This window comes from Setaria viridis, chromosome 5 (assembly GCF_005286985.2).
Source record: "Setaria viridis chromosome 5, Setaria_viridis_v4.0, whole genome shotgun sequence".
NCBI lineage: Eukaryota > Viridiplantae > Streptophyta > Magnoliopsida > Poales > Poaceae > Setaria > Setaria viridis.
Genome location: NC_048267.2, coordinates 42,937,153 through 43,193,152, shown reverse-complemented (window position 1 = coordinate 43,193,152; position 256,000 = coordinate 42,937,153). Strand labels below are relative to the sequence as shown.

Here is a 256,000-nt window from a genome sequence, read left to right as displayed (position 1 = left end):
TTGTTGAGGTGTTGAGAGGCTTCCCTGAATGCAAGCGCTATCTTCATTCAGTCCCCCTTGAACTCCATTTCTATATTGTTTAGTTGCTGAGTCAACTGCTTTGTTATTTGTCTCTTCTGCCTTCTCTTTGCCCTTGTACTGGCGGGGCGTCTGGTATGGAGCCGGTGGAATCACAGGTGGCGCCAGGATTCCTTTTGAAACTGGCTTTGTGATGGGGGTTTGCATTCCTGGTAACAGTGTGCCCATGTTGACTGTAGCTTGTTTGACAATCGGAGGCTGCTCAGCAGGAATCAACTCCGGGGCTCCTACCTGGGTTAATTCCTAATCATCATTTCTTTCGGTGAAGAACACTTCATGGAGAACCAAATCACATTCCATAATCTGATGATCCTGCACCTGGTCTTCTCCCATGTGTCCTCCAGTTTTCTATTGGCCCTTACTGGTTTTAAATTGCTGGTTCCCCTCCTTCTGCGGCTTGTCTGCACAGTCCATTAGGCCGGCGTGCTCTATGTGTCCAGCGTGCTCTGCGCGGTCTGCTTGCCCTTGCTGTGCCTGTTCTATTATCTTCACCCTATCTCCTTGTCTCTTGTACTGTTGTTTGTAATCTGACGCTGCACAGCTTTGCCCATGAGGCTGACCTCCTCTCTCATCGGATCGAAGGTGGGTCCTTGCAGCAGACTTTCACCGGATAGGAATGCAGGTTCTATGTATTGCAAAGGTTGTGTCAGAGCCTTCTTCTTTGGTTTGTATCTAACCTGCTCACTGTACATCTTGCCGGAGCCCCCTTTATGGTTACTGTTGGCCATGAGGAGAGTTTCTTCCCTAGCATGCTGGTGACAGCGACCATGAAAGCTCCTTCGCCCATCATCCTGATTGCTGCTACAACCATGGAACCCCCTTGCCTCGACCCTCCTCAAGTCGTGCCAACTTGGAGGAGGCTGCTGCATTGGCCCCCGGCTTCCAGCATCTCCTCGGTCCGACGGTGATCTGTCTCGTCGCCCACCAAGCCTCTCTTGAACTGGCACTCTACGCCTGACAACTCTATCATCTAGGACCCCATAATGCCACACAAAACGGTGTTTCACCAGCCATTCTTCATCATAGAGATCATCAGGCAAACCACTAATGCCGTTGTGGAAAATTTCATGTGAGGGACTGCTTGACAAAGGCGAAAATTCTAGAACCCTGTCCAGATGGATAATCACATTGTACTCTAGCATCTCAGCAGGACCAGATCTAGTTGTTGGCAAATCAAAATCCCCCATTTGCCAATAGTACTCCTCTGGAAAGGTTAGGGGTTCAGCAACTTGTAAGGACACTATTTTTGCTAAACCGTCAGGATTAGCCGTCCACACCTATAAACACAGACAATCTCTCTCTTGCTCAGTTTCATGTTCATTATCAATCTCCTCTATGAATGTTGGAGCATTGAAGAGCTTAGCTATGGTTTCTACCTACTGAGCATGCTCTGGTATCCCTTCTATGCAAACTATTGCGCGATACATGAGCTTGGCAGCTGAGGCACTAACCTAACGGGTCCATGGCATGAGCCGCAGAGCTGTTTGTCCAGCAGCCAAACCTCCAAGACGAAGCGTCGCGGTGCATCGCTCTAGGGTGGCGAAGTGAAGGAGGAAAGTGGAGGCCGTCAGGTGCTTGACTCCCAGCTCATGTGGCGGGATGCGAAGTTGTTGTAGAGCATCCCAGCGCACTGCTTCGCTTGAGAGCTTTGCCCGCAGATCGACCTGCACTCCGATGAGCGCAGTCAGGGAAAGCTGCCGCTCATCCTCCCTTACCGCATTGGAGTGTGGCACACAGACCGTAACATGGTCCGGTCTCCTGTGTGCTGCACCAGAGATGAGTGCCAGGTCACCCTACTCCATGGTGACCTTTGTCAAGGCACTCTTGGACACCGCTGCGGTGCTCTACCGTAGGGGAGTAGCCGCAGAAGCTCTGGGTTCTTGGGAACGAGAGCTGCTGGGGAGGGATGTGATGTAGGTTGCGGCAACTGGGATGCTCGGGAGGGATGTGATGTAGGCTGCGGCAACTAGGATGCTGGGGAGGGATGTGGTGTTGGTTGCGGCAACGGGGATGGCGGGGGAGACGAAAATGGCTTGGACGTGGTGGGGGCGGCAGTGGCGAGCTTTGTGTCCTGAGCGCAGACACAAAAGGCACCTAGGCGGGTCTTTGCATACTTCAATGCGATGATCTGGAGCTAGGCACTTGAAGCATCGTGTTCCAGCCTTCGCCCTGAGCAACTAGAGCCATTGCGCGGTGGCGTGTGGAGGAGCTTAGTGGTCATAAGTGCTTGTGGGACCAAGCCATGACCAGGCCGAGGCGACCCCCAAACTCTGCTTTCTCTTCCTCTCCTGGAGCCATACCTGCTTTCCGTGAGATGACGAGTCCTTGGAAAATCTTGGTTTGAAGGTGCGTGGTCTTAAGAGTGCATCCCTATAGGAGACGTGATGGGAGGCCGGCTTTACGATGAGCGAGGGAATCCGGCGAAGGGCAGGAGGTGCCGTATCGCGACCCTCTGCATTGTCCCTGGATTCCTGCTCACCTCTTTCCTCTGCTTGCAGCACCTTCTCTGTCTTCAATGTCACCTGCTGCGCCTTCTCCGTCCTCAGTGCCCACTCATTGAAGCGGCGAGAGCACAGGCTGTCTTCTTCAGAGTCCAAGTAGTAGAGAAGGTCTAGGGCCTCCTTCGCGGCGTGCGAAGATGCCGGCGAATGTTGGTAGATTTTGGATGGAGGATGTAGGTGGGGGTTACCGGCCAGTGGCGGAGGGAGGAGGGCCACGGGGGCTTGGCACCCCCTAACGCGCTACTAATCCTCTAGACTCTGGTATAAATATAAATATACATATACATATTAGTTGTTCAGCTCCTCACCTCCTTCCATTCATTCGAAACGTTAATTATTTTTGAGGCCCAATAAGAAGCCGCTCATTTAAGCCTATCTAGTTGCTGCTCGCCTTCTCCCTTCATTATTGTTTGGAACAAGTTATTAAGATTAGTATTAACTCTTCCAATATCAACTGCAACCACCGAAAGATGCCCTTCAACTATGAAACTTGCAAAGACACATCTTAGATGTACAATGGGAGATGGATTTCTACGAGATTGTTTGGTAATTTATATTGAGAAGGAATTGGTTGCATCAATCAATACTGATGATATTACTACAGCATACGATCTTGCTGCTAGTCGTAGAGCTAAATTTAAGTTGATAGATATGTAATTTTATTTTGGTTAAGACTTGTGAAACATGCTATTATTATATATGACTAAAACCAGCTCACATGACTATTAATTCTACTTTAATTTATCCATTGCCCCTCTTACCTCAAATTCTGACTCCGCCCGTGTTACCGGCCGTCGCCGGCGAAAGGTGGTGAATGTCGGTATGGGATGGGTGATGGTGGTTGTTTCCCGCTGGCGAGGTGCCGAGCGGCGTGCGTGGCTCACCATCCTCTTCTCTTGGTTCTTTCTTTGTCTTGAGGTGAACCACTATGGAGGGCATGTTGGTGGCAGTACTCTGTGTACCCAAGACAAGCATAACAGTGGCATGGCAAACAGTATTTTCTTGCTCGTCATGTGTGACATTATTGTGCGTAGATGATTGGCCACGAATGTCGTCGTGCGTGCATGCGCCTCTCCTCCCTACAACCAACAATGATACGTACTCAAATAACGTCATTCTAGCTGAAACGACACCCTTCCTAGCACGAGGGGGGAATACCCGAAATGCATGCCGCCTCACATTTCCGCATACGCAGTCTTATTACTAGTACTGGTAGTAGTAGTAGTAGGACTGCAGGAGACCTGCAGCTGTCCTGGGCGGCGCCCGGCCGACTGACATCGCGTGCCTGAACGACGACGGCGTGCGTGGCGTACGCGCAGCGTGCGTGCTCCTCCGAGCCTCTTGACGAGACCACGCATGCCCGCATTCTCCTGACACCTGGCCACCGTACGCCTACCCACCTCGGTACGGCCCAGCTACCAACGTGCGACTCGGCCACGGCCCACGTCGTCGTCGTCGTTGGCCTTTAATGACTTTGCCTGGCTAGCCTGTCCGCTTGGCGTGGAATTTCCATCTTCGTCGGCCGGCCGAGGAATCACATCCATCATCGGCGACAAGGCAATCAAATGTCTCGCGCTCGTCAAACCTGCACGCCGCCGGTGCGGCGCGGTGCTCGATCGACGACCCCGTCTTCCAGCCTAGCCTTTCCTCCGCTCCTTCTCCGGTCGGTGAGACCACAGCGCACACATTGCCGGATCGATCGGAAAGCCAGGTGACGATTTTCTCCTCAGGAAAAAGTGTGCGGAACCGGAATGCGCCGGCGGTGTTCGTTCGACACGGGGAGCTAACCTAACCTGTGAAGCTTCTCGGCGCCCTCCCTGCCGGTGCAGAGGTTGTAAACAACCCGGTTCGGCCTGCTGAAACGAGAGATCGAACAAAAGCGTGCGTACTTTACGTACAAAAAGTGTACACAACGAGCAGGTGTCTCACTTTGCTACGCCAGATCGATTAAAAGGGAAAGAAAAGCTGGATTTGGCACATCATGTTCTGGATCGGACTCTCTATATCAACAAGCAACCGCTAGCTAGCTGCACATTAGCAGTTCAGCACTTTGGATGATGAGCACTCGCAGAATGATGTGTCACGGTGATCGGTCGCGTCGAATATGTGTACCCACGCATGCGCATGCCTTTAGTTTGGTTTGTGCTCATCACTTCTTCATCGATATCACCGTGCCTGGACCGACCATCATCACCTTCCTCGGCGGCGGCGGCGTCACGTCCTTTGCTTGGTTCTTTCCAATCCAATCTGACGGAGATGACGCCACGCGCAACCTTTCTGCAGGATTCGAGTCAATTTTGTTTTTTGTTTTTCCAGGAGATGGATCATGGATTGAAGACGACGTCCCTGGCGCGGAAAGGGCCACGGCAGCTTCCTTCACTCGCTCGCTTTCTGGGGTAGGGCCCGGCCCGGATGCTGACACTTGCACGCAGCGCTTTAACGGTGCTCGCCGCATGGGAGATGAGGTCGTTGAGGCGCCCTGAATACTCTCCGTGCAAACCTCCTCCGTCGCATCGCATCCATGATTCCATGTCCATCCATTCATGTCGCAATGATATGGGGAGGTGGTACGGTGGCTAATCTCTGTATCCTCATCACCCTCTGGTTGTCACACACCAGCGTGTGCGATTGTTTCCTGACAGATGGAATTCAATGCAAAAACTCCCTCTCTCCGTACGGGAAATCTATAATTTTTCAAAAAAAAATCCCCCCCCCCCCCCCCCCCCCCCCCCCCCAACCCACACATTTTTTCCCTTGAAATTAACCGATATGGATTTAAAAGTGATCCTGGCAACAAGTCGATGGCAAGGAAAGTCCTGCACTTGTAACTTCCAAGTACCTTTTTTGACCGAGTTGGAGCGGTATCTTTTTGCACTTGCGAGTAAAACTCACCTTCAATCATGTAGACCTGCTTCACAAGTCATGCCTGCGGCAAGCCAGTCAAAATAAACGAATGCAAATGCTCTAGTTACACGACCTTTGGTTGGATCAGGAAGCCTGGAATTCTTTCAGACTTCGGAGCAGCACAAAGTAAAACGTAATGCCGAGGAAACTTCATCCAACAGCCGCATAGTAGCTTACTCCCTGGTGACACTTCATATTTTAATTCTGATCATAGTTTACATAGATGACCGTGCAAAGGCATCTAAGTTACAGCACTGACTGATAAAAGAACTTGATCTCAGATTTCAATTTCATGCTACTCCAATTTCATAAATAACGAAATTTCATAAATTTGATATAAGTTACAGCACTGATTGATACCGCTCCAATTTCATAAATAACAATGCCGGTTTTTGGTTCATCTCAGAGCAAAGCCTATACAATGCTGTTGTAACCAAATTTGATGCTATATATATGCTCTAACCTACTATACTGGTGGTTATAATCTACTACGCTGGCTTCATTAATAACAGAGCCAGTATCGTTGATCTCAGAGCAAACCTATCCAAGGCTGTGTACAACGATGCTGAGATCAGAGTAATCCTCATCTACTTACAGACAATAATGCACCGAAGACTGATATTGCACATAGAGCAGGTGATCCTAATTACCTAACGTATGTACAACAAAGAAGGCAAGCGCAGCTAATAGATTCATACAGCGTCCTCTGCAGCTGACGAATCATGGATGAGCTGCTCCCGTTTCTGTGCTTCTATAACCTTTTGCATCGCATACTGACACCTACAAACCATAAAGGTCATTTTCTGTTAGTACGGAAAATACAGCAGACATTCTTCACACTTTTCTGAACAGTTAATAATCAATTTCGCAAATAAGGATACATGAATCCACATCATTGCTATTCACTAGCTAAGTCATACAATTATTCTTGCCAAAGCCAAACCCTGCAATATACAATCCAAGGGGCGAATAGTGCCCGTATGCTGCTCGTCAAAATATACACAATTTCTGTTACTTAGATTGATTGAAGGGCTAACTGAAACTGGTGTAATTTCAACACTGCTAATATAGGATGGTCTGAAATTCATACTAATTTTCATATGGAATAGCACAGAAATATAACCATTACATACATAGAACTTCCATGAGAGTAGAGTTTTTGGGGATATACCTCCAAGGGAGATGATCAAGGAACATGCGAGGCGACACAACAAGGTCCATAAAGTCTTTCCGATTAGCGATAAATGCTTTGTAGCTCCTATTCTTGCGACGAGTCACAGTTGTCTTCTGCAATGGAGAAGTACTTTTCTTTACTGGAACAACATGAACAACAAGGCCTGGAAGATAAACCTCTGGTGACTGTCCTTCAGATGAGCTTATTGTACTGATGTGGTCATTTGAAGCAGATGTGAGTTCGGTACCATTATTTAAACGAGACAGTCTGTACCCCTCACCGCATTCATAAAAGTAATCTTCTTGAAACTGATCATCTCTAGATTCTCTACAGTGTGAAACATCCAAAGAACCACGGGGTGCAACAATGCATTTCCCTCCATCACTGGCAGTAGTCATTCTAGATCTGCCCAACTCATAATTAATTGCTGCTGTGGAGCTAACTCGATATTTTGGGGTATTTACCAAGCAAGATATTGCTTTGCCAAAGAGAAATAAGCCACCTCTTATTGTATGCATTGGATTCCTTCCACGCATTTTATCATTACTTAGCTTAGCCTCACTGACTATCTGCAGAGCACCAATTGGAGCACAATGCTCTATGGCATTTTTCTCATCCCTTCTGGCATTCATCATCCCACCAACTAGTTTACCCACTTTAGCAGAATTGGGCGAAGCCTTTGACAGAGCCTTGACAGCCAAACCACGCAATCTAATCACCGAGTTCATGGATAATCGTGCAGAAAATTCATCATTGTGGACTATGCTGTAAGTGATGGATGGTTTATCAGAAATCACATGTTGCTGCCAGCATCGGCAAATAAATAACTATAAAGTAAATTCCACTTGTAAAGGATTTTAAATTTCACCTGGTAACAAATTGTGAGCATGCATCTGCTATCACATAATCCACACATGGTGCGGCTCCATATGCATACACATGTAATTTCGGGAATTGTCCGTATAGCTGTATTTTTGTATACAAAGATGACTCAATTGCAAGAAAATAAACATTACAGGCACAATACAATAACTAAGCCATGCATTCTGGAAAATCTTCAGCATTTCTTGCTTCATTTATTGCCAATCACCGAGCATTTGCATATTTTTAACTCAGCATTGCTAAGTAAGGGGCTTTTCATTCTGATAAGGAAGTTTTTTTGGGGGCTAATATTATGAGCTCATCTTCCTAGATGTGATTTGATATAGCACTGTCTCAAAAACTGAGTAGACAAAAACATACAGAACCCCTCTAAAATTCTCCTGCTCTGGTGGTTCCTCATCTAGTTGCCCAACATTTCATCAACTCATTAAAGAAATTAAATCCTAATTCATCATCAACAGTAGGCTCGTCGCAGCAGCCATAGATTACCAAGATGAACTCAACAGTCAACAATTGTACGAAGACAAACAACTAAGTAATACAGAAATACTTAGTTCCCTAATGGTATCCATATTTAAGTGAAACATCATCAAGAAGACTCACTTAAGTTTATAATTAAATATGACAAGCCAATATCAAGTGACTTCAAATAAAATTCTTTGTATGTTGAAAAATAAAAAGCTTACCTTAATACCAAGAAGTGCAGCTACAGAACCTCCTAAAGAATGTCCAACAATGTCAATATTGTATCCATGGCACTCACAACCATCCCCAAGAAGAGAAGATAAGAATCCAGCTGTCACTGTGTCTGACTTATCTGCAGGCAGTTCCATGACAGCTGTTAATGCTATAGTGCTGCATTACCATTTGTCAAAGAAAAAGGAGTAAAAATGTAAAATATATACTGTTGTTCCTTTTTTTGGATAAATCAGCAGGAGCACTGCTATGTCATTTAAGAAGAGGCAGCATGCAGCCTTACATGGTTGTTCAAAAATTATTCATTGTAGCAAATTGAGGTATTCTTGTTTGGAGTTAATGCAATAAAAAATAGTACTTTTAAATTAAGAAGAAAGAAAAAAGAACCCTATAGAGATAATATAACATGCTCTGCACACAAAGAAAAAAATGCATGTTCTCTTGTTGACCTTGATGCATGGGCTGTCCCTCAAGTACTGTGTACAGCTCTCGAGCTGATTCAACAATTCCTGCATGTCCATAGTGTGGAAAAGATGAGAGAACGGTATTCTTCAGTTGAGGGGACAACTGATCAGAACTGCAATAGAAAAAAAAAATCATCTCATCAGGCAAAAGAAGAGTTGAATTAATGATTTAGTTCAGAAGGTGACCTCAAGGCCATAGTGACCTAGATCAATTTCCTAGAACATTTTGTCAGGTTCATTCAGCGAACTAGTAGGGATAATATGGTCTAAAAATCGCTAAACGATACATGTTCATAGGCTTGCTTCAGAACATAAATGTAAAGGTGGTTCTCTGATGATGTGAATGACAAATAAAGGTAATTCATTGATTCTTTTATATACATTTTTTAAAAAAAAATCTAGAGTTAACCTAAATAAGTTACAATACAACAATCAAGCCAAAGGTGCAGTGAGTTACTTGATCAACCCATCCAAGTCATCCATCGTAAGGGAACATTCCTTACACAAGCCATCAGTTATAACATCTTCTGGTGTCTCAGTTCCACGGATAGCAATGACTACTGTACTCAAATCATGTAAGACAATAACAAAATAGGCAGCCTCGCGTTTCGTCTGCAAGCAGAAAAGAAGAGAACTCATCTTTAAAAAAAAGAAAAGAACTTGATCACAACAAAACTGTAAACTATAATTTGGTAAGAGGATGAGCTGATTTACCTGGCTAACACGACCTTTCCGAAGGACTTCCGGGGCCACATTGGCATATTTTAGGAAAGCAGCTGCATGCCCTCTCCAGCAGTTATCGCCTTCAAGTATTGGTCGTCTGCAGAAGTAAAGTTCTACAAGCATGATTATGCATCATTCAACTAATGAAACATGTTTTGGAGCTCAACCTGTTGGCTTGGATGCAAATGGAAATTTTATTTCTTTCTTCCTTTTCTTTTAAAAGAATCTATTTCTTTTTTAATGCAAGAGAGAGTGGGGACAACTCCTATGTGTCATTCTATGCTTTTGCCGATCACAAGTTCACAGCACTACTCTTCAAGTCCGCATTCTTTCTCGACTCAAAAGAATGAAGAACCACCAAATTTAGAAAAGGTTATCAGGCACCAAGAAAACATCCCAATATCTGCAGTCTACACGGCATAATCTGACAGGTGGCAGCAAAGTATTTTAAGAAGGCTCACAATATTTACCTAGCACGAGTCCATGGAGTCAAAACACCTTGCCTATTGAGCCACACACAAGGAAACATAAGAGGATTCCTTCCAAAATCAAGCAGTGGACCCTGAAAGCATAACACGTTTAATGTGCCTGGCAAGAACTGAAAAAATAGACAGATCAGGGATGTGGGGAATAACTGTATAGGCAGCTTCAGCAAATGGATGAAAGAGAACAGCCTCTTGGATGAGATCTTGAGGAGCCTCCACTAATTCTTTTGAAGTAACAGTGGACAACTTAGATTTCTGCAGTAGTGAAAGACCTGAAGGAAAATCATTTGGGATACAGGTAAGTGTGGTGAACAGTAATATCATGAAACCACATCATCAGGCTTTGCTCTAAAAGAAGTTTCAATCTATTTTATTAGTCAAGGCAAATAATAAAGTTCCAATATAGTTCTCTAAAATATTTTTGACCTTTAAAAGGCTCACGATATGGCATACAGCAGCTTCTAGATAATTTTAGCTGACGACCGGTCTAATGTAGCTGCGATCTTTGTCACATTGATGCTTCTGATTTTATCCATTAGGCAAAGATAAAACATGTATATTCACCAAGAGTGAATAGAATTGAGTTTTGGATTGCAAGGTTAATAGAAAACTACCTGCGACAAGCTCAAGATGACCAGTTCCAGAAGCGCGATAAGCCATAAGATCACCCAATAACTGTGCCACGACACATATGTCATCATCTTCCAACACACTCCTAGAAAGGTTAAGAGCAAAGTTACTAAGTTTGTTCAAACACCAATGATATAAGGACATAAGAATGTGGACCAGATGGGAACGTACGAATACTTGACCCGCCCTAGACAGCACAAAACTTCACGGATTCCATGATCAAACACCTCCCGGTAGTGAGCCCTCCACGCAATATCATGTGATGCATAAAATGATCTCCACCTTAGTACATCAGAACCAGTGACACACTGAACTACAATTGCCACCCACATACTGACAAGAAAAACTATTAACAAGATGCGCTTCCACTCCTTGTTGTTCTGAATTTTTCCTGATAAATTTCAGGTAACAATAGCATGACTCAGTGATTAGCATCAAAAGCTACCAATCCTTATATCAGAATTGAAGTCTCAACAAAATTTTATCCAATCCAATCCCCAAAAATGGTTTATGAAATTGTGTGAACCTGAAAAGCACTGTTTTAAAGACCCTTCGGCTAAGACATCCTTTATGATGGCACACATCAAATAAATTGCCAATACAAATTGCAGCATTGTAATGATCATTCCAAATCGTGTCCACCAAAGCCATCTCTTGTACCGTAGCTGTCCACAAAAAGAATAAAGCTTCAGATACTACTAAGGGAATCTACTGCCATGTCAGATATGAACTCTGTTAGCGCTTAAAATGCTACAAGGTGATTAGCTTAAGAAAACAAAATGAGGACAACCTATCGCTAATCAAGCTCTCTCTTGGATTAAGTAATTGCGAATGTCCCATCCTGGTGAAGGGAAAATTACCAGAGAAAAAAGAAAGAAAGAAAGAAAATCAATAGTTCAGAACACTAAGCTTTCAAAAAAAAAAAAGGAATAATTCAGAACACCGTCTTTCATTTCTCAATGAATAATGATCTTCTCTCATGAATTATGATGGAGACAAAGATGTCAAAGATTCAGCAGTGTACAGCATGACGTAAAGGTTGAAGCTGGCAATAAGCAACCTATATCTCAGGGCAGAAGCGAAGACGGTTCGGCCGTCAGAGAACCAGAGCGGCATTGCAAGCACGCAGTGCCACCAATATCTCAGGGCAATATTGTGATTTGTGAAACCACCAAGCGCACCACATGATCACAGCCTCCGGCCAAACCCAATTTTCAAGGTCGAGCACTTTTGTACTTGGGAATAAAATGCTGCTCTTTTGAGCACGCAGCTCGCCTGCTCCTATTCGGTTTCAGAGAACAGTACTACTCCCCATGCTTTTTGAACATTAATTTCTTCGCATTTTAGTAATTACTAGTATTAACCATCAACTTACGGCGGATTAAAATAAAACACTGAGTGCATTAAGCTACGGAGGTTGGAGCTTACGCGGGAGAGTTGGCGGAGGTCGCGCTCGCTGTCGACGTGGGCCCCGATGGCACCGGCGGCGATAGCTGAGGCGGCGGCGCCCTGCGCGAACCCCGCCACCGCAGAGGCGAGGAGCCTCGAGGCCGATGCCGCGGACGCGACGGCGGCGGCCGGGCCGAGGGCGCCACCCCCGCCGCAGCGGCGGAGCGCGACGGCCGCGACGGCGGCGCCCGTGGATGCCACGGCGGCGTTGAGCAGCGCCGCGCACGCGGTGGCCCACCGGACGGTGGACAGCACGTCGGCGGCCATGCGGGTTCCGCCTCGGCGGTGGCGGGGTCGAGGCGGCGGAGGCGACGAGGTGGAGGCGCACGAGGCCAGCACTGGGGCTGGGCAGTGGGCAGTGGGCACGGGATGCCATGGGCACCACCTGGATTTCTTAAGAGGGGGAAGGGAAGAGGGCCCAGCGCCAGTGACAGTGCGGGCTGTACTGCCATTTGGTTGGCAGTTGAGCTGCTCGGTTTTGCTGCGCGCTTTCTCGAGGCCGCGTACAAAGACGAAAGCAAATTACTTCTCATACTATCACTGGTCGGTGGGTCCCGGATAGATCCACCTGTCTGTGGGCCCACTGGTCAGCTACTGACAGCAAAAGTTTCGTGGGAGCCTTGGTTTGCACTCGTCGCTGCGTCTCCTTTTCCAGGTTAGAAGAAACAGTTCGCGGTCTGGAACCCGGTGCGGCTCGTGCGGGCCCCAACGGCCTGGTTCGCGCCGGGCCCCACGCGTCATTTGGATGCCGTGCGATGGCTAGGTCTTGGTGTGGGCCAGGGTATTTAGGTTGGAAGTTAGTGGTTGGCACGTGAACGTCGCGTAGCTACTTTATTAATTTTTTGAAAAGTAGCTACTTTATTAATGACGTGGTACTATTTCTGGAACGAGGTTGTTTAATCGGGTCATCGTGGCAGGTACCGCTGGTCAACGCAAATAGTACACGCCACTTGGCGAACGCAGCTGTATGTATGTCTGCGTTTGGGCTCAAGCCAGATGGTGTTTTGAATGTGCCTCCGGCCCAAGTGAGCCTTTTTTTTTCTATTTCCGCCTTCCAATTCCCATTCCCGTTTCCGCTATATGAAAACCTTGCCGAGATCAAACGTAAAATTATAATAAGTCATATAAGTTTATTTTATTTTATTTTTTATTTTTAATTACTATTATCTTACATGCATGCATGCATTGTACAGCCGTACATGTACATACACATAATAATTTTTAGCCCAAAAAAAACGTACACACAAACAAGATGATCGAGCATGCATGAAAAACCTTGTACTGCGCACGTGCATCGGTGCATGTACTCCATGGAGAAGAACGGCCGGTACATCTGTTTGCGTGCACTAGCTCGATGTTATACCAGCAAATCATGCGATTATCATCAGTTTATGGGGTGCTTGAGCTTTTGTTCAGACAGCATCCCCTCGATGGAAGCCGTCCAGGCCTTGCACTGCGCCTGATCTTCGAACAGCAGCTGCACCGTCGCCCCTCCCGGCGTGCTCAGCGCCGGCGGGAGGAACTGCCGGTAGTGGCGAAGCTAGTAAATTGAAGGGGTGCACTTGCCTTGTGGGTGCATAGAATTTGATTATTGGAGTTGGAGGGGGGTGTACTTGCCGCCTTGTGGGTGCCGTCCTGCAGGAAGATGGCGGCCGTCCTCACCCGCACCCTTCCTGCACAACACACCAAAAACACCATTGGACATTGGTATACAACACCAGCTTGCTCGTGCTCCCCATGCAGCAATCTTATGGGAAAGTAGAGTCGTCGCTGATGTCTCACCACAAGACAGGCAGACCCTGAGGGTTGTGCCTTTCTGGATGTTAGCTCGGATGCTGACGGAGTTGCCGTCGCTGATTTCGACCCTGACGTCGGCTGCCCTGATCCTCAATGCCGCAGCACCCCTGAGAGCTGAGAGAGAAAAGGCCAAACAAGAACAGACGCGATGATCAAATAACACCGGTGGATTGGATTCTATCAAGTTGTTTTCGTTAAGTTACATGTAGCAGCAGAGGCAGTGAGTGCGAGAAGCTCGCCGAGGGAGCGGCTCTCGCGGCCGGCTCTCACGGCGGACGCGACGCGTGCCCTGTTAGCGCCGCCGAGAACCGCGCCCATCCTCCTGTCACCGGTGGCAGCGGATGTGTCGCCGCCGCCCCTCGCTGCCGGCGGCCCCCTCAGCTCGCACACGGACACCATGCCGGCGACCGCCGCGGCGAGCTGCGCGACGGACACGGCCGCGTGGGCCTGCGCCGCTCGTCCCTCCTCCTCCTACGCTAGCTGGCTCCCGGTGACCGACACGGCGCTCAGCCGGAACCCTCGCAGGATCGCCCTCACGTGCCCGGCGTTGAGCTGCTGAGTTTTTTTGTCCATCCGGATTGAAACAACAAAGAAGCGATCACTGTATCAATAGGTTACGTTACGACATGATACTCACTGTGCTAGCAGTAGCAGACCAGCCAGTGGCACTGTTGTGTTACTGCAGTTACAGATATATACAATAACGTGCTCCCTCTACTGTTTGTACGTGTCAGCTAGTACTAATGTGCCATTCTTTCACGTTCTGCTTTGTGTTTTGAAATGGAAATCTGTCCTTTGATTTGTTTCGTAGCATGTCATGATTTTTCTCTACTGTTTCTTGTCGTTATAGTGTGCGTACTGCGTACCCAGGCAGGTTGGGATAGCTTGTCCCTGCGCTGCACGTACGGTGGAGCGAGGCGTCCCACGGCCACGGGCCACGACAGCTCCGATCCATCCCATGTCTCGTCGAACAAAATTGGAGGGAAGGATCGGAGTAACTAATTATTATTATTATTCATTTTCTTTATTTCTTGTGGGTAACCTACGAGGGTGCTATCGGCCTGTATTTTTCCTCCTTCATATAATACATATGTATATCAATAGAGAAATAGACAATGTCTAGTGCCTGAATTTGTGGATATGGGTGGCTATACTCAAATACGCATGTGACATGTCTTCGTGTATTGAGGACAATATAATGTTGAATATGCGGTGAACGTGAAATTACTTCTTTACTTGCTGAAAATTAATTTCATGAATGAAGTCATAATAGGCAGTCATGATACTGAGAAATTGAGATTCTCTATACTGTCATGGTCAATTGTGCAATCGGCTCTTGGCGCATAAAGATATCTATTTCAATATCAAGTGCAAAATTGCCGCACGTTATTTTTATTTTAAGTCAAACCTATCTAACTTCAACCAAGTTTATAAAAAAATCGTATCAACTACTACTACCACTATAAATCAATTTTATTAAATGTAACATGAAATATGTATTGATAGTGTATTTATTTGGTATTGTGAAAATCAACATATTTTCCTATAAAACTGGTTAAAGTTAGATAGGTTTGATTTATAACAAAGCTAATGTGATAAATAATATGGAACGGAGGTAGTAGTATGTCTATGTACTTTCTTTCAAAAACAATCATCAATAAACTAGCTAGATAAGACGAGGAAGTGATTGTTTTGTATAATATTATGAAAGAGGAGGCTTGGGAATTCATGGGCAAAGTAAAATGAATTTGAGTTTGCTGAGTAAATGGTGGTGGAGCTTGGAGACTGGAACTGGGCTCTAGAAAGAAATTGTAAAATAAATAGCAGTACGATCGATAACTTAAGTAAGCCTACAAATTTCAATATTTGGAATGACTTGCGTAAGGCCCAAGGCGCGAGGCTTGTATCTAAGGCCTTGTTTCGTTGCTCGATTTTGGACAACCAAAATCATTGCGCCAGCACTGTAGCATACTGTAGCGTTTCGTTTGTATTTGTGAATTATTGTCCAAATATTGACTAATTAGGCTCAAAAGATTCGTCTCTCAAAGTACAACCAAATTGTGCAATTAGTTTTTGATTTCGTCTACATTCAGTACTCCATGCATGTACCGTAAGTTTGATATGATGAGAAATCTTCTTTTTGCATAGTGCCAAAGTTGGAATTTTGGGGTAACTAAACAGGGCCTAAGTGGGAGAATAATGGTGGTGAGAAATGGAAAGTAGTGCCAGCAGAGAGGGTGGTGGTGGCCGGGATGAAGTGCCTAGCTAGTGATGAATTTGTTCGTTTTGCATCTATCTATTAAAAAAACAGTAATATATAAGGAGCGTTGTTTCTATTTAGCAAGAAAGGAGGTACAAAACTGAGTGACGTGAAAGGCTTGTAATCTCATTGCGTTCTGGAGTACTAATGAATTTCGGGTTCACCCAGGCAGGAAAAAAAATGTCTAAAGCCCGTTCGTTCGGAAAAAAAAAAAGTGATGAAATTATCAGTACGTTGGAAAGCTGCGCTGCATGTGCATATAAACATACGCTGCAAGCCGGCGAGAGTATTTGGAAGAGATCCGAGGAGGAGGGGCTCCACGAACGAGAGAGGAACTCCATGGCTTGCTCAGGCATATGGCCGGCATCTCAGCCGGGTAGCAGCTGCTGGTAGAACGCCGCTGTGATTTCCCTCTGCTTATCGGCCTGATCTCTTCCTGTTTAAATATGCAATAATGGCAATCAATATGGTGACTATCAATATGGCCTCATCTCCTGCACGTGCTTCACTGAAGAGTCTGAAGTAAAAAGGGAGAAAAAAAACAGCAAAGCTAAAAGAGATGCAAAATTGTAAAAAGTGGCATGGTGCAAATAAAAAGCGATTGTGCCACATATTAAACATCGCTTAAACTTAAACTGACCCCATTACAGAGCCCTATCTGACATCGTGGGTACTTAATTTACTTGTTTATGAAGCTCTATATGATAAAGTTTGTTGAATTGAGGCAAGGGATATGATATGCGTCGTCACCGTTTGGCATGACAGAGAGTGGCGTCTCTGAAAGGAGGCCATTCCAAACTCCACTCCTCTCCTGAAATTCTCCATCAGCATGCATCAAAATTTACAAGCTGCAGCTGCCTAAAAGGGATAGATGCAACAGAGAGTGAGGTCAAATGCATATGGTGTGATGAGAAAAATTAAAGACCATCCTGGCACTGTGTATTTATAACCAGGAGTGGAGCTTCTTCTTCTTTCTTTTTTCTTTTTTCTTTTTTGAATGGGACAGCAGGTGTGAAGAGCTGTTACCGAGTTAACTATGCTTAATAGCTCAATATTCTGGACGGCCGGCTAGAAAACAAGTAGAGAATGTAGCAAGTTTGAAAGCATGGCCTAGGAGGAGAAAAAAGTTAGCGTTCACCTGTTCTCAAGTGTTCTGCTCCTGCAGATCGGCAGCCAATGGCGGCTTCCCTTAACGGCTTAACCCATCCCCCGTCAGTACGTGCACCCTGCTGATTGACTTGGTGGCCTGTAGATAGCAGCATGCATGGTTTGTGATCATGTGATGCGGTAGGCTCAAGTCGCGAGGTTATGCTGCAATTCGTTGCTGCTGATGAAACCAAAGGGACGGATCACAATTCCAATCCGGTCGGCGTGTGATTTTGGGATAATAACATTGCTACAGATTTCAATATCCTGTCGAGTGTCAAGAGACCTGCTTCCTGCACCGATGCTAACTGTTCAGCTATCATGGAGTATTGTATCGGGAACCCCGGGCTCGAGCGGCGGGCAATCTCGAAGCTAACGGGACGATGAACTGCCGAAGACGATGAAGTCTAGGGACGTAACCGGAGTGTTCCATTTAGCTCCTCCTCTTGTATCTCGCCGGTTGTCAAGTGCTGATACGTTGCTTGCCTATCTCGATCTCTGCAGGCCGCCGGCCTTTGTTTGTCGCGATGTGCGTGATTCACTGATAGAGATTTCCTCTTCATCGTTCTCCTGTGCGGCTAACTTGCCCTTGATTTCCTCGTACCCAACCAAACTGTTGACTATGATTGCCTTGCCTATGATGAACAGATGAAGAATACACAGTGAATACTTTGTCAACTGGATTTTTGCCCTTGTCTTGTGCCTCATTTTTTATATATAGTCTAGGAACAAGAGAAGCTACAAAAGTTGGCATAGTGAATTAGAAAGAAAGGATGTCGTGTTCAATGTTTGCACCAACAGAATGACAACAACAACTATAATAAATAAAGGACCAAGAAGTAAAGGGAAAAAAGGCTAGAATATTAATCAAAGAGATTATATTTTTTTAAAAAAAACTACCGATATTTTGTCAAAACTATCGTAAAACTACAAATTTAGTAGCTCTACCACGAAATTAATTTTGACAAATTATATGTATTGAAGTGAAATTTACCCAAATAAAAGATTTACTTCACAACGAAACGGGAGAACTGAAATTAATTTAACAATATTCATCCAAAAAAAGTTGTATGGAGATTTTCGAAACAAATGGATGATCCATATTTCCACACAAAAATTCGTTAGCCATCGCAAACTTTTTTGTTTTGAGACCGTTAGCCATCGCAAACTAACAGATATAGTTGCGAATTTTGCTACTAGCCCACTAAGGTTTTCTTCCGGACTTGGGCTTTAATAACTGGTTACGCGGGCTTGACAACAGGTAATGAAACCAGCGGTTGTTGGACCACTTAACAATAGTCTCCTCCGCCGCGACCTTTCTAGTGGGCCGTCATCCGAGCACGACTCCTTGGGCTGCAGCAGAATCCAGCCCACCTGGGACCACAAGGCTGCAAGGCTGCATGATGGGCAAAGAAGACGACGGTCACCTCGCATGTATATTTTTGCATGCACAAGCGAGTCACTCACGCTGGTCCTGGTAACAATAACAGTTAACAACACACAAAAGGAGTGGTAGGTTTGTAGGACCACGGGGAGGCGAATCTGAGCTTTATCCCTATCATTTGACCACGAACCACCCCATTTTGTCCTCACCGTCCGTGTTGAGCGAAGCGAGATGGAGCAAGAGGCCAAGGTCACGTGAGATCACCATCCAGAGAGGCCATGGTCAAACGGCCGGGGCGCTGCATCGATCGGCAGATACGTACAAGACCCTAAATCACTCTCTTTTAGGCAAGAAGAAGAAGAAAAAGTTGGCTAGCTCAATGGAGTACTATTCCTTACATAAAGCTAAGCATGCATCCATGCTACAGATTAACTAATTGTTTGATTCCCTGATGAGTATGCTGCTAATTAAAAAGCATGCATGGATGTGTAACACAAACATTACGAATTCAAGCTGCACATACGTTGGCAGGCAAGGCATTGTAGCGTATTTTTCGCAACTTATATCTGCCTCCTGCGAACAAAAGTGCTTGGATCTGCACACAGGACATGGCATTTCTAGAGCTCTGCATGCTGCACGCTCAGATTCCATGCCTGCACTGCATGGCGTCTGCATGCACGCACCAGAGACTGTGTCAGAAAGAAGGGAAGGAGTAGCACGCGTACGGTCATCAGGAAATGCGGCCATAGACTTGGACTGTGACAGAGCTAGCTGCGAAGCTATTCCTGATGATCTGTGCTAGCGGCTATGCATAGGCGGCTCCACGCAGTAACTGCTAGCCTGAGGTACAGTATTGTATGTGATCCAGTCGATCCATCTACAAGCGTACTAGGACTGTTTGTTTGTAGGAGTAGTCTTCAAACGGCTCGGCGGAGCCTAGCTAGCTAGTCCCAGAAAAGCTGCCCAAATCAATGCAAGTGTTTTCAGTGGGATTGCCTTGCCTCCCACAAACAGCTCTCTCTCTCTCTCTCTCTCTCTCTCTCTCTCTCTCTCTCTCTCTCTCTCTCTCTCTCTCTCTCTCTCTCTCTCTCTCTCTAAACTGCAAACTAAACTGCAAAGCAGTCAGATAGAGTAATTGTACTATATGGGTACGTAGTATTATACACACGGCCGGTTATCTTTTACAGTGTTTACGAGGAGTCGCGCGCACGGGCGGTAGCTCAGCTCCCCGTTGATTTCTCCTAGGCCAGTGCGTGCTGCTCGCTAGGGTTTGAATGGGCGACCCACGCCACGCCTTTTACCATTCTTAATTTAATCACCCCCGCCATCCATGCAGCCCGGCCGGGCCTCCGCTCGCTAGATAGCAGTAACCTTTGGTTTGCATCTCAAACTACCTAAGCCAACTTGGAGGCGTACTATTTGCATTGTTAACTCACAGTTCAATGAAATGATTTTGTTTAATTTTGTGGATGCTTAAGCACTCCAAGTAGCATGTAGTAGTAGTAGTATGCACGTAATCCCCTTGCACTTGTCCATTAGTACAGCACTACACGTACATATACAAAGCTGCCAAGCTGGAGTACCCAATTCCATGCATGCATGAATGTAGCAATACGCCATATGATCACATTCCTACCCTCAATTTTTGCATGTGATCGACTATGCTCCATCATATTTTCTACATCTAGGATTTTTTTTTAGAGCTAGCTCGCAAAAATGCAAACTCGAAACGGATATATGATCGATCTGCACACGAGCGTGAGGACTGCAGTTCATTCACGGGCCCATACTTGCACTCCACCTGAAGAAGACTCTTGTTGGATATATGGGCACAAGATCTTTTTTAAAACACTTCCCCCCTCCATTATCTGTTCACCTTTTTGTGCTGGTTTGTACGTAGTACGTGGAAGTTCATATGCCACACTAGCTAGCAGCAAGTATAGGACGTGAGAGAGATCGAACAAAGTGGTGGTGATCACGTGGGCTATGTCTCGTAAGTCATGCATGACTCGTGAATGGAGAGGCTCATGATATGATCTTCTGTTGCCGCATTGCATTGCATCCAAGGAGAGGAGCTGAGACCCACACGTGTGGCTGTCCATTGCTAGCCGCTAGCGATCGATCGACATCGACTTGAGTAGAAGCAAAGCATGCACGCACATGCCAGTGGACGCGCACATGCGCTTTATCGTTCCAAGAGAAGATTGGACAGCGACGACGGTGGACGACTGTGATCAGTGTGCGCACGTGAGAAGCCATAAAATCTCCATTTCTATTGTACCGTATCATGCGTTGTGTGTTCGGCCGGCCGGTTGGCGAAAACAGAACGACGACGCATCATATATGCACTACTGTCATCGTATTAATTTGTATACGTGTATATACGCAACGAAACTATATACAGACCTAGCTGCTTATTCACTTGTTTTGTCCGGAATATGAAACAACAAGGAGTATATATGCACCTTTCAAACAGAGAAATTTGGTAGGAGTGATTTCCACTATATGTCTCACATGCTTAATTGAAATAAACCCTATTACTAGTACTTATGGGAAAAGTTCAAAAAATATAAGTATACGGTCCTACCTAGCCTGCGACTAATTTGAAAGCTACTCCCTCCGTTTCAAATTGTAGGCCGTTTTGGCTTTTCTAAGTTCATATATATTATTATGCATCTAGACATACATTATATATAAGTCTATAGCAAAAACTAAGAATCTAAAAAAGTCAAAACAATCTACAATTTGGAACGGAGGGAGTAGCTAGGACTGCAAATTAGTCAAACATGTCATTTTTAAAGAAAACAAATTAGTCAAACTTGTCAGAAAGTTAAACTATGTAGTCAAGTTGACAATCAAGACTGCTAGCACAATGGAACAACTAACGATGGTTCCACCTCCTACAAAAAATAAGTTCCATATAACAGAATGAATGGAATTAATTCTAATTTGGACTAGCAACATATATATGTATAAGTATTCATGCAAATGATAGTAATAGAGATGTGTCTCTAAAATTTTCATATTTACATATATTATCATAGATATTTCATGATGCATGAAAGCTATTATTTGTGACTCAACAAGCAGCTTAAAACTTCTTAGTTCAAATTAAGCGAGGGCCGCCATTCGAACTGGCGTTAAGGAACCTAGTTGATATATAGACAAGCGCGTCTTTGAAGTGAACATGGTTCTTTTCTTGAAATTAGGGGGGGGGGGGGGGGGGGTTGTGGTTCGAAGCTTTTCAGAGAAGAGAAAAAAAATAAAACTTACACCTAGCTGCAAAAGCAAATAAAGTTGCGACGCACACATTCTGCAAATGGACAACCTTATTTACGACTAATTTATGATATTTTGGACTATGACACTATATTAATAACGCATATATTTTTTTTGGGGTCACTATTTTCTAAATACATTTTTATATATAATTAATTTCATGCATGTATATATATTTCAAAAGTCCTCAAGACAAATCTTTGCATGTTCAAGCTTTCAAACCAATCTAGTAGTCCCAACCTGTGAATATGGATTGGCATTCTCAAGCGAAAGATCAAGCTCAATTAACCGAGCTCCAGTTAAAAAGCCGCACGCATCATCAGCCAGTAATTAACCAGGCTTCACCGGGTAAGTATGAATAGGCCGGTAACTAAAGATACTCGTCAGTTTGAACTCGCCTCCAGCTAGAGCTGGCTAGCTTTGACGGTCAAAGTTTTAGGCGGGGGGAGGGGAGGCAACCGGTGCAATTACCAAGATAAAAACACACACGCCCTATCTTAACCTCCACTTCTCCTTCCCCCATAAAGAGAGAGAAAGCATTAGTTTTCTGTACTGGCCCGTAGAGAGAGAGAGAGAGAGAGGGAGAGAGAGAGAGAGACCTCTTGTTAACAATTCGTCCTGGAGGATCCTATGCGAGGTTTTTAGGGTGTTTTTTTGCTCACTTCTCTATGCGCGGCGTCTGGAGCTAGACGATGGACTTGCTTGGGAACGCCAAGCTTTTCTATGGCCGGAAGACAAGGGTTCGTGTCCTCTTCTAGGGTGCAGGTGGCACGCCCTCTCCGTCCACCATGCATGAACTTGCCCTTTTCTTTTCATCTTTTCTGCCTGTCCTTCATCTTTTGAAGCAATTTAAAGAGTGTTTTCTTGAAGCATGCATGGCAACAAGCAGGGATTGTCGTGCACTCCCTCTACAGTAGTGCTCTGATCAGGGCATGTTTGATTGCAGTTGATTGGTTGAATCATGCCCATCTCATTAGTACTACAATTGAGTATTGGTTCTAAATCATGATCATTACTTGTGAAATGGCTGTGTGCTAAATAATTTCTTATATATCTTAAAATTACTACTGCTCTTCTGTCTATGATCAAGGAAATATTTTGGGGCATGATTGTAGTAGTAATATTAGAATCACCACTAGTACATGTACAAGTATATGGGTGTGGGTGTGTTTTGTGGCAGAGGTGATCGAGGAAGGGCGAGCCTAGGGATTTGTAAAAAACCATGTCAGGCATTCAGCTTCTGCAGGTGAGCTGTGAGTGGCTTTAGGGTTTCAGGAGAGGCCCAGACCAGGCCAGGCCTAATTGTTCATACGCATATTTCAGAAGGCTTGAACAGTGTTTTGGCTCATAGCCACAACAACAATAATATAGTTGGGACACGCAAGCATATACATGCTTGCATATGTCAACTGGATGCATAAATGTTCAGCCACCCCTGTGTACCCGTGCGTGCATGTGCACCATCCTGTGGAGTATATACTTGAAAAGATCATGCAAGAACATCTGCTTACGAATTGAGATCCTAGACAAATAGAATGTGAAGCTTAGATCTCGCACCATTTCTTTTTTCCAAGAGGATTTCTTAATCATTCTTAACAGCAACTTTCGGTCAAATGGCCGTGACAGCGTAATACTATTATCGAGTAAAAGGTCGTCACTTTATTAGTACTGCATGTACAAGCATGCGCAGATACATCATCAGGTACTGATATAGGCACACATATAGTCTTGTTTTGAGGAAAATGAGACAAAATATAGTGGAGACTTCCCCAGAAAGCAGAAGCAAAAAGTGCTTTCTGTTCAGTTAAATCATGCCACACTGTTTTTTTTCTGTATTGGACACACAGTGTACTCCATCTTTTTTTCTTATCGAAAAGAATCTTCTCCTACATGTATATGCTTATATTATACTCCATCAACCTATATAGACTACATGCAGTAGTATAGTGTGTCTTCACATAGTGCTATTACTAATCTTATGGAGTGTACTGGTTGTATAAATATCTACCAGTACTAGTACTGTTTGCTTAATGCTCCAAAACTCTCTGCTTGACTTCCCCTTCCCTTCCCTAAGCTTTGCACTCACCAAAATGGCTTCTTGATCTCCTCCTCTACTTCCTTATCAATCTAACAAGAGCTCAAGAAGCAACCATTAGGGGCAAATTAATCGCAGCTCTATCAGTTAATCAACCATGGCTACTGTGAACAACTGGCTGGCTTTCTCCCTCTCCCCGCAGGATCTGCCGCCTTCCCAGACGGATTCCACCCTCATCTCCGCCACCGCCACCGACGAGGTCTCCGGCGACGTCTGCTTCAACATCCCCCAAGGTTACGTATCGATCGATGCAAGCATAACTTTACACATCTACAGATAGCACATGGCACGCGTATGTACTCATTATTGAAGCTTGCTGCATGAAATCTTCGTGCAGATTGGAGCATGAGGGGATCGGAACTCTCAGCGCTAGTCGCCGAGCCGAAGCTGGAGGACTTCCTCGGCGGCATCAACTTCTCGGAGCAGCACCACAAGGCCAACCTCAACGTGATCCCCAGCAGTAGTAACGCTTGCTACGCGAGCTCAGGCGCTAGCACCGGCTACCACCAGCTGTACCACCACCAAAGCTCCGCGCTCCATTTCGCTGACTCCGTCATGGTGGCCTCCTCCGCCGGCGTCCATGACGGCGGTGCCAGCATGCTCAGTGCAGCGGCCACCGTCAATGGCGGCGCTGGCGCAGCCAGTGCCAACGGCGGCAGCATCGGGCTGTCCATGATCAAGAACTGGCTGCGGAGTCAACCAGCTCCGCCGCTGCCGCAGCCGAGAGTAGTGGCGGCCGCAGAGGGCGCGCAGGCGGCGCAGGGGCTTTCTTTGTCCATGAACATGGCAGGGGCGCAAGGCGCTGGCATGCCGCTTCTCGCCGGAGAGCGAGGCCGGGCGCCCGAGAGCGTGTCCACATCAGCACAGGGTGGAGCAGTCGCCGCTCGGAAGGAGGATAGCGGTGGCAGCGGCGGTGCCGGCGCCCTAGTAGCCGTGAGCACAGACACGGGTGGCAGCGGCACGGTTGCTGAGACGGCGGCGAGGAAGACGGTAGACACGTTCGGCCAGCGCACGTCGATTTACCGCGGCGTGACCAGGTAGGCCCGGGTGCAATGAATGAATCATGGGACTTAGGAGTATTAACTAGCACAAATCAGCAATGCATCAAGTAATGATCATGAAATTAAACAACAAACTATTACTAATGGAAGATGCTATGATAGATTTGATTGCATCTAGCTAAGTTCTCGCTTGATGTCTCTTTTTTATGAAGAAAATGAGTAGGCCCGATGCTAGCAAAGTAGCATTTGATGATTTGGGTGATTAGGACTGTCATTGTGTTGGGCAGGATCGTTGTGTAGTGGGAAATTAACAAAAAGCTTCTACTTTTGATTTATTTTAGGCATAGATGGACAGGGAGGTACGAGGCTCATCTGTGGGACAACAGTTGCAGAAGGGAAGGACAAACTCGCAAGGGTCGTCAAGGTACTAATGCCAGATTGCATATTCAAATCAGCTGTTGTGCTTGATCTTTCCCCCAATGTTGTTAACTGATATTATTACTTCTCTTTGATCGTCTCTGTATTGACTATCGTGATTTGCGGGATTGAACTCAACTCTTCAATCTACAGTCTATCTAGGTACGCGATTTCACTTGATTCGGGTTGGACTACCTTTTTTTTTTTCAAAATCTAATAGAAGGAATCATATTTTTTTCTCGCTATTCTCACCTTTTTTTTCATCTTTTATCATTGATAGGTGGTTATGACAAAGAGGAGAAAGCTGCTAGGGCTTATGATTTGGCTGCTCTTAAGTATTGGGGTCCCACGACGACCACAAATTTTCCAGTATGTATATGTACAACGTAGTTTCACATTAATAGTTGCTATTTCTCAATTCTGTTAAATGGTTAGTGATCTGAAGTGAAGGTTCTGCCAGTTTTTGTTAATTATGCACATTGCTGGAGTTATACTTAAAGGCATTTGTTTTTGTATTTCTAGGTGAGTAACTACGAAAAGGAGCTGGAGGAAATGAAGCACATGACAAGGCAGGAGTTTGTAGCGTCTCTGAGAAGGTCAGTCTACGATAATCTTTTAATTTATTGAGACAAGAAATTACTCTATATTATTAGATGTTGGGCAAGATTAATAGATCAAGATCATATTTGACACAAACTACCCATATATGTGGTTGCAGGAAGAGCAGTGGCTTCTCCAGAGGTGCATCCATTTACAGAGGAGTAACTAGGTATAACTTCATATAGTGATGTCGGCAGATGCATAATATATTCAGCAATGGATAGAAAATGTGAGTGGTGTGTAACTTGAACCTCTCTGTGTTTTTAGGCATCACCAACACGGGAGATGGCAAGCACGGATTGGACGAGTTGCAGGGAACAAGGATCTCTACTTGGGCACCTTCAGTAAGTAGAGTTTTTTTTTTAATATATTAACCACAGAAGCAAACTACAGTCAACTATAACCATCTCAATGCTTGCAATTAGAAGCAATAAGCAAGTGCTTCATAGCTGATGATGGTACTCACTAAGAGACCTGCTGTACATGGATGTATATATGCTAGCTGACTATTAAAAATGTGAGCATGAAGCCATTCCAAGTTGCATTGCAGTAGTGTATGCGTTCCTATGCAAGTGGCTTTTTTTTCAAATCTGACCCCATGTCTGGTGCTATTGTTGTCTCCCATTCACCCGTGCATCAGGTCAAAGTAGCACTAAACTACCTTAATAATTAGAAACAAGCGAGCATGCATCTGCAGTAGACTAATCTCAAGTTACAGCTTAAATTAGTTAAGCTACAACATTAAAAAATTCTGATTAATAAGCTATGTCACATGCATTTTGCTCGCATATACCATGCACCGTGCAGACGAAGTGCAGCACGAGTGTGCTTGGATTGATGAGCTAAGCCGAGCGCAATTATGCGTGGGTGCAGGCACGCAGGAGGAGGCAGCAGAAGCGTACGACATCGCGGCGATCAAGTTCCGCGGGCTCAACGCCGTCACCAACTTCGACATGAGCCGCTACGACGTGAAGAGCATCCTGGACAGCAGCGCGCTCCCCATCGGCAGCGCCGCCAAGCGCCTCAAGGAGGCCGAGGCCGCCGCGTCCGCGCAGCACGCCGGCGTGGTGAGCTACGACGTAGGCCGCATCGCCTCGCACCTCGGCGACGGCGGCGCCCTGGCAGCCTACGGCACGCACTACCACGCAGCCGCAGCCGCCTGGCCGACCATCGCGTTCCAGCCGAGCGCCGCCGCCGCCGGCCTGTACCACCCGTACGCGCAGCCGATGCGTGGGTGGTGCAAGCAGGAGCAGGATCACGCGGTGATCGCCGCCGCGCACAGCCTGCACGAGCTCAACCACCTGAACCTGGGCGCCGCCGCCGGTGCGCACGACTTCTTCTCGGCGGGGCAGGCCGCGATGCACGGCCTCGGCAGCATCGACAACGCCTCACTCGAGCATAGCACCGGCTCCAACTCCGTCGTGTACAATGGGGTTGGAGACAGCAACGGTGGCGCCGTCGGCGGCGGCTACATGATGCCGATGAGCGCTGCCGCGGCGACCACGACGGCAATGGTTAGTCACGAGCAGGTGCATGCGCGGTCACATCAAGGGGAGCACGACGAAGCCACCAAGCAGGCGGCGCAGATGGGGTACGAGAGCTACCTGGTGAACGCGGAGGCGGCCTACGGTGGCGGGAGGATGCCTTCGTGGACGCCGGCCTCGGCCCCGGCAGCGGCAAGCAGCAACGACAACATGGCCGGCGTTGGCCATGGCGGCGCGCAGCTCTTCAGTGTCTGGAATGACACATAAGCTGTGTGCGCCGGCCTGGCATCGCGGTAAAACGTACGCTCACATAAGTAACACTTAGGGTTCCTGATGGAGGTGACCATTGAGTTGTTCTTTGTCATATGCTTAAGTTCTTTGTAGCTGGAAGGAAAGCTAGGGTCTCTTCTGAAGGGAGGGTGATGGTTTGTGAAGAGTGTCATAGGGCTACCTCCATGACGATACCTTCACTTGCTGACATTTTGGGGTTCAGGTTCAGAAGATGGATACCAACTAGTAGTATTAACCAAGTCATTAGATGGGTAGAAAATGGAGCTAGCAAAGCCTGCTTGTAAATTGGGCAAAATGTGGTAGCTAGGGTGGATGACCTGACATGAGGTGAAGACTAATGGCATCTAAATTGTCTAGTGTTTCCATTCAAATGATCAAACTAAGCAGGGAAATCAAGCAAGTTCTATATTATCGTTTCGCTGTGTTCTATGTCCTGTATACTCCTATTGTTTTCAACAGTACATGGGCTCAATTCACTTACCGTCGGCCCAAGTTTAAGGCACCGTGCAGATTAGGCCCAACCAGTTAGCCCAAATTGGCTGCCACCGACCAAAAGCAAATGCACACTTCCTTCTTTTCGGCACCAAAATGAGCTTCCTGCTACCTCCAAAAGCTATTTTCTCCTCCTTGTATCATTATATGTGGCAAATCAAACTGTCAAGGGGATAGGCAACAGATTTTCAAACAGCATGGGAGTGGAACAAACCAACAAATAAACAATCATTTGTTAGTTAAACCTGCTCAACTCTTGCATGGAGATGGAGCAGGAGGGATTTGTTAGCCTGAACCATCTGAGCTGAACACAGGAATGCACCTTTTTGACTTGAGATTTAGTTGGCTGCTATCCTATCAGGTCAGTGGGCTATGCCTGAGTAGTTGAAGCTACACATGCCACAGACCTTTTTGCTGGATGAAAATGAGGCCACAAGTTATCTTGATCTCTAGTATAATCACCCAGGAGAATTACCAGCTGGATTGATGAAAGGGTAGCTTCAAAGGTCCTTTGCAGATTTACGGTGACTTGGAACAATACTGGGTTTGCTCAACTCAGATTGTGTTTGTATTTTCGTATATTACCTGCACAATAGTAAATAAACATAATCACATTATGCCATTTTAAAAGAGAAAAATGAAATTTCCACTGTTTGCTATACATGACGAAAAAAATCAAGGCATTGTATGTGCTCATTTTAGAATGCAGTGGCATGAAGCAGAATAATGTTGACCCGGTTCACTCATCCCCTACCTGCTCTCTCTGTCCCTCAAACCTTGTGACCATGGCCATTATAAATAGCCATCCATATCAAAGCCAAAACCATCCACATCTTCTCCTGCTCTCACTTGACAAAGCACTATCTAGCCATGAAAATGAGCATGACAGGCCAGCCAAAGGGTCACATATGGCTGGTCTTCACCATGTTGTTTGTCACTTTTGCAATGCACGGTGAGGGAGCGAGCAGCTTTGCACCACCTTCTCTTTCCATATCACCAACATATGATCCTGTTATTAAGGTGATAGGGAAGGTGTACTGCTACAGATGCTTCAATGAGGCACACCCAGAAGAATCCCATGGGAAAAGGCACCTGGAAGGTGAAATTTTGTCATCACCCTGTTCTTATGATCATATCATGCTAATGCAGTCAGCTTGAAAATACATCATTGTTCCTTTTTGCTCATAATTATCCTCCTTAAACATCAGCTGCTGATCTTTTGCGACTTATCCCTAAATGAGTAAATGTCCTTCTGAGTTTCATACTAATTTCTTAACAATAATCTGGGTGCAGGAGCCATGGTCAAGGTCACTTGTCAGGCAAATGACCAAGCACTCGTGGCATTTGGTTACACCAGAAGCAATGGCAAATACAGTGTTATCCTTAAGGGATTGCCAATTAGCAACACCTATGGGGCCGACTCGTGTAAGGTCGAGCTCCATGGAGCACCAGGAGGATCAGACTGCAATGTGCCAATTGAGTTAAATTTGTCTGGGCTCAGTGTTTACTCCAAGTCAAGCGAGGAGGTGGTTCTCCAAGCGAACCAGATAATGGCATTTGCATCAAAGAATACCTTGGAATGTTCAAAACCTCACATGCCACCACCGGCGCATCCCTACAATTCCCCGCAACTCCCTTACCAGTATCCCTCGCCTCCGGCTAGCCATAAGTCCCAACCATTGCCTTATCAACATTCGCCACCTCCTTCTAACCTGTTTCCTCCTCCAGCTTACCAGTACCCATCACCTCCACTAAACAACTATGCTTCACCGCCACCTTACCTACAGTCCACACTTCCAAACAGCTACCAATCACCACCACCTCTACAAGGCGTCAATTCTCCAGTACCATCCCACAAGTATTTACCACCTCCATACTACTACAACTCTCCACCACCATACGTTTCAAAAAAAAACTCTCCACCACCACAATACCAGTACAACTACGTACCTCCGCCACTAGCTAACCAGTATCCCCCACCTCCATACATCCACAGTTCACCACTTCTACCATCATCAACAGGAACTACATACCAATATAACTCTCCGCCTCCGTACCAGTATGCACCACCTCCACATAGCCATCAATCTTCACCGCCACCTGCCCAGTATTCCCCACAATTACCTCCAAATGCTCCAAACAATCTGCATCCAAGTGTCCCTCATGCAAAGTCTCCACCAGTATCTTCAGCATCTCCACATCCTCTTTACCAGCACAACTCTCCACCACCTCCAATTGAAGCTCTGTCGGCACCAACACCACCTCTGCACTCCAATCAATCCCCACCACCAACAAATCAGCTATCTTAAGCATCAACATGGGGCTCTTTAAGTGTAAGTTTTCTTTAGTTGTGAAACTTTACATATTATTATATTACACACTGTATCTCCAAAAAAATATCACAGTTTTTTAAAGCTTCAACGTTCCAAGATGCTCTTATGAACCCAAAAATACAGAACTACAATTCGAAGAAAGCAATCATATTCCCAAAGTGCAGTGACATGCAATGCTAATGATATCACTCCGCTCTCATTTCAGGCCCAGGCGTGAGCAGAATAAACAAAAGACCTGAAGCCTATTTCGATTGTCGAGAGGAATCATAGCTGGAGGCTTCTGCTTCCATCTCAGTATTCTAGAGTTGTTTATTGCATTGTCTAGAGTTGTTGCAGTTTACATTCCACTGCCTATAGCTATTTCAGCAATGTAATCATAAGTTCGATGAGCTTTCTTAGTAGCTCTACCAATGAAATATATGGTGTACTCATTGCAGTTAAAAAAATTAGCCTTTTGTGTTTCTGCCCTTACATGTGAAGAAAATGGAACAAATCAGAAATCACCCTGAAAGACTTGTTCCTGAAAAACTCAAATCCATTTTTGCTCCTCGGGTTATACTGTGGCATCTAAACGACATTCAGAATCCAGAAGGGATATCTCCTCTCTACCACAAGATAAATGGAAGGGACAAAACATAGGCAACACAATTTTTACGAAAAACTTGAGCACGCTACGAGTGCATCTTTTTGCGCGGATTGTCGCGGTATTTACTCTGCATTCTTCGCCTATGAAGACGGACTAGTGACCTAGCGAGTGGCTCAGAGAACTTACCGGAGAGAGAGTGGCCGCGAGCCCGCGACGCGGCAGTCTACGCGCATGGTCGCCCCGTGGCCCCGTCGCCGGTTCCGGCATCGACGACAGCGACGCCCGGGCCGGCGCCTCTTGGTCGGTCGGATTCGGAAGCAAGCACCGCTGCGGCGGCGGATCTGTCCGGCGCAGAAGATCCGGTTAGTTTGGGTGGGCCTGGGCCATGCTCAACCGGCGTTTGTTTGGACCTACCCTTGGGCTAGGCCGTCACTGGGCCAGTAGCGTCTCAGTCTCCGCGTTTAAAGCCCGACTGAAAAAAGAAGAATAAAAAGCTCTCTCCCTCCTCCACTCTGCATCGAACTTTGACGATCACCACTCCAAAAAAAAAGAAGAAGAACTTTGACGATGAAAGCGTGCAGCACAGCGATCGACGTGGCGCCTACCTCCATGCAGCACATGGAGACACATGATCGTCCAGTTGCGCCGTTCTTCGCATGCACGATCCTGGTCGGTTCAGGTGCACCGGCACCAAAAACATGTTCTCTGAAGAAAGGAAAAAAAAAACTCTTCAAGACAACCACTTCACGTAAGAGTCGTGTCCTACCTACAAGAAAGACACGAGAGCATCGCATGGCACGGGTTCAGCTGGGAAGATTCCATGTGCATCAAAACCTCGCAACTGTAAGGTAAAAGAAGGGCTATGCAATTTGTGACGCATGATGAAATTCACAGTAGGGCAATTTTACAGAAGCCCATGTAAAACCTGTCCTGCCATCGGTGTCGTAGTCTTTCGTGAATCGTGAGCAAGAAGTAGGCGAGAGCTCGAGGCTCCGGGTGCCCATCATTTTCCAGAAAAGCGACCATAGTGTAGCGGACGAGCCAAAATGGGCGGAAACGAACAACCCGGCCTCGGGCGTCTTTTGCGAGCCGATCATGAGCCTGCGGCTGGCGTTGCAGGAGGGCCACAAGCCCTGGAACTTTGATGCCAACGGAATATGACTGACATATTCCTTCCCCTGCGCCTGCTGTTGCAGACTACGGTTGGAGAGGCTTGTTCTGAGGCTAGGATGGCACGCACATCCACGATCCTTTGATGATCCATCCAGACCAACTGCCATTCAGATAGAAGCTACCCCTATGGCCCTATCCCTTCTCTTTTGTTCTTTTCCCTCGCCCAAATGCTATCCATACACCTCAAATCCTTGATAATATTAGGCTAAACAGTTGGTTACCTGCTTATTTATTCAGACTAAACGCCCAATTAAATAGATTAAACAGGCTAAAGGGGTGATTAAACAGACACGACTAGGAGCATTTTACACGGCGTGTAAACGGGTTAAACCGCTGTGCACGTGGACACCGATCAACCGTCATCATCCAACGATATCAAATGGTACCCAAAAATGTTAACTGCTATCGTGATCACAACAACAATGGTACACTGAAATAGCAACACCAACACAATACACACTGTGAATCGACAGCTTCAAGACTGCAAACATGCTGTACGTCTACGGCCCAACACTAATCACTACTGACTACGTGGATGCCGTTCTCACATGTACTCGTACGGTGGTCGCTGCACGTGTTATTCAAAGCAGGGAGCGACCTGCCCCCATCATCATCATTGTTTCGGTTATGGGGCCAACGACTACTATTAAATGCGGAATTTACCTCGAGATCCAAGCCCCACACCAACTCCGATAACACTAGTCCATTTTCAGGAGGTGAGGGAAATTCCAAAAATACTAAACCAAAATCTGTTCGTGCTAATCACCCAATTCTTTCCACCTTCATTTTTCAATCAATTATTAAAAAACTGTCCTGCTGGGAGAGAAACTAACCCTGCGCCGTGCGGGAAAGAGCAAATTACCAAAAGGGCCCTGATGCACCCCTCCTGGCGGCTTCTCTCACGTCTCGTCAGTCCTCCCAAAGAGGAAGAGCGCAGCAGACCAGGAGGGAGCAAGGGGGAACTCGCGGTTCGCGCCGTGATCCGTCTCGCCCGCGGGTGTTTCCGCCGCGCGCCGCGGCTGCCGCGTCGGTCTCCGTTCTCGCCGCCCGCACGGCCCGCTTCTGCTTGATCCTGCGGTCCTTTTTGTTTCTCGTTTCACAGGTGGCCAGCCTTGGTATCATCGGTGAGTTCCGTTTCCGTACCGAATTCGATTGCGTTTAGCATAAGCGATGCGGTGGTTCCGGCTGGACCTATTCTTCTGGTCTCGCAAAGGTGACGCCCCGATGATGTTTCTGTGCTCGGAGAACAGGGGAGACCTTCTCCTTGATCAGTGCAGCAGCAGCGGTTTCGTGTGCGGTTGCTCACCGAATGGTTTAGTTTTGATTCTAGAGTTTGGTTGGATCGCTTTGGTGTTACTGGTTTGTTAGAAATGAGGTTTGTAATGTGTTATGTTTGTTAATTGCAGCGACTGCAGTTTGGTAAAGTGCTCTGATCCACCAGGGTTTACCGTACACATGGTGTTCAAGAATTAGGCTTGCTGGATTGAATATAACATAACTTGGGTTCGGTTGCGATGTGAATTGGTGAGCGTGAGTGGCAGTTTGCACATTCAGAAGTGTCTCTTTTCTCAGGGAATCATCCCAGTTTCTCTGAATAGAACCTCATTCATTATGTTTGACACTGTCCAGCCATCTCTTTCCCCGTTTTACCCTTATGTACAATTGCAGTTGAGACTTGAAGGAAATAGTGATACACCCAATTCTTCATCCATTTGGATGCATTTTTTTCCTCGTTATATGTTCTGATATGAGGTGAATACTGCATTGGGCTGACTGTTGGTGACTGCCTTTGCTAGAGGAATTAGTCACTTCTTCTCCTTTCAAAAAAGGCAATTGACATTTCCTTATGTGATTGGTCACTATTTGTTTGGGTACCCTCTTCTGCTCTACATTCTTTGAGACTACGCCTGAGCTTTGTTATAATCTGGTAAATAATAGTATATTTAAATTGCTTCAAGAGAAATACCATCTATGCAGAATCATCCATATTGGGTACATATTCCTCAAAAACAAGTATTTATTAAGTACATGTGCCATCAGCGTTTTATTTTTTTGGCTTAACAATTCTATTTTACTTTTGCAGAGCAGAATTAATTGTCCTCTGCTGGAGTGTAAAATGGCAGCAGGAGCCACCTTAAACTGGGTTAAAACTCCATTTGACTCCCGGAGATTTCATGATCTATCTAGTTTAAGGTCCTTCCAACCCTCATTGCAAGTAATTCCTCTGAATGGTTTCCTTGCATTTTGAAACTAACAGCTGCAACCATTTCTTGCAGTTTTCGATGCCGTAACCCTTTTGGACCAATTCAGCGCTGCTGGTTGCCAACTGATCAGGACTCATCCCTAACCAAAGTTCGCGTGGCTGCTGATTATTCAGACTCAGTGCCAGATTCAAAGTACACGAGAGATCGGGGTTATCACCCTCTTGAAGAAGTTAAAGAGCGTTCAAGGAAAAAGGACCTGCTACTGACAGATGTTGAAACAGCTAGAACAGTAGTAGAGGTAATCTGGTGCAACTAAATTATCCATTTAAGATTGCATCCCGATACCCTGATAGCAGAGTATAAAACTCCTCAAAATAATCCAAATATATTCTGTAAAATCTTACACAAATTTGTTGCTGAGCATCTAAGCCTAGTTAATGTTCCAATCTTCCATCTTGTCTAGGGCAATAGCAAGGGCTTGCTTGTATTTCCTGCAAGGGTACACAATGAACCTCATGGAAATGTTGCCTGGTCAGAGTTTCAATATGTTATTGATGACTACGGAGGTACTGCCTTAATGCATGATAAAAATGTACTATAGAGCCTTAGCAGTGTTCTTCTTGTGCAGCTAACCTGTTGGGAACTTATTTACAGACATATTCTTTGAAGTACCTGACAGCGAGAACCTCTTAGAAGATGATACTGCGAACAATCCTGTGGTAAGATGTTGTTCTGCTGTGTTGACCAGAGCAATACTAGTTAGAAACTAGATAATAATAATTGCTTTTCCTTGTTAATGGGTTTCTTTCCTTGTAGATATGTACTATACTCCATGTATTAGGGATAGCCGGACAGATTTGTGTAGTTCATATATTATTGGTCGAGTAGTCCTGAATGGACAACCTTGTATCCATTATGAATAGGGCAAAAAGTTAAACTACTCTTTTCTCTACCAAAAAGTTATAGGCATACACTCATAGCAGTCTAGAGGCTATCTGCCTGGCAACCGGCATCATCATTCTTTTGCATGGTAGTTGTTCCTTAAAGGACTAATTTTCACGAAGATGCCATTGTCTTGCTACAGAACAGTGTTAGTGCTGCAGTCAACATGCCATTGTCTTGCTACAGAACAGTGTTACTCTGATGATGAAAATCTTGTGCATCAGTGCTTTGATGGGTGATTCACTTACTTGAAATGACATCTCAATTGCAGACAGTTTTAATTGGAATGGACGGACCCATTATTGGAGAAAGTAGTGTGGCGATTAGTGATTTTAGTGATTACATGGATGGTGAAAAATTTATGGACGTTCCTGATGAGCACTACAGCAAGGTTTGCTAAAAGTTCTTTTTCCTCCTTTCAGCGGTTACTGTGGATCATTTTTCTTATTAGCAGCAAGCCCTGTCATCATTAATGTCTCTCTTGTGAAATGTCACAGATTGATACAGAAATAACTGATATTCTTATAGAATGGGGGATGCCAGCAACAATGCGTGCAATACATCCGATTTACTTTGCCAAATGTTTGACAAAGGTAAGAGATAAACCGTTATAAAAGAATGCAGACAACCCAGCAGCCCTTGAAATAGTGAAAATGGTCGACCTGGCAAAGATGCTATAAATGATTACTATAATTCAGCTAACATCCTCCACTTTAGATTGGTTAGTAATTTTGTGTTGTCATGAAGAGTTGCAAGGGAACCATCTAGTAGAGCAATGAGTAACCGTCCAGACCACTCGGTTAGGCACACATCAAGATCCAAAAAAAAAGAGAGGCAAAGATAGCAAATCAGTATGATCTTGCATTAGTTTCAGAGTATGTTCTCTCTCAACTGGGACAGAAAGTATCAGTAAAACAAAACAAAAGATCGCAACAGTTTGATGTATTGTTCTGAGTATTTTTCCCATCAATTAGTGTTGGATAAAATCTCTGCTAAAATAGAATATATTATAGAATATATATATATATATATATATATATATATATATATATATGCGAACCTGAACTTCTTTTATTTATTATGAACTCTCATGTATCAGTTTGTTGTAGAGTAAAAGCTTCAGCATTCAGCAAAGCATGTCTCGTAGCATGACCTATCAAAAGAGCACAACCCTAAATGTGACTTCAAATCACCCAAGTTGCAGAGAACTAGGCAATCACATTACCTGCTCTTTTACTATACAGGCTGTTCATGACAATCGTGGGGAGAAGATGGATAGTCCATCAAATAGTGTCTCTATTGTTGGATATCTGAGACCTGCTTTTATAGAGGAAGAATCTTACTTGAGGAGCTTGTTTCATGCCGAATCCAACAGTGATGGATATTCATCTGACTGGAAAGGTACTTCCACAACAAATTCAGATATGAAGCATCTTCTTTTCTTTTTCTCAATGCTATTCTTCAATCCAATGCCATTTCTGATGTAGTGAATGAAACAGATGGATACAACACAGAAACTCGGCCAATTTCTGGAACTAATCACCTAGTTGGTAATTTAATTGGTTAAAATCTCGCACCTCAGTTACCCACTTTCATTCAATTTTTGTTTGACTTACTCTAAGCAAATATTCAGATGATGATAAGTCAAGATTTGACTTCAATGATACCGGAACTAGCACCGGTTCGATGATCTACAAGCTGGAGATAATGACAATTGAACTGTTCTCCATGTATGGCAAGCAGGTAATGTTGCTTCGGAATATCATATAACTACTTGACCTTGATCTACAAACAGGTATTGTGGCCATTATAGTTTCTTATATTCCATGGATTTCTGCAGTTGATGATCGATCCACAAGATTTTCAAGATTCAGAACCAGATATTCTTGCAAACTCTGCTTCAGCAATTATAGAACGGATCAAAGAAAACAGTGATCAGTGTGCAGTGGCTCTCAGGTCACTCTGTCGCAGGAAAAAGAGCCTTACTGTCGAGGTACGTTTGTTGTCATTGATGCTTTATTTTCATGTTCACAATCTGAAATTACCATTCTTGTGCCTGGAATCCTCTTCTTTTAAGCATATGTCCAAATTCATTATTTCATTGTGAAAAAGAATAACAAGGCACAAGTTCTTTTTCTTGTTTAGTTGCTGTGACGGTATACTTCTGCAATGCCAGGACCTTAAATATATCTGCAATTTCATCTTTTGTTCAGAAGCATGTCATTTGCACTGTGATTATCATATTACCTGTTCATATGTTGGTTACGCATGTTGTTGTTTCTCACTATTGCATTGCCAATAGGACAAGTGTTCCTTTAGTGTAAGCTTTGTTTGCAATCTGATATCTGAAATGTTCTGCAGGAGGCAAGTTTGATTGGCGTTGACAGTCTTGGTATTGATGTAAGAGCCTTTTCTGGCTTGGAAGCTAGGACTGTTCGATTTTCGTTCAATGCGCAGGTTAGTCATTAGGCTTAGAAATTTCAAATCACCTTGGTCCTTTTAATGAACCTAGAACAATCATTTGGAGTCTCTGGTTTCAGGCGCTCTCTGAACGTTCAGCTGAAAAAAAGATCAGGCGAATGCTTTTCCCACGTTATCAGCGTAAAAGCGTGAAAACCTCCACTGAAGATGAGTCTCAACCTATCAGCTGACTTTTCTCTAGAAAGCACCTAAACGCCCGGTCCAAGTACAAGGGCGTCAAGGGAATCAACAAAAGATCTTTTATCTGATCTTATTATGCGCGTTTGCTAGGAGATAGCGCACAACCTGTCGACTCTGAGAATGACCTGAAGCATCAGGGTTCCTGATTGAGGTTTTGACTTCACTGGTGAAGGAAGGTTGGCCATGTACGGTCTCTAACATGCCTCCGAGTCCAAGGATAAAGTTTGGTTTCTGACAAATAAGAGAACAAATAAGGTGCCAGCTCTTGTAAAAGATGCACTGCAATCTGATGCTGGCGGAAATCTGCAACTGAGTAGCTGGCCAAGCTTTGTCAGCAATAAATTCCAGTAATAACGAGCCGCAAGGAGAGCGGGCAGAGTAATAAGGTCTCCTTGGCCTGAAACAGTTCTTATCCTTTCTTTTTTAAAAAGAAGAAGAAGAAGATAGTATCCTGTACTCGAATCAGTTCTTGATACCCCAACCTGTAACTAACTTCTTGTCGTCTCTTTCATGTCTGAATAAATGTAACGCAACTGTGATTATGTGTCGTTTGTTCACCAACAGAAACGAATATAGAATGATAAAGTTTCGAGAGCCTTTTCTTGGTTGAAGCCTGAAAGCGGTAGGGGCCTATTGTACTCTCTCATATACAGTATCCACGGGGAACTAAAACTAAAAGCGTCTAGTTTTTTCCCCGTGTAAATTTTCACAGCAAAGAAACTCTACACACATGTGCTGTATACATCATGGAGCCCATATGTTTTCGTTGCGAATACCTTTTTGAAAAGGCGCGGCCATTTCTTACGCTGCCGCTGCTCTGATAAGACGGCGACTGAGCTCGGGGATAATGCTTCGCACGCTGATAGTGGGCGGTCGCCGTCGGCGGTGACGCTCCAGTGAACCACACGACGCACGCACACGGCCAGCCCGCCCGTGGCCAGCCGCCACGCCAGTGCCCACTTTCTCCTCGCCGGCACCACCTCTCCGCGACTCCGCCCGCGGATTGGTCCCGTCAAAAGCTGACGCGGAGGCGCGGAGGCCTTGGGCAGATTCGCTCGCGGCCAGGAGAAACAAGTACAGCAGACGACGTGCAGGCGGCAGAGGACGTCGAAAGATCAGAGGCCCTGGAGCTCGTCGTCTCGCTGCAAGTAGCCGTACGGGCGAGAAGAGGTGACGCTTGCGTTTGGAAGAGAGTGGCCGGATTATCGCGCCGTCCAAGCGGGAGCGCGCCGTGCCGTCGCCGTCGCCGTCGCCGCCCCGCGCAAGTCTCCGGCGCGGCCTACGCCGGCCGCACACGGGGGCCCGAGTCGCCCGACCCGATCGCGTCGTTTTTGGCCGCTCTCGTAACCTGCCGCGGCGCGACGAGGAGAACGCGCTCGATCCCGCAACGAGACGTTGCTGTTGGCGAGCGTGACAGGGGGCCGGGCACGGGGTCCTGCTCTTGCTTGCAAGCGATGCTACGATCATGACGAGTCGCCGTCGAAAACTACGGCGGCAATGGATCATCAGCGTTGATCGTCGCCGGTGTCGTGGACAACGGCCGGAGCACACGGACGCGCGTTGTCTTCGGTTGGGATTGTGCTCGATTTTTTTTCGTGGTAAAAGGAGATGTGTTAGGTGCATGGGGTTCGTGCGGTGCTGGACGAGTTGTACCACGGCCTCCTTTGGACTCGTAGTGCGTTGCGCGTTAGCTGCAAATTGGATCGTCCTCCTACTAGTACTACGACTCAACGGGATCGCCCATGACTAAACTCTGAAGACGTTCCGACACACATCTTTCTGCAGGTACTGATCGATCACCTTTTTTTAAGCATTGCAGTTTGCTGGTTTTAAATTCGAGGGGGGCAAATTTCAATCTCTACGGAGAGGAAGCCGGTCCGGTTTGGAGCTTGGACCACAGTGTAGGATGCGATTTCTATTTTCTAAGGATCCGCACGAGACTAGATTCTCAGCGGGTTTTGCACGCAGGGGGGAAATATCTCGTGTCGTCTTGCATTTTCAGTGCTCGATCATATTCAGTCATTCAGATTTCACATGTGCTTATTTCGGGAAAAAAAAGATATCGCATGTGTAACGAGCAAGGAGAGCACGCGCCACTGTTATCGTTTTGTAAAACGCTTTGTATTATTTTTATCTTCTTCTTAATACAATGATATACATGACCCTGTTATCGTTTTGTAAAACGCTTTGTATTGTTTTTATTTTCTTATACGCAGTTCTCTTGCGTATTCGAGAAAAAAAAAAGCACGTGCCACTGCTCGGCGGGTCCCACGAAACCCCCACCGGCCGGGACCCGCGCGGCAGCAACCGCTCCCAGCCTCCCTGTCTGCTGTCTCCTCGTGCTCCCCTTCAAATACGAACAAGGCGGCCGCGGCGCCACCGCTCCACTTTTGCCGCACTCACTCACGCACGCACTCGGAGCATCCGATACTCGGCCAGTGCGTCATACGCGGTGTCGGCGGCGGCCATGCCGCTCTCGCTGCCGTCTTCGGCGGCCGTGGTCAAGGCGCTGCCGCGGGCGCTCTCGCTCACGGCCGCGGCCGTCGCGGCGGCCACCACGTCCCTCCTCCTCATCTCCGCCGTCGTCTCCCGCACCCACCACGTCGCCTCCTCCTCGGCGCCTCCGCTTCCCCCGTACGCCAGCGCGTCCACGACCGCCCCCCAAGCCCCGGCGCCCGCGCCCGCGCCCGCGCCCGACCCCGACCACCACCACCACCCCCCGCCTCCCCCGCCCGTTCCCCCGTGCCCGCCCAACGCCACCCACCTCGTCCCCTGCCACGAGTCCCCCTCCGGGGAGCGCCACTGCCCCACGCGCCCGCCGCCTCCTCCGCACCCGCCCAAGGACCCCCCGCCGCATCAACCGCACCCTCCACCGCCCCCGCCGCACTGCCGCGTCCCGCCGCCGCCCGGGTACCGCCCGCCCCCGCCGTGGCCTGCGCGGCGCGAGCGCGCGCGGTACGCGAACGTGGACCTCCCGCTGCGGATGTCCTCGGCCAAGCTGGCGGGCCAGGACCCCGTCCGCGGTCGCGGGGAGTGGCTGGTGTTCACCAAGGGCAAGGGGGTACGGAATTACGTCGACCAGCTGGCGCGCGTGGTGCCGCTCCGCGGCGGCGTGGTGCGCACGGCGCTCGACATCGGCTGCGGGGTGAGTACTTGCGTGAGAGCGTTTCCTATTTGCAATCGAGTACGCTGCTCGTTTGAAGAGTTGGTTGTTACTGTTTGATTACTATGCCTTCTCGATGTGATTTTGATGTTTGTCTCTGTTCATGCGAGTCACCGACAGGTTGCGAGCTTTGGGGACTACCTGCTGAACTATGGAGTACTGACCATGTCCATTGCTCGTGGAGCACAAGCGCAGCTCGCGTTGGAGCGTGGACTGCCTGCGATGATCGGAGCGCTTGTTGCTCACAGGCTGCCATATCCATCGAGGTCCTTCGATATGGTGCACTGTGCGGACTGCCTTGTTCCATGGGCTGCTCATGGTAGGACATGCAAGATATCATGCTATTGCTATTAATGACAAAGTAGACTTCCTGACGTATCGTTTATTCACCGTATCTAGTTTGTTATTGCACTTATCAGTTACTTTCTTCAAAGCTAATATCCTATTGGCGAATGTTGACGTCAGTGAACACTGAACAGAACAGCTCCTAATATGTCGATGTCAATAGTAAAGTTTTCTAGTGGAGTGCTCTTGTTCTCATTCACCTATAGCTGATTCCAGATGGGCTCTATATGCTGGAAATCGACCGGCTTCTCCAACCCGGTGGCTATTGGGTCTTCTCTAGGCCACCCGTCAGCTGGAAATCTGCATACAATATTTCGAATCAAGCGACTGAAGATGAGGACAAGCAATTAACCATGGATGATATGGCAAATAAGCTTAATTGGACGAAGCTGTCTGAGAACGGCACGATTTCTGTTTGGAGAAAGCCTACTTGTCATCTCCACTGTGACCAAGAAGCAAAATTCTTAGGATCGCCACCACTCTGTAGAGAAGACCCAGATAGTGCCTGGTAAGGTTATCATTGTCTCCTTGTCACTTTGCATTTCCAGCCAATTGCAACCAAACATAGTATTGCATATTTTAGCTTCAGCTATCCTTTGCGCTTTAAAGTTGAGGAGGGGATGAACATGCTCTGAAATTTAATTGAATGCAAAAGGATTGCAATGTTGTTGCCTTATCAACAATGGCACCACCTCACCCCTTTTTTCTTTGGCTTCATGATATCCTTGTGATACGACAATGCACATGATAGTTTGGCTGGCTGGATAAAAATTAATAAGTTGTTTTCGTTGTTTCTTCTAAAGATTGCCTTGCAGTATGAACTTATTCTAAGATCATATCATCATCTGCCTATGTTTTGTTCTGAACTTCTTGTGCAGTCGTAAAGTTTATTTAGTCAAATGTAGTTTCAGGAATATTTCAGGACAGTAACAGTAATACAATGCTACAATAAGGCACATCCAACTAAGAACACGAGTACAGTAGAGCACCAGTGTATTCCAAGGAACTTGCTGCCAAACTGGGGTAAAAACACTTTTGCCGAGCCATGAAATAATCTAACTTGTACTCTTGCATTGAAGTTTTTAGTCATTAAATTCTTCCAACATGAAAGTTTCATTAAAGATAAGTTTTGTTACATTGCAGGTATGCGAATATTTCAATGTGTATATCATGTCTTCCAAGAGCTGAACTTGTTAATGTTTGTGCTGGTGGTGTCATAGAAAAGTGGCCTAAAAGACTTGATGCAGTGCCACCGAGGATAACCAGTGGGGAAATGAAGTGGTTGTCCATTCAGACATATAAGCAGGACAGTTTGATTTGGGAGAAAAGGGTTAATTTCTATGTAACATATCTAAAATATCTATCTAATGGAACTTACAGAAATGTCATGGATATGAGTGCTGGTTTTGGTGGCTTTGCTGCTGCTATGTCCAAGTATCCTGTTTGGGTCATGAATGTCGTTCCTACTAATGTAACAGACAATACTCTTGGTGTCATCTATGAGCGTGGACTGATTGGAACATACACAGACTGGTAATGTTAATGAAAACATCTTTTTCCTTGAAATAAATCAGCACTTCCAAATTCTGCAGTACGGAGTAAGATATAGGCAATAACTAATCTTGATTTTCAATATATTTTCAGGTGCGAGGCCTTCTCTACTTATCCGCGGACATATGATCTAATACATGCTAATGGGATCTTCAGTTCACATATTCACAAGTAAGTGATCCACTGCCCCCTCATGATTTTCGATGTCCAAGCCTCTGAAAGCGAACTAGAAAGGCATAGGATGCTTTCACAAAGCACATGAACAATGCAGTTAAAGTGATTCTAGCTCAGTTCTCCCTCCTGACACCAAACTATTCTCAGATGTGCGATTATTGACATCCTGGTTGAGATGGATCGCATTCTCCGGCCAGGGGGCGCCGCTATTGTTCGGGACAGAGCTGATGTCGTTCACAAAGTCAAGAAGGATGCTGACCGCCTACGATGGCATAGCCGAATCGTTGACACTGAAAATGGGCCCCTGGATCCTGAGAAGCTTCTCATCGTGGACAATTCCCTCCCACTCCCAGGGAGCTAAAGCAAGCAGCAAAGAACCAGGGTCAGCAAGCCCTTCATGTTCATGACAACAAGTTCTACGGTCTTCTCATGTTTCAAAAAGTGGGCTGAGATCTCACTACCTGTACAGATGAAGAATATACAGACGACCAGGGTGTTATTACCTGTACAGATGAAGGGTATAACGCTATTCTACAGTCAGAGATTCAGAACTACAGAGTACAAATGAAGGGTATAACGCTATTCTACAGTCAGATTCAGAACTACAGAGTACAGATCCTCGTATGACCAGTGCAATATATTTTGAGCCACTGACTCCGCTGGATGCCATTTCTTCGTTCCAATATCCAGTATGCAGCTTGATTTCTTAAGCTCTGACGACTAGCTGTGCAGCTGGAACCCAGCAAATCTCGATTCTGTATAGCCGCACATTGACTGTACATGTGTATAGCAGCTGTACATATCTTGTGAGTGGTGATGTACATGCGAGTGGAGTTTAGACTTTCTGTTTCTGCATTTGCCTTGGTTTGGTCGCTAAGCAACCTACAGGTTGTACTGCATCGTGTAGAAAAAGGTAGGAGCTTGATTGGCAGCTGCCAGATTTCACCTGGTCCTTGTAACTTTCCGAGTTCAGACTATGGGGTACCGGACGTGCTGTTCCTGTTTCCGTTTGATTGGGGTGTTGTCCAAGCAAAGTGAAGCGCGGGGCAGGTCGAGTCTGGACATGATTTTCTCACGGCATAATCATAATGGCAGTTATTATTGCCGCGTGGAGGTCGTCTCCTCCGGCACCGAAAGTAGTGATGGGATTCGAGGAGTACAAGTTCGCTTCCTGAACCTTTAGTTCCTAAATTAGGAGCGGCGAAGTTTGCATTTTACTATAAATGCGCACCTGTAGCATTTCGTTTGTATTTGTGAATTATTATCCAAACATTGACTAATTAGGCTCAAAAGATTCGTCTCGCAAAGTACAACAAAACTGTGCAATTAGTTTTTAATTTCGTCTACATTTAGTACTCCATGCATGTACCGTAAGTTTGATGTGATGGGGAATCTTCTTTTTGTATAGTGCCAAAGTTGGGAAAAAGAGGAACTAAACAACACCCTGTTCTTCTTTCCGGGCAATGTGTGAGTAATTCGTCAGCACCGGACAATGTGTGAGTAATTCGCCATGCTGACAGTGGGATTAGTGGTTGCTTAGCTTTAGCAGTTTCCGTAGTTGCTCCAAATGCGACGCGGCTTCGCTTTCGTTCTTCCGATTGCCATTTCGGAGGTCTAGTTTTTAGCTAACGCCACAACTGGCAGAATGTGCAATCTTCACACGTAAGCTAAGAATATCTCTGTTGAACTGCATACTCTGTCACGAGGAGTGTGGTGTCTGCAGCGGTACTTCGACGGAGGGTGCCGCATGGCTGTGGCTTTATTGGTGGGGTGCAGTCTACTTCCGTCAGGTTCCCTATCGATGTAGGGCTACCCATAATTTTAGCAAGTACATGAGGGTGATTGTTGGTATAAAGACTACGGTTCTGCTACCGCGGCGAGTGGAGTGGTTACCCGTATTGACGTCCCGGGCAGCCTTTCTTTATTTTTTTTTCTGTTCTTCTCCTTCTTGTTTTTTTTTTGCCTATAGCCTCTAAGGGCCTGTTTGGTAGAGCTCCACGCAGCTTCAGATCCTCAAAAACAGCTCTGCTCTAGATTTTTTCAGCCAAACGGTTTTAGATCCAGCAACTCCACCACGGATCTGCTCCACGAAAACGGTGGATCTACCCTCAGATCCATGGATTTGGTGGAGCACCTCAGGGGGTGCTCCACGAAATCAAATTTGGTGGAGTTGGAGGAAATTACCCACCACTGCCACTCATTAGTGGAAAATGACCGGTTCATTCTATTTCTTCACAGCTTCCTCTCGTGCTGCCATGGCCGCGCCCCGCTCGCCGCAGCCCCGCCGCGCCCCGCCCGCCAGACCGCCACCCTGTACCCGCCGGAGCACCGCCCCGCCCGCCGGAGCGCCGTCTTGCTTCGCCGCCGGCCTGCGCGCCCCACCCGCTCGAGCGCCGTCCCGCCCGCCGGCGCCCCATCCCGCACCCGCCCGCCTGGCCACCGGCGGGGCCGCGCCTGCCACCACGCCGCCTGCCGGAGCGCCGTCCCGCCCGCCGGAGCCCCGCCCCACACCCGGCCGCCGGTGAGGCCGCGCCCGCCCGCCGCCCCGCTTCGCCCGTCGGAGCACCGCCCCGCACCCGGTCGCCTGGCCGCCGGCGCGGCCGCGCCCACCCGCGCGCACGAGGTCGCCTGGCCGCCGGGCGGCCAGTGCGCGCGAGGCCGCCGGCGAGGCCGTGCCCGCCAGCACCTCAACCATGCGTGCAACAGCGTCAGGAAGGAGATATTTTTTTATTCTGATGAATGGGCCCAAATTGCCAGTGAGATAAAGACAAGAATGGAGTTGTACCAAACGCTTTTTGAGATATTAGATCCACGGTGGAGCAGCTCTACGGTGGAGCTAGCTGGATCTATGGATTTGAAGCTATTTTTTCAAAGCTGGAGCTCTACCAAACATGCCCTAAGTCTGGCGATCTCTGCCGGGCCTTCAGTTAAAAAAAAACTAAGAATATGGCCCACGCGCGCGACCGTTCCACTCCGTCCGCCCGCTCCTACCAGTATCTTCGGCGCGTCCCCAAAAAACCGCGCAACAAAGTACAGCGCGATGCGCACTAGGCGAACGCGCAGAAAAATTAAGAGGACTCTTCAGAAAAAGGACAGAGGAAAAAAAAAGGAACACGCTATAAAAATGCGGCCACCGCCCTCCGCCTCGCACCTCTCTCGCGTTCGAGGCGAAGCCGACGACGAGCTCAGCAGCGCCGACGCCGCACCGCAAACGGCTCGCCCCTCCCTCGAGGTACCACCCCCAGCTCCGAACCCTTCTCCACGTCCCTCCGTCCCCCGAGCTTCTGCGGCCCTTCCGGCGGAATGTGGGCGATCGGGGGGCGGTGGAACCGCCCGATTCGGCGGTAATTGCAGTGGGGATTGCGGGCGCCGCTTCCGGGTGTGATTAGGCGAGGGTTTTTCGGGAACCGCGCTTCGGTTGGCTAGTCAGTTTACTCGTTCCGGTATCGTGACTTGGATCTCGGTGCTTCTATGCGTGCTTGGATTTTGGTTGCGGTTGAGGTGAGCGATCGTGCGGGTCGCCGGGGCTGTGTGTGATGGGGTCGTAGATGATAAGGGTCTGGTAGTGAGGTGCTGGTTGTAGAGGTTTATCTGAGATGATTTTTGGGGAATTTATCTGAAGTTATTTTGGTGGCCGGTTTTTCATATATCTAATATGGTTACGAGAATCCCCATTTGTACTGCTAAGCGTGAATTTGGAATTTTTCTTAAAGTCAAGAGAACCTGTATCGGGAAGTTGCCATGGGGGTTAACTCTGTCATGGAACAGCAGCTTTCTCTAAGTATTGCCTGTGTTAATGTGCATGATGTCAGAATGTTTGCCCTGACAGTGTGATAGTTCTCCTGATAAAAAAATATCTGTGGTCTGCAGAATAGGTGTAAACTACAGTAAAGTATAGTGATGTGGTGTCGCTGGGTTTGCTGCAATTGCCAAGTGGATGAATCCGATCAGCGTGAAAATGGGCAATTCAAGGTCACAACGAACAATGCTGACGGTACGTTTGTTTCAGTGTACTTGACTGTTCTATCTAAAATCCACTTCTCAACCGTCTACACTATGCAGAGAGTTTGATGTTATTAAGTTATCTTATCGTTTTCTTCAGGGATGACAAAGGGATTCAAAGATTCTGCTACTGGAAAAGTCGAGCCTCAGAATGCTGCTCCCCCTATCAATATTCCTGTTCTATCCTTGGATGAACTGATAGAAAAAACTGATGATTTTGGGTCAACGGCTTTGATAGGTGAAGGTTCTTACGGGAGAGTATACTATGCCGTCCTTGATAATGGAACAAAAATGGCAGTGAAGAAACTTGACTCTACTGAAAATGAACCCACCACTGAATTCTTGACCCAGGTTGGCTTTGCTTTTACTTGTTAATGATGGGGATTCTGCTTTGGTTATTTGTTTCTGCTAATGTGCTGTTGGTTACTAATTAGACAATGGCACTTACTTTCTGATGCTAGGTTTCATTGGTTTCAAGGCTGAAGCATGAAAACTTCGTAGATATGTTGGGTTACTGCACAGAGCGTAATCTTCGCATTGTAGCCTATGAATTCGCCACCATGGGTTCTCTGCATGATGTTCTACATGGTATGATTCTTCATATCCTCTATAACTTGTTCAATAACTCCTCTTATTTGAATACTGTATCCACAACAGATAATTTGCAATTTCATTTGCTGAACTAATGTCAGGAAGAAAAGGAGTTCAAGGTGCTCAACCTGGCCCAGCGCTTGATTGGATGCAGCGAGTGAAAGTTGCTGTTGATGCTGCGAAAGGACTTGAATATCTGCACGAGAAAGTTCAGCCTTCGATTGTCCACAGGGATATTAGATCTAGTAACATCCTCTTATTTGAGGACTTCAAGGCAAAGATAGCAGACTTCAATCTCTCAAATCAGGCTCCAGATATGGCTGCCCGGTTGCATTCTACTCGTGTGCTGGGAACCTTTGGATACCACGCTCCAGAGTAAAAATCCTTCGCTCAAAATAACTACTTAATTTTTGTCATGCTTTCCTGCTCTGTATTTGTACTGTTGTCTGATCAATTTTCCAATAGATAAGCAAGCTAGTTTGTTTTTATTAATCATGGACACTATGTTCTGTTGAAATAGAAGCTGTATATGAAAAAAAAACTGTGGCTTGTTATTTTTAAAGTTGAAGGTTAGTTTTGTACCTACAGATAAGCTCATTCTAGGTCATAAAGAAACATGAAAATTTTTTATCTTCTAAATATTTCAACTTCTTACTCTCTGACACATCACATTAATATTTATCCCCTTCAGCCTTAGTCCACTGGATAGAAAACCACATGCTCACCATGTTGTCAGTTTTCAACTTCTCATTTTCTTCATACTGTAGTTCTACCCTAGAAAGTTACATGAAAACTGCCTTCCTGAAGCTGATCGTGTAACTTGTCCAGTTGATCAGTTCCTCGGAAGTATGCTATAGACCTCTCACACCATGTTAGACTAGTTCATGACTGTTATTGTCAAATCAGGTGGCAGGCTGACAGCTGCTGCCCAGTTTCACATTCTTGTTCCAAGCAAACACATAAACGTTTTAAACCTCATTTGCATAGGGAGAATTGCATAGCACTCATACAAGCAGGTTAGCAAAAAAAAAAAAAATAGTCAGTCTCTGCTCAGGTAATGGGAACACATGATTATTTTTGTGCTATTTTGGCTTTTATCCTGCTACCAACCAATTACTTCCTCAACTACAAGCAACCATATAATATCCCCCACCTAGCAGTAATCAGTTTGATAATCAGTGTTGGTTTCTAGATTCTCGGTTCATGTGATGCTGCTGTCTGATCAATCTATGAATTGACTTGTTTTGCATTACATTCTTTAATGCTGTGCACATTCTAAAATTTTTGCAGGTATGCAATGACTGGTCAGCTAACCCAGAAAAGTGATGTGTATAGCTTTGGAGTGGTTCTCTTGGAGCTTTTGACAGGTAGAAAGCCTGTAGACCATACAATGCCTAGAGGGCAGCAGAGCCTGGTAACCTGGGTAATGCTCACTTGCTACCTTCTCATTTTTGATTTTGTGGTTCGATGGAATCATTTAATTAGTGGCTGCAATTGGCACCTTATTTGGTCAAATGAATTCTTGTGAAGCTGCAATAGTTTGTGGCCATGCGTATAGTAATGTGGTGTTTTTTAAAAAAAATCATTTTAGTCCAGAGGGTCCAAGCTAAACAATGTGTACAGTAATGTGGGTATTCATCAAGTAGATAATCATGTGTTCTGTCAATCCCATATCTGGAACTGTTGTCATTTTCTGGGGCAACAATAAATGGCACAATGATGAGCTTGAACTTCATGTGTCAAATATCTTAGAATTTCTCAAAACTCCCCGAAAGTATCTGCAGCACAACTGTAGTTACCCCCAAGGAGTTGATCTGCTGCATAGGGTGTGCTTCCTTGCTGTCTGAAAAAAACTACAAGGATCATCTGAGTGCACAATGATTGCCTCAAAACTTGCTAGACAATAAAATAGCACTTTGTATGATCTTATAAGTATGATCTTGATAATAACATGACACAACCCAATCCGAAATGCAAACATTATTTTTCACACCAGTTCTCTGAGAATGCCTTTCTTTGGTTCTGTAGGCTACACCGAGATTAACTGAAGACAAGGTGAAGCAGTGTGTAGATCCTCGGTTGAAGGGTGAATATCCAGCAAAAGGACTCGCTAAGGTACCCCCTTACTCTCTCTGCATGTGCTGTGCATAAGCTTGGAACAACTAATAGCCTATTCTCTTTCCGCATTTCCTCATACCACTGTTTTGTCCTAATGCAGCTCGCTGCTGTAGCAGCTTTGTGTGTGCAATACGAAGCTGAGTTCCGCCCAAATATGAGCATTGTGGTCAAGGCTTTATCTCCACTGCTCGTAAGTAAGCAGACTCAAACCCCTGCACCCCCACCTGCCGTTGACAGTTGATGCATATAATTAACCAGAGTAAGTTCTTTTCCCTTGGATATCTTATCACATATATGGGCCGGGAAGTTACATTTGATGATTTGCAGTCGTGCAGAATGCCTGTAACTTACTGATTTGGACAGTTTACTCTCTGGAATATCTGTTAGGCTGCAAATATGATAGGAACAACGGCTTGGATAATAGACAAAATGGATCGATTCACCTCTCGGATTCGGACAACTACATGGAGGACGTCTTTGGTACTGCAGTGACAACCAAGCATCTGCGGTTTTTCGGCAATGTTCATATTCATCTTTTAAGAAACATGAATTCTGAAGCAAGCCTGCACTTTTGGCTGGCTATAGGAATTGGATGCCTGTATTTGGGTCAAATATATAAACGGGAATGTGTAGATGCCTAATTTACGAGTCACTGGAATCCATTCATAATAGCTTCGGGCTGTCATTTGACGTGGTCTCGTTGACATATATATTGCTCAGTGAGCTACATGTAATGTTGACTGGAAAATTGGTGCCTTAATTGATTTCTTAAGATTCTAGCATCATTTAAGATGTTGGTGTTGCCGAAAGCATGTGGCGCCCATTTGAAAAACAATAAGTAGTGCTACTGCTAGCTATAGGCGTCAATCAACTTGTAATGAGGAAAAACCATTTCGGTTGGGATCGTGACAACCGGTATGATTTAAAGTCAAACCATATAAATAGATCTACATTTCGAAATATTAAAGTCAAACTATATACTCCCTCCGTTCCAAATTATGGCATTCCAACTTTCTTGGAGAGTCAAAGCATCTCAAGTTTGACCAAATTTATACAATAAAGTGCTAACATTCATGGTATCAAATAGGTACCATTAGTTTCTTCATTAAATATATTTTCATAGTATATCTATTCGGTACCATAAACTTTTGTAATTTTTTCTATAATTTTGGTCAAACATAAAAATGTTTGACTCTCCAAGAAAGTTGGAATGGCTTATAATTTGGAACGGAGGGAGTATATAGTAATATATACACTTTAACTAACATTCATATGCTGTCGGACAAAAGAGTCAAATACTTCTATTCTTGGTCGTGAGCAATTTGCGAGGTCGTGAGCAATTTGCGAACAGCACTACAATGACAATGGAACTTTCACACACAGTAAATGGGATCACCAGAACCGCGGCGATTGCCTTTTGCCAGTAAATCAGAATATCAGAGACGCATCCGACTATCAGAGTATCCGATAAATATCCTGTAACAGGCAAGTCGTTCCGCTGCAATTCGAAAGACATAGGCAAAGCTAGGGTGGTGTACCAAACACGCCATAACATCACCTCATGCAACTCGCACATAACAAGAAACTAACCGCTATTTACATTGGAGCCGCATAAAAAAAAATCACTCGATAGAACCACTCAACTCTCAAGAGAGGGAAAAAATGGCGAAATACGAGACTTTATTCCTCGTATAAATCTATCACATTAGTGTCACCATCACTAGGCTAAAAGTATTGCATCATCCATCCATTACTCTTTCATGAAGCTCATCATTCTGCCACGTAATATGCATGTTCTTACTCGCCCAACAACACGGCGGCAATGTGGCTTCAGAGAGGTCAAAAACCCACTAAGATACGTCAGATGCTTGATGCTCTCGTCAAGGAGACTGCCTGCTGTCAGAAATAAGGAGTTAAGAAATTTATGGAGGAAGCAAACTCGTGGGAAAGTTATAACACAACTCTATAGCAATATAAAAAAACCAGAGAAAACGAGGACAACCTCTGCTGCAAAATCATACAGGAAGAAGCGGCTGCCTCTCGTCGGATCCATGGCGGTGTTTAGCCTTCATGATGGGTAGAAAGACCATTAGCTACACGCTGAAAGAACCAGAAATTCCAGGCAGTAGATGTTTACCTCACTTGCCACTGAATCAGTCACGTTGACGTAAACGGATTCCTTTACTCTGCTGAGCATCACAAAACAAATTATACTGTTAACAAATTTGAACATCCACTAAATGACTGTGCCGAGTTTTGGACGACTACAACAGAAAACAAGAAATGTCGCCTGAATGTGGAACGGTAGATGACAGAATGGAGCTTCAAAACTGTGACAAACGGCCAACTAAGCAACTACAGTGCAATCGACAATATGATAGGACAAACCTGTGATCATGAGCTTCAGCCATTTCAATTTTGCTGCTAGGCACTTCGTCTTTAATTTGGTTAGAAAGATACTGAAATAATATTAAATAAAATGAATTTTAGTAGGAAAACTTCAACACTATTGAATCAATGCAGGGGGGAAATGAAGTTACCTGATGCATAGATATGATTACTATTGAAATTCCAAGAACAAAATTTATTGTCAGTGTGTGTCCAAATAATACAGCAGAGGCTACTCCGGTGAAGATAGTTGCAATTGTTGATGAGTACTTCTTCAAAATTGTATCTGCATTCATCATCGACTTTCTTAAACATAACTACAGTTTACTTGCAAAAAACTCGTACATAGCAGTAGCAACCAACATGCAAATACCACTGATTTAGCCTATTCATGTGCATGCACAATATTTTTATTTCCACGTGGTTTTGAATTAAGAAGAAGAATATGATCCGATTACAAACCCACACACAAGCTGAATTGCCATAACCACGTGCTCCACAAACAGGTTAATCTGACCAACCCACTAATAAACATGCAACCTTTCAACTCCTAAAATGCATGCTATATTTTATGGGTACATGCATGCATTATAACAAGTTTTCAGAGATACGTGTATGATATTTGGTACCATTTTAATAGCATATTGAACAAGAACTAAGTTTTTTCTTTGCTGGTAACATACCTGCATACTTGAAGAAAAATGATGACAGTATGCCCTGTGCAGCATTGTTGCAGATAAGAAACATTGTGGCCTTTGAATGTCCTTCCAGAATGTTAAAGCTACTGGGCCCTGAAAAATGTACACAATGTCTGATTTTCTTACAGCACCATATTGAGTTGCATGCACCAACCAGTTCAACCCAAAAGTGTAAGTATTTAATCATGCAAGAAAATACTTGGGCAACAGTTTCGACAGAATTCTGATATTGAGTCAAGGGTCACCAGTCTTCTAAAAAAACACAAGGGTTTCTGAGAAAATAAGGCCAATGGCGGTGTCCCAGAAAAATAAGGCCATGGAAGTGAAGATAAACAAAATGGGTTAAACCAGCCGAAGCTTTTAGATATCTGAGAGTTGGATATGTAACGTTCTAGACACTATATTTACTTCTAATACATCAGATCAAGCTGTAAGGATAATATATAAATAATGAACACCACAAACTTACAAGGGCAAACCAAAATAGTCTACAACATCGAAAAACTACTAGTATTCAAAGAGTTGACAGCTCTTCTCAGCACAACAGAATAGTTTAAAACCACCTTACATTACAGTATGCAAAAACATGTTGCTCTCAAGCAGACATGCATTCTCAATAATTACCTTGGATGATGGCAGTGATTACAAGCCCAAGAAAATTGAATATTGCACCATAACCATACAGAAATAAGTTCTGAAAACATGAGAAAAAAATCACAATCAAAAGGTAGCTTCACACAGATCATAAAAGCATTAGCAAGATAGCTTAGAATAGAATGTCAGAGCAAGATAACCATATAAATGGACACAAACCTGAAGGTAAATACTGGTATCAAACTGGCTTTTAAGAGCCTTTTCATTGTAAACTGAAGCCAGCGCAGGAACTGTTACCTGATTGTGAATAAAGTTAGTATGAAATGTCATATATCGCCTTTATTTCTGCTCTTTACAATTTTCAATGTCAACTAAATGAGCAAAAAGACACATATTGTTTCTATGTGAAGCATATAAACTAGCAAATTAGTCAAAGAGTGCTTAGAGGCTAGAGCCTATTGTTTCGCCCCAAAGGACTAGTTCTGAATCATTTAGTCGCACATGCTTAAGTTTTGGAGAGAAAAGAACCTCGATCATTATATGACCAAATAGACAACAAAGAGGTGGAATGGTTGCAGAATTTATTATTGCTACAGCTAATGTTCAGTGCAGATGGTTCGAGAAAAAACGTTCAGTGCAGATGCAACACTGCACTGCAGTCAACTGACTGTCAGAATACCATGCTAATGCTGTATATGCAAGAAAAGGGCTCAGCAGAGAAATCTGAGTGTATAGAAATTAAACTGGTATTCCCAACTTCATGGAAGATGAGTTTTACACTGCTTCAACATGTACATCATCCCAGCTACGAGAAAATCAGAACTTACAAAAAAGAATGTATAGAGGTAGGCTCCAGCAGCAACAGGAAGACCTAGTGCGCTAGAACCTTCAGGCAATGATTTCAGCTGATTAACAGATATTCCAATTAACAAAAGGGCAAGGGCCTCCCACTGTCAATATACAAAAGCTTGATGTCAGCTACACAGTTTCTTGAAATCACTGAAATATATTGCACTCAGAGACTAGGCTTTGGATAACCTTTTTAAGTAGTCAATAATAGACACACGAAAATAGAGAGGAAACTAGCCTGGATTGTGGAAAATCGCCTCTTCATTATTATCTTTAGAAGCACAGCGATTACCAGAACCTGCACATGTCAGTATTCCATATAGCATGAGTACATGATCAGTGCCGTGTGCGGCCAAACTTCAAACAGATGTTGAACACCAAGGAGAAGCATATATCAAGGCAGTGGCTAATAGATTTTTTAAAAAACAGACTGACCAAAGGGAGTTTGCATGCTCAAGTGTATATGTGAGCACATGCAAGCATGGGCGACTTGGACCATGCCCGAACATATGCACATATTTGCAGGCATTCAAGTGTACATATTATTACTAATAATCCTGATTTTTGAAGAAAAGGCTAACATTAACCATAGTATCATACCTTGAGATTACTCAGCATCTTGACGCTTGCAGGATTAAAATATAACTGCATAAATCATAGGACTAATAGTTAGAAAAGATGTACCAGATCCAAGTTAGGCTAATACAACTGTAGGAACTTAGAATCCACTATATTGGCTCCTACAGACAGATAAAGAAGGGGAAAACCAGAGAACACCAAGTTCTGAATCCTGGTGTGCGATGCTTTACCTGCATTATGAACTTCAAATAGTTGTTGATAGCATAGAGAAAAGCAGGAACTGCAAGAAGAACATTGTTGCGAGCAGCCTGGCCAGTGAAGAAGGATGGTTAGCGTTGCAGACAAGATCACTAACTTCGTATATAATATTCTATAGCAAATGAAGGGAGACCTATGTGCTGCAGGAAGTAGTAAAATTAATTCACAGTACAGTTTCTGTAGAAGTTTGCATGAGCTTTCTAGTAAGATGTATCAAAATGACAGCATATGGCCAGGTAGTCAGGAACAGGATCCTATTATCTTCAGAACTAGCATGCACTTCCAGTTCCAGCACGTGGGTTTACCAAGATAAAAATCAATTCTCAAAATTAAAGGCAGGGAACGAGTTGACCACAGCCAAATATAAGCATGACATAGTTTCAGACTTACAGGTCATATTACCTGCATAAACGTTGACACTGTGAGAAGTGGCTTGTCCCCCATCTTTAGACGTCGAGCCTGCAAAGGACAAAACCAACTCATTAAGGACACCAAAGTTATCAGTGAAAGTAGAAGTCTACAACACCCAGCACTGAAACGAAACGTGAGAAATTTAAACATAACGTTGATGTGCTAGTTTAGTAGCATACTCAACTGCATGAACAAAAGACATCTTACCACACAAAAAAATACCATTGTTATCACTACAGTCGCATCCAACTAAACACATGGATATGAAAATGAATCATGGAGAGCAAAGTGCTAAAATGGAATGATTGGCATACCTGGATGAATAGCATGATGATGGCAAAGATAATTTTTGTAATCTCCGTCAAGAAATTTACGCTGATTGGGCTAAATTTGAATTTCCCATCCACTTTTGACATGTACACTAGTATAGGCTACAGAAAAATGAGGTAAAACTGTGTTAAGCAACTAAAAAAATTTACAACGTAGCAAACAAACAACAAATGAAAGAACATGCTTAGTATGCGTATGCCATATGATTTTGCAACAAATAATAAGGCAGAAGTAATACATCTCAATAATCCAACATATAGCACTTGCAATTTAAGATTGGGGCTGGAATGAATTCACCATTAATGATTCATATCATGTACTGATCACGATAATTAAATGCTCTCCTACCAGTTGGCACTTGGCGAATGCTATTAAGATAGCTGCTAACAGCAGTGCGAGGGGGGGGGGGGGGGCACCTGACCTTACAAACTAAATTAAGAAAAGAAAAGGAAGAAAAAAAACAGGTCTCTAACCTCAACACCATCTGCAGCATCCAGTCTAGTACAAACGTTAGTTCCAGAACAATCATAGGTCCTGAAGCTCTAGTACAGCTAACTAAATTCACCAGGCTACAAACATTTGTGACATTATGTTTTCGCTTTGCCACTCAATTCGCCTCCTCGTACTGTAATCACACTCAGCTACAGTTCAACAATCCCTATGCAACACTTGGCGATTCGACAGACACTGAGCGCACCGACCAAATGTAGAAGGGAGGCAGCCTTCACCTGGAGGCCAGCAAGGACGCAGTCGCCGGAGACGAGGAGCACGTTGAGCGCGCGCTGCCGCGACGACACGGTGCTCCGGTGGCTGTCGTACGCCTTGGACACCGCCGGCGGCACCGGCACCTTCGCGTGGCACACGCTGCATTCCACCTCCCCGTTCATCTCCGCCACCACCACCGCCACAGGCTCGCCGAAACACTGCGGTTCCAATCAGCTGCGCCAAAACGGCAGGAAAATCAGGGAAGATCGGCAAAAAATCGCGGGAAAATCAGGAGCGAACCGGGACGAACCAGGGGAATGTTGAAACTGGGAACCCTAGCCTCTGGCGCGCGCACCCACCATGTGAGCTCGTGGGGACCGAAGCGATCGCGATTCGAAGCTCCTCGAAGGCGCGGTGGGCGAGGCCGCGACGGGGAGGAGGGCAATGCCGCAATGGGGAGCGGAGGAGGGGAGCGGAAAATGTAGAAATAATTAAATTATTCCGATGGAATATGCCACGAGAACAAAAGAGGGAAGGACTTTTATGTAAGATCCCAGTTTCCACAAAAGCCCTTAACTTTTACAAACTTTCACAGATACCATTGCATCTTGTAGCCTCAAAGTTTTAATTTTTTAGCCAAAATATGTGTTAGAAATATGGAACATCACAGGAATGAAGTAGGCACACGAGCGAACGAATAAAAGGAGGAGAGAAATGTTTTATTTTCATGGTTCAACAAAAACACCTACATTTGTGTGAACCAATTTTTCTTAAGAAAAAACACATGATTGGACAATACATTTCTAAATATGGTAGCAACTACAATTGTGTATCCATGCTACATGTTAGAATTGCCCTTGTTAGGGAAAAATTTAGGTGCTATTAATTATCAACGCTGAGTAAACCATGCAAGCATCTACTATCATGCAATTTTTTAGGATGAACTACTTGTGTAAGAAGGAAAAAAAACCAGCATATCAATTGAATTGTAGTAATTGAACTGCCCTGTGTTGATTTCTTTTTCAAGGATTTATGAATTGATTTATAGTAATTAGTAAAAAGCAGGACTCTTGTGCTCACTACATCCTCAAACAAACAGAAAAGTCAGGGACCAAACTGAAACTTACCAAGGCCGTTTCTGCTTGGGCACCGGCCACCATCGTCACCGCGGAGGAGATCGCTTACTTTGCTGAGGATTGAGACGACAAAGTGGAGACCAACCCGACAACGGCTGGAAACTCCAAAATTACCCCCGACCCTTCAGCCATATTTGCACACAACCCCTCCAGGTGTTCGAGGAGAGGAGGGGTGTTCCCGGTATTTGACATGGCACTGGTGTGAGCGTACCGAACTGGGTTAGGGGTGGAATCAGTTATAATTGCAGGTACAAGGGCTGGACGGGCGCGATGGAGTCAAGGCTCCACATGGAAGCTTCGGAATCATTGGGAGCCGTGCGCCCGGCACGTGTGCTGCGTGTGCGGACCGGCACCGACAGTTTTTTTTTATGTAATCCGTAACGCAAAAAAAAATCATGGGATAGAACAGTCGGTCTACGGCGCAATTAGAAACTGCTATGTGAATCAAATACGATTTACTTATGTTATCTGTGTGTAACCAGCACTAGATCACGTTCATTTTCAGTTTGACACCACTAAAGCCTATCCGCCATGTAGTGTCAAACTGATTGTACAGATCATCCTAGATAACATATAGTTTCAGAGAGTTTCAATCAGTTTGCAGCCAGGCTGAACATACAGATCATTTTACATGACTGAGCCTTGCAAATCAGCCAAACACTTTGCTGCACTCTTGTAAATTTTGTAGAACAGAATAATCTACATACCTGTTCATGAAGTGACCACATCCATGTAGCACAGAACAAAGCATTATTGGAACTAATCAACCCTTGGATTAGTACCCAAAAACATTATTACAGGTGAACAACAATTAGAGCACCTAGTGATCATTACACGGAAAAGGCAAAAAGAACCAGCAGGTCCTGCATTTGCAAACGCTGCATTATGCAAACCACCCTGAGGAATGATAAGCTTCTGATTCTTTCGTAGAAGCTCGGACCATGAATCGCATCGAGTCTCGTCGCTGTAATTCCAAGGTCATGATTCCTCCCCTCCAAAGTTTTTGCAGAAGCAGAGATCACTCATGCTGCTTCGATGCCACGAAGCAGAAGCAGCTCCTGAGGAGTATCATATCCCAAACCCATACAGGCAGATTCCTCAACTTCCAGCCAACCTTCAGTTCATCCTGTCATAGCATACTCTACCAGAAAACAGCTAGCCAGCCTCCATTAGCTGCAGAGCTTGACAGTGCATGCTACTGCTTGAGCCCAATACTTCAACCTCGCCTTCACTTCCTCTGGATCATCGCCTGTCAGAGCCAATACTAATCAGCAAAGAACGACAGCTCTTTCATAGAAGAAATCAGTCACAAACAGAACATAATCTCAGGACTCAAGAAGCAATATACAGGTCTCGTGAAGGACATAGGCTCACTGTTTTTTCTTGTTTTTCCTTTTAAAAAAGTGAGCCCTTTTTCGCGACTTACAAAAATGGACCTTTGGTAAAGGTAGAATAATGCTTCTTCAAATTTACGTTACTTCTTTTGAGGAGGAAACGTGTGCTGGAAAGGAGATAGCATAATTCAGTGGAGCCTAGTCTTGCTTTGCTTTGTCGTGAAGATTGTCTTGGAGAAGACAGTTAGCACTTGTAAGAAAAGTGACATCAATGACAAAAATGCATGCTCAGTCTCGTTGCTTCTGTATTGTGGTGTAACCCATAATGAAACTATCGTTTTCCTGCTCCACTATGAATGGAAATGATGAAATTTTTCTTTCCTTTCACTTGGTATCAAATTTAGATGTCACCAAAACCATGGAATGGACGACAACAAAAAAGTAGGTAGAATCTTGGAGAGTCTATCATCCCTATCCTTTTTTATGAAATGAGTAGAATAAAATGTTTTTCTTCTCCATGACAAAGCTCCTACGGAGTAAATGCTACAGTCATCAAGGCAAAATGTAAAAGAACCCATAAAAAATAAAAAAGGATAAATCAAGATCGCAGTATCCTACTAAAACCAAAAAATCGAGGCCTGACGAAGGCAGTTCTTAAAAGAGATTTTATTCCAACCTCCAACACATCTGCAGTTCTTAACTAACAAATTATTAAGAGGTATTCAGCACTCTACCTAGAATTTAAAAAATGACGCATCAATTGAACCGTGCAAATTGTTATAACAGCTAGAAGAGCATTTAATTCATTAGAAAAGATGTTGATAGACCCAGGACCATTGAAATTAGATAGCCAGCCAATTTAGCAATCGACAAGGTGCTTAATATTTGTTCCAAGAATCTGGATGATCCCTACAAAGAGAGATGCTGGACTGCTCTTCATGACTGTCAATTTTATTTTCCTGACGCCCATACTTGCACCCTGAGTTGGGGTGCATGATTTTTTGAAACAAATTACTATTAATTCAACATGAATACCTGATTTATTGACACAGTGTATTTTCATGCACAATGAAGTATGCTTTGTCAGGAGCATCTCAATTGGACCGGTCGTTTCAATTATAATATTGTCAAAATTGACCACTAATCCTCCGGGAAAAAAAATCACAAAACAACTGTTTCGTTCATTCACAACATCGCTAGAGTAATTTTTTTTTCACGAAATCAAAACCTGGGGAGAAAAAAAATGATTTACCAGGTCCAGAGATCCTCCAATTCGGGAGAGGCGTCGCCGAAGTCTCCTGCTCCTGGCCCGGCTCCCTCTGCTCGTCGAGGAACCTCCGGGTCATGGAATAGCAGAGCTCGAGCGCGGGCAGCGTCCCGCAGAGCTCGGGGATCTCGCTGTACGCGAAGCCGAATCCGAGGTCGAGGCAGCCCTTGAGCTCCTCCAGGTCGTCCTCCGTGAGGCTCCTCGTCCTGACCACCCCGTCGCCGCCGGTGCCCGAGGACGCCTCGACCGTCACGAAGCTGCTGTTCCGGCGCGGCTGCCGCGCCAGCCTGCTGGCGCTTGCGATGGGGGTCGCAGGGTCGCCGGCGGTGGAGGCCGGGAGCTGCGGCTGCGAGGAGAAGTAGGCGGTGGAGGAGACGGCTTCCATTTCTGTGCTCCGTTAGGCTCGGCTGATGGCGCCGCAGGTACTCTCCGGGCGGGTTCGGCGTCTGGCCTATTTATAAACAGGAACGAGTATTTCTTGGTTAAAAAATGTTATTTTTTTGTGGGCCATCTTTACAGTTTATTATTTTTACTATATTCATGATTGTTTTAGTTGGAGCTAATTTAGTTGTTGCGAAAAAAAATAAAACCCGTTTTAGTTGGAGCTACTGCGTGAGTTCATTTTGTTAATAATAAAAATGCTTATATATTATTTTTCGTGAATACGTAGGAGAACTACGTATCTTTCAATTACGATAAAAGTTTCGTACAACACGGGTTTCCCGGGCGCACGCAAGCCGGGGACGTTAATTTAAATCGGAGCATTTGGACGTTCCCTTTCACGACGAAACTTCATTCCTGCAGTACGATTCGACTCGGCTGCCGACCTTTTTACTTCGTCGCAGCACGTATCACTGTATCAGCGTCGGTATCGTGAATCCGTAGGCAGATGATGTTAGCTTTTGGATAAGACGATGGACCTGAAAAACCTGATTCATGCAGTAAACCGAAGATGCAGATTGACATGACCTGGACTGAATGCGGCAGCTCGCCTCCTTGTCAGCCATCACCACTCGATCCCCTGTCCGGAGCTGGAAGAAAAGCACCGTTCCTCCCCCGTGGCCTCATCAGCCACCAGTAGTAACAAACGCAGAGTTTTTGCTCTTTTTTTTTATTCGTTGATGAGCTGACCAGGGCTTTGCCACTCGATTAACAATGTTCAAGTTCAACGAGAGAATGCAATGCCTTGCAGAGAAAGGGATTTTGCTACTCCACTTGTGCGTGTGTGTGTGTGTGTGTGTGTACGTACGGTGCGTGTCGCTGTCGTGCATGAACACAGATGCGCGCGTTCGTGGAGGACACGGCGGGCACCGGCGGTGGGGGCGGGCGCCGACGTGGCCGGATAAGCGCGGCGACGGCCGACGGGGGACGCCGCGAGAGCTCGTGGCGGAGGAGCGGCGAGCGCCGCGCCGGGGGGCGGGCGCCCCCTCGCGGCGTGGCGAGGCGCGCGCGTGCGTGCATGTGGACTCGTGGTTCATGGAGCCCAGCTCGGCTGGTGCCGAGCCGCGGCAGGGAATCTGTGTGTGTTCCTGGCATGAGCACGGGCGTGTGGCCAGTGGCCGTGTGGGTTCCCAGTTCCGCTTGGCCAAGGCAGTCCCTGGCCACGATTTTGATCCCCTTTGCTGTCTCGCGGCCGGTGCATCGACCACGTAACTGTCCCCGCCAGATGGAGCTGCGCTGGGCTGCGGGTCCTCGTGTAACCTGTACCAGCGGCGCCAAATGTGCCTCGCTTCGCTTTCACCCCACGTGGCACCGTATACTGTTGATGTGTTTACAGAAAGACGATGTGTTCCTCCCCCTCAACGTGACAACTGACAAAGGTCTCCTCTCTCGCCATGGAAAAGCCAAAAGGAGATGATGAGAAACATTGCCAGAATGGTGGCAAAGTCTGAGGAGTCAACTTCCCAGGGAGAAGAGGAAAGGCTTCAATTCGCTATTTGCTCGTCACATGGCAGCTCTGGAAAGAAAGGAACGCTCGCGTCTTCCGGGGCGCGGAGCTCACACCGTCTCAGCTGCTCATGGCAATCAAGCAGGAAGGCGACAACTGGATTGCGGCTGGCGATGAGCACCTAGGTCGTTTATTTCGCGAGTAATCGTCCTTTGTATCCTCAACCCCTCCCTCTCTCGGTTGACAAGCTGTGTAATAGCACACCTAGGTCCCGCTTGCAAGCGCTATTGCCTCATGTCGTGTAACAAACTCTGTCATTTCTCTACTTAAATACAATGATGCGCAGCTCCTGCGTATTCGAGAAAAAAGTGGGGATGATCCAGAAAATCATAATAATGTTCCAACCTGTTGTAATGTGTATGCATATGGTAGTAGAAGAGACACCTGCATTATATTCATGCAGCGAAGACGTAGTTTGTGGATGGCATGCAAACTCAGGCGATCCAACCAATTGCGCCACGTGCCCACATTTTTGTGAGGTCGCAATCGATCCCGAGAATAATCTGATCTTGCAAGGCCGCGAGCTACAGTATTCGATCCACATTCCAAGTGGATGGACGAACGCATAAAACCAGCTAGTAGTAGTGTGGATTCGGCCCCACGCAAACCTTTCCGTGGCCTACCTGAAAGCTAGCTCAGCAACACGATCTCCCTTTTCTCTTAGAAAAAAAAGGAGAGAAATGGATAAACTTTTGGAGCCAAATTTGCCGGGTCATTGTCCACTTGTCCTCCTCACTGCCGAATTCAAAGATGGCGAATTCACTGGACCACCCGTTATCTGTCCGGGCGCTAAACGGCAGGATGTCACACAAATTAGGGTCGTTTTCGAACTGGGACGACAAATTTATGAGTCGCGATGTCCGTGCTTTAATTTGGAAATTCGATTTCCGCGTACTTTGTGTTCGCAACAAAGAAATAAACATCCGACGTCAGTAAAAGTTGAGCCCTGAACACGTAGATGAAAAGGAAAACCAGTGTTACCATTAAGTTCTGAGAAATGCTATTTTCACTTAAGTTTTGTTGAATAGATAACCATGGACGTCTGTTACGTTTATCCTTTTGCAAATTTCAACATATAAGTCTGGATTTCAAGTAAGAAGAGTGAAATAAAAAAAACGAGCTAAGAGAGATCAGTAACCTAACTACACCATTGGAAAGCATGAGTTCTGTCAAATGACTTGTGTACATATACATAATACCAAAATTAAAATCATCAAAGGTTGAACGAACTCCACACTATAAGAATAGAGCCACAGTAATCATGCACGAGAGCCCTTATTCTTTTTAACTAATCCAGCACCATCACCAGATCTAACGACTAATTATGACCCCCTCGATCATTGCGTTCTTCCCCGCGGCGCACAGCGCCGTTTGCTGGATGCAGGCGCACCTGATGATTGCACGACGCTCCACGCATCTGATTTCGGCGATAAACAAAGCTACCAGACCATCGCGTCGTCTTCTATCTGTTGCACCTGTTCCAACCTAGCGAGCTGTTGGCCTTGGCCCCCCCTTTCCTGGCCGATCGAAGCGGGACTCGAGGCCATCATCTGAAAAAAAATAAAACAACAACACCCTAGCCTAGTTCTCGCGCTCGTTAAAAAAGAAGAAGAAGAAGAATTCTTGCGCAGCGCTCTTTGTCAGATAAATGTGCAGGAGCGAATGCCAATGCGATAACCGTTGCATATCCAGATGGTACGACACACTCTACAGTGGGATTATTCCCAGATGTTGGTTCAGTGAGCCAATTTTACATGAATTTCACATCAAACATTTTTTTAGACCGTCATGCATTGCATCAGGACATAACAGTCTGCAGTGTTTCAGAGTTCACATCAAACAGTTCCAACTCTGGAAGGGAAAAAAAAAACTTTAACAGGTGACTAAAAGATCCCGTGGTCCAAATTTTACCGGGTTTTTGGTGCATGTATAACTAGGAACATATCCCTGCTTGACACCTTTTGCTAGGCATGTGCTTGAACTGGTGAGATTTCCCAGCTAGTTCAGAGCATCAGCAAGCTACGGCATCGCTAGAGGTAGGCAGTGCATGCTGCTAGTGCCCAATACGCGTATGCCAAGGCACTTACCTTGGTTCGAATTGAATCATGTGTCGAGCTCGAGCCAGCTGTGGTTAGGTGTAACGATTGAAAGATAGGTGATTGATGGCACACAAGATCAGCAGTAGTTGTGATGAGTCTGTGACGTGCAAGCCAAGAGGTTTCCATAACGAGCATGCAGGATTATAACGATGGGCCGGCAGAATTGTATTATTATGTAAGCAGTAAAGTACAGTGGCAGCTTGTAGTGTTCGGATAAAGGCCATGTTTAGTTCAATCCAAAATCCCAACTTTGGCACTATGCAAAAAGAAGATTCCCCGTCACATCAAACTTGCGGTACATGCATGGAGTACTGAATGTAGATGAAATCAAAAACTAATTGCACAGTTTTGTTGTACTTTGCGAGACGAATCTTTTGAGCCTAATTAGTTAATATTTGGACAATAATTCACAAATACAAACGAAACGCTACAGTGTTACTACAGGAATTTTGACACCCCAAAGTTGGGCAACTAAACAAGGCCTAAGAGTTTAGGATGTATGGTTAGGACTAGGAGTAGCACTGCATCATTGAGGACAGGGTGTTCTGAAAAGGTGTAGCTGGATGGATGTGGCTGAGAGCCAGCTGATGGATGTAGAAGCTTAGCAATGGCCAGATTGCCAGCTGAAGGAAAGCCTCCTAACTGAAAAGGAGACCCATCACCCATGGGACAATCATGTTTGACATAGTAAAAGGAAAACAATAATGCAAATATATGTTAAATGGAAAAAGTTCACATATTCACTAAAAAAATACTAATACACAACGACATAGACCCGGTGGGGAAGGAAAAAGTTTCATGAAAAAAAAAATAAGACGATGGCAAAAAAGGAACCTAATGGCCCCATCGGTATGTACTTTGATAGTTTGGGATATAGTTCAAAGCCAATAATTCGTAGCGTGTACTATGCTTTAGAAAAAGAAAAGTATCACGACCTAATATTCTAGGACAACTTCTGCCTCGATAATGATAAACAGTGTGGCGTTCCAAGACCAACTAGAGAGTTGGACTGCTGAATAATCACAAGATACTTTATTTTTCAATACGATCAAGGATCAACACATAATTTACAGCCTAGGATGCATATCCAATACCATAACATAATTCCACACTCACATTACACACAGCTAGATAGCCTGGCACGCCAAGGCATTAGACTTTGTCCGATTACAGGGCTCCAAGCAAACATACCACTTTACCATTTACACACTCAGGACATGTAATACACACAACTGCTTATAGTAACCAACACGAATTGCTAAGATGGGATGGGCATGGACCATGTGCTCTGAAGAGCTCACGTTTCATGATTTGCTCTGACCCGCATCCAGTTCTATGTTCTGAAGCCTAAGCTTCCTCTCATCAGAAAGGAGCTTCGCAAACCGTGTGAGCATATCAGCATATGTTCGAGTACGCCTATCTTTTGGCATTGGCTCGATGTAGCTGTTCTTGCAATCATCCTTGCTTAGTAGCTTGTGCAGAAGGTTTTCTCCAATCTTAATCAGCCCTTGAAGATTCTTCTCGGTTGAGAGGTCGGCTGACACAGCCGCTATTGGTATGTTGTGTTCCTGCAAAACAGTATATGAACATTGACTTTCAGCATATATTCGCAGGACAAGACTTGGGAGTATTGACATTGGCTTGTAAACACATGGGACATCTACCTGAATGCGCAAAAGTTGGTCTGAGCATCCAATTGCTTTGAAAAGGTTTGCAACATGACTATCAGTCATGTCTGAGCTAGCATGCAAGAACATGTGCAGCAAAGGCATGGTATAGTGCCAGCCAAGCCATCGAAAAATGCCCCAATTAGAAACATGCAATGCATCAAACTTGATGTCTTGCTCTGGAAGACCCGTGCCTAATGATATTACCAGATATCTATTGTAATCCAAGGGCTTGGTTTCAGGGAATTCCTTGCTCCTCATCTGGATCTGCTTTGTTATCTCACTCATTGCCACTAGAGTCTGTCAAATTAGAGGGCAAGGTGGTCAGTTAGCATTTACATTCTCTTATGTCCATTTTGGTAACCAAAGGTTGATGCATAGAGGTTATGGAAGATCATAAGGGGCTGGCGGGGGGGGGGGGGGGGGGGGGGGGGGGGGGGGGGGGGGGGGGGGGGGGGACTATACTCTGCCTACAAATTTAGTAGTGATAAAAATGTACAGTTAAATCTAGAGCACATATGAATTTGACATGAAACCCAACCACAATTGTAACATCGGTATCAACACCAAAGAATTTAACATACCGGATTGTTTGCGACAAGGCCCCCATCAATAATGTTGAAGCTCCGTGATGCACCAGTGTGATAATCCACAGTTTCAAAATAGTGTGCAGGGAGAACGGTTGGTGCTGCAGATGTGCCAATACACACATCAGCAAGACGAGCATCCATCAAGGTATTAGATCTTGCCTGCACCATAACAAAAATATTAGTTCACCCTAAAGAATCAGTGAAGGCATCACATACACTAAGTTTAGAAATTGAACCTTAAATGTGCTGAATATTGTTGGCTTTACACATTTAACATCATAAGTAGGAATCACAACATTTGTCAATGTTTCTTTCACTCTCGTGTCGCCAAGCAGATCATTGATTATTTTGTGCAGGTACCTTCCGTTGTATTTCGGCCCAAAGATCATCTTAATTATGTGTAGGATCTTGCAGAACCAACCAAAAAATCCAGTCCTGGTTGCGATATCAGACGAAGGAATAAGGCAAAGTATTCCCATGTATTCCTCTCCAATAACAGATAAATACAATTCACTTCAGAATTAGCTATTCACAAGCAATTAAATACCCTCCAAGAAGCAAGAACTATGATTAATAGTCGAACATACAAACCTGCATGGAAAGATGTGAGGACAATGGTTGAGATAAAATGGCACAATATCCTTGGCCTCACAGCATGGTTGCTTAGCATTGCTCAGCGATGGAGTTGCTAGCATAGCAGTAATGAGGCCACCTGTGCTTGTGCCAGCAATGACGTCAAAGTAGTTAGCTATGCGTGCATTGCTCCCATCAAGCTCCTAAAAATGGCAAAACATACCAGCAAATAAATAACCCTCAAACATGCATGCGTGTGAAGAAAAAAAATGTTGGTCACCAAAACAGACCAAAATTCAACTTACGGAGATCAAAGGCTGCAGTTAGAGTCAACATTCAGACATAGTTATGACAATAATAATGATATAATAAAAGCTGCTAAGCTATATATATATCAGAGAAACATAGGATCAACCTGAAGTTTGGACTCAAGGAATGCGAGGAAGGTAGCGGGGATGATACCCTTAACCCCACCACCATCAATACTCAAGATTGTAATCAGATTTCCCTTGCTCGGTGGTGGGCATGCATACTTATTTTCCATTGCAGAGGTAAACAAGTAGTTCAATTGACCACGCTATGTCTTCTCAATTGTCCTTAAGAGGTACTTACGAATTCTGACATGAGAAATGCTATTTTTATAGGTGTGGGAGGCTAAAGATAACTCATGCTGAAATGCAAAAAGTTTTGATTGTACTACAAATAATGGTTGCATCTATTTTGACATGCTAAACTGCTGGCAAGCTTATCTGAGATGATTTCTGTATTTTTCTATAGACATATCTTTATGCATTTGTTCAATAAGATACGTAATTTACACATCATGGATTGCTCATATGTTCTGCACCTTTCAGATCCTGTTTTTTCTGTATTAGCTTTACTTCTAATTCGAATATCATGTGGCTACAAGCTTGGTTATCCCACAACTTGGCACACAACTGGTGCAAGTAAATGTTCACACCTTCTGTGAATTACTATGTCCTTTATGCTTTAGATGTGCTACTTTATTGTGCTTTTAGATCCTTTAAGGCTTATCTTATCTTTTACTTGAGAAAAACCATTGAGCAAGAAAACTAAATAGAGGATTGGGTATCTGGAATCTCTGAGTCCTCCAAAAGTCATCAGCTAACTTTATTGCAGATAAACTCATAACCCTGATGCTTGGACGTTAACCTAGAGTCCTCTATTGTCATTCATGCCAGCTGTTTTCCATCTAGGATGTACCAAAGAAACATGGCATGTGCCGCATGACATAAAGGAACTTCAGATTATAATTATCTGCACAAGTAAAGGGTGCCAGGACTTGTATAAAACAATTCAAATTTTTTAGCCATCATGAAGAAGTTTGTGATGGTGAGTGAAACAGAAAAATCTTACCATAAGATACAACAAAAGAAAGTCTTAAACAAGATGTGTCAAAATTCCTAAAATGGCCATCTTTAAAGTCATTAACTTGTAGGTGAGGACCTGCAGATCATTGGTTCCTTAATCTAATATCATAACACCATATAGCATAGCAGTGTGCCATACTGGTATAGTGGCACGTCATCAAGTAGCTAGCCTATGAGTAATTAAATTATTAAACCATCAGATACCAGAGCAACTCGAAATCTTTGTATGTTTCTTCAGACATTGGCCCTTCTCATATTTGTAGCTCACCAAGACTATTTAACCAAAAATTTATGAAAGCATTCCAAATTCAGCAAAGCAAAAATATAAGATAACTGATGCGGTAAATCAATACCATATAGATAGCCCATGGATCATTGTGAAGTTTCGATTCGATTGCCTGTTCTCCCAAATTGACGCATCGCCTGACTATCATACACTCTTCTCGCTCATCGCCTTTCAGTGTATGCACAGTTCAGCTCCACCCCTCATCACTCAGATAGCTAGGCTTCACGGCATTGTTAGATTCCGGAATCCGCTGCTGAAGTAGCCTTCGTGCTCTGGTGCTTTCCCAATCGTGCTGAGATCCCTTTGTTGCCGCCCCTCCATCTCTGCAGGCCAGCCATCGACGCCGCAACGGATTAGCACATGATCCAGCCTCCAAAGGACAAAGGGTTCGCCATAAATTCTCAAGAGGTAGGGGATCAATAGTTCAATACCTCCAACGATTGGCGAGTTCTCTGCTCTGAATGATGACGGGAGCCCACGATACATCCATCAGAACACCTGTTTGCAAAACATAAAGGTAAAAGTTCAACGATTTTGCTAATTGCTACGTTATCAGCAAAGTTCCAATAAAAAAGGAACCGCGAGCTCCTCGTCAATCTCGAATCGAAATGTGAGAGCGAAATGCCGCATTAATTAAAATCCTATGCAAACAAGACAGCCATCACTCACTCACTCAGCAGTCAGCACAAGAACCACTTCGTGGAAGCTGTTGCGATGCAGAGCGATTGGATCTCGCGGCGGCCGCTGCCGCCTCCATCTCGTCTCGTACCTCCTCATCGTTTGGGGATGGCAAAACGCGCAAGCTCTCTGGTCTGCGGGGCAGGGATGCAGCCTGGCCGACAAAGCGGATTTGCGGCGGCCGTAACCGCCATGGCCATGGTGAGCTCGTCGCGGCGGCGGGTTTCCCCTCTTTTTTACAAAAGAATCCTGATACACCTTTTTCATAAACCTCCTAAAATGGATCCGCTACTGTTAATCTCGATCCAAATATTTACAGAAAACCCCCTAAATTGGATCGCGACTATTAATCTCGATCTAGATATTTACATAAAACCCCCTATTTTTTATCGCGATTAATATCGCGATCCAATATTTTTCAAATAATGCCCTCCTCGACCTGATTATTTACAAATTAGTTATCCCGCCGTCCTCCGCGGTCTCTCTCCCTACCCGTCCGGCGACGGCGACGGTTCGCCGATTGCCTCGACGTCACAAATGGGCTTGCACTCCTAAAGTCCTCATCGAGATCTCCCCTCCTATTATTGAAAAAAAAAATCTCCCCTTCCCTGCCACGCTCCCTCCTGCTCCGCCGCCGTCCCTCCTCCCTCGGTCCGGTCACGACGCTCGCCACCCCGTCGCGGTCTCGTTCTCCAACTCCAATTACTGGCGCTATTGCGTACCTCCCGATGCCGGTGGTGGCGACGCGGCCGTCAGGCGCTTGTCTTGCCTGGCGTGGCGATGCTCAACTCGCCGGCGGTTGGCTGAAACAAAGGGTGCCCGGCCGCCGGCCGGCTGTCCTTGCGCGCCGCCGTCTCTTGCCGTTCTGTACAGTAGTGATTTCAGTACCCCCTGCATGTCTGAATGCTCTCAAGCATACAGCCGTCAAGGTCGCTAAACTGAAGTGAACGAAAGCCAAGCAAGATGTGATTTTGGAGTCATAGGCTTATAGCCGAAAGTTTCAACAAAGATGGAAGATGCAAACAAAAGGAAAGACATGATTCTCGGTTACACATTAATTCTTCAACAGCGACACGGCAGGAATTTGGGTAAAAGATTATTCCTTTCACGACCAACAAATGAACAAATACTGTGCGATCCAGATCCACGCACACGAGAGATTACCTATACATTTCTATTTATTATGAGTCTCCAACAGTAACAGAAATTTGTACACCTTGTCGAGGATTGTAAATGTACACTTGAAAGAATAAACTCCAAAAACGGGGAGTAAGAAAGGGTGCCAAGGAATGACTCGGAAAACTTGTAAATTCTCTTGTATACAGACTTGAAAAGTGAAGCGTCAAGCTACCGTCCAGCCGCTTTCAGGAACTTGTCGTATGGACTTGCAGGAGGCAGCCTGAACGAACAGTCAGATTCACTGGATGCTGAATCGCTGCGGCGCATGCGCCCCTTCCTAGTTGATTGCAACTCATGCTCGGATCGCAGAGATGACTGCAATACATGACAAGCGATAAGAGTGACGTTAAGATCTGAACAGAACTTTCCTCAAGGAAAAAAACACGAGTCAGAAATCTGAATGATACATGTGATATCTAGATTTTGCAGATAAGATATACATGCCTCGTTTGTTTCAAGCCCATTTACCCCGGTTGAACCATGCGAGTCAGTCCTTGAATGCTTGAAGCTCAATAGAACAGACATCTTCTGTTGCTTTTCCATAACCAGGGCTTCACATTGGCTCTTCATTTGGTCGTAAGGTACTGGGTTGGCAGAGACTGGAACATTAGCGACTTGCCTTGCTGTCTCATGAACCTGCATGGCAAACAGCTATGCATAAAAATGATGGGACTACACATGGTCTAAAGCTAACAAACAAACTAACAGGTGCGAAGCAGCAAAGGTTAGCAAAGATGGCACATACAGATTCTATTAGTTGGTTGACAGTTAGAACATCTGATGAAGCCATAGAACCAGATGTTTTCCTGTCAGATTGAGATCCACTGTGTTCGAAAATGATGTCATCGGCATCATCTAGCTCAGAAGGAACACCATCCTGAGGGCAGAAGACAAGTAGACAAAAAGGAAAAGTTAGAACAGCAATAATGCAGTCGTCAGTATTAACATTGTAATGCAAGATTAACTAATTTGTGAAGGATCACTAGGGACCTCATCAAAACAGTGGTCATCCTTTTCAGCATACATCGAACAAGAGTGTGGTGTCTCCATGAATAGCGGAGCACCAAGAGGAAATGAATCATCCAGGGAAAACTCTTGAAGAAGTTGTTCTTCTATCCCATTAAACTTCTGCAGGTCACCAGTAAAGACACTAAATTATCTATCATGTTCTTTGTTCAATACAAATAAATAAATAAATAAATAAAATACTAAATAAATCTATACACACCTCTGGTAAATTTTCAAACTTCTTCTTAAAATGGGACATCACGATTTCTATTAACTCCACATCATCCTTGTTTATGGCTGAAAGAAAGGCCTGTGCATTACTTTCATCTTCCTCAGAACCATAAACCATCTCACTGTTCGCAGACTCTGCAGAGGTATTAATGAGTTGGCAGTCATCCATCACGCAAAGATGAGGATCAACCTGCAAAATCAACAAAAGAGTAAATGCAACTTGAACGAAAGAGTAAAATCACATTAAGTTGCTTAGGAATATATAAGGCTACAAGGGCTATAAAACACGCATGTAATATTCACATGCTCAGAATCAACGAACCATTTTCTCTGGTGCTGCTGCTTTGACGAGAGGAATTATCTGGTGAAGATCAGCTATTTTCGCTGAAAAGATGAGCATTGCTGATGCCATTGTATGCAAACACCTTCTACGAGATGGCTGCAAATCATCTTTATTGCAGTGAAAAGGTTAAGAGAGTAAATCAAGCCATACATTTAAAATATGACATGATATGGTAAAGCAAAATAAGAGAACATTCCTCTTTGGTGAAATCCTAACAGGCTATAAGTTCTTGAAACATCAGTTACTTATGTAAAAGTGGAGAAGGGAACAGAGCAGGAAATGGTGAAGGAACTTACTTTCTTGGCTAAGAGACTTTTTCCTGATAGAGAATGCCAACTGGAAACAGCGGACTAGTGCCACATGACTGGAGCTCTGCCATGAAAATACGTCGGTCACACAAGTGGTACACAGTACATTACTTCATGTCTTAAGAACATAATGATGTCGCTGGACCCAACTAGCCTGGGAATCTAAAAGGGCACTCCATGCTTTCTTGATAATAACATTTGCAAAAGGGAATGTAATACATAAATTTTAAATGGACACATTAACATGAACAGGGAGAATCTTTCTAGTTCTCTGCTCCATAATTCTTTCAGGGCCTTCCCTCAGAACAGAAGAGTATCCTCTAAGCTCACAAATCTTAGTAGCATATGTTTTATCTAATTAAGGGAAATTACATTTGATATTACAAAACAGTAGCCTTGGCTATGGGATAACAATAGTAATATATGCAGAATCTTGACTTACTTTTGATTTGGAACAAAATAAAGCAATGTTGTAGGTATGTCCCATTGCCTCAAAATTCGCAGGTGAGTTATCCTCCAGAGATGCTTGACTCCAAATAGATGAAAGAAGAAGATCAATCTGGTGGTTGTTCAACTTCATGAACTTTAGGTTCTGCTTGTATGGAAGAGAATAAGATGATAAATCAGTTGGACACTAACAAGCAATGCCAAAAAAAGGAGAACAAGGTAGTATACATATGCCAGCTGGATTTCATACTTCATCGTTAAATGCTGTAAGATGATGTTCATTCAGACATGGGCTCCCTAGATACTGCCTTGTATTTGGTTCTGTCAGTGCGTATCCATTCTCAGGACCAACTATAGCTTCTGATTTGTCGTTTTTCTGCAAGGATTCTTGGATCTTGTTTTTGGTCCTCATTTCATTGATTATGGCTTCAGAAGAGAAAGCTGAGAGAGCCAACAGGCGTAAGTTCTGCAAATCATCACCCTTCGCTGGGATAGGAAAGCTCATGGCTGACCATGGACACAGCAGTGAAGGTGCGACAATGGTGGATAGAACACGATGTGAACCGATCCTTGTCTTATTGTCTGGATGCAACATTGCTAAGAGAAGCTGGTGGAATAAAGCTTCAGGAAATGCCTGAGATATGCACAAGAAATTCATGTTATCATTTTTAAAGGAAAAAAACACTTCTCATGCAGTACAGCAGTAGTGGGCATGCCCGGAACTTGCCTTCTGATGGTATGATGACTTGTAGACAGAAGCTGCTATTTGTGATGTGCGATAAACAGATGAAATTGTTGATCTTGCGATGGTAGCAGTATGAGAGAGATTCTCAAGCATTACCCCAACCATGTCAAGAATAGGACTAACATCCCCAACCTATGAAGTGAAATGAACAAGTTAAATATCTCTATGATGAGAGCAAGGGGTAGTTAGTAACAAGGAACCAAAACAATATGATAACCTTTTCTGTCAACTGCACGAGGCAATCCTCCAAGGCCACATGGAGTGCACTGTTCCACTTGTCATCATCAGCATGAGCATTAGATGCTTCAATAGCAAAATGCATACATTTGCGCAAGTGCTTTATTAAGTCGCTGATTGCAGTTGCTATTGTCACCGATGCCTTCAACTTTGCATGCCTTGCAAGATTTGAGGCAACTTTTACAATGTTGATTTGCTTGGCAGGTTTCTTGGCAATAACCTTATGATCTATGTGCTTTATAGTGAAAGATAACAACAAATGGCCATGTTGCCCTGGCAATATTGGGGAGAACAGGAAGTTAACAGAGTATTTAATTTGTCTGCTGTTGAACAATAGTGATTGAAAGGCATAATTAAATGGGGGGGAAAGGAGAAAAAGAAATTACATGGGTGGAAATTGCTGCACCTGATTTGTCCATCAGTTTCTGCATTTCTTGCAGAACAGATAGAGCGATCCCATTTTCAGGAGACCAATAGTCATGGTTGTCAAAAAGGCGGAAGAGAGGATCAAGAACACGCCGCACTGTTGTTGCCTCCTTTGCAATATTAGCCATATTACGTAAGCAAACCCTAGCCCAATGTGCTGGATTTTCAGACACAGACCTGCTGACACATTAAGCCATTATAGGAATGAAAGATGCAAAAGGATCTGGAAATATGAAAGTGACACATTACACTGGCAGGAGAACTCACATTGTATCAGATGCCACTTTGGCACTGTTTTGTCCAGACACTGGTACCACAGCCAAGTTCCCATTGATGACCAAATCATCATCATCTTGAAGTCTGACAACCTCTTTTATTGAGAGGGTTTGATTAACCTCATAACAGCTTATGATCACTGAGACAACCTGTGTTCAAGAATGAATACGGAATTTAGACAAAATGCTCCTGATTTCAGAAATGTTACTTTTTTTGTTTCATGAAGTATTGTTTCTCAGTAGTTACCAATTAAAATTAATGTTGAACTCCTTTCAATATGAAGTAGTCTATATCTACAATTTTCAGAAGTCACTGATTCTGATTGTATCTTTTGCATGAAATGGGTTATCCTATTCCTTATACAAAATGAATCAATTTAATACGAAATAAAAACTTACTTCATCAAGTTTGATTAAAATATGAAAGTGATGACCATGTACGAAATTAATTATGCACCTTGTAACAATATAAAAGCAACAAAGACTTACTTCATCAAGTTCCATTGAAATGTGGGAGTGATCACCCATGTATTGGACCTGATTACAAGATGGCAGTCAGATGGTACACACCACAAAAGGTAAAATATTAGGAAAACCAAGTCATAACTGGGTAAAACAAAGAAGAATATTTGCATGATTACAAGCCACACTGCAAATGAAATAAAATGAAAAAGTCATGTTTTGTTTTTACCCAACTTGATCGTGCTAGACTACATTGATAATATTTTTGGCTAAGGGAATAAAAAAATCTGCAATGCAAAGCAACCAGGAAAACTTAAACTTAGAGACTAAGTGTAATATACATGTTGGACCTAAAAATCTCCGAGTTATATCAATGTAGTACATACAATATATCTGTGAAGAACACCTTATAGGTTTATACTATTCATAGGAAAAATTTAGTTAGAAAACTGTTACCATAGAAGCAAGAGCCTGAAGTGCAGCAGATCGAAGACGGAGGCCTTTATCATCTTCCCTTAGCTCTTGACCAATTTCGCAAAGTTTTGGTATGAGGCCTTCCAAATTAAACATATGCGTGCTGTCAACCTATAAAACATATCTAATTAAGTTAAATAGATGGCAACATCTATCAGAAAATGCAAATTGTTGCAAGTTATGTAAACAACCTGGCCATTGAGAAAGTCAATGAGCATTAGACAACCCAGAACCTGTAGATCATCATGTGCTTTCTGATCAAGAAGAGTGCGAATGGTGCTTAATGAGCTTGTGGCTAGCAATGGCCTGAATCAAGAATAATATGATAAGCATGAGAGCAAGGAACTGTTATGAATGCGTCATTGGTAGAACAGAACCTTAACACATACCTGTGCTCCTTGCATGAGCAGAGAAGTTTTCTATAGATGCAGGGCACAACTTTGGCCAAAGTGAAATTCTCATGCCTCAAATCTTTATAGAATCTCTGTTCAAGATACTCCGTTATCTGAACAAAAAAAAGGTTCTGAGTGTGACCATGAATTCTGGTTGCATCAAGCTAATTCGTTCATTTCTTGACGTATTAGCATTAAGTACAGAAAAAAAGCATCAGCTTTAGAATTTTCCATTAGGGTGATTGTTCAGTTCAACTCAAATCCATTTTTTTTCATTTTTCTTGCGCTATTGCACTCAATTTTCTCACAACCCTCAGTTCAGTCTTAATTCTTGGGGAAATCTAAAATGATTGTGTCTCTGTTCTGTGCAAAGGGGAGAGAATGTTGAGTGTGTTACCTTTGGTATGCGTGTTGGATTTCTCGAGACATAATCGCAGAGTTTCCCAATTCTTCTATCATTTGGTTCTCCATCCTATATAGCGCAAAAAGTTCAATTGTCATCAAATTTCCTCTCAGTTTTGACCACACACCCAATTGCAGAAATACAATTATGATCAGAAACGGCTGGAATCTAAAAGCAATGCAGAATTCGACATACTGGTGGCAGCTGGTAGATATCTGAGATGATCTTCTTGTACCGCTTGACAGGCTGGCGGGAGCGTGCCCGCAGCGAGGGGCAGAAGTAGCAGAGGCTGCTGCAGGCGGGCAGCACCCGCCGCGACATCACCCCCATTTTCCTAGGGTTCTAGTCTCCGATCCCACCAACAAAAGGACGAGCTGAACAATTCGTCTTCCTGAAGCAAACGCGATTCCTGATGCCTTGGTATACTCTTGTGGCCCCAAAAATCCAAATTTTGGATAAGATTGGGCTCAAACAACAGAAACCAGCACTTACAGCAGAGACCTCCCACGGTAACGGTAAACCTCTTGTTCTGCTACTCTCGGGACGGCACAGTGAACTGCTCTTCGATCCAACAGGTCTCGCAACAGCAGCGAGTTCAGCAGCGGCGATTTAATGACCAACCACCTTCCGCTTCGACCCTTTGCCGAAGCCAAATCCAAACCAAACCAGGAAAATTCCCTTCCCGTCGGCCTGACTTTGACCAAATCCACTTCGACACGAGATGGAGAAAACCAATTCCTTCAGTCAAATCCCACGTGAGGAGCCGCCAAGCGGGGACAAGGAAAAGAGTGCGGCTACACCCCGTCGCGCAAACCGAATCGGGATCCTCAAATCCGAGAACGGCCGCCCGATCAGATCAAACTCCTGCGGAAGATCACGCAGCTTTCTCAGCGCCCACGCCGCAGATCGCACCGGGAACGAGAACGGAAGCGGGCAAGCGGCAACGAGCAATTCCGGCGAGAAACCCGGAGCGAGGACGGATCCACCCACCTGGAGGCCGTAGCCGACGCGATCGCCCCCCGCGCGCCGCCGGCTCAACTCAAGTACTCAACTCGACCCGCCGGACCGGACGCCGTGCCGCCGCCGGTCGTGCGCGGCGTGGAGCGGTGGTGGGGGTGGGGGTGGGGCGCGGCAGGTCGGCAGCTGGCCTGGCAGGGTAGTTTAATGCGATGCGCCGCAACGGTCGCCTCACTCCGCTGTAACTCACCGGCTCGGCTGCTGGATACTCGTAGCCGGCGTGCGGCGCGATTGCCGCAAGCGCGTGGGCGATTTCTCCACCGTGCGCGTGGCAGCTGGGAAGGGGGAGAATATTTTCCGGGGGCTTTTCGGTAAAAAGGCACGTTCTGTTGCCTCTTTCCTGAGCTTCTGACAGATCGGCCTCCTCGTCGGATGGGATGGGCGAGCTCAAGGCTCAAGGCTGGCTGCCAGCTCGGGCTCGCTACTTCGGTTCAGCCTGCAGGCTCTAGTAGCTTGGAAAGACCTTCATGCCCTCCAGCCGTTCGCTTCCTCGGCTAGCGATGGAGGGCAGAGTGGGAATTCTGCCGCTCCTCCCAACCGTGCTGACGTGCTGTCCATTCTCCCGATTGCTGGCTCTGGCTCCAAAAGCTGTGTCGCGCGATCCGAGCCCGGAGCGGCAGCATCGCAGCAGAGGTTGGAGAAGGACAGCGGCGGCGTCGGGAATGGAAAGGAATCTGTCTCGCGCGTCCACCACCACCACCTGTCCTTTCCTGTCCTACGCACCAACACCAACGAGTGGCGACCGCGTCCAGGCGTCCTCGTCGTGGCGTGATTAGCGAGCGTTGCCGTGTTGGTGGTTGGCGATTAGCGAGCGTGACAGAGCTTCTTGTTCATTGAATCAGTACTGTAATTAGCTGCCTTCTCTTTTCTGAACCAAGGATTAGCAGAGTACCGAACCGTGGCTGTGTTACTACTACTGGCTAGCCTGTCGATGCTCGCTAATGGCGACAGCTGAAAAGCTGGACTGTCACTCAAGGCCATCCTTTGCCGTTGAGGGGGTAGTAGTACAGAAAGCTATAGCTCGACAGTCGACAGATAGGGGCCATAGGGGCACTTGTCAAAAGCTTTCGTGTCTTTTGATGTGGGGGAGAAAGAGAGTAGAGAGAGAGAGAGAGCCGTAAAAAGAGTTGTTTCACAACAAGGCACCCAGGGGCCAGGGCATGCCGCAGGCTGCCTGTGCGCGAATGCGTGATTCCGCTGCGTGTGCTGCATGCAGCAAAGCGATCTGATGCATCACAAAATCTTGCTTGGACCTTTGGTTGCCAACAGGCCAAATATGCCGGAGGAATATCTGTCCTGAGTCCTGACTGAAACGTGGCGCGCAGTTTTGTTTTTTTTTTCCGAGATGAACGTGGGCGCGTGGGCGCGGGTTTGCTCCTTGACCTCTAGAGAATTGAAACGCACGTTAGGTGAACAACGCAGCCTGTAGCCATGGAAGTGTTAGCTACGTCCTCCTCTCCCTGCCTCCCATGTGCCTAACTCAATCGGCGGGTTTTGTTTTGGGACATGGATACGTATGGATGTACTCCGCACCTACACCGGCGGAGCCCTGTTGGGGCTATAGTGGGCTCCGACCCCCACTTGCTTGCCCGTGGATGAATGGGCGTCTCCGATGCATGGACTCGACATGGGTTTTAGATCGGGCCCAACATTGATGTAATATCAACTAATGCAAGAGCTGCGGTATAGAGATGGATACTTATCAATCAGCAGATTTTGTTTTGGGGACATGGATACGCCTTGCAACTAATGTTATCAGAGTAGTTCATGAATTCATTCTCATACCACGTTACCAACCTACATGTAGAGAGCAAAGACACTGTCCATAAAATATAAAAAAGAAAATAAAAATATAAAAAGAAAAAAAGTATTATACGTAAAATGAAAAAAAGAGAAGGAACGAAAAGAGAAAAGAATCTAAAAGAGGGGGAAATGAAAAAAGATAAAAAGTACCATCTATGAAAGAGCAAACCAACATTCGGTATAAAAGAGAAAAGAACAATATAAGAAAAATTAGTATTATCCATAAACAAAAAAAGGAGAAGAAAAGAATAGAAAATAAAAAATATGCTAAAAGAGGAAAAAGAAAGAAAAAAGGGGCAAAGAAACGAAAAGAAAATTGAAAAAGGGAATATTATCGAAAAGAGAAAATCTATCACATGGGCCGCGAAATATACATGGACCGAACGAAGGAAAGAGTAAGGAAAAAAATCAAGGCATTTATCTTTATTGGGCTTCAACCGGGCTGCTAACAGGCCACGCGCGTGCAACTTCCGATTTTTTTTATTTTTTTATTTTTTATTTTAGCATTTTGTAAAAATATATAGTTAAATAAAAAAATTGCAAAACTAGGCTATTGTCGTCGGCTGGGTCGGCGGAAGGGCCTTACCGCCGGCCCAGCCGCCTGGGCCGGCGGAAGAGCCTTACCGCCGGCCCAGGCGGCGGTAACGGTACACCCCTCCGCACCACATTTTCAAAAAATCATAACTAATTCATATAAACTCGGATAGAGATAAACTTTATATGAAAATTATAGATCTCGACGAGATTTACAACTTTGTAGTTAAAACTTTTTTTATTTGATATCATATTGGTGCTCAAATAATCAACACAAGTTTTAGATCCAAAAATTTAGATCTGAAACTTGTGTCGATTATTTGAGCACCAATATGACATCAAATGAAAAAAAAAATTAACTACAAAGTTGTAGATCTCATCGAGATCTACAATTTTCATATAAAGTTTATCTCCATCCAAATTGATATGAATTAGTTATGATTTTTTGAAAATGTGATGCGGAAGGGTGTACCGTTACCCCCTCCTTAACGCTGTCGAGGACTCCATAAGACCATAACGTTCTCCCAATCTCTTTCCTCTCCCGCTCAGCCGCTCCGCTCAATCGGAGATGGCCGACGAATTCATCTAAGCCACTTCCCGCGCGATCTCCATTTTGGGGGAGGGGGCTCTAAGAAGCAGTGCTGCCGAGCTCGTGAGGCTCGCCCTCGAGCACATCAACGTCGATGGTGTGCCCGACAACAACCTGACGGCAGCTGCGGAAGCGTTGTCCTAGGCAGACAGCGCGAGAAGATCGCAGGCCGTCCTCGACCTCCTCGATACGGCCACCGCGCTGGAGGGCACGCTTGGGGTCAAGCTGGATGCCTTTCGAGGCGTCGCGTCGGACTTGGCGAGCGCGTGACGCGAGCATCTGAAGACCTGAGAGGACACTGGACAGGGGCGGCGCGCCGTGGCGAAGCTGGGGGAGCAGGAGGAGGAGCGGGTTGCGGGACCATGGTGGTGGTTGCTGCTCCGGGGGAGGGGGAGGGTCCAGCGCCACCGCGGGAACAGCTTGGAGACACGCCTTTTCGCCGACGAGGATCCGCCTCCACCCCCTCAGGTCTGGCAACAACAAATCGGGATGAATTTTTTGGGGGTTCATGCCCTTCGCTGGGGATTGCGGGTTTACGCCCATTCAATTCGGAAGTGTTTACAGGCAACAGGCACGAAGGATCGCCCAGAGATCTCCGTCGAGTTACTACTGGAGGAGTCGAGGAAGCACGTGCGCGACGAGATCTTACCGCGAGCCCGCATCATCCAGAAGCTCGCCGACGATGTCGGCGTGCCCCATTGCCACCTGGATTGGGCCACGCACGCATTGATGGGGCTAGGCAACGCAAGCGCGGACGTCGCCGAGCTCGGCACCGTGGCGACGGAACTGGAGCGAGAGGCCACCTCACGGCTCCTCGCTCCAGTGGCGGAGCTGGCGGAAGCATGCCTGAGGCACCAGCAAGCAGCAGAGGCCATGGAGGCGGTGAGCGCGCCGCCGAGGAGAGGGCGCAGCAGAGAGGGAATGCTGCTGGCGACGTATAGAATGAGCCACCACCTGGTCCTACTCAGGCGTTGTTATTGGCCTTGGATTGATGGGAACGCAAATACCCAAATTACACCGGGACAAGTATTGTGTTAATCATGTTTGACTTTAATAATTTCTTAATGAGGGTGGATTGGGATTATGCTATTTGATGACATGGGAATTAGTTATTGTGCAGATGGATGACACATAGACCCAAATTTGATTGCAGCACATGTACTAGTCTAATTGCTGTCTGATTGTTCACTGGCATTTTGCTTACCAATTGCATTGTTCTAGTCGAATTGCTGTCTGACTGTTTACTGGCATTTTGCGTACTAGTTGAATTGCTGTATAATCATTTACTGTCGTTCTGCATACCCGATTGCATTGAACTAGTGGAATCACTGTCCGATTATCCACCGGCATTTTGGGTACCAATTGCTCTTTCTCATTATTCTTATTCCTGCAGGAAACCAGTGGGAGGCAAGCATGCAGGGATATGCTCTGAGTGGTTGGTTTAGTCTGGTGCCCTACCTGGCAGCCAGCACCGGTAATGTGCCAAGGGCTCTCAGCGACGAAGATAGATGGAAAATTAATCTGGTACTCTCCTCTTGTTTTACTATTGTGGCCATTGGTGTTCTGTTAACTTCGACCGCAAGATCTTGGGTTGAGCGCTTGCTTGCGATGATATCATCTCGAGTTGGAATGTTTGGTACGTTTTTACCTCTATTGCTATATATCTGTCATACTTTGCTCATCGACCAGTGCTAGGTCTCACCTGCTTCTCCACATCCATTGTAGGTATCAGCATCTTTGCCATATTATTCGTCTATTGGATCCTTGGCATCAAAGCCCCAGGCACTCTTCACATCTCCTTAGGCTTTTGTGGCTTTGTTCATTTTGTTTTCTTGATATGGGTATGTTCCTAAACACAGTTACCATACTATCTTTGGCATTAGCTTTCCACCTTTGTGTAACCTTAACAATCAGCATATCTTGCCATGCAGGCATTTGTGCGAGCACTACAGGATGTGTAAGTCAGAAGATGCGAGGAGCTCTTTCTTTGTTTTCATTGATCGGTCTGTCAGAGCCAATGGGGATTTGATTGTACAGGGATCAGTAAATGGGGATTTGATTGTTCGAAAAAGTGGTAAACGGGGGTTTGGCGTTTGAAAATGCTACAGTGAGTGCAGAATTGTGAGATAGTTGCCCAGACTAAACGTTTCACTCTTGCTCTGCTGTTATATCTTGTTCAGATTTGGCCGAACATTTAGCCTTCGCTGGTGATAATCTGTTTCTTGTTCTGGATTGCTTACACTGAATGTCTGAAGTAGCCAGCCATTTAGCCCTTGCTGGTGATAATTTGTTGTTCTGGAATGCTTGTGTCAAATGTCTGATCCTGTGGCAAATTCGTGACCGTTTGGGAAATCAACTGGCTTCAAGCCTGCAAGCAGGTTCTGGTCTTCTTTAGCCTCTTTTGCAGTTGTTGGTGAGCCTACCTTAGCCTTCTGACGGAGGGAGTAGAACTTGGATACCTGATTGCTCATGGACCTTGAAGGTGAAAGTTTTGGTCAGCTTGTATTTCGTGAAGACTTTGCTCCTTTTCCATCCCTGTGAATGAAATATATATTTGTGAAGTCACACACAAATGAGCTGCATCCATGACAAATACTCCGTGCGTTCCAAATTGTAAGTTGTTTTGGGACTCGCAGAGAGTTCATATCCTTCGCGATGAGGCTTCTAAGAGCATCAGGCCTCGGAAGAAGTCTGACAAAAATATGATGAAGAACATGATAGATTTATGTATAGATAGTTGGGGTTCGATTTCATTCGGCAGAAGCAGATATTAGAAGGTCTAGATTACGCTACTCTACTCATAATTAGTGTTCGTATCAGGCTCAAACACACTTTAGCTAAACGAAGAATGAACATGCTTACAGTCTGAAAACGGGCAATAAAGATACTTAAGCAGCGAACAAAGTGAAAAGCTGAAAACTGTAGGAGGGATGATGATCGTCGTTCCTTGCATGGCTGTGTTTGTGACTTGGAGTCCGCGTCAAATCGCTGAACAGAGAACGACTTCGTTTGGTACCTCGAATTTCTGAACTTTTTGAACCCGCAGACCGAAGAACGTCACCTTGCCCAGGGTGCTGCTTGTCTGCAGCGACCTCGAGCTAAATTCTCAAGGTCCATTATTTTTTTAAAAGAAAACTCTCAAGCTCCATATTGTATTAATCAAACGTGTTTGACTTTAATAATTTCTTAATGAGGGTGGATTGGGATTATGCTATTTGATGACATGGGAATTAGTTATTGTGCAGATGGATGACACATAGACCCAAATTTGATTGCAGCACATGTACTAGTCTAATTGCTGTCTGATTGTTCACTGGCATTTTGCGTATCAATTGCATTGTTCTAGTTGAATTGCTGTCTGACTGTTTACTGGCATTTTGCGTGCTAGTTATTGTGTCTGCATACAACTCTGCTCCTTCGATTCCGCATGATCCGCTTTCAGCTAACAGGCCGCGAAATATATCACATGGGCCACGAAATATACATGGACCGAACAAAGGAAAGAGTAAGAAAACAAATCAAGGCATTTATCTTAATTGGGCTTCAACCGGCTGCTAACAGGCCACGCGCGTGCAACTTCCAGTGGTGAGCTGCCAATGGGCCAAATGTACGGTACTAGAGCCTGCTGGCGACAGCTTTTCCCCGTCCCCTCAGGCGGCACTGCGGTAGCGGCTTCCATGAGAACAGGGCAAGCTCAGTAGCTTGCACTTGGATAGATCGTCAAGTTGAACCTTCGAAACATTCACAAGGAGCAAACCTTTTGAAACGACCTGAATTCCCAATTCTAAGAAATCAAGCCTACACACCTCCATAATAGTCCCAGAAAAGATATCACGTGCGAATCACTATCTCAGATAGTACAAATCCATACCAACACAGAAATATAAAGTAGCAAAAAAATAACAATATCATAAATATCGAGTACAACTCTTCAGCTCATGCCTGTACAACTCCATCAGAACTGAATCACGAAAGGTAAAACATAGACGCAGTGTAAACATGAGCTATGACGAACACCATTTTCAGAGGCGACTTGAGCGAGGGATCATTCCTAATCTTCTCATCCATCGTTGTTGAAGTCGTAGTCAGGCTCCGATCCTGAAAAGCCACCATCTACCTGAGAAAGTCCGTCAACTTCTCATTCATATTCTGCCCGCGGGGCCTCTGGCGGGTAACGGCGTTGGCTAGAGCTTCCAGCAGAAGGGTCTGGTTGTTCATCACTTGAACCAGATCGATGACCGGTGGGGGCGGTGGCTGCTGTGTTCCCACTTGGCTTTCTCCCCTTAATTCTGGCTGGCTTACTTCCTGCTCCTCAGGGAGTACTGCCGGAGGCGGTTCTTGCCTTTCGGGCTGCCTCTCTGCACTGGGGGAGGCATGAGCCTGACTTGGGGAAGTCCTGGTGGCACGCTTGGGCGGCATCTGCAGATTGAGTGAGACCTTTTTATGAGAGTATGATTTGGATTTTAGTGATCTTTAAAGTGGTTATTTCATATTTTCGAAGAGACAGAATCCACCTCCTGTCGACAAACACACAGACTAACAAGCAACAAACGCAAGCGATTTTATTTATTTTGCCACGGGGGTACAACACTGCTGGGGTAAGGCCAAAACACGCACTACACGACCGGTTACAGCAACACAACTGAAGGGGTACAACTCTCAACTGTGGACCATGATGGCTTCATCCCTTGGGCAATTCTGGTTGGGCATGCTACTCGCGGGGCGAGTCTTCTCCCTGGACTGAGTGATCTTCTATCGGAAGGAGAAGGGCCAGCACCTCGTCCTTCAGAGTCCCGCCCGTGGGAGGGGTCTCGGGAACCACTCCATCCGACACCTCGGAGTCCCTTTCTGAAGGTGGTGGTGCCGGGGTGGCATCCGGGCTTTTCCGCTTACTGGGCCCTGGGGCAATGGGAATCCCTTCAAGGATCGGGGCCTCATCATCCTCGATGGCCACCATCCTCCTTCTGGCACGAATGGTGAGGTGGGCATCCTTCAGTTCCTTGGAGTGCCGATCCTCAGCCTCCTTGAGAGCCTCAACGGCAATGGCCTCGTTGCTTTGAGCGGCCGCGGCTCGAGCTTCGGCAGCGGCTAACTTCACCTGAAGCCTCCTCACCATGATTTCTGCGTCCTCGGCCCTACGGAGTTGCTGCTTCAACTTAGCAGCCTGCTCGTCGTAGAGCTCATCCAAGGTGAGAAGGTAGGCAGCCATGTGTAGCACAGTGGGGTCATCCTCGCGCTGTCCACGTCCTTCCAAGGTCCGAACCCGGGCCAGCCAAACCGGGCGGTTCTTCTTGACAGGCGGGTAGAACCTCATCGGAGTGCAGCCAATGTGCCTCTCATAGATCTGGCACAGAAAACGGAGGGCCTTCCGGGCTGCCACCTGATAAGTATCCTTGTGTCGGAAGCCAGTGGCAGTCACATTCCATGGCTGGATGTCCGGGTAGCGGTTACTCCGCCCGATGTAGATAATCATCTCACACCGAGGGGTCCCGCGGTCCTCGTACTCCCTGCTGGTGTACTCCGGACGCTCATAAATCCCAAGGCGGTCCATGCAGGCGAACAGCAACCTGGGAAAACCAGGCTCCTCCAGGCAGTGGCTGTTGACCCATCCTTCCTCGGCCATCTGGAAAAGATCCGGGGCACAAATTAGTTTTCCAATAGAGCAAGGGTAGGGAGAAATTTTGTAATTCTTTTGTTTTGGTCAAAAAGGGTTAATCCAGTCCTAAGGTTGCGTCCTACAGCCAACGACGGCTCTGATACCACCTGAAGCGTCCCCACATAAGTAGAGACTAAATGTGATACAAATATCAGTCCCAGGAGGCTGATAACACATTTATTCGACAGATAATTCAGTTACCGTACAACTCCCGAGGGAGTGGGCGTGAAAGCCACGCAGCGATAAACAGTAAATAGATAACGGCGGCTAACCAAGCGACTGCCAAAAGACAGCACTCGGGACTACACGGCAGCAGCAGCATCTTGGGCAGGGCAACACCACAGGCAGCGTCGGGTGCGGACACAACCTCTACTCGAGGTCTTCTGCGACGAACTCAGGGTCTTCCTCTGTAGCAATGAAGCAAGGGTGAGTACTAACGTACTCAACAAGTCCAACCCCATCCACGGAGGGGATACAAGCAAGATTATGCACAAGTATAACAAGGATAGGCTAGGGTTTATTTTGCGGAAAAGCTAATTTTCAACACATGCAGGGGATCGTTTTCGGAAGGATTTTTGTAAAGTTGCCTTTAGTACCCGAAATACTGGGTGGGGTTGATCCTACACAAAGGATCCAACTTTTATCGCTATCGGACTCCCCGTCCGTCATAGCGCACGGCACAACTGCCGGACTCTTCTGAAATCCCACACACACACACTCATGACATCCTTGCCCAAACACTAGTTATGTGACCAAGCCGTAATTCGTCCAATTCCGTGGACACGGCTACCCGGATAGGTTTTCACTCTGCAGAGGGTGTACACTTTTCCCACAAGTAGGGTACCGTAGCGCGATCACCTTAGTGACGGTACGGATCCTAACAAAGCCATTACCCACCTTAGCTAAGATTGGCTAGTTCTCACGGAACACCCAAGGGGTCCACGGCTCATTCAGGAGACCGTAACCGGGACTCAAGTCACCAAGATCTTAATCCTTTTCCGTGGGTTCCCGTTGCTCACCAGCACTCCTGAGGACTAACCATCCAGCTAGTGGGGTTTATGCTAAGCCGTTGCCCATACAACGGTCGAGTGGTTGCACGATAGTGGAATTAGGCAAGATGACACATTAACTCGGTCCTTAATTACGACCGGATGGATATCTCCCAACATTGCCCAACCACCAAGGTACGAGCACCACAACTGGGCATCCCACACAAGGAACACCCATCCATCCCGTCCACACATTTCTTTTCCCGAACCAAAAGCCATTATTCTTACTTGGACACATACACACCTTAATTTCCCGAATACACCATTGTAATAATGTTTGCATTTGAGTAATAGGTTCCTAAGCGTTCTAGCGGCGGTTATCAACCAAACAGAGCGAGTCATATTTAGAGATAAGCATAGGACAACAAGGAATGTTCATAATAATCAAGGGGTGGCTATCCAACCATGTCTTGCGATAAAATAATATGCATTTTGTAAAAACAGGCCAATAGGTTGTGTTTGAAAAACTAGGTATTAAGTATGCATCAAAAGGGTGAGATTGGACTTGCCGTCTTCAAAGCCTTCCGGGGGTTCCGGCTCGCGGTACTGGTCCTCGGGCTCGGGCTCGCGGTCAAACTCTTCCTCGGGCTCCTCCTTGGGCAATCCGCGATCTACGGCACACACAAACAGGCACACGAATAAATAAAAGAGAAAACGATTTTTAACCGTGAGCTCCGAACAGGAAACGCGAACGGAAAATAGGTAGAGGGATTATTTTTGGGAAATTTGGATATGGATCGGCGAAAGTATTCTGGAGGGTGACGTGGTAAAATTTGGGATTAATTGGAGGGAGTTTGGCGCATGAAATGACGGGTTAATCATTGATTAGGGGCTTAAATGGAGGTTTAGGGCTGATTTTTAATAAACCAGGGGCCTATTTGTAATTTCTTTCGGAAGTGGAGGGGCTTATGTGTAATTTGGGGAAACTTGGGGGTTAGATCGGAATTCTTGGAGTTTTGGCTCCTTCTTCTTCTAGGAAACAGAGGAAGAGAGAGGGAGGGAGAGAGTGGCCGGCGGCCGGCCGGCCGGGCGTCGCCGGCGGCGAGCCGGGGGCGGCGGGTGGTGGAGGAAGAGGAGGGGGCCCCGTTTTGCCCCTCACCTTGGGGAGGGGTGGACCGGGCGCCGGTCTTTGGGCGAAGGAAGGCGGCGGCGGGGCTCACGGCGGCGGCGGTGGTGCACAGCGGCGGCGGTGGCGCACGGCGGCGGCGGCGGCTCGTAGTGGGTGCGGTGGGGGTGCTGGTGGGTGGAGAGTGGGGAGGCCGGGTGGCTTTTTATAGGCGGCGGGGAGGGCGCCGGCGGTGGCGTGCGGGTCGGGGCGCGGCGTGGCGCCAGGCGCCGGGCGGAGTGGCGGCGGCGTACGGCGGGGTAGGGGCCGGGCGGGCCGGCCGGGGAGTGGCGCCGGGCGGCGGCACGTGCCCCCCCCCCCCCCCCGGGCGCGGGCCAAGGCGGCCAGGCGGCGTGGCGCCAGGCGCGCCGGCAGGGCCGGGCGGACCGGCGCGACGCGCCTGTCGTGGGCGCGGCCGGGTTCAGGCGCGGGCGGGGTCGGGCGCCAGGCGCCGTGCGGAGTGGCCGGCGGGCCCAAGGTGGCCGGGCGGCGTGGCTCCAGGAGGGAGGGGCGCCGGGGAGTAAATGAGTTGGGGCCGGTCCGGGTGCCAGGAAGAAGAAGGAGGAGAGAGAAGGAGGGAGGAAGAAGAAAGGAGAAGGAGGAAGAAAGAAGAAGGAAAAAGAAAAAGGAGAAAAGGGGAAGAAAAAAGAGAAGGAAAAAGGAGGAGACCGGCGGCACTCGCGGCACGCGGTCGGAGCACGCGCACGGCGTCTGACACCGGCACGCGGCGAGATTCGCGGGCACAGATAAAAAGATAGGTGGGGGTCGGCATGGGTATCGGGACGGCGAAATTGCCGGGAAGGGTTCCGATTTCCGGGAGCTCAGCGGTAAAAGATTTTAAAGACGGTTTTTAACGGGTGATTTTTGTTAGTGATTTTCGTGGGCGTTACAAACCTACCCCACTTAGATTGAATCTCGTCCTCGAGATTCGACTGATTCCTGAAGAGATGGGGAAATTCCTTCTTTAACGCGTCCTCGCGTTCCCACGTGGCCTCTTCTTCACCATGCCTGCTCCATTGTACTCTGCAGATCCGGACTGCTGTATTCCTTGTCCTCCTGGTGACAGTGTCCAAAATCTTGACAGGTACTTCTTGATACCGAAGGTCCTTTTGTAGGTCCATTGTTTCCACCGGTACTTGTTCCTCCGGTACCCTCAAGCATTTTCTTAGTTGGGAGACATGGAATACCGGGTGTATATCCGACATTTCTTCGGGCAGTTGGATACGGTATGCTACGGCTCCAACTTTCTTTAACACCTGGTATGGCCCAATATACCGAGGGGCTAGCTTTCCTTGCACCTGAAACCTTCGCGTACCCCGAATCGGGGATACCTTGAGGTAGACAAAATCCCCCTCACTGAAGCACAATTCTCGTCTTCTCTTGTTAGAGTAGCTCTTCTATCTGGACTGTGCAGCTTTTAACTTCTCTCGGATTTCTGCTACACGGTCCTCTGCTTCCTTGATAAAAGCTGGTCCGACCAGGGAACGCTCTCCGACTTCTGACCACATCAAAGGGGTCCGACACTTTCTACCATAAAGGGCTTCAAATGGTGACATGCCTAGACTGGCTTGGTAACTATTGTTGTATGAGAATTCTGCATAGGGTAGACTCTGTTCCCAATCCTTTCCATAGGTGAGGACACACGCTCTTAACATATCTTCAATGATCTGATTTACCCGTTCGGTTTGGCCATCGGTCTGGGGGTGATAGGCTGAACTAAAATCCAGTTTGGTACCCATGGCTTTGTGTAAGCTCCTCCAAAACCTAGAGGTGAACTGAGTTCCTCTATCTGAGACGATTCGGCTGGGCACACCATGCAACTTCACTATGTTGTCGACGTAGAGTCGAGCCAGTTTTTCCCCACCGTAGGTGGTCCGTACGGGCAGATAGTGAGCAACCTTGGTGAGTCGGTCCACTATTACCCATATGGAGTCATTTCCTTTCTGGGTTCTGGGCAAGCCTACCACAAAATCCATGCCAATCTCATCCCACTTCCAAACCGGGATAGGCAAGGGTTGTAGCAAGCCGGCTGGCTTCTGGTGCTCGGCCTTGACTCTTTGGCAGGTATCGCACCGGGCGACGAACTGAGCTATGTCTGCCTTCATCCCGTTCCACCAGTATTTCTGTTTTAGGTCCATGTACATCTTAGTGGATCCGGGGTGAATGGAGTATGCTGAGTTATGGGCTTCATCCATGATGGTCTGCCGGAATTCTCCGTCCTTAGGGACACAAATTCTGTTTTTATACCACAAGGTTCCCGTGTCATCTACCCTGAAATCCGGGGCTTTATTTTCTCCGGTCTGCTTGCGGATTTTTACTAGATCTTGGTCTGAATTATGGGCTTCTCGGATTTTATCCTCCAATGTGGGCTGGACACTTAGCCTACGGCTAGTATTCTGGGGAATGATATGCACATTCAACCGGGCCACTTCCTCTCGTAGACGGGCATTCTCGGGTCCGGGCTGTCCATAGGACTTTCGGCTTAGGGCATCAGCTACAACATTAGCTTTGCCGGGGTGGTAATGGATTTCCAGGTTGTAGTCTTTCACCAGCTCTAGCCACCTTCTTTGCCTTAGGTTCAGATCGGGTTGGGTAAAAATGTACTTTAGGCTCTTATGGTCGGTGTAGATTTCACACTTATTCCCAATCAGATAATGTCTCCAGATCTTGAGGGCATGCACTACGGCTGCAAATTCTAGGTCATGGGTTGGGTAGTTCTGCTCATGGGGCTTAAGCTGTCGGGAAGCATATGCCACGACCTTCCCATCTTGCATGAGGACACAGCCTAATCCTTGTCGAGATGCATCGCAGTAGATGACGAAGTCTCGCTGGATATCTGGCAAGGTCAGCACTAGGGCTGTGGTCAATCTTCTCTTCAGCTCCTGGAAACTCCGCTCACATGACTCGGTCCATGTGAACTTCTTGTCCTTCCTGAGCAACTCGGTCATGGGCCGGGCTATCTTGGAGAATCCCTCAATAAACCTCCGATAATATCCAGCTAAACCCAGGAAACTCCTGATTTCACTAACATTAGTGGGCTGCTGCCAGTTGGAGACGGCTTCCACCTTCTCAGGATCAACTGCTACTCCTTCCGCGGTCAAGATATGACCAAGGAATGCCACTTTCTCAAGCCAAAATTCGCACTTGCTGAATTTAGCATAGAGTCGGTGGGCTCTTAATTTTTCCAAGACCACCCGTAAGTGGTGTTCATGCTCTTGAACACTCTTGGAATAGATAAGTATGTCGTCGATAAAGACTACGACAAACTTATCTAACTCGTCCATAAACACCTTGTTCATGAGGTTCATGAAGTAAGCAGGTGCATTGGTCAATCCAAAGGACATCACTGTAAACTCAAATTGACCATAGCGGGTGACAAAGGCGGTCTTCGGGATGTCGCTTTCCTTGATCTTGAGCTGATGATACCCCGATCTCAGATCTATCTTGGAGAAATACTTGGCTCCCTTTAGTTGGTCAAACAAGTCATCTATTCTAGGGAGGGGGTACTTGTTCTTAATGGTGACCTCATTTAATGCGCGATAATCCACGCACATCCTCATACTCCCATCTTTCTTTTTGACAAAAAGCACGGGGGCTCCCCACGGGGATGAGCTGGGTCTGATAAAACCACTCTGTTGCAACTCTCCCAACTGTTTCTTCAGCTCGGCTAACTCTGGGGCTGCCATTCTATAGGGTCTCTTGGCTATAGGGGAGGTTCCGGGGACAAGGTCAATCACGAACTCTATGTCTCTGTCAGGGGGCATTCCAGGTAGTTCCTCAGGAAAGACGTCCGGGTATTCACTCACTACCGGGACTTCTCCTAAGATCTTAGTCTCCATGCTGAACACCATGGGGTCTGGACCACTTCCCTTAGTGTGACAGGTTACTTGCACACCATCTTGATTGGTCAGGTGCACTACCTTATCAGCACACCCTATATGACTGTCATGTAGGCTTAACCAGTCCATCCCAAGGATCACATCTATCCCCTTAGACTTAAGTACTACTAGATCCGCTAGAAATTCTACCCCACTTAAATTGATCCTTACCCGAGAACAGCCTAGTCGACACTGAATGTCGGCCCCAGGAGTCCGGGTTAATAGGGGTAACTTTAGTAGTACTGTAGGTATATGATGTTTCTCCACAAAACTTGAGGATATGAAGGAATGTGATGCTCCAGAATCAAAAAGTACTGTTGCCAAGACTGAGCTGACTAGGAACTCACCGAGCACCACGCCCTGAGCGTCGCGAGCCTCCTGCGCGCCGATGTGGTTGACGCGGGCTCGACCAAATGACTGCTGGGGCGGCCTCATCTGCTGGCTGTTGTTGTTGCTGGGGTTGCCACTGCTGCGGACTGGCACACGGTTGGCTCCTGACAATGCGGCCCTGGGCCCAGCTACTGAGTTGGACAAGGCTGATGCTGCTGGCTTGTTGGCATAGGGGCAGTTGGCGATGAAATGCCCTGGCTCTCTGCAGTTGAAGCATGCCCTTCCATTAGTGGTGACCTGGCTGGCGCTGCTCTGTGGGGCCTTGATGGAGTTCTGGCTCCGGAATGGGGCAGCAGTCTGATGTGAGCCAGGTGTTTGGGACTGGGTCCGATAATGCATGGGAGCTTGGGATCTGGGCAAGGGATGACCGAAGCTCCTTGGCTTCTGGAAGCGGTCCTGCTGGTGTGCCTTGTTTTCCAGGAACCGACGCTTGTTGTCCCTCTGCTCTTCTCCCTTGGCCCTCTCAGTCAAGATGGCCATGTTCATCAAGGTGTTGAAGTCGGGGTAGATCTGAGGAGTGAGCAGGGTCCTTAACTCCGCGTTCAAGCCCTTCTTGAACATGTCCTGCTTCTTCTCGTCCTTGTCCACCTCTTCCGGAGCATAACGGGCCAGCTCCATGAACTGGAAGGTGTACTCCTCCACCGAGCGGTTGCCCTGGCGGAGTTCACGGAACTCATCCGCCTTGCGCTTCATGGTGGCGGCGGGGATGTGGTAGCGACGGAATTCCGTCACGAACTCATCCCAGGTGATAGTGGAGGCGTCCTGGGCAGCCGAGCAGTAGTTCTCCCACCAGGCTAGGGCAGTCCCAGTGAGCTGGTGGGCAGCCAAGAGAACTTTGTCCCTGCTCTCACACCCAAAGGGTTCCAGCTTCCTCTGGATGACGCGCAGCCAGTCATCCGCGTCCAGAGGGTTGACAGACCCGCCAAAAGTAGGTGGCTTGGTTCGGAGAAAGTCCGTCAACTTCTCATTCATATTCTGCCCGCGGGGCCTCTGGCGGGTAACGGCGTTGGCTAGAGCTTCCAGCAGAAGGGTCTGGTTGTTCATCACTTGAACCAGATCGATGACCGGTGGGGGCGGTGGCTGCTGTGTTCCCACTTGGCTTTCTCCCCTTCCTTCTGGCTAGCTTACTTCCTGCTCCTCAGGGAGTACTGCCGGAGGCGGTTCTTGCCTTTCGGGCTGCCTCTCTGCACTGGGGGAGGCATGAGCCTGACTTGGGGAAGTCCTGGTGGCACGCTTGGGCGGCATCTGCAGATTGAGTGAGACCTTTTTATGAGAGTATGATTTGGATTTTAGTGATCTTTAAAGTGGTTATTTCATATTTTCGAAGAGACAGAATCCACCTCCTGTCGACAAACACACAGACTAACAAGCAACAAACGCAAGCGATTTTATTTATTTTGCCACGGGGGTACAACACTGCTGGGGTAAGGCCAAAACACGCACTACACGACCGGTTACAGCAACACAACTGAAGGGGTACAACTCTCAACTGTGGACCATGATGGCTTCATCCCTTGGGCAATTCTGGCTGGGCATGCTACTCGCGGGGCGAGTCTTCTCCCTGGACTGAGTGATCTTCTATCGGAAGGAGAAGGGCCAGCACCTCGTCCTTCAGAGTCCCGCCCGTGGGAGGGGTCTCGGGAACCACTCCATCCGACACCTCGGAGTCCCTTTCTGAAGGTGGTGGTGCCGAGGTGGCATCCGGGCTTTTCCGCTTACTGGGCCCTGGGGCAATGGGAATCCCTTCAAGGATCGGGGCCTCGTCATCCTCGATGGCCACCATCCTCCTTCTGGCACGAATGGTGAGGTGGGCATCCTTCAGTTCCTTGGAGTGCCGATCCTCAGCCTCCTTGAGAGCCTCAACGGCAATGGCCTCGTTGCTTTGAGCGGCCGCGGCTCGAGCTTCGGCAGCGGCTAACTTCACCTGAAGCCTCCTCACCATGATTTCTGCGTCCTCGGCCCTACGGAGTTGCTGCTTCAACTTAGCAGCCTGCTCGTCGTAGAGCTCATCCAAGGTGAGAAGGTAGGCAGCCATGTGTAGCACAGTGGGGTCATCCTCGCGCTGTCCACGTCCTTCCAAGGTCCGAACCCGGGCCAGCCAAACCGGGCGGTTCTTCTTGACAGGCGGGTAGAACCTCATCGGAGTGCAGCCAATGTGCCTCTCATAGATCTGGCACAGGAAACGGAGGGCCTTCCAGGCTGCCACCTGATAAGTATCCTTGTGTCGGAAGCCAGTGGCAGTCACATTCCATGGCTGGATGTCCGGGTAGCGGCTACTCCGCCCGATGTAGATAATCATCTCACACCGAGGGGTCCCGCGGTCCTCGTACTCCCTGCTGGTGTACTCCGGACGCTCATAAATCCCAAGGCGGTCCATGCAGGCGAACAGCAACCTGGGAAAACCAGGCTCCTCCAGGCAGTGGCTGTTGACCCATCCTTCCTCGGCCATCTGGAAAAGATCCGGGGCACAAATTAGTTTTCCAATAGAGCAAGGGTAGGGAGAAATTTTGTAATTCTTTTGTTTTGGTCAAAAAGGGTTAATCCAGTCCTAAGGTTGCGTCCTACAGCCAACGACGGCTCTGATACCACCTGAAGCGTCCCCACATAAGTAGAGACTAAATGTGATACAAATATCAGTCCCAGGAGGCTGATAACACATTTATTCGACAGATAATTCAGTTACCGTACAACTCCCGAGGGAGTGGGCGTGAAAGCCACGCAGCGATAAACAGTAAATAGATAACGGCGGCTAACCAAGCGACTGCCAAAAGACAGCACTCGGGACTACACGGCAGCAGCAGCATCTTGGGCAGGGCAACACCACAGGCAGCGTCGGGTGCGGACACAACCTCTACTCGAGGTCTTCTGCGACGAACTCAGGGTCTTCCTCTGTAGCAATGAAGCAAGGGTGAGTACTAACGTACTCAACAAGTCCAACCCCATCCACGGAGGGGATACAAGCAAGATTATGCACAAGTATAACAAGGATAGGCTAGGGTTTATTTTGCGGAAAAGCTAATTTTCAACACATGCAGGGGATCGTTTTCGGAAGGATTTTTGTAAAGTTGCCTTTAGTACCCGAAATACTGGGTGGGGTTGATCCTACACAAAGGATCCAACTTTTATCGCTATCGGACTCCCCGTCCGTCATAGCGCACGGCACAACTGCCGGACTCTTCTGAAATCCCACACACACACACTCATGACATCCTTGCCCAAACACTAGTTATGTGACCAAGCCGTAATTCGTCCAATTCCGTGGACACGGCTACCCGGATAGGTTTTCACTCTGCAGAGGGTGTACACTTTTCCCACAAGTAGGGTACCGTAGCGCGATCACCTTAGTGACGGTACGGATCCTAACAAAGCCATTACCCACCTTAGCTAAGACTGGCTAGTTCTCACGGAACACCCAAGGGGTCCACGGCTCATTCAGGAGACCGTAACCGGGACTCAAGTCACCAAGATCTTAATCCTTTTCCGTGGGTTCCCGTTGCTCACCAGCACTCCTGAGGACTAACCATCCAGCTAGTGGGGTTTATGCTAAGCCGTTGCCCATACAACGGTCGAGTGGTTGCACGATAGTGGAATTAGGCAAGATGACACATTAACTCGGTCCTTAATTACGACCGGATGGATATCTCCCAACATTGCCCAACCACCAAGGTACGAGCACCACAACTGGGCATCCCACACAAGGAACACCCATCCATCCCGTCCACACATTTCTTTTCCCGAACCAAAAGCCATTATTCTTACTTGGACACATACACACCTTAATTTCCCGAATACACCATTGTAATAATGTTTGCATTTGAGTAATAGGTTCCTAAGCGTTCTAGCGGCGGTTATCAACCAAACAGAGCGAGTCATATTTAGAGATAAGCATAGGACAACAAGGAATGTTCATAATAATCAAGGGGTGGCTATCCAACCATGTCTTGCGATAAAATAATATGCATTTTGTAAAAACAGGCCAATAGGTTGTGTTTGAAAAACTAGGTATTAAGTATGCATCAAAAGGGTGAGATTGGACTTGCCGTCTTCAAAGCCTTCCGGGGGTTCCGGCTCGCGGTACTGGTCCTCGGGCTCGGGCTCGCGGTCAAACTCTTCCTCGGGCTCCTCCTTGGGCAATCCGCGATCTACGGCACACACAAACAGGCACACGAATAAATAAAAGAGAAAACGATTTTTAACCGTGAGCTCCGAACAGGAAACGCGAACGGAAAATAGGTAGAGGGATTATTTTTGGGAAATTTGGATATGGATCGGCGAAAGTATTCTGGAGGGTGACGTGGTAAAATTTGGGATTAATTGGAGGGAGTTTGGCGCATGAAATGACGGGTTAATCATTGATTAGGGGCTTAAATGGAGGTTTAGGGCTGATTTTTAATAAACCAGGGACCTATTTGTAATTTCTTTCGGAAGTGGAGGGGCTTATGTGTAATTTGGGGAAACTTGGGGGTTAGATCGGAATTCTTGGAGTTTTGGCTCCTTCTTCTTCTAGGAAACAGAGGAAGAGAGAGGGAGGGAGAGAGTGGCCGGCGGCCGGCCGGCCGGGCGTCGCCGGCGGCGAGCCGGGGGCGGCGGGTGGTGGAGGAAGAGGAGGGGGCCCCGTTTTGCCCCTCACCTTGGGGAGGGGTGGACCGGGCGCCGGTCTTTGGGCGAAGGAAGGCGGCGGCGGGGCTCACGGCGGCGGCGGTGGTGCACAGCGGCGGCGGTGGCGCACGGCGGCGGCGGCGGCTCGTAGTGGGTGCGGTGGGGGTGCTGGTGGGTGGAGAGTGGGGAGGCCGGGTGGCTTTTTATAGGCGGCGGGGAGGGCGCCGGCGGTGGCGTGCGGGTCGGGGCGCGGCGTGGCGCCAGGCGCCGGGCGGAGTGGCGGCGGCGTACGGCGGGGTAGGGGCCGGGCGGGCCGGCCGGGGAGTGGCGCCGGGCGGCGGCACGTGCCCCCCCCCCCCCGGGCGCGGGCCAAGGCGGCCAGGCGGCGTGGCGCCAGGCGCGCCGGCAGGGCCGGGCGGACCGGCGCGACGCGCCTGTCGTGGGCGCGGCCGGGTTCAGGCGCGGGCGGGGTCGGGCGCCAGGCGCCGTGCGGAGTGGCCGGCGGGCCCAAGGTGGCCGGGCGGCGTGGCTCCAGGAGGGAGGGGCGCCGGGGAGTAAATGAGTTGGGGCCGGTCCGGGTGCCAGGAAGAAGAAGGAGGAGAGAGAAGGAGGGAGGAAGAAGAAAGGAGAAGGAGGAAGAAAGAAGAAGGAAAAAGAAAAAGGAGAAAAGGGGAAGAAAAAAGAGAAGGAAAAAGGAGGAGACCGGCGGCACTCGCGGCACGCGGTCGGAGCACGCGCACGGCGTCTGACACCGGCACGCGGCGAGATTCGCAGGCACAGATAAAAAGATAGGTGGGGGTCGGCATGGGTATCGGGACGGCGAAATTGCCGGGAAGGGTTCCGATTTCCGGGAGCTCAGCGGTAAAAGATTTTAAAGACGGTTTTTAACGGGTGATTTTTGTTAGTGATTTTCGTGGGCGTTACAGCGGGGGTGCAATCTGGTCAGAGTAGGACAACGCCTCGAACTCCGTACACTAAATCCTCCAATCCGCATACAGGTTGAGCACTATCCACCACTAGTCTCAGACCGAACCCCGCCCACAACAAGACGAACGACATATACGTAAATAGTCCAAAGAAACATGGTTAAACTGACTCGGACCGAAAGTGAGCATTCAACTCCACAAAGTATGTGCTGAAGCACCTGCAACATACAAGTACGCCACCTGCTCCTCAGTGTCAAACAAGATACCCAACACAGGTATATGGGGTGGAGAAAGATCAGAATGCTCTTTCCTAGTAAGGCATTTCTCGGTACCAACCGTGCCTCGCTTCTGCCAAAACGCATCAGGATCACCTGGATCTGGTGTTTGGCCGGTCTTGGTGTGCCCCGCATAATCGTACGATCTCGGATTCTGCATTTTTATACCCGGCTCGCCAGCCGCATTGGCCTGCTAGGTATGAAGATATCTCTTGTTATACGAGTTGCCAAATGACGTCACTTGTAGATTGGTAGTTTATTAGTTCTGCTGAATAAATTTGAATGCTCCTCCTTGCAGCTGCCACACTTCTCGTGATCTTTTACTGCCACTGGTTTCTCTTCTCAGACTCAGTAGCAGCGCTTTGGATATCGGTCATTGTTTCAGCCGGTCTACACTTTATCATTTTCTTATGGGTAAGTGTAGGCCATAGTTATCTTATTTTATTTGTTCCCAACTTTCTATATAAAATTGTCAGCCTTTGACCTTTGCTATGTAGGCTTGCATCGATGGTGATATGTGATTGCGCATGCGGTGGTACTGAGATGAGCGTGGCATTCCAGAAGTGTAGCTTTGATTCTTTGCCAAAATTGTGCTCAACTGTACATTGGCTTCTCTTGGATTAGTTCTTTTGATCAACCTGCGACCTGTCTGTCAACATTATTCTTAGCCCCGGATTGTGTAACAGCCTGTGCTGTTCGCTGTTGATGGAATTGTCTGACCAGTAGTTCACTACTCATGCTGCTTTTTGTTTTTGCAAAAGGATGTATTGTATCAAATGCAACATACTCTCGCAATGTTATCTGATATGTTCTGAAATGAAATGTTCTTATCCTTTACTAGTTCACAGCCTCATGTCTTTTGAGCCTGCGATGCGTCGCTGAATTTACAACATATATCAACTCAACTGTCCTTCAGCAATTTCAAAGTGTAAATGTGTACAGAATAGAAAATAAGGTGGAACACTCATGCTCAAATTGCAAAAAACATGTGAGTAGGGGGAGCTTCAATGAAAAATAAAAATCTTAGTCAATCTTGAATGGGTATCAGCAAACCATGGTGGATTTTATTGAGATACTCCTTGCAATGAAGAGACATGAAGCAGAATGCATAATAGGTTGTTTCCAACCACTATCATAGAAGTGAGAAGCTAATTTGGTAACCTCTACCTTCCAAGAATCAGAAAAAGGTTCTCTCTGAAATACTACCAGCATAAGCCAAGCTACGCATATGCCTCTCCGTCTTCATGTGTAATGAGGAAGCTGAATCCCGAGAGTACCCTGATGGAGCCTGCCGAAGTTCCTGGTGGCCTGGCTCGCCCTCCGGAATAGTGGCCGGTAGCCTGGTTCCAGCTCCACGAACGCGAGGTTCCCCAGCGGCCTAGCGGATAAGAGCGGCATGTAAGGGGAGGGCAGGATCCTGGCAGCCGGCAGGATGAGGGGGCAACTCGCGGACAAAAGTGATGAGATCGATCCGAACACGCCTTCAGTTTTATCCGTGTTCGTCGATCGGCGAGTTCGATTACAACTTTAATTTGCCGACCCGATTCGAGTAAACATGACACAAGTGTACTCGTTGGTCGCGACCCGACCGTATAGGGCAATCGGCCTCGAGCTGTGTTGCGCGTGGAGATGTAGGCGCCTGTGGCGGTGTGCCGCGTTCACCAGCACCGCGCCGCCGGCTGTTATAGGAATGCGCTTAAAGTTCAATTAGACAATTAAATTCCAAGACCCATAATAATAGGTGGTAGTTACATAGCTAATAAAATCACTTTGAAAGTTGTGAGAGTTCCAACCAACTTATAAGATGGAATCTTGATGCACTTGGTAAGAAATTGGTTGAGGGATGGAAGGATACCACACGCGTGCGCTCGCTCGCTAAGCCGTGCCGCGACGTGCCTGGTAAATCGTGCACGCGACCACATATAACACCCAACATATTTTCGCCGTCTACTGGTAGCACAAGCACGTATTTTCCGTCAGATGATGCAACAAGACTGCCAACACATCCGCCCTTGTGCTTTTTTTTTTGATCATGGGACTGACTTTATTCATTCAAGAAAAGTTACATCGTTTACCAGTTCATCTAAAATACAGCTAGGGGCCTCATCGTCCCAGACACAGTTTTGTCTAATCATTCGAGCTCGCTGCGCTAAACTATGAGCCACTTGATTTGCTTCCCTACTGCAGTGCTCAATAGAAATCTCCTGGAAACCACTCCACAAAATATTGCATTCATCATAAATGGGAGCTGCAGAATTCGCCGAGAAACCCCCATCCTGCATTATTTGCACTACCTCCATGCAATCCGATTGGATGATAAGCTTGTTGCACCCAATTCTTTGTGCTAACATCAGTCCCTCCTTGAGAGCATAAGCCTCTGCCATTTGTGCATCCACTAAGTGCAGCACAAAACTATGAGCAGCTGCCAGAAACCCTCCCGAGCAATCTCTGATCACCGAGCCAACACTGCCACAGCCACCGTTTTCATCAAAACCGGCGTCAACATTCACCATCACCTTCCCAACCGGAGGCTTCTTCCATCCCTGTCTCACCTTCACCACTTTCCTTGCTGCTAGCATATAATTTTTGGTGAGTGCCGTAATAGCCATGGCAGACCTTGGGATGTTCTGAACAGTCTCCCCATGAACAAATTGCCGACGTTCCCACCAAATATACCATCCTGCCATCAAAACCAGCTCTGCAAAGCCCACTCCCAACGCCTGAACTTGATCTTCATTTGTTATAACCTCTTCTAGAATCACAGAACCTGAAAGATCGGTGTCTATTATCTGCTGAATTTTCTCTCCAAGACCCATCGACCTCCAGACTTCTTTCACTCTAACACATGTGAATATGAGATGTTTAATATCTTCCGCTCCATGCTGACATACAGGACAACCTCCTGATTCTCCAATATGACGATTAGCAAGGATAGCCCGACATGGTAGCAGTCCTTTGAGCGCCCTCCAACCAAAGATTTTAATCTTTGCTGGAACTTTCAATCTCCATAACTTCTTCCACAGCTTACTCCTTGATGCAGTCCCAGCTGGGACCTGAATTGTTCTTGCCCCATACTTTTTATCCCATTGACAGTGGTACGCTGATTTCACTGAAAAAGAACCACTTCTATTATGGTGCCAGGCCACTACATCTTCTCTGCCTGGTGTGATCGGAATTTGCATAATTCGATACACATCAGTTGGCCAAAAGATAGACCTTAGCAACTCCTCATCCCAAGTATGGTCTATAGGATTAATCAGTTCTTCCACTGTTGTCACCAATCTATTTCCCCTGATCGTCTGGATCTTTAAGTTTTGGCTTCCTGGTAACCAATTGTCTTCCCAAATTTTAATCTGTGAACCATCACCCACTCTCCAGATATACCCTTGCTTAAAACATTGGAGTCCAGCAAAAATACTTTGCCATGTGTATGAACTCCCACTCTTCAGTCTTGCATTAAGTAACTTGCCATTAGGAAAATATCGTGCTCTAAGGACTCTAGCACATAGCGATCCTGGATCACTCAATAATATCCAAACTTGCTTAGCTAGCATTGCCAAATTGAAGCACTGCAGATCCCTGAAGCCCATACCACCCTTGCATTTTGGCATACACATTTTCCACCATTCCTGCCAATGGATTCTCTTATGATCTTCCTCATCTCCCCACCAGTATTGCGAGATGACACTTGTAATTCCTTTGCAGATTTTTGTCGGAATTCTAAATACCATCATCGCGTAGACCGGCACGGCCTGAGCTATAGATTTGATAAGAGTTTCCTTTCCTCCCAAACTAAGGATCTTTTCCTTCCAGCCGGCAATCCGAGCCACCACCCTGTCAATCAAATGCCTGAAACAATCACTCCTATCAGCCCCCACTAAAGCTGGGAGTCCCAGATATTTATCTGTTAGCGATTCAGTCACAATATTCAGACTATGACAAACCTCAACCTTCACTTCCACATCTGTATTTTTTGAGAAATAAATACTTGATTTGGCCTCACTTAACTTTTGTCCTGAACTTGCACAATATCTGTCCAGGATATTTGATAAACAATCAGCATTCCCCTTATCAGCTTTCATCAGAATGAGCGAGTCGTCTGCAAATAGTAAGTGAGATATTGCTGGTGCCCCTCTACAGACTTTAACCCCCTCCAAATCTCCCCTCTCCTTTGCCTTCTTAATCATACTAGACAGACCTTCAGCAACCATAAGGAAGAGGTAAGGTGATAAAGGATCACCTTGGCGTAAACCTCTGGTTGGTGTGAACAGATCTGTCTCAAAGTTGTTGAACCGAACTCTGTATCGGACTGATGAAACACATGCCATGATTAACTGAATCCAGCGTTGATCAAAGCCCAATTTGGCCATAATTTTCTCCAGAAAAATCCACTCCACCCTATCATAAGCTTTATGCATATCTAGCTTAATAGCACATGCTCCCTTGCTCCCTTTTTTCTTCTTCATTGTATGTATACACTCGTATGCCAACAGGATATTATCTGTTATTAGCCGACCTGGGACAAAAGCGCTCTGGGACTCGCTAATAATCTCAGGTAGCACTGTTTTGAGCCTATACGATAACAACTTGGAAATAACCTTATACACCACATTACATAGCGAGATAGGGCGAAATTGGGTTACCTTATCAGGATTTACCACCTTAGGAATCATAACTATGGTTGTATCATTCCAACCCATAGGTATAGTTGCATTGTTAACTGCTCCCAACACCTCATCAACAAGATCATCCTCTAGAAAATTCCAGAACCGTTTGAAGAAAATGGCATGGAGACCATCCGGCCCTGGGGCTTTCAGATCGCCAATGCTAAATAAAGCCTTCTTTACCTCCTCTCTTGTAAACGGTTCCAGAAGAGCTTGATTCATTGCACTTGTAACTCTCCTGTCCACATCATTCAAAATGCCATCCTCCACTTCTAGGACCTCTCTTGTAAACAACGTGCCAAAATAGTCTTTCACCATAGCCCCCATAGTATCAATATCTTCATGACGAATTCCCTGGTCATCCACCAACCCTTTGACCAGATTTCTCTTCTTGCGACTAGAAGCAAACTGGTGAAAGAAATTAGTATTTCTGTCACCATGTTTAAGCCAATTAGCGCGAGCTCTTTGCACCCAGTAAATTTCCTCTTGTTCTAGTTGCAACTCAATTTGGAGAAGGATCTCCTTTTGAGCAGACAAGGATTCGTCTGTCTGCAATCCTTGTTTCAACACCTCCAACTTTCTCCTAAGTTTCTTCATTCGTTGAACAGGTTTCTTCAGCACCTTCCTGTCCCATTCATGCAAGTCTGAATGAACTTGGTTCAGCTTACTCATCAAAACCCTCCCCTGTCCTTGAGCCAAAGCCCGCGTCCAGGCCATCTGCACCACCTCCTGCACCGTCTCTTCCTTCAACCATTTGGCTTCAAAGCGCTTTGTAACACAATTGGCCTGATATTGCCCCTCCGAAGTCTTAGTCTTCACACATAAAGGTCGATGATCAGACTTGAGATACTCTCCATTCACTAATTCAGCATTAGGGAACATATCTCTCCATTGATCGTTAATAACACCACGGTCAAGCCGCTCCCTAATCCTCCCCCTGTGCCAGGTAAAGATATCACCTGTAAACCCCATATCAGAAAGCCCACATTCATCAAGAGCATCGTGAAAATCTTGTAATTGCCTTTGAGATCTTGCTCTACCTCCTTCTTTTTCATGATGAAACAAAATCTCATTAAAATCACCCACCACCAACCATGGCAACGAATTCATACTATTTTTTAGATCTCGCAGTGCCTCCCAAGTTCGGTCTTTATGATCCCAATTTGGGTCTCCATAAATACCAGTTAGACACCATTCCTCCCCTTCTCCCATTACGACATCTATATAGTATTGAGAAACCTTTACAGGCCTCACCACTACCTCCTTCTTCCAGTACATCAGCAAACCCCCACTACGGCCATCACTCTCATGAATGGCAAACTTATCATGTCCCAATCTTCGCTTCAGATTCTCTGCCTTTGCGTTACTCAGATGTGTCTCAGACAGAAAAGGAACATCTGGATTCTCCCGCTTCTGGACCTCCCGAAGCACTCGAACTGCCCGGGAGCTAGCCAACCCCCGGCAGTTCCACGCTAAAATTTTCATTGTGCCCGGTCACTCTCCTCGAAGGAGAGCCCCGATTTTGCATTTGTAGAAACATTGTTCACCTCCACACCCCCTTCGCTCCTCCTCGGCCTCTTTTTTTCTTGTAAAGCACTCGGGCTAACAACATCCGCTTTCAGAGCCGGCTGCTTCACCATTTGCAAAGCTCCCTCCTCTTTCTCAAAAGCCATACCATCCTCCGCTTTTGCATCTCCATCCACCGAGGCATACATCTCATAAGGGTCCTCAGGTACCCCACTGCCTCGTGCAAAACTCCGCCCCCGACCTCGTCCTCTTCCTCCACCACGTCCCCCTCTCTCGTCTCTCACCATAGCCGACGGCATAAAAGCAACCCTCAACCACTCCCCCCATTCACACTTCTCCCTCGGATGAACACCATCTCCACACTCTGCTACCTCATGTCCAAGACATCCACAAAAGAAACAGAAGATTGGTAGCTTCTCATACTGTACCACACACAACATCCTCTCCTTCAAAGTAATTGGTACCACCCGAACTAGTGGTTTCTTGAGATCAATCCAAACCCTAGCCCTTAGGTACGGTGTTGAATTAATTTTCCCATCATTCACCGAAACCGTGATGCACTCTCCTACCTTCCTTGCTACTTTCTCTGCCAAAACCTTCTTCTTCATAAGCATCTCCGGGACCCCTTGGATCCTTGTCCAGATTGGGATCTTATCCAGCTTGTATGTCTTCACGTTGGAGAAACCATCGTACTCCTCCATGACAATGGCCGCCCCACGGAAAAGCCAGGGCCTCCCCTCCATGACTCTGTTCCAATCTCCCAAGCAATGGAGTTGGGCAACGAACAGGTTCGGTTCTTTCGCTTTGAAAGTCACCTCCTTCGCCGCTCCCCACGTGTTCCTCAGTGCACCAAACAAAGCCGCATGACTGAAAGCCTTAGTCGTATGAACCCTAAACAGGGCCAGCCATCGGACCTCCTTGACGAGTTCTTCGAATTCCCCTGAGAAGTCCAGGTCTTCTTCCTCCTCACCCTGAAGCGTCATCCCTTCAAGGTATTCCTCCAGACTCGGCATCGCCTCATCCTCCACATCCATCCCCTTCCCCTTCTCGCTCTCGGTACTCCCCGCCATGCAGACCGCTCACCCGGCTCTTCCAACCCCACCGAAGGGATCAGCAGCGCCGGCGAATCAATTCTGGTGGAGAGATCATGTTGATCGTAACGTGAGACAGGTTGACTCCGTCGCCGCCGCGGGAGTATCAGGAAACCCTAGTTTAGGGGAAAAACCGCTACAAAAAGTAACATTTTCCTCACTGCCATGGCCAACTCCAATGTTCTTGTATCCACCTGTCTTTCATTTTCCTCGCTGGCACTCGACCACTGCATGCATGGTGGCTGCTCTCACTGTCCATGACCATGCAACAGAGGTTGCACAGGTCTTCCACTTCTAGTCCTCTCTTGAATTGTTACTTTTTGTGTAGACAGCACGTCTCTACATAGTTTCCATGCAAAAAATCCTAATCTTTGGAGAATAAATTATTGTGAGAATAAAATATTCATATTGAGTCAAGCAGAGAAAACCAATCAGAATAAATTATTCATATCGAGTCAACCTATTTGGTTGGCAAGCAAAAGACTTTATCACACATAGTAATAGTTTGTTAGCCACGCATGCATATGGTTGTCACCGCCGGGTTGTTGTCACTAACGTAGCAATCTACTCAAGATGTCGTGTCATACCATGTCAAAACTCTAGGAACCTGGTGCCCCTTGCCTACGTAGCCGGACGAACGAAGTATATATGTGTTGGCGTCTTTTGCGGCCAACACATAAATGCATTGATTCACGCGTAGATCAGAAGATCATCTCGTCGGGGCTTTTGCACCTGATTGGTCAGACCGGTCAGGGTGTCTGGTTAGACCGGTCCTCGTAGGGGCACCGCGAAAGCCTACGTTCACCACCTTGGGAGGGACCCCATCGGAGATGGCGAGCCTAGGGTTGCTCTGAGATCGGTCAGACCATCCAGAACATCCTCAAACGCCGTCGAGATGAAGGAGGAAAGCAAGGGGTTGGAAAAGTTAGAGTTTGGAGATAAAAAGTAGATAAATATTTTTGACGATTGGTTTGGTTACCCTCAATCGGTCAGGCCCTTTATATTTATAGGGTGTGAGGTCTTTTCCGCAAGAAAATCCCCCTGTATCTCCAATTTGATCAAGACTCTAGGAACTATCTCGGACTCGAACTGACCGATCTGACCAGTCAGGGCCACCGGTCAAACCGGTGGGCACGCGCCGGATCGGTACCGCTACCACTTTTGGACGTCAACGATATGTACAAAATAATTCTCACGCCTTGTCTAGGTCTTTGGGTGTGAATACGAACGCCATTCCAGCAACCGAAAGGCAAAGAACCGAGAGCGCCATCTTTTGATAGACATCAGGCCAGATGCTCTTGATTCGCCATCATCAACATCCATGCGACCAACACAGTAGATACCGTGACCCAAAACACTGCAAAGAGAACTCTGTTATTCTGCTCATCACCCCAACAAACACTTGTAAAATGGATGCACGGAAGTGAGATCTAATGTAACAACTCTGCTCACATGAATAAGTTAGATGCATGAAAATTAAAGGAATACCCTAATGAAGATCCTCAAGATTTTCCAGGTGCCCGGGCTGATCCGTTCTTGGTTGTGCTTGGAGCAGCGGCTGCTGCTGGGCGTCGATGCGGCACGCTTCCATCCAGCGGAACAGGAGGTCCTCGGCCGCCGCCTGCTGCCGGAGGTGGTGATTCGGGCCGCCGGTGACTGCCGGAAGCAAAGATTTGGAAGGGAAAGCCGGCATGAGCCATGGCGCGCGCGCGATCCGAGACCGTGAGCCGCAATATGAGTTTTTTCACGGGATGCGGGAGATGTTTTATGTCTGACTCGGATCACTGGTCCATGGATCAGATCAGGTCCGAGATCCAGTCCAACAAAGTAGTAGTTGTAGCCGGACACGCCGGAACACATAAACTTTATCGCTTTGTGGTTTGTGTGTGGACTTGTGGGGAACAGGGAAATTCCCAGATCGTCCAGGAACATTCATTACCCTGACGAAGATTTTGCACAAGTTCCCGGCGGCATGGCTCGTCCTCTGTATCGTTGGTTGGTTCCGCGGACGCGGGACTGGGACATGCAGGCCTCCGCTCTCTGGGCTGACGAGAGCAAACGCACAGAGAAGGCCGGGATGAAGAGGCGAGCGTCATCATGGAGTTTGGGCGCGGCGGCCGGAGCCCGTCGTGGGCCGGCGGACAGATCCCCGTGAGACCTGCGTGAGATGAGGATCCGAGCGAGGCAAAATCTCCGGGCCCCGACTCGACACTTCAGGTTCAACTGGAGTGTATCGGCTAACAATTGTCGTATCACCATCGACCTCGCCCCGGGCCCTGAAACGACGCCGATTGCCACGCGGCTTCGGGTGACCGGGTGCATCGGCCTCTGCGAACCAAGACCGTCTCGCCCTCCGCTGCAACGCACTGGCTTGGTTGGCCATGGTACGAGGCTCCCCGCCACGAGCTGTGTTATGGGCCGGCCGTACCGGAACATTGTGTCATAGCCCGCCCATATAAGCGGCTCCAAAGTTTAAAGTGATACAGCCAAGGCCCAGCTCTCTATCTGGGTCTCTGGACGAATTTGGATTGAAATTAAATGAAAGTAAGGGGCCGCTTCACATTTGGATCTTTTGACATACCTTCCTCGCCTAGCCAGGCAAGGAGCGCAGCGTCTCATGTGTTTGGATAGTTTGACAGTTACCTCGATTTCTATGAAAGCAAGATTTTTTCTTGCTTGCCCGGGTGAGCTGGAATGGCTCTCCTCCGCTAGCAAGCCTTGCCTTGCTTGGTAAGGAGAGGCTAGGCTAGCCAGCAAGCAAACCAAGCGGCCCCTGGATCTCTGGCTTCCTCTCGCCTCGCCTCGCCAAGCAAGGCCAGCGGTTTGGTTCCCCGAAAAAAGCTTTGCCTTGCCAGCGCAGGGGAGCCAAATCCGCTCTCCTACGTGAGCAATGTTGGCGTCGCGCTCTGTGCCTTGCCCAGCGAGAAAACGACATCAAAATCACACGCAGATGGGGAACGGGACCTGCAGAACAAACTCTCGACGACAGAAGGAATAAAGAACATCCAAATCGGACGACGTCGGACAAACGGCGGAAGTCTAAATCTAACGTAGGTATGCCTTCAAATCGATTGGGGATTAAACATTGGAGGTGGATTTGACTTCACTTGGACGATCTGGAATGGCAAGAGATAAACTGGAGAGGAAGGAACGGGATAGCAAGCTAGAGAACCAAACTCGATGGCCTTTCCTTGCTTTTGCCTCTCCTCGCCAGGCAAGACGAGGTTCTTACCAGGATCCAAGCACACCCTAAGTAGTACATTATGAATGTCTAGGATCGAATTTAAGCGTCCATGTGTTAAGTAGAAAGTGTTAGAATTATGTGCCTAAAATATAGTCCAGATTTTATTTGGAGAAAAAACACATAGACAAAATATGATGCAAGCATATAACACATGTCAACAAACAACATACTGATAAGAACAGTAATGCACAAGGAAGTTACCCAAAAATCCTGCGCAGAACGAAGTCAATTGCGTTGAAGTAGATCTCGCAGAAATACCAAGCGGTCGCGTGTAGACGTTGCTCAAAAACCTAATTGCCGCCCCGTGCAGAAGTTACGCGACAGTGGTTTTGGAGATCCCGTTTTCCTTCAAATCCAGTGCATGCCGAACTCAAAGGGTAACGAGGCGCAGCAGCAAGAGATTCAGCGCAGCGAGTGGTTAGGCGGCAGCGTAACCTATCAACCAGGACGTCTCCTAGTATTATAGGCCTTCATAGTGCATCAATCCCCTCATCGAGCAGTAGAAACTGACGCACCTTATTGCTGTTTAAAATGGCAGTTTCAATCAGATTGAAGCGCGTCAAAAAAATAACTACACAAACAATAGCCTGCTATACGATTGTGATTTAAGTCACAAGTCACGTGATTTTTCACGCGAAAATGCGCGCGAGCTGCACATGCGTGTAGCAACAATCTCCTCTCTCTCATTTGCACCTATTTTGCATAGAGAGAAGACTCCCATATTTAAGTAAGGCAATCTCTTCTTGACTTAGCAATATAGGACTAAAGGTTGTGCATACTTTGGAATTTTTCAGATTGGACCACACATGGACCTAAATCCAGCAGAAAGCTACGCATGCATAATTTTTGTATATGAGAAAAATTAGCAGGCACATGCACAGAACCTAGGAATTGTGAACGGACGCAAACGTCATTCCAGCAACGAATAAACCTTATTTCCTGTCATTAGAGATGGCAACAGGAAATTTCCCGTCAAGGAATAGCTCCACAACCCATCAGGGATCCCCACCGCCAGCCTTCAACAGTGTCATCACCACCTCGACTTCCCTGTAGCCCCACCATCTCTATAGTTGGCCAAGGGGCTTCCCTGAAGCTCCTGGATTCGAAGAACATCGAAATGCCCAAATCCTAACCCCAAATGTCGTGCAGATTCTCGCTGGTCCGATTGCCGCGTCGACATGCTCCCACCAAGCTCTCAGCTGCTAGTAGGAGGGAACGAACGAATCCCATGCTGCTATCGAGCTTTGCCTCCATTCCTAGATATGGGAGATAGAAGGGAAGAAGAAGGAATGGATTTGCCCTTCGCGACAAAGTAAAAAAAGAAGAGGGAGATGGGGAATGGAAAACTGAGCGGAGAGAAAGGAAATGCTATGAGTTTATGAAAGCCGAAGGTATAAACGCACATGAAGCCTAACAAATTAGGGATAACATCATGCATGCGTTGCAAGGTAACGGTAAAGCTCGGAGTGAGTTCAAACCATGATTTACATTTATATGATACCGAAAGCACTCCTCACTCTCTCCCATGGTACTATTTAGTGAAATTAACCCTAACTTAATGTTAGGAAAAAAAATTCGAAACCATATTGAAGTCGTAGAACAATAAGTATTTTGAAAGTAAATTAAAGAGGCAAAACGCAAACAAGCGCAAAAGAGGCTAAAACACAAACAAGTGCATTCACGCAATCACGCTCGATCGTTGTCGGCTGTGTGCCTGTGTCACTGACACAGCGCTGAAAGTCAGAGTGGCTTCGCCACTGTCCACCACGTGCACGGGTGGTTGTGTCTCCGCGTGACACGAGACAGTTGCAGAGACACGGGGGGATCGAACGGCCCAGATTGCTGCGCAGGCCAAAGCACTTCGTCTCTCTAGTTCCACAACCACGCCCGGTTCTCGCACGGTTTCTCGCGACATTTATTTTCTCCTCAGCCCGCACGGTCACTCACACTGTCACAGAGCTCGAAGAGGAATTTGCGTATTTTGCATTAAACCCCAACAAATATCACATACGACACAATACCCTCAGAGCGTTCAGTACGAGGGCTCATACGGGATTCTGCAGAATTATAGGGGTAGGATCACGAAACGTGTTGCACTTGTCTTCGACTTGCGGAGCTCCTCCCAAGCCCAAGTCGCTGCTGCGAACGCGAGTGAGTCCACAGACTGCCAGGTCCCCAAAAAGATCCCCATTTTTTTCTCTCCCAATTCGACCTCAGTTTCGAACAGCTCGATTCCTCGCGCCCGACTCCTCAGATCCCGCCACCCCGCGCCAATTCCATGCGGTTCTAGGGTTCCCGCCCTGGACTCGCGTGGAGAGGAGATCCATCCCCACCAGGCTCGAGTTCCTCTTTTGCTGGTAAGGAAACCCTAGCTTGCTTTGGGGTGGGTTGCTTGTTTTCTGCTGCAAAAGTCTCTTCTTTGCTGATGGGAACCCTAGAATCCGAACCTTTCTTCCTCCCCTTTCCTTCCAATTTGTGTTGGATACTAACAACGGTTGGTTTTTCGAAATTTCTAGGGTTCTGCGTAAGGAGGGGAGGCGGAAATGTTCTACTCGCAGTTCATCTTGGCCAAGAAGGGCCCCCTCGGGACAATATGGATTGCCGCGCACTTGGAGCGGAAGCTGCGAAAGAATCAGGTCGCGGACACGGACATTGGCGTCTCCGTAGGTTGGTGGCCTTGCCTGCTGTTTCAACGATTTCAATCTAGGGTTTGCACTCTGCTGTTAAGTCTGCACATACTATGACCTGACCTGTAGTATTGTACAGTTCTGCTTTGCTGTTGCTCGTTAGTGCTGTAGCTCCACAACAGAACAAAAATGCTAACTTTGGCTGTTGGCTCCACAAGTGCCGCAACAAAAATGCTAACTTTGGCTGTTGGCTCCACAAGTACCGCAACAAAAATGCTAACTTTAGCCCATTTATGGGTTTTCTGTATTTATCCCCTCACCTATAGCTTCTGCACCACTACCTCTGTGTCTGAATCATCATGTTTACATGGCTGGAGTTGTTAGTAGTTTTTTTAGCCCTTTATGTGTTTAGGGCTCAGTAGATTCTAGTTGCTGCTATTGGAGGCATAAAAAGGGTAATTTTTTTTGAGCTGTCCCTTCATGAACATTGTGGTAGAAAATCACTGCTCGGTAGATTTGGCAAGATATTTATCGCGGTGCATTTAACAGTTTCCATATCACAGTTTTATGGCCTGCTAAGGCGGTTTTATTGCCAGCTAGGGTTAAATAACACCAACGGCTCTTTTGCTCAGTTATGTTGGTTGTAGCTGCTCTCTAGGATACTAAGTCTAAAAATTTACTAGCTTTTTGCATTACAACAGAAAATTGGCCTAAAACTGAAATTTAAAGATCACCGTATTGGGAGTAGTTTTCAGGTAAAGCTTATTAGAACAATATAGAATTCTTGCATCCGCTGTTGTGCCTATGACACGTGGGAAATAACTCATCATTCTAGCTTGACTACTGTGACCTTTTTACCTATGGATAATAGTTCATCATTCTAACTATACTACCGTGTGACATATTTTTATTTTTCTTTGCATATGGTTTTCAGTTTGTCCCTTCCATATTGGGAGAGGGAGTTTTTAGTTCTTAATGCTTTTATACATACTCAAGCAGCTTTAGTCTTGGTTACTCTGGATCTGGAGAAACCCAGATCTGTTATCTGTACACTAGTGTAGCCTGACAATCACAACTGCAACATTTTTTTAGGATCACTTTCTATCCCTATAAATATGAAGGCTTTAGCTGTTGTGGTCTTATTTTTTGTGATCATGATTGGGTTTCCCATCTTCTTTTCTCGTTGCACATGTGAGAATGCTTATGACCTAATATGATTACTTTTGATTGCGTCAATCGGTGCATCAAGCCTATCCATATATTTCACCAGAAAGAACTGTATGTACAACATGAACAAAGGATGCAGCTGCTCTTATGATAATGTGGGCTACGATCCAGCCCTCTAAATCGATAATGCCTGGGTAGCATGAGGGTTTGAGTTACTAGAGTATTTCTTGTTAACAAATTAGCATACACGGGCAGGGGGCACAGTGGTAGCAGAGTACATTTGTTGCATTTTAAGAAATGGAAATGAAGAACACATTGAATTAATATTTATATATAATCAACAGTCTATTATGTTGTATGCTGTCATACCGGAAAGTTTTCTTTACTGCATACTCAATATTTAAAACCCTTGGTATGTTACACTTTTTTCTTTAACAAGCCAGTAGAGCATATTTTACCTTACAAGGCTGCCAGCCTCTCTGGGCAAATCTTCCATAGTACAGCTGACACGGCAGTGTGTAGAATTTAATGCTAGTATCGGTGTATAGCCTAACAATTCTGCACTGTACATTTTCTAGGATTCCGGTTTTGAAAATTGACAGCTACTATTCCTGCAGATTCAATCATATTCCCTGATGTTCCAATTGCACTTCGGTTATCAAGTCATCTTATGTTAGGCGTGGTTAGAATCTATTCTCGGAAGGTGAACTACCTATTCCACGACTGCAGTGAAGCTTTGCTGAAGATAAAACAAGCTTTCAGGTCCACTGCTGTTGATCTACCCCCTGAGGAGTCAACTGCTCCTTATCATTCTATAACACTGCCTGAGACATTTCATCTTGATGATTTTGAACTGCCAGAAGCTGCGTTTCAAGGGTAAAACTGTGTCATCTGTTTTGATATGTTCACTGTTTAATAATGCTTTTGTCAGTTTTCTGAACACTTCCCACTATGATCCAGTGACACTGATCATCATGTGAGCACAAAAGAACAGATCACTTTGCAAGACAACCCAGAGAAAACAGGGTATTCAACATCCCAGTTTGGCCTAGATGGTTGGTCCTGACTCTGTCCACATCTTGTCTGGATTCATTTCTTATATAGCATTTTGATCATGTAAAGCATTTAAATGTGCAGAAAGATTTGGTGATGGCAGTTCTTCACATATTGGCTTGGACTTGGAGGAGGTACGTATTTTTCTTTTCTCCATTTTTTGTTCCTGAGAGTTTTCGTGCATGGTAAGTGCTGAATGCATGTTGGTACTCTGGTCCATCTTACAGTAGACTTAGCAGTTTATTTTAAGTTGAGGTTTTGGTGGTTTTTGTTTGTTGCAGATTAGAATAAACGAATAAGGCACAATCTGTCTTGATAGTGTTATTAATCTCTTATATTTTGATAAAAGAGCAGCCTGACTCTATGGTACCAGCATTGATACTTCCTCTTTAAGAGCTGATTATATTTATTTGTTATCAGGAACTAATGCTGAACAAGGATCACTCAATTCATCTTGAGTCTGATGATGGGTAAGATTGCCTCCTTCATTATAATCTCATGTGATTTATGTTTTTTTCTTTTCAAAGATCTGTGTCCTTTTTCACATCCAAAGTTTTGATATTTGTGGTTTTCCAGGATCGGTTATAAGTTTCCTTATGCTGCAACAGTAGGATTGTAAAGTTTAATGATATTGTCAGAGACCAGTTATCTCTGTGTATAGCTACTTGTATTTTGAAATACCATTTGTCATGACATTTCAAATTTGGTGACGTTGCATTGTTGCCCTTTTAATCATATTTCGCTCGAGTTACACTGCTTATATCTTTCTTCGTTTGCCTCTCCCCAGCATTATCATTCAAGGTCGACCATCAGTTCCTTCTACCGATATGGACATTGATGATAACCAAAGTAAAGACGAAACAGCTGAAAGATGCAACAACATGGATGATGGGCCTTCTAGTCAAGGAAAGCTAAGTCCACTGAATGCAGATGATCTAGGAGGAAACAGTATTCCTAACTGGACTGGTTACAATGCACAGACACCAGATTTGAATGATATGCTATTGCATAATGAAGGTATTGCAGGACCATCAGCTTCATACTATCAACCCAGCCCCTTCCCTTGTGATGAACCTGCATCACCAGAGTTTATTAGTGCTCAGGCCCCAGCTACACCTGGTTTAATTGGAGAAACAGTTCCTTCCAGAGTCCATGAAAGTCCTGTTCTGAGTCCACAGAGAAAAGCTTCACCATCAAGCAATGATGAAACCGTGAAGGCCAGCACTCCCGCTGCTCCAGGCTCAGATTCTCTCCATTCAGCCACAGCAAATGCCACTGATGTTGTGGGTGCTGAGGCTACTGAACTTGGATTGGCAAAGCCTGTGCAAGTTGAGTCTTCTGCTGTTGTGCAGGATGATGTTGTATTGATGCAACAAGGCACAAGTGAGGATTTGCCATCCCATGCTCAAACATCAAACCTGGAAGCTGCTGGTGATAAGTTGATCTGTCCTGATGACATAGCTGCATCTGGTGAAACTGTAACTGTTAATGCAACCATTGAGGATCTACCTTTGGCTGTAAATGGTTCTGAGCTATGCGTTGATGGTTCTACTGAGCCATCTGTGATGGAGAACCCAGCACAAATTGACGGGCTATTGGTTGATGCACAAGGTAATCAGTTGACATCCATTTGTTGTTTTTTATTTTCCCCATGCCATGATCACTAACAGAGCTGGAGTACCATTTTTGTCTAGAGAATAATGTGCATGTAACTAATGCGATTGTGCGAAGTGCAGATTTTCAACATGAAGTCCAGGCAGTTCAACAAGAAGTGGCATCTAATGATAGACCAAATGAACTAACTTCAGAATTTGCTGAGCCTGAGAAAATGCTGTCAGCTCCAGATGCTGAATTCAATGATGCAAATGACTTGGGGCAGATAACTGCAGAAAAAGGAACAACTGAATCTGATGGAAGTAACAAAATAGGCAGTCTTACTAGCAGAAAAAGACACCTGGAAGATAGCTTACCAGCTCTAGAGAGTGAGACTACTGAAAGGTTGTCTAGTCGACCACGTGGTAAAAGAACTGCTGATTTTGTTCCTGATGATGATGATTTACTGGCATCTATTTTAGGTATGCATGACTTATCCACTGCATTTCTGTTGCCTAGATTTTCTGCATTTACCTAATCACTTAACCTTGCATTAGTCGGTAGAAGGACCTCTGGATTGGCGCTTGGTTCAACACCACTACCCCCAAGGGCATCATCTCTGAAACGCCCGAGGTTGGGATCGAAGGCGGGTACACTCAAGAGAAAAGTGCAAATAGATGATGCCATGGTTCTACATGCTGAGTATGTATATCTATGACCATCAAATGAGCTTCTTGTTGAGAACAAGTTACTGCTTATTTTTCGTTACTGCCTCTTTATCCTGACCAGATATGAAATTCCTATCTCTTTAGTCCCTGGACTTGGTTCTTGTCATATGTGATCATATTTCCAACCTAAAACTTTTCACTGTCAAAACATGGCTTTTACTTGTGCAGAACTGTTGTCCATCTTTGATGTTTTCACTTTTAAGTTTTTTACATTATCACATGTTATTCTTGTGCTCTTTTTGTACAGTTGCAACAATCTTGCTTGTAGAAGCTGTTGTCTTACTCATGCTACGGAAGAGTATATTCGGTTTGCTTGAAATTTTGATCTTGGATATTTCTTTGGTCCTACATTCCACTGTTTGGTTACATTTTCCGTATGCACATGCTGAATGTGTCTCCACAAATCCAATTATAGATTATTTTCCAAATTAACTTGTAACTTGAGCTGACTTGCTGACCATCGCTTTACTTTTCCAGTACTATACGACAACAGTTGATCAATACTGAGGATATACGGCGCATTCGTAAAAAGGCTCCATGTACTCGTTCTGAAATATGGATTATTGAGAAAGGTTCACTGGAAGATGATATATTCCACGAGCCCATATTTTCCTGTAAGTTTCTTGCGATGTCTTTGATTTTCAATTTCCTTTTCCGTATGGCATGATGAATTGAAGTAGGAAAAGATGGAAGCATCTTTAGAGATGAATTAGCTTTGAAGTCTGACAAAGATTATTATTTAGTTCCGATCACTAAAACCATACCTTTGGTTGTGTGTTTTTTTGTATCTCTACTAGGCCTATCTGAGGAGCTAAACAACTTACACAATCGGACATATGGGACTATTGTACACCCCACTGTTCAGAACATGGAACTACAAGGTCAGCTAGACATGTCTGAAACAGCTGCAGAAGATGGCAACATTGTTGGGACCTCTGGTGCTGCTACTACTGGTGACCCACTCCACATGCCAGATATATTTCATTCAGATGCTGTGCTGCCAAATGCAAATGATGCAGATGGTGCCACAGCTGCTTTTGGTTTGCAAATACCTCCTGACAACCAGGTTAACGGTGTATCTAATGATTTTGTTGCCGACACTGTGTTTCAAGGGGTAGCTGAACCTTTAATTGATAATGAGAAAGAAGTGGCAGTTGCTGACAGAGAGCATGCTCAAGTTGATACACTGGATAATGACCGTCTTCAAGATGTTCCATCTGATTTGCAGAGGAGTACTGATGCAAACGGTTCACGCCCAGATGTGGCTCTAGATAGCTCTTCTGGCCAAACTTATGCTCAAGCAGCGGATGACATGACACAGGAGTTTAATCATTTTGTTCATAGTGATGCTAATGTTTTTGAGAACAATGAGGTTCCTACTTCTGAGATTACTGGGGTAGAATATAATCAAGAGGCCTCTGGTTTTCTTCAACCAACAGAGGATGAAAATGCTGTGTCTGCTATGGGAGATAATTCTGGCTTCCAAGAAAACAACATGGATTCTCTTATGGATCTGGATATGGTGAATGACTTTGGACTAAAGGACTGCAATGTGAGTCCATTTATATAACACCCCCCTTCTAAATACTTTGCGAATCTGTTAATTTCTTTTCTTACTACGACTTACTTTTCCTGGTGGCCTTGTTCCAATATCTTGCTGTAGAAGTACTTGCACTTTTTTGTTTAGTTGTTTTTACGAATAACTGGTTTCCTGTTTGGTTTACAGGATTTTGGAAGCGCAATTCATGGTGTTGATACAGGTAATTTTTCTATTCTGATTAAAGCATGGTGTAGTGCATGGAGATTCCATATCCGCAGACCTAGGACCTTTATTTTTCTTTTTTCTACTTTTTGGTGGGGGCTTCACTTAGACTCAGAATTCAATCTCTAGCTTATTGTAATATGGGAAGTATTTTCCCAACCATGCCTGTGCTAGTCTTTGTTGGGCTTGTGCTGTGACAGACCTAGTAAATTTTTTGTCTCATTGTTTGACCTTGTGTTGTTCCAGATTTTCTGAACTATGATGATGATGGGGACTTTGATGACGCAAATAATGACGAGCCAAATCCTGATGAATTCCAGTCTCTTGACAACAGTGGCTGGTCTTCTCGCACCAGGTACAGTTGAGCTAATTGTTATTTCCTTTGGACTTCAACGTTCAGTGCCTTGTTCAACATTTTCATGGTTTGTATATGGCTGTGCAGGGGTGTTGCAAGATATCTCAAGACTTTATTCGATGAAGAATCTGGTCTTGGGAGAAAGAGTGTCGCCATCGACCATCTTGTACGTGGAAAGACTCGGAAGGAAGCATCAAGAATGTTCTTTGAGACCTTGGTATGCCAATTATACCCCCACCCCCTATTCCACAGCTACCTGCTGAGCCTTCCCTGTGTCCATTGGTACTGATTTGCTCTATGTTACATCTGACAGGTCCTGACGACGAAGGACTACATCAGCGTGGATCAACCAAACCCCTTCGATTTTGTGAGCATAAAGCCAGGACCAAAGCTCCTGAAGTCAGAATTCTAGCTTATCAAAGTCAGCTTAGCCTGGCACGATACATACATCTCACCATGTCCATCACACCACCAACAACATTGCAGATGCCCCCACGCAGCCTTGTGACCCCTCAGAATCCATTTTTGTTTGTCGTTAAGTTTATCCTCCCCACTGTAGCATTCTCCCGCGCTGATCCGTTGTTGCTAGGGTTTCAGTAGGATCGATGCCGTGTTGTACCGTTGGCTATTCTTTGTATATATGGCTTTAGCGGCTCCTGTAAAGTCTGCCATGTAATCTGATAGCATCGGCGCCCTCCTAAGTTATTGCATATTGTTTTCGCTTGGTTAAGCCTGTAGGAATTGTATACCTTACAACCTGAGATGATGATGATGATGATGATGTACCTGTTGATTATGTCAGGATTGATTCCCAACCCCTGTTTTGCAGTAATTTCCAATTGACCGTTCTTGTGAACTCTTTTTTTTCCCTGCTGGATCTGGAGTAGTACATCAAAGGGCTCGAATTTCATTCCTCTGTTCAGGACAACCACTATAATCAACTGGAAGCAAGTTGCGATGTTCATTTGATAAAAGGTCCTTGTAAAGCGACTTTCGACCCGTATCTGTCGTAACAAAAGCGGCTGGTAGCTGGGTATGTTTTCATTACAACAAGATGGGGGTCCAAAAAAGAAATCGAGCAACACGAAAGAAATAGGGCGGGGGGGGGGGGGGGGGGGGGGGGGGGGGCGCGGTGGAGGATGAATGGTAAGAGTATGACGAGTAACAAGATCATGTCACGTTGGACGGCGATGCCTCGGGGAGCGAAAAGGAGGCGAGGAAAGCGACCACAAAGGGCGGATCGCAGCGGAAGTCGGTGCTGGAATTATTCGGCCGTCACGATGCTCTCTCGTCTCGGACGGAGGCTCGGATCATCTTTATCGCGACTGCCATGGTCGAGTCGACAGCATTTCGTGAGGAGCTCTGAAGAAAGTCGCGTCTTTTCGGGCGCTGCACTGTGGTTTCTCGTGCGTTTGTTCTCCTACTCCAATCCTCACTGATCTGACGGCTACATCGTACACTGAAACCACTCTGCTGTACAGTGTTCAGTACAGCCGAGTGACAAGCCATCAGCCGGAACCGGCAAATCTTGGCTCTGCACCTCCAGCCTCCACACATCAAGTGTCGGTGGCGTTGATCCTACTGTGCTGGTACATCTCGTCACTTTCTGGAAGAAACTAGTGGCATTTGAAATACTAGTATAGGAAATAAATCTAGTCCATGCGATTCATCATTCGAGTTGGGTTTAAAAAAAGAGACAAGTGCCACGTTTCTGTAACGAATCTTGATGCCCCTTTTTTTTCTTGATTTGCAAGCATGTACTGCTGTACTTGAAGGACATACTGGTAGACGATCCGATGCAGAAAAAGCTGAAGCGTGAGGTTGGTGTGTGTACCCTGTTTATTCTTTTCAATTGGGCGCATAATGCTCACATGCCATGTGGTTCTGTACTGCCTTGTTGCCGGGTAGACGCTGCTGTCTGCTGATCGATCAGCTGCTGCTGATGCATATGCTATTGGTAGCACTGTCCTCATCAATTCCTCAATCATGCATGGGGCATGGCCTCTCACAATGATTAGAGAAGAAGCCTACATTAAATCCACAGCATGGGGTGCAGAAGAGAGAATTGGCCGACGAGGCACCCCCAACTGTCAAGCAGCCGAGCACGCGAGATCTTCTTCGTCAGGCTGCTGGTATCCTTCCCGTGTCCTAGATCAACAGCTGGATTTGACTATTAGCCTGCGATTAGCTTTTAAGCTTCCCGTTTGGACGTAACTGATAGATCCTAGATAGTCTGGTGACAGAGATCGCTCAGGCCGTGCATTGGAATGTCACCCAAAGAGGCTGCGGCTATGCTGGTCCTTGCGCTTTTGAAAAGCGAGCTGATATGTGGTCGCTCCTTCCCAACACTATGCCCAACCCAATAATCAACCCAAGGATGATGCACACTTTGGCATGCTATTTACCTTTTGTCATGAGCTTGTTATCAGTCAGTGACGGCCTGACGGGTGATGGGCTATCAGCACGGCATTTTTGTGAGCCATGACCCTGAAAACGACAGAGAAACAAGAGTTAGGCACTGCACGCATGCATGCACGCAGGAACATTAGCATATAATATATAACTAGCAGCGGTTAATGACCAACCTAATGGAACAAACGGATGAGACAGAAAAGGCTTATGTTGCAACTGCTAAATGTTCCTTTTCGCTTTTTTGCTTACGAAGCAAGGGGAAGGAAGGAAGAGGAGCTGCCGAGGCTGGAGCTGGATGTGGTGGTTTCGGTTTGGCAGTCGACATCAGTGAGCAGTGCACCCTCCAAATCTCCAATGCATCCACTAGACCAAAAGAAGAGAATCCTTTTTGTTGTGGTAAGGTCTAAGGTGAAGGGCCAGAGCAGAGCAAAAAGGCTTGGGACTGCAAAAGCTGGCCCAGAAAGTGCCGAGATAGATTCTGTTGTCAGCACAACAGCAGTATGACAGATTGCCAGTATCCCCGTGTTCGGGCGCTGCTTTGCAGCTGCCTGCTGCTGCTCCGTTGAGAGCAGCGCTGCTGCTGCAGCAGCAGCAGCAGGCAGCGTGCAGCGGCAGCGGCAGCGGCAGCCATCTCTCGTGAGTTAGGTCCAATTTGGCCTGGCTTCGCCAGCTCCGGCTTCTATCACTGTAGCCGGAGCCGGTGGAGTCACAATTTGTGGCTCCTGCGGCAGATGTGAGGGATGGAAGAGGAGAGAGAAAAAAATTCATGTGAACAATATTTGCACAATGGATGACAATGACCGGTCAGAAGTAGTCGCAGCGAGAAGGAACTCCAAACGCGCCCTTGCTACCAGCATTCGCGTCCTCATTGATTGCAGCGCTTTCGTCCTCTCGTGGCCCTAGGACCGCGAATCCGCGATCGAAGAACGAGAGGTTGGAAGCTTCGGCTTGTAACTGTTTGGTTACGCTTCCGCGCTCCCATGTTCGAGAGCGAGATCTCAGGGGAAGGGAAACCAACGTAGCAGCAGGCTCAGGGCTCCGCAGAATTATGTGTGTCCGAAGCCCGGAGAGCGCCGGTGACCGATCAGACGCGTGGATCGGCCGTCGGCGGCACTGACATCCATCACAGATTCACAGTCCCCCACTCCGCGCTGGTCGGGTCGGCGCTCGGCGGGCGCACCAACTCGCCGACCCACGCACCGTGTGTCCGTGGCCGGACGCGGAACCGGAGAGAAATTACGAGGGATATGCCTGCGGCAAGCACCTCCTGGCCGGTGCGGTGCTCGGCAGTTCTGTCCGCCGACGCCGAGGCGGCGGAGCGTGCTGCTCTCTCGGCTCATCATCGTCTGCGCTCACGTCTCTGCGACTGTACTGCGAGACAGCAACAACCGAGCGGCGAGTGCGAGCGCTTGGGCGTTGATCTTTTCAACGTGCTTGCCGGTGGTTGACCCTGCCACAGCACGGCTACTATACCTACCTGCTGTATCCGTCGAGATGGCTATGTGCTGCTAGCTGCCCGACCAAACACGAGTACGGATCGGTCGACTACACCGAGCCGTCAAGTTCGACGACTGCGATTTCACGTACTAGTATAGTAGTATGGTCGGCTGGTCGCATACATCAACTGTCAGATCACGTCGTCGGAAATGAATCCATTCAATGCAAGGCTAGCGTAGCTGCAGCGCGTGCGAGACGAACGGGGCCTCGGGTGGCCGGCGCGCGAGGGGAGCGGTGGCTCCAGTGGATGTGAAAATCCCGTCGTGCGGCCGCATGGGACTGGTGGAGCTCGGGGCGCAGTTGCGGGGGTAAGGCCGACGGAAGATGCAGGCCCCGTCGCCGACGGCTTCAGTCGATTTAGGGGGTGCTTGGTCATGTCAAATCGGATATTTAGATGCTAATTAGTAGTATTAAATATAGTCTAATTATAAAATTAATTACACAGCTGGAGTCTAATTCGTGAGACGAATCTATTAAGCCTAATTAGTCCATGATTTGACAATGTGGTGCTACAGTAACCATTTGCTAATGATGAATTAATTAGGCTTAATAAATTTGTCTCCCGAATTAGTCTAGGAGTTCTGCAATTAGTTTTATAATTAGATATGTTTAGTCCTCCTAATTAACATCCGAACATCCGATGTGATAGGGCTAAACTTTAGCCCCTGGTATCCAAACATCCCCTTAGGCCCTATTTAGATAGCAAGTGCTAAACTTTAGCACTCTATTTGAGGGTGCTAAAGGTGCTAAAGTTTAGCACTTAGAGCTATTTGGATGGGGTGCTAAAGTTTAGCATTTAGAGCTGTTTGGATGGGTGCTAAACTTTAGCACTTTAGTACCAAAAGACAAATACCCCTCCTTTCCCTCCTCTCCTTTACCGCTCCTCAACTTCATTTCCCGTTCGATTCCAATGCCGGATTTGGAGTATGTTTGCTTTGCAATCTCTGATTGCTCCCTTTAAGAATTAGACTCTTGACTTTACCGTTCAGTCAGAGGATCTGCTTCCCCGGAGTGTGGGACGACACGGATGGTTTCTCGCTGATGACGACTCGCACGGCAGGTCCGCGTCCTTCCTTCCGCCGTCGCCGCCGTCGGCGCTGCAGGCTACGGTCGCGCAACCGGGCCTCGCGGGCGGGGGCGGGGTCATGGAGATGGACAGGCGGCTGAACCCCCAGTGCCCCACCCGGTACATCTCCATCCACATCTTCTTGGCGTCGAGCCTGCCTGACGACGAGGTGCTCGCCCGTGCAGCCCGTGTTGCCGCCTCACCGCGGCCGTCCGTCTCCAAGCCCTTGGCGGCGAAGACGTCCAGCCTCCGGCGGAGATGGTATGGGATGTGGCTGTTGATTGAGGATAAAATGGGGGATGGGGTAAAAATGGAAAAACTTCGTGAGACAGATGTATTTTAACGCCGTCAGGGTGTTTTTCCGTTAAAAAGTACGGTAATGGCAGGAAAGGGACGTAGTTAAATTTTTAATGGCATTAAAGGGTTGAGCTAAATTTGGATGTTATATAAGAAGTGGGTTAAATTTCCAATGACATACTGCTAGAGTACTACTACTAGCACTGTACCGGGATCGAGCACGGCATCCGTCCACGTCCGCGTTTACCTGCAGTTTACGAGAGTCCTCGCCTGACCCTGCACTTACCAATGCAATCTTAGGGAGAAGGTCAGAAGGAGCGATTAGTTTACGAGAGTCCCCATCGAGATCAAACTAACCATTCTCTATCACCTTCCCCGTGCAACGCAAAAGGGAAGCGATTAAGATGTACTACTAGCATTTAGAGCCGCACATCTTGCTGGCCAGTCCGAGGTGTTTGTACGTTAGTCCGAACTAAAATTTATATCACATCAAATATTTGAAAGCTAATTAGGAGGACTAAAAATGAGCTAATTATAAAACTAATTACACAGACGGAGGCTAATTCGCGAGACGAATCTATTAAACCTAATTAATTCATCATTAGCACATGTTTATTGTAGCATCATATTATCAAATCATGGAGTAATTAGGTTTAATAGATTCGTCTCGCAAATTAGTCCCCATCTGTGCAATTGATTTTATAATTAATCTATGTTTAATACTTCTAATTAGTATCTAAATATTCGATGTGATAGTAATTTTAGGAGGTTCTAAAAGAACCAGACACCCCCTAATTATACGTCCAAACTCATTTCGGAAAAGATCATCAAGCTAAGAGCATAGGACAGCAGTGTGTAACTGTGTACTGCGTACTGATGATCGATTGTCGCTGTCTGTTGAGTGTAGCACCAGTACATGCGCGATCAATGTGAGCCACTGTCAGCACAATTTACCATATGCATGCTAGCACCTACTGTTTCTCAAATCCTTGTAATTCTATCTTTCGCAAATCATCCTCGTATGCCATGCCAATATATTCTATTTCTCCCAAGCTTCTACTAGTGTCCAAACTAACATGAGCGTGCAGGTCTCGATCATGTGCCAGAAATTGAAGAGGCACGGGTCACGCTCGTCCTCCTCTGTCCTCTCTATCGCCTTATTCGCCAGCTGATCGATGAACTACGCGCGTCGTCGTAGAGGACCCTTGTACAAGATGTATTAGCACGCGTAAAAGGATCTTGTACATTGATCTTGGTCGTCCTCGGCTTCTTTTCATGGGGACCGCTGATGAACTAGCTCCATGGCCCCATCTCCAGTCGCTGAGTCAGACTGTCAGGGTGAGTTTTCGTCGGTACACAGGCCGGCCGCGTGGTGCGTACGTTTTGGGGGAGGACAAGGAGAAATGCCATTCCTACGCGTCGTCGGTCACACGTGCCCTCTCGTCATCCATCCACTACTGATGAAAAAGGATCCTTTTGTGGTCTGCAAAGTGGGGCCAAAAGCAAAAGGCTGCTGTGCTAAAGGTGGCCCGGAAAGCGCTTGAAACAGATTCTGCTGTCAGCGCAGCGGTAGTGGGAGTATCTGTATCTCCTCGTCATCGTCAGCAGACCCGCAGCACTGGCCTCATCGAATGCAGTGCCAAGCAATGAGTACTGTACGTACGTGCCATGTCGGTGCAGACGTGGGTGGTCGGTTTGCAGCGCAAACCGGGGGGGCTTTTTTCTCGCTCGCTCAGTCAGTCGTCAGTCGCTCGATCCTCATCCTGTGCTACGCTACGCTGCTACTGCGCCTGGGCGCGTCTGTTTTCACAAACAATTCAACACGCACGCGATCCTCCCGCTGTTCAGTCTCGCACTCCCACACTGCACCCGCACAGCCGTGGCCGAAGCTGTCGAGGCCTCCTCGTTTGGGAAGGCTTCGGTTGCTGCTGCTGCGTACGGTCCTCACCTCACGTGGGAGGTGGATCGGACGTCCTTGCACGCACGACGCTGTCCGCGTGACAACTGCCTAGCGGCGAGTACCGGTACGGCGCTTTGACCTCGGCAACATGCCTGCTCCTCACCTGCTACGCTTCCGTGCTTTCGCTGCCGTCGGAGTTGGATGGTTGGGTGCCCGGCGCCGGCCGAACAAACGAGACTGCACCCGGCTGCTGCAATGGACGTGGAGGGAGGAGGGTCAAGTGAATACATCACAAATCTGAAGCGTATCAGTTGGAATACTGAAGAAGTGTGCGGACGGAATGCAGAGAGTTGGGCACGGCATCCGTCCACGCTTACCCGATGCGGTTTACGAGTCCTCGAGTCAGTCGTCGTCTGACACAGCCCCACAGGACATTACTGTAGTTTACCAATCTCAAGGTGTGGGGAAAGCTAGCGATTAGTTAAAATCTGCCGACCCACTAATGAATCTGCTTCATGACGTCAAGTCCACCAAAGCCCAGACAAAAACAAAAGCCCCATCAGACACCAGTGATCGATCCGCTTGCCGTGCCGGTGAGGTTAAATCAGTCGTGATCGGTTTCCCCATGCACGCAGGCAACGTGTCGTCAGATGCTCGGATGCTCACTGTTCCGGTCTGGACTGAACAAGGCGTTGTTAACTGAGCCGACATGGGCAGCAGGCGGGCATGTTGCAGGGGAGATGGAACGTTCCTTCGACGTCCTGGGGATGCTGTGGCTCGCTCTGTACTCCTACTTCTGTAGCTTGAGCGCAAATACCCATGTCCCATCCATCGTCTACTGTACGTGTTACAACGGGCGAAACCGTAGCAGGAGAGTTTACCGCATCGCTTTCTGGGCCCACGTGTCGGGGACAGGAGGGCACGCGGCGAAGCAAAGCCCCAACGGTCGCTAGTCCTCAAAGTGTTTTTAATACTGTTAGAAAAGTGTTTACTAAAGCAACAAAGATGCCTGCAAGCAATGGGTTAGCAGGCCAGGACGACTGCACATCATCACGCTTGATTCCCATTTTCTGTTCAGTCCCAGTCCTAATCTACCTCTCAGTCCCGAAAGCTACATTAATGCATGTCGCTGTACATTCTTGGCACAAAGAAGGGGGGAATTGCCATCGTAATCACCGTGCTTTACCATTAGCAGCTGGTCTAGCTTAGACCGGTAGGTCAAGTGTCGAGACATTCCCACGCACGCATCGGAATCAAATGCCTGCCTGCCTGGTGCATCTCGTCTTGGTCAGCTGATAGTTCGACGCGGCAGCGAGCGGACGGTGACCGCCCGCGGCCGGCATCAGGAATCACGTCGTGTAAAAAATAATGAACGGTTTCCTAAAATCAGGGGGACGACGTGACAGAGCAATCTTACTATTATTAATTGGAGGCTCCTTTTGAAGCCTCCAGGTGAAGCCACCTAGGATTCCTAGGTGGACACCTTATAAAAAGAGAAATCCTAGAAATTCTCACAAAAAAGCAAAACATCCAACCATCAATCAATAGATTCAAATCATCATAGCCATTGGATCTATTCGGCGTGTTCGCTTCAGCTTATTCAGTCGGCTTATCAGCCACCAAACAGTGTTTTCCTCTCACAACAAATCAGCCGTTTCAGCTTTTCCTCTCACAACAAATCAGCCGTTTCAGCTTTTCAGCCGGCTTATAAGCTGAAGCGAACAGGCCCATTATATTTTTAAAAAAATTACCCACCTATGCCATTATGGAAATAGTCTAAAATAACCCCCTAAATATTTATATAAATTACCCACATCTGCCATTATATAAAATAAACTAAAGTAACCCCTTAATCTTCATCAAAATTACCCACTTATGCCATTATAAACAATATTTAAAATAACCCCCTAATTTGCAACTGAATTGCCTACCAGGAACCTCTTAAATTTACATCTATATTACCCACACATGCCATTATTAAAAATAACATGAGATAACCCTACGTTTTAATCAAATGACCTTAATTAAAAATATACAACAATATATGATTCTAAATCGTCTATATCTTACACTATTGGTATACGATATAATAATTAAGGTCTTTACGTATGATGTGTGTCACCATTTATAAGGATATAAATTGATGAGAATATAAATTTCTATGCTAAAATTGTATCTCAAAATTAGGGTTCATTAAACAAATTCAAGCGCATACCTGCGATGCAAAGTGAAAAGTTAAAGATTATAAATGTGAATGAAAATATTATAGAGTAATTACTAATTAAAATCTATCACAATTGGATGAAAATATTAAGTATATATCTACATAGATATTGTGTTTGAATATTTAACAAACGAGAGGTAGCTTATAGTAATAGTTTTGTAGCAATGTAGTCTTATTTTGTTCCATTGGAGATTCCGCATTAGTTCCCACGAGACAAGCTAGAAAAAAAGAGATCTATTATATTTTCTAACCACGAGACAAGCTAGAAAAAAAAGATAAATTCTCATAAAAATTAAAAAATATCAAACACCAATCCTGTAAACTCTAATAATCATTGCCATTGATCTATTATATTTTCTAAAAAGTTACCCACCACTGTCATTGTGAAAATATTCAAAAATGAGCTCTAAACCTATATCTAAATTATCGAGCTCAGCTATTATAAAAAATAATCTAAAGTAACCCCATATTATTCATTCAATTTACTAATACACATCATTATAAAGTATAACTTAAAATGTCATTCTAAAATTTTATTTATGTTACCCACGAATGTCGGTATTAAAAATAACTTAACGTAAACACCTAAATCTTAATCTAATTATCTTCATGTGCATCATACAGAAATATCAAAAAGTAAACTAATATATGATTCTAAATTACCTATTTATGTCATTTTTAATATAAAAATACTAAGTTAAAGTATATACACATGATGAGTGCCACCGTTTAGACCATTTATACAAGTATGTGAGGAATCGATGAAAAATATTGATTTGTATGCTAGACCATTTATACAATATGTGAGGAATCGATGAAAAATATTGATTTGTATGCTAAACATAATGTATGGAGGATTGGAGGTGTGATCTAAAATGGAAAAAGTATGGATATGGATGAAAAAGTGCATAGAGTAATTATTAATTAAAAATTAATGACAACTGGATAAAGATAGGTACATATTTATATAAGTATTATGTTGAAGTATTGAAAAATAAGAGAGTAGTAATTAAACAATTTTGATTATTAGCTAGAGTTTAATTTCTAAATAATTTTTAAATATATTAGCTTTTAAAAATATTAGCCCGTGCGGGAGCACGGGTTGATGGACTAGTACTACTGTAATGTTGTGCACTTGATCCCTGATCAGGGTTGGTTGAGCTCGGCTTCACTGGTTCTTGCCAATGTGATTGGATGCATACACGCACAAATTCAACTCAAATACAGCCATCACCGGAGATCCTTGGTTCCGGGCTACGCGCCACGCCAGAGGTATCGATACAGCCATACATGATACGTACAGGTACGACACCCGGCCGTATACCGGCAAGGACCACGCCACAGAGGAGTACGTGACCACTGCTAGCTTATACAATAGACTACAGATCGGTAGGTTAGGTCACCGCTTACAATAGACTAGGATCGTTGCCTGGCTGCACAGTGGCAGTAATCCAATCGTCACCGTGGGAAATCGCTGAAGCGAAGCGAGCTATTTTGGTTGGCCCGTGCACGTAGCACCAGGCAGTCTGCGGTCAGCACGGGCACTAGACCGGCCAGTGCATGCCGCTGTACTTGTACAATACTCGTACAATGGAAGGGAAAAGGCTGTGGAATAGCATCTTCTATAGTCCCCCTCGTGGCAGCCTTCCAAAAGTTACTACGTACGCCGCCCAGGCCGAATCCAGCGGGAGCGCAGGGGGAAAAGCCGGGAGGCGAGGAGACGAGGGACACGGAGATGAGTCCAGGACTCCAGGCAGAGGGCAGGTGGTATTGGTAAGCTCCACAGCATCCTGCGCCCGCGCGCGCCGTGGCAAAAGCTAGCGGCCGCCGAGCCGAGTGCGGGGGGCGCCCACGGGACCCCGGCCGCCCGTCCGCTCACCCGATCATGGAGCGCTTTCCTCGCCACGCGCCCCACGTTGGCCGGGGCGCTGCACGCCGTCGGTCGAGCTCGTGGAGCAGGGGCGCCGCACCGCGGCATAGCATCCTAAAACCCACGGGCGCGCGTGCCGCCGGCCGGTGTGCGCCGGAGGCAACAGCACCTGCGCTGCGCGCCTACGTACTCGTCGCGCGTTCGCGTCGGTCGCACACGTGCTCGCTCCCCCAGCGGCAGCGCTGCTTGTCTGCCCATCAAACAAAGCGCGAGCGTGTCCAAAGGGGGCAAAGGGCAAGTGACACCGTAAAAAAACCACGAGCTAGCATAGCATTGCCTGCACGCAGAGACCATGTGGACCCGAAGCATGCTTGTTCTTCGCTTGCGTGCGGACTCACGGGCTCAAGGCAGTCAAACCTGTCGGCTGCTTCGTTCGTGCGCCGGCCGGCCGGCATATGCTAATCCGGTGCGTCCTCGTGAATTATTGTGTGCAGCAGCAATTCAGCCATGTGTTTTTACCCAGCTACCCTTCCTATCAGATTTTATGAACTACTAGCTCGGAGCAATGGCGGCTGTGGCCACACGTGTCAGTTTTGCAACTCGAATGTTTGGAGGTAATACACTGATACGTCCATCGATCCGACAGTAGGCTCAGGTCACCCACTGCTTGATGCTTTTCAGGTACCACCTGGCTGTTTGCAACGCTATTGGATTGCTAACTCAGAACCTAAGCAACCTTGTGCTAACTCGAGAGACCAACACACTTGTCATCTTCCGATGATAAACTAACGAACGTATCTGTTTTATCGTTCACATGTTTTCGACTCTGGATTCATATATATCCAACAATCCAGCTTGGTCATCTCATCTCCATTATTGCTACCATCGTATCTTCATTTTAGCCTGCCAACCAACCAATGTGCATCACCAACCTTGGTTTCTTCCTATCCTCGTCCCACGTACGCAATGCCTCGTATCAGCGCGCCAGAGAGACATGACACTGTTGCCTCACTTGGGGAGCATCCTCATCTCATTCAAGGTGCAGCCTCATCTCATGAGGAACCGATGATGGTTTTGTCACATGATTTTAGGAGTACATTTTCAGCTCCAGAAAAAAGGTTCTATTAAGAAATTAAACAAGATCTATACGGTTCCCTGCTTCTACATGTATAAAGCGGGAATACGTATGCATACAGCCACCGAGTGCCCCAACATAGAACTCGTGCTTGTTCTTCCACACCTCCCCTTTGCTCTCTCGCACTCTTCTGCAACAACCCTCCATTAGTTTTATTTGAGCAGGCGAAGATGGCCAAAGAATGAGAACAAACCAAGCAAGCTTCAACCACCACCGTTCTCTTCCCACAGCTCACAAAACTAAACCAGCACTAGTGGCCAACCCCCCACGCTTTATATACGCACTAGACGCAAAAGAAAAAAAAATCTACTAATCAAAAGCGAAATAAGAGGAGCACAGCAAGAAGAGGAGAGGGAGAGTGTGTGTCTGAGGGAGAGAGACTGAGGCAGGACACATCCAAAATACTCCACCTCCATGTAAGAGCTGTATCCACTACAACACCTCACCTCCCCTTCCTCCCTCCCTCCTCCTCCTCTCTCTCTCTCCCTCTCTCTCTCTCTCCCTTCCAAGATCTGTCGATCGCACACACCACGCCATACACACGCAGCTTTTGCTCCTGCTTCCTCTTCTACGGTTCTACTTGCTTCTTCTTCTTCCATCACAATGCCATCTCCCCGGCAATTCTTGCAGCTGCTGCTACCCATCTTGCTCGCCACTTGCTGCGTCGATGGCGCCAACGGCCCCGACGCCCTCGCCACCGCCAGGAGGCAGCTCCACCAGCCCTTCTTCCCGGATCAGCCCGCGCAGCCGGCCGCGCCGCCGCCCTTCTTCCCGACGCTCCCGGTGCCGCCCCCGCCGCAGATGCCGGCGGGGCAGGACCAGCCGACGTACCCTGCCTTGGTGCTGCCCAACACCGGCTCCAGCGGCGCGGCGCCTCCGGCCGCCGGCTCGCACGGGTCCAAGAAGGCGTCCAAGCTCGTACCGGCCATTCTGCTGCCGCTGCTCACGGTGGCGGTGCTCGGGCTGTCCATCGCCTTCTTCTTCTCGCACCGACGGAGCAATGCGGCGCGCGGGGGCGGAGGCGGGTGTGTCGGTGGCGGGGAACCCAAGTTCTTGCACCCGGAGAGGACGAGCCTCTTCGCGCGCGACGAGTTCGGCGGCAGCGGTGGCGGCGGTGGGGCTGCGCCGGCGGCGGCCACGTCGGCTGAGTTCCTGTACGTTGGGACCTTGGCGAGCCGGGCGGACGAGAAGAGCAGCGACACGACGTCGTCCGGCGACGAGGAGTCCCGGAGCTCCGGCGGATCGCCCGAGCTCCGCCCGCTGCCGCCGCTGGCGCGGCAATGCGCGCCGGCGCCGTCGAGGAGCCCCGGCGGGGCATCTCCGTCGTCCGGAGATGAAGAATTCTACTCGCCGCGAGGCTCGTCGACGAAGACCTCCAGCTCGCGCAGGACGCTGGCAACGGCAGTTCAGGCGGCCCTTGAAGCGCGCGACCGCTCGAGGACCCCGTCCCCTGGTTCGGCCGTGAGCACGCCGTCCTACCCGTCGTCGCCTGGTGCGACGCTGTCCCCGGCGCCGGCCTCGCCGCCTGCCTTCTCCAGCCCAGGCGAGTCCGGCCGGCGCTCCGTCAAGTCAAGATCGGAGAGCGCGCGCGTCGTCGTCCTCCCGCCGGTTCCTCCGACTCCGCCGCCACCTCCTCCCTTCGCACCGACACTGCCACCACCTCCACCTCCTCGCCGGAAACCACCGTCCCCGTCACCACCGTGCTCTCCCCTAAACGACAAATCGGCTCTCAGATCCAGCACCGACGCCATCTCAAGAAATCCATTCGTCCACCCAGCACACCCACCGACAAGCACATACCCGCCAGCTCCGCCTGCAGCTGCAGGCCCACCACCGCCTCCTCCTCCTCCGCCGCCGCCGGTGGGCTACTGGGAGAGCCGTGTGCGGAAGCCCGACACGTCCAAAGAAACCCGCTCGCCGGCGCTGTCGCCGCCACCGCAATCTGCCACTTTCAGGATCGTCCCTGCACCCACCGACGCGTTCCCGAGCCGGCTGCCGGAGAGCTCGGACCAGGGCGACAAGTCCGAGGACACGACGCCGCGGCCAAAGCTGAAGCCGCTGCACTGGGACAAGGTCCGGGCAAGCTCCGACCGCGTCATGGTGTGGGATCAGCTCAAATCAAGCTCATTCCAGTGAGAACCCTGCCGGAAAAAAATTCATCTTTTTTCAGATTCATCAGCTGTTCTTGGTCGGTGTTCTGACCAGTTTCACTGAATTCTTGCAGGGTTAACGAGGAGATGATCGAGACGCTGTTCATCTGCAACCCAGCGAACGCGGCGGCGAAGGAGGCGACGAGGCGGCCGGTTCTGCCGACGCCCAAGGCCGAGAACAAGGTGCTAGATCCGAAGAAGGCTCAGAACATTGCCATCTTGCTGCGCGCGCTGAATGTGACCAAGGAGGAGGTCTGCGACGCGCTCTGCGAAGGTGAGCAGGATCCTCGCTGACGCCAGTTCTCAGAATTCAGCCATGCCGCCATTTTTATTCGTTTCATACATGCTGTATCGGATCGAGAGCTAGTGTTCACTGACCTTTCGATCGCGTAGGATTCATTTCGCTCGTGAGCTGTGTGAGTCGTGTTTGACCACATTTAGCTTGTGACTGACTGCAGCCATGCTTGTCCGTATAGTATGGTTGGGCTTTTAATAAGTTTGTCTGAAAGAAGTGACTGCCAGCATAGAGCAGTTGCCAGTCGTTGCTGAAATAGCTGGCCAATTTATGCTGAAAATCACCGGATGCTTCAGGTCTGTTGGATAGGTGCAGGGAGTTATAACGGCAGTGAGCGTGTGAAGAATGTCGGAGATATTGCTCTTGTTCTCATCCCTCTTTGTGCTCTATTCATAGTTGCTCACAGTAGAAACTTCCATTTTACAGTCGTTTATCACTGCTTTTTCTAGAAATCACTGAAAGCAAGTTGGATTATTGTACAGGATGTATTAGTTGCTTTACACTTCCCATCGTACGGGTCTTCTTCACTGATGTGCTAACCAGTCGTTCTGAGAAAAATGTGCTAAGCAATTTACCATGCCTATCCTTCAGGTAACACGGACAGCTTCGGAGCAGAATTACTGGAGACCTTGCTCAAGATGGCTCCTACCAAGGAAGAGGAGATTAAACTGAGAGAATTCAAAGAGGAGAATTCCCCAATTAAACTTAATCATGCCGAGAAGTTCCTCAAGGCAGTCCTTGATGTGCCTTTTGCCTTCAAAAGAGTGGATGCAATGCTTTACATAGCCAACTTTGATTCAGAGGTCAATTACCTAAAGAATTCGTTTGAGACCCTCGAGGTGAGCATTGCACCTTTGCCATTGTTGTTTAATTGTATTATTTTGCTTCCTCAACCTAATTTTCTTTGTTACTTATTCACAGACTGCTTGCGATGAGCTTCGAAGCAGCAGACTCTTCCTTAAGCTACTTGAAGCAGTTCTGAAGACTGGCAACAGGATGAATGTTGGCACAAACCGTGGCGATGCACACGCGTTCAAGCTTGACACTCTACTCAAATTGGTTGATGTCAAAGGCACTGATGGACACACAACCCTTCTGCACTTTGTCGTTCAGGAGATCATCCGAACAGAGGGCGCCCGCCTCTCTGCCAGCACCCAAACAACTCCAAGAACCCAAGCAAATCCTCTACGAGAGGAGCACGAGTGCAAGAAGCTCGGCCTCCAGGTAGTGGCTGGCCTTGCAAACGAGCTCAGCAATGTCAAGAAGGCAGCCGCCATGGATTCCGACGTGCTTAGCAGCTACGTTACCAAACTTGCCGGAGGAATAGAAAAGATCACCGAGGTACTACGGTTGAACGAAGAGGTGAAGTCAAGGGACGATGCGTGGCAGTTCCATGACAGAATGCAGAAGTTCTTGAAGAAGGCAGACGACGAGATCATCAGGGTCCAGGCTCAGGAGAGCGTGGCGCTGTCGCTCGTGAAGGAGATCACCGAGTACTTCCATGGCGACTCCGCGAAAGAGGAGGCTCACCCTTTCAGAATCTTCATGGTCGTCAGGGACTTCCTCTCGGTTCTTGACCAGGTCTGCAAGGAAGTCGGCAGGATCAATGACCGCACCATCGCCAGCTCCGTGCGCCATTTCCCGGTGCCGGTTAACCCAATGATGCCGCAGTTGTTCCCACGGATTCATGCGTTGAGAGCCGGATTCTCCGACGATGAGAGTTCAGCGGCTTCAGTGTCATCGCCATGATCACTGGTAGTCTGCCAATATAATTTTTCGCGGACCATCAGTAGAACGCCGCCGGAGGGCAGAGGGATACAAATGGTAGCGAGACGTCCTTTTTTTTTACCTTTTGTACCTGTAGATTATAGAATGTACAAGATTTTTGCAAATATTTATTTATATATATAAGAAGGGATAAAATCTAGATCAGAGGAGGAAAATAAGCAGTTCATACGTGTATCCATGCGGCCTTGGCTCTTCAGTTCAGTCTGTAGTCTGTACATGCCTTGAAGCAGTTAACCAGATATAGATTTATCCATTTCAGAACAAAATACAGTAACAATTTTTTTAGAAGAAAAGATCTGCAGGATTGTAAGGCTGCTGGACTCTGGTGTACTTGAAAAGGAAACAAAATCCATTAAAATCTGGCATTACCAAGGAAGAAAACATCAATCTGTGCCATCCATCCAACAGTGTTTTGTCATCATATTCTTTTCGAAATCATTTTTGTCACCATCTTTGCAATTTCACAAATGGTCCATACCCCATGCATACCCCTCAAGGCTACACCAGTTTACCTGACAATTTTATCTGCAGTAGTACAGTAGAAGAAACTTTCCTGTTCCATTAGCACCCTGTAAGTCCAGACACTGTAAGAACTGCCCCAAGAGGTGAAATCATGGATGAATGGAGTAAAAGCTGCAATAGGCTTCCAGTTGGGACATCTGATGAAGAACCAAGTGCCTGCAGGTTGCAACAGAGCAGTAGCAGTCAAAACCAAAGGTTTCCATGGCCGTGAGAACATGGGGAGGAGAGAGAGAGAGAGAGAGGGAGAAACCAAGCGGGCGGGCGGTGGTTCGGGTGGGCGCCATCGCTGGGTCCCCATCGCCACCCCCATGTGAGGGTGACAACCATGCGGTGGTTCGGGTCTTGGATGCACGCCCACAAAACGTTTGCGGCCGGCATGGCGTGGCTGCCCTTTCCTACCAAACTCTTTTCCTCTCCCTCCCCATCCTGCAAGATCGGCAGCCCCACATGCGGTCTCTTGTCCCCGTCCCCCTGCAGGGCTGTGCACCGTATGGGATGGATGCTTTGGTGACTCTAATGGCCTCAATCATTGGCCTTCCAAGGCCAACCAAAGTTGTTTTCTTTTGGGGGGTCTCCTTGGCCTCTTTGGCCTCCAAAACACATGTACTCATTTGGTTGCTGATGCAAGTGTCAAGGGTCAAGAATACCAAGTTTAAGAAGTGTGATCATTATATTAGTTTTGACAAGGGGAGTGGAATTGTAATGATACTAGGTTTATGGTAGTAGTAGTTGGTGTTGGAGATGGATGGAAGGTAGAGGGAGGACCCATCCATGGGCACGACAAAAAGGCACATGCCCATGGAATAGCTAGCAAGATTCTAAATCCGGGATGAGAGCACAAGTGAAGAGACGGAGGCATGAATACATGCATGATAATTGATAGGTGCTCCCAAATACTAGCATCATGATTTGTGAATGACCAGCACCGGCAGCTTGTGGGGAGGAGCCAGCAGCAACAAAGGCACCTGAACCACTCACTACCCAATCTTGCAATTGCAATCACGCCAAACCTTTCGCTCCTCAGCATTCCGCTCCATCATAGTCTCGTGAGCTGCACATGCAAACTACTCCCCGGCTCAATGGTACATGAGCATAAATGAAGCCTGTGACGTGCACCAAACTCTTGCCATTTCAGCCCTAGCACAGCACAGGCGAAGCGAAAGAGCCAGTCACCGATTCACCCATGAAGCCGATCGAATCCAATGCTTGATCTGGCCGCTTTGGAATTGCCTTTGACAGGTATAGAAAGCAAGGCAGGTTCGCTCGGCTTTGGGAAACACCTGGCGTTTTCCGATGGAGGCCATTAGGCCCTAATCATCATGGTTAATGCGACTCCAACACTCCACAGGTTCATTTCCTAGGGACTCTTAGTCTCTTAGCCTTAGGCAGTAGGCACTGATCACGCACGCCGTCACGTGAGGGCGAGATGCCTACGAATCGGCTGGCTTTACGCGCCGTGCCTTTCTTTTTTCGCAAAGATCCCCGTGTGGCTTTAGCCAACGTTCAGTCCTGATAAAGTTGCAAAGTAACCCTTGTTTACGTTATCGTTAGTAAAGGGCCTGCACAGCTTGCTACTAGTGCTCTACTAGATCGCTATACAGTCACTATGATAAATTCTGCGTGTCTGGAAATAATACAGGCAATTCAACAGCAGATCTAAGCCTGCTCAGAACTTGACACGGATCGAAGACTCGAACCCGAGTGAGCAGGTTAAAGTGTTAAACGTACCCGTCTCCACCGGGCACCGGCACGTTCGGGCTAGCACGTTTGATCAAAAACAACGCTTTGCATTTGCATTTGCAAGCTGTCTGTGGCGGACCAGATCTTGAGTAGCATCGCGCAATTGGCAACACGGAACAAGTAGGAGAAAGGGACCAATACCTGACCGTAGAGCTTGCTTGCCGCTGCCGGGGCGCCAAGGGAAGAACACCAAAGGCAAAGGGCCAAAGGCGGAGCACAGAACCAATCAGTAGGACTAGGACGTCTCCATTCTCCTGGGGTCTGAAGAACCCATCTCAACGGCCTGATTCCTGTCCCGGCGCTTCATCAACATCCGGAGCCCGGGACGCAACGGCACCATTGGCAGCAAAGCGTGTAAACAAACAGACCAACCACCTGAAAGCGAGCAGAACGCCATTGCCCGGCTTCCTGATGCAACAGAATAAAGAGGCGTCACGCGAACCCTAGAGGAGCGATAGGCCCCTGGGCAGAAAAGAAACTGGGCTGGTAGGTTCCATTTCCCCTTTCACCAGCCCTTGTTTCTGTACGAGTTTCAATGGGGGGCAATGATCACATGCCACTTTGTCCTTCAACACTGACCCAACAGAGGACATCTCCTCCCTACCACCACCAGCAAAAGATAAAGGGTCTTGAGCCTATACTGCTAAAAGTCCCCTAAGGAAAACGCCAACGAAATACAGATGAACTTGGGAACTGGTCATGGTAATGCAACCTTACAGATCAATGACACAACAATTACAGCACAGCAATGCCGAATGCATGGGGTGTTCAGATGACAAGCGTGAGTTATCTGCAACTCCAGTGCAGCCTGGCAAGATTTTGAAACTTATTGGTGCAGAGTTCTGAATCTTAAAGACTACATTTGAACAAGTGTCCGACCAAATGAGAAGATACACAGCACATCTGAGATTATTCTGATAAATTCATACATTGGTGGTCACTGTAAGATACAACAACAGGAAAAACATGTACTGACTGTATGTGTAAATGTTCCTTTACTTGACACGGGCTGTGTTTGCTCAGTTTGTGTCAGCTTTGTTTTCGGCAGCCTCACCCTTCAGGAAGCGTGAGAACCACAGGGCCGATGCTTTAGGGTGCCTGGAGAGCCCATTCTTGTAATCCACATAAACAATGCCGAACCTCTTGGTGTAGCCCATAGCCCACTCAAAGTTGTCCAAGAATGACCACGCGAAATATCCACGGACATCAGCTCCGTCCCTGTGTCAAAACCCAAACAATTAGTTGCATCAGTCATTTTGTTGGCTGAACGTTTGTAGTAGTGCGATGGACTGCAGAATCAGCTTACTTGATTGCTTGTGCAACTGAAGCGAGGTATCCTTTGAAGTAACCGACTCTCGTTGTGTCATTTAAAACCTGATCCAGTGTTGCAGACTGATCATCTTCCTCATCCATGCCTACAGGAAAAAACTAGGTAAGGGCATCTCTCACGCACACATACTGTGTTTTATTCAGATGAGCAAACATTCAGTAGCACCAAATACAATGACTTGTGCAAGCAAAAATTCCATCATTTGTAATGCGATAACAAAACAATGCATCGCAATGGTACATTTCACCTGTTAGATTTCTGAAATTCTGAGTTCACACTCTAGTTTATTCCTAATAATTATCCATTTAATATACTTTGGACAATTGAAAAGTAGCTGTCGAAACCAGACATTTGGAACTGCCCAAATTTTTGCAGGGTAGCATGAAAGTTTTTAAATACGGAGACATTTCTAAATCTGTATTAGCCAGTTCAGTTAGAGTGCAAATAGGATGGAAGTTGAAACTCTGTTTCCAAATAAGAACAAATAAGACCATACATACTCTTGCTACCAGTAGCAGGCATGAACCTAGAGCCCTCCCTCTCTGCCCTTTGGGGCTGTGTATGGGGACCATTTTCTTCTACCTTTCAATACAAGATACACAACACTCCTGCGTATTTGAGAAAAAAATACAGTACATACAACCTACAAGCTTGCATCTTAGGTTTGCATATTCAGCAATACATTAGGTGTTGCATTCACAATTTAAGCTTGTTCATTTAGTACTCCAGTCTCCACTAAAATATTAAACGAGTCATTCACATGCAACTACAGTCTACAGGAAATTGAAATCATAAAGAATTAAATAAGGGCATAAAAGATTATATCTTCAACCCTGATTCATGAAAAGGAATGACAAAAAAACAGTAATGGAATTGGCTTCAGCAATTAAAGATTTGAGCCACTACACATTTGTAGAATTTCCTGTCACAATTTATTATGTACCATGTCACCAGTATTAGATGTCTCACATTGTTTTACTTTCATTTCGGAAGTATGGAAGCCTTACCATTCTCAGTAACATAAATTGTTGGATTATTATATTTCTTCGCTACATAATTAAGTACTTTGCGAAGGCCCCAAGGAACTATGAAAAGCCATTCAGATGCAGCCTGCATAAATATTGAGATTATGTGTTAGAAGAGGCACATATAATTTACATATATGGAGAAAGAACTTTAGTTCTGAGTTCGGACCCTTTCACCAATTTTTTCACCACTATTCCATTTTTCTGCAAAAAGAATAAACGTCAGAATAATGATAAAACCAATTTGCAGGCATGATCCTGAATACATCTAAGTTTATTAAAGATGACTCAGGCAGACTGCATAGGATAGTACCTATTCTCTCCACTTGCTGTACTTGATAGAAATAAATATCTTCTGGATTCTGATGATGAGCAATGAATCTTGAAGTATAATGGTTCAGCCCAACAAAATCAATTTTGTTCCTGATGAATTCTTTATCTTTCTCTGAGAAGGTCGGAAGATCACTGCCCAGTCGCTGACGCATGCTTTCTGGGTAATCACCAAAATATATTGGGTCTAAGTACCTTCAAGGAAAGGGAAACTAGTCAGTGGACATCATACATCATCCTAGGAACACAGAGCCAAATAAATGTGGGCACATTGTACTACATAAATTTGTGTGTTCTGTGAAAACATTTATGCCTTGTATAGGAAAAAACCTCAAGTAAGTGCAAAAGTTAAACAGTGTTGGAAAGATATGCCCATGTGACATTAGGAATATGAACAGCAACATACCATCCAAGTTGAAAGTCAATCCTCCGTTGTGCAGCAATTTGGTCTTCGACTTTCTCAGAAAATGGCTCTGCCCATTCACAATCGACAACCAGCCCTACTTCACCACCTTGTGCAACCTATTTTTGTAGCATGTAAAACCGTCAGAAAAACAAAACATATTGACAGAAAACTGATGGAATGATGTACAGGTTACCAAATACCAGTATTTACAATGTGATAGGAAACAAGATGAATTCTACTCTGTTCCAGACTTCCAATTCCCATTATATGAAAGGAAATTAGTGTTTAAGCATGATAGAGAAGGTACAGAAACTTGGTAGAATGCAAAGAAAGAGGAGGGGAGTAAAAAAGAACCCATACTGACAAAGAACTAATGGGACCGAGAACCAGCTGCTTTCAGGAGTATTGGCCAGGATCAGAATGTACACCCCCCAAATAAGAACCCTCAAACTACCAATTCATATAAGAATCTAAAACGGACCTTGAATTTTCTTCTGTAAACATCAACAGCAGCAGCATGAGCCAAGATTTGGTGATGGGCGGCCAAGTAACACCTAGCAGTTTCACCTTCGCATCCTCCAGGAGCAAAAACTCCAATCCCATAACCATTAAATGCAGTTTGGAGAGGCTCATTGATTGTTATCCAACGCTTTACTCTGTCTCCAAAATTTGCAAAGCAAGCTTCTGCATACAATGCAAAGTAATCCCTGGGATATTTTGATGGTGAGAAACTCATAAAATACAGCAAATCAAGCTGCAACCACTCTTGAAAAAAAATGTCTTGAAAAGAATCTCCTATGCAATCATCCATTTAAGAGTTAAGAAAACTTTGTAAATCATACTGCATACTTAAGATGCCTGCAATGACTTACACAATCTTGTCAGAAAGCCAGCCCCCCAGAGTCTTTTGAAGATGGTTTGGAAGATCCCAGTGATACAGAGTTGCATAAGGCTCAATTCCTATTGGCAGGCAGACGAGTGTTTGATAAGGTTGATAAGGCAGACGAGTTGCAACCATTACAGTTATTAAGTAAAACATCTGCCACCTTTTGCAATCATAAAGTTGATAAGGTCGTTATAGAAGGCAACTCCTTGCTCATTGACCTTTCCCCCCAAGCCATCTGCAGGCATGATAAACTCTTATGTATACGAAATGATATGAAGCATTATTAGTGTTGGCAAACAATAGAAAATCCAGACATTTATCTTGTGGTCAGTTATAAATGCTACAACTATCTGTTAAGTTTAACATACCAGGAAATATGCGTGCCCAAGATATAGAAAATCGGTATGCGGCAAAACCTAAACTTGCCATGAGCTCAATGTCTTCCTGAAAAATTCATAGGAAACAGTTCAAAAAAGAAATTACTTCTTCTAGGAAGCACTGCAGTGTAAACATTGTAGAAACTGAGGAACGAGCCAGTTTCCAAATTCGTTGATAATACCCAAGTAATAAGAAGATGGTGTTTCCCCTGTTTTTTCTTTCACTTATTCTTTTCCTTTAGAAAACTGAGACAGAGATGATAGACAATACCTTGTATCGATGGTAATGATCTACAGCAACATCTGCATTGCTTCTATCTAAGACACGTTCTGAAAGGAGAAGCATTTGAACACAGTAGTTAAATATATGTATTTCAATATCATAAAGGAACCAGATAAGCAACCTTTGTCCTCTGTGAAGACATCCCATATGCTGTCTCCTTTGCCTCCCTCCCTTCTCGCTCCCTCAATCTACAGAGGTGAGAATTCAAACAACATGACTTCCAGTTTTGGAGGAAGGATTAGAAAAGAAGCCGGTTTCCTCTCTATATTTTCGTTTTTAGTCTTTCTAGTGTTCAGGGCTCTAGGCACAGGCACAATTTTTGTTTAGGAAAAACTATGCATCTTCGAGTCAACTAATAGTCCACCTTGAAATTTATACACCCTGATCTTGAGATTTATACACCCCTACTTGAATCCCAAACTCTTATTATTCCATCACTCTTCTAATTCACAACCTGGAGTTGTTGATATTGACAGCCAGGGGCGAAGCCATGTTAGGCTTGACGAGTGCACAGGCACCAGGGAAAAAATAAAATTCCAGAGATTAGCACTTAATTTCCACCACTTGTGCACTCGCTGAACTCCAATGCGTGCACCACCATCCGGCCCAGCAGCCCATACTTGCTACGCTTGCATACTTTCTTTGCAGGTAGGATAACAACAATAAACAAATGGGGCAGTTCAAAATATTGTATCAGAGAAAGCCCACACGGACGGGTCAGTGGTCGTTTGCTAACAAGCTAGGTGTGTCGCGCGCATGACGAGCAAGAGTTGCACCAGTAGAAAAACAACCTTCCTTCCTCAACAAAAATCTCGGTTGTTTTTGGACTCGGGACTAAAGATTAGTCACGGGTCTAAATTTTGTAGTCTGCGGAAACACCTTTAGTTTCAGTTGGTGTTACCAGCCAGGACTAAAGGAGGTCTTTAGTCCCGGGTGAAAGATGGGGACCTTTAGTCCCGATTAATTAGTCCCGGTTAGGAAAACCGAGATATATGAGGTTTCCCAACCGGGACTAATACTCGTTTTTCTACCAGTGTTGCGCGAGAAAGCTAAACGACACCCGCGACATTGCGGTCGCTCGAAATGCAAAAACTTCATTGTCCAGTTTCCAAATCGCAAGCGGCGAAAGATGGGGAGGCATCATTCGCTCATCGCCGATCACTGTAGCACGCCTCCTCGCCGGATCGGTGCCCACGGCCTCAAGCTGCTCGTAAGCTTCCTTTTCTATTTCTCTCCGCTACAGCATCCTTCCGGAATCTTGTTTTGCTCCAAATTTCAATGGTATGCAACTAATTTCCTCACAAATGTTTTGGGTGCAAATCAATTTGTTTGAAGTAATAAGGTAGTGTTTCAATTTCTTTGGTCACCAATTCTAATTCATTCATTTAAATTGCAATGTTAGGGTTTGCATTTAGAGGTTTTGCTTTTGCAAATTGCAACAAATGGACAACTAAGAAAGGATCCATCGATATTTGAGACTTGAGGAATTGAAGTAATATACAAAATCATGTAATTGGGGAATTGGTGTAATAATATTGGAAATATGTATTTTTCATCTCTTAAGTATTTTGGAAGTGTCCCTCATGTTTTAATTGGTGCAAATCGATCCCTTAATCTATTATATCGGTGCACTAATTATCCCCATCCTAACACTTTTTCCTACAATATTTGGTCAGATAAATAATTTTAGTAAGCATTTTTACCATTACCGTTTTGTCATTGTATAGGTTAGACATAGATTTTTATACGTGTACATATTGAAATGTGCACTCAGGTACCTTATGGGGCACTGCCGCCCACCTCCAGTCCACCGCTCGCATGGTGAAAGCTAGAGTGACAAGGTTTCGTGCATAGATTTATCCTAAATAATCCAAAATGTGTAAGCCATGTTCCTACTTTGATTAACAACACAAGGCAACAGTGGCGTGAACAAACTACTTTCATTAATAATTAGTGAAATTAATGGTAGGGGATTCCTCTATCAGGTCCATCATTCCAGCTTCCACTCTGTTTATCTTCCTTCATCCCCATCCAAGAGGCAACAGCAAAAATTCACCAGAAATTGTACTTGAAATTAACCCGAAACGGGAATGCTAATATGAATAAAGGAGATACTAATTTGACGGAGGAGTCCAAGTAATCCGCACCCTGCACGTTCGGGACAAGCTAGATCAACTCTGTGCGTCGATCCAAACTCAAGCTAAGACGCTGTTCACCAAGCGTAACAAGCTTAAAATGCAACGACGGCGCCAGTGCTCTCAACTACAGCCAAAACAGGGACCAAACAGGACAGCCCCCCGAGCAGGCCAGCGCGTGCTGCGTGCACTAGCTGTCGCGCAGTCTACGGGCGAAGGCAAAGCCGCAAGCCACGCGACGGGACGGGCGCCAAGCGAAGGCGGCCGCGCGGATGAGATGGGGTGGGGGCGGGCGGGACGAGCCGACGAGGGGCCGGTACCTGGTATGCGGAGGTGGCGACGCCGAAGACGAAGCCGTCGGGGAAGTCGGCGCGGGCCACCTCCGCCTCGTGCCCCGTGCTCCCCATTGCTCCGGCGGGTTGGGGGCTGGGTGGTGGGGTTGCTTGAACTGGAAGGCGTGAGCGATCTCGGCAAAGCGTGGGGGAGTGGGCGAACTTGGAAGCTGGGCTTGGGGGGAATGCGGGTGGGGGGAGTTGAATATATAGCGGCTGGCATTTACTAGTACTCGGCAGCGGAAGCGGCACCCGGCGCTTGCTGCTGCCCCAGTTGCCCCGGCCGGCGAGGGCGCTGACACTGGGAGTGGGAGAGAGCATGTGAGGAGAGCAGCCACGGCGGCACGGCGTGCGAGGTGTGTCCCTATCCACGCCAATGGGGTGGCGTCACGCGACGCGAGCGAGACGAGGTGGCAGATCCGCGAGCGCTGTGTCCAGCGTGGCACCTGGTCGGTTCCAGAGGAACCGGGTCCTCCGTGTCACGCAGAGTTGCAGGAAGACTGAGGTCCCCATTTGGTAGGAGCTTCTCCACCGATTTTTCGGTGAAGTCCTATCAAAGGGGCAATTTCAAAACGATTTCATCACTGAACCCGGGGAGAAGCTGCAAAACAACTTGGAGAAGCTAAAAAAAATTGGTTTCATCGGCTTCTCCTCTCTCTCTTCAAGCATTAAGTGATCATAAAATTACTCATATTGCCATTAAAAAATTATTTTACCAGATATTTCGTAAAATAGCTTTAGCTCCACTAGAGAAGCCACTCCAGCAAAGAAGTTAGAGCCGAAGCCATTTTGGAAGGAGCCAAAGCTCTACCAAACATGGCCTAAGTACCCCTCCGTTTCAAATTATAAGCTATTTTAAATTTCTTGGAGAGTCAAACAATTTTATGTTTGACCAAGATTATAGAGAGGATCACAAACATTTTTAGCACCGAATAGATATACTATAAAAATATATTTAATGAAGAAACTAATGATCATAAATATTAGTATTTTATTGTATAAATTTGGTCAAACTTGAGATACTTTGACTCTTTAAAAAAATTGGAATGACTTCTAATTTGGAACGGAGGTAATATTTTATTGTATAAATTTGGTCAAATTTGAGATATTTTGACTCTTTAAAAAAGTTGGAATAACTTCTAATTTGGAACGGAGGGAGCGGAAGACCAAGAGATTTGCCCCCCACCGTTTTTTTTCTAATTTCCAGTTGCCATGAGTTGAACTGAAACGGACCTTGCTTCAAACATGCTCTGAATTTTCCCAAAGTTTAGAGTTGAGAGCTGAAACAGAATGCTGATAAGGTGATGGTCCGTGCGTGAGTGCGTCACGTTTTACATGAGCTTTCAGCCGCCTGTCAGCTCTCACTAGTAGTTTACAATGATTCAAAATAAAAAACAACCGGGACATGTGTCGGGGTCTGCTGCGAGTTGTTAAGGAAAGTCGAAAGAGGGAGAGCACTAGTTCAAAGTTCGACTAGAAAAATGAGCATACAATGTGTCACCGTCCATTTGTGATGCCATGCCCAATTTAAAACAGTGCAAGGGCGGCACAGCCTCAACCAAAGAAACTCGAACAAACCTCAGCCGTCACTTGGCAAGACCAAAGCATAAAGACAACCCTATCATTGGGATCCTTCGGTTAGTGCTAAAAATCAAGAGACGCCATATGCAAGTACCAAACAGAAGATACAAATATGGCACTTGCATGTACAAGGATCAGGTTCTGATCATCACCATATGTGGCCACTGTTCAATCCAATGATACGACTCCATCTTAGCTACCTTGAATAGGACTAACAAGAGCATCATCCATATATGGCCACTGTTCAAACCAATGATACGATTCCATCTTAGCTACCTTGACTCCATGTTAACAAGACCATCATCTGTGTGCAAAGCAAATTGAATACGTTATCACATCTTTCGATGACTGCGCTTGCTTAAACCAGTGGGAGTAATAGAAAATTGCCGACAGCAACAATACCAGTAGTTCGTTTTCTTTCTAAGACCAAACAGCAGCAGAATGGGCAAAGTCAGTGCTCAATTATGCATTCAACAGTTTGTTCTTTCATAGGGAGTAGGGATTGATGACCAGATATTTCTTTTATAAAAAGGCACGGTATGTTATCTGGCCAAATTCGATTGTGACAAGTGTTTTGAAAATTGTCAGCATGGATCATGCGGCTAAACGGTTATATGCTGAAATTGACATCAATGACTGGGGACAAAAGGACTAGTGTCTATAATGGACAAAAATTAAACTGTAAAAAAGAAACTTAACAATTATATGGTTTGGTTTTAATGATGACAGATCACAGTACAAAAAATTGTGCAGATTGCAAATCCAAAAAAGAGGTAAATCAAAGGATCTGTCATGTTCCTTTTTAATTTCAGTACTCCCATAAACAAAAAAAAAACATAACAAAAAAGCTGCAGGCTCAGCAAAATTGGCCATGCCCAAATGAAACAGGCACAAACAAATCATGGTTGCTTGCCCCCATCTTATTGACTTCAGTCGCCAGAAGAAAACAAACTAAAGCAAATTGAATACGTTATCACATCTTTCGATGACTGTGCTTGCTTACACCAGTGGGAGTAATAGAGATTGCCGACAGCAACAACACCAGTAGTTGGTTTTCTTTCAAGACCAAACAGCAGCAGAATGGGCAAAGTCAGTGCTCAATTATGCATTCAACAGTTTGTTCTTTCATAGGGAGTAGGGATTGATGACCAGATATTTTTTTTATAAAAAGGCACGGTATGTTATCTGGCCAAATTCGATTGTGAAAGTGATTTGAAAAGTGTCAGCATGGATCATGGGGCTAAACAGTGATATGCTGAAATTGACATCAATGACTGGGGACAAAAGGACTAGTGTCTAGAATGGACAAAATTTAAACTGTAAAAAAGAAACTTAACAATTATACGGTTTTAATGATGACAGATCACAGTACAAAAAATTGTGCAGATTGCAGATCACAGTACCATGTGTTCTAGTCTTGTCAGAGAACTCATTACAAATAATTGCGTCCATGAACAATGATTGCACAGATTTCAGTGATACTTGGAGACGATGCTTATAATATTTTATCGTTTTCAGTCCACTCCAAAATGATGATGTTACAAAAAGAACCTTCTGACACTCAGCAAAAAAACTGCCTGGTTTTTAATAGTCATATCACATAGCACAAATCAGCTGTTATGAAAGAGTCAGATTTCAGTTTCCATCAGCTACTGGCTACTAGCTAGTACATAAATCAAACTCTATAGAAAACAGAACTGGTAGGCACCAATTATTTTCAAGAAGTAGAGACCAGTTTTCATGATATACAAACAAAAGTGCAACGATGATTTTAGCCATGCAATTGAATTTTAATGAACATAGTGGTGCAGCTCAAAAGCCCAAGAGATAACATTAAATGTGGCATTAAAGTGTATTAAACAAATAATGAATGACAATCTAAATCAAAAATGTGACAAATATTTCCCAATCTTGAATTCCATTGGCAGGGAAAATCAATTCTTGTTCTTAATAAGGCATAAGGAAAAGAAAATCTCTAAATGTAGCATGAACATGGAAATCCTCATACAGTAAATGAACAGCACTTTAAACCAAAACTAAATACTCTTCTTTGTCAGTCTAGCATTTAAATAAATGCAAAATTATTATAGTAAATAACAACAGACACGAGTACAAAAGATGAAGTTTCTTGCAAGCTCACCAGAGATGCAAAGTTCAAAAAAGGAAGAGCTGCCACAAAAAATTAATTAGCAGCCATGTCGCTCCAAGTGTATCCTAGAGAAATTATGCTTCCAGGCTTGACTTTGACTGCATTTCCTCCCCTTCCAACTCCTTGACTGCAGCTATGAGGCTGCGACTTATACCCTTAAGGCACAAACCACTATCCTCCATTTCCTCCAGGAGTTTCTCAGCTCTTCTCCAATCCAAAGCCTTGAGACACAATGATTGAATCAGTTTGTCATACTCATCCACATTTGGCAGCAACCCATCTTTCCTCATCTCCTTTAGGCACTCAATGGCCTTCTCAAACTCCTCCATCTTGCAGTATCCACGGATAAGAATGTGATAACTGACCCTGTTCAATTTCAGATGAATCTTCTTAGCTTCACGAAGTAGAGCATGGGCTTCATCAATCATGCCCCCTTTCGCGTAGCCACTCATGAGCACACTGTAAGTATAAATATCAGGACTAACCCCTTCGTTCTCCATCAACCTCAACAAACCCTTTGCATCCTCCATTTCTCCCTGTTTTGACAATGCTGTGATGACAAAATTAAACACTGCTTTACCAGGAGCTGGGCCAAGATCTACCATCCTCAGCAACAATTTCTTCGCGTCCTCCAATTTCTTTTTCCTGCACAGACCATGTATAACTGTGGCAAATGTCTTGCCTGCATCCTTAAGAGACTCCCCTTGGTACTCTTCAAGCTGCACCATCCTTGTCAACAAATTATTTGCATCCTCCAGTTTGTTTGTCCTACATAAAGCATGTACAACAGTGGCAAAGGACTTGCCTGCATGCTTAAGTGACTCCCCTTGGTACTCTTCCAGCAGCTCCAGAGCAGTTCCTACGGTCTCATCATTCCTTGCCGAAGCACTAACAAGGAAATCCAAGGCTGATTTTGGGATCTGAATCTTCTTCTCCTTCGCTGCTAGGTATAATGAATGTGCCGCCTTCACCTTCTTCCCATCGCAAAGGAAAGTCAAAATCCTGCCAACCTTCTCACCATTAGGGAAGCAGCCAGAGCCAATCATCTTCTCACAAACTTCACAAGCAGAACGGAACATGGACTTCTTTCGTGCCGCTTCAATAGCCAGATAATAGCTGTTACTGTCCGGAGTACAACCGAACTCATCGAACTTGGCAAACACCTCCAGAGCTGCCTTCGACTTCTCAAGCTTCCAAAATATAGCAATCATTTCATTCAACAACGGTGTGCTTACTGATCCTGGTACAGAGCCAATTTCCTTGACTGAATCCCAAAGCAAGTACGCGTCCATCTTGTCAATCTCATCAGAATCCGCTACCTTGCCCACGAGGATCTCAAGATTCGAGAGGCTCTTGGTCGCAGGGTTGTTCTTCGCGGCATAGTTGAACAGGGATATCAGCTTCTTACAGGAACATTGGTCGGCAGCAAGGAGGACTGCGGCGAGGAGCGGCTCGTTGAAGTCCACGACCATGTCGGCGAGGGTGGAGGCGATCTTGTCCTCGGGGGTGGACTCCACGACGTCGCGGACGCGGGCGACCTCCTCTTCGTCGGCTACGGCGTCAGCGCCGCCGGGGGAAGCGAAGATGTCGTCGGCGTCCCCAGCCTCCTCCCACATCGAGCTCAAGCTGTCTTCTCCCGCCTCGGTGCCATCATCTGGAGTAGCGGCGGTCGGAGAGGAGGCTTCGGGGAAGGGGTCGGCCGAGGAGGAGGAATTGGCATCGGGGATGGGATCCGGGGAGGAGGAGAGGAAGCGGGAGAGAAGGCGCGGAGGTGGACCTCGGGTCAGGGACCGAGCGGGATGTGGTGGTGGCTGCTGCGGCGGCGATCTGGGAATGGAGGAGCGGAGGAGGAGGAGAGCACGAGCTCGCGAACGCCACATCGTCGCCGTCGTCCTCGGCGGCGGCGGAGGCGGCGAGGTGTTCTAGTGGTTGTGTGTGCGTGGAGGAAGAGCTGCCGTGGAGGACTGAGGAGGTTTCTTTCTAGGGTTTAAGGGCTTTTGGGCCTGAGGCTGACAGTCTCCATCTTGTTGGGCCATCATAACTTGCTAATGGGCCGAAAGCATGTTTCTACTAATTTTGATCGCTCTGAATTGTTTTTTAGTACGCGCAGTCCATCGATCTCATGGACACATCTGCTTCATTCCAAAATATAAATGTCATTGGCGAAACGAGCGTCAGTTGTTTAGTTCCTTGTGGTGGAACATACCTACTAGGATTCGAGTCCTCAACTCAGCATTGCTGCTCGTATTTTCCTAAATTTATTTCAGGATTTAACTGTAGGGTTGCGTGTGTGTTCGTAAGGGCGTTCCGGTATGTAGACCAAATAATACAATGTAAGCAAAAGTTCCTAGATTCATGGAGATATAAAGTAGGTAGGGTTGCGTGTGTGTTCGTAAGGGCGAGTGTGCGCATGCGTATGTGAAGGCCTGCATCTGTACCGTGTGATTTGGAAAAAAAATAAAAATAAATGTCATTGTAAATTCAAATCTTACAACATGCCAACATGGTATACTTTATCTGAATATTTCGCCCATGCATGTAAAATTTCTTGCCTGCTACATTTTCATTGGACTTAAGAATTCTGATACCAGAAGTCGAACAAAGCAGAAGAGGGCCTTATTCACTCGGATAAAAGCAACTGACAGCCTCGAGACAAGTTTTGAGTTACATGCTGTAACAAAATACAAAAGAAATTCTGAATGTTTCTTTGACTAGTTACTTCTAGTGTCCATTCGGCTCGACATGCTACATGTCATGGAAACAAAGATACTCCGAGCATCATCTGGTAGATCTGCAACATGCAAATACACATCTGAATGTGCCTATGCAGTAGCCTCAGCTTTGGTATTCTTAGCATCTTCTTCCTCCTTGGTTCTGTTTGCCTGCTCTTTTTTCTGGGCTCTTATTAATGCACGCCTTGCACGAGGGCGCATCTCGCGTACTTGCCGGGGCGGCATCACAAAAGGTTCAAGAGGGCGGTCATGGAATGGATGCTCATTTCCAGAAAATATCCTCAGCTTGCGATCCCTGTCCTGAAGGATCAGAATAATATATGTTAGACATCAATACCATAAGCACATTGGTTATACTTATACCAGCGTGACAAGAAAAGAGGCATGATTTCTCAAAGTTACAATGTTATGGAATATTCCATCCGCACACAACATTACAATTTAATATGATGAAATCTCAACCAAGAAAAGAAATGATTGGAATATATCCAATACCAAGTTTGCTCTCCAACAGATCTAGTTATCACAGATATTTTATTTAACACTGGTTACAAGACAGCAACAATTTCTGAAAAATCATTAATTGGATCAGCTAGCTTCAACAATGCAGCGCACAGATTTAATAAACCAGGGGTGATATAATACAGACAAATAGACATTTCTCTAGCAGTCGTTGAATCAAGAAAGGACTGCTAGAGATCAAACCCAGTGAGAGTCTCAGGAAAGAGCATAAAAATGAGATACTAGTGGTGGTAATCACAGGTAGTAATAATAAAGAGGGCCAAAATTGTTCATCAATGCAAGATAAAATTAATCATTAACTGTTAAACAACAGAAAATAATGCTAGCAATAACAATCAAGTAACTAGTCCAAGAAACAAATGAGCTCATGCGGTCATGCCTTATCATCGATTAGAGAATAAAAGAGAAACAAAGTTTCACTTACATCACGCAATCTGTTCCGAGGAAGCATGCGCAGGACAGCTTTGCGAATCACTTCAGTTGGGTCTTTTTCCATCTGGTCCTTGAGCCTTCTTTCCTTTAGGTGGCCAATATACCTGTTCGGGGAGGAAACATATAACAAGAGAAACCTAATGATATCTTACATACGATGTATTGAACAATTTTGCTGGGACTTACTAACCCTGTGTGCCAGTAGTAAATCTTGTCAGTCATTTTTCTTCCTGTAACACTGATATCCTTGGCATTAAGCACAATGCACATGTCTCCATTTTCCACATGTGGTGCATACGTTGGTTTATCCTTGCCCTGTAGCACAACAGCTATTTGGGATGCCAACCGTCCAAGCACCTATCACAGAGACGAAGCAACTTACCACATAACATTTTCTGATGAATTCTTTATTACAGCTGAAACAAGTGAAAGAATCCCAACCTGACCCTTTGCATCAAACACACGCCAGCGCAGACCATCTAAATTGATTCTCCTTAAACCTGCAAGTGCTTTCTGCACAAAAGGAAGCATCTGTCACTGCCAGTACTTGACATTTTACTAGTATAGGCTCAACAACTACATTAAGGTAGTTCAGAGTCAGGAAACCAAAAAATACATGGTGGATGTGGAAACAGATTTGTAATGCATAGTTATTTGGGGATCCTATTTGCATAATTCTTCCCTTATTACAGGTAAATGAAAGAAACAGAAATACAGTTCCTTTAACTCAATATCACGAATGGATGAATCTACATAATCACACTACCATCAACCATTATATGTAATTTGTTTGCACAATACCAAAATGGTCGCAAAGAGGTGCCATCAGCATGTGCCTTACTAATATGTTCTACAAATTCAGTGGCAGGATGAACACACTTACAAGTAATAATATTGGTAGCAAAATGCCTAGCAAAGGCAGCTTAGTATGCATAAATCCAACCAGTGTGTCAGCATCACATTTCATTTCCTGCTTCCTGGTGAACCACAGCTTAACACAAGTAACAAGTCTACAACTTCACAACCCAGCACAAAATGATAACAAAGAAGTCTTCAGACACAGAGGTCTCAACCGGCAGCATGTACCATCTATGTTCAATTCAGTCCACATAAAAGCATGGCCGATCAAAATCTGGATGATTTACTGTCCAAGTTAATCCATGATTCATAGAGAACACCCCAATGGTCAGCCCCCTGTGACACACGCTCTTGAGGATCAGTCTCCCGGTCACATGCTGCCGGTCACCCCAATCGCGCAAACTAAGTTCTGGTACTCGCCGCGCTCCCTCAAGATGCCCCACGAAAACCCGAAAACCCTACACTCCCCAACCTTCCGCGCACCAAATTAAAGCGCCAGAAGGCGCCGGAGCCACGGACGCGCCACCGCCGGCTTCGAGCTTGAATCTTCAAGTTTGTAGCGGCGGGCGAGGGCAAAATGTATGCGCGTGAGGGAGGTTTTAGCTTGGGAGGAGGAGAGAGAGAAAGGGGGGAGGAGGAGGAGGAGGACGACGACGAACTCACCTTCAGGTTACCGGTGAACGCCGGCGCCGTAGCCATGTCAGGTGGACGCCGGAAGAGGAGGAGGATGCGGCGGCGGCGGCGGAAGAAGGGATCAGGCGTCGTCGCGTGCTCTGTGTCCGTGAGGCGGCGCGGCGGCGCTCCTCTGGGTATGTTGGCCCAATTGGGAGAGACGCCCACCCAGTTGTCAAAGCCCAAAATCCGAATAAAGGCCTAAAAGTTGAAAAGAACAAAAGGGCCCAGAAAAGCCCAGAAAACCAAAACGTACTTGCTACGAAGAGATTTTTTTATTTTAATATTTTGTAAAAATATATGTACTAATAAAAAATTGCAAAACTATACACGTGGAATTTACCTAAAGAAGGTAGCACACTTTCAAAAAATCATAACTAATTCATATAAACTTGGATGGAGATAAACTTTATATGAAAATTGTATCTCTCGGCGAGATATACAACTTTGTAGTTCAATATTTTTTTATTTGAAGCCATCTTGGTGCTCAAATAATTGATAAACATTTCAGATCTAAGATTGAATTTTAGATATTGAACAATTGCATCAATTCAGCCAAACAAAAAGCTAAAAATATTTAACTTAAGCAAATTTCTTATGCACTATAATAAGGATTAGGCTCAGTTGTAAGAATAAAGCACATGTATCAAACACTACCAGACATAGTCAAACAAATTAAAGATCATAAAAGAATTATTTCACTATTAATTCCATTGAAAAAGAAATTAAATAACTGAAACTACAAACTTGACAAATACTCAGAGAGGCTAAACAACAAAATGAGCACTGAAAAAATCAAGTGCATCGAAACCCTTTCGTATACACTAGAATCCATAAGAAACCTCACATCTGTGATAAGCAAATATTCAGATATGCCCAGAATCTTCAGCAAAATCATAAACGAAGGCTCCAACAATAAAAAAAACTATCTGTAATAGTTCCATTTTCTACTGACAACAGAAACACTCAGGTGTCCTTTACCTTTTCGCTAAAATTGTCATAATATATAATGTTTACTAAATTTACACCAAACATAAAAATGAGAATGAGAAGAAATAAACCACTACCTAATTACAACCGATCAATAAGGCATTTTAATAATTGATACCAAGATATGGGCATCCTCGTATTCCTAGCTATATGATTTAGTCTCAGATAGGTCTGACAATTTATAAATTAATTCTTAAAGCTAAGTAAACCCAAAACATAAAGAAACAAGATATCATATTTCTATCACTTAAATTCAGGAAAAGAATTAAGATTAGGCAGGTCAAACTGAGAAACTGAATATAAGAAAAGTATTTGTACCAGCCATCTTATTAACTAGGGACACCAACTTATAAATTCAAAAATACCAAGCCTTTAGGATTTACACCTTGATAACATAGGAATGACGGTACAATGAGTACTGGAAATTTAGAATCAAGACACTGTATGTACTTGAGGAATTTTATATTTTGAGTGTATTCAACAAAATATGACGTGTTATATTTTGAGTGTATTTGTGGAATTTTATATTTTGAGTGTTACAATGAGTACTCGCATTTCTTTTACAAAGCATAGCCATGATAGAAATCCTAATTGACCAAATCCTACATCGTACAGTACTACACGGAACGGAGCCTGTAGCATTTCCGATGAAGCAGAACATTACAGATTTTTTACACATGTAGATAGGATATAATATGTGTAACACTAGTGCCAACACAGAGCTTATTGTTGCATCAAAATGATATGATTAATTTCCTATGATTAGAGTGGTTGTATACTCCGCAAGTAAAGAAATATATAGAACTGAACGCAATTGAGAAACATTAATGATATAAAAAGCTCACACCTTAACTCCATATAAATGACAGTATAATCACCATAGGTAAGATTAGTAATGACTAATGATGAACCATAATCGTATTATATTACTAACTAAATGAGATGTCTTCATTTTCTCATTGTTGCCCGGTAGCGTGTGTGTGTATTAGCTTGTTCTCTTTAGACAAGTGCCGGGTTCTTATCATTAAAGAGTAAAGACCAATAACTAGGATTCACCCCAAAGACATATGCATCTAGACACAGATGCACAAACGAGAGTAACAAAGGATCATACTGACTCAAAATAATCTATGAACTCCAAAATTTCGGATATTGTAGGACCTAGTGAAACCACACCAATGAAAATGCCAAATTAAAAATCTAAAATAATGGCTCAAAATACGTCATTATCATCACTGGAAGAGGAATGGTGAGAGCAAATTTACTGAAATGGGGAATTAAGATTGAAATAATAAAATTTAGGTTACGTTAAAAATAGATGTTGATAAAACACATAGAAGTAGACACCGGAGGTAAAGGACATCAGCAACACCTCCTGACTATTAATAAGTTGCCAATGCTGGACTGAAACATGATATAAACCTGCAGGTTCCATTTATGGACACACAAGTATGGAATCCAAATACAACATAAGCGACTAGGATACTATGAAAGTGAAGATACAGAAACATAACAAGGAGAAATGTCCATCTTCCAGCCTTCCTTTGTTCTAAAGTTTATCTAGTCGATGCAAGTGATATTGCAATAAATGTATACCTTTCTCACTTCCTATTTTGCCTTTCAGTGAGATTGCCAATCTACAATCGTATCTTCCTGAGCTATAGTTCTGTTCTCGGGGAGCTTCTTCTTTGCTGTGGCTGCGAGGAATCGAGGCGCCGAATACCTCTTGCCTGCATCACCGCCGCAGCACTCTGGAAGTGCGGCCGCACACCTCATCGTCGTCACCAGCGTGCAGTGCTCATCAATTCGTCGAGGGCTGATTTCTTCTTCTTTGGTCAGATTGACACGACACCATACTTGTCTTCAACATTATCTTTCGGTTAGGGAGGCACTTAACGACTACTATATTGCATGGTTCGTATGCATCACAGCAGAAAATCTCGCCGACCGCCGACCGTTGCATAGAAAACGGTATGCGAGCACGACCGCTCTTTTTCTGCAGGGGTCAGCACCATGCACGTGAACACGATATGAACAAGCACCCCGATATTTCCCTGCCGACAAGCTACATCTTTCACGTGAGTATGAAGTTTTCTAGACGCTGCCGCATCGATCTGGTCAAGTGTTGCGTCAAAATATCTGGATGATGAAGAAAGAAATGGAGCCGGCACACGAAGAGAAATTGAATGCCAGCCTCGGATTCAAAAATGGAGATGAACAGATGATGCGCATAAATGAATAAGTGACATGGAAACTGAACATTTGAATTATGAGGCCTGAACTTGGAGGTGAAAGTGCAAGGGGCACATAATCGGCATTCTGCGACTCCCCACGAATTAACATGCAACCGGAACATAATCCAGAGTACGGTAAAGTGAGCCATTTTATATTGCTAAAACAACCCCAGCAACAGAACAGCAGTTCCTACAGATCAGCCATTATATTGTTATCATGCCACACACTAAGTTAAAGTGCTTTTTGTTAGAAATCTACGCATATTTCGGTACATTTTAATTCCAAAATTAAACACGTAAAAGATTATCATGAATATGTTGAGTGACTCGGTGATAGTATGATATGTGCCAGTGTTCAAGTTTAATCTCCTAATAAACAAGAACAAACCACTACTAGAAAACCTGCCTCTCGTACCGGTCCAACCGATACTGGCCAACCGGTAGTAGAGGGGGTTAAAAAAATAAAAAAATGAAAAATCTGCTGAAGACACGATCGTTTCTTTCTTTCCAAATTCTCCGAGAAACGAGCATGAACAATGAGTCGAGTCCCCTCCTCTTGGCTCCACTGAATGCTGCCCTTTTCTTGAGCCACCAATCCATCAGGTTCTGGTGTTGCAGCGGTGACTCATTTTGAGTGTTGATCATAGCGCTAATCGAGAACCAGACTTGCTGGGTGTATGAACATCTCGCGAACAGGTGCTCAGATGTCTCAATTTCCTGATCGCAAAGCGCACAAACCGCTTGATCCTGCAACCCATGCCGTTGGCGCCGTTCTGCTGTCCACAGGCGCTCTCGCAGGGCGAGCCACATGAAGAATTTAACTTTTAATGGAGCCCAGGCCTTCCAGACTGGTTTGGAGGCCGGCGATTTCGTTGATCCATGAAAAAAGGCCTTATATGCCAATCTTGCCGAATAGATACCTGAACTTTCCCAGCGCCATGAGACCTTATCCTCGACTCCTCCTAATAGCTGGATACCAGCAACAGCATGCCAAAGGTTAACATATTGGGTTAGGGCTGCTACTGTAGGCTGTCCGACAAAATCGGCTATCCATCGTTTCTCCTGCAGGGTATCAGCTACGGTTCTTGTTTTTTTGATCCGTGGCCTGACCATGTTACATAAGTCTGGAGCAAGGACGCAAGGCGAGTTCTGGCCTAGCCAATTATCCAACTAACAAAGAGCCAGATTGCCGTCACCAAGCTGAACTGAAATGGAGGTCTGAAACATTTGCTGAAGAACCACATCCTGCTCAAAATCGGTGTTCAGATGTCTCCACGGCCTATTGGGATCAGTTCTCTTCTGCCACAACCATCTTAGCCTTAAAGCAAAGGATGCAATCCTCAAATCAGGTACACCCAGGCCATCAAATTCAGTTGGCCGACAAGCAATTGGCCATTTCACTAAACACTGACCGCCAAGTGCTTTATCCTTTCCTGCCCATAGAAATCCTCTACGCCTCTTGTCCACCTCCTGAATAACCCAATCCGGGATCTTGAGTGAGATTAGGGTGTGGGTACATATGGAGCTCATCACCACCTTGACTGTGGTTAATCTACCTGCTTTGTTCATCAGAGGGGCTTTCCAGGCAGGGATTGTGGATGCCACTTTGTCAATTACAGGCTGCAAGTGTGTCTTCCGGAGTCGACCGACTGTGAGAGGCAAACCTAAGTATTGGATTGGGAATTCACTCATCTGTGCTGGAACAATGTCCCTGATCCTTTGCATTTGATCTTCAGAACAAGCAATCGGTGCCATGATACTCTTCTGCAGATTTGTCTGAAGACCAGAAGCATTTCCGAAGAAGGCAAGCATTTCCTTGATGGTAATCATGTCTTGGACTGTTGGAGATGCAAACAAAACCACATCATCGGCGTAGAGGGAGCATTGATGCTGGATTGAGGTGTCTGCTGGTGGAGAGAGCACCCCCTCCTGGACTGCTTTCTTGAGCACCTTTTGCAAGTTTTCCATCAGTAGGATAAACAACATGGGAGATAATGGGTCTCCTTGCCTGAGCCCCTTGCATTGTGTATCGGCCTTCCAGGGCAACCATTCAGCAGAACTCTTGTTGTTGCTGTGGATACCAGTGCTGAAATCCAGTCCCTCCATTTTACCCCAAAGCCCAATCTCTGCAATACTTGTAGAAGGAATGGCCAAGACACTGTCAAAAGCCTTTGAAATGTCCAGCTTAAGTAGAATGCTAGGTTTCTTTTTCCTGTATAGGCTCTTTGCTGCCTGCTCCACAAATTTAAAGTTGTCATGTATGGATCTTTGTTTGATGAATGCACTCTGGTTCACATCAACAAGGTTCCCTAATTCAGGTGCTAGTCTATTAGCCAGCAACTTTGCCACCAACTTGGCAAAACTGTGAATAAGGCTGATTGGCCCATAGTCTGATGGAGTTCTGGGCTCCTGTTTTTTGGGAAGAAGTGTAATCAGTGCTCCGTTTAGTCTGAAGAATTGGCCAAAATTACCCCTATAAACTGCATCAAAAGCTGCCATGATATCACTCCTAATTAAGCCCTGTAGAACTCTGCAGTGAAACCATCCGGCCCGGGCGATTTTTCATTAGGGAGCGATTTGATTGTGTTCCAAACCTCGGACTCAGTGAAAGGGGAGCATCAAGAGGTTGCAGGTTTGTAGCCTGAATACCGAGAGCATTAAGGTCCATGATTTCAGTTCTCTGAACAGCTGTGCCCATGATAGCATGGAAGTGATTATAAAGCAGCTCCTCCTTCTGTTGGTGTGTAAGCTACTATATCGTTATGCTCCAGGCTAGAAATGAATTTCTTTTTGGTTCTGAAACTGGACTGTATGTGAAAGAGCTTTGTATTGGCATCGCCGTCCCTTAAGAACAGCATCCTTGAACGTAGCCGTGCAATCGTCCTCTCCAAGGAAGTGAGGCCAAGAATCTTGCATTTGAGTTGCTTACGAAGCTGATGCTCCTCCAGTGTGAGTTGTCTCACTTCCTGAGCTCGGTCAAGCCATAGTATAATTGTTTTCGCCACTGAAAGCTGCGTTTTCACCTGACCGACGCTACGTTGGCTCCATCTCTGAAGTTCTTTAGCAGTATTCTTCAGCTTACAATCTAGCCGGGCAAAAGGATCGATCATCGTATTTGGGCATGTCCACCCCCTCGCTACGACTTCCATGAACCCGTGCAGCTTTAGCCACCATGGCTCAAAATGAAAGCGACGCTTGACCGTGAATACTGCGTTTGTCGCGAAATGTAACGGGCAATGATCACTCATTGCCGATGACAAAGCCTGGAGGAAGGAGAAGGGGAAGTGAGCTTCCCATTCAACAGAGACAAGAACCCGGTCTAGTTTTGCCATTGTCGGATGTGAACATTCGTTACTCCACGTGCAGCGACGTCCATGCAAGTATACATCCTTCAGTTGAAGCTCATCGACGAAACGCCGAAAGCGGCCCAGATTTCTCCTGTTTATGTTCGTGTTGCTTTTGTCGGCAGCATCCAGTAGCAGGTTAAAATCGCCTGCGAGCATCCACTTCGCGGCCACAACATTATGTACCGAACGGAGCTCATCAAGGAACAACACTTTATCCTCGTCGGGCTGGGGGTCGTAAACTGAAGTGAGGGACCAAGGATCGGATCCGGCCCCTCCAGTGATCGACACAGTGACAGAGAATTGGCCGATGTGCAAAGTAGAACAAGCAAGTTCAGGTCCTTTACAAGCAACTAGTATGCCCCCACTAGCACCGGCCGACGACATGTAAGCAAATGTCGAGAAGGAATTCCCGAGAGCTTCAGCCACGACGAACGGCGTGATCACATCGAGTTTCGTCTCCTGGAGACAAACAACCGAGGCACTGGCTTCAGCTACAACAGTGCGCAAGACATCCCTTCTAGAGCGCGCATTCAAGCCGCGCACATTCCAGATAAGAATGTTGACATTGGCCGCGTCCATGAGACTTGACGACGACCAAAGATGGTGGCGCTGGTGGTGACGGCGTTCACGCGTTCGCCGACACCGTCCCGGCCTGGCTTGCTATCTGCATAAGATCAGCATCAGACAGCGCATTAGCCGCTGGGAAGATATCCCGCAGAGCCGCGAAATGGCGCGGTTGCACAGTTGTGTTTAAGAATTTATCAAATTCAGCAGCCACAGCGCAATTTGCATCGTCGTCGTTTGAAACAATCCCAAGTTTCCGCATGGCGAGGACCTCCTCCTTTTTAGATGGGCGGACGGTGAGGTTCAGAGGCTGGTTGGCAAGGCGACCACTCCTTCTCGGCGTTGGTGCTGCCCCTGGGCAGGACGGTGGTGGCTGCGGCGTTCTTTTCGCCAGCGGCGTTTGTAGCACGAGGCGGACGCTGCTCAGAAAGGCTTCTGCCTTTGCCCGGGCTGCCTCGCAACTCGTCGTCTTGTGTTCTTGCGTGAATGGTCACGACAGACGAGATCTGCGAAGGCGCGGCGCACTGCGGGGCGTCCAGCGCTGCGCCGGCGACGCCAAGGTTGTTCTGCTCAGCCGGTGGAGCCATCGGCTCAGGCTGTGACACGGTGTTGCTCCGGGTGCGCGGACGGCGTTGGTATGTGCGCAGGCCGCAGGGCCGTGGAAGGTTGCGCATCCCCCGAAGCGGAGGAGCGGGAAAGCGCGCCGGTCGAAAACAGAGATTCAAGCAGCATCGGATCCTCTTCGCGGGCATCATGGTCTTCAGCGCGGTACAGTGGCAGATACTGTTCCGGCGATAGCTCGGCGGGAGCAGGCGTAGGTGTGCAGATGGCCCGTGAGCCGTTGAGAGGTGAGGTCGACGGGCACTGTAGCTGTGTCATCCTCGCAGGGCATGGGCACTCTGGCGCCTCGGGCTCGTGCACAGATGGTGACGCGCTGCTTGTGGGGGCCGGGTGAGGAGCTTGCTCGGTCTCATCACGGGATTTTGCTCCGGGGGAAACGGGATCTGTCGGGGGAGGCACCGTTCGCCCCCCGTTCTGGCCCACAGACGCATGTAGCGCCGTTGGCCCGCCGTTCAGGGCCGACACCGCCGTGGCAGCTGCCGTCGACTGGATTCCAACGGAGCCGCCGCCCGTCGTGCTGACGGTGGCGTCCCTCCGCCGCCGAGGCTCGGCAAGCACCTTGAACGCGTGCGCCGACCGGGGTGGGGAAAGGTGACGACAGGCATCCCTCAGCTGAATCCCCGATGCGCCCCCACCGGCCGGCGGGCTGTTGCCGTCTTCAACGCCGGGCGTGGTGGAGAAACCGTGCATCCGCGGCCCGTAGCCGTGAGAGCCACCGTAGTCGCGGTCCGGATTCCCGTCTGGCCAGGAATCACCATCATCGGACGGCAGCGAAGGTCCCGGCGAGGGGGAAGGAGATCTCGAACGAAAATCGGCGATGTGCCTCAACCGAATTAGGACATCGTATGCCAGAACTTTCTTTTGCCGCAAGTATGGAGGGAGATTCCCAAAGACTCTTTGCATCACTGGATCCTCGTAAAGTACCTGCTGTTCATGCTCGGCGATGAGCAGCCGCTTCCTCCTAGGGATGCAGCTCGGGTCATGTGTCCACGCCTGCACCTTGAACTTGGCCATGTCGGTGCGCGCGTCGTCGACGTGCTCGATCCAGCAGGAGGAGGATAGGATCGCCCGTGCAGTACGTTCACTCCACGCGTGCGCAGGAACACCGTCCAGCTCCAGGGAGACGCGGAACTGGAGAATGCGCGAGTCAGCACGAACTAGCCGCGTCCACGGCCGGAAGAAGAAGCGAGTGTCGCCGACGGGGACGCTTCCGGCGCTCATGGCAGCATCCCTTGCACGCTGAGAGGTGAAGGTCACCAGGAATTGTTCAGGCCAGAAGCGCCGGATGGAGAAGTTGTCGCCACCGGCGACGGGGAGCTCGGCGAGTGCGCGGCGCAGACCATCGATGGGCATATCCGCCGGTGCGCCCGGGGCCGCCGCAAGTAAGGCCAACCGCAGACGACCCTCCTCCGTGTTCATGGCAGCGTCGCGGGCGAGAAAGCAGAGCTCCTCAGCGGGACGGGAGGCAGGATGACCGGGCGGGGTTTCATCATCGCCGAAGTAGAGCGACGATGGGCCGCTTCCTCCCCCAAGCTCATCACGTGAACCTCCCGTAAGGGCGGCCGCGGCAGGTTCAGTTGGCTCGGCCGGTTTTGTCCCTGAGCGTGCCCGGCGGCCGGGGGGTTAGCACCCGTGTGCGTGCGCGCCGCCCGTCGTGTTCTCTGTATCCGCCTCTTCAGTTCAGTTAGAGGACTCGAGCGGTGATGTAAACCTGAATTGTGCTCCTGATAATGAACCTATCCGGAAACGACACCGTTCTCCAAGCTCTGAAAGTGTTGCGCAGACGCTCCGCTGCCGCTGCCTAAGGAGGAAGCCTGCTGTTGCATTTGCCTACTTTAAAGATACACATACACATAGCCTTGGGTGCTGTTGCATTTTTTATGGCACGTATTTCATTAAGAGGAGAAGGGTGCTGTTGTATTTGCCTACTTTAAAGATACACATAGCCTTGGGTTTCACCATGACTTCTCAACCTACTCAGAGATGATACAAATTTTATCCCATTCATTCCAGGGGAAGATGCTCGTATCCTTTTTCTGTGAGGTTATCTCGGCAACTGATAGTGGAGGTCCTGAAATCTTGACACTCATTGATCAACTTAGAAAAACATGTGTCACTTCTCACGTACTCTCATTTGCAGCCAATTGCTTGATCAAGGCATACACCACATGCCACGATGCACAAGCAACAATAGAGAAGTTTTGTCACCTTTGCAGACTTGGATTTGTCCAACAATTTGGCTTGCAACTTTCTGCTCAAATTTGTATCTCAGAGCGGTGAATCGGATATGGTTGTCACCACTTATGATCAAATGAAGTGCTTTCAGTTGACGCTGGATGCTCATTCATTAAACATAGTCACCAGGTCGCTTTTCCAAGCAAATAAGGCTGATGAAGCATTCTAAGTGTGGGTTGGGATGATTGAAATGGGAGTGAAACCAGATGTACACGGATACTCGTCATTTATAATTGGTCTTTGTGATTGTGGAAAGTATGACCTTGCTTATAACATGATAAGCATATATACTGTTCTACAAGAAATCACCCAGGAGAGGTTTCCAATTGAGGCCATGGCTTATAACATGGTAATTGATGGACTATGCAAAGAAATGAAACTGGAGAAGGCTGAAAAAGTCTTGGAGAACAAGACCAAACATGGATCTGCCCCTGATCAATATGGTTATAGCTATCTCATTCGTAGTTATTGCAAAATGGGTAACCTAGAAAAGGCGTGGCATCATGTTGAAGCTATGGTATCCCATGGCATTGAGATAAATTGTCACATTGTTGGCTATCTTCTACAGTGCCTCAGGAAATTAGGCATGACATCTGAAGTTACTGTGTACTTCCAGAAATTTAGAGGTTTAGGACTCCATTTTAATGGCATGCTTTATAACATTGGTATGGATGCTTATTGCAAGCTTGGGAACATGAACGCAGCAGTTCAGCTACTGAATGAAATGATGGCTGAAGGTTTGGCACCAGACAAAATATACTATACATGCCTGATCAATGGTTACTGTCTCAAAGGAGAAACAGAAAATGCTTGGCAAGCATTTGAGCAGATGCTGAAGGCAAATATAAAACCAGATGTAGTTACATATAACATATTGGCCAGTGGATATAGCAGGAATGGTATTGTTATGAAGGTATTTGATCTTCTAGAGCACATTATGGACCAAGGGTTGGAGCCTAATTCACTCACCTATGGTGTAGTTATTGCTGATTTTTGTATAGGAGGCAACCTGAGCGAAGCAGAGGTGTTATTTAATATAGTAGAAGAAAAAAAGGATAGATGATATTGAAGTGATGTACAGTTCTATGGTCTGTGGTTATTTGCGTTCAGGCTCGACTGACCATGCTTACATGCTTTTCCTCAGGGTTGCTAAACAAGGAAATATGGTGGATCCGTTTTCATGTTTCAAATTGATAAGCGGCCTTTGTAGAGATGGAAAAGTAGAACGGGCTTCAAGTGTATGTAGCATGATGCTGGAAAAGAATGTTGTTCCTCATGTAATTTCCTACAGCAAACTTATATCAGCTTATTGTCAGACGGGAGATATGCACAATGCTCGCTTATGGTTCGATGATATGGTTGAGCGAGGACTTTCTGATGTCATTGCATACACTGCACTGATGAATGGTTATTGCAAGGTTGGCCGGTTGAAAGAAGCTTGTGATTTGTTTGATCAAATGATAAATTTTGGAATCAAGCCTGATGTAGTTGCATACACTGTGCTATTGGATGTCCACCTAAAGGAGATTCTGTACCGAAGGTGGCAGGACATTGCTAAGGAAACAAGGAGTATTCTTCTTAGAGCAAAGCATAAGACGTGGCTGAGCAATATGAAAAACAATGAAATTGAACCTGATGTAGCCTATTACACAGTATTAATTGGCGGGCAGTGCAAAGCAGCATATCTAGATGAAGCTCGGGGATTGTTCGATGAGATGTTAACAAAAGGACTTGCTCCTGATGTTTACGCATACACAGCTCTTGTAAATGGATACTGCAGCCAGGGAGAAACAGCTAAGGCCGAAGATCTTTTACAAGAAATGTTGGATCAGGGAATGAACCCAGATGTACTGACATTTTCAGTATTAAGTAAGAGAACATGAGAGATTGAAAGGTTCATTCCTATTTATGATGCACCGGTTGTTGTGTGTTGATGAATGACTGAAGAGATCATGCCAACATAAAGGATCATTATCGTTTTCATTTCTGCAAAAACGATCGAGCACTGCATAATTACTGAGATCTGGTACGGGTCGCCGTCGTCTCCGGCTTGGCCCCCCGGCCGTTTCGCCAGGCACGCACCGGCGGTAAGTCCCGCATCGTCGTCGTCGTCATCGTCGCCTCCACGTCGCCATTATTGAGCACTGTTGTGTTTAGCTTGGAGCCGTTGGCTAGCTCACCTCCCTCTCCCTGCTCTTTTAATGGCGGGATTAGCAGGGACATCGTGATGATTGAGGGTACCCCCGTTCCTCTTTTCTTTCGTTTTGCCTCCTTTTAAGCTCGCCTAGCTTTCCTTCGTTCTTTATTCTTTTCATTTTTTTCCCCTGACCGTGTATCTTCCTGCGGGTTTCATCCCCTTTCTTTACTTACCTCTGCTGCATACTTTGGCCTCGTCCTTGCGTGTGGGCCACCTTGTCTCTCAGGTCTCAGCAGCTAGCTCCTGCACTACTAATCCTACCCTCCACAAATATCAGCTCTTAATCCTCCTCCAAGCCACTGTTAGTTGTCAGCCTATGTAGTAGCTGTGCTGGCGTTAGGACCTCTCTGCTTGTTCATCGTTTTTGTTGTGCTCAGTTAGTTGCTCTTCTTGTCCTTTTGCACCTCACCTTTCATTTCATTCCTTTGCATTGCAAGGGACATAGGCTCTGTCTAGTTCAGTGAGTGAAATTTTACCGAGCTTAGTCATCGCCCTCCTATTCTTCTTCCGTTCTCCTCGGTGGCAGCTCATGGCACATAGCAGGAGCTCATGACATGCGAGTTCAGATAGCTCATCAGTGTGAGGGGTTACCTGAGCTTTGTCCTTCTCTGAAGCTTGACATGGAGTGGTGTTGCTTGCAGTACATGCTCTTGATAGCTTTGGCAGGTTCTTGGTGATTGAAGCATAGTCCAGCAGCCATGGAGGACCCAGGACTAGAGGCGCTCAAGGAAAGAGGATTCAGTGCAGAAACACCATCTTCTCATCAGCAACACCGACACTCAAGAAGGTTAGTATGCAGTAGTTTTTTCAGCATGATGCATATGGTTCTTCTAGCAGTGTGACTGTGTGAGTGTCTGACCATATATTCCTTTTCTTTTTTGAGCAAACAAAAACTGAGGATAAATTCTATAAAAGGCCATAACAGTGGTTTCGATCGCCTTTTTTTGATAATACTGTTTGATTCTTATTTGGTTGCATTAGCAGCATTTTCTGCATAGACCTATTTAAATTTTTGTGTGTTACTGTGCTCTGCCATTGTCTTCAGCAGATCACTTCAATAGTCTCTCAGGTGACATGTACTGCCAGTAATGATGTTGAAAGTTTCTGTTCTAGCTACGCAGAGTGCTCGTGCCTTTTCTGTGAATTTGAATAGGAACAGCATTATAGACAGTTGTACTTGAAAAATCATTTTCCAGCACCACATCTTTATGCTATTATGTTTCGTGTCTCCTTTGACTGAAAAAAGATCCTCCTTTGACTACAGAAATATTCAGTTTCAGCATCCTGAGCTGCCAAGCTTTCAGTTACACCTCAAGTGCTTGATTTTCTATCTAACCTTGATAAATTGTTCTCTTTTCAGTGCTATAAGCACATATGTAAATGTCACTGACATATCGCTGTGACTCTCCGATCACATACCTGTGGGTAATCTAATTTGTTTTTTGTTTTTGCTTGTACTGCTTTCTTGTTCATCGAGTGGTCAAAGCAATTATTCTTCAGCCACTTATTTTATTTTGACTGAACTTTGCTTGTTCCACTCCATTTCCTTATTGTGCAGACAACCAATCGCAATAAGATGCTCCATACAAGATATTCTCTTAACCTCCCTGACAAATTTCCCGAGCATCGCATCATCACCAGTGCAGAGAGAACTGAAAGAACTATTTCAAAGGTTAGTTCCATACCCTAACAAATTGGTTCATGATCCTGATCTCGAGGGCCTATCTGTTTCCAAAAGCTGAAGAAAAGCTGTCAAAATGCAGGTCTTCCATCCATTCTTTATGAATCACGTTCCTTTTCTTAATAACTTAGTATATCATGATGCCAACAAAATGATGTTTTGTCATATCTAGGGAGATGTGATTAAAGTCATTAGTTATGATTATGCTCCCTTTTTAAAAATTATGTGTGTGTGTGTGCTATAGTCAGGAACTGTGTTTCAAGTCCAAATTTTGAACAGCATAAAGTAAATTATCAAAAAAGAATAGTCCAGATGTTTTGAATGCATTTAATCATACGTGCTATTTAGACCTTTTAATCTTTGATTCCTGATTTTGTTTTGAATGCAGTCTGTTGCAGACTTGGCCTGACAGTCCTTGAGGAGGAAGTTGTTCGCAAGGAACTGCACCTGCTGTCCTTATACAGAGCCGCATTTGATCAATACCTCGGTGTCTCTCCTCGTGCTTCTGCTCTGGTTCAAACCTTTGCCACCTGGAACAGATCAATGCTCAGGGGTTATGTTGCATACGAAGGCAACAGTTGTTGATCAGGTGGAGAAAGAATCGCACCGTCAACGCGGCAGAAAGACCACTGACGAGGGCACCCTTCGCCTGAGAAACATCAAGGAGTCTGCAGCCTATAACCTGCCAACACACTGATTATAAACGCGTATGACAGCTTCTCTTCCATTCATCGATACAGTTATTAACTCTGTTTTAGTTGCTGATTCTTCTTAAGTGAAAGCATCTGACGTGGCTTTGATGTTGCTGAAGCATACTCAGGAGCTATCAAGATCATCTTCAGGGCGGTCCAGTCTCGCAAACTTCTTGAGTGCTTCTATCACTGAATATGTACCCAAGATCTCCTGCAAACTTTCAGAGGACATACTAAGGTGCATTTCTGCTGTCTACTGCAAACTTGCGAGCAAGCCATTGAAAGAGGCAAAATTTGAGCCATCGTCCACTCCTTCTTTCTCATCTGCATCGAGTTCCTTTTCTCTGAAGTACCCGGTCGATAGTTGGAGCCCTCGATGCCATTACAATGTCGACACAACCTCTGATGCATATGGTTCATTTGATGGGAGTAATGTACAATACACTGGGATGATAATTTTTCCAAGGATACATATAGATGAAGACAAATTTGAGTATGCCTCTAAAATGCTGGATACTATCACGTAAGCGAACTTGTAAAAGATTAATATAGGAAGGAAAAAGAACTTGATTTACATTTTACAGTTGGTCCCTTTGTGTCCCAGAACGCTGATAAAACGGCTGGAGAAGATTGACCCTACAAAGATGGAACATGAAGAGCAACTCTGTTTTTGGATTAACATCCACAATGCTTTGGTTATGCATGTATGTTCAATATTTTTAGCTATTACCACCTTAAAGAATGTTTGCTTTTAGACTCAGCATGATACATAACTAACATTGCTTCTGAAATATTACAGGCTTTCATGGCCTATGGGCTACAGGAAAAACGCATGAAAAGCACTGACATGATTCTGAAGGTACAATTATCATACTTTTAACAATCAGTCAAATAACAACCACACTGGCATTCGAATCACATATGAATTTCTCTGACAGTGTTGAGTAATCTGTTCCAGGCTGCATATAATGTGGGTGGACATTCAGTAAACTCCCAAATTATTCAGAACTCAGTTCTAGGATGCCAATCCCACTGCCCTTCACTGGTATGGCATTCATCAATATAGCAATTATCAGTCAAAGATTTATAACAAAAGAAAAGAAATGTTCGCATCATGAAAGGATAATACTAACATACTGGGCCTGAAATTACAGTGGGTTCGCACGCTATTTTCACCAACAAAAAAATCAGGGAGCTCCATGCATCCATATGCGCTTTGTCATCCAGAGCTAATTGCTCACTTTGCTCTTTCCACAGGAGCATTTTCAGATCCACCTGTAAGCTCCACTGCCCTTACTAATTTTTCACCATTCCAACCTTATGTTACTAAGTTATAATTATTGTGAATGACTTCTACAGGTAAGGCTGTACACAGCTAAGAAATTACCACCAACTGGAGCAAGCCAGGACTGAGTTCATTCAAGCAAATGTCATGGTCAGGAAGCAGACCATCTTCCTACCCAAAGTTCTCCACTTTTATGCATAGGATGCTGCTCTAGAGTTGCCTGACCTGATTGACATGGTATGTGAGAGCATGCCTGAACTTCAGCAAAAAGAGATCAGACAATATCTGAGGAGGAGGATTGACAAATGTGTTGAGTGGTTGCCCTACAAATCTTCTTTCAGATATACTGTACATAGGAGTTTGGCTCAATAGAAACTATTTTCCTCTATATGTTTGTGCCTGTAAGTATTGAACTAAGAAAAATTGATTTATGCGAGTGTAAATAGGTGAGTGGTAAATTTTCAAAGGGAGGAAAGTTATAGCGTTAAAAAGCTTCTTTCTGTTTACCGCTCTACCACAAATTTGCGGATATCGATCGAGGTATTTAATGACAGAAGGGAAAGCCCACATGGCGTGCACTTTCTTGCTCTCAAATAAAATAGATATTCTCACGATCAACTAATCAAGATACTTCTTCTGATGTTCAAGAACAATACAACCTGAAGGTACAAACGAAAACATTCACTTGAAACAAAAAAAAACATACTACCTGGGAACTAGAGACAAGATGAGTACCTAAACTGCTGCAACCAAACCAAATTTCATGGCAAACTTCTTCTGATTACAGTCTAGCATCTCGCTGAGGCTGCAACTTGAGTTCTTCTGCTTGAGCACCTTGTGACGGTACTCCAGGCTCCTCTTGAGGCCATGGCGAAAGAACTGGGGGTAATCTACCACCTCACCCATGTCCCGCCCCATTTCTTCGACCAGGAACTTTATCCTTGGCTCCAAGCAATGCTTGACGCTCTTGATAAGAACAGGAGGGTATCCAGCCACCAATGCCATAACCTGACCCTTGCTGAAACCGCAGCTCCGCAAGAACGCTAAATTGGGCCGCAGAAGCTTATCCACATCTCGTGACAATATATCAGGGAAGCTCATGATCACCCTTTTGAGATCTAACCCCTGTAACCCGACCTCCGACTTGAGGAATTCGGCAGTGGGACGCAGCCGTTTATCGATACTGTACCCCATGATGTACGGCTCCTTGGTAAGGATCTTGCCGATCATGCCTTCCTTGTCCATGTCCAGGTCCACAAGAAAGTCGACCATCTGCGAGAACTTGGCCTCAATGCTGTAGCTGATGAGGCGCGGGTTGACCATGAGCAGCTTGGCGAGCTGCTTCTCGGAGACGCCGAGTGTCTGGAAGAAGGCCAGGAGTGGGCAGAGTTTCTCCTCTACGCTGTGGAAGAGTATCTGCGGGAACTTGGCGATGGCCTGCGCCACCTCCCCGGGCTTGGCCTGCAGCGTGGCGAGGCACTGCACCGTGGGCACAAGCTTGCCGTCCACGGGCAGGGTGAGCACCTTGGGGCACTTGGCCACCACGTGCCGCAGCCTCCGCCGCTCGATCTTGACGCTGGTGAGGAGGTAGTCCCAGACGCCCGAGGCCTCGCCGGCGTCGAGGCTGTGCAGGTTCTTGCATCTCCTTGCCATGCGCGCGACGGTCTCCTCGTCGAACCCGTTCTCCCTCAACCACTGCGTCAGGCTCTTGCCATTACTGACGCCGCTGGCCATTGGGATCCTTCCCTGTCCAACAACGAAATCCTGTGACAGAATTAGCATGCTAGAGAGGACACCCTTGTCCTCCGGTGGAGCCGATTGAGGGAGCGGGAGCCAAAAAAAAATTGGCTCCCCGCGGCTTCTCGCGTCGTTGGACACCCTTGTCCTCCGGTGGGGCCCGCGGGCGGAGGTGGCCGGCGGCGGGCGCAGACGAGGCCCGAGGGCGGCGGCGCGCGCTGGGGCGCGGGGCGGGGCGGAGCTGGAGGGAGCTGCGGCGGGTGAATGGATAGGAAAGAGAGGAAGGGAAGGAAAGTGGGGAAGGATGGGAAGAGAAGAGAAAAAGGAGAAAGGGAAAAATAAAAAAAAAGGGAGAGAAGGGAAAATAAAGAGAGAAGAAAAAATAGGAAGAAACGAGAAAATCGAAAAATAAAAATAAAATGAATAAGGGTATTATAGACATTTTATCATTTTTATCCATGTTACACGGTTAGGAAAAGCTATTTTGCTAAATTTTTTCCATCTAGACAAGTCGAAACTAAAAATACTGCTTCACTGGAGAAGCCACAACCCCAATTGTTTTAACCACAGCCGCAACCTACTAGACGGACCTTACTATCGTCTGAAATACTAATTTTTTTATACTCTCTGAACTACTAATTTGGTCACTGCAACGCACCACTCACCACCCAACATTTCCAAAGAAAAAAAGAAACAAATCGAAGATAGTTAACAGGTGTAGGGCTGCAAAGACGATGATAAAACTTTGCGTCTAGAATCAAAATTGAGCAGCAGCACACAAGTTCGGAGGAAGATAGAATCCACCTTGTTCTCGGCACCGGAGAAGGAGAGGCTGCGGGCGCGTAATCGAGTAGGAAGGAGAGAGGGAGGGGAGGAGGATAAGAGAAGATGACGGTGCTTATCTGTCTGTCTCTGACTGTATCAAAACTGGGAGAGAGCTGCAGCGATCTGAAAGGCCCAAAAATACATAGGCCGGCACGACTAAATTCAGCCCAGAAGCACATAGCCCGGCACCACTAAATTCAGTAGGCCCATGGCTCAAATTCAGTGGGAAGGAGGAAGATAATGCTGAGGAGTGAGAGGACCCATGGCTGAAATGAACTACTCGTTTTCCCTTTCCCCCCTTTTAGTGTGTTGTGTAGGTTCTTGGATGTAAAGGCTTTGTACTGTTCCAGGAAGTTTAATATAATCCCTACCCCTTTCGCAAATTTTTTTTTGCATTCCTGACCAACATTGTTACGTTGTACCGTGTCATTGGTGATTTTTGAAAAAAGAAACACACAAAGAGAACAAAGTTATCGACCACTAAAAATGCAAGATGGAACACATCTCAACTGATTATTCTCTTCATACGGCTATGTGATCTCTTCTGCTGTCACTCACAGTCCAAATACCTGTTATTGTATAGAAACTACAAATATATGCGACTGTGCAACAACGCAGGTCTTCCACGCCAGAATTCAAAGGAGAGAGAGCTCGTGCTCGCGTTCTCCGTCGGGAGATGGCGGTGTCCGACGAGCGACTCCACGGTGTCGTCGAACATCTCCTCGACGCGCCTTGAACCCCTGCATCCCCAGCGCGCGGGCCTTGGAGGTGTCGTAGCCGTACGACTGCTCGGCGTAGACGTGGGCAGGCTCTTGGGGATCGGGTACGAAGGGAACCGCCGCATGAGCAGGGCGGCGAGGTCGCCGCAGTCCAGCACCGCCGCGTTGCAGATGTACCTCCCCTGCGCGCCGGCGGCCTCGTAGGCCAGGATGTGGCAGCTCGCCACGTCGTCGATGTGGACGTAGTCCATCCGCCCGTACACCGTGAACTTCCCCGTCTCCCCTACAACGACATGGTTTCACTGGCATTCAGAAACTAGAACGTGTGTGCAGAGAATATGGTTCTTTCCAGAGCAGGAAAGCTGCACAGCGTGTATGGCGACATCTAGAGTGTGATGGACCAGCAATTAGGCTTACGAGACCTGATGAACAGTTAACAGCGTGGTCAGATATGATTCGATCACGCACCTTGGAATAAGCCGAGGACATCTGAAGAAGTGGGGCCAAGCTCGGGGGACAGACTAGGTCCGATAACAAAGGTGGGAAGAACAGTCACGAGGTCGATCTTATGCTCCTTGGCGAACTCCCAGGCCGCCTTCTCAGCTAGGATCTTCGCGACAGCGTACCATATCAAGGATCACATCGGAGAGATAACAAACACTCTTCAGAGAAATTGTTTGCACTGGCATAAGATCAGAGTGAATTAGGATTGGATTGTCCCAAGCTCACCTGGAGACTCTCGCAGTACTCGATGGAGCTCCATGATGTTTCATCCAGTAACACGTTAGGGGGCAGGTCAGCTTCGTCCTTGATCCTCACAGTTGACGATGAAGATGTGAGGATGACCCTTTTGAGCAAGAGATTCTTTTTGCATGACCGTAGCACGTTCAGAGTGCCATTTATTGCTGAATTAAGCATTTGCTCCTGCAAAGTCGTACCATCATATTTATTGTTTAAAAGACTTAGAGCAACTCTAAAAAACTGTTAATTTTACCCCAATACCTCTTTTAGGGGAAAAAAAAGAGAAAAAAAACTTCAACAATCCATTAGAACTCCCAAAAATATTAGCGACGCGCAAAAAACACCGCTCGCCCCGCGTATATTCGCGTCGGCCGGTCTTCCCCAATCCGCCTCCCTCCCCTTCCCCGCGCGCGTTTTTTCCCGTCGTGCTGTGCCCGGACTGCGGCGACTCCGTCGAGCGGGCGGCACCGGGGTAGGCTGACATCCTGGACGTGCACGCGTGGTCGGGTAGCTGCAACCCGGCGAGGAAGCGCAAGCCACAGTGCCCCGCACCGCGGTGCAAGGAGGCGCTCACCTTCTGCAACACGATGCAGTGCAAGGGGTGTGGCCTCAAGGTGTGCCTCAAGCATCGGTTCCCAGCGGACCACAGCTGCGCGGCGGCGAGAGCGGCGGCCGCGAGGAGGGCAGTCGGTGGGAAGTGCGGCCACGACGCACGGAAGAAGGATGGCAGCTGACGGCCACTAGTGGTGTCCATCCGGAGCTTCAAGATCTGCTGAGCTTCAAGATCTCCTGAGGTTTGATGTATCTGTAGCTTCAAGATCCGGCGGGGCGAGCAGCGGGGCGGCAGCGCCGGCGGTGGGCGGTGGCGATGCACGCCTCGTGCACTCCGGCGGGCGCTTGCACTACGTGGCCAGTGATGGCACGCAGCTCAAGGTCTGAGTCCTTGACGACGACGATGGCTCCTCACCTGCTGCACTCCGGTGGCGCTTGAAGCACGCGGTTGATTTTTCGGACAGATTTTAGCCTTACACCGCTATTCAATTTTTCTTTCTTTCTTCTGCAATTTTTCTTTCTTTCTTCTGCATAAGTTCTTAATTTCTCAGTTCAACTTTAGAAACTTCCCATTCTTACAGTTGCATAATACTCACCTCATATTTGTATTCACTTCAGGTTCTAGGAGATAGAGTAGAAGCACAAAGCTCCAGAATGCCCATGGAGCTTGTATTCAGGCACTGCGACAAAGATACACTGAAGATAGCCATGGTGAAGTATGAAGAGACTTTCGGACAAGTAAAGCTGAAAGGCTTCGATCTCTACAACATTCCAATTTTAGTGTTTGGAGAGTTGGAGGAACATTCTTTCTAGCAACAGAAATTCTTGAATTAGTATAAAAACACTATAGTGGTGAATGGGTGTTTACAGGGACTCAGCTACTGAACTATTCCTGCTCCCATATTACATGTTGTAGTGCTCATAATTCTTGAAGATTGTCGGTAATTATAGTGCTATAAGAGTTTGGATTCTGCGTACCTTGAACTTTACTAATATCAACTGGGCTATACTGCTAACATATAATCCAAGTACAAATGCTGTTCTGCATTTTGTTTCCTTTTCTATGTAGATCCCTTGAAAGCTCAAACAACACTACTCAAAACAGAAGGGGTCGAGGAGGTCCGGTGCATGGCGCAGCACAGGTCCGGTGCATGGCGCAGCACGTGGAGAAGGACGCCTGGTGTCATGGGTCGAAAGGTGGGCAGGCTAAGTATATTGGCCGAATTATGACAACATGGCCTTTTTTTTAAAATTATTGGGAGATAGTTCTTAGTGTTTTTTTTGGCTTAATTTGTTTTTTGGGGGAAAATATTTTTAGCATAGCTCTCAATACCTCGTTTTGGGGAAGAATTTTTTGAAAAACTCTTGAAGTTGCTCTTATAAGACTCATGGAAAGTAGTGGATCAATTCGCCAGTTCATTCATGGGACTGTCCTCTCTTCAATGAATTGAAATATCCATTTTCTATCAATTACCGTTCCTATCCATTGGATGTAGATCCAACTATCAAAATCACACCCCCCTTCTCTGTTATCCTTTTCTTCTTCCCGTCTTCGTCTTCCTCGATTCCTCTCGATAGCCTAAGCCACGCGAGGCCCTGACGCGACACCCCACCGCCACCCACCTCCTTCCTGCTCCGGTGGCCTCTACCGCCTCCGTAGCTGCCCTTTGCCGCCGCCAACACTAACCTGTTGGGGTCTGATGCCCCCGCCACCTCCACTACCCACCGCGGCACTCCACGAACAGATGGCAGCTTGACTCCTGGTCTTGTGTGCATAGGGGGCAGCGCCCTGAATTTGCCGAACCTTGGGCTTGTAGCCTGTCTGATGTCCACAGTCGGTTTTGGATGGCCAACCAAGCGAAGAACGTACATTTTGGAGGAGCCCAAGTTTTCCAAATCAAAGTTTTTCAGGTTTGTCTTCTCGGTTCCGATGAACTGTGCACGATACGTTGAAGCTGTTGTGTATTCTCCATTGTTTGAGAATTTCCAAGTGTTGGTGTCTTACACATTTTCCCTTAGGTCGGCGTCTCAGACCGCCCTCCACAGTTGGATGAATTCGATGAAGTGCCGGATCGAAAAATTCGGGTGACGCAGGTTTACATCACGGACCTATCTGTTGCTGCTTAACACTTCCTTCAATGATTTTTTTTCTTCCTTGAAATCTTGAAAATATTTGGTGCTATATCACACGGTCTTTGTCCTTGCAGCCAGACGCTTTGCCAAAACAAAGTTCGCGCACCGTCGCCCACTGTGATTGAGGATGCTGCCGCTAATAGGAGCATGTCTGTTGTGTTGCATGGCAGGTCATGATCGTCCCAGCGTTTCTAGTCTTCCACCCAATCCTTCCACAACCAACGCAGGTGCAGTGCCTGCACGAATCTGCCGAAGCGAAGGATGCCCAAGCCCCCCAAGTCAGTTGGACGAGTTGATTTAGGCCAATTCACTTTGCACTTCGCGTCTGTTAGGACCTCGGATCCCGCCCAGAGGAATCTTCTCCTCTTGGCGTCTATTTCCTTTAGGACGCTCTTCGGCGCTCTCAAAGCCGTGAGGAAGTAGATAGCTTGTGATGTGAGGACTGACTTGACGAGCATCAATCGTCCCACGTAGTTGATATTCTTCCCATTCCATGTAGTCATTTTCGCCACTGCCTTGTCCACTAGAGGCTGAAAATCAACATGTCGAAGCCTCCTAGTGGTGAGAGGTAGACCCAAGTATTTGATGGGGGAAGTGAGACCTAAGGTTTTGAAGGATGCTATCCATGTTCAACCCTATGCATCGATTTGGGACTACCGTTGAATTGTGGAAATTGGTGTTGAGGCCTGTGGCATCACCGAAATGTGACATGATTTCGACCAAATTTGAGATATCCGCTTGTGTGGGATTGACAAAGATGGTCGTGTCGTCCGCATACATCGATACCGGGAGATCGTTTACGTGTCCTTGTAATTTGGAAAGGAGCCCTCGATCGGTGGCTAGTTTCAGGATCTTCTGTTGCGGATCAATGGCAATGAGGAACAGTAGGGGGGGTAGTGGGTCCCCTTGTCACAGTCCTCTCCCATGCTTGATAGGCCCGTTTGGCATCCCGTTGAGTAGTACTCGTGATGATGAAGTAAGCAAGAGTGCGGCCACCCAATCGCACTAGCGAGCGGGGAAACCTAGTCGTTGCATGAGGGACAAAAGGTATTCCCACCTGATGGAGTCAAAAGCCTTCGCAATGTCAAGTTTGAGCAGCAAGGCAGGACATTTACTTTGCTGGAGACGTCTAGCCATGGAGCAGAATGACATAAAATTATCGTGAATGCTACATTTTTTGATGAACGCGCTCTGGTTTTTAGATACGATTGTGTCCATGTGAGGTACGAGTCGCATTGCCAAAGCTTTTGTGATAAATTTGATGAATGAGTGAATCAGACTGATTGGGCGGAAATCAGTGATTGTGTCAGCCCCTTCTTTCTTAGGTAGCAAAATGATGTTCGCTAAGTTTAGAAGGCTCAAGTTGGCGGTCCAGAGAAGGTGAAAAGCTTTTGCTGCATTCATAACGTCATGCTTGATAATCTCCTAGCACTCTTTGAAGAATACGCCAGTGAACCCGTCCAGTCCTGGGGCTTTTTCAGCTGGCAGAAGATGAATGGCTCTTTTAATTTCCTCTTCTATGAATTGGGAGTCTAGGCCGTCGAGGTCGTGGCGTTGCAGGTTTAGCCTGTCCCAATTGATGTCGTTTTGGCATGACGGTGGTCGACGAAGGGCAGCCGTGAAATGTTCCTGAGCGACTAATGCTTTTTCTTCATGTGAGACAGCCCATCCAGAGTCCTTTTATAGTCTCTAAATGTGATTTTGCCTTTTGTGTGCATTCACTTTGCGATGGAAGAACCGCGTGTTCGCATCTCCTGCCTTGAGATTTGTTATGCGCGCAGCTTGTTTCCTTCTCACTCTTTCAATCGCAGATAGGCCTAACACCCTCCTTTTTGAGTTGGGTTCTTAGTTGTTGCTCGCCTTGGGTGAGTGATTGCAATGTCCAGACGTAGGATGACCTCCAGTGACATATACAGTTGTTGTCTTGCATTGGTATAAGGCCACTGCTCCATGCTCGCAGCGCCTGTGAGGTGTGAAGGAGTTTATGGTACAATATGTGGAAAGTCTTGTGATGTTCGGTTGGCGCATTCCGTGCATTCGTGACAATTTCTTTGAATCACGGCATTTTCATCCAAAAGTTCTCAAATTTGAAAGACCATGGCTTCCTTTCTTGCTTGAGTTTGATATCGCTGCAATGGTATTGTCTGGTTTGCGCTTGCAATTCTGATTGCCCGAATAATTGCTTCGGTGATCGCCGTTGCGATTTCTGTCTTGTTCTTTATTGTTGCTAGTATTGTTGTCACGTCCGCGATTGCAGTGTGAATCAAACCTTTCGCGCTCCTTGTCTTCTTCGTCTGCCCATGACTGAGCCATAATTTTGAGTTCTTTGATATCCGCTGGCTGGCATCTGCAAAAGTCTTGGAACATGCGTCAGTCCTAGAGACCATTTTGAAAACATTCAATTACATCTGCTTTTGAGATGTCGACAATTATAGCCTTTTTGTTGAAAAAACGGCGTAGGTAGCTGCGGAGGGACTCATCCTTTTGCTGTTTAACCTGAGCCAAGTCAATTCTGTTGCCGGGACGCTGCATAGCTCCCGCATAGTTGCTTGTAAAATCTTTCTTTAGATCAGACCATGAGTCGATGGAGTTAGGTTTCAAAGATTCGAGCCAAGTTAGTGGCGTTGGTTCCATGCATACGGGAAAGTGGATGACTTTTGTATCATCGCTTCCACGTGCAGCTTGAACTGCTAATGCGTAGCAGCGGAGCCACTGAACTGGGTCTTGTTTGCCAAGTGTTTGAATTTCTCTGGGAGAGTAGCCTGCATGATTTGTCTTGTAAAAGCAGGGAAGTGGTCATTGTCATCACCCTCAGCTTCATGTTCACGACGGCGGTTGTTGATTATATCTTGAGCATCACGATTGTGGTTTAATGTTTCTCGAAGATCACTAATGTGCGAGGGTTCTGGAATTACTCTGCGGTGGCATGGTTCTTCCGCGGAGGCTGTATGACTACCCTCAGCTGCATCTCTGTTTCATCTTGAAGCTTCGAGTACGCCCCTATGTTGTCTTGGTTCGTCATGTTGTTGGTTTGAGAGTCTTGCATTGTCTCTACTATCATCATGATGACTTGGGTTACGAGGCACGGATGGGATTGGTGTTTCTTTGTCAAGGAGTTTGTATGCGTGTTCTGCCAAGTATAACAGGGGTTCGCTGTATTTGTTTGGAGGCATTGAATGAGCGATAAGGTCGATAGAAGCGATAGCGGCAAGTGGTGTGTTATGTTCTTATGTTTGAACTGCTTTGAATGCTCTGTCGAGGTTCACAATGGGAACTCTTGCCGCTAAAAGTCGACGACGTTCCACTCTCTAATTGTTTCTTGCTCTTCTTTGAGTTCTCTGGCTGCTAGTTTCACCCTCCGGGGCGTCGGCTAATAATTCATCTTGGGAGACTTCTTCCATTTGGCGTCCCGATGAGGAGTTCTTTGGTGGTGATCGCTAGTTCCTGTTCCATCAATTGGCGAAACCATAACAAAGAGTTCTCTATTCGGAGAATAGCTTCCAGAGCTGGATGTTATGACTTCAGTGGAGCCATCTTCTTCATGGATCAGTGAGAGTGGAGTACCCTCTTGATATGGGAGGATATCCAAGTGTGCGATGAGGCGTGATTCATTGTCTTGGGCAAGGAAAGATGGCTTCATGCCAGGCTAGTAGACGAATCTGCCTCGCGGTGTTGATGTGATTACTAGGCCCCGTTGCGAACCTGATAAGGGGAGTTCTTCAAAAGAGTTCGAGTCAGAGTTGTAGTCCTCAATTGACTCTAATCTGGACCCGAGTTCAAGGAGTCGATGGTGACGCAGAGACACGATTTAGATAGATTCGGGCCGCTAGATCGCGTAATACCCTACGTCCTGTGTGTTGTATGCTTGTGTTCGATTGAACGTATTTTGAGGGGGTCCCTACCCATCCTTATATATCCAGGGAGCAAGGTTACAGGGTAGCTTTGAGTACAAGGGTACTAGTCGGACAAAACTATAGAGTTCTACTTTTAACTCGGTAGAATAGTTTCCTTGTATTCTAACTAGCCCTTCAGGAGTTCTATGTAGTCTACGTTGCCCTGTAGCGTAGTCTTCATGTCCTGAAACGTCTCGAGTACGTCCCTTTGAGTGGGTTCGTACAAACCCTCTGGTGGGTCCGAGCATGTATGGTTGATAGGTGCCCCATGGCACGACAGTGAAAGCATCGCAGGGGGGAACGACAATCGGCTGCACGGTAACGAGGATAGAAGCAGTTAAAACATCTTCCCTAGAGGTCCGTGGGGACTGGCTGCCGCACCACGCGCGCCTACCTCCGCCGTTCGCACCGCCGCCGACGTCCCTCAACGGACCACCACCCGTCCTTGTCCGGGGCTTTGAGGTCCACCTTCCTCGAGCGGTCTTCCGGGCCCACCTTCCTCGAGCGGTCTTCCGGACGTAGAACAATCCGCGACGGGCAGCCCCCAGGCACCCCCTGTGAAACAACGACTGAGGACTCCCGGCAAGTGGTGCACGGGGCCTGCAAGGTCGAGTCCATAGAGGCGCCCTTCAGCAATGCTTCGTTGAAGGAGATGGAGCGCTGTGGGAGAGGAGATAGGACGTCGTCGGAGTCAGCCGCAAGTGGAGAGTCATCATGCCATCGCTGGGCTTTAGGGCGCCCCGCCGTTCCCCGGGGAAGAAACGGAGGGGAAGATGAGGGAGGAGAGAAAAACGATGCCGAGGAAGAGGGGTTGGCCAGGCAAGGGGGAACCATGGCCTTGAGGGTGGCTGCCGGGGCCGGAGTGGACGCCGGCGTGGGGCAGGTGGAGGGACAGGTGTCAGGAAGGGGAGGGGTCGGGAGGACGAGAGCCATCCTCACTTATTCTAGTTTTTTCATGCGTTGTAACTGAAAACTATTTTCTTCTAAATACAAATGACATGCAGCTCTCCTGCATATTCCGAAAAAACGTGAATGGATCAACCTAATCATCTAAAACGAAGTGGAACTTGCACCTTAGTCACCAGTTATCACCCGTGTCAATCATCACCATCAAAATCCTTGTGTCGTTCTTATTGAGCTCTAATCATTAAACTTTACCTTCGGTTAGTGAGGCATGAGGAGAGGAATATGGTTAAAAGGGACAATTCAGGGAGCGTATGGCTCCAGGGTACTAAACTTTAGCCCTATCATATCGGATGTTTAGATACTAATTAGAAGTATTAAATATAGTTTAATTACAAAACTAATTACACAGATGGAGGTTAAATCGTGAGACGAATCTATTAAGCCTAATTAGTTCATGATTTGATAATGTAGTGCTACAGTAACCATTTGCTAATGATGGATTAATTAGACTTAATAGATTCATTTCACGAATTAGCCTAGGAGTTCTGCAATTTACCTAGCAATTAGTTTTATAATTAGTTCATATTTAATCCTCCTAATTAAGATCTGAATATCTGATGTGACCGTGACTTTAGCCCTTTAGTATCCAAACAGCTCCTCAGTTGATGTCCGTGGCTTGTTGCCACCGTTATGGTATATTGGTATGCCCGACATTTGCACCCTCCATAGATGGAAGCAAAAGGAAAGGGAAACCCAAAAGAGGAGTGCTCGTAGCTGCCGTAGCTTCGCCTAGTGTGTGTATGCTTCACGAGCACAGCAAGCCACCGATCTGCAAGCAAAAACTAATCTTCCCACGGAGGATTTACCCGATGCGAAATTATAGACTAATCGAGCCCGCCGTAATCTCATTGCTGATATCTGGCATGTTCTCCAAGCCACTCCATCCATCCCCACCATTTCAAGTCGCGATCTTGCAGCAGTTGATGGATTTGCTGCAGTATACATAGGCAGATCCAGACGCGCGCCACGAAGCCTCGATTCGTTCGGGAAGCGACGGCGGCCGCGGGGTGATGGAGACGCGGCGGCACCGGCGCGGGCGGAAGCGCCTCCTCCTCCCCCTCTCGCTGCTCTGCCTCGCCGTGCTGCTTCCGAGCGCGCTGCTGGCGCCGTCCGCCTCGGCGTCGTCGTCGCCGGAGGCGGCGGCGGCGGGTGGTAGCAGGAAGCGGCGGTGGGCGGGGTTCGACTACTACGTGCTGGCGCTCCAGTGGCCGGGCACCATCTGCCGCCAGACCAGCAATTGCTGCGACACCAATGGCTGTTGCCGGTACCATTTCGCCTGCCCTCTATCTTGGCATTGTCGCTGCTGGAACTCGATTGAGCGAGCTCATTTGGTTTTCCTTGACATTTCCTGCAGATCGAAGCCCCTTAAATGGTTCACGATTCGTAAGTCCACGCAAATCACTTGTCTTCCTCATTTGGCCGCTGCACGTGTATCTTGTGAATTTCCCATAAGCAACTATTAGATTCTCCCGTCAGTTCATTCGATTTAGATACGTGAACCATAGATGATTTTCCAAACTTTTTATTGCATATATCTGTCCTGGAGTTAAGACTACAAAAAACCACATGCTGCGTATTTAAATAAAATTGTCATATTAAGAAAAGACGCAATGCACTCAGCAATTATTTGATGGTTGCTGACTTAAAAGTGGTGGACGTTTTTGAATCTCTGAGCAGGAGTGAACGTCCTCCAAATAGTTTACCTGCCTGATCTGTTATTATGATCAGCCATTGTTTGATTTGGTTCCTGTCAGACATAAACTTCTGCTGAACTTTTTGACACCGAAATGCATTGGTGACAGTGACAGTGATAGCTTCGGTTGCAAGTTTAAAGCATGTGTATGCATTGAGGTTGCACATTAAAGTGCCATAAGACCATTTCTTCCAAGTACTAAATATCTCATATACTAAAATGGAATTGTCATATTAAGAAAAGGACTAAATAAATGCGCACAGCAATTGTTTGATCAGTTGTTGACTTGAAGTGGTCGATGTTTAGAATTTCTGAGCAGTAACAGTGAACGGCCTCCAAATAGTTTACCTGCCTGATTTGTTGTTTTGATGAGCCATTGGTTGATTTGGTTGCCATCAGACATTAACTGCTGCTGAACCTTTTTTTTACACCGAAATGTATTATTGATAGTGATAGCTTCCGCTGCAAGTTTAAAGCATGTGTATACATTGAGGTTGCACATGGGCACCAAAGTAATATTTAGACTAAGACAATTGCATCCAAGTAGTCCTGATAGCCATTTCTTTTCTTTTTTTCTTTTGAAAAAAAAGCTGATAGCCATTTCATTATCATCATTCTGTCTGAACAGATGGTCTCTGGCCACAGTACAACTATGGGGGATGGCCATCATGCTGCAGACCCGCCAGATTCAACATCAATAAGGTGCCAGCTTTGCAAAATCTTTTTTAGAACAAAATGTCTGGACTACTGCAAGTTTGCCATGTCAATGTGCTTGATTTGCTTTGCCACAGATCTTAATGCTGATGCCGATACTAGAGAAGTACTGGCCATCCCTGTACTGTGGCTCTTCATCAACCTGCTTTGGTGGAAGGGGGCCATTTTGGGTGCATGAGGTGATTGGGATTTTTTGAGATTTGACTACCAGGAAGAATGCATATGCTGAGTGCTGACCAAGGGTTTCTTTTGTTTGTGTGCATGTGCTGATGGTTTGCTGGATCTTCTCCAGTGGGGTATGCAATTTCTGAACTTGTTGGCAGAAAAAACTGTTGTGCTCAATTACTTCTTAATTTCATTAAATTAAGTAGTCCGGTTATATCTTGTTTTTTTGCAGATATAGTGTCATTCAAGATCTGTTCCTAACGTTCTACTCTATTTTATTTTTTCTGGCAGAAACTCATGGAACTTGCGCTTATCCTGAAATACAGGATGAATATGACTACTTCTCCACAGCACTTTATCTCTACAGCAAATACAATGTTACGGTTAGTTATTAAGTTATCTCATCTCAGCATGCCATGCTCTTTGCACAACAATTGTGAGATTGTTAAATTTTGCCGGTATGCTTTTACTATAGTTCTTGTTCTTGTTCTTGTCTTGCAGAAAGCCCTGAGAAAAGCACATATTCGGCCTGCAAGCAGCAGAAGATACGCTGTTGGACATATTGTTGCTGTGATTGAGTACGCATTTGGGGCAATGCCATCACTTGTTTGTAAGAATGGCTCAGTTCAAGAACTTAGGCTCTGCTTCCACAAGGATTATCAGGTAGGTAGTTTCTGTCAGTCATAGCTATATTAGTTTTTTTTTCCTTTTCCTTTTCCTTTTTTTTTTGAGATGGTACATAAAAGTTGCTGTTCCAACATTAAGTAATAACGTTTCTGGAAAATGCTAGTCCTTACATACAATACGATGAATTTAAGTCAAGTCAGTTGAAGCAGGAAGATAAACTTATGCTGCTATGGTAGTAAAGAGAAGAGCTCAGCTTTGGATCAGGAGTATAGTAGGCTTTAGCATAAGCAATTATTAACAAAGGACCATCATATAACTAAGATAAGCTTTGAAGTGGACGTATGAATGCCCCAGCTTCTAATACTGTTGATGCTCACTTGTATATCTTGTGTGGCAGCCTCGTGATTGCACGTTCGAGACCGACAAGGCAACGAACAGCAGAAGCTACTGCCCTCGCTACGTCACCTTCCCATCGTACAAACCATCCGGTGAGCTCTCATTCTATGCCCGTTGCTGCTGCCGTTGCCTGAAACCAGTTCTGAATACATGAGAAGAGAATTTTTCACCTTGGCTTTACACCGTTTCTGCTTGGAAGTACACTAATTGCCGCTGTACTGCCACTAACTGAACGCTGTGGTTATGGTTGCAGTGCTGGCCAATGCTACGGAGGGGATCATCGACCAAGCCAGTGGCGAGCTACACGCGTACGGCTGAGTAGAGTTCAGACTCTTCAGGGTTCTGAACTCCGACGAGCACCGAGTCGTGCAGAGCGACGCTACATTGATGTGTGTAAAGAAACCGCCAGCCCTGCCTGGTTCTGAATAATCTCCATTCATGAATCATGAATTCATGATCTCGCGTATGATAGGCCATTGAGATCTGGAACGTGATGTGAATAAATATCTGAAGAGAGCCCCTGACGTTTTCCCCACGAGAAGTCTCTGCCATTTGCGTGTGTTATTATACTCTGATCGTGGACTCATGAGGGTTGCTTGCTGAGTAGAGTCCTTTTTATTTCTTTCGGAAACTGCTTGATCTTTGCTATCGGCTACGGGCTATACCGGTGGTGGTTGAGATGCCCTTCGACGGCAAAGGAAAGGATTTCCCGTATCAGACCCATGTGCCACTAGGCCAAAAATGGTGTCCGGTTGCTTGTCACGCAGGGGATCTCATCTTCAGCCGTCTGCAGATTCCACAGGATGATCGCGATAAGCATAGCAACCGACGATTTTTTTACAGATAAAATCTCGGTGAATTATTCTGAATTCTGAAGTGGTCCCTGACTTGGCGGCGCGGGCCCGGTTACCAGTGATAGCGTCCCGTCTGGCCTCGTCGCCGCGCAGGGAGCAGTTGTACTGAGCTGCCGGCGCAACCGCCCCCACCGCTGCCCCCGGACAGAGAGGGAGAGGAGGAGGAGAGGGAGGCGATGGCGATGAAGACGGCGAGGAAGGCGGCGTGGGTGCTGGTGGTCTGGGCGCTGGCGGCCGCCGGCCTGGGCTCCGTCTCCGCGCGCGCGCCGCTGGGCCGCGAGGCGCAGCGCGAGTTCGACTACTTCAAGCTCTCCCTGCAGTGGCCCGGCACCATCTGCGCCTCCACCCGCTACTGCTGCGCCAGCAACGGCTGCTGCCGGTACGTGCGCCGCGCCGCGCCGCCGCGCTACCTACCAGCGGCTCTCATCACCCCCTTCCGCCATCTCATCCTCTCCTCCAATCGCCGGGAGCTTCCCCCCGTAGATTGTTTTCTGCTAGTATTTCGTTTCGGTTGATGGGAGATCTCACGCGATTCTTTTCCTTACTCCTGCTCCGCGTGCAGCTCGGAGCCGCTCCAGACGTTCACGATCCGTAAGCGCTCGCTCCGCTCGTTCGATTTGGTTCCTTCTCAGGGTGAATTCCTTATCGATTCGGTGTGAATTTCGCTTTTGTTGCTGGAGCAGATGGTCTGTGGCCGGACTACGACGACGGGACCTGGCCGGCGTGCTGCCGCCGCACCCAGTTCGAGATGGACAAGGTGCGTACTCGATTGGCTGCAGAGCGTTGCAGCTTCAGTTTAACCCTCTTGTTGCGTTTAGGTTCTGTGGGGAAGCTCTCAATGACCGTCCTGATTGATGGTCTGCTGATCTGCTTCCATAATCTCGTGTAGATATTGCCATTGAAGGAGACGCTTGACAAGTACTGGCCGTCCTTGTTCTGCTCCTCCTCTTCGACTTGCTTCAGCGGCAAAGGACCCTTCTGGGCTCACGAGGTGTGCGATTAAGATCTGACTCGTCTGTTGTGCTACTAAACTCCAAAATATGCCTCAGCTTAATCTTTCCTTTGCATGTTGTCTGGCGGCATTTTCTGCTCGATTCGTCTGTTGCTTATCTTCAGTGGGGTAATGTTCTTTTCTAGGCCTTGTGATACAAACTTTGTTTGCGAAGTAGCGTCTGACATTGTGCTCTGATTGCTCAGACGTTTCTGAGCATTGCATGACTGGATAGCCTTAACATGAAGTTTAATTTTTCAGAGAAGCATGGAACGTGCTCTGCCCCGGTGGTTCAGGATGAATTACAATATTTCACCACTGCCCTTGACCTCTACTTCAAATATAACGTTACGGTTAGTACCCGCGCTGTTGACAGACTAATCATACCATAACATTGGTTTCTTGTTAGGCTAGAGCACCTTAACATTACCTACATGGCTTTGACAAAGTAGTGCTTACAACCAGAATACCCATCTCTTAGTTTAACTTTTATAGCAAGTGTGTCGCAGGGCTCTGTCCTTTCTCTATAATAAATTTGGATTGCAGGAAATGCTGTCAAGTGGAGGTATACAGATTTCAAATGGTAAGGAATACGCACTGAGCGATGTCATCGATACCATCAAACATGCTTTTGGGGGATCACCACAAATTGTTTGCAAGAGGGGCTCAGTTGAAGAACTCAGGTTATGCTTCGACAAAGAACTGAAAGTGAGTTCCCCATTTCCCCTTGAATATCTCCCTAGAATTTGTTGCTATGAAATATTATGGTCATGGATAGAATAGAACCATCGACTCAAGACATATTACCAGCAACGCATATTTGTAAATATTGTTCCTACAGGATTGAAAGTCTCATTTGCTAAATTTTAGGGGGTGTTTGGCAACACTCCACTCCAGGAAAATTAGCTCCACTCCGCCAACTCCAAAAAACTCGCAGCCAAACACGTCTAGCTCCATCAACTCCAGCTCCACAAAAAATGTGGAGCTAGGGGTCAGATCCACGTTTTTCTTGGAGTACCTCAGGGGTGCTCCAAAAACATCAGTTTCAGACTTTCTCGTGGAGTTGGGGTTATTTACCCACCTTTGCCACTCGTTACTCAACACACCGGTTCATTTCTAATTTTTCCTTTCCGCTCATGGTCTTCGTTTCCTCCCTCTGGCCGCTGACCATGGTACCCACGCCGCCGTCTCCCGCCGGAGCCGCGCGACCCTCACCCGCCGGCGACGCGCTGGACCGTGCGCCCTCGCCCCCCTCAGCCGCGGCCACGCCGCCCCTACTCGTCGAACCTCTCCGCCCCTGCCCGCGTTGGCCGCGTGGCCCCCGCTCGTCAGACCTCGCCGCCCCCGCCTACTGGGGCCGCGCCCTCCTGCCGGTCGGAGCTGCGCCACTGTCGCCGTACTGCCCTTGCCCACCGGACCCGTGCCGCCCCCACCGGCTAGAGCACGACGCCATTGCGGCGCCCGCTGGACGGTGCGCCACCGTTGCCTGCAAGGCAGCCTCGCCCCCTTGCTGGCCAACCCAAGGAGAGGGAGAGGGAGCAGCGAGGTGGAGTGGAGATGGACGGCACCAGCAGAAGATATGGCGGGGAGGCGTGCCAGCAAACGAGAGAGAGGCTGACACGCATGCCCCGTTCGCAACGGTATAATAGACTTTTCACAACAAGCTTACTATTCTAGAGCTGGATCTATGCAACTTGCCAAACATGTGGACAACTCCAGTATTTTTATGGAGTTGGTGAAGTGGAGCTATAAAATTTGAAGTGGAGTACCGCCAAACACCCTTAAAGTGTTTCTCAATAATGTCACATCCTATGTATATATCCTCAACAACTGCTCTGGATCCTGTGAAAACAAAACGTGATAGAACCACCATCTAGAATCAGAGGACATGATTATCTGAATCATAATGATGTTCCGTGCCCGGTTAAGTTATGTTTTGTTGTGTCGGAACCTGAGCTTGCAAACTGCTTTCTCCTAGCTTCCGGTCAATATGCGTTGCATAAATTTCACTTTTAAATACTGAAAGTTCTGTTCCCCCATGTTGGATGCATATTTATTTCCAAATTTGAAGTGACGCGTATTGCATGGCAATTCTGATCTCAATTTATGTTTCCAGCCTCGTGATTGTCTTACTACTTTGACAAATGGAATTGTGTCAAGAAGAAAGCATTGCCCGCAGTACATCACCCTGCCAACATATGATCCCCTTGGTAAGTTGGCTCAATAAAAACATCTAAAGCTAGCTTTAATTGCAGATCAAACTGTGCTGGCGTATATGCTAATCCTGCTTCTCTTGGCATGACTGTAGTGCTAGCCAATTCAACTAGAGAGATCATGACACAGTTCAACGACTTCGAGGTGCCTGCAGCTCTTTACACATCCTAAGATGCAATTGTTGCAGCCGAGTATTCCATGGCTGGGACAACAAATGTCTTTAGGGCCATGGACGCATCTCTTGCGCAATTATGATAGCAAAAGGTGGTCGAGGGAGATCCAGGGAAATTAACGTCTGGGATATTCGATCATTAGTGCACTTGAAAGAGAACTGTACTCTTTAAAGAGAATCGTACCTTTTCAGTCTGGAAATTTACCGGTTTTATGTAACCTTGAAGTTCGGATATATGTCATTGTATATACACATTCAGTAGCTGGACGGTGTCGTTGTTCTTGGTTTCTGGTGCCAGGTTTCAATGTTCAAACAATCAGTGTTGATTTCAGCGCACTGTCACGAATTGCCAAATTGCAAAATCAAAATTGTATTATGAGGTAAGATTTTTTTCAAGTGACAAAATAGATGAACAAACTCAGAACAATGCTGTGTCATCTTCACTTCTGTCATCTCGCTTGCAGCATGTCACGAATAGTTTGACGCCCGACATGTCTTACGATACATGCAAGGAGAGAAAATGCCTGAATTCCTGGGGACTGCAAGCAGTGCAGATAATAAGCCGTAAAATGCCCGGATTCCCAGGAACTGCAGCCAATGCAGATTCCCAGCTCATACTGGAGAACCAAACAGTTATAGCTGTAAGCGTGTATAATCCCAGTAGGGTGGTCAAATTCACAGCTACAATCCAGCACATATCCTTGTATTAAAGGTGTAGTTGAAATTTTATGGAAAGTCACTAGCATTGTACAGTACAATTACAGACTATTTTTGTTTTCAGTAGTCAATATCTGTAATCTCAGCAACCACCACCAAAGTCCAAATGGGTTTCAAGGAAATGCCTGGATCCTTCAATGTTATGCAGCCAAAAATCTTCTATTGGTGTCAACTTAAGTAAGCCAAACTAAAGAGAGTTGGTACTGGATCTCATGCAGCACTCTGCAACTCTAGAATGCAAGAATCTGCAAAAACATTGACAAATATGAGCATACTTTAAACTGAAGTAAATAGAGCAAATGCATCTTTTATAGTTGTAACATGACAGAGAAAAAGATGACTGTGAAAGGCACTGCACCCATTTCACAACCACCACGAGCCTACAGATTATATAGTATGCATAACAATAGAATTACAACACTCTGCATAGGATATTTAGTTTTTTATAAAAAAAAACACTCTGCATAGGAAATGAATTCATGGTATGTAACATCAAAGCATAGGAAATTAACACTCACCATCAGAATACATCCATCACCAAAATATTGCAGATTTGATGCGGAAATGCCTGCTATACAACTCCATGCTCCAATATGTTGCCGCCTGAAAAGGTAGCAGGATTGCCATACTACCCATGATGTGATGAGAATCATCTAAAGCAAGCCCACTTTACCCATGTCGTGAAATAATACGTAGAAAGGTGATCCGGTATGTCTGCCTGCAGGAGCACATAGTGTAAAAAATAAAAGTTAAGAAGAGTAATTCAATGACTACTGATACGGTATTCAGCAACAAAGAAGGTAACATACAATGTCCCAAGAAGCAGAGAAGCCATCAGTTGAGAGGTGCCAGCTTCCACGCTGTGATTCAACACTGTTCTTTACATTGGAAGATTCAAGTTCAAGCAGTTCATCAAGCTTGTCCTCATCAGACTCGTATCTACGCCGCTTCCTCCTCCTATTCTTCTTTCTCCTTTTATGACTGCTCCCAACAAGATCCTCATCATCAGTATCAGGCATATGTGAAATTGAGAACGCATTGTTCTGAACCAATGAGTACTCATCATCCTTGCGAAATTGTATTTTGTTATCAGAGAACAAAGATTCACAAGAATTTCCTGATTTGCATTCTTTTGATAAATCACAGAAAATTACCCAGGACTGAATACCTATCCACTTAAGTCCATCAGGAAATTCTGTCTCCATGAATTCCTTCATAAGAGCAAAATGATCAGCATCAGTTAAATGATTTACACCCTTCAAAAGCTCTTCCATTTGTCCCCGTTCTTCATCTTGTTCTTCATCGTTCATGAGGCGCCAAAGTTGTCTACCCTTGGCAATGACACAGTTCAATAAGACAAGATCATCAAGAGATATGTGATCACAATGTGCTGATAAAAGAACCTCAAGCCAACAGCATGGGAATTTCAATTCCTTGCACTGCAAAGTAGTATTGATGAGCTTCCCTAAAGATTTTAAGAAATCAAGAAGCCTTTGCTCGTCCAGATGAATGAGAAGATGTTGGGAGAGAGAGGAAAACTGCTCATCCATCAAAAATTCTTCAACTAAATGCCATGCATCTTTGCAATTCTCCTCGTACATCAAGTATAAAAATTGATCTACAAAATATTCTGCATCAATTTGCAGTATTTCACCATCTTTAATAGAATCAGAAAGCTCATCAGAGGACCAGAAGTCTGGGACATACTCCAAGAAATTCTCCACTGTCTTCAGAACATCAAGATCACTGAAATAATGAGGCTTAGTAGCAACAACAGCAGGAGACTGCCCATGCTTTCCTTTCCACTCAAGTTCTTCCCAGCACATATCACGATTTATAAATGCAAACTGAGAAATTGCCTTAGCACCCTTTTTATGTGTGGATTCACCAGTAACAGCAAAATGACCGAACCACTGCATTATCCGCTTCGGGTTTCCTGCAGATATTAAAAGAGGGCATGTAAGCAATGAAAGCAGTTCCAACTAGCATATGAACAAATTCTTGCTACATTGCAACAGTTCAACAGAGGAAAAAATGTTGCGCTTATTTGCTTATAACTTGACTAAGGGGGGCTTCTTAAGTGGCCAGGACAAAGGGGCACACAGCTTCCCTTTTAGTGAAGCGTATTCAGGACAAAAGGACAATACTAAGTTTGCTGTGGACTGACAGTAAGCAGATGTAATAGTCATATGTAAGTAATCGCAAGAAATTTCATGATAAGCTCCAGAACTACACCACATTCAGAGATGAAGATTGTATCTAATGAAAAGAATATGATGCAGTTGAAACTGAAATACCATTTCAATCCTTCTAGTACATGGAAGTGTGTTACTAATTTATATTGTACTATGATATCCCATTTACATGACACAAACACTGAAGTAATGTTAAATGGTAGTATATGATTTACAACATAATAAATCTGAGTGCAAGGCGATGTTATACTCCTTAGAACCAGCACAAGTTCAAATTGAGATGCACATCTTGCATTACAATGTACGAAGAAGCTGAGCAGATGGTTTAGCCGCTTTTATGCAACTAATGAATTAGGGACATATTCTGTAGACTTTTTAACAAATTTGTGCCAGGTAGAACAATTGGTGGACTGCAGAAATCAAAAGAAAGAAAACCCAGATCTATGTGAGTAACAGAAAAATATTTCGAATTCCTAGTGAAATTACCTCGGAAGAACTCCTCCAGTATATGGCCATTTTTTGCTAGAATAGACCCAGCCTTCTTGGGCTTCTTATCAAAAATCATCCGCAGCAGGCGGGCAGCAACATCTCGCCTGGAATTCTGCATCTCTAAGAGATCGAGAAACAGGTTCCGCTGGTCATGGCGACTGAGGGAATGGACCAACGAGACAGTGCTGCACAGCCACAGCCGAGCTTCATACCTGCCTGCTGACTTTATAATTGACTTGATTATGGATTCAACATTGCTAAGAAGAGATCTCCTCGCCTCCACAGCAGCTGTATTAACACTACCACCTTCTGCCGGCACATGCAAAAAGAGCTGAACCATCTTCAAAGTGAAATTCGCCACCAGGAATCTGAAGTAACAACAAGCAAAGGTATTAAGCAAATGGAATGAATTAACTATCGGCAGAACTAGCAAAATCGTAGAACCAGTGTTCGTGTGACGCTTGAGCCACAAAGGCGCTTCACTAGCTTACAGGGATAGAGATTCGTGTTTAATTTTTGGAAGCTCACTTGATTCTAGTGGGGAAATCCATCTGAACGAGTTAGGGTTCCTTACCTACAAAAGGAATCAACCCCGAGTCGAGATGGATCTCTACTTCACGCCAATCAAACACCGGCTATCAAACATTGGTAAAGGGAGGGAGCAGGAGGTGAAGAAGCAAGCGCCAGGTAGAAGCGCGTAAGAGCTATTGTAGTGGCTTGCGTGGTGGAGCCGTGGAGTTGCCGTCGGCGACCTCGCGGGCGGGGGCGGGCGAAGAAGAGGGAGAGGGGGTCTCGGAGAGTATGCCTTCCGGAGATAACCAACTCATCTTTAATATTTTTTTAAAACGAACCCATCTTTAGTATTCATATTAATTACAACATTTTTTTAACATTTTCATCGACATCTTTATTACCAACATTTCTTGATGTTAGCCAGCATTTTTTACATGTACCAGTATTTTTCTTTAACTTTTTTTACATTCACCAACATCATTGCTCAACTATTTTTTGCATGCACCAACTTTTTTTTTACGTTCACCAACATTTTTTGCTCAATATTCTATTGAAATTCACCAACTTTTTTAGTAAATAATGTTAAGATAATTCATCAAAAATTTTGATTTTTAAAAATACAACAAAACATAGTCATCTCATTTTATAGTATTAATTCCAACAGATAGGTTCACTCGGATTTTAAATTGGATACATGGTTTAAGAGAAAAAGATCATTCAAAGATTAGAGTTTGCTTAGATTCCAATCCTCCTCCCTCCACTCACGTCACAACACGTGTCCTCACCATGTACTATTGGCTCCTCTATGGGGACGTTTGGATACCAGGGCTAAACTTTAGCCCTGTCACATCGGATGTTCAGATACTAATTAGGAGGACTAAACATAAGCTAATTACAAAACTAATTGCAGAACCCATAGGCTAAATCATGAGACGAATCTATTAAGCCTAATTAATCCATCATTAGCGAATGGTTACTGTAGCACCACATTATCAAATCATGAACTAATTAGGCTTAATAGATTCGTCTCGTGATTTAGCCTAGAGGTTGTGTAATTAGTTTTGTAGTTAGTCTAGGTTTAATACTCCTAATGAGTGTCCAAACATTCTATGTGACGGAGGCTAAAATTTAACCTCCTCCTTCCAAACACACCATGTGGTGCAGTTGCCGGTGCAATTATTATCTAGATGCAATCTCAACAGGTCACATAGTGTTGCACAGATCTTAAAATGGTGGAAGGTGGGTAAGAAAAAACTTGTGAAAAATAGATAGGATTTTCGAGTGGTTCGTGCCTTCGACTTGGATTGTGGGCTTGGGATGATACTGTTTTGGGCAGTTTGGGCCCGACATGGTATTATTTAGAAAAAAAAAATCTATTTTACTTCCCTCACCAATTCACTTTGTCCACCTATCCCCGACAAAAATTGAAACTCACTTTATTCCTCTAAATTTCAGTTGGTCCAATCTACCCTTAAGATTTTTCTTTTTTACTTCTACACGTACATGTTGATTTTAATTTCAGATTTTGTTAGTTGACTTGCAAGTCATAATATGATCTACCATGCTAAAAAAATACATTAGAAATTTTTCATATTCCTTTTGTATATCTAAGATCAATTTCGTATTAAATGTTCGTAATCTATGAAAATAACAAAAAAGTTCTTAGAATAATTTTTAATGTATATATCCACTTACAAAATTTGAACTTAAAATCAACTCATACATGAAGAAATAAAAAAATAAAAACTCATTACGGAGTAATTTGGGTCAACTATTTCGGGGGAGTAAATCGAGCCTAATTTTTGCTTAGGGGATTAAGTGGACTATTCTTGAACAGGTGAGGAGTAAAATGAACTTTTTTCCTATTTAGGAATACATAGTATTTGCCTCTAAAAACATAATGTTAACTTTTAGACTATGTTTTATGCCGGTGCTTTTACCATCGGGTGCAAAAAGATTTTTCAGTTCAATAGACAGATACCCATGGTGCTCATCTTAGCACATGTTGTTTTGAGGTTATTTGAGATTCAGAAGCATCGCCTTTTTTTCTATGCAAACATGAAGTTTTTTATTAAACAATATTATTGAAGCAAAGTCATAATTCAGTAGCCTAAGTGCACTTCAATCAAATAACATCACCATGCTCGCTTCTAAATAGCAACATGTTGTTCCATGTGTGCTTGTCATGGGAGCCTGGCTTATCGATCGCAAGCTATCTCTTCACAGCACAAGCAAATGGAAAGTGGTTTTCAATTGTCATAATACATGTTTTTATGAACATTTTTTGTCTAACAGAACCGAATAATGAAAATGCGATCCAATATTATGTGCAGGTTTATAATTATAATATTGCCTCATACTGGCATATGATTACAACCTCAGAATCACTTGAATCAAAGATCTCAACAATTTTGGTGTCCCTTATTTGCACTAAAGTTATCATATCAATCATGTCTCTCTAAAAAATGGTAGATGAAACAAATTTGGTTAATACAAATGGATATAGAAATTAAAACAAATAAATCCTGAGAACTGCAAACATGGAATTTTTTGCAACATTCTTCTTTTCTAGAGTCTACGCTTACGTCATTTCTCCAACACTAAATAAGTAATGGTATCAGCTCTTGAGATCCATCCAATCTTAACAAATGTACCAAAAATTGGAAAAAATGACAACATGTTTAGAAAAAGAGAGGACAAAGCGCATCATATCTGCAGGTTTGAGAGAATTTAATGAACAGTTCTGATGCATACCTCCGCTTCAGAAAAAAAAACAACACAAGCTGATTACAACAATTACTCTTATTGGATTCAGTGAGGCAATTGTGGCAATATCAACCTATATTTCTTCTCCAGCTGTCCTATAATGGAAGATAAAAACTATAGTAGATAATAAAAATAACACTGCATTTGTATATTGGTGCACGCCAATGGGGAGAATATTAGATAGGACATAGGATGCATGCACTGTTCTTCCACAGGTTGTGCCACCCGAACGCTTATGCAAATAACTAATAAACTTACTTTTTTGATGGACCTGGAATTTTCCACCAATTTCCTTCCTTCGCCGTGGACATGCAATCACATGTGAAAAATAATCAATTGAACAACAGATAAAAAAAAACAATCGGTACATACATGGAAAAGTTAACAAGTAGGTCACATTAAAAAGCACAGCATAATAAAATTGCAAACATAATTGAGCCTTCCCTAGTTAAGTGCAATATAAAACTTAGTGGCTAGATTATTTTGAAACAGACCAGGGAAATCCTTGACAACTATTGTAGAACCAAACATCACTTTAGTAGATTAATTTATTCATGATGTTAATTATTTTAAATTTTTTAGGCTAAACCGTTCGCATATAAGAATAATTTGCTCACGATATGGAATTTTTTTCTCCATGTAGAATTATTAGTTGTCTTGTGGAGCTATTTCATTCACTTTATAGACTAATTTGTTTATAACTAAACTATTTGTTCACTTTCTAGATTAAATTGATCAATGATGTGGACTTATTTGTTAGTGATGTTTAGTTTCTATTATTTGGGTACATCACAATATATATATATATATAAGTCACAAGAACTTTTTGAAACACGGGTAAAATATTTGTAATACTTGGAGGTAGTCTTAGTATGCATTATGAGCGGCATCAGAGTAGTAGGACATCAACCTGCAGTATCAGGACTTCGTTTTTTTTTCATATTATAGAGTATGATGTGGCCCACCCGACAAGACATACCATTTAGCTCCATCCCACGAGTCACCTTTCATTTTATTGTATTCCATCTGTTTTAATTTTGTAAGTCGTTTTATGTTTTCTAGGTATATAATTCTTTTATGCGTCTAGAAAAGATAAAATAACTTACAATTTGAAACAAGTGGAGTTGTAGACTACTCGCACAGTAGGAGAGGAAAGCTAAATGGAATATTAATATTATATATTATGTCGTCCCTACCGAGAAGAAGGGGACAACCCCTAATTAGGGTCGGGGGCTCAGGGTTCTGGGGTTGGACATCACTAGCAGACCTAGAAAAGGGGTTCGGGGGCGATAGGCGCAACACGACAGTGGATCGTTGCCCGATGGTGCAGCGAGGTTGCTGCCGTGGACGTGAGCAGTTCTAGGATAGTAGGCGGGGTCAGTAGCGGCACCTGGAGTGGTTAGGGGAGGGTGGGTCGAGGGGCTGTGGTGGGTGGCGGGCAGCATGGAGGGTGGATGGAGTCACCGGCCGCGGATAAAGGCAAGTGAGGCGGAGGGGTTGTGGATCCATTATCCCGCGATGTGTCGTGGATTAATTTTGTTCTTATATATTGCCATGGGACTATTTTTATACCACTTTGTACTCGCTTTATTAAAAATAAAGTAATTAGCTACTTCTTCCGTTTCAAATTATAGATCTTTTTACAATTTCTACATTCATATTTTTTTTATATTCATATGTATAGACACTGTATCTAATATGGATCTTGCTGTGTTTAAGCTACATCCGAATTCTAATTTGACCCTCTTTTGACAAAACTTCTAAAGGAAATCAATGGGCTTGCCTGCTAGGTGTTAACGCAGAAGTTGTAGATTCTGTCGCAACTTTTTGGTATAGTTTTATGGAAATTACTCACTACCATATCCCATACCAATCAAATACCCATTTGCACAGACATCGCGATAATGCAAGTTCATATTATAAAAGGTGATTCAACAAATACATAGGAGTGCCTGCTGCTGCTCAAGGTAAAATAGACTACGGTTACATCCAGAATGCGGCATGAGAAAACTCTAGGGTATTTTTGGACAGCGCATAGGATCTGTTGGTGCGGTAAATCTTAGTTTTTAGCTCACCCTTATGGTGATACTTGAGGCCAAACAAGGTGACATGGAGCACGGCGTCGAGAACGTTCTTACTACGCAGTGCGTTCTCGACGAGGCAAAATTTGCTGTCACCCATGTACGTAAGAGTGGCCGTAGGGATGCTTCTCCTCGCCACCGCGACGAAACACAGCTTCTCCTTGAGAATCGTGCACTCCGGCTGCCGCGCCGCCGTGGCGCTGCCGCTGCGTGAGGCAACTGGGCACAAGCAAACGTATCCGCCCTCCTTGCAGTGGAGGCCAGCCAACCCATGCATCTAGCTCACCGTCGAAGTAGGCTTGGCCTCGGAAAGGCAGCGTCCATTCCCCAAGGTCCCGCCACACGCCATTGCTGGTGTCCAACGAGTGGGTACGGCGCCGGTCAGTGGACATGAAGATGGTGCGGCCGTCCGGGTGCAGCGCGTACGAGATGATGGTCTCGTACCCGGTGAATGGGGGCGGCGTCGGTGAGGTATACCAGGACCACGCCATGGTTGGATCCCATGGCCCAACCTGATCGGTGGTGGGTGACCACGACAAGACCTGCAAGGAGGAAGAATGACCGCGCTCATGGAAGACGAGTGTCAAAGCATACAGCTCACTCCGGCGACGCGAACCGGAGGGCAGCATGCTCGGGGAAGTGGTCCTCATGTTGTCGGCGTCAAGCTTGAGGATGCTGTAGCCGCCCTTCCAGTCATCCAGCACCAGATACAGGTGCTTCTTCTTTGATGGCTCCTCGTTCCGCCACCGCCGCTTAGATGGAGACGCCATCAAGACCAACCGGGTCAAGAGAGGAAATTTATTTTCCCAAGGAAGCGTAAGATATGGATGCACACAACCGGATCTGCAAAGCAGAAGGTTTGGTTTATAGATCGAGCGGGCCAGGAGGCGAAGAATCAGTCGTAATTGATGAGACGAGGATCGATTAGAATTCCAGTCGGTTCGTCCTTGCAAACGAAAGCAAATCCAGGGCGCCGGCTGTGGCAGAATGGTTCGCGTTCGCCGTTCCGGGGGAGATGCACCGTTGGATCAGCAACCAAAAGCAGCTAGTGTTATGGACTTCGAACAGTCATCAGCGTTACCGAACCGAAGGAAAACACAAGCAGTCATCAAATTCAAATGAAAATACCACGCTACAGCTGACAAAACATTAGAAGAATCGAAAAAAACACCATCTCTGTTAACTATAGTGGTTCCAGTTAACACTTGCACACTACTGTGGCCATAAAACAAGAGAAGGCAACCATTCAAGATAACACACCCGAGAGCCGACTAAACCCGCCAAATAACAAAATACATTTATAACAGACAATAAGCTACGAAAGAAAATAAACAGACAACAGAGTACTAATTCCAGACAGGCAGCCACAAAACACAAAAGGATTCAGAAGAACCATGTCCAAATGGTAGCATCTTAATTTTAAGATAAGAGTAAATATCCATAACTCCAGCTCAAAACTAAGAGGAACAGCTTTGTTCACATCACCAAACTTAAACAAAAATGCCTGTTGCAGGACTACAGGTAAATAAGTGCCACAGCACAAGTTCAGATCACCACATAAGATAGAACTACTACGATGGGACTACACTTCACTCGTCATCCTCATCATCGTCGTCATCAGCACCACCCGAGGAGTTGAGGGCGTTGAGCCTTTCGACGAGGCTGGCCTTCCTCTGCTCATAGGTCAGCTTCTTGGGGTTGTACCTAAAGGAAAAATAATTGTTAGAGCTATGCAGTTTATGGAATTAAGGTAGGTAAAGGCATCAAGATGTAGACAACAGTTCGCTAGATTGGTGGCTGCCTTGTTATACCTCTTGTGCTCCTTTGGTGGCTGCTTGGTTATCTTGGCCATGGTAGGTTCACCACGGATAGCAGCATGGACCTTCTTGTACAGAGCTTCCATGTCATCAGCCTCAATTCCCTTCTTGATGTACTCACTGAAGTGAGCCTGGTACTTCTCTGGCTCCTCCTCAGCCAGAGTCTGGAAAAATAATAAGAAATAATAGTGGTGAGAATTAGTAAAGACCTCCAAATAGATACCACAATCAACACAAAGGAACAAAGGGTTACAATCTGACAAGCAACATGCACAACTCACCCTCATGTAGTCGGCAACATGGCCACCATAGATGTACTTGCGGTGGATCTCAGCATCCAGGTTCTTCTCATCCTTCTTGAAACCAGCAAACCTCTTGTCACTGTGAGGAATATCCAGACCACCATCCAAAGCACCCTACAACAACAGAATGCAACAGTGATTAATGTTCAATAAAAAACAGTCTTCATTAAAACGTTTCTTAAACATACAACAAAACTATAGCTTAATGAAAATGGGAATGTAAATTCTTTCAGTGCATAAAAGTCTATATAATACAGAAACTTGATGTTGACAAGCCCAAAAAGAAAGTTAAATAGTGATAACATTTATCCAGACTTGATAGAGTTCAACATGTTTCCAACAAGTTTGTTTGTTAAAAGCGCAACAATCAAATTGACAAGCATACAAGTTCGCAGCAGTATACCTTCAGGGCACCAAAGACACGGTTTCCGGTGGTGGTCCTAACAAGGCCAACATCCAAAAGAGCACGGAAAGGCCTCCTCTCATCAGCTGGCTCTACAGAGAAGTCCTCACCAGTGGCCTGAGAACAGAAAGATCAGGCCAAATGCACAACCAATGCAACATCAGCAAACAATAGACCAAAATAACATCTTTATTTTAATTACCTCAACATTGCCCTCATATTCCTGATCCAAATCACGAATCTTGAGCACACGACGAGCCAGAAGAAGCCCAGTGCAGTAGGCTACAAGATGGATGCAGCAAATTGAATCAGACAACATAAATGATTTGAGTTGCAATATGTAGTATACAGATTCTTTAAGAAAAAGAATACCTGCAGCATAGTTGGTCAGACCAACTTCAAGACCATATCGTGGCAGCTCATGGGAATAGGCAGCAGCAAGTACCATATCACCCGCAATACTTGCAGATACGATTTGTGCAGTGATGTCCTTGTTGGTCTAAGGTGATTGTGTTAAGAGATACAATGCTTCTAATGCTCAAAGTGCCATACTAATAAGCCAAAACAAAATAACAGATGCACAAAATGCTTCAATTTAAAAAGGATACAAATCGCACAACAAATCTGTATTTGGGCGTATTGTACTTGTTCTTGTCTTGGTTAATCAACCTGATCCTGGCCCTGTAGTCAGTCTTACCAGCTGCAAACAAGCACAAATAGGTACTGTCAAAAGACACACCAAATAACTGAAATAAGCCATCAGCAGAACAGCCTAAACATACCGCGCCTTCTCTTGAACTTGACTTGGAAACGCTTGAAGTACGCATTGGTCTTCTGGGTCTTGACAAAACCACCCTGCAATTACAATGCAAAGTGCAAGTGAATACATGCACACTTGGAACTTTGAGAACTAACAAGCATTCATATGTATACAAGTGAATCAAACACGCAAGCCAAGAAGCTGATGCATTATTCATCATTGCATAAGTGATGAAAAGGGCACTCGATTGAATTGCCAATTAAACAGTAACAGCACTTGAAGATCGTTCTCGTGGCACTGACAATCAACAGTTTGCTACTGCAGGTATATTACAGATATGCGCACAAGTGTAGATCTAAAGACCCAACAAATAATGCAATGACCGAACGCTGAACGAGATTTTAGACTCAAATAACTTTGATGAACAGGCTAAGAAGAATAAAAATTGCCATAACAGATTCACCCACGTTAACATGAAACCACAAATAACATTCATCGCATAAGCACTAATGACAAAACCAAGCGACTACCGACCCATTCCCCCAAAATAATTTGGGCACATCAAGTCCATTCCCGTCCTTCCCGCTAAACAAAAGTCCATCTGAGATGTAAAAACTCCAGTTTGCGGGTCTATAAGAGCGGAAGTATAAAGTATGCCACATCCAGTTCAACGTCTTCTACTTCTGCCTAACACGCGATATCAGCTAAACAAGAACAACAGCACGAACTCAACGGCCGCCACAAGGCTCCCCTTGCCGCCGCGCTCGCCTACCTCGGCTGCGACCTAAGGGATTCCCATGCCGGAGCCTCGGTGGTGAACAAATCCACCAAACCAAAAGATAGATGCATAGGCGCAGACGCCGCGGTAGACTGGAAAAGCACAAACGGAGCGGAAGGGTTCGGGATCTTACCATCTCGGTTGCCTGCGGTGGCTGTCGAAGCGGCGGCGGCGGCTGCTTCTCCTGGCGGGCGAGAGGGTGGGAGCGGATGGAGAAGGGTAGGGTTTATAAGGGCATGCTCCTCGGGCCCTTTTAACTCCGGGAGAAAACCCTAGCCACCTGGTGGACGGATGGATCCCGTGGCCTGGCTGAAGTGGGCGGCCAGGATCGGTTCGAGGGTGTTCCGAGGCTACATGGGCCTTCCTCGGTGTTAATGGGCTGGGAGATAGAGCTTCGATGGGCCTTTTTTGACCTTTTGCAATGCGGCCATTTACTGAAAAAAAACAGCTGCATAAAAAGCCCATAAAGGGCGTCCGGGAAACCTGCATTTTGGTTGATGGGATTTATAGCAACTCCAAGGGTCTAAAAAAATTTTCCCCAAAACTATCGACTTGGAACTCTACTAAAAAAGTTTCACCCAAAATTATATCATCCAATAGCAGATCCCTAATAATAAACTCCCCCATACTTCAAAATTAGTCAAGGTAGGAGCTCTCAATTACGGCATGACGCCCCAAAGCACCTCGGGGAGTAGCGGGGGTCGTTCGCATCGGCGAGCAAGCCGTCGAGGTCGTCGGAGCACTGCGGGTAGAGGAGGCGCTTGACGAGGACCTCGGCGAGGAGCGCGTCCACGACCTCCTTGCGCCTTCGCCGGCAGCCACACCCTCCTTCCTCTGGGCGTCGCTCCTCCCTGCTGACCTCGCCACCAGCCTACCCTAGCCACTCCACCACCGATTTGCCCTTCTGCTGCATAATCTGCCACCTCCGGTGCACTCCAGTGAGCGACGGTGCAGGCACGAGCGGAGTTGGTGTCGGGCATACACCCCAGGCCCACGAGTAGGCCCTGAACGGCCCACTAAGGGACATACTCGGACATGATCAAGATAAGGATGGTACGCAGCAATAGGCGTATCCTACTCGGACTAGTCTAGTATGCATATGGAAACTACTCGGGTCACACCGAGTAGAACTCTGTAATTGTACTGGACTAGGATTCAGACTTGTAACCTTGCCCTCCCGTGCATATAAGGGCGGGCAGGGACCCCCTCAAACAGAACAACTCCAGTTCATCCAAAATCAATACAACCAAACACACAGGACGTAGGGTATTACGCGATCTAACGGCCCGAACCTGTCTAAATCGTGTTCCTTGCGTCACCATCGACTCCTTGATTCTCGACGGTCCTTACCGCATAAAAGACCACCTAGGGTACTCTTTAGGTGGGTTGCCGGTCTAAAACATCGACAGATGGCGCGCCAGGTCGGGGAACTCGTCGAGTTTCTCAGCGTGAGCTCGATGGCGCCTGTTGTTTTCAAGCCTGTCTTCACCATTGAAGCACGCACAACCTTCGTTTTCGAATCCTTGCTCTGCATCGCCAACGGCGCTGGATCATTTCGGCACCAAATCATCAACGTCTAGGACAAGAAATCGGAGGATTTGGTCAGGAAAGACCAAAATTTCAAAGTCAACAATCCCGAGTTCGACTACGCGTCGGACTCGACCACAGTTCGGACCAGTCGGTCGCAGTCACTTCTCAAATCGACTTCGACTCCAAAATGGTTTCCACACGGACTCCGCAATGCAGCCGAAGTCTACCAAAGTTTCCTCACTCGAACTCTACTCGAACACGGGAACAATGAAGACTGCGACTCCGACTCGGTCTATCTCCCAGAGATACCACTGACAGGACCAGCCCAAGGACTGGTAATTACTTCAGCATCACAAGGCAGATTCGTACACTGGCCAGGATTGAGACCATCTCTCCTTGCTCGCGACTACGAATCGCGCCTTGTCGCTCACATAGACAACCTCCCATACCAAGAAGGCGTCCCACTCACTTCAAGCCACGAGGAAAGCTTCACAGAAATTGCAACATCAAGCTCTGGAAGCTACTACCCAGACATAGAAGTCTTTGTTATTACTCAAAATAACAACCCGGGTACAAGCCAACAGAGAACCCCCAGTTGATTAGCACAAATCGACAATATCTCAGAAGATGAGTCAACAGCTAACGCCCCACAAGATGAAACTTCCGATCAAAGGAACCAAAGAAGGATGTGCAATGCTACTCGGGCTGAGCGACGACAGACGCTAGCTACAAACATTCCCATCACAAACCTCGAAAGAGCATTTGATGCAGTACAGGCTCAAGAACATACCACTCCACTCGCAGCAATTGCCTCTATCAACCTTATATCAACGCTCATACCTCGAGATAGAGACAACGAAGTCACAGCTCAACTTGCGCAGCGCGGCAACGGACTAATCGCACAACTCGCAGAACAAGCTTACAAGCTACTCGACAAAGAATCACCGATCCCGTCTGTTCCCCACATTGCAGTTCATCAAGAAGGCAGTAGAGGTGCCGCAGCCAACAACAACGACGTACAAAGAAACGACAATGAAGTCGTAAACCAGCCCCGGCAACACAGCCAAGGTCTGAGTAAACACAATGCCCGAATATGCCAAAAAGGATGTTGGAGAAGTCAGCTGCACTAACTCCGTAAAAACTCCTCGCCCTACTCGGAAAAACCACGAAATATCAAATTTCAGTGATCTACGAGAAATAATCAACAGTCGGCGTGAGCGAGAAGTCGACAACTACAACTAGTTTCCTGCTTTCACAAATCGGGTAATGAGGATAAGACTACTCGAGAAGTTCAAACTAACAGGAATAACCAAATATGACGGCAAGTAAGACCCAATTCAGTGGCTACGATGCTACTCACTGGCAATCCAAGCAGCTGGGGGCAATAATGACACCAAAGTTATCCACTTTCCCATATGCATGGAACCAGCACCGCTGACATGGCTTGAGTCACTCAAACCTAGGTTAATCGACTCTTGGGTAGATATGACAGAAGCTTTCACCAACAATTATGCTGGCTCCATGGCTAGACCAGGCAACAAGATCGACCTGAGTCAGATAAAGCAGAAAGAAGGTGAAACACTACACGACTACTTGCGACGATTATTGGAAAAGAAGGCTACTATAGTTGACATTTCAGAAACAGACGTCATCGAGTGCTTCCAGAATGGACTCTATGATCGACGAACATACCAAGACTTCAGCAAACGACGACCAGCTAATGTCAAATACCTCAAAGTCATGGTACAACAATGGGCAGATGAAGAAGACAAAGAGCGAGAACGGTTCGGCTCTCATCGCAACCGCGGACGCGACAACAACAACCATGACCAGGATAGAACTCGACACAATGATACTCGAAACAACTTTTCGAGTAATCAAAATTGCAAAAGGAAACCCGACAACACCATTGCTGCCATGACTAACTCCGGGAAAAAGGGATCCCGCAAAAACGATGAAGGGCCAACCTTCACCGAACTACTCAAAAAACAGTGCCCCTGGCACCTGACTAGCAAGCACTCGGCAATAGACTGCTACAGCATGCGCCAAGTCATGCAAGACTTACCCGCACCACCACCGCCTGAAGAGTACAACAAGAAAAAAAGATAAGGGCAAGAATAAAGTCCACAACGATGAAGAAAAAGAAGGCAACTTCCAGACCGCCTCCAAAACAGTTAACGTCATCTTTGGCGAAATTCCAGGCACCGCATCCAAGCGAGCCAGCAAATTCGTACTCAGAAAAATCATGGCCATCGAGCCAACAGATCCAACACCGCTAAAATGGTCAGAAGTACCCATATCCTTCAGCAGAAAGAACCAATGGACAAAATTCTCAGAGCCAGGCCGATTCCCTCTAGTACTTGACCTCGTTGTGACGGGATCAAAGCTGACACAGGTACTCATCGATGGCGGAAGTGGACTCAACATCATTTTCGCCAAAACATTAAGGAAGATGTGCCTCGACGTCACAGAAATGCTCACTCCAACAGATTCACCCTTCTACAGCATCGTACCAGGAAACGCAGCTATACCGCTGGGACAAGTCGTCCTTCCAGTTACCGCAAGCAAGGCACCGTCAACGCCGCAAACCATGGATTTAGGGCAGGGGAGCAAGGACGTGGGCCAAAAAGGCCTCGGGCGACCCTCTGGCGCACGCCTGCACCATCCCCGGGCAAGCTCGAGCCCCATCATCGATGGCGGGCTCTCCTGCGGCTAGCTCTGGTGTGTTTGCTGATGCTCTCGCGCTTATGTCCGCCTTCGGATGGCGAGGCCAGGCCGTCACCGAGGCTGTCAAGGAAGCGGTCGTCTAGGCCGGCGAGAGGAGAGGGTAGAGGGCGCAGGGGATGAGAGCAAAGGGCGGTGGGGGATTCACCGCCCCGAGGCTCGATTCGTAGCCCCCGGTGCTCTGTGCTCCTTCTCTAGCTAATCCCGCCACAGCCGAAGTCGCTGAGTGCCCAAGCTTGAGCCTCTCCGTGGGTGCGGCTAACTCCACCGCGCGGACGAGCTTGACCCTCGAGGAGCAGTTCGGGGCGATTGGGGAAGGATCAGTCTCTCGCATATACGTGGGGCGACAGAGATATTTTTCGCGTCCGCGTATTTTTACGAGAAGGATGGGGGAGCTGTTGGAGGTGAGTTTTTTTCCCCCTCAATAAGGTTTTAGGATAATTTTAAGGGAGATTTTGGAGTTGCTCTTATATAGCTATATCCGCCCATCGAAAAATCAAACCCACAACTGGTTGTTTGCCCCATGCAATGTGAGCTTATTCCATACGGAACCAGCTCCATGCGTGGAATCGGGTCCTATGTAATACGTATAATATGGGGAGAGTGGGAGAGAGAAGAGTGGGATGGGCGCGGATCCCATTTATGAATTCAACCCCTATTTCTATACTCCCTCCATCCCAAATTAGTATTCATTTTGATTTTTCTAAATACAGTATCAAGATATGTCTCTAGAAAAGCCAAAATAAATAATAATTTAGAATGAAGGGAGTACATTGAAGCTAATATAACATGTGATATCTATGGGCCACATCTAAGTAATCGGGGATGGTTTTATACATTGGGATACCCTTAGAAAGGCTAAGCTAAGCAAAGCACTGCCCGTGTATACTTAGAAAATAGGAAGGGATGCGAGGGGAGTCTCATACAGGAGTTGGAGGTGTGGGCTCCTCTCCAACTTTGCACCTCAGAGGAATTAAGATTGAGTTCGAGTAACATTCTCATTTTTCTGTCGGTGACACTGCATACTTTTCTTTTCCTTTACATGCGCTCTAATTCTTCCTCACTCCAGTTGTGGGTTCTCTATGCTTTTACTAGTAGTCGACCGGTGTTAGTGCGGTGCTTGGACTATTTGTATTGTGCTCGCTCTCTATACGAACCAAGCGATGTTGGTAGATCTATTATGGTTTTGGGTTAGCTCATGCGGTCAGACCTCATATGTTATACCTGTCAGTACTAGTAAGCCCCTTCTCATCCTTTTTTATGCAATTCCTGATGTGTGTCAGTACTAGTAAGCCACTTCTCATCCTTTTTTATGCAATTCCTGATGTGGTGCCCAAAGGAATTAGAGGTAGTTAGGATCACGTGTCAGTAGTTAGTAGGAATAGTTAGCTTCAGTACCAAAGGCAAGATCAAAACCTAGGGAGCTTCTTCTTCCTCCTCCATCTCCACCCCTTCTTCCTCTTTTCTTCTTCCTTTTTATCTCTTCCCCTCCTCTTCTTCATTTGCTTTCAATGGAGTTCTTGGACAGTAGGGGGACTAGAGACCCCCTAGCCTCCTTAGATCCGCCCCTGGTTCTTAAGGGAATGCGTCTCTACCAATTCTATATGGTTGTCCTCGCTCATGTCATATCTCTGGGATGAATCAGAATCGCTATTGGTGCACTTCTCGTGAGTCGTGATTCGATTTTCTAAAATACCAATGTAGCTACAATAACGATTTTCTAAAGTTCCAACAGTGCTAAGTCTCCGCATGTACAATAAATATCCACATGCGGTGCAAAGAGCATATCTTCAAAAACGGTAGTCTGTAATTGACCCACAACGTGCAACATTACCCACACCGAGCAACATTAGTGTGGGGCAAGCCACATGATGCCTGCTTCCACATATGAGCATCGGGTCAACAGATGCTAGCACTCAAGCAGTGGCGGAGCTTGTCAATGAATTGAAGGGGAACGGGGCAATAAAGAGAGAAAATTAGAGTTACAGACCAATCAGATGGTAAAAATAAGCTGTTTTTGAGCCAATTTTGAATTCAAGGGCCATGGCCTACCCTAGCCAATGAGGAGCTTCGCCCCTGCGCTCAAACAGCATCGATGCTTGCCAGGGCGAGCTACACGTGCAACTAATCATCACCAATTTGGATCGGAGATTAGGATTAAAGACGAAATAGAGAAGCATGATTGTAAGTTTGCAAAACAAACCCATGTGAAACAGCGTAATGTTCAGGAGTAATTGACGTGGAAAGTTATCATTTGATTTTTAGGCCGTGTTAAATGGTCTAGGCGCATGCTAGGATTTTTTTTTTATCTCTCGTTACAACGCAAGGTTGTTTCATTGTTTGTTAGTTAAATTCTAAACTAATCTATGTCGATGTAGAAGTTTGTCAGTGGTGCATCGAGATCGAAACAGACGGGACCTTTATACCGAGCGTGGGGCTAACGAGTCGGCGTCTCAGGTCCAACACAGACTACACAGTACTCCCATCGGCCCACCTCTTCACGGTCTCATCTTCTAGGTCCAACGCCAGTGCTCCCATCGGCCCACTTCTTTACGGTCTCATATTCTTCTAGGTTTCCTCTACCGTCTACCCCGCTTGCCAAGTTGCCAACGCCGCTGAGGACAGAGCAATGGTCTCGAGGTCTAAACTCCGACTCCCTCCTCCCTCTAGATCCCGGATCCGAAACGAGTTATCATGGGCTTGGAGTTGTCGTTGCCCACAAATCCCAAGCTAGCCAAATACAACCAATGAAACTTAAATGTACGAGTTACCACAACCTTGAGGAGTTGTACACTTGTTGATTCATGGACCATCTATCTCGAATCACATTTAACAAGTAGATCCTGTAAAGAACCTCCTCAGCTGATTTGGCAATAAAAAGACGAGGGCCATCTGTGGGTTGTACGTGCCCTAAGTGGCTTGGGCTTCTCGCGGGTGGTCAATGCCGACCACTGCCCTTCACCTGCTCGAAAGAGATCATAGATCCAATTATTGTTAAGAGATACACCCTCCGTTCTGGTTTATATGATGCTTGTTAGCTCAAAATTGAGCTAATCAACATCGTATACGTACATAGGGAGTATAAGACACGGATAAAAACTTGTCCATTAAATAGGGTTGCACAATGAAATGAAAATAAAAATAAAATAAGTGAAATAGATAAAAAGAAGAGGAAATCAAATAGTACCTGTGCAATATTATATTTTGAAAGGCCTAAGCAATGAGGCTTGAGTATTCAAAAGTGAGGCTTCCGTATTTGATATCAAATAGTATGTGTGTCCCAAATTACTTTTCACTTTAGGTTTGTTCTAAGTCAAACACTCAAACCTATCTAATTTTGACCAAGCTAATAGAAAATATAATTATATATAACATACCAAATAAATTCACTATCAAAATATATTTTAGGGTGGATTGAATAAAAACCAATTTATTGTTATTCATATTATTATATTTTTAATAAATTTGGTCAAATTTGGACAAATTTGATTAGAACAAACTTAAAATAAATACTCACGTCGTCCCAAATTGTAAGCCGTTTTGACTTTTCTAGATATATAGTTTTTACTATGCAGCTAGGTACACGTCATGTTAGATATATAGCAAAAATTATATATCTTTCGAAAAGTCAAAAAGTTCTATAATTTAAAATAGAGGGAGTAGTAATTTGAGAAGGATTGGAGTATCCATCAAAATCTCTTCGAAGCACACTGCTGAACTACACTAGCATTGCTTCTTTCTTTCCCCCGGACTGCACTAGCATTGCCAAATTAAGATACACGGTTGGCGGGTGTTTTGCGCTGTTCGCGTTGATATATAGGTAGAAAAAGAGAGCCGCAGTCGTGAACCAGAAGAGATCTTTCACGTTTCACCGTGACGCCAGCGAACGAGCAGCCAAAAGTAGTCCACCGATCATGCTCAACCGTGAGAGAGTCTGCGACACTCCCCAGGCACGCAGCCATCATCGGTTGGAGCCTTGGAGGAGCAGGAGCTGCAGCCCGTAGGAGAGGACATCTGAATGTGACCGGCGGCAGGGAGGTGCCAAGGACATCTGAATGTGTAGCGCGTGTAGCGCTGCGCTGGTCCGGGGCCCACCACACGCCGAATCTCTGAACACCAATCCGCGCAATCCCGGCAAAATCCGCACCCCCGCTCGCCGTCGCACCGGCTCCACTCGTCCCGGATCAACCACCTCCTCCACACACACACACACACACACACACACCCGCGCCGGGAGACACGTGCCCGTCCCGTGTGTCTCCTCCGGCCTCCAACCCAACCAGCCCTCCTCCGTCCCGCGGCGAGCCGGCGACCGTGCCCCTCCTCGAGGCAACGAAAACGGATGGGAGCGGCAGCCTGACGCGATGAGCCCGCCCGCCATGCTGCTGCCCGTCGTCTGCTCCGCCGCGCCCAGCTGCTCCCCGCTCTGCCCGGTGCGGCCTCGCGGATCACCCGGTTCGTAGCGGCTTCGCTTGCCGTCCTCACGAGCGCTGACTGCGTTGCGTCCTTGGCAGGTGACGGCGTCGCACGTCGCCGCGCGGGTGCCGCGGAGGGTGGACGTGGGCGCCGCGCTCAGGTCCTACGCCGACCCGCTCGTCGCGCAGGTGCCCGACCGCCCGCCGCTCGCCGACTCCTCCATCCTCTCCCCCTACCCCGCCGCGCCGGACGACATCGTCCGGGGCTTCGCCGGCGGCGCGCCCGCCGAGCTGCCCAGCGCCGGCCACGGCGCCGACGCGCTATGCTGCGCCGGGACCGACCAGCCGCTGACGTTCGTCGCGGGCCTGGCCGCCCCCGACCAGACCATTGCCGCCGCCGTGGCCGGCTCGGCCCCCAGCGACGCCGCGGAGCGGGCCCTGTCGGACGCGCCGTTCCCCACCACGTTCCCGTCCGACGCGTCCGAGGTCGAGGACTCCGTGGCCAGGCTCATCGACAAGCTCGGCAAGCAGGTGTTCCAGGCGGAGGACGCGCTCACCGAGGCCTACGACAAGCTCAGGCTGTCGGCGTACGACGCGCTCGGGGCGTGGAGGAAGACGGTGCGCGACGCGGTCGGCGGGCTCAAGGCCTCGGTCAATGCCAGTAAGGAGCAGGCCGCCGGAGGGGTCACGGACGCTTCCGGGGCGTTGCAGGAGAAGGTGGCCGGAGCTGGCGCTGTGGCTGTTGATGTTCTTAGGAAGGCGATTGTTGCTGCAGAGGATTCACTGAGCAGTGCGGCAACATTTGTTGTGTATTCTTACGGATCCGCGAAGGAGTCTTTGCCACCAAATGTTAGAGATTTGTTGAGCTCGTCTGAGGAGAAAGCTAGTATAGTTTTGAGACCAATCGGAAATGCTCTTCAACAGGTATGTTGGCCCAAGAACCTAATTGCATTAGTCCTTGTTCTAGTGCTCTTCTCACTGGGCATGCATGAGTGAGCTGCTAAACACCACCCACATATCCCATTTGCATGAACATTCCACAACGAAGCTCATTGAGTCATTGTTAACTAGCAATTGATAGACTTTGCTGCATCTCCAATGATTCAGGTATATGTAATTGTTGAAGGTGTTGAAAAGAATGTTGGTTTGGATCCAAGTGATCCTATTGTTCAATTGGCAGTTGTGCTTGGAGGTTCAGTGACAATAGGGTAAAGGAAGATTTCTTAACTTTGCCTACCTCACCTCTAGCTGCATCAAAGTTACATCTAATTTGGCTACATTGTAGGGCATCATACTGGCTATTCATATATGGTGGTTATTCAGGAGACCTATCACCTGAATCAGCATTCGAGCTACTGAAAAATGATGGCAAAGCCGTACTTATCGATGTTCGGCCTGAGGCAAGATATTGTAAATCTCATTGGCCTTTTCTTTCTTTCGTGTCCTTTTTCATCTAAGCTCTCTTCTGAATCCAATTCAAATGCTAGAGAGCATTATTTATTGCTTATTAATTGTTATTAGTGTATTGGTGGTGCTTCAGTAAAACAGTCACTGACAAACTTTTGGTTCCAAGAAATAATAGATCTAACTGGCCTTTTCTTTCTTTCATGTCCTGTTTCATCTGGGCCTCCTTTGGATTCAGTTAATAAATCATATCATTTCAAATTGCTAGAAAGGAATATTTAGTAGTCACCTTCTGTCTTGTTCCTACAGTACATCAGTTTACTGCCAAGTTATTTATTCCTTTCATGCTATTTCTTGCAACAAATTTATTTAGTGCAAGTATAGTTACTGGAGGTTTTTGAAATGTTTTCTGTAGCGTAGGATGCGATCAAGCTCACTATCAGATTGTGTTATGTAGGATTTGAGGGAAAAAGATGGTGTTCCTGATCTACGCCTTGGGGCTAGGTCTAAATATGCAAGTGTAGCTTCACCTGAGGTATGTCTTATTTCAGCTAAAAAATCCCCAGTGGTACTTGATTATTCTTTTAATCACTCAGTGATTGCTGGACATTTCCTATGTATGCTTACACTGAGTTTCATCTCCATTCATAAGGATTAAGTGTTTCATTGTAATGAGTGTCCTTCATGTCACGCTAGCAGGGGCTGCTTTCATAGGTTCTCTGATAATTATTTCATTTGATTATCTTCTTTAGATCACAGGCCCAATAAAGAGCATGCTTAAAGGTGGAAGAGATATTGATGATGCCTTACTTGCAGTTGTCATCCGAAACTTGAAATTGGTTAAGGTACGCTATTAGAACTGAGGCATAAACTTTGTATCTGCCTTCTGATATTTCTTCACAGTAAGTTATAATATGTTTTTTTCTGCCACTGTAGGGTGATTCAAAGGTCATAGTTATGGATGCTAATGGAGCTCGATCAAAATCTATTGCTAGGTTACTGAAGAAGCTTGGTGTGCAGGCAAATTTCGAATGCTTTTTGTGTTTACTATTAGTTCGGTGGCATGCATCCTCGTCCCTGTCTGAATTTGAATATTTTGTTGCAGCGACCTTACCTGGTTAAAGGTGGTTTCCAAGCATGGTCAAAGAACCTTCGTGTCAAAGAGCTGAAGCCTGAGACCGCATTAACGGCAATAAATGAGGTAAAAAGAATCAGAACCAGAAACTCACCTGTTAAGCAGAAGGATTGCGCCAGTCATGTAAATCTTGTCATACTCCAAATCATGTTTAGTATCATTTATCACTCTGATCTATCATTTAAATAGTTCATCTAGATCTTAGCTCTTGTGAATAGACATTTAAAATTGTTCATAAATTAATGATCTACATAATTGTACCTTTTTATTGTTGATCACTCACATTATTGTCTTGAACATACGCAGGACGTTGAGGAAATCTTCGAACAAATAAAGCCCACCCCAACTCTTGTGTTTGGATCTCTTCTGGTAGGTCACTGGTCTTATTCTGATTTTCTTGCCGTTTGCTCATGTTGGCACACTGTCATGCTGTTCCTGAATATATTGCATTACATTTTGTCAGAGCTAGTGCCATTACAAGTTCAAGAGTATATACAACACAGAACACCTTCATTTTACCTTCGATTTGTCTTTGTAGCTCTTAGATGCATTATTCTTTTTCCCCTGAAACAGTTGGATGCTTTCTTTTCTTGATAAATTTCTCTCTTTTTTGACAGGGCCTCTCAGCACTTTCCTATGCTGTACTAGGTAAGTGTACCAGTAAACTATGTTGTCGTATGATTCGTACATTGCTTGGTTAAGAGACGCATGATGTGATACCAGAACAGTTTTCCTGAGTCCAACCCTAGAAAAGTAGCCCCTTGTGTTCATGAGAGTTAAATACAAGCCACATCCTTTTTTTCTGATTTCTTGATGCCAGTTCACCTAAACACTTCCGTTTATCTTCTTTTGGCTCGTCCATGATGTATACTTGTTGCTGGGTCTTTTAAAATCTGATTGGAAGTCAATTATAATTAACTGAATATTGATCACTGTGTCTGCAGAATGGGAGACGACTCTGCAATACATTGCCGTTCTAAGCATTGGGCTGGTATGTAGTACACTTGACACACAACCTATTTGTTTGTTCAATATGTATGCATCTACATTTATGGAAGACAATATTACAATATAACTCTGCAATTTTATATCACTGTTAGCTTCAAATATATATATCCACTTGAGAAATGTGGCAGCAAAACAATTTACCTTAAACTTTCTATTATTTTTTGATAGACTATCTACTCACGGTTCTCTACATACGAGAGCTCCGAGGATTTGGAGCAAGACCTAAAGTAAGCTATCCTGGAGTTTGTATCCGTTTTTGTATCAAAGTACCTGTCCTTTTGAGTTGATTCCAAGTCCAAGAACAAAAAGATCATTACAACTTCTCTCTTTGCCTAGGCTGTTGCTGTCTCCAGTACAAGTAGGAGCGGAAGCATTGTCATGGGCAGCTAAGAAGATAGAGCCGAACAAGGTGGGCCTGCCAACGTCCCCCTCCACGACGGCGGTGAAAGACCGGGTTCTCCAGGCGGCGGCGAAGCACGAGTCGCAGCCATCTGACGCCGACGAGCCGTCGGCCCAAACAGCCGAAGCATGAGGTTGGTGGTCAGCTCCAATCTGCGCAGATGAATTTGAACTCGGTCGGTAAACACTCCGGTATTCTGTGAGTTTGATGGTGTTTCTGAGTTGTAAAGTAATCGATGTGAGTCGGAGTCACGGTAAGCAGCTGTAAATTAACGTGTAAGCAGCATTCGTAAGTTGTTACGAACTTGTGTGTTAGCAAGAGAGGATGCCAACGTTCCTGAGCGTGCCTTCGATCTTGTGCCTGTCTGTTTTTCACGCAATCCGGCTACTCCGGTGTCAGCTCCGGCGACAGCCTTTGCTGGTACGAAAAATTCATGCTGGAGAACTTGTTGAATGAGCTTGAGCTCAGACGCTCGGTGAAAACAAGTACGGGTATCTCTCTTAATTTCGTGTCACCTTGTGAAATGCTGCTCGGCTGAACAAGTACAGTAACGATTTTAATCCCGGGGTCCCTCGGTGAAATACTGAATGCCGCCCAGCTAACCGCGGGCACTATTTTTTTTCAGGGAAATTTCATCCGCAGGACATTGAATTTTTGTGATTTGGTCTCTGAAAATTTGTTTGCCTCCAGGACTTTAATACTAGTGCGATACCAGTTCATTTTTTTTTTAAAGTGTCCTGTAGACAATTGACCATCTTTCTGTTGAAGAAACAAAGCGCTGCTCCCAGCCGTCTGATCGCCCCCATTCTCGAACCAACGGCTCTACAGGCGAAACGGAAGGCAACGGCACGCCCGCATAGGATCCCATCCACGTCCACGCCTCGCCCTCAACAAAAAGGTCAACTAGTCAAGCAACGTCTCTCTTCTCTTCCCAGTGGGCCCCCACGCTCCCCTCCCTCCGGACCCCACCCACCAGACTAGCCGTTGCCCAGTTGCCCCCCACCTCTCGCCGCCGCCGCGCCCCCAACGGCCAATTCCACCGCGCCGCCCGCACTGGCATATAAACCCACCACGCCCCCCGCTCCTACTCCACCACTCCACACCCCCTTCCCTCCCTCGATCTCGCTCCCTCGCTCGCAGGCCACACCACCTCTCCCGCTCCCTCGGCTCCAAGGCAAGCGGCGACCGGCGGACCGGCGGGTAGCGACCCAGCGACCGAGCGAGCAGCGGCAGCGATGGCGGGGAAGTCGCACACGCACAAGGCGTTCCTCCTCTGCAACTACGTGCTCCTCGGCGCGGCCTCCAGCTGCATCTTCCTCACGCTCTCGCTGCGCCTGCTCCCCTCCCCGTGCGGCCTGCTCCTGCTCTTCCTCCACGCGCTCACCGCCGTCTTCTCCGCCGCGGGCTGCTCGGGCTCCTTCACGGCGCCCGCCACGCCCGCCCAGTGGCACAACGCGCATACCGCGGGGGCCGCCCTCACCGCCATCTTCCAGGGCGCCGTCGCGCTCCTCGCCTTCACCCGCACCTCCGACTTCCTCGCCGAGCTCCAGTCCTACGTCCGCGACGAGGACGGCGCCGTCATCCTCAAGATGGTCGGCGGCCTCGGCACCGCCATCTTCGTCCTCGAGTGGGCCGCGCTCGCGCTCGCCTTCTCCCTCCGCCTCGACGACGAGGACGACGACGACCTCCATGCCAAGAACTGGCAGTCCTACAATGTCTGATTGATGCGATCAGCAGCTGGTGCCTGGTGCTCTGGTGTGGTGCTGCCACACAGTTGCGAGCGACCGAGCTTAGGTTTGAGGGAGATTTGTTGATTCTTTGCGTGATGTTCTAGATGTGTTGTTGCTCTCATTCTTTTGTACTACTATGTACTATTGCTGTCAACTAAAAATGTCAAAGCAAATATATATTGCTTTTGCTGCCATTGCAACAAGTCTCATGTACTACATTGTTCAGATCTCATGGGTACAGAAACCATTTCTGCAGTCCATTGTCATTTGAGCAGTCACATGTAAAAGATTTGCTTATCCGTCACTATCACACAGAATCAAAAAAACTTGCGCTAAAATAGACACTGATTCCAGGCTCAGAACAATGGCTTGCGTTAACAATAGATAGATACATGTTTTGTAACACATGAAGGCCAAATAAATCAAGTATCCTTAATAAACTTATTTTCTGGCTAAAAATTACAACATGTCAACACCCAGAAACATAATCCAGATCTACATGTTGTCAAAAACCCAAGTCCCACTTGGGTCGTCTTCAGTCAGTGAAGATGCAAAATCAAGTTGCGCTTCCGTAGGCTTTGTACACGCACCACTGTTACTCAAGAGCTGTGCTGTGTGCACATCTAGGTGCACAGCTGCATTGAACTCTGATGCAACTTGAGGAAGGCTTCAAGAGTTCAGGATACCATCTTGTCAGGAACTCTACTGGGGCGAGGGGAACAGATTAATCTGAGGAGCTTCAGTACCACCTTTGCCATTTTGAATGGTTTTAGATTTCAAGCGCAGCTCAGGTGAAGCTGCCAAAGCACTGACGACCTCTTCCGGAGGTAAACACCGCTTGGAGAAATACATGGATATGTTTTTGTTCTTTTTGGATTTCACTGTAAAAACAAGTAATATGATAAGTGAGTATTTTTTTATGGACAAGTGTTCCTACTGCCAAAAGAACAGGTGGACAAGAGTACCTGGTGAAGAATCTAAGCCTAGCTTGTCAAGAATCTCTTTCTTGACCTGCAGAGAAACAAAGACAGTTTAGTACAAAACAAATAAATCAGTTTCACCCTTGCAGGTGCAATCACTAATCAGCATGTAATCATGATACTGACAAACAATTAAAAGTCAATATGGTGGCTTTTAATTTGAAAGCATTCTAACCTTCCAGTGATTATCAACAAAGTCAGATATCTCCCTCACTTTACGATTCAGTTGAGACTTCGCAACATTTGGAAACTTCTGCTGCAGCAATTCAACCACCTTGTAGATACCCTCTCGACATGATCGAATCACCTGAACCTGCATTGGTATTGAAGCAAAATGAGATCACAGCAGTATGCTTGCTTCAAACAAATACTCACTGCTACCATTTACTCAATACTTACAATTTCTGGCAGGTCCGTTTCTGGTATAGCAGATGCAGATGCAGACCCAGGAGAGCCATTTTTCACATTGCACTGGTTAATTTCCTCAGCACTTGCAGATGAGTTGTCAATTGTAGGCACATCAACAATCACACCTCCCGGACAGATGCGCATTGAAAGAACTTGCAGACATAGTTGCTCAACCTTTGCTGTTCCCTTGATGTCTTCAGCAGTCAGTAATTCAGCTTTTTCATGATTTAGGTTGGATATAACAAGAGGTTGGCTCTTCCGAAGAGCCTGCTCAGTCAAAGTGTTCAGGACTTTTTGCTGGCGCAGTAGGGACCTGAATTCTTCAACTTCTGTGCACTGACCAGTTGGTGAGCTAATGGCTTCCTCATCCTTATCATCCAATAGACTTTCAATCTGTATCCCCTGCAGAAACAAAATTCCAATGCTGAAACAAAGAATATTGATCATGTAATTGAGGTACTATAACACACTTAGAAGGTGAAACACCTATTGACATCAGATATATGGTACCACATATTTGAATGTGCATTATAACTCAAAAAAACACATGGGATGAGAACTGAACAAAATTGCCAACTCATGCATAGAACTTGTATCTTTCTAATTTCTACTGCACCTGTAGGCGACAAAGAGTTGGAGAAGATTTGCTAATTTGACTACCTATTGCGCAGCAGATTAAACAACATTTGGCTTGCTCTCTTGTCTTGTCAATGAAATTGGTACGCACTTTGTTGACCAAAACTAGCATTAAAAACTGCACCAAACCAAGACCAATGTGGCACTCAAATTAGCAAGAGACATCACTAGTTTAATGCTATACCTCATTGTCAGAGAGATAGCCGTCAGGCACAACAAAGCTATCTTCATCCTCTTCATCTGTAATTTTGGAATCTTCTTCCATAACTTCATCACCATCCTTCTCACAGTCAGAAAGACTCTCACCAGGATCCTCCTATGTAGGAAGCAAAACATGAATATATCTTACCAGCAAGGACAAAAAGACATGAGTATCAACAAGTACCTCTTCCCATTCATCATCACTATCAACCTCATAGTCAAGATCAGGATCCATCTTAAGTGGACACCTTGGGCCAACAAAAGCACTGCACATAATAGAACAAATCATGATATTGCACTAAAATGGAAAGCAATGATAATGTACATAGATGACATGTATAGTTGCAAGCCAACCTTTTCTTCCTCCAGGTTCCATAATACGCTGGCCTGTTACTTTTGTCAAATTGCAGAAGTTTCCTCCTAATCAATCTAGATTGCAGAGGTTTAGCATTACTAGTGTCATGACATTGCATCTCACTAGCTGGTAGCATGTCAATTTCACTTTCAAGCTTATCATGTTCATTCTCCTGACTTGAGTTGTGGCAGTTATCTTCATTTGGAGTGGAAAGGATTTCATCAACCATATCATCTGAAGATTTCTGAAGCTTGAGCTCTTTAAATGCCTCCACCTTGGGTTTGCTTCTGATACCCCATCTGGAGGACCTATTGTAGCTAGATAGCTTCTTCCAACCAATGACCTGCAACCTGTGAAAAATGTTCATTAAATCACCTCTTTTGCTAAGTTTGCAGGTGAAAGAAACAGAGTTAAGGAAATGTCACTAACCTCCGAAGATCCTCTAAAACCCAGCTTTCTTGTTGAGACAAGGAAGAATCAATTTTTGATGTGGTTGCTGGTACTGCCCCTTTGTTGTCAATGGGATCATCAGCTGAGTCATTCTCTCCAGATTTTTGAAGTTTTCCACTGTCTTTCTTACTTTTGAAAAAGCGCTCCATCATAGAAGCTTGCTTTTGAATAGCTTGTTGCTTCTTGAGTTGTGCAGCTTCCTTCTCACGGCGTTTCTGTTCTTTCTCAGCTTCCTCTTGCTGCTTTTTCTGCTGTTTCTTCATTTCAGCTTCTTCCTTTTCACGACGCTTCTGTTCTTTCAATGCTTCCTCTTCCTGCTTCTTTTGTTGTTTCTTAGCTTCAGCCTCTTCCTTTTCACGTCTTTTCTGTTCTCTTAGAGCCTCTTCTTGTTGTTTCTTTTGCAGTTTCCTCATCTGAGCTTCTTCTTTCTCCTGGCGTTTCATTTCCTTCTCAACTTCTTTTTGCACTTTTTGAATATCCTTTTCCTAGAAGCCGATATAATATAACTGCATTAGTAAAAACGAGACTGTGCAATTTCAATGATATACTGATTGTAATATTATATCATGCTCTCACAGAAATAAAAAGGGAAAAAAGCAAGCCTGCAAACATTGTATGCACTGAATAAAGATATTTCCTAGTTCAAACATGTAAACTGCCATCCCAGAATAGCAGGCCTATAATAAACACTAGCTTTTTCATCATTTATCATATCTGAATATCTGAACCGTAGTACTTCTGGATTAAGGTGCCTAGCTAGAGAATAAACTGAAATACTACTGATGCACAATAGCAACAGCTCATGTATCAAAAATTTACTTCAAATTGAACAAACCTAACATTGAAACTTGGAAGAAGAGAAATCCAATACAGTTGTCAAAATGCCATTAAAATGTCTCGAGCACAGTGCAATCAAGTGCTTACATTAGCAGGCAAGTTTCCATTCTGCGGCTCAGAGACGCTCGCATCATCATGCCTGCTAGCATTTTGGTCATTTTTCTCCGTGTCTTGCATCAACCCCTTGGCTGTTGACCCAGCATCTCTCACACCTCTTTAGTGACAAAAGTACACATTATAACTTTTAGAACCTCAAGGTACAAAGAAATTGTGCGTGTGAATCCATTGAAATGCAAGAGGCTACACACCTTTCTGTGTTGTTCTTCTGAATCGCCCGTTCCACCATTGATCTGATCCCTTCCAGGTTCAATGATTTATTCAACTTTAATGATGCTTTTCTGAGATCATTTACCTGGGTTTCAACTCCTGGGTTTTCCAGGACTGACAAAGTTGCTGCCAATGATGCATTCGGTTAGTGAGTGAGCAGGAAAGAAATATAGGGAATAGGGAAATCAAACATTTACAGGTTCTGTTACTAAGTGCACAAATATAAGTTCATTTAGCATCAGGTTAATTGAAAGTAAACAGCAGTAAAAATGGCATTGAGAAACATATCATATATTGAAAGCATTGGACAGACTCTTGATACACATTTTCAGCAGCAAAATGGAATGTACAAATACAGTACTACTGGTAGGGACCAGAAAAAATGGCTTGGTGTGACTTGTGAGTGAGGACAAGGTTTTCCTTACAATAGATGGCAGTGATCCTCTCATGGATTTTCTTTCTGACAGATCTCCGTGTACTCAGAATGCTGCGTGCTTTCACAGGCATCAGCTTCAGATCTCTTATCTGCATATGCATTAAAAAGATTCAGATTTTTAATGAAAAAGACAAGCAAATCTAATTAAAAGAACACCAATTTGGAAAGAAACACCCAACTTACCTCCCAGCACCAAAGAGCTGACTCCGATTCATCTTCCAACACATCAGCATCCGGGGAAGAATTCCCATACATCATCCTCTGCCCAACGAGCAGCACAGAGCTACGGACTGATGCCGTCGACACACCATCCAATCCCTTCATCTTCTCATATATCTCGTCCACCAACTTGGTCAGCCCAAGACTGCTCTCCTCAAGCAAGCAGCCAACCAACGCGTTGCCAGACAGGTTCCCACCATCAAACCGCATCTTGCGGTCAGAAACCTCCTTGTAATACTGGAAGAGCCCCTCGAGCTCCTGCCGGCATCCGGCAACAAGAGCGTCCTTGTCCGCGGTAGCAATTGCCGGACCGCTGGAGGCCCTCTTCCGCTTCAGCTGCTTCTGCACCTCCACGATGGCGTCCGTCAGCGTAGCAGGAGACTGCTGCGTCGCCGCCACCGGCTGGCTTGACGGCGCTTGAGCCGGGGCGCCATCGATGGCCATCGAGTCAGACGACTCGAGCTCGGCGGATCGGTTGAGAACAACGGGGCCGTCGACTTGCATCTGCGATTGCCCCAAATCGTCATGTGGCCCCGCCTCATTGCGGTCAGGGGCTTCTTCGGGGCGAGCAACACCGAGAACCATGCCGCCGCTCTCCATCACGGGAGGGGGAGGGTTTGGATCTTGATGCTGCTACTCCAGGAACAAACAGCGCATTACTCTATCCGATCTTTGTTCTGGTCTACTCCACCTGGGTCAAAGCAGAAAAACGGAGGCACGGCGTTACAAATACAATAGTACTAGAATTTGCACAAACTAGAAACCGGGATAGATGGCTTTCGAAGGGGGGAAAACAAGGAAATGGCAAGAGAACACATTTCAGCACGAACTGAGACCAGTACCTGCAGATCCGCGGAGTCCAGGCGCTGGAGGAGGGCGCGAATCGTGGTGCCGGAGAAAGGCGGGGGCGGCGGCCGCCGCGTTGGCCTCGGGCGGTGGGCGGCGCCGGCGGTGGATCTGGATTGGGGAGGTGAACGGGTGCGAGGAGGGAACTGGAGGGAATTGGCGGAGAGGAGAGGCGCCGAACCGGGAAGAGAGTATTTGTAAAAGAGAGGCGCGCGCGCGCGCGCGTGGGAGGGAAGGAAGAGCAAGGGGCGCGGCGCGTGAAATGTTTCCCGCGGCCGGCGGTTTCGAGAATTTCGTTTCGTGGATTTGGCTTCCCGCGGGACGGCCCCGCCGCCGTCGCCGCGCGGGCGGTGGGTGGGGACACGTGTTTGTTTGTTCCGTTAAAATGAGCCCATACACGCCCACCTTTTTTTTTATTCACCCCTGCCACGCCGGAGCCATAATGTTTACACGGTCCAGTTCATGCTATATTTTCTCTTTTTTTCCCCTTCATATAGAGTGATATAGGGCCTGTTTAGTTGCCCGATTTTGGTTATCCAAAATCACTGTGCCAGCACTGTAGCATATTGTAGCGTTTCGTTTGTATTTGTGAATTATTGTCCAAATATTGACTAATTAGGCTCAAAAGATTCGTCTCGCAAAGTACAACAAAACTGTGCAATTAGTTTTTGATTTCGTCTACATTCAGTGCTTCATGCATGTACCGTAAGTTTGATGTGATGGGAAATCTTCTTTTTGCATAGTGCCAAAGTTGGGATTTTAGGTAACTAAACAAGGCCATAGTCATTTCTCTCCTTTTTTTTCGATGAATTTCAAATAGGAGACGATCATGCCTCATGTAGTCTCGTTTGGTTAGTTCCCTCGTGGAAATTATATGCTCATAACTAACCAATGTTAAATAAAACGATACGGAGATAGTAGTTAATTGAGTTGGGTATTTTCAGTAGCGAATAATATAGAGTATCTATTAATTGAGTCGATGGAGCGTTAGCGCATTACGATCATCGAGCACTAATAGAACACCCGCAAACCGCACGGCCGTTCAATTAACACGACAAGCGTGTTGAGATAATCATGAGTTACTATTTATGACTTTCTTCAATAATTTGGAATTTAATAGACCTCAACGATCGGAAAATCTTTTAATGCGCGAGCGCTAGAGCAATCGCTCGCACATGTCAATTTCCCTGCTTGGAACATACACGAAACATTCATCCACTTTTCGTTTTGTAAATTCTCCATTTACCCGCTCTTTCTCAAAGTCTTCACTTTCTTTTCAATCACCGATTTCGAAAGCAAGTTAAAATTTTATTGAATTTGATAAATGCATGTCTTGTCCCTCTTTCCTCCCTCAAACATTTCTATCCCATCCATCTTAAATCACCCTCTTTTCCCTTTATGTTACAAGAATGGATCATAGAAACACAACCAACCTCCAAGAACGAGCCTCTATGGGTCTAGCCAAAGAACGAGAAAAATATCGGCACCGGAAAAATACTTTATTTTTTTCTAAAATTTCTTTTCTTTATATGACACTCAGTCCTCTCGTCAGTTAACTCAGGCAAAACGACCTCCATAATTCATGAAATATTTTCTAGTTACAGGACAAATGGAGATGAACCCAATTTTGATTTTTAAACACTTATGTGTCCATACATTTTAAATTTTAAATTTTGACCAAATTACGGTACTTATAAAACTTATCTGGATTTTTATGGCACCAAATGCTTTTTAAATTATTGGAAATTAACTAACATTCACCACATGGGATGTAGTAAATTGTAAAAAAAATATGTTCCATCCTATATTACATATAGAATTGTGCAGAATGGGAAATTTCGGATATTTTAGAAGAAATTCATAATTTTCTATGTAAATTGTCATGGGAAATAATTTAAAACTATTGCATCCCAAGTGATGAATATTAGTTATGTTTCACATATTTTTTAAAAGTATATTGGTTCCATAAAAAATTAGTTAAGTTTCAAAGTATTTTTTGACTTTTCTAAAAAAAGCTTAACATAAAGCTAGAGCAAATGGAGGAATGCGTGCTTGCCTTCGTGGGTGTACGGAGTTGAACATCCGCATCCCTAAACCTGAGCATTTTGCGGGCCGGGCTGGGCCGGCAAAAAGCATGGTTCATTTCGGGCTGAAAATTTGTGCCCACGAACTGCCCACGGGCGTTGTCGCCCTGAGGTTTCGGGTTGAGCCCAGGGCGCACGTTCTTTTTTAGTTGGAAAATAAATGAAATTAATTATTTGGGCGGGCTCGAGTTGGCCCAATTTTTTCGGGCTTCATTTTCTCCGACCACGCCCGAGGCCGGTAGATGACATGGGAGGCCAAAACCATCGGGCTTAGGCTGGGCCCACGAACCAGGCCGGGCTTAAAATGCTCAGGTCTAGCACCACTAAGCCTAATAACTTCACCCCTGTTCCCAAGTCCCAGCAACACGAATCTCTCTCTTTCTCACACAGATGTCACCAACATTTCTGCAACCTAAATGGACGAGCGATGATGCATCGCGTGGCGATTGATAAAAACCATCTTACTATTACTAATTGAAGGCTCCTTTTGAAGCCTCCAGGTGAAGCCACCCTAGGATTCCTAGGTGAATACTCTAGAAAAAGAGAGAAATCCTAGAAATTCTCACAAAAAAATAAAACATCCGACCATCAATCCATAGATTCAAATCATCATAGCCATTGGATCTATTATGTTTTCTAAAAAATTACCCACCTATACCATTATGAAAATAGCCTAAAGTAACCCCCTAAATCTATATATAAATTACCCACCTCTGCCATTATATAAAATAAACTAAAGTAACCCCCTAATCTTCATCAAAATTACCCACTTATGCCATTATAAATAATATTTAAAATAACCCCTTAATTTGCAACCAAATTGCCCACCACTATTACTTAAAAACTTAAAGTAACCCGTTAAATTTGCATCTATATTACCCACACATGCCATTATCAAAAATAACATGATAACCCTACGTTTGAATCAAATAACCTTAATTAATAATATACAGCAATACATGATTGTAAATCATCTATATATTGCACTATTCGTATATAATATAATAATTAAAGTTTATACGCATAATGTGTGTCACCATTTATAAAGATGTAGAGGAAGTGATGAGAATATAGATTTCTATGTTAAAATTGTATCGCAAACTTAGGGTTCATTAAACAAATTCAAGCGCATACCTGCGATCAAAGTGAAAAGTTAAATATTATAAATGTGGATGAAAATATTATAGAGTAATTACTAACTAAAATCTATCATAATTGGATGAAGATAATAAGTATATATCTATATAAGTATTGTGTTCGAATATTTAACAAACGAGAGGTAGCTTATGGTAATTTTTTTAGCAATGTAGTCCCTTTTTTCCATTGGAGACTCTGCATTAGTTCCCACGAGACAAGTTAGAAAAAAGAGACAAATTCTCATAAAAATCAAAAATATGAAACACTAATCTGGTAAACTCTAATAATCATAGCCATTGATCTATTATATTTTCTAAAAAGTTACCCACCACTACCATTGTGAAAATATTCAAAAATGAGCTTTAAACCTATATCTAAATTATCAAGCTCAGCTATTATAAAAAATAATCTAAAGTAACTCAATAATTTTCATCCAATTTACTAATACATATTATTATAAAAGCATAACTTAAAATGTCATTCTAAAATTTTATCTATATTACCCATGTATGTTGTTATTAAAAATAACCTAAATTAAACACCTAAATCTTAATCTAATTATCTTCATGTGCATCATACAAAAATATCAAAAAATAAACTAATATATGATTCTAAATTACCTATTTATGTCATTGTTAATATAAAAATACTAAGTTAAAGTATACACACATGATGAGTATCACCATTTAGACCATTTATACATGTACGTGAGGAATCGATGAAAAATATTGATTTGTAAGCTAAACATAATGTATGGAGGATTGAAGGTGCGATGCAAAATGAAAAAAGTATGAATATGGATGAAAAAGTGCATAGAGTAATTATTAATTAAAAATCAATCACAACTGGACAAAGATAGGTGCATATCTATATAAGTATTATGTTGACGTATTCAAAAAATAAGAGAGTAGTAGGTAATCAATTTTGATTATTAGCTAGGAGTTTAATTTCTAAATAATTTTTAAATACAATAGTTTCTAAAAATACCGTGCTCCCGCACGGGTTGATGGACTAGTGTATATGAATGTACTTGACGCATGGAACGCTTGTTCGATGGAGTCGCCGAGTTTACACACCACAGCTCACTGTCCCCTCAAAAACCGAAAGGGCTCGAGACAAAGGAGCCAGCAACCAGAGGTCGTAGCAAAGCACAGCGAAATCGCCAAACGCATTTGAAACCCACACCAAATCACACCACCAATCACGTACAAATCCCAAGTTCAAAGATGGAGAGGAAGAAGGATGCAACCCACGGCGCGAGTCGACACGACACGTATCTACTTGATGGGTCTCCTGCCGAGCCCGGCCGGCATGGACACGGTGGAGTCCACGCTGAGCCCGCTGATCGACCGCCGGTGCCGCCCGCCGCCGGCCACCGACGCCGCCGGCGTGCCCACCCGCGACGACGACGGCGCCTTCCAGAACGGGCTCTTGGCCCAGCTCCCGATGCTCTGGCCCAGCCCGAACGAGAACCTGGGCTTCTCCTGGGCCGCCTTCTGCTGCTGCTGCTGCAGCAGCAGCTGCGCCCGCGCCCGCGCCTTAGCGGAGGCCGACAGCGTCGGCGTCATGTAGTTGGGCACGCCGCCGACGCCGAACGCCGGGCAGCTCGTCAGGCTCTCGTCGTCGCGGATGCTCATGCTCCCCGCGTGGCTCAACGGCGGCGGGGCCGCTCCCGCCCCCTTGGAGGGCCTCGCGGACCTCGGCTTGGAGTAGGCCGAGACCACCGACCGCGCCGGCGTCGTCGCCGCCGTCATCGCCATCGTCGGCGTCGTCATCTCGCGGTGGGCGATGGAGAGAGCCGGCCGGGGCTTGCTGACGGGATCCACGGGGCGGTAGTAGGCCCCCTCCGGTTCGTGGCGGCGCTCGATGGGCGTCCACCACCAGGGGCTCCGGCCCGACTGCAGGTCCGCCAGGATCGCGTGGGCCGCCATCGGAGTCGCCTTCAGCAGCTGCCGCCGCCGACACCCGACACGACAGGGCAACAACAAACAAACAGCGCGTCAGTCTCCGTCAGTTCGTGCGAGATGAGATGACAAAGTGGAGGAGCGACAATCTCAACCCCAACACCTGCCCAACAGCGACGGCGCACCATTTTTTTTCTGCTTTTAGGTGGCCAATCAAGCTCGCGGCTTTTCGATCCATGGCTGAGATGAGAATGAGAGTGGACTACGTGTTTGGGTCGAAGGTACCTGATGCGAGTAGGCGTAGGCGAGGGCCCTCTCGCGCTTGATCACGGCCTCCACCTTCCGCTTCGTCCGCGCGTCCGCCTCCTCCCGCGTCAGCCGGCTGTCGTCCCAGATGCCGCCGTCCTGCGAGCCGGCACGCCACCTGCCGCCGTCCCGGAGCATGGCGCCGTGGTGCTGCCGGTTGCGCCGCTCCATGGCGTCGACGCGGCTGGCGCGCACCTGCGCCTGCACGCGCACCAGCGTCTGCATGCACCGCATCGCCTGCGCCGTCTGCCGCCGCACGCTGGCGCCCCGCATCACGCCCTGCAGCCGGATTAGCCCGCGCAGCGACCGGTAGTTCCGCCGCGCCTGCACCCACCGCCGCCATCACCGAACAACAATAACGCAAATTAGACACGACGGCGGCGAGCGAACGCGTTCGAGCAGCGAAGCTAGGCGGTGGAAGAAAATGGACTTGCCATGTAGCCCCGGAACGCGGCCTGGATCGCCACGGCCGCGGCGCGCGCGCGGTCCGGCGGCGCGGCGCGCTGCCTCGCCGCGCGGTGCCGCCGCGGCTGCGGCTGGCGCCACTCCGTCTCGGCACGGCTCTGCTGCTGCAGCTGCTGGAGCTTCTGCTGCTGCTCCCGGTCATGGTCGAATCGCCTGATCAGCGGCGGCGGGGACGGCGGGGGCAGCGGGAGCACCACGGCGGCCGGCTTGTCCTCTCTGCCGCGCTCGCGCTCCCGCTCACGCGCTGCTGCCACCGGCTGTGGCAGCGGCGCGGCGGCGCTAGCGGCGACGGCGGTTGTGGTGGGCCTGGCCGGCGTGATCTGGTACTGCGCCCTGGTGGCGGCATAGTACTGGCGCTGCTGGTCCATCTCCGCGTCGCCGAGGATCTTTTCGATGCTGCTCGGCTCGCGGTACAGCGGGATGTTGATCAGCGCGCCCGCTGCCGGCGACGCCGGCTCCGCGTGCGACCGCGGCCGCCCGAAGCTGCCCCATCGCTTCTTCTCCCTCGCGTGCCCGTGCGCCGGCGGGTACTGCGCTACCAGCTGATGCACCTGCACGCCATTGGCCGTGTCAGCACATCACTGTTCACTACCCACCGTAGTACTCTTTTCTGTTCCTTTAATTTTTGTTAGTTGAAATTTACGCAGACAGCCAAACAGTTAGCTAGGGAATAGGGATGCATCGTGACAAATTTGCTTTGAAGTATAACCTAAGCAATCTCTAAAAGCATTCATATAATGAGTTTTGGGTAGCAACTTACGTTTGTTGGCTTCTCCTTGGGGCTGGGGGTAAAGGCCTTCTTGAGTGCGGTAAACCAGCTTCCTTTCTTGCCCATCTCGTTAACATTTCTCCTTGTTAAAGCCCTTTAACATTTCTCCCTTCAAGATGCCTGTGTAATTTCATTAACAAGGCCAAGAGGAAGATGTTTGGTTCTGAATTATGATGAAATATTTCTCTTCTTTTTTCCCCTGTTTTGTGTCAAATAAAAAAGGTTTTTGTCTGAAGATGTAGAAAGCAAAGCGCTGTAGAATTTTACATGCGTGGCTCACTCTCTTGTGAACCTTTAACTGAGTTCTAGAAATGACTTGAAACACAGCAACTTAATTAAAGCAGTAGCACTACAGGAACATACTGTGAATCTGTAGTCGGTCTAATAACGAGCTTGTGAACAGAAAATACCATTGCAGGCTGAACTTCAAATATGTGGTAATCCTTATGAATGAGATTTGACAAAGTACTTTTATGCCTTTCAAGATTTTCAGGAGAACTTCAACTGCTAACAGCATTATCCGCTTTGCTTTGGCAGACAAGTTCCATGGTTTAATCTCACGCTTGAACTTGATGCTTAGAATAATCGTGCAATGTGCAGAAAACGCAGCATGATTTACATATAGACAGTGCAACACGGCAGGGACCATCTCATGATCGAAACTGAAAAATGGGAGAAGGGTGTGAGGCACAGGTGCATACCTTGAGTTTACAATTGCAGAGCCTCTCCACGATCGAACTCACACTGCCAGTCTGCAACGGAGTTGCAGCGCACCCCTCCCAGCAATATAATTCCCTAATGCTACCTGAAATCTTCACAAGCTCACGACATTCCCGCACCCATTCTCGCTCTAGCCTTCGGCTGTTTCAGCTCATGCAGGCATCGGCGGACCGCACCTCGCCATCGCCTTTTTCCTCCGAACTCTCTGCAGGCCGCGAGAGGCCCGTCTTATAGATCTCTTTGCGGATTTGTGGTGGATGGGAGCGCCTACTTTCCCACTCGATGACACCCGACCAACCTTGCTTGATTGCCAAGACTCAAAAGGCAGCATTTTTTTCTGCAACTGCAGGGAGGACTTGAGGGGCACTGTTCTGTTTCTGCCTTGCCTTGCCTTTGTGGTACTTCAAACATGTCCTTTTGGGACCCTCTGCCATGTGTGATGTATACTTGTAGTTGTACAACATGGCTTGTGCAGTTGTACACAGACCTGGAAGGCTGCAACCTGATTGGTTGAAAGAATATCCAATATATTCTGGGAGTCTACAAGAAGTTATAATAGGTTATAGTAGCAGGTATGTTTCACTGTCATTGGTCTACTGAACTACGAGTAGATTCTGAATACGTACATGAATTTATTTTGGTGATGCTTTGCTTGGTTCACGAATATCAGTCTGGACTTCGAAATTCAGATTAAATTCATGGCTAGTCTGACAGATGTGCTTCAGTGCTTGCCTCTCTCTAACAGTCCCTGTTCAGCTGTTACAGTGCATCGCACTCAACTGCAGAATTTAGAAGAAATAACATGCTTTTCGACAGATAATAATTATGGTAGTGATTCATTTTTGCAATGTTTTAACATGGGCAATGATGCTGTCATGATCGTGCTGGTTGTTGGTTAAATCGGGAGCTTATCTGTAACTACCCTACGCTACAGTATCCTATATAGCAGCCAGTCATCAGCTGGTAACTTGATGTCTATGTCATTGCTCACGCACTTGCTTGAGGATGAATCCTCTGAACCGGCATGATGATTCACTTACAACTGTCATCCTGACAAACAGCATTTTGTCAATGAAGTTACGATCAACAACCACCGAGCATCTTCTGTGCGCCAACATCCTTGCCCGTGCAGCTTCTATCCATGCACTGAACAATAGTACAATACTCCATCCAGTTATAAAACACTGACATTTTTAACTTTTCTGTTAGACTTTTGAAAATGTGATTGCCAGCGATTTCCAAGTTTCAGAACACAAAACTCATATGTTGTTTTGTCTTGCAAAGTAATTTCGTAACCGTATAAATCTGTTAGATGTTTTTTTTTAAAAACACGCTACAAACGAAAATAGAGGTAAAAGTCCCAGCTCATCAAGTGTTTTCGAAGAAAGAGATTATAGCAATAAACAATGCCCCGAATGGTATAACAATATGACAACACTGTTTCTTAACTGCATCAGTATTCAGTAACTGCAGTAAAACTAACCAAACTGCAGAAGCAACATCTCTAATCTACTCTATCCATCGATGGTTGCCATGATCTCTCCCTATGCAATATGCCAATATATGAGTGGAACGTGTTGTAAAAGAAGGGGGAATGAATGGGATTGAGTGGCTTAAGCGCCGAGGAGGCTGACAACAATGGAGTTCTTGCTTGCAAGGTACTCCAGAGATCAAGCGCAACTTAAACACACATCTCATAAGATGGATGCCTAGCGAGCTAGTTGGGTCCCTGGTCGAAATCAGGGCGCGGCTTAGTGCTGGGAGTTGCTCCTAACAACACATGTAGGCCACACGGCCATGGCCCTACTCATTGTCATTTCTGTCCTCATCTCGGCGACTATTTGGCTCCTGTTGGAGTTGGAGCTGTCACCTCCGACGTTGCTTCTAGGCCATACATCCATCGCCCCCTCGTTTTGTTTTGGAGTAAGTTGGGCACCTTTTCTGCTTGCTTCTGAAAATTGATTATTTGAAAGAGCTACCACTTGTTCAATTTAATTCGATATGTGGTTTTTAATTATATCTGAAGCACTGGAAAGCTGAACCGGCTATTTTAAGTTTTTTGTCCCTTTAGGTAGGGTTCATGCGATTCAAGCTACATCGTCTGGTAAGTTTTTATCTCACCTAACGTTGAGGTCTAAAAGGATTGCGTGCTGTTTCAGGTGTTCCATGGACTGAACCTGCATCTCCAGACTCCAAACCTTATTCCAAGACTCGTTTAAAAAAAAAAACTTATTCTAAGACCTGTCGGTGAGTAGGGTTCAGACTTCAGAATTCCCGAATTACAGCGATTCCAACAGTAGGTGCAGGTACTGTTGTAGAAACTGTGGGTGTTGTGCGCTCCAGGCTGGGACAATCAAAGGTGAGCAGATGAACGTAGCACGCAGGCTTGGCAGGGATGCGAGCTCAGGCTCCCCATGTGGCATGTGCACAGCACGCAGCCATGCACATGAAGAAGTGATCGGAGGACGCGATGAATGGGCGCTGGCCTTTCAGCCTTCCACTGCTTCAGCTGCGGGCGACAGATCAATGGCCGAAACGCAAGCAAGCTACCCTGCCCTCGGCTTCTCGCTCGTGCAATCTGAATCCATGGCTCCATGCAGGCAGCTGGGCAAAGCTTTCCTCTCTGAAACTGGTGGAACTGAACTCTGCCTCTCCATCCATCCATCCATCCATCCATCCATTCAGGTGCCTCCTTCGTGTGTTCTTATTTGGGCTGCGGTTTCTGCTTCAAATGGGCCTTGGACGCACATGCCTGCCACTGATTTGCTGGGCCGCAGTTCATTTCTGCACCAAGTTAGCATCTGCTGCCTTCTCGTTTCGCTTTGGAGCTAGAGGTGCTATTGCTTCAGATTTTTCCTGCGTCGTCCTGGACCTGGAGTTTTCAAAGCATAGTTCGTCCTAGTCGTGGCCGTGAACTCGTGCCTAGAAATTCGGAGCGCACGCACGCAGTAACGCAGAGCTTGTTCTTCAAGTTTTCAACCACGGGGTAGCTCGAGTCAAATGTCCAGATAAGCCAGCATCATCGTAGTTTGGTTGGCGACAGACACCGCGTCCTGCAGATTTGCACGGCTGCAAGTCAAAAAGAAAGACTAGTGGTGCCGATCCATCTACCACTACAGATCCTAACGCCGTGTTCGGCGAAATAGCTGATTTGGTCGTTGAGAAATGGGTTTGGTTATGATATTTCTTCAGTAATCCTGTTGCAGAGGACTATCTGAACTCAGAATGACGAGTTGGCCAGGAACACCACTTAAAAAGGACTACAATTCGTCGCCAAAGTCCAGGCCTACCTAATACCACAAACAAAGCTCTCTCATCCATCATCGAAGCCTGCTAATTGCTGAGACCAAGCCAAAAAAAAATGGCCGAAACCATACACAAGAGCAGCTAGGGATATGTCGGACAAAACTGAACCATGCAGTAACAAGGAGTAGCTTTTATCTATATGATGTATTTACATCTCTTCAGAACCAACCAGAGGAGGTTCAAAGCAAGAAAACAAAAATGGTGTTGTGAACAGGAAACCAAAGAACTTGAAGAATTTCTGTGAAACCACAGGCCGGGTACAGTCTACTAGTCCCTAACTACAGAGCAGCTAGCTGCAGGCTTCACCCTTTCGTGAAAACCGCAGGCTTACTGCGCTACGCGGCTACGCGCACGCCGCCGTCCGCGGGCCGGCTCAGTGGCCGGCGCCTCCCCCGCTGGGCCCCTGGGGCAGCATCTCCATGAGCGCCGACACCACCGCGTCGTACGCCGACCCCGCGCCCGCCGCCGGGCTCGGCGGCACGGGCCTCGCCGCGTCCGCGCACCGCGCCGCCAGGCTCAGCGCCACGACCGCCGCGAGCAGCACGACGGTGACGAGCGACAGCCCACGGTGGCCCATGGCTAGCTTGCTGCCTCGCTGTACGTGTGTCTCTCAGGCTCCTTCACGACGACGAACAAGCTACGCGTGCGCCGCGCTCTTCTCTGCTTGGCTCTGTGCTGTGGGTGGACACACACCGGCAGAGGCCGCTGCGCGTTTATATAGGGCGTGCCACTCCGGGGCACGTACGTGCCTGGTATGTGCCGGGTCGCCGGCCGGGCTTTTCTTTTTCTTCCCTGCACGGCACCACGTCTCCGCTTTGCAGCCAACTAGGTTGAATTCTTCGTGCAGGAATGCTGACTCGTTTATTCAGTGCTGCTGCTGGCTGCAGGGAACCAAGAACCGGTCAAGAAATCAACTCCACGATGAGATCGAATTGATTTTTTTTTCCTTCTTTTCTCCCCACGGCCAGCACTGCACTGATGCGTTCGTTGGACCAGAGAAAAGGTCAAGGGTTTGCCACGCTCGCTGCCACGAGGCCGCGGGCCACCGCCCGAATTTTCGGTGATCCCCTCACGGGCGTCGGGCGGCACTGGGGTTTTCAGGCCGGTGCAGCGGCCGGCCGGCCAGGTTGGTGCGCCAGCGCCGCCCGCCCGGGGCACAGCCGCCTGATGGGAACCCGAAGCGGAACCGGTGCAGTACGTGGAGACGGTTGGGGTGGTGGAGAGTGGAGAGCTGAGACCGCGGCGTCGGCGTCTCAAAGTCCAACACGGGCGCACGCACGCAAACGTGCTCCCGGTTCCCAACGCACGGCACGGGCGAGGCAGTAGGCAGCGTTGGAAAGTCAAGACGGTTGAATTCACAGGCAGCCGGAGGAGCTCGGTTGGGTTGACACGCCAGCGTTGAGCTTGCCCACCCTGCTGACTCTTCTCCTAATTCCTTCTCCAAGTCGTGTACAGTGGCACAGGCACCAACTGTGCAACGGAAAGGAGCTAGTGCGCGTCAGCAAAACGTCATCGCTTATGAAGCCTCTTAAGTTTGACATTAGAGCTGAAGCTCTTTTCTTTTCTTTTCTTTTTTATAAAAAAACGAGGAACTCTCTGACCGAATGGCAACAATGCGTACAAGCAAGGGCGCAGGAACAAAAGCATGTACCACGGGTGCGACATTCAAAGTCCATGCGATGCAGAATTTGTCCTGCCAAAGTACGAATCAAGATGCTAATTCAAGACAAAAGAGTACGACCGGCACGATCAACATAGCAGAAAGTTTGATACAGCACTTTCCGACAAACTTCCGGTCATGCGACTGAACCATCAGAAATGGCACTGAAACCATCGTTTAACATGAACAGCGGACCAGTCGCACCCGAGTACTGACTTGGACCACTGCGAGGAAACTTCGATCGGCTTGAAGAATGAAGACTTGTAAGAGTCTCAACGCATGTTACGACACCAGCAGCGGGGGTCAAAACCATACGAGTGGAAACTTCAGACTTTCGAATTTATATATTGTGTGTGCAAAAAAGGCTCTAGGGCGAGCAGTGATTTACAACAATTTATGGATAACTGTACAAATGTCACTCGCAGGGGTAGGGGGTAATGCCGAGAATTTTGCAACATTCCGTACTCGTTAACAAACAAGGTGCACTGGAGTTTCAATGGCGCATTGGAGAAATCTGCGGCTATACTATATTCTGGGGGGCGAGATTTTTGTCAGGCCTGCTGAATCGACACGAGTGGTGGAATCTAGTACTCTTTGGCCCTCCTCCGCAGCTCATTTAGCTCACTCTCGATCTCTAGGTCGGGGAAAGGGCGAGCCGCACCTGAGTTGCTCACTGCTGTTCTACCCGGAGGAAGCTCCCCTTTCTGTAGTTGACACAAATAAATGTTTGTAAGAAGGAAAAAGGAAAACCAAAAACACACAGAAAGAAGTTGGTGCTCTATGGTAATGAATTATTCACTTAGCTTGTTCCGAGGATGAAAATCAACAGACATAATGTCAAGTTGCAGGTTTTGTTCAACAGTATGGCATGATATACTAGGTACAAATTTATGTCAGTATGATGAACACGGCAGAAACAACTTTTAAAGCTGAAGATTAATTGAGATTATAGAAAATGAAATGAGAAAACATCAATACTTTTTAGAGGGGCCCATAAGTATGCTGAACAACAACTTTTGTATGTCCTATGTCTCATATACATCAAAGTAGATCACATTTCATTATCATGCGCAAGACAAAACAGACAAAAATCAATGGGAAATATATCATTAGCTTGAAATTTTGTTACCGACTGATAATCTGAGCATCCAATAAAAATACGTACCGATGAACTTCCGGATAGTTCTCTTTTCATTTGCGCAAGATCATCATCAACAGATGAAGTCTCCAGCAATGCAAACTGTGTACAAATAAATAGTGATAAGAATATGTGATTACTACAATAGAATTAATAATGATCACTTCATGACATCCAATTTTACCTTTCCTTCTAGATCATCGGTTGCTAACTGACCAAGTGCCTCTGCTTGGGACTCCATCGCCATAACTAACAGCACGGAATTTGCAATTATTTTTATGAACCAAAGATTCAAATCGTTTCTCATGAGGTATCACTCATTGCAAATTAACTTGGCCAGGAAGAAAAGGTAGAGGTCGATGTCATTCCTCAACTTAAAAGCAGGTGTGTAACCTTAAAAAGTCAACACATGCAATGCAACCATGCAAGAAGATGAGATAGTTGTACTTTGCCAAGATTATAAATAGTGACATATTCTGGAATATACCAATAAAAATCTTGCTATGGAAAATGAGAATATGTTCAAAAGGCAACAAAAATGCATGTGTCATCTTGGTGAACTTTGACAGTGTAGCTGCCAATAATTTACATTGTCTCCTAAAATTTAGCTGATATGGTGTACTTAGAATATTTGGTGGCTAACAGGGTAATGATTTTTTTGCTGCTAAGTTATGGAAGCCTTTAGCTGTACATTGGATATGCTCCGAAACCACTACAGGGTATTGATGTTAACTACTTGACAGTATTTTCATTGCTTGAACTCTTGCAGTTTTAATCTACATTTGACACATAACGTGTCTCTGGCCTCAACAGGAACCAGTGCCAGCACACCCACAGTGAAAACAGGTTGAGTAAGTAATAGTCAAGGAGATAATACCTTTTTCCTCCATTTTCTCAAATGCTGAAAGGGCACTGCTTGTATTTACATTACCCAACATTTCACTCACTTTTGTTGCCGTCCTGAAGGGGGGAAAATCTCAGTGCATCCATAATACACAGGAACGAAATAATAATTAGTAAATGATAAATGCATACTTGGCTGATTGAGCACGGGCCTTTAGGGTATCCTTTTTCTGCTTGGCCTCTGCTATCTTGCTCTCAAGAAGCTGCACAATGGCATACTCAACGGGTCAGTAAAGATAATCTCATGATTAAAAAAAGTGAAATAAGCACCTTTCACCATTTGTGCCACGTTGATCCAATCAAATAGACAAATAATACTGACACAAAATCAAGATTGCAGTAAAGGCTAATAAGCTCACCTTGGTATTTGAAATCAAATTTTCAACAACACCCTTCTGCTGATCAAGCTGGGCCCTTAAGGAGCTTGCATTATCCTAAGCAAATAATAACAATAATAATAGAAGTGTATCAGGAATTTGATATGTAAAGTTAATATATGGTACTTGTAATATAAGAGTATATGTTGCAGACACGTTATTGCCAAACAGCGCGATAAAAAGCCAGCAAAACACTTTGCACAACATCCATGTGACACGATTAAAAGGTAAAAACTAAGTTGCAGTTAAACAGTATGACAAAGCAGACATTGAACCATAACTCTAGATTTAGATGATACATACAGCATATGATTTACGCCGCTTAAGGGCTTCACGGGCAAGATCCTCATCCCCCTTTTGAAGAGCAAGTTGAGCCCTCCGATACCTACATTTTTCATAAAAATGTAAACAATTTACAGTAAAGCAACCAGATGGCAGAACCCAACGTTTGCTTGCAATTAACCATAATATTACCAATCATTGGAAGCTTGTTCAGCAGCTTTGTATTTGTTCTCAAGCCGCTTTTGAGATGCCAAGACCTTCCAAAACCACAATCCATGTCAGCAGGAGAGTGCAATAGAACAAGTATAGAGAACCAGATTTTCATTTTGTGAATGCACAGTGAGCAACAAATATAAGAAGCAGCTAACTGACAAAATATTAGGGAACAGGAATGGCAATAGAACAGAAAGTAGTTGAAAAGGAAGCATTAAGATACTAATGGAAATTAAGAGCATGTGCTTTTTTTTGAAGCAATATGGCAGGAGCTCCGCCTTTCATTATAGAAGGAGAGAAGAGCTCTGCCTTTCATTATAGAAGGAAAGAAGTTTAAGTACAAATAAAACATGGGGGTTAACCTCTGACAGCCCCCAAGCGCGCAGAGGCACCCCCCAAGCCCTATGTCAAGGATGACAGGGCAAACACAAATGGAGAAAAGGCACAACAAAAATTAAGAGCATGTGCTGTCAATGATGAAATTTATGATTGACTACAATCAGAACAAACCTGAGCAGTGGCTTGACGCATCTTTGTTAAATCATCATTCATCTCGAGAACCGCCTGATCTAGTATCTTCTCAGGGTCTTCAAATGTGCTTAAAACAGCATTTGCATAGGACTAGACAAACCAGAGAGCCAAGTGCTTTAGATAATCAGAAGCAGAAGAAAAAAAATCTATTGATGACATAATGAAGGAAACGATACCACTCACCTTGACAACCCTAGATAGTCTATCAAAGAGGTTGGCATTGCACTTAAATCTGCTGACGTTTGATTGTCGTATGTGCACAACTCTAAGTGAAACTGCAGAGCAAGAAATAGGTAAATTAGAAGTTGTCAACATGGCTTGTAGCTCATCGCCATATTATACTCTAGCATCTTTTTACTATTGCTCTCAAATGAAGCATAATGGCTAGCATTACTGACAGTAATGCAACAACATGCCATCCAATATCTGTATTACCATGTGCATCGAGAACATTGACTGGAAGAAAGAAAATCATATTTTCTGAAATTCTAAGATGTTTCCATAATCGTCAAACAATGGTTTCGCCAAGCTGCCATCTCACACAATGAAAGATTATTGGAGGCCGTTTATGTTTTTTAAGTTTATGGGATAGCATATTTCAGGGAACTCTAGATAAAAAGGGAGGGCAGGCCCCGAAGCGTGGTACATACTGTACTAGCATTGATAAACATGATTAGAGCTCCAATCAGCATTCCCCAACACATTTAGTTTGATGATACATACTTCAATTCAATCTGCATCTAAAACCAGGGTCATTTACAAATCACTAGGACTCATTTAGTTCTGCAGATAGAGAAAATAGGATACCATTTAATCAAGAAATGATGTGTTTCAAAGTTTAAACATAACCAACTGAAACTGAAATCATAGTTTTATGCTCATTTTTTCGATAATGGTGCAAACAAGTTGGGCTTTACACAGACCTAACATTGCAACCTCCACCACATAATGGTCTGTTGCAACGAGCTACTTAACACCATCATGGAAAAGGACGTGAGTACACAATAGGGGCAAGCAAAGGCAGTGACCACAACGCTCCAACTGTTGGCACTGAATCAACAACAGCATGACGAACTACAAACTCTCAAGTTTGGCACTGCAAAGTGTGGCTATCGACCAAGCATGGCCCAAGCCACCAAATAAACATTGGAGCACGCTAATCGAATGCGCAAACGAAAACATCATGCACAAACCTCTACCGCGAGCACGGATAAGACGGGGAAGTGGGGGTACGAATTCGGGGGGACGCACCGCGGCCGTTGAGAAAGGAGGTCTTGAGGCCGGTCCGGCGGAAGCTGGCGGAGGCCGGCGGCGGCGCGAGCCTCAGGCTCGTCGGCGGAGCCCTAATCTCCATCGATTCGGGCGGGGGGTTAGCCGAGAACGAAGCGGGGGATTTTTTTTTTTTGTTCACTACCTTCTTTTTTTTCTGCTTGGTGTTTCGATTCGCTCTATCTCCGAGGGTGAGTTCGTGTGGAGAAGAGAAGCGGTGGGAAGAGAGAGCGATCTCGGGTCGAGTCGGGTCGAATGGACCGTGGAAGCTTAGAACGGCCCACACGGCCCAAGGAATATTTGTGGAGAAGCCCAATAAAAAGAGAAGTTTTTTTTTGAAAGCAATAAAAAGAGAGAATTTGATGCGGTCCAACTGTACAACAAAAAAACTGTTTTCTGGGTTGATTTGAGCTTTTATCAACAAAGCTTCAGCCCATGTATTTGCGTTTTTTGGTAACGAACTTATTTTGCAAATGAAGTCAAGATAAAGTTTGAAATGATTTTTGCTTAAAAAATAAAGAGGACTAATGAAACTGCAAGAAATAAAGCAACCAGAAGGCAGCATATTTAATTTCCAGAAGAGAACTAGAAGCCAACATATTCTAGTACACCATGCACACCAACTCATTCCTAATCTCTGCATAAACAATGTTCTATCAAAGGCGGGACACACGCCAATCGCTTATTTAAAACGCGCCATCACCTCGCAAATCATTCCAGACACTCGCTGGGCACGCCGGCCACGGCGCCCATAGCTTTCGACTCCACTCGATCGTCTCACCACCACGAAGCTCGCGAAATCAATCGACGACCTCGCGTTCACCCTCCGTGCACGCGCGCGCCATGGCCAGAACCACGAGAGCAGCGAACCACGCCACGCTCTCTCCCGGTCGTCGTGGCTCTCTGCTTCGTCAGTTTGTACCCGCCCTCGGTGAGCTCGCAGAGCGCGGCGGACTCGTGCAGCAACGGCCTCAGGCTCGTCCCCTTCAACACCACCGGCCTCGCCTGCTTCGAAGCATGGCCCTCGCAAGATTTCATCCTAAGAGTAAGCGCTCAGCGTTAATGGATATATTAGGGGTTGTTTGGTACGAGGTGTTAAACTTTAACAGTGTCACATCGGATGTTCGGATGCTAATTAGGAGAACTAAACATGAGTTAATTATAAAACTAATTGCAGAACCCTGTGCTAATTCGCGAGACGAATCTATTAAGCCTAATTAATCCATCATTAGCAAATGGTTACTGTAGCACCACATTATCAAATCATGGACTAATTAGCTTAATAGATTTGTCTCGCGAATTACACTCCATCTGTACAATTAGTTTTATAATTAGCCTATATTTAATACTCCTAATTAGTATATAAACATCCGATGTGACAGGTGTTAAACGGTAACACCTCGTTGGTCTCAAATTTTCACGTATAGCGTTACGTTAATGCTCGTCGGCCGGGCACGGCGGCGGCTTCTTGGCATGCGCGCAGTTCGGCAAGGCGGCGGCGCAGGGGAGCAACGTGTGGAGCTTCGTGCTGTCGGCGCCGGACAACGGCGGGTACATCTCCATCGGCTTCTCGCCGACGGGGCGGATGGTGGGGAGCAGCGCGGTGGTCGGGTGGGTGGCGGCCGGCGGCGTCGCGGGCTCCGCGAGGCAGTACTACCTCGCAGGGACGAGCTCCAGGTCGTGCCCGCCGGACCAGGGCAAGCTGGCGCTCGCGCGCGGCGCCGACCGTCGTGCCCAAGGGGTCCCGCCTCCACCTCGCGTTCCAGCTCGCCGGGCAGCCGCTCACGGACCAGGTCTTATCAAACCAGCAAATAATATATCTCGTGCGCTTGCCAGTCTGTACCGTAAGGCTAGGGCGTGTGACTGCTACACGCGGGCGTCCTACTCCGTCTTACTCCACTAGCAACCACTTTCGGTGTCGAACGACCTCGCCGTGTAGCAGTCACGGAGATCTTCAGGGGTAGAGCACGTATGTTCTTTGCCTGCCTGAAACAAAATTCTGTCGTGTGATGTGCGCATATTATTGTATCATTGCACCTTGCGTTTGATTTCCTCGTAAAACCATGAGCGGGCCTTGTACAATCCGCATGCAGATCGAGTTGCTCGTTCCTGTTTTTGCAGTTTTCCAAATGAAGCGCCTACAACGTTCTTCTACTTAAAATGAAGTCCGGTTAAACTACTGCATAGATCACGAAATGGGCATTATAGGTTCGTTGTGGTGAAAATTATCCACGTCCAGGTTTAGTTCTTCGACTCAGCGCTGATTTCAGGAAAAAATAACGGCATTGTTCTTTTAATGGTTGACAACTGCGAGACGCCTGTATATGATAGATACTCTACTCTGTTTATAAAAAAAAAAAGCTTACACCAACTGGTACCGTGGCTCAACTGCCACGCGTTGTCTACTGAGCATGCATATTCGTCGAAGCAAGCTTAATTACGTTTCGACAGGTCTCACGTTCGAATCAAACGGATCCGTATAATCTACACCTCCGTTTTCGCCAGGAAACCACAGCCATCAACCTGCGAGCTGCCCGCCGCAGCCCACAGCAAACCTCACCAAGTCATCACTAGCAGCCAGCCAGCCAGAGCCCAGAGGAGAGAGATCAGATGCACACAGGAACATGAAGCCGAGGTCTTTTGTTCTTCCAGCGCCAGCATTAGCAGCGCGCTACTCGTGCTGCTACTGTCCTGCTCCATCAGCTCCGTCGCGAGGTCCCAGACGGCCGACTCGTGCGCCTCCAGCCCCGGCCTCGCCGCCGTCAGCCGCCTCATCCCCTTCGACACCTCCAACCTCACCTGCCTCGACGCTTGGCCCTCCCAAGGCTTCATCGTGCGCGTACGTCGTCAATCACCTCATGCTCTCTTGTACATACAAGTGTATAAACACGCTCCCGGGCACCACCCTCCTGGCGGCGCGCGCGTCCCGCCTCTACCTCGCCTTCCAGTTCGCCACCAGGCGCTCGGCGTCGCCGTGCTCGTCTTCGGCTGTCTGCAGGTGCTGGCGTTCCTGGCGCGTCCAGGGAAGGGGTCCAAGGTGAGGCGGTACTGGAACTGGTACCACCACTACGTCGGCCGCGCCGCGGTGGCCTGCGCCGTCGCCAACGTCTTCGTCGGACTGTCCGTCGTCGCGCACGAGGCCGCCGCGGCCTCCGCGTTCTACGGCGTGTTCCTCGCGGTCTGCGTCCTCGCCTCGGCTGTTGTCGAGGTCAGGCTCTGGAGAGCTGCTTCTGCTTGATCCAGCGACCGATCCATCGGGCTTTGGAGCGTGCACGATACTGCATCCGGGTGTACGAGATGAGGCGCAGATTCCTAAAATTCCTATCACATCGAATCGAATATTTAGATACTAATTAGGAGTATTAAATATAGATTAATTACGAAACCAATTGCACAAATGGAGGCTAATTTACGAGATGAATCTATTAAGTCTAATTAGTCCGTGATTTGCCAATGTGGTGCTGCAGTAAACATGTGCTAATGATGGATTAAGTAGGCTTAATAGATTCATCTTAGGAATGAGCCTCCATCTGTGTAATTAGTTTTATAATTAGCTCATATTTAGTCCTCCTAATTAATCTCCGAATATTCGATGTGACATGTCTGACCTAAAGATCCAAACACCCTCTAAGTTTTCAAATCAAGTGCTGGGTTCTGCAGCGCCTCGCTAGTCACGTCATGTGCCTGCAATGGACAATAATCCATTTTACAACTGAACAAATATACCGGAAAAAAGAGAGGAAATGATATCACTACTCCCCCATTGCAACCACCAAAATATTTTTATGTTTTTTTCACAAACCAAACATGAACAGATGAACTTCTGTACATTCGGCACCACCTGGTAGCAGCTCTTGGTTTTCTAGATTTTGTAGTCCTGCCTAGTAAGGGGTGTTTGGATCCAGGATCCTGAACTAAAGTTTAGTCCGTGTCACATCAAATATTCGAAGGCTAATTAGGAAGACTAAATATGAGTTAATCATAAAACTAATTACACAGATGGAGGCTAAACGGCGAGACGAATCTATTAAGCCTAATTAATCCATCATTAGCAAATAGCTAAACGGCGAGACGAATCTATTAAGCCTAATTAATCCATCATTAGCAAATAGTTACTGTAGTAGCACATTATCAAATCATGGACTAATTAGGCTTAATAGATTCATCTCGCCGTTTAGCCTCCATATGTGCAATGAGTTTTGTAAATAGTTTATGTTTAATACTCCTAATTAGTATATTTCGAATGTGACAGGAGCTAAAGTTTAACCCAGGGATCCAAACACCCCCTAAGAGATAAAACAACAGTAATCTCAGTAGGAGATTTTTTTTTCTTTACAAAACACGTATCCAAATAGCCCAGCAAGTAGCCGCCGCAAGGGCAACAGAGTGAAAAGTAGCACTGCTTTTTTATAAAATGGTTTGCCCAAATCCAATGTTGGTCAAACGAGAAGGTCGGCAATTAGCCCCAAAGACTTCCGTCATCAAACTCCTAACATACTTATTTGGTTACAGAGCAACCAAAGAAGTGCGAAAGCACAAAGTTCACTTCCCTCCCAGTCTCCCTTTAGCATAGTCTTTAGAAACCAAACATGAACTTAAACCCAAACCTCCAAAAGAGGGCAAATCTGGCACGAAAGAAGCATTCAAATACTTTGGTCCATTGAATCAAGCGTTTCCTTACTGCAAAAAAAAAAAAAAAAAAAAAAAATCCGAGTGCGAACCATCCCTTGCAAGATGTGTTAACACAGCATAATACAATCCTTTAGCGGACACGCCACCACCACATAATTTTCACACGGTTAGCAATCTAGCATGCACGTTTTGACAGAACTGAACATAGATACCAACAACAAATGAGGCTTGAACCCTGCACTACAAGTCCAGCATAGTTGAAACTACGGCATCAGTCATGATTTGTCTAGTCAAAGGGCCAAATATGCTTGCTAATCGTTTCCCTCATCATGAAACTAACAATTGATGCAGCGGTAATAACAAATTAACAACTGACAAGAAAATACCACACCATCACAGTTTTAAACAATTCCACATTCGGAACCAACAATCACTTGAAAATATGTCAACATCAGAAACACTTAACCATAAAAGGGCTTGTTTGCTTAGAACCGTGGGACAGGCAGCAGATCCAGCCCCAGACGTCCAAATTCAGACTGGTACAAGCAGCTCTGATCAGCTCCAACCCAAACATGCCCTTTAAAAAGTCTGGATTCAGTCCAGAAAGTACAACAAAGACATCCATTTTTTCTTGTTCTAGCAGCCCCACTAAGAAAAATTACGTAAATTCTGAATATGACCACTCTGAATATGACTGTTGTCCGAATGTAAGAATGTATGATCACTCCTCCATTGCATCGCCACCCTCAGCAACCTCAACCTTCTGCTTCAGCTGTGTTATCTTTGTCGACAGTACCTCTGCAAGCAAGAACATAATCATGCATGACTTTCTACTGTTCAATATGTCATATATTCTGTACCATTAGCAAGGAACTCACCAGTCTGCCCCTTGGTGAAGCTGTATCCCTTCGAGCTAACATATGTTCTTGGATTCGGCAACTCGTGGTTTCTCAAGTATTCTGTCTTCCCCTGGTGAAGTCAAAAGGGTTTGGTTAGCCTTTGAAGCATTTCTAAGAACATATTTCATGTTCTTCGATTTGCTCACAAGGCATCTATGCCAAATGGTAGCATGCAAAATACAGTATTATAGTTTACTCAAATGAGCATCATTGGAAATTGAAGGCCAGAAGTAATCGAACTATGTGCAAGCAATATACTCCCTCTGTTTCAAATTAGTTGTCATTCTACTTTTGTTAAGCATTTCTATCTTTGACCATAATTTTCTACAAATTCATATAGTTTAACATCATAACAACAACAACAACAACAACAACAACAACAACGTAGCCTTTCAGTCCCAAGCAAGTTGGGGTAGGCTAGAGTTGAAACCTAACAAGAGCCACAAATCAGGGTTCGGGCACATAAATAGCTGTTTTCCAAGCACTCCTATCCGGGGCTAAATTTTTGGGTATATTCCATCCCTTCAAATCTCCTTTTATTGCCTCTTCCCATGTCAATTTTGATCTTCCTCTACCTCTCTTCACATTACTGTCATGCCTTAGGGTTCCACTACGCACCAGTGCCTCTGGAGGCCTTCGTTGGACATGTCCAAACCATCTCAGCCGGTGATGGATAAGCTTTTCTTCAATTGGTGCTACCCCTAACCTATCACGTATATCCTCATTCCGGACTCGATCCCTCCTCATATGACCACAAATCCAACGCAACATACGCATTTCCGCAACATCATAAGATTTATCCTTTTTGATTCACCATGAGAAATATTCTCATAATATAAAATGTGCATGTTGTTAAACTATACGAATTTCTAGGAATTAATGGTAAAATATAGAAATGTTTGACTTGGGACAGTGCTAGAATGACACCTAGTTTCAAACTGAGGGAGTATTGTATCAAAGTTGACAAATACAATGCCACACAGATAGTTTAAAAGTTCATTCTCTAATAAGTAACAATACATTATGCTTTGATGTATTTTCAAAGTTTGCAGTGTTTTGTCAATTTCAGTCATGACACAGAAAATGGAATACATACCTTGGTTATCACACAGACATCCACGTTGCTTCCACTACCCAAGTCGTTGAAGATACCACCACGGATTGCATCGGTCACAAGTTGTATTCCCTCCTCCCTCTAGAAGATAAAAAGGAATTAAGGCATTATACAATATGAACATACATTTGTAAATTAAAACAAACACCATCAAATGCAACTTCAGTCACCACAGAAGACAAACTATATTGCCAACATAATCAAATCAAGGAACTGTTGCACCGGTTCACTTACCGTAAGCCCTTCTTTGTACTTCGATTCAAACACCGACATTGCAGCAAGCGATCCAGAACCCATCGTGGCAAAAGGAAGAGTATCTGTGGAGCCATGCGGATAAACCTGCACTTTCCAAAGGTAATTTAACTACCCTAACTTTTAATTACAACAAGCAACAACCAGTTACAAGTTACTCACAGTGTGTAGGTGTGGTCCAGTACAATCCACTCCACCAAGAACAAGAGCAGCACTGACATGGCCTTGATACCTAAACATAATTGCATAAGTAGGTCAGGTGTCACAGAATGACAGGAAGTTGTAATTATGCCTGTCCGATAGGAGCTCACTTGAAAAGGTGCGACTTCAGCAGTGTAAGAGCTGTCACGACTCTTGATTCACGACCAGTTGCATATCGGTGAAGCTGTAGCTGGGAGCTCACCATATCTGAAGTAAAAGAAGCAAAACGTAAGAAGGAATTCAAGGGAAGAAATGGGAGTTGGAAAGGCCAGAATGACATTCTTTTAGTCATTTACCTGTAACAGCCTCTGTGTCAGCAGCAGTTCCTGCTCCACAGCAATATATGTTTGGCGCCATAAAGTGGATTTTCTCACAATTCTTATCAGCAACTATAGGCCCCTCAGTTGCCCTTGTGTCTGCCCCAAGAACAACCCCATCCTAGATATCAAAATATAGTTTAGTACAACGTTAACCTCAATACAGCAATATGAAACAATGCCTGTTCAAACAGGTCACAGGAATGCGGTATCTTTCATCCATTAGCACTGCACTAAGAGCAACAGGTACAGATACTAAAAATTTGCTACAAAAGTGTTAAGGTAAAACTACCATCATTAGATTTATTCAATCACAAGTTACCTCAAATCAAGATTCCCCAGAGCATCATTTGCATAGTATTTCAGCATCAGTATTAGTATTTTTTTTGTGTATGTATACCTTCCCCCCCTGAGCTAATACGACTAAAAGGCTAAGAAACAAACATTACAAAAGAGAGGGGTTTTTTCAGAGTTCCACTAGGCTGGTGGTTTGCACTGAGCATTTTCCCAAGTCGTATCATTAACATGTACCGCAATATGGGTATGTGCATAAGAAGGTTAACTTAAAATGTCAGACAGATTTTCCAAAGATCAACTGCGCTGATCAGCGCTCCAAAAATAAGTTTCCAAACCTACTAACATTAGAACGACAGTACTAGGTTCATGCCTATCAAATTCACAAACGTGGGTAACTCGAACCAGCAAAAGACACAATACTAATTCCAGAATAATGAAAAGTTAACAAGTGAATGTGAGCTGCACCTGAAAGACGAGGCCGACGATGGTGGTCCCGGTCTTCAGGAAGCCGGGGATCTTGAGCCCCTTCTTCTCCAGAAAGTCGTTCCTCCGGCACAGTTCGTAGCTGAACCCGCCCTTCGCTGGGAGATCCATGGAGCCCGTCATCCTGCACCACAAAAGCACCACAACAGATCAAAATCACGGCGAATTGGCACAAGTCACCAATCAATTAGCCCTAAACCCCTAGCATATCCACCGGCCCCAGGCCGGCCACGCGCAGCCCACCGCAACCACCAGAATAGCACCCGAGCCCTCCCCAACGACCATGGCACAGCCGAGTCGAAAGCGACACCGGAATAGATCGGGAACAGGGGAGCGGACGGCATGGACGGGGAGGAGGCGGACGTGGGCGGCAGCAAGCAGAAAGGAGAAAGAGCGGGGGAGATGGCCGGCAGCACCACCCCGTCGCGCCAAGCCGAAGCCCAACAGGAACCACCACCAAGACCGGATCTGGTGGAGGAAGACAGCAATACGGGTGGAGGGAGAGGGGGAAGGGGAGCGTGCTTGGTGCTGTGGCTCGGGAACCCGCCGCCGCCGCCGCTTGCGGACGCGACGATGGCGACGGGCCAAGGAGCGCCGGAGGGAGCGAGCTTTTCGGGCGTACGGCCGTGTCGCCTTCCGTCCGCCTACGGCAGAAGACGGAGGGAGGCCGGGCTCTTCCCAAACCCAGTCTCCTCCAAGCCCGATTTGCGATGTGAATAGACTGCAGGGGAGGGAACACGGTAGGGTTCCGGCCGCGCGCTCACCTGATCTGAGCTCGGGGACGATGCGAGAGCGGCGAGCGGCGGGCCTTCTTCTTCCTGCTCGGTTCTCTGTTTCTGTTACCCTTTTTCTTTTGTTTTTGGACCCGAGGTGGAGGTGGAGTAGGGGTTGGATTGGGGGAGAAGAAAGAGATTACATGGGTCATCAAAGTTTTCACACTCGTGTAGTCGTGTGCTTCCGGTGGACGATCCACGGTGTTTGTATCTTAATATCATATCGAATATTCGAAGACTAATTAAGATGATTAAATATGAATTAATTATAAAATTAATTACATAGATGGAGATGGAGTCTAAACGGCGAGACGAATCTATTAGCAAATGGTTACGGTAGTAGCACATTGTCAAATCATGGACTAATTAGGTTTAATAGATTCGTCTTGCCGTTTAACATCTGTGCAATAGGTTTTGTAAATAGTCTATATTTAATACTCCTAATTAGTATCTAAATTTCAATGTAAGAGGGATTAAAGTTTAGCCTGGTGATCCAAACACCCCTAAGTACGACTGAACAATTTTTCAAAAGAAAAAAAACTTAAACCTAAAGCTACAAAAGAAGGCAAATTTAGCATGAAAGAAGCACTCAAACATCAACTTGCACACACACAAAAAAAAAACACGATTGAGTACTGTTATCTGTTTATTATCCAACGGGCCCAGAAAGACGGTCCGGTCCGGCCCAATAGCGGAAACACAAGTGGATGCGGCAAGTTGCAACAAAAGAAATCAAGGGAAATCTAGGGTGCTTACGGCAAATGCAAGATTAGCCACATCTCACAAGCTGAAGTCACAACTCAAGGGGAATGATCGTTTTGCAGCTTAGTCCTGGACTAATTGGAAAACGTACATCCTCCTCCTCCCACCCTCTCTCCCGAAGCAAAGCAACAGAACCCAAAGGGATTCCCAGCTCGAACAGTCTAGGGCATCGCCGAGAAGCTGCTCGAATCCCCTCCAAAATTCCAAGGCGAGAGCCACTGATCCATCGCAGAACCCATCAAATTTCACAATTCAAATCATCCAACCCCACCTCCCGCCACCAATTCGTGCACACCAAATCGAGCCCCCTATCCCCTCGCGATCAGTGAGTGTCCCCCCAATCCCCACGCGCCTCGCGAATCGCTGGATCATTTGCTCCCAATCCCCGAGCCAGGGTCCTAGGGCCGAAATCTCAGGAAGCTTTCTGCTGCAAGAAAAATGGGGAAGCCGCTGATCTACGAGATATTGGAGAAGCCGGCGAGCAGCAGCGTCATCGGCATCTGCTCCCTGATCTGGTGGTTCATCCAGAAGCGGGGCATCGGGTACGGGGACGTCGGGCTGAGCTACGAGGCCGCCGTCGACGGCGGGCAGTACTGGCGGGTCATCACCTCCGCCTTCTCGCACATCAGCGTGGTGCACCTGGTGTTCAACATGAGCGCGCTGTGGAGCCTCGGCGTCGTCGAGCAGCTGGGCCAGATCGGGCTCGGCGTCGAGTATTACCTGCATTACACGCTCGTGCTCGTCGTGCTGTCCGGGCTGCTCGTCCTCGGCTTCTACCACATGATGATTCAGAGGTTCAAGGTGGAGTACTTCAGGAGGGTCACTGCTGTTGGGTACTCCTGCGTTGTGTTTGGATGGATGACAATTCTGGCTGCCAAGCAGCCGTCCTCCAAGCTGAACATTTTCGGGGTTCTGTCACTGCCTATCAGCTTTGCGCCATTCGAGTCGCTGATATTCACATCGATCATCGTACCGCAGGCTAGCTTCATTGGCCACTTGTCGGGGATCATTGTCGGGTACTCAATTGCCTGGGGTCTTATTCATGGGATGAACAACTACTGGGCGATCACCATGCTCGGCTGGATTGTGCTTGTATTTGTGTTGAGCTTGAAGCGTACAGGATCTATGGAGTTGAGTTTTATTGAGATCGAACCAGTGACAGACCCCTCACTGCCTTCTGTTGGTGTGGTTTCCACCAGAAATGGTAGAACTCTGCAGATGGATGTGCTGCCCGGAAGAAGAGTTGCAGACATTGTATGATATGTGCAGAAATGTTTGACAAATCTTGTTTTTGTTATGAAAATTTTATCACGTTGGCACCATGCTATGTATTCATTTTCGAAATTCTGGTGTCACGGGTGTCTTTGGCCATTGCTGGTATAAAGGAATTCTTCATCTGGACTTTCAGATGCATCTTCATTTTGAAAAGAAAGGAATTCTTTTCTGCTAGTTACCATGTGAAGTGAGGTTTTCCAACTGAATTTCTTCAGTGCTGTTCTTATCGTGTTGTTTATAGGCACTGTAGCTTGCATGAAGCACTGATATAAGTATTCATTCCATCTGTTCCACGGAACCATTGGAGAAATTTTCTTTACAGGACAGCATTGTTTTGCGGGACATCGTGCAATTGCATGTTTCCTTTACACTGCTGTCTCACTGTATTTTGGAAATCTGATGCTGTTCCGCAGCATCAATCAATTAGTTCTAAACATAAATAGGCCTTACTATAGGAAGCTTAACCAGTTACTCATCGGCGGGGTGATGTAACAAGAATGTACTGCATAAGAGAAAACTCTGAGAGCTGCTTGTAGGCTCAGGGCTTCAGGCCTTTCTTCCATGATCTGACCTGAAAGCCTGAAACCTACCTGCACATTTATGCATCGGTGCTGATAATCCAAGGGTATCAGTAACTTTTTGAACATAAAATTATGTGAATGTCAAGTGTTCCTCAGCAACAGCACTTTGTGCGACTGACTTGGTAGGCAGTAAAATCTGGGATCATCATAATTTCGAATGGTCAACTTACTGTACTTACATTATTCATATTGGCAAAGACAATGTTTTGAGATGACAAAGGACTTGATAATGCAGTAAATTTGGGATCATCGTAATTTTGTATGGTCAACTTACATTATTCATATTGGCAAAGGCAATGTTTTGAGATTACAAAGCTAGCAAATTGCCAGTGCCGTGTAAATTACATGCACAACAGAGTCTCACCCCACTATTTCAGTGCCAAAGTCAAGTTTTCGCTGGAATGTCCTTCTGTTGCGCAGAAACACAGGAATGATCTTCGGCCTTGTCCATTTCATCTCAATCCTGGAATTTAATATTCTTTGGCGCATAGCAAGGAACACTTCAGGTAGTTTTGGCCTGTCGAATCAATTATTGGTGAAAACTATCATGCCGTGTCCATTGTGGCTTGAGATTATGCTTTGAAGAATGTATCATGTTGGGGTCTTCACAGCTCATCCTGAACATGAAACCAGCATAGTATGTAAGCTACTTGTCATAATCCAGTTAGGAAGTTCATAATAAGTATTACAAGTGCATTTTTTCCGTTAAAGAAAAGATGCATTTTGACTTACATGGTAGTCATCCCATTCCCTGGGACGCTGTAAAAGTAAGGAAGAGAGTTAGTGCACCATGTATGTATGTATGTATTTGGAACGTGCGACTGCATCATATTTTAGGCAATGACATGCGCCTCTAGCACATAAGCACAGCACAAGTCACAAATAAATGCAACCCTCTAGCAGTCTAGCTAGCAGTGCAAATGCAAAACACATAAACACAGCATTCCAAAAGAACATATTTCTATGTTAATCTATTTATGATTTGTTTCTGTAATGTGCCCCCATGAAGCATTGATGGTATGGTGATAATTCGAAAAAGAAACCAGAGTTGAACCCTTTTTATAGTTCGGATCTTCATGTAAAAGACAAAAAAGCTACATGAGCTATGTGACAAGATGAAGAAAACATACTCTCCTCCTTCGGCGCCGGTTTCCTTCATCCTTTCCTTTTTGAGCATCCTGTGCAACAGTTTAGCAGATAATTTAGCCTCTTTAACAGATTTTAATTATCCTTTTGATTCGAGGACATTAAATGCTGATCGACATAGAAGTAACTAAGTCCAACTGAAGATAGATCATTCATTAATCACAGCGCTTCATACTAACCCTATCTTCTCTAGCTTTCCTCTCCTTTTCAGCTTCTTCAAAAGCTTCCTTTTCAGCCTACAAAAATACAGAAAACTAAGATAGCGTTCCCAGGAGATAGAAGGGACCAATTTGGCAAAGTTTTATCTGCAGTTACCTCCCTATTCGCACCCACAGTTTCTTCAACAACTTTTCTTGCATAATCAGGGTCATCACAAATCAGAATGTTGTCGAAAACTGAACCAGCTTTTACCTGCATATGTTTGAGATATAAGTCTACTTCATGCTTACATCGCTCCAGAAATCATAATGCAGCAGGAAGCTAAAATGTTAACAAAACAGACATTTAAAAAAATAAAAACTATATATGTTACCTGCCAAACTTCAATTCCAAAATAGTTCAAAGGTTTCAGCACATAAAGATCTGGATCATCCTCAAACTCTGCAAATTAATACAGCTGATAGCGTCAAACTTCATCTTTAAAGCTTAGAGTGGGGTATAATTCAAAATCAGGTGCTGAATGGAATATTGGATATATCTTGAATGTAAATGGTAGTATTAAATACTTAACCACGCACACTAATAGAACCAATATCTTTATTTGCTTACCTGGATTATCAATCCATGGGGTTTTCCATTTACCCTTGTAGTTAGGATTCTTAATTCTCTGCAAGCAGGAGCATGTGAAAATGTGAACTCTATAACGATGTGCCAAGGACTGATTGCCAATCAAGATAACAGACCTTGCGTTTCCATGGTCCCTTGTATGCTGGATTTGATATCATTCTGGGCTTCCATATGCCATCATCATCATCATCCCATGTGTCAGGCTGGTTTAGAAGGAAAAAAGTCACATATTTGCCATATTCTGTTGTGTCTATTTATAATAAATCCTTTGCATGGGTGTTCCTTGCATATGTGACTCCATGGATCACATTTTAAGTTTGACTAATCTTAGAACTTGCGTACCTTTTTGTCCTTTGGATCAGGAATCTGTTTCGGGATAGAATCATAGCCCTGGCCAACACCAATGAAACGTTACACAACATGTGCGACAATGCATATTCAGAAAAGAATTGTGGAATCACAAACCTCTGGCTTAACCTCATCAGGATCTTCAATATACTCTCTGTCATCCCAATCCTTAGGCTGTAGTGAAGATGTATGCGTTGGGCAATATCAGTTTATAATGCTGTAAATTCTGGGCAAATTATAGCTCTAATTATAAAATTAATAACCAACCCTTTTGGCGTGAACATCCTTGATTTTACGAGGAGGGAGGATGTCCCAATCAGTGTACATGCTCCCAGATTCTCTTTCACGGTTATCAACCAGTAGGCTATAAGACGCGTCAGGCCTAAGAATGAAAGTATACACGTGGGTTAACTTGTCTGTCTCACATTCTAGATCTTTCTTGATGGGGTAATTCTGCCCTTGGTAAGAAAGTATAAGATGGAGCTTCTTTGTTTGAGTACCACATATATCTGGTCCAAACATCAAGCTGCACAAGAGAAAGTTATGGAAGTTAGCAGGCACCACTTCAGCAGCTGACAACAACAATAATTGAATAACAATAGAGGCTGCAATCCATATTCAGATACTACATTCAGAAACAATGACAGGATTATTCATTTGCAAACTGTGAAGCCTATATCAACTTCTAGAACACAGCCAGATTATGTGAGGTAGAGTGACATTCATCCACACCAACAATTAGAACATGCTAATGACATGTACAGCAAGGAAACAGTGCATCTTTGAAAAAGTGGGAATTTAAAGGAGCAAATGCCGGTAAGAAGTTTACCTGTATGGAGTATCCCCACTAAATTTTTTCTGGTTGACATAACCAGACATAAGCTTAATATATCCACCACCACACTCGATATCCTGCTCAAACTTAATGGAGTACTGAACCACCAGTGTCCGGTTCTTGTTACTGAATTTTGGGAACTTGGCTGAAATAGCAAAATGCCTAGCATCCATTGTTGTTTGTATTCCTGGTATGGTATCCACAAAAATAAAGCGCATGGATCAATAGACTTCCTGGAACTAAGCCGCTGAGCAAGCATTGCATGTTTTATGATAAAATGCTCAACATATAGAGCCAATTGAAACAGAAGCGTGGCAGGTTCGAAAAGTAAACCTTTGTCATCAGGATCTCCAGAGTATCTTCCCGCCGTGTGCTTGAACCTTCCAGCCTTCCCTTCACTCCTTTTCCAATCAGATTCCACCCACCGCGACTCCCAGCCATCTGAACATTCGAACCGGAACAGAACAATTTAGTACTAAGTTACTAACACAGTAAAACGCCCTGAATTAGAATAACAAGGATCCCATTAGATTGCATCAAGTGCATCATATCATCCGTTTTGTTCACTCCATGGAACAGACTCAGGCTCAGCATAAGCTAATAATTTCAATTGGAAAACTTGAGCACATCAGTTGAGCTCATCTCCAAACGGTCAAAACACAAAACCTTGACGGCCTTAGCCCTTAGCAAAAACGGAAGCATATACCCGCAACCATAGGGGCACTACGATAATACTCGCAAAGCAAAGGGGGTGACAACGAAAAGTAGCGCACGCCCATCAATCGTCCGTCTGCACTCAGAGCATTTCAGCAGTCATCCCAATTCAGTAGGCTGCCACTACCAATTCGGCAACTCGAACCAAAAGACAGAAATAGAAGCATCTATCCGTAGACAGCACGGGGCAAGCTAGGACTACCAATCGGGAAGCTGTTTGAGGAGCGGAGCAGACAGCAAGGAGGCGTGTGTACGCAATACCTTCGAATCGCTCCTCGAAGAAGACCTCGCCGGACGCTAGGAGCAGCAGCGACGAGAGGACGAGGAGGCGGCCGCTCAGGCCGCCGCCGCCGCGGCGAGGACGACCCATCGCCGGAGACGAAGCGGGGAGGGGAGCTTCGCTGCTGCTGCTGCTGCTGCAAGCGGGCTGAGCTTGTTGGACCGGAGGGGAATATTTGTAGTGCACGCGGGGGTCGAAGTACCCCTGGATGTTGGTCTTATTCACGGTAATGGCACCCTGCGCCTGGTCCAGCGAATTACTGGGTGGCACTTTGGTGATTTAGTGGAGAACCGTAGGTACTTCGGAAGTGGAGCGGAGCAGTGGTAGCAGCCTGCCAGCCTATCCAGTCGTCACTCCGATCGGACGGTGACCGGCAGGTGGGCCGGCCGCGACTCGTCAAAGTCAACGTCGCGGCCTCGGACGTCCCTACCTGGGTGGGGCCCGCGGAGGGGGATTGCCCGCCAAGCGCGTCTACGGCTGTTTGGTCTTTGGTCCTACTAAACTTCATCCCTACCCCTAATCAATGTACAAAATCTGCATCACACTCTGTCTGAAGTAGTCGTGGTAGCCGGGGAAGCAAAGAAGCTAATGGAGCAAAGGGTTGGTAACTTGGTCAGCAAATACTACCACACCATTGACATCCTCTATGAGGAAGAAGAGGAAGGGGTGGTCAGTTCCGTGGTTGCAGCGGCCACGGTTCCTTCCTCGTCGACGTTGAGGAAGCACTGGTGGAGCATGGAGGTCATAACCATGGGCGGCGTTGGCGGGCACAACATCTCGGTGAAGGACTTGTCGAAGACGATGAACAACAGGTCGAGTCCGAGTTCCTACAGGAGCGCCGCTGCCTCCACCCTGAGCAAAATCTCAAACTTTGGATCCTGAGCTCCCCATCATGGACCCCCCTCCTCCCGCATGGCAGACTCATGCCGGAGCGCCACCGCCGAGCTGGCGCCGAGCACGCGCACGAGGCCCAATAGGTTGTCATGGTCATCGGGGAGGTAGATGTACCTAGCGAACGTTGCCATGTGGAGGAGTGAGGGCACTGGTGGGGAGGAACGGGGCGGTGGGTTTAGGATGGTTCAGGACGGGTGGAAAACTAGGCAATAACGAGGGGCAAGGGTGTCCTCTTGGACCTTGAGTCCACTTGGCCTGTTTGCCTCACAGGGGCTAAATAGTCCCTGTCACATCGGATGTTTGGATACTAATTATAAGTATTAAATATAGTCTAATTACAAAACTAATTACACAGATGGAGGCTAATTCACGATACGAATCTATTAAGCCTAATTAGTCCATGATTTGACAATGTGGTGCTACAGTAACCATTTGCTAATGATGAATTAATTAGGCTTAATAGATTCGTCTCTGCAATTAGTTTTATAATTAGCTCATATTTAATCCTCCTAATTAGCCTCCGAACATCTGATGTGATAGGGCTAAAGTTTAGCCCCTAGTATCAAACAGCTCCAGTTATCCGCAAGGGATTAGAGGACTGAACCATTTAGTTATCCTTTTAGTTCCTATGTTTGACAGCTTAGGGACTAAAAAGATTAAAAAAAATTAAAAAGGAGGGTCATGTGGAAAACAGGCCTAAATAGAAGGACGGGGTGACCATCAGTTCCGATTTCCTATCCATGCTGGGAGGAAAGGCCACGTACTTAATTCCACATCAGCCAATCGCGGCTTTGTAATTCACCTCCGTAGCCAATGGTAGGCCGCCGCGTCTGCCGGGTGGCGTGTTCGCTGCCTCGCGCGGGGTCTGGGCTTCGCGCTGAGC

At 46.1% G+C, this 256,000-nt stretch overlaps 31 protein-coding genes, 1 long non-coding RNA gene and 5 pseudogenes across 53 annotated transcripts; 15 read left to right on the top strand and 22 right to left on the bottom strand.

The window, feature by feature from the left end:
- Nucleotides 1–5,760: 5,760 nt before the first annotated feature.
- Nucleotides 5,761–12,268, bottom strand: LOC117858369 (uncharacterized). The gene is made up of 13 exons (XM_034741426.2): nt 11,966–12,268; nt 11,064–11,202; nt 10,709–10,928; nt 10,522–10,622; nt 10,058–10,179; nt 9,893–9,984; nt 9,414–9,519; nt 9,157–9,311; nt 8,685–8,812; nt 8,226–8,356; nt 7,526–7,623; nt 6,655–7,422; nt 5,761–6,263 (listed from the first exon to the last, which is right to left on the bottom strand). The coding sequence occupies exons 1-13, from the start codon at nt 12,251–12,253 to the stop codon at nt 6,176–6,178; spliced, it is 2,436 nt and encodes an 811-aa protein (XP_034597317.1). The 5' UTR covers nt 12,254–12,268; the 3' UTR covers nt 5,761–6,175.
- Nucleotides 12,269–13,260: 992 nt separating this feature from the next.
- On the bottom strand, nt 13,261–14,356 carry LOC140222916 (uncharacterized; annotated as a pseudogene).
- A 9,401-nt stretch (nt 14,357–23,757) lies between these two features.
- On the top strand, nt 23,758–28,151 carry LOC117859286 (AP2-like ethylene-responsive transcription factor BBM2). Its single transcript, XM_072293869.1, has 8 exons — nt 23,758–24,180; nt 24,285–24,984; nt 25,290–25,372; nt 25,646–25,734; nt 25,888–25,961; nt 26,084–26,134; nt 26,233–26,309; nt 26,839–28,151. The coding sequence occupies exons 1-8, from the start codon at nt 24,045–24,047 to the stop codon at nt 27,714–27,716; spliced, it is 2,088 nt and encodes a 695-aa protein (XP_072149970.1). The 5' UTR covers nt 23,758–24,044; the 3' UTR covers nt 27,717–28,151.
- Nucleotides 28,152–28,341: 190 nt separating this feature from the next.
- On the bottom strand, nt 28,342–31,676 carry LOC117859288 (uncharacterized). 2 transcript variants are annotated; one of them, XR_004641143.2, is made up of 2 exons: nt 31,338–31,676; nt 28,342–28,817 (listed from the first exon to the last, which is right to left on the bottom strand). It is a non-coding gene; the product is annotated as an uncharacterized lncRNA (long non-coding RNA). The 2 variants fall into 2 exon arrangements; XR_004641142.2 differs by lacking the exon at nt 31,338–31,676 and adding an exon at nt 28,987–29,191.
- LOC117859287 (uncharacterized) lies at nt 29,064–31,036 on the top strand. Its single transcript, XM_034742498.2, has 3 exons — nt 29,064–29,331; nt 29,526–30,565; nt 30,771–31,036. The coding sequence occupies exons 1-2, from the start codon at nt 29,103–29,105 to the stop codon at nt 30,539–30,541; spliced, it is 1,245 nt and encodes a 414-aa protein (XP_034598389.1). The 5' UTR covers nt 29,064–29,102; the 3' UTR covers nt 30,542–30,565; nt 30,771–31,036.
- A 1,514-nt stretch (nt 31,677–33,190) lies between the features above and the next one.
- LOC117856741 (uncharacterized protein At3g49140) lies at nt 33,191–38,728 on the top strand. 7 transcript variants are annotated; one of them, XM_034739116.2, is made up of 14 exons: nt 33,191–33,448; nt 33,731–34,316; nt 34,408–34,517; nt 34,601–34,826; nt 34,992–35,094; nt 35,183–35,247; nt 35,742–35,861; nt 35,968–36,063; nt 36,715–36,871; nt 36,958–37,020; nt 37,104–37,213; nt 37,311–37,463; nt 37,832–37,927; nt 38,011–38,728. In XM_034739116.2, exons 2-14 carry the CDS (start codon nt 34,296–34,298, stop codon nt 38,119–38,121), a joined length of 1,431 nt encoding a protein of 476 aa, XP_034595007.1. In that variant the 5' UTR covers nt 33,191–33,448; nt 33,731–34,295; the 3' UTR covers nt 38,122–38,728. The 7 variants fall into 7 exon arrangements, with proteins under 7 accessions (XP_034595007.1, XP_034595011.1, XP_034595012.1 ...); XM_034739120.2 differs by having other exon boundaries at nt 33,193–33,448; nt 33,731–33,848; XM_034739121.2 differs by lacking the exon at nt 33,731–34,316 and having other exon boundaries at nt 33,193–33,448; nt 34,413–34,517.
- A 1,802-nt stretch (nt 38,729–40,530) lies between these two features.
- LOC117856740 (probable methyltransferase PMT19) lies at nt 40,531–44,375 on the top strand. Its single transcript, XM_034739114.2, has 6 exons — nt 40,531–41,276; nt 41,415–41,613; nt 41,856–42,147; nt 42,783–43,172; nt 43,284–43,361; nt 43,512–44,375. Exons 1-6 carry the CDS (start codon nt 40,599–40,601, stop codon nt 43,723–43,725), a joined length of 1,851 nt encoding a protein of 616 aa, XP_034595005.1. The 5' UTR covers nt 40,531–40,598; the 3' UTR covers nt 43,726–44,375.
- A 2,061-nt stretch (nt 44,376–46,436) lies between these two features.
- Nucleotides 46,437–50,860, top strand: LOC117858702 (PTI1-like tyrosine-protein kinase 1). Of its 4 annotated transcripts, none has more exons than XM_034741824.2 (9): nt 46,437–46,596; nt 47,235–47,358; nt 47,467–47,717; nt 47,828–47,954; nt 48,059–48,332; nt 49,248–49,380; nt 49,986–50,072; nt 50,176–50,334; nt 50,463–50,860. In XM_034741824.2, exons 2-8 carry the CDS (start codon nt 47,265–47,267, stop codon nt 50,314–50,316), a joined length of 1,107 nt encoding a protein of 368 aa, XP_034597715.1. In that variant the 5' UTR covers nt 46,437–46,596; nt 47,235–47,264; the 3' UTR covers nt 50,317–50,334; nt 50,463–50,860. The 4 variants fall into 4 exon arrangements, with proteins under 4 accessions (XP_034597715.1, XP_034597716.1, XP_034597717.1 ...); XM_034741825.2 differs by having other exon boundaries at nt 50,439–50,860; XM_034741826.2 differs by having other exon boundaries at nt 50,403–50,860.
- A 656-nt stretch (nt 50,861–51,516) lies between these two features.
- LOC117857417 (CMP-sialic acid transporter 3) lies at nt 51,517–57,399 on the bottom strand. 3 transcript variants are annotated; one of them, XM_034740069.2, is made up of 16 exons: nt 57,198–57,399; nt 56,911–57,121; nt 56,167–56,283; nt 55,844–55,900; nt 55,414–55,491; nt 55,205–55,249; nt 54,843–54,902; nt 54,583–54,705; nt 53,975–54,052; nt 53,786–53,855; nt 53,147–53,254; nt 52,616–52,749; nt 52,464–52,534; nt 52,213–52,261; nt 52,078–52,141; nt 51,517–51,971 (listed from the first exon to the last, which is right to left on the bottom strand). In XM_034740069.2, the coding sequence occupies exons 2-15, from the start codon at nt 57,067–57,069 to the stop codon at nt 52,091–52,093; spliced, it is 1,200 nt and encodes a 399-aa protein (XP_034595960.1). In that variant the 5' UTR covers nt 57,070–57,121; nt 57,198–57,399; the 3' UTR covers nt 51,517–51,971; nt 52,078–52,090. The 3 variants fall into 3 exon arrangements, with proteins under 3 accessions (XP_034595960.1, XP_034595959.1, XP_034595958.1); XM_034740068.2 differs by having other exon boundaries at nt 51,517–51,968; nt 57,198–57,398; XM_034740067.2 differs by having other exon boundaries at nt 51,517–51,968; nt 52,213–52,264; nt 57,198–57,397.
- Nucleotides 57,400–58,597: 1,198 nt separating this feature from the next.
- On the bottom strand, nt 58,598–61,055 carry LOC117857418 (uncharacterized). The gene is made up of 2 exons (XM_034740070.2): nt 60,610–61,055; nt 58,598–59,272 (listed from the first exon to the last, which is right to left on the bottom strand). The coding sequence occupies exons 1-2, from the start codon at nt 61,007–61,009 to the stop codon at nt 59,193–59,195; spliced, it is 480 nt and encodes a 159-aa protein (XP_034595961.1). The 5' UTR covers nt 61,010–61,055; the 3' UTR covers nt 58,598–59,192.
- Nucleotides 61,056–65,681: 4,626 nt separating this feature from the next.
- On the bottom strand, nt 65,682–70,112 carry LOC117855955 (patatin-like protein 1). 2 transcript variants are annotated; one of them, XM_034738359.2, is made up of 8 exons: nt 69,848–70,112; nt 69,610–69,676; nt 69,246–69,501; nt 67,520–67,704; nt 67,165–67,363; nt 66,923–67,087; nt 66,336–66,638; nt 65,682–66,239 (listed from the first exon to the last, which is right to left on the bottom strand). In XM_034738359.2, exons 3-8 carry the CDS (start codon nt 69,324–69,326, stop codon nt 65,976–65,978), a joined length of 1,197 nt encoding a protein of 398 aa, XP_034594250.1. In that variant the 5' UTR covers nt 69,327–69,501; nt 69,610–69,676; nt 69,848–70,112; the 3' UTR covers nt 65,682–65,975. The 2 variants fall into 2 exon arrangements, with proteins under 2 accessions (XP_034594250.1, XP_034594249.1); XM_034738358.2 differs by lacking the exons at nt 69,246–69,501; nt 69,610–69,676; nt 69,848–70,112 and adding an exon at nt 67,917–69,221.
- Nucleotides 70,113–70,873: 761 nt separating this feature from the next.
- On the bottom strand, nt 70,874–78,035 carry LOC117855954 (protein SEMI-ROLLED LEAF 2). Of its 3 annotated transcripts, none has more exons than XM_072293867.1 (20): nt 77,279–78,035; nt 76,982–77,177; nt 76,781–76,855; nt 76,381–76,496; nt 76,183–76,297; nt 75,974–76,102; nt 75,545–75,592; nt 75,048–75,205; nt 74,761–74,960; nt 74,335–74,627; nt 74,100–74,249; nt 73,623–74,006; nt 73,368–73,517; nt 72,914–72,989; nt 72,597–72,724; nt 72,264–72,464; nt 72,026–72,163; nt 71,781–71,912; nt 71,480–71,671; nt 70,874–71,350 (listed from the first exon to the last, which is right to left on the bottom strand). In XM_072293867.1, exons 2-20 carry the CDS (start codon nt 77,114–77,116, stop codon nt 71,204–71,206), a joined length of 2,967 nt encoding a protein of 988 aa, XP_072149968.1. In that variant the 5' UTR covers nt 77,117–77,177; nt 77,279–78,035; the 3' UTR covers nt 70,874–71,203. The 3 variants fall into 3 exon arrangements, with proteins under 3 accessions (XP_072149968.1, XP_034594246.1, XP_072149969.1); XM_034738355.2 differs by having other exon boundaries at nt 76,982–77,650; nt 77,777–78,035; XM_072293868.1 differs by having other exon boundaries at nt 74,761–74,957; nt 76,982–78,032.
- Nucleotides 78,036–111,257: 33,222 nt separating this feature from the next.
- LOC117856728 (sister chromatid cohesion 1 protein 4) lies at nt 111,258–119,233 on the top strand. The gene is made up of 15 exons (XM_034739101.2): nt 111,258–111,490; nt 111,650–111,800; nt 113,545–113,803; nt 113,888–113,982; nt 114,065–114,114; nt 114,401–114,450; nt 114,768–115,591; nt 115,717–116,055; nt 116,131–116,275; nt 116,779–116,915; nt 117,099–117,853; nt 118,028–118,061; nt 118,310–118,418; nt 118,506–118,635; nt 118,732–119,233. Exons 2-15 carry the CDS (start codon nt 111,677–111,679, stop codon nt 118,828–118,830), a joined length of 3,150 nt encoding a protein of 1,049 aa, XP_034594992.1. The 5' UTR covers nt 111,258–111,490; nt 111,650–111,676; the 3' UTR covers nt 118,831–119,233.
- Nucleotides 119,234–131,117: 11,884 nt separating this feature from the next.
- On the top strand, nt 131,118–135,196 carry LOC117855886 (formin-like protein 1). The gene is made up of 4 exons (XM_034738282.2): nt 131,118–132,951; nt 133,044–133,243; nt 133,856–134,103; nt 134,186–135,196. Exons 1-4 carry the CDS (start codon nt 131,423–131,425, stop codon nt 135,011–135,013), a joined length of 2,805 nt encoding a protein of 934 aa, XP_034594173.1. The 5' UTR covers nt 131,118–131,422; the 3' UTR covers nt 135,014–135,196.
- Nucleotides 135,197–138,100: 2,904 nt separating this feature from the next.
- On the bottom strand, nt 138,101–144,755 carry LOC117855887 (beta-glucosidase 4). The gene is made up of 13 exons (XM_034738283.2): nt 144,407–144,755; nt 142,073–142,139; nt 141,940–141,998; nt 141,660–141,735; nt 141,452–141,526; nt 141,278–141,365; nt 140,887–141,112; nt 140,406–140,521; nt 139,983–140,194; nt 139,839–139,873; nt 139,652–139,754; nt 138,621–138,729; nt 138,101–138,532 (listed from the first exon to the last, which is right to left on the bottom strand). The coding sequence occupies exons 1-13, from the start codon at nt 144,737–144,739 to the stop codon at nt 138,334–138,336; spliced, it is 1,698 nt and encodes a 565-aa protein (XP_034594174.1). The 5' UTR covers nt 144,740–144,755; the 3' UTR covers nt 138,101–138,333.
- Nucleotides 144,756–145,876: 1,121 nt separating this feature from the next.
- LOC117856672 (uncharacterized) lies at nt 145,877–150,115 on the bottom strand. Of its 3 annotated transcripts, none has more exons than XM_034739021.2 (2): nt 148,140–150,115; nt 145,877–146,303 (listed from the first exon to the last, which is right to left on the bottom strand). In XM_034739021.2, exon 1 carries the CDS (start codon nt 150,026–150,028, stop codon nt 148,223–148,225), a length of 1,806 nt encoding a protein of 601 aa, XP_034594912.1. In that variant the 5' UTR covers nt 150,029–150,115; the 3' UTR covers nt 145,877–146,303; nt 148,140–148,222. The 3 variants fall into 3 exon arrangements, with proteins under 3 accessions (XP_034594912.1, XP_034594913.1, XP_072149967.1); XM_034739022.2 differs by lacking the exon at nt 145,877–146,303 and adding an exon at nt 146,337–147,576; XM_072293866.1 differs by lacking the exon at nt 145,877–146,303 and adding an exon at nt 147,596–147,613.
- Nucleotides 150,116–150,742: 627 nt separating this feature from the next.
- LOC117856673 (uncharacterized) lies at nt 150,743–153,515 on the bottom strand. The gene is made up of 5 exons (XM_034739025.2): nt 153,356–153,515; nt 152,276–152,347; nt 152,025–152,191; nt 151,827–151,938; nt 150,743–151,180 (listed from the first exon to the last, which is right to left on the bottom strand). Exons 1-5 carry the CDS (start codon nt 153,389–153,391, stop codon nt 150,971–150,973), a joined length of 597 nt encoding a protein of 198 aa, XP_034594916.1. The 5' UTR covers nt 153,392–153,515; the 3' UTR covers nt 150,743–150,970.
- Nucleotides 153,516–159,959: 6,444 nt separating this feature from the next.
- On the bottom strand, nt 159,960–162,803 carry LOC117855864 (uncharacterized). Its single transcript, XM_072293864.1, has one exon. The coding sequence runs from the start codon at nt 162,537–162,539 to the stop codon at nt 161,091–161,093; it is 1,449 nt and encodes a 482-aa protein (XP_072149965.1). The 5' UTR covers nt 162,540–162,803; the 3' UTR covers nt 159,960–161,090.
- On the top strand, nt 162,632–165,238 carry LOC117856567 (uncharacterized; annotated as a pseudogene).
- A 1,012-nt stretch (nt 165,239–166,250) lies between these two features.
- Nucleotides 166,251–169,676, top strand: LOC117856566 (uncharacterized; annotated as a pseudogene).
- A 128-nt stretch (nt 169,677–169,804) lies between these two features.
- LOC117858711 (transcription termination factor MTERF6, chloroplastic/mitochondrial) lies at nt 169,805–171,848 on the bottom strand. 2 transcript variants are annotated; one of them, XM_072293865.1, is made up of 2 exons: nt 171,752–171,848; nt 169,805–170,956 (listed from the first exon to the last, which is right to left on the bottom strand). In XM_072293865.1, the coding sequence occupies exon 2, from the start codon at nt 170,942–170,944 to the stop codon at nt 169,946–169,948; it is 999 nt and encodes a 332-aa protein (XP_072149966.1). In that variant the 5' UTR covers nt 170,945–170,956; nt 171,752–171,848; the 3' UTR covers nt 169,805–169,945. The 2 variants fall into 2 exon arrangements, with proteins under 2 accessions (XP_072149966.1, XP_034597729.1); XM_034741838.2 differs by having other exon boundaries at nt 169,805–170,974; nt 171,752–171,844.
- On the bottom strand, nt 171,655–172,876 carry LOC140220140 (tetraketide alpha-pyrone reductase 1-like; annotated as a pseudogene).
- Nucleotides 172,820–173,409, bottom strand: LOC117856565 (tetraketide alpha-pyrone reductase 1-like). The gene is made up of 2 exons (XM_072294044.1): nt 173,217–173,409; nt 172,820–173,127 (listed from the first exon to the last, which is right to left on the bottom strand). The coding sequence occupies exons 1-2, from the start codon at nt 173,407–173,409 to the stop codon at nt 172,952–172,954; spliced, it is 369 nt and encodes a 122-aa protein (XP_072150145.1). The 3' UTR covers nt 172,820–172,951.
- Nucleotides 173,410–181,436: 8,027 nt separating this feature from the next.
- Nucleotides 181,437–184,906, top strand: LOC117858712 (ribonuclease 2). The gene is made up of 9 exons (XM_034741839.2): nt 181,437–182,040; nt 182,131–182,159; nt 183,098–183,171; nt 183,261–183,362; nt 183,476–183,479; nt 183,640–183,731; nt 183,850–184,011; nt 184,373–184,463; nt 184,625–184,906. Exons 1-9 carry the CDS (start codon nt 181,787–181,789, stop codon nt 184,687–184,689), a joined length of 873 nt encoding a protein of 290 aa, XP_034597730.1. The 5' UTR covers nt 181,437–181,786; the 3' UTR covers nt 184,690–184,906.
- Nucleotides 184,907–185,099: 193 nt separating this feature from the next.
- Nucleotides 185,100–188,933, top strand: LOC117858713 (ribonuclease 2). The gene is made up of 9 exons (XM_034741840.2): nt 185,100–185,604; nt 185,788–185,816; nt 185,909–185,982; nt 186,115–186,216; nt 186,342–186,345; nt 186,478–186,569; nt 186,763–186,924; nt 188,333–188,426; nt 188,525–188,933. The coding sequence occupies exons 1-9, from the start codon at nt 185,402–185,404 to the stop codon at nt 188,599–188,601; spliced, it is 837 nt and encodes a 278-aa protein (XP_034597731.1). The 5' UTR covers nt 185,100–185,401; the 3' UTR covers nt 188,602–188,933.
- A 302-nt stretch (nt 188,934–189,235) lies between these two features.
- On the bottom strand, nt 189,236–192,826 carry LOC117858710 (uncharacterized). 2 transcript variants are annotated; one of them, XM_034741836.2, is made up of 5 exons: nt 192,578–192,826; nt 192,001–192,371; nt 190,129–191,255; nt 189,838–190,037; nt 189,236–189,564 (listed from the first exon to the last, which is right to left on the bottom strand). In XM_034741836.2, exons 2-4 carry the CDS (start codon nt 192,341–192,343, stop codon nt 189,969–189,971), a joined length of 1,539 nt encoding a protein of 512 aa, XP_034597727.1. In that variant the 5' UTR covers nt 192,344–192,371; nt 192,578–192,826; the 3' UTR covers nt 189,236–189,564; nt 189,838–189,968. The 2 variants fall into 2 exon arrangements, with proteins under 2 accessions (XP_034597727.1, XP_034597728.1); XM_034741837.1 differs by lacking the exon at nt 192,578–192,826 and having other exon boundaries at nt 192,001–192,123; nt 192,216–192,356.
- A 4,367-nt stretch (nt 192,827–197,193) lies between these two features.
- LOC140222756 (uncharacterized) lies at nt 197,194–198,596 on the bottom strand (annotated as a pseudogene).
- A 149-nt stretch (nt 198,597–198,745) lies between these two features.
- LOC117858480 (large ribosomal subunit protein uL18) lies at nt 198,746–201,705 on the bottom strand. Its single transcript, XM_034741552.2, has 9 exons — nt 201,557–201,705; nt 200,668–200,740; nt 200,494–200,585; nt 200,258–200,384; nt 200,088–200,167; nt 199,886–200,002; nt 199,462–199,596; nt 199,175–199,344; nt 198,746–199,067 (listed from the first exon to the last, which is right to left on the bottom strand). The coding sequence occupies exons 1-9, from the start codon at nt 201,557–201,559 to the stop codon at nt 198,953–198,955; spliced, it is 912 nt and encodes a 303-aa protein (XP_034597443.1). The 5' UTR covers nt 201,560–201,705; the 3' UTR covers nt 198,746–198,952.
- An 8,192-nt stretch (nt 201,706–209,897) lies between these two features.
- On the top strand, nt 209,898–214,394 carry LOC117855463 (uncharacterized). Its single transcript, XM_034737821.2, has 13 exons — nt 209,898–210,110; nt 210,192–211,016; nt 211,200–211,300; nt 211,378–211,492; nt 211,954–212,031; nt 212,249–212,341; nt 212,433–212,516; nt 212,602–212,697; nt 212,938–213,000; nt 213,249–213,279; nt 213,576–213,622; nt 213,808–213,866; nt 213,976–214,394. The coding sequence occupies exons 1-13, from the start codon at nt 210,042–210,044 to the stop codon at nt 214,169–214,171; spliced, it is 1,857 nt and encodes a 618-aa protein (XP_034593712.1). The 5' UTR covers nt 209,898–210,041; the 3' UTR covers nt 214,172–214,394.
- Nucleotides 214,395–215,120: 726 nt separating this feature from the next.
- Nucleotides 215,121–215,963, top strand: LOC117855464 (uncharacterized). Its single transcript, XM_034737822.2, has one exon. The coding sequence runs from the start codon at nt 215,275–215,277 to the stop codon at nt 215,758–215,760; it is 486 nt and encodes a 161-aa protein (XP_034593713.1). The 5' UTR covers nt 215,121–215,274; the 3' UTR covers nt 215,761–215,963.
- A 159-nt stretch (nt 215,964–216,122) lies between these two features.
- Nucleotides 216,123–221,647, bottom strand: LOC117855462 (chromatin assembly factor 1 subunit FSM). The gene is made up of 13 exons (XM_034737819.2): nt 221,461–221,647; nt 220,583–221,309; nt 220,389–220,488; nt 219,945–220,089; nt 219,724–219,850; nt 218,779–219,284; nt 218,349–218,699; nt 218,179–218,260; nt 217,978–218,109; nt 217,149–217,559; nt 216,925–217,062; nt 216,735–216,780; nt 216,123–216,650 (listed from the first exon to the last, which is right to left on the bottom strand). The coding sequence occupies exons 2-13, from the start codon at nt 221,216–221,218 to the stop codon at nt 216,472–216,474; spliced, it is 2,853 nt and encodes a 950-aa protein (XP_034593710.1). The 5' UTR covers nt 221,219–221,309; nt 221,461–221,647; the 3' UTR covers nt 216,123–216,471.
- Nucleotides 221,648–225,702: 4,055 nt separating this feature from the next.
- LOC117854765 (protein IQ-DOMAIN 13) lies at nt 225,703–229,098 on the bottom strand. 3 transcript variants are annotated; one of them, XM_034737007.2, is made up of 5 exons: nt 228,831–229,098; nt 228,121–228,328; nt 227,330–227,911; nt 226,875–227,219; nt 225,703–226,634 (listed from the first exon to the last, which is right to left on the bottom strand). In XM_034737007.2, the coding sequence occupies exons 2-5, from the start codon at nt 228,193–228,195 to the stop codon at nt 225,963–225,965; spliced, it is 1,674 nt and encodes a 557-aa protein (XP_034592898.1). In that variant the 5' UTR covers nt 228,196–228,328; nt 228,831–229,098; the 3' UTR covers nt 225,703–225,962. The 3 variants fall into 3 exon arrangements, with proteins under 3 accessions (XP_034592898.1, XP_034592899.1, XP_034592897.1); XM_034737008.2 differs by having other exon boundaries at nt 228,121–228,238; nt 228,831–229,093; XM_034737006.2 differs by having other exon boundaries at nt 228,121–228,249; nt 228,831–229,080.
- A 5,029-nt stretch (nt 229,099–234,127) lies between these two features.
- On the bottom strand, nt 234,128–238,720 carry LOC117858640 (membrane-associated protein VIPP1, chloroplastic). Its single transcript, XM_034741750.2, has 11 exons — nt 238,511–238,720; nt 237,443–237,534; nt 237,239–237,349; nt 236,708–236,772; nt 236,537–236,618; nt 236,216–236,290; nt 235,989–236,059; nt 235,831–235,913; nt 235,138–235,202; nt 234,981–235,055; nt 234,128–234,519 (listed from the first exon to the last, which is right to left on the bottom strand). The coding sequence occupies exons 1-11, from the start codon at nt 238,611–238,613 to the stop codon at nt 234,400–234,402; spliced, it is 942 nt and encodes a 313-aa protein (XP_034597641.1). The 5' UTR covers nt 238,614–238,720; the 3' UTR covers nt 234,128–234,399.
- A 335-nt stretch (nt 238,721–239,055) lies between these two features.
- LOC117856564 (cytochrome b561 and DOMON domain-containing protein At3g07570) lies at nt 239,056–243,392 on the top strand. Its single transcript, XM_072294043.1, is given in 5 exon segments — nt 239,056–239,086; nt 239,191–239,573; nt 240,012–240,241; nt 240,243–240,488; nt 240,968–243,392. Coding segments are annotated over 5 exon segments (1,689 nt in total). The 3' UTR covers nt 241,767–243,392.
- A 184-nt stretch (nt 243,393–243,576) lies between these two features.
- Nucleotides 243,577–247,663, bottom strand: LOC117855909 (proteasome subunit beta type-7-A). Its single transcript, XM_034738308.2, has 9 exons — nt 247,488–247,663; nt 246,706–246,847; nt 245,923–246,064; nt 245,737–245,833; nt 245,588–245,657; nt 245,408–245,512; nt 245,156–245,254; nt 244,039–244,129; nt 243,577–243,958 (listed from the first exon to the last, which is right to left on the bottom strand). The coding sequence occupies exons 1-9, from the start codon at nt 247,646–247,648 to the stop codon at nt 243,882–243,884; spliced, it is 984 nt and encodes a 327-aa protein (XP_034594199.1). The 5' UTR covers nt 247,649–247,663; the 3' UTR covers nt 243,577–243,881.
- A 646-nt stretch (nt 247,664–248,309) lies between these two features.
- LOC117855910 (RHOMBOID-like protein 13) lies at nt 248,310–249,707 on the top strand. Its single transcript, XM_034738309.2, has one exon. It carries the CDS (start codon nt 248,697–248,699, stop codon nt 249,516–249,518), a length of 822 nt encoding a protein of 273 aa, XP_034594200.1. The 5' UTR covers nt 248,310–248,696; the 3' UTR covers nt 249,519–249,707.
- Nucleotides 249,708–250,337: 630 nt separating this feature from the next.
- On the bottom strand, nt 250,338–254,378 carry LOC117855907 (calreticulin-3). The gene is made up of 14 exons (XM_034738307.2): nt 254,205–254,378; nt 253,563–253,670; nt 253,224–253,416; nt 252,662–252,920; nt 252,512–252,568; nt 252,389–252,436; nt 252,163–252,249; nt 252,029–252,086; nt 251,793–251,860; nt 251,576–251,671; nt 251,440–251,496; nt 251,245–251,292; nt 250,847–250,873; nt 250,338–250,731 (listed from the first exon to the last, which is right to left on the bottom strand). The coding sequence occupies exons 1-14, from the start codon at nt 254,311–254,313 to the stop codon at nt 250,720–250,722; spliced, it is 1,227 nt and encodes a 408-aa protein (XP_034594198.1). The 5' UTR covers nt 254,314–254,378; the 3' UTR covers nt 250,338–250,719.
- Between the last annotated feature and the right edge of the window lie 1,622 nt (nt 254,379–256,000).

What these genes read in the sequence shown, in the direction of transcription:
- LOC117856728 (XM_034739101.2), top strand. Translation starts at nt 111,677, where the DNA reads ATGTTCTACTCGCAGTTCATCTTGGCCAAGAAGGGCCCCCTCGGGACA. An exon ending in GCCATGGTTCTACATGCTGA is followed by an intron (nt 116,276 to 116,778) that starts GTATGTATATCT and finishes TTACTTTTCCAG; the next exon opens with TACTATACGACAACAGTTGA. An exon ending in GGCTGGTCTTCTCGCACCAG is followed by an intron (nt 118,419 to 118,505) that starts GTACAGTTGAGC and finishes ATGGCTGTGCAG; the next exon opens with GGGTGTTGCAAGATATCTCA.
- LOC117856673 (XM_034739025.2), bottom strand. Translation starts at nt 153,391, where the DNA reads ATGGCTACGGCGCCGGCGTTCACCGGTAACCTGAAG. An exon ending in CGTTCACCGGTAACCTGAAG is followed by an intron (nt 152,348 to 153,355) that starts GTGAGTTCGTCG and finishes CCTTTTGTGCAG; the next exon opens with AAAGCACTTGCAGGTTTAAG. An exon ending in TGTTTGATGCAAAGGGTCAG is followed by an intron (nt 152,192 to 152,275) that starts GTTGGGATTCTT and finishes TCTCTGTGATAG; the next exon opens with GTGCTTGGACGGTTGGCATC.
- LOC117858713 (XM_034741840.2), top strand. Translation starts at nt 185,402, where the DNA reads ATGGCGATGAAGACGGCGAGGAAGGCGGCGTGGGTGCTGGTGGTCTGG. An exon ending in CCCAGTTCGAGATGGACAAG is followed by an intron (nt 185,983 to 186,114) that starts GTGCGTACTCGA and finishes AATCTCGTGTAG; the next exon opens with ATATTGCCATTGAAGGAGAC. An exon ending in ACTTCAAATATAACGTTACG is followed by an intron (nt 186,570 to 186,762) that starts GTTAGTACCCGC and finishes TTTGGATTGCAG; the next exon opens with GAAATGCTGTCAAGTGGAGG.
- LOC117858710 (XM_034741836.2), bottom strand. Translation starts at nt 192,343, where the DNA reads ATGGTTCAGCTCTTTTTGCATGTGCCGGCAGAAGGTGGTAGTGTTAAT. An exon ending in ACTGGAGGAGTTCTTCCGAG is followed by an intron (nt 191,256 to 192,000) that starts GTAATTTCACTA and finishes TAATATCTGCAG; the next exon opens with GAAACCCGAAGCGGATAATG. An exon ending in TCTCTGCTTCTTGGGACATT is followed by an intron (nt 190,038 to 190,128) that starts GTATGTTACCTT and finishes GTGCTCCTGCAG; the next exon opens with GCAGACATACCGGATCACCT.
- LOC117859287 (XM_034742498.2), top strand. Translation starts at nt 29,103, where the DNA reads ATGAAAATGAGCATGACAGGCCAGCCAAAGGGTCACATATGGCTGGTC. An exon ending in TGGGAAAAGGCACCTGGAAG is followed by an intron (nt 29,332 to 29,525) that starts GTGAAATTTTGT and finishes ATCTGGGTGCAG; the next exon opens with GAGCCATGGTCAAGGTCACT.
- LOC117855907 (XM_034738307.2), bottom strand. Translation starts at nt 254,313, where the DNA reads ATGGGTCGTCCTCGCCGCGGCGGCGGCGGCCTGAGCGGCCGCCTCCTC. An exon ending in TTGGAATTGAAGTTTGGCAG is followed by an intron (nt 251,672 to 251,792) that starts GTAACATATATA and finishes AAACATATGCAG; the next exon opens with GTAAAAGCTGGTTCAGTTTT. An exon ending in CTGTGGGTGCGAATAGGGAG is followed by an intron (nt 251,497 to 251,575) that starts GTAACTGCAGAT and finishes GTATTTTTGTAG; the next exon opens with GCTGAAAAGGAAGCTTTTGA.
- LOC117857417 (XM_034740067.2), bottom strand. Translation starts at nt 57,069, where the DNA reads ATGAACGGGGAGGTGGAATGCAGCGTGTGCCACGCGAAGGTGCCGGTG. An exon ending in ATACCAGTATTTACCTTCAG is followed by an intron (nt 53,856 to 53,974) that starts GTTTGTGTCCAT and finishes TCATGTTTTCAG; the next exon opens with AACTTATTTCTGTATGGTTA. An exon ending in AATCACTGCCATCATCCAAG is followed by an intron (nt 53,255 to 53,785) that starts GTAATTATTGAG and finishes TACATTTTTCAG; the next exon opens with GGCCCAGTAGCTTTAACATT.
- LOC117856740 (XM_034739114.2), top strand. Translation starts at nt 40,599, where the DNA reads ATGCCGCTCTCGCTGCCGTCTTCGGCGGCCGTGGTCAAGGCGCTGCCG. An exon ending in ATTGGAACATACACAGACTG is followed by an intron (nt 43,173 to 43,283) that starts GTAATGTTAATG and finishes ATATATTTTCAG; the next exon opens with GTGCGAGGCCTTCTCTACTT. An exon ending in TTCAGTTCACATATTCACAA is followed by an intron (nt 43,362 to 43,511) that starts GTAAGTGATCCA and finishes AACTATTCTCAG; the next exon opens with ATGTGCGATTATTGACATCC.
- LOC117859286 (XM_072293869.1), top strand. Translation starts at nt 24,045, where the DNA reads ATGGCTACTGTGAACAACTGGCTGGCTTTCTCCCTCTCCCCGCAGGAT. An exon ending in CTGCTTCAACATCCCCCAAG is followed by an intron (nt 24,181 to 24,284) that starts GTTACGTATCGA and finishes ATCTTCGTGCAG; the next exon opens with ATTGGAGCATGAGGGGATCG. An exon ending in CGACGACCACAAATTTTCCA is followed by an intron (nt 25,735 to 25,887) that starts GTATGTATATGT and finishes TTGTATTTCTAG; the next exon opens with GTGAGTAACTACGAAAAGGA.
- LOC117855464 (XM_034737822.2), top strand. Translation starts at nt 215,275, where the DNA reads ATGGCGGGGAAGTCGCACACGCACAAGGCGTTCCTCCTCTGCAACTAC.
- LOC117858702 (XM_034741824.2), top strand. Translation starts at nt 47,265, where the DNA reads ATGTGGTGTCGCTGGGTTTGCTGCAATTGCCAAGTGGATGAATCCGAT. An exon ending in AGCAGAGCCTGGTAACCTGG is followed by an intron (nt 49,381 to 49,985) that starts GTAATGCTCACT and finishes TTGGTTCTGTAG; the next exon opens with GCTACACCGAGATTAACTGA. An exon ending in CAGCAAAAGGACTCGCTAAG is followed by an intron (nt 50,073 to 50,175) that starts GTACCCCCTTAC and finishes GTCCTAATGCAG; the next exon opens with CTCGCTGCTGTAGCAGCTTT.
- LOC117858480 (XM_034741552.2), bottom strand. An exon ending in TCTGACCAACTATGCTGCAG is followed by an intron (nt 200,168 to 200,257) that starts GTATTCTTTTTC and finishes TCCATCTTGTAG; the next exon opens with CCTACTGCACTGGGCTTCTT. An exon ending in CCACCAAAGGAGCACAAGAG is followed by an intron (nt 199,068 to 199,174) that starts GTATAACAAGGC and finishes TTTTTCCTTTAG; the next exon opens with GTACAACCCCAAGAAGCTGA.
- LOC117856672 (XM_034739021.2), bottom strand. Translation starts at nt 150,028, where the DNA reads ATGTGGCGTTCGCGAGCTCGTGCTCTCCTCCTCCTCCGCTCCTCCATT.
- LOC117858711 (XM_072293865.1), bottom strand. Translation starts at nt 170,944, where the DNA reads ATGGCCAGCGGCGTCAGTAATGGCAAGAGCCTGACGCAGTGGTTGAGG.
- LOC117858369 (XM_034741426.2), bottom strand. Translation starts at nt 12,253, where the DNA reads ATGGCCGCCGACGTGCTGTCCACCGTCCGGTGGGCCACCGCGTGCGCG. An exon ending in TCATCTTGAGCTTGTCGCAG is followed by an intron (nt 10,180 to 10,521) that starts GTAGTTTTCTAT and finishes ATTTTCCTTCAG; the next exon opens with GTCTTTCACTACTGCAGAAA. An exon ending in GACTTGGATGGGTTGATCAA is followed by an intron (nt 8,813 to 9,156) that starts GTAACTCACTGC and finishes TTTCTATTGCAG; the next exon opens with TTCTGATCAGTTGTCCCCTC.
- LOC117855955 (XM_034738358.2), bottom strand. Translation starts at nt 68,045, where the DNA reads ATGGAAAATAAGTATGCATGCCCACCACCGAGCAAGGGAAATCTGATT. An exon ending in CAATATTCAGCACATTTAAG is followed by an intron (nt 67,088 to 67,164) that starts GTTCAATTTCTA and finishes GTTATGGTGCAG; the next exon opens with GCAAGATCTAATACCTTGAT. An exon ending in ACCAACTTTTGCGCATTCAG is followed by an intron (nt 66,240 to 66,335) that starts GTAGATGTCCCA and finishes ACTGTTTTGCAG; the next exon opens with GAACACAACATACCAATAGC.
- LOC117855463 (XM_034737821.2), top strand. Translation starts at nt 210,042, where the DNA reads ATGAGCCCGCCCGCCATGCTGCTGCCCGTCGTCTGCTCCGCCGCGCCC. An exon ending in TTATCGATGTTCGGCCTGAG is followed by an intron (nt 211,493 to 211,953) that starts GCAAGATATTGT and finishes TGTGTTATGTAG; the next exon opens with GATTTGAGGGAAAAAGATGG. An exon ending in ACTTTCCTATGCTGTACTAG is followed by an intron (nt 213,280 to 213,575) that starts GTAAGTGTACCA and finishes CTGTGTCTGCAG; the next exon opens with AATGGGAGACGACTCTGCAA.
- LOC117858712 (XM_034741839.2), top strand. Translation starts at nt 181,787, where the DNA reads ATGGAGACGCGGCGGCACCGGCGCGGGCGGAAGCGCCTCCTCCTCCCC. An exon ending in GACACCAATGGCTGTTGCCG is followed by an intron (nt 182,041 to 182,130) that starts GTACCATTTCGC and finishes CATTTCCTGCAG; the next exon opens with ATCGAAGCCCCTTAAATGGT. An exon ending in CCCATCGTACAAACCATCCG is followed by an intron (nt 184,464 to 184,624) that starts GTGAGCTCTCAT and finishes TTATGGTTGCAG; the next exon opens with TGCTGGCCAATGCTACGGAG.
- LOC117858640 (XM_034741750.2), bottom strand. Translation starts at nt 238,613, where the DNA reads ATGGAGATTAGGGCTCCGCCGACGAGCCTGAGGCTCGCGCCGCCGCCG. An exon ending in GACTATCTAGGGTTGTCAAG is followed by an intron (nt 237,350 to 237,442) that starts GTGAGTGGTATC and finishes TGGTTTGTCTAG; the next exon opens with TCCTATGCAAATGCTGTTTT. An exon ending in CCGATGATCTAGAAGGAAAG is followed by an intron (nt 235,056 to 235,137) that starts GTAAAATTGGAT and finishes ATTTGTACACAG; the next exon opens with TTTGCATTGCTGGAGACTTC.
- LOC117855910 (XM_034738309.2), top strand. Translation starts at nt 248,697, where the DNA reads ATGGGGAAGCCGCTGATCTACGAGATATTGGAGAAGCCGGCGAGCAGC.
- LOC117855954 (XM_072293867.1), bottom strand. Translation starts at nt 77,116, where the DNA reads ATGGGGGTGATGTCGCGGCGGGTGCTGCCCGCCTGCAGCAGCCTCTGC. An exon ending in TTACAGCATTTAACGATGAA is followed by an intron (nt 73,518 to 73,622) that starts GTATGAAATCCA and finishes CCATACAAGCAG; the next exon opens with AACCTAAAGTTCATGAAGTT. An exon ending in TCAACCAACTAATAGAATCT is followed by an intron (nt 71,672 to 71,780) that starts GTATGTGCCATC and finishes TTTGCCATGCAG; the next exon opens with GTTCATGAGACAGCAAGGCA.
- LOC117855864 (XM_072293864.1), bottom strand. Translation starts at nt 162,539, where the DNA reads ATGAACACGGAGGAGGGTCGTCTGCGGTTGGCCTTACTTGCGGCGGCC.
- LOC117856741 (XM_034739116.2), top strand. Translation starts at nt 34,296, where the DNA reads ATGCAGAATCATCCATATTGG. An exon ending in ATACTGCGAACAATCCTGTG is followed by an intron (nt 35,248 to 35,741) that starts GTAAGATGTTGT and finishes TCTCAATTGCAG; the next exon opens with ACAGTTTTAATTGGAATGGA. An exon ending in AAAAGAGCCTTACTGTCGAG is followed by an intron (nt 37,464 to 37,831) that starts GTACGTTTGTTG and finishes AATGTTCTGCAG; the next exon opens with GAGGCAAGTTTGATTGGCGT.
- LOC117855887 (XM_034738283.2), bottom strand. Translation starts at nt 144,739, where the DNA reads ATGCTCTCTCCCACTCCCAGTGTCAGCGCCCTCGCCGGCCGGGGCAAC. An exon ending in GTGAAAAAATTGGTGAAAGG is followed by an intron (nt 139,755 to 139,838) that starts GTCCGAACTCAG and finishes ATATTTATGCAG; the next exon opens with GCTGCATCTGAATGGCTTTT. An exon ending in TCAGTTGCACAAGCAATCAA is followed by an intron (nt 138,533 to 138,620) that starts GTAAGCTGATTC and finishes GTTTTGACACAG; the next exon opens with GGACGGAGCTGATGTCCGTG.
- LOC117855462 (XM_034737819.2), bottom strand. Translation starts at nt 221,218, where the DNA reads ATGGAGAGCGGCGGCATGGTTCTCGGTGTTGCTCGCCCCGAAGAAGCC. An exon ending in AAACGGACCTGCCAGAAATT is followed by an intron (nt 217,063 to 217,148) that starts GTAAGTATTGAG and finishes ATACCAATGCAG; the next exon opens with GTTCAGGTGATTCGATCATG. An exon ending in AGGCTTAGATTCTTCACCAG is followed by an intron (nt 216,651 to 216,734) that starts GTACTCTTGTCC and finishes TTGTTTTTACAG; the next exon opens with TGAAATCCAAAAAGAACAAA.
- LOC117854765 (XM_034737007.2), bottom strand. Translation starts at nt 228,195, where the DNA reads ATGGGCAAGAAAGGAAGCTGGTTTACCGCACTCAAGAAGGCCTTTACC. An exon ending in CCGCGTTCCGGGGCTACATG is followed by an intron (nt 227,220 to 227,329) that starts GCAAGTCCATTT and finishes CGGTGGGTGCAG; the next exon opens with GCGCGGCGGAACTACCGGTC. An exon ending in CCTACGCCTACTCGCATCAG is followed by an intron (nt 226,635 to 226,874) that starts GTACCTTCGACC and finishes CGGCGGCGGCAG; the next exon opens with CTGCTGAAGGCGACTCCGAT.
- LOC117855886 (XM_034738282.2), top strand. Translation starts at nt 131,423, where the DNA reads ATGCCATCTCCCCGGCAATTCTTGCAGCTGCTGCTACCCATCTTGCTC. An exon ending in CTCAAATCAAGCTCATTCCA is followed by an intron (nt 132,952 to 133,043) that starts GTGAGAACCCTG and finishes GAATTCTTGCAG; the next exon opens with GGTTAACGAGGAGATGATCG. An exon ending in ATTCGTTTGAGACCCTCGAG is followed by an intron (nt 134,104 to 134,185) that starts GTGAGCATTGCA and finishes ACTTATTCACAG; the next exon opens with ACTGCTTGCGATGAGCTTCG.
- LOC117856565 (XM_072294044.1), bottom strand. Translation starts at nt 173,409, where the DNA reads ATGCTTAATTCAGCAATAAATGGCACTCTGAACGTGCTACGGTCATGC. An exon ending in CTGCGAGAGTCTCCAGGTGA is followed by an intron (nt 173,128 to 173,216) that starts GCTTGGGACAAT and finishes CTCCGATGTGAT; the next exon opens with CCTTGATATGGTACGCTGTC.
- LOC117855909 (XM_034738308.2), bottom strand. Translation starts at nt 247,648, where the DNA reads ATGACCCATGTAATCTCTTTCTTCTCCCCCAATCCAACCCCTACTCCA. An exon ending in CTGAAGTCGCACCTTTTCAA is followed by an intron (nt 245,658 to 245,736) that starts GTGAGCTCCTAT and finishes AATTATGTTTAG; the next exon opens with GTATCAAGGCCATGTCAGTG. An exon ending in CTGGACCACACCTACACACT is followed by an intron (nt 245,513 to 245,587) that starts GTGAGTAACTTG and finishes TGGAAAGTGCAG; the next exon opens with GTTTATCCGCATGGCTCCAC.
- LOC117857418 (XM_034740070.2), bottom strand. Translation starts at nt 61,009, where the DNA reads ATGGAAGCCGTCTCCTCCACCGCCTACTTCTCCTCGCAGCCGCAGCTC. An exon ending in TTGGAGGATCTCTGGACCTG is followed by an intron (nt 59,273 to 60,609) that starts GTAAATCATTTT and finishes TGGCTCTGACAG; the next exon opens with GCGATGATCCAGAGGAAGTG.